Genomic DNA, 288,358 nt, shown 5'->3' on the forward strand with positions numbered 1-288,358 from the left:
GTGTTCCCCTGTACAGAAACTGGTAAAAATGGCACAGTGAAATTTACAAGGTTTCACTGCCCCATTTTTAGCATAATGTTTAAAGCCTGCTCAGAGCAGGCGTTAAAATAATGTGCCTATTACCTTCAATGGGCATCTCTTCACTTTGCAGGATTTGCACCAAAATGATGGTGCTAATCCTGCAAAATACCACAATAGCATAATCAACTTTGACACTATTGTCCTAATGTGCACCATGGTGCACTGTATTGTAAATAGGACAAACACATGGGGGGTCATTCCAACCCTGGCGGTCGGTGTTAGAGCGGCGGCAAAACCGCCAACAGGCTGGCGGGAAAAAAAATGGAATTCCGACCCTGGCGGAAACCGCCAACAGAGACCGCCACATCAACACACCGCCAGCCACGGCGGTACAAATTAACAGCGCGGCAGTCACCGCCAACAGACAGGCGGGAGACAATGTACCGCCCACTGTATCACAACCTACCAATCCGCCACCTTTTCCGGGGCGGTAGCCCCGCCGATAAAAACACGGCGGAAACAGCCATTTCGAAAGGAAAACGCTCACCTCCATACACCCCACGAGGAATCAGGACAGCATGGAACCCGAACTCCACATACTCCCAGCGATAGTCTTCCTGCTCCTCTACCAGGAGCACGAATGCCGGCGCAGAAGACAACGGTGAGTACTGCACCTACGACACAGGGGAGGGGAAAATATTACGGGTACACACATACGCGACACACCCACCCTCACCCTCACCCACTACAACACACACATCAATGCATAGCAACACATCAGAGTGACACCCCCCAAACCCCCGGAAGAATGCAAATACAAAAGTAAATGATTCTAAACATTGGAATATATTGTATTACTGCCAAAAAAATATATATACACATCAAAAACTCTTCTATACATAAATGTACAAGTCTGAGCATTGTAGCAGGCATTGTTCGTGGACCACTGGGCCCAAATCACATGGGCAAAGCCCACACAGGATACCTGACTCCAACGGAGAGAACACTGCAGGGGCATCAGATAGCAAAACTACAGGCACCTCAGGGGGAAGGGAAGGGGGGGCACCTCAGCCAGATGAGTGCACGACGCCAGATCCACGAGGGGCCTCCATGGCCACTGTTACATCCTGGGGAGTGCAAAGCCACAGTCTCTCAAGTGGATAACAGTCTCCACTGGTTCTGGAGGGGGCCTGGTGCCCGGAGTGCCTCATGCAGCCCTGCCCGACACAGATGCGGGCCAGCCCCTGCCGCTCATGGGCCAGCGGTGCTTGAGATGAAGGGCCCAGTGCAGCGGTACTTGAGACTGAGGTGCCCAGTGCAGCGGTACTTGAGATGAAGTGCCCAGTTCAGCGGTACTTGAGATGAAGGGCCCAGTGCAGGGGTGCTTGAGATGAAGGGCCCAGTTCAGCGGTACTTGAGACGGCGGTGCCCAGTGCAGCGGTGCTTGAGATGAAGGGCCCAATTCAGCGGTGCTTGAGATGAAGGGCCCAGTTCAGCGGTACTTGAGATGAAGGGCCCAGTTCAGCGGTACTTGAGATGAAGTGCCCAGTTCAGCGGTACTTGAGACGGCGGTGACCAGTGCAGCGGTGCTTGTGACGGTGGTGCCCAGTTCAGCGGTACTTGAGATGAAGGGCCCAGTGCAGCGGTGCTTGAGATGAAGGGCCCAGTTCAGCGGTGCTTGAGATGAAGGGCCCAGTTCAGCGGTACTTGAGACGGCGGTGCCCAGTGCAGCGGTGCTTGAGATGAAGGGCCCAGTTCAGCGGTGCTTGAGATGAAGGGCCCAGTCCAGCGGTACTTGAGATGAAGGGCCCAGTTCAGCGGTACTTGAGATGAAGTGCCCAGTTCAGCGGTATTTGAGACGGCGGTGCCCAGTGCAGCGGTGCTTGTGACGGCGATCCCCAGTTCAGCGGTACTTGAGATGAAGGGCCCAGTGCAGCGGTGCTTGAGATGAAGGGCCCAGTTCAGCGGTGCTTGAGATGAAGGGCCCAGTTCAGCGGTACTTGAGATGAAGGGCCCAGTTCAGCGGTGCTTGAGATGAAGGGCCCAGTCCAGCGGTACTTGAGATGAAGTGCCCAGTTCAGCGGTACTTGAGACGGCGGTGCCCAGTGCAGCGGTGCTTGAGATGGAGGGCCCAGTTCAGCTGTGCTTGAGATGAAGGGCCCAGTTCAGCGGTACTTGAGATGAAGGGCCCAGTGCAGCGGTGCTTGAGATGAAGGGCCCAGTGCAGCGGTGCTTGAGATGAAGGGCCCAGTGCAGCGGTACTTGAGATGAAGTGCCCAGTTCAGCGGTACTTGAGACAGCGGTGCCCAGTGCAGCGGTGATTGTAACGGCGGTGCCCAGTTCAGCGGTACTTGAGATGAAGGGCCCAGTGCAGCGGTGCTTGAGATGAAGGGCCCAGTTCAGCGGTACTTGAGATGAAGGGCCCAGTTCAGCGATACTTGAGATGAAGGGCCCAGTTCAGCGGTGCTTGAGATGAAGGGCCCAGTTCAGCAGTACTTGAGATGAAGGGCCCAGTGCAGCGGTGCTTGAGATGAAGGGCCCAGTGCAGCGGTACTTGAGATGAAGGGCCCAGTTCAGCGGTACTTGAGATGAAGGGCCCAGTTCAGCGGTACTTGAGATGAAGTGCCCAGTTCAGCGGTTCCGGCCATGGCGGGGAGGCCATTTGCCACCTGTCCTGTGGCTGGTGGGGCCCTCCTGGGCATCTGTCCTGTGGCTGGCGGGGCTCTCCTGGGCGGCTGTGCAGGGCCTGTTGGTGGCCTCCTGCCCACCTGGGATGGGGCTGGCGGGGCCCTCCTGGCCAGCTGGGCTGATGGCGGTGTTGTCGGGCGTGCTGCCCTTCCTAGCCTTCCCTGATCGTCTGTGGCCCTTCCCCACCTTGGGCGGTGTGCCAGCTGTCTCTACACTTCCTGCCGGAGCCATGGTAGGGGTTTTAGTCTCTGGTGTTTTCACCCTCTCGCGCCGGCCACTGCCTATCTTGGGTTTTTTCTCCGGGGGTGGGCTGCCCGTTCCTTGGCTTCGCACCAAACTGGCTGCCCTGGAGGGTGGGGCACTCCACAGTCCATGGCAGACTGTGATGACAGGGGCCGGTTTTGTCGTGGCTGAGGTGCTGACTGTAGTTCTATGACATGGACGGGGTGGGGGAGTTGGTGGAAAGAGGTTGAGTTTAGACAGGAAAAGCTTTTTAGGAGCAGTGGGACGGGTAGGTGTAGTGGGTATGGGAGTGGAGGAAGAGGTTGTGGTTGTAGGAGTTGTAAGTCTGGTGTCTTTGGGTGCAGGTGCTTGGGCTGGAGGCTGTCGTGAGGTGGATGGCTGTTGGGTGGGTGGCTGCCTGCGTTTGTGTATCTTGGAAGAGGGGGTCACAGACACACTGGGGGAGGACACAGGGGACGTGTAAATGGCAGTGGGGGTGGTGACTGCACGTGTGAGGGGGGTTCTGGTGTGTGTGCTGCTGAGGGACGTAGTGGCTGAAGATGTTGTGCATGCAGGTGTGAGTGGAGACGTGACAGGGAGGGAGGAGGGAGATGAGGAGGAGGGGGACACAGTGAAGGCAGTGGGTGTTGATATGTCTGTATGTGGATGTTGCTTGTGTGAATGCCTGTGTGATGTGTGGTGCTTATGTCTGGCTGAGCTTCCCTTGGGTGTTGAGGTGTGTGCAGGCTGGTCTGATGGTGTGTCTGGGATAGGCAGAGGTACAGGTGATAGGGTATGGGTGGAGGAAGTTGGAGGGGGGAGGCTAGAGACATGGACAATGGCTGCCATCAGTGCTGAGGCCAGAGTCTGGAACGATCGCTGAAGGGCAGCCTGACCAGAATGAATGCCCTCCAGGTATGCATTACTCTGGTGCACCTCCCTTTCTACACCCTGGATGGCATTCAAAATGGTAGACTGACCAACAGTGTGCGTCCTCAGGAGGTCAATGACCTCCTCACTGAGGGCAGCAGGGGTGACTGGGGCAGGGCCTGAGGTGCCTGGGGCGAAGGAGATGCCCACCTTCCTGGGTGAGCGGGCACAGGCCAAACGCTGAGGGGCTGCTGGGAGAACGGTGCTGGTGCGGTGGGTGGCGGCTGTACCTGTTGTTGCGGGGGGCACAGATGTTGCCGCCACCACAAGGGAGCTCCCTCCAGAGGACGAGTCGGTGTCACTGATGTCTGCCCGAGTCCCCGCTGTGGAGCTCACCTCGCCCTCCGTCCCACTGGTGAATTCGGAGTCCGTTGCGTGGCCCTCCGTGGCCATGTGGAATGCAGCTCCCTCGTGCTCCGATGCCACTTCTGCTCCGCCTGATGATGCTAATGCACACATGAACAGGAAGACCACAAAAAAAGGGGGGGGGAGAATAAAGACATGTTGAGTGCATGCATTGGCGACACCGTTGGCGGACAGGACAGACACAGAAGCCCCCTGCACTATGCCACGCACTTGGGGTCGACTACTCAATCCGTGGGACATGGCCTACAAGCCTATGGACGACATCTGCACACATAGATGACACAGGGCCATGAATAGCTATACTTGGCACCCTACAGAGGTGGGGGGCGGGGGCACAGGGCCATGCCTTACGGAGGGGCCTAGCCTACAGAAATCGCCCTGGCCTAGGGATACCCACAGCCCTCATCCCCCACCCAGACACCTCCACTGCGCGCAAAGTCAACAGAATGAGAGTGTACTCACCCCCTTGTGTCTGCTGTGATGTCCTCACGCGCCCATCCAAATCGGAGTAGGCCACCGCCAGGATCCGGGACATCAGGGGGGTCAAAGTCCGACTGGCACCCCTCCCACGTTGGGAGGCCATCCCCAGCTGAGCCTCCGCCGTCTTCCTGCTCCAGCGGCGGATGTCCTTCCATCTCTTCCGGCAATGGGTGCCCCGTCTGTGGTGGACCCCCAGGGTCCGGACGTCCTTGTCGATGGCACGCCAAATATCTATCTTCTGGTGGGCGCTGACCTATGTGAAATGTACAGGGGGAGAAGAATAGTCATCACCTTCTGCACCCTCAATGTGACTGGCCCCCCATCCCTACCATTGCCATGTGGCACATGCTCTCACCGTCGTTTGATGCATGCCTCAATCGCTCCCCTCCCAACCATCTTTCATCCACCCCACTCAACACAGGCATAGCCCATAAAGCATGCTCCCAGTGTATTTACCTGTTTGTCTGGAGGACCGTAGAAGAGCGCGTACTGGGGGAGGACCCCATCCACAAGTTTATCCAACTCCTGAGCAGTGAAGGCAGGGGCCCTTTCCCCAGTCGCATGAGCCATTGTTTCTTCCAGACCGAGGTCACAGCAGCACTTGCAGTGTAGGTCCTCTCCTGTCGAAGATCAGGTATCGAGTGATTAAGCAGATAGAAAATGGTGCTCACGCCCGCGGCGGTGCGTACCGCGACCAACGGCGCACATCATCATTGGCTCCTGAGACCCATAGGGTTCAATGTTAACCAATGCTGCTTTGCGCCGCGGTCTTCGGCCGCCTACCGGCACGGTGTGCCACGCCAGCGCATTTACCTCACATCCCATTGTCGCACTTCACAGGTCAGGCAGCCGCCATTTCAGGGGCCCACATGGCTTAATTTTTACTGCGTCACACATACCTAGGCCTTGCATCAACACCCATACAAACCATTCAATGGATTGAGAATCGTGTTATGTGCAAGCTGTGGTTACGTACCTGTGGGTTGATTGACTCTGTGCTCGCTGTTGTCCTTCATAGGCACCGTCCGCTGGCACATGCGAGGAGATGGAGGAATCCTCTGGTGTACAGACCGCTGGTGGATCTGTCGACAATGGAGGAAAGACATGTCATACTGACATACAGGCTTGACCGAGCCACTATTCATGAACTGTGTGCCCAGCTGGAGCCAGACCTGATGTTACCAATCCGCCAACCCACAGGGATCCCCCCTCTAGTGCAGGTGCTGTCAGTGCTCCATTTCCTAGCAAGTGGGTCATTTCAAACAACAGTGGCCATATCATCAGGGATGTCCCAGCCTATATTTTCCAAGGTGTTGTCCAGAGTGTTGTCTGCCCTGCTGAAACACATGCGCAGCTACATCGTTTTCCCTGAGGTGGGGGATTTGCCTACAGTGAAGGGTGATTTCTATGCCCTTGGACATATCCCAACATCACAGGTGCCATTGATGGGCCCATGTGGCTTTGGTTCCCCCCCACAGGAGTGAAAAGGTGTACAGAAACAGGAAGAGTTATCATTCGATGAATGTGCAGATGGTGTGTTTGGCAGACCAGTACATCTCCCATGTTAATGCCAAGTTCCCTGGCTCAGTGCATGACGCGTACATCATGCGGAATAGCAGCACCCCTTACGTGATGGCTCAACTCCAGAGGCACCGTGTGTGCCTAATTGGTGACTCTGGTTACCCCAACCTGTCATGGCTACTGACCCCAGTGAGGAATCCCAGGACAATGGCAGAGGAACGGTACAATGAGGCCCATGGGCGAACTAGGAGGGTGATCAAGCGGACCTTCGGCCTCCTGAAGGCCAGGTTCCGCTGCCTCCATATGACAGGTGGATCCCTATTCTACTCACCAAAGAAGGTGTGCCAGATCATCGTGGCCTGCTGTATGCTTCACAACCTGGCTTTGCGACGACAGGTGCCTTTTCTGCAGGAGGATGGTCCAGATGGTGGTGTTGTAGCAGCTGTGGAGCCTGTGGAGAGTGAAGACGAGGAAGCCGAAGAAGACGACATAGACAACAGGAACACAGTAATACAGCAGTATTTCCAATGACACACAGGTATGAATACACACCGGCATATTACATATACTTAAACACTACTACCTATCTACTGTCTGTCCTTTTCACCCAGTGTATGGTAACTGAGTTGTGACTTTCCCTTCCGATTTCAGAGATGTGGGCCCCACTGTGTGACATCTGCTTTGTTTCCCCATGGACTACAGCTGTGTGACATTGGTATGTTGGCATCACAATGTAAATAAGCATTTTGGCACGGTAATGTCTAATACATTTGTTCAAAATCACAGCCAGACTCCTGATTGTTTTGTGCAATAACTTTGTTTATTACAGTGCTCTATATTGGTGGGTGGTTGCAAACCAGTGAGGGGTGATGGTGGAGGAATGTCCATGGCAGAGTCCAGACTATTTGTATCACAGGTGCATTGTCCAAATGCCTGTGGAAAGTGGAGCAGGGGCAGTTTAAGGATGGACAGGGTGACAATGTGGGACAGTGGGATGACAATCAGGGAGGTATCCTTTCCTGGCGGGGGTCTTGGCATCTTACTCTGTCTTCTTCCTGGATCTCAGGGACCGCTTGCGGGGTGGTTCTCCTTCTGCAGGGGGTGGGGTGCTGGTGGCCTGTTGGTCCTGTGGCGGGGGCTCCTGTCCACTAGCGCCGGCAGAGGTGGTAGGCAGTTCTTGGTCCATGCTAGTGTCACGGGCCCTTTGTGGTGCCACAGTGTCCCACAATGTGGTGACTACCAGATTCAGAGCCTCTACAATGGTGCCCAGGGCGGAACTGATGGTTCGTAGTTCCTCCCTGAACCCCAAATACTGTTCCTCCTGCAGGAGCTGGATCTCCTGAAACCTGGCCAGTACCGTCGCCATTGTCTCCTGGGAATGATGGTAGGCTCCCATGATGGAGGAGAGGGCCTCGTGGAGAGTGGGTTCCCTGGGCCTGTCCCCCCCCCTGTCGCACAGCAGCCCTCCCAGTTCCCCTGTTTCCCTGGGCCTCTGTCCCCTGGACCGTGTGCCCACTACCACTGCCCCCAGGGCCCTGTTGTTGTTGGGGTGGTGGGTTAACCTGGGTGCCCTGTAGTGGTGGACACACCGCAGATTGACGTGTCCTGGGGACAGAGGGATGGGCCCGCTGGGTGGGTGCTGTGCTGGTGTTCCCAGAGGGGGGAAGGTCTGCTGTGGCCTGTGGCTGTCTGAGGGGAACCGACTGTCCCGAGGTCCCCGATGGGCCGGGCTGGTCATCTAGATCCAGGTCGACAGAGGTGCTGTCATCACTGTGGGCCTCTTCTGGGGGTGGAGTGGACATTTGTGGACCCTCCTGCGCGGTGACGTGGCGTTCGGGTCCTGCAGGGGTATAAAACCATGATTATTGCATCTGTGTGTGCCATAGTGTGCAATGGGTGGGTGCCCGTGTACCCCAGTGCTTGCATTCCTGTGTGGGGGCTTTTGTGACGGTGGTTTGGGGGGGGGGATGGGGATGTGCAGTGGGCATGCTTTGGTGATGGGTGTCCATGCTTTGTGGTCCCATGCAGGGCTTGGGGTTGGGATGGGTGGGTTGTGATGGTGAGACATTTGCAAGGAGTAGGTGTGATGGGGGTGAGGGTGAGGGTGGGGGTATGAGTTGGCATGCTGGTGGGGTGGTGGGGATGAAGTAGTGAAGATGAGACTTACCAGAGTCCAGTCCTCCAGATACTCCTGCGAGACCCTCAGGATGCAGGATCGCCAAGACCTGCTCCTCCCATGTTGTAAATTCTGGGGGAGGAGGTGGTGGTCCGCCGCCAGTCCGCTGAACCGCGATGTTGTACCTGGATACCGTTGAACGCACCTTCCCCCGTAGGTCGTTCCACCGCTTCCTGATGTCATCCCTATTTCTTGGGTGCTGTCCCACCGCGTTGACCCTGTCGACTATTCTGCTCCATAGCTCCATCTTCCTGGCAATGGAGGTGTGTTCCGAAGAGCTGTGGCTCTACCCGTACGATTTCCTCCACCATGACCCTGAGTTCATCCTCAGAAAACCTGGGTGCCATGGGGTGGTGTGGGTGATGTGTAGGGTGGATTGTGTGGTGCTAAGTGTGGTGATGTGTATTGGTGTGTTGTGTGAAGTGCGTGGTAATATTGCTGGGTGATGGTAATATGCGCGTCTGGGTGCTTGGATCTCTATTTCTCTGTGCGTGGTCCCGATTCTCTAGGAGTGGAGGTTTGTGGGTGATGTGGGTGTGTGTTTTATATTTAATTGGGTGTGTGGGAGTGGTGTTTGTATGTGTATTAGGTGTGTGTATTTTGAATTGTCCAATGTGGCTGTGTTTGTAAATGTGTGTGTATTTTGAGCGCGGCGGTGTGTACCGCCAATAGAATACCGTGGTTGAAAGACCGCCGCGTGGATTCGTGTGTCGTGATAGTGTGAGCGTATTTCTGTTGGCGTGACGGTGTCGGTTTGGTTATCGCCAGTTTCTCGCTGGCCTTTGGTGTGGCGGACTTTTGTGGATGTCTGTATTTTGGCGGTTTGCGTGTTGTGGGTCAGAATGACCGTGGCGGTTTACCGCGGCCGCGGCGGTATGTTGGCGGTCTTCTGACAGCGGTATCCGCCTTTTAACGCCAAGGTTGTAATGACCCCCATGGTGTCATTAGGGGTGCAAGAAAAGTGGCACATCACAGCTGATGCACCTCTTTCTTGTAAGTCTGGCCCAATGTGTTAAGTATTTGAGAAACACTTCAAACAGTAAAAACATCATGCAAAAAGATGGCACATCTGGAGTGAAAAACAAAACTTCATTTGATGAACAAACCAAGATCAAAACAACAAAAATGTAATAAGTAGAACCTGAGATATACATTTTTAAAGAATAAACTGAAATGTAGTGCGTAAAAGCATAAAGCCAACAGGGGCGATCTGGTCATGTTGCAGTGGGACAAATCTGAAAAGTCAGGCTGACTGTGATGGATCTCGGGTTGGATACAGGGAATAGCCTTCGCCCCCTGAAGCAGGACCTTGGTTCGTGGTTGTGTCAACATTGAGAACAAGATGCGAGGTGCAGAGGAGGTGCTGCATCATCGTCAATCCTTGGGATGGAGGTAATGCGTTTGTTCCGAGTTGTGCAAAATGGAGGTGATGCAGCGCACAGTCAGCAATGCACTGTTCCTGATCCTCCAAGCAGCAGCCATGTGTCAGTGTCGATGGAGATGCACCAGTTCTGAGTAATACAACAGCGTCAATGCATTGGTTTTCAACTGGAGCAGGACTTCATAACAACTTCCAATGGCCTAGGACTGGATGGGCACCACCTGGCAGGGCAACACTCACAGATGGCAGAGTCCAGGTGCTGTAGGTGATGAGTTGGAAGTGTTTGTGTACCTGAGATTTCAGAAGAAAAGGAGGCAAGCCAGCAATCCCTTGGAGTCACTCTGGCTCTAGGTTCAAGTGATGTGGGTCCAGTCCTTCTCTCCCAGGCATGGAGGGCTGTAGGCAGGAGGTCAGCACACCACAAACGTAGTTCTTCCATAGCAGCAGTCAAGCAGAGGAGCAGTTCTTGTTGCACCGGAGAAGTCCTTCTTCCTAGGAGTTTATCCATAGGCCCGGAAGTGGTCAGAGTTGGTAGGGTCTGAAGTCCAGTTCTTGTACCCAGTTGTGCCTTCAAAGCGGGGGAGACTTCAGAAAATGACTTTGAAGTGCACACAGGTCCTCCCTTCCTGCTCTTGCGCCAGACTTACTACAAGGGGTTAAGTAGTCCTTGGTGTGGGGTCAGGACACACCCTATTCAGGTGTAAGTGTGAGGCTGTGGCCAACTCCTCCATCCCATCCTACCTGGGATGGCTAAACAAGATGCTGAAGGCCTATTAGTCAAACCTAAGCTCCCTTTGTGTGTGGCTGTCTAGAGGGAATTTACAAATCCAGTTGTCACTCCACACCAGCGGTGTATTGGAGACAGGCTGCAGGCACACAGTACTAAGAGTAGGAAAATGCCAGCTTTCTAACAGTGCATTTTGAAAATTGCACTGATAAATCTGATGTTGCCAATAAGGAGGGCTTATCATTACAATGACATAGGTAGTAAACCTGAGAGGTCTACCCCTCCCCAATCAGGAATTATAGTTTAATAAATTTAATAAGTAATCACCAATGTTATCCTTTGGGAGGGGTAGTCCTTACAGTGGTGAAGAAAAACATATTTGAGAGTGTTTCACTACCAGGACATGTAAAACTTGAAAGTACATTTCATGTCTTTTAATTACATAGCACCCTACCGTATGAGCTACATAGGGACTTGTATGTAATAAAAAGGAAGTTTAAGGCTTGACAAGGGGTTGTAGATGCCATGTTGATATGGCAGTATAACACTGCATTCAGGCTGCAATGACAGGCCTGGGACATGTTTTAAAGTGCTACTTAAGTGGGTGGCACAAGTAGTGCTGCAGGCCCACTTGTAGCATTTACTTTACAGGTCCTGGGCACATGTGATGCACTTTACTAGGGACTTATAAGTAAATTAAATATACCAATTGGGAATATACCTATCATACCATCCTTGGGAGAGGGGACATACACGCTAGCACTGGTCGGCAGTGGTAACATGTTCAGAGTCCTAAGGCCACCAAAAAACTGCAAAATATGAGGCAAGCAGGCAAAAGATTGGGGGATGGCCACCCTAAGGCTGTCAGGTCTAACAGGAAACAACACAGCAGAAACAAAGTAATGCTAAAGAAGCCTTGCAGATGGATGGTCCATTAATATCACACTCACCAGTGCAAAAGTGCCTTTTGAGTAATGGCAACCTCTCTGACAGATACAATTACCTGTGGGGCTCACAGTTGAAAATGTATCTGGGGGGCTACTGAGGAGCTTCCCATTTCCCTAGGTGTTCCTCCTCCTGGAAGCAGTAGCATAGCAAATGTGCTACTGGACCTAATGCAAGCAATAGAAATTGGATGACTTGATGTGATAATGCTACAAGAATTGGGCTGTGGATAACTCCTCATAACCCTGGGCCAGGGGGCACTACATCTACTGCACCATTAATAGCTATGCCCCTCTCTTGGAGAACAGAGATACCAGGATGAGAGCAGAACTATTCCACAAGATTATCAAGGGTTGGCCTTAGTGCACGCCTACCCTAGTGTGGCCTGTCAGTGGTCATGCCATCACCATAGGGTGCTGAGCTGGCTGCTCCAGTAAGGCCCAAGTACTGACCGCCAGGCCAGGCTGGAACTAAAACATGAGGCATGCTTGAGGCATGTAGACAGCATGGAGTCTTCCAGGTTTGGCAATTTTGATAGACTTGTTGGAACTTAGGCCCTTATTTATACTTTTTTTCCGCATCCTTACAGTCAGTTTTTGATGCAAAGTGGCGCAAACCTACAAAATACAATTATATTTTGTAAGTTTACGCCGCTTTTGCGTCAATAAATGACGGTAAGGCGGCACAAATAAAGTATAAATCAGGGCCTTAATCTTCTAAGAAGCAGCCTCTGTCATAATGGTTTTGGATGTTAAAAATACAGCATCCATAAATGTGACTGGAGGTTTAAATTCCCCAACTGAATTGCACATACACCAGAGCGAGTTTCAGTATCATAATGAAATAGGATTCATTTCCCTGACCAATTTGCCCATTCATTGGAGCTTGTTCCATTACGATAAAGGTGAGCAATGGTAATAGCGTCCACATGCTTTGTAATAACAAAGAGTGGTGAGGAATATCGATGATGAAGATGTCATATATATATTTATTTATATATATATATAAATATATATATATATATATATATATATATATATATATATACAAAAGACAAAAGTTACTTCCCTAAATTCAAAGAAGACGCCTGGACAGCGTTTGTACTTGCATACGTTATTTCATAGTAAAAAGTCTCCTTACAACGCGTTTCAGCCGTAGCCTTGATCACATATGGGAAGGCTAGTTCGATTTACATATTAAATATCCTTTCCAACACCAACATAAACAACAGACTAATCACCAACATTCCTACAATAACACAAAAAAGCGGCGGCCATCTTAGAATGTCAAGTACCTGCTTGTGTTTACATATTCCCTTGCAAATATCAACGACTATATGGACAATATGTAGTTGATAAAATCTAATATATATTAATCAACATTCCTACAATCAGCATCTTATATTACTATAATTCTATTTGTTTAGTACTAATCCGATTGTGCAAAAATGGTCAAATACATTTATATTGTCCTAGTCACATCTTCATCTTGCTATTTACATTCCATATATACGCTCCAGTTGTATCGAATCTCCAAGTAGGCCACATTATACCCCAATTAAACACCAATACAATAACACTTCTAATAAATCAAAACCAGCTCAACCCTAAAAAAATATTAAAAACGAAATCATAAACACCTAATATGTGTTATATATTTATCTATCTTTATATATATATATATATATATATATATATATATATATATATATATATATATAAATACATATTACCTACGGGTGGTCGCCAGTAGGTAGTTATAGTTAGGACGATGTTTCAATAGAAAAAAGCATTTTTTGACTTGCCTATATCTTTGGTGCTATTTGACGTCTATTCAAGAAATGTTCCAAAAAAAGTGTTCCCAAGAATCTTGCTGCACATAGGAAGTTTTGGGGTGATCCATCAAGTGGGAGCGAGAAAAAGAAGGGGGGGGGGGGTGTCACAAAAAGTGCATTTCCCATGTTAATTGCCATAGAAGCTTTGAACACAACTACAGCCCGAACCACTAGATAGAACGATGTCAAATTTGGCAGAAAGGTAGCTTACAGTACACAGTAGTTTTTTAGATATTAAAAGAAAAACAAAAATAGATATTTAGAGGCGCAAAGGATTCGTGAATCCTCCGGGTCTTGTGCTGAGATCTTGGGACTTGGCTTCAGCTGAGTCCCAGAAAAACAATAAAACAAAGAAACGGGGTCAGGGTAGTGACACCCTGACCCCTTAGCTCTGGTATTGGGGTCCTATAAGGACCCCACCAGGACTAAAAGGTACATTTTTAAAACATTTTTGCTGCAAATTCACAACGGAGTCCCAAATCTGCTGCAAGGGTTTAAAACAAAAACAAGCGGTATCTCGTGCCTGTTTTAATAAAGCTGGGTGAGCCAGGTCTGGGGGCATATGAAAAGTAAAGGAGGGCCGTGCCTAGGGCCACACTCCTAGGATATTGTTATGCCCTGTGGACCACCACCGCCCCAGGGCTTATAAACATAATGGTGTGGGCAGCCTCACTTGGTCCTTCCATGCCCCAGGGACCACCACCTCCTTGAGGCAAATGCTAAAATTAAGGCAGGAAGCACACATGGCACCCCTTCAGCCCCGGGGACTGCCACCTCCCGAGGGCAAATGATGAAATTGATGCAGGGGTGCCTGTATGGGCCCCTGCTGCACCAGCAGCAGCCACCTCTCCAGGGCAAAAGATGAAATTGATTTGGGGGCCTGTGCAGCCCCCGCAGCCCTGGAGACTGTCACCTCCCTAGGCAAATGACTAAATTGAGGCGAGGGGCCCACGTGTCCTCTCACAGGCCCAGGGACAAGATTCCAAAAAAGCAAGTTGTCATTATCACCAACATGAATGCATATAACATGGAAACATTTCCTCAGGGCATATGTCATCAACAAGCATTACCCACCCTCCCCTCCACGTCACACCAGTCCTGACATCTGTACGTCACCCCAAAAAGGCCAAGACAGCACATTACATATTCAGATTGGTGAAGCAAAATGCAGAAACAATGAGGGCAAAAAATAAGGTAGGAAAATACATCACCTGCCAGGATCCCCAAAAGTACCATATACGCGAAGGTTCTCCACTTCCTATTAGAGAGGGTAAGATAATTGGGAAGTCACCTCCCAACATTACAGAGCCTCCTGCACCCAGTTTATAATTGGATCGGTGAACTGAACAAAAGGTGCTTGGCAGGTACAGGACCTCCGTTGAGGTTCCCCCATCCTGCAAGCAAGATTACTAATCCCTGAAGGTATGCCTACCACACAGTTCTCATGAAGGTGGCACAACCTCTTTGGGTCCCCTGTGGAAGCCAACCATTGAAAATAGCCGCCTGCAGCCTCTAGGGCTGGCTGTTACTTCAGAGCTCTGGATGGGGGGGTCTCACAGTACCTGATAGACGAGCCTGCCCTTTCCCGGTTACTGTTGGCTCCTCAGGGAAGCCTCTCTTGCTGAGAGGCTGCCATAGTCCGGCACAGGCACAGCCAGTTTCCCAAAACTGTGGCCATGGCCTCGCCGGGGAACACCACCATGAGGACAAATCCGACAGTTCTCCCCCTTTCATGTCTGTCCTCGGTGGGAAAATTACTGCAAGCAGCACAGCCCCCACCTGCGCGGCCTGTGATGATCCTTGACCGGGCGGTGATTGCTGTCAAGAAGCGAAACAGAGCACAAACAACCTCACAGTTCTGGCTGCAGGGAAGGGGGCCCGCTCGTGCCCTGGGTGCACTAGGGCGTGCACGATCCTCACACACCACGAAACACTACCGGCAGTCACTGCAACTTACCTCCTTCCTTCTGGCCCTCCTGCGCAGAAGATCTGTACAGCATACAGGAGTGCAGCACCAGCTGAGGGGAGGGCACACGCGGGGTAACACGGGTGCTTCCTTGCACCCAAACTGGCAAGAAGTGAAGTAAAAAAGCACTCTTCATGTGCTACAGAGAAAAAGAATGGCGTACTCTTCATGCGCTATAAAGAAAAAGAATGGAACGCTCCTCACGATCCCGGCGCCAACAGGAACAAAGAACACCAATAAAGTCTATAGCACTTCTCCAAGCACTATAACAGCTGAGCTAGGGGAATCCCTTGCTGGCCCCTGGGAGGACACTGGTAGGACGGGCACAAGGCAAACAGCAGTAGGCAAGGAGGCCAGCACCCTTAAGGCAGGTCGCAGTTTCTCCTGGCAGTCCAGCAGTGCCCAGGGGAACCCAAGTCAGGGAGCAGCTGGTAGCAGGGCAACAAGCAGAAATGCAATCCAGATAAGTCCTTTGTGCCACCCAGCAGACACAAGACAGCAGGGCAACAAACAGGAGAGCAGTCCAGATGAGTTCTTTGGTGTAGTCCAGCAGTCCTTCTGACAGAGGTTCAGTCCCAGTTCCAAAAGTGCTCTAAAAATGTGGGGGACAAGCCCTGTACTTATGCTCATTTTGCGCAGCTTCCACAAAGGTGAGGAGAGGAGTTCCAACCAGCACAAACCGGTTGAAATGTTTTTTCTTCACTAATCAATATTAATCAAAATTCTTTGCTAATAAGCAAAAGAAAGTCCACAAACTCATTCATACACTGATTTATTCACTCATATATGCACTCAGAGACTTTGCGCTCACTCACACCCACTCAGACGCTAATGCAGCCACTCAGACCCACTCAGACACTGACGCACCCACTCAGAGACCCACTCAAACACTCACACACCCACTCACAGACACACTCAGGGGGTTATTCTAACTTTGGAGGAGTGTTAATCCGTCCCAAAAGTGACGGTAAAGTGACGGATATACCACCAGCCGTATTACGAGTTCCATAGGATATAATGGACTCGTAATACGGCTGGTGGTAAATCCGTCACTTTTCCGTCACTTTTGGGACGGATTAACCCCTCCTCCAAAGTTAGAATAACCCCCTCAGTCTCTTATGCACCCACTCATAAACCCACTCAGACACTGACACACCCACTCACAGACCCACTCAGACACTGACTCATGCACCCACTTTCACACCTAAACAGACGCTCTCACACCTATTCTCACACAAAGAGAGACTGACTGTTTGGCTGTGCATGGTGCGGGTTTGGGTGGTTATGGGGGTTGGCTGCAGGCCAGGCCCTGGAGCCAATCCCCATGGCCGTGCACAGGTTTGGGTGGAAATCATGGGGGGACTGCAGGCCGAAGGCTGTGAGCAGCCCAGGGTTGGGTGGTTATGGGGGTCAACTGCAGGGCCTGGCTGCAGGCCCGCATGGGCAAAGGCTGTGAGCAGCAGGGGTTAGATTAACATACAGTAATGAAAATACTTTATATTAAAAAAACATAGACATTCACCAAAAAAACAAAGTTTACAGGGACGTTATAGTTAGGCTCACATTTTAAACGTAAAAAACCATAGAAATTCACCCATTATTGTTATCTCATGTCACTATAATTCGTGCCCTAAGGTAACTATAACTCATGCCCTCGCCATGCACTGCTAATTCCTAGGGTGACCACATGGCATTGAGGTAAATTTTGTGCAGGACTGTAAAAAAAGGGTCAAAATTCAGGAAAAAAATTCAGGATGAAGGGTCAAAATTCAGGACACAAATTCAAGAATAAACATCAGTTTTACAGACACACCCAAGAGACCTCATGCCTCACTATGTTATCAGTGCATTTATTTACTCTTTTTTAACATAGCACTATTTTTTCACTGTGGTCATTTGTGATTGCCTCCAGGTAAGCTACATTCAGGTGTCACATTACGTCCTTGTTCAGTAGTAAATTAATGCCCTTCAGCACTGTGTCAAGGCCATCACCCCTACCCAAATCTACCCAATTTTTCTTAAAGAGAAAATAACAACAACATTTTAATTATGTTTCTGAACATTTTAAAATCCCTGGCAAACAGTTTGGGAAACATTAGGGTAATTAGCCTTATACTAGTTTAAACAAATTGAATAAAAACATCTGGCTTCCCCCAACCGCCCATGAACTTTTAACCTAAACATTTTTTATGAGGCAGGGCAGATGGTGTGGGCGTCAGTCTCACACTTAATGTCAGGATGTGAGGTACCCACAACTTGTCTGTAGTCTCACAGCACTGGAGTGTATGTCTGTGTAGGAAAGTGTCCTCTTTCTACATGGATATCCCCATTTGTGGCCTGTTTTTGAGTGTGTTTGACTGTGTCTACTGGGATCCTTCTAATCAGGTCCCCAGTAGTTATGCTCTCTCCCTTAAATGATGGTTATTGCATACTGATAACTCAGTATTTCACCCACAATTGGCATCCTGGTGCTCCCTTATAAGTATATATACATGTATATGGTACCTGGGTACCCAGGGCATTGGGGTTCCAGGGGATCCCTATGGGCTGCAGCATATTTTTTGCCACCCATAGGGAGCCCATGCAAAGGGTTCTGCAGGACTGCCATTGTAGTCTGCATGAAAAGGTGCATTTACCCTTTCACTGCCATTTACACTGCACCAGGTCACTTATAAGTCACCCCTATAGAAGGCCCTCCAGCCCTGAGGGCAGGGTGTTCAGTACCTGTGTGTGAGGGCACCCCTGCACTAGCAGATTTGTCCCCATGACCTCTAGGGCCATTTTTCTGGACTTAGTGAGTCCTGAGAAACCATTTTACACATATACTATCACTACCTATATCCAGCTTCATAATGGTATCTCTGAACATAGGCATATTTGGTATCAAACATGTTGGAATCATATCCCCAGTACTGTCATTACAGCCTTCTGAGGTTTTCCATGCAGCCCCAGCTGCAGCCACCCCTCAGACAGGTTTCTGCCCTCCTGTTGCTCAAGCAGCTCGAGCCCAGGAAGGCAGAACAAAGCATTTTCTTTGGGAGAGGGGTGTTACCCCTCTCTGTTTGGAAATAGGTGTTACAGGCGTGGGAGGGGTAGCCTCCCCAGCCCCCTGGAAATGCTTTGAAGGGCACATTTGGTGCTCTCCTTGCATAATCCAGTCTACACCGGTTCAGGGACCCTAAGTCCCTGCTCTGGCGCAAAACTGGACAAAGGAAAGGGGAGTGACCACTCCCCTGTACATCACCACCCCAGGGGCGGTGCTCAGAGCTCCTCCAGAGGATCCCTGGATTTTGCCATCTTGGATTCCAAGTTAACAGGGGACTCTGGGAGCATCTGAGTGGCCAGTGCCAGAAGGTGACGTCGGAGCCCTACCCTGATAGGTGCTCACCTGTTTAGCTGACCAATCCCCCTTCCAGGGCTATTTAGGGTCTCTCTCTTGGGTGGTTCTTCAGATTCAGATTGCAAGACTCCAGCAGGAATCCTCTGCATCCTTTACTTCACCTTCTTACCAAAGAATCTGCATCTGGACCCTCCAGGAACTCTACAAACTGCAACAAAGAAGTAAAGACTACTTCTGCAACATTGTATCTTCAGCTCCTGCCAGCAACTGCAACTGTTTCCAGGTTGTGCATCCTCAGATGACAGCCTGTCTTTAACCTGCACCAGAAGAATGATGGAATCTCCTTTGGAGTGAAGGACTCACTCTCCTGCTTCAGCAGGCACCCCTCTGCAGCAGCGACCGGTGGCTTGGGTCCCCTCTCCTGACAACGTGCGTGGATCCTGCATCACGGGTGGTGGACTGAAGTGGTCCTGATGGTCCTGACGTCCTACTGTCCAACATTGGTGGAGGTAAAAGCTTGCCTCCCCACGCAAGACAGTACCCCCATGCACTGCATGTTTTGCAGTTGGCAAGGTTGTTGGCATCCTTCTACGAACTTCTTCATACACCGTGCAGCTCTGGCCCCAAGCACTCTATCCTGTGATGCACAGCTTCCTGAGTGGCTCTCTGGCAGCGTGAGATCCCTTGTTGTAGTACTGCGTGGGACTCCTTTTGCACCTCCTTTGACCCCCATGCTGTGGGACTCCTGTGCTCACTTCCTGGTCTTCTGAGGGCTCTCCGAGTTGCTGGGTAGAGTCCCCCAGGTCCCTCCTGGGCCCGGGCAGAGCCATTTTCCGCTAACCGCAAGCTTTGCGTGTGCAAAGGTCTTGTTGATGGAATCCAGCAACGCAAACCAGACTGCCATCATCCAACCGGGGTGGCACATCATCTGCACCAACAAGGAAACCACATCCGTCTTCTTGGGTGCAGTAGTGACTGTTGTTCTTCACCAGTGGTTCCTCTTTTGCACCTTCATCTGAGTTAGCAGGGGCTTCTGTTCTCCCTGGACTCTTCTGTGCTTCTTGGACTTGGTCCCCTTCTTCCACAGGTATTCAGGTCCAGGAATCCACAGTTGGTGTCTTTCCATCTCTTCTGGTTCTTGCATAATCTTTCTCGTGTTCTTGTGTGTTCTGGGGAAGTTACTGTGATTTAGTCCTGCTTTACTGGGCTCTGGGGGGCTCTATTACTTACCTTTAGTGTTTTCTAATACTACCAGCGCCCCTATAACCACTACATTTGCCTAGGTGGGAAACTGACTTTTGCATTCCACTTTCTTAGTATATGGTTTGTGTTCCCCCTAGGCCCATTTCTAACCATTGTGATTTTCACTATTTGCACTGTTGTCTAACTGTTTGTACAGCTATTTCTGCATACTAGTGTATAGAATTGGTGTAGTACTTACCTCCTAAGGAAGAATAGTCTCTATCATATTTTTGGCATTTGTGTCACCAAAATAAAGTACCTTTATTTTTGTAACATTGAGTATTTTCTTTCATATGTGTGAGTACTGTGTGGCTACAGTGGTGCTGCATGAACTTTGCATTTCTCCTAGTTAGGCCTTGGATGCTCATTCACACTACCCCTAGAGAGACTGGCTTCTAGACACTGACTACATTTCACTAATAAGGGATAACTGGACCTGATATAAGGTGTAAGTACCTTAGGTACCCACTACAAACCAGGCCAGCCTCCTACAGTCTGGGACTCTAGATTTATCTCAGAACTGGGAGGCCGACTAACAATAAAAGATAAAAGAGGAGGATGAAATCGAGATCAAATGGGAGGTAGTTGCTAAGAACCAGATAAATAAGGAAGAAGAAGAACAAGGTGGGACAATTCCTAAAATCAGACAAGATGGGTCTACCAAGACTATTGGAAGGTATTGGGTACCTGGGGAGGTGTCTCTGCAGACAGGAGAGAAACAGAATAAGCACTGTCAAGTGGTTGAACAAGCAGCACCCACCCAACTTGGCAAACTCTTCTGGTTCAATGGTCCGCTGTTCGTGCTTGTGAAGTGTGAGCAGGGGTCAAACCCCATGCGGGGTTGGGCAACGCAAATGCCTGCTTTGTCCATGTCTTAAAATGGTTTTGAAATTGAGCAAAAGCCAAACTAGTGATCTGGGTTATCTCTAAGTGTCAAGTGCACATAGAATCTTCAAAATATTTGGGATGTAAATTGCACAAACAAAATGTAAACATTTAAAAATGTAATTAGTGTTTCTTTAACATATGGCACTGTTTTCCCCCTTATATAAAATTAGACCTCAAATTAAACTGGGAACCAGTTACTTTTCGATACCTAGTGATTAATATCTACCATTCTCCCACTGATTTGCAGGATGGAAATCTCGGCAGAGCCTCATGGATCCCTCGGAGCCCAGTTTGCTTTTTGATCTTCTCTTCTTCTTTCTGTATTGGGCCACGTGGCACTAGTGAAGAAAGTGTGCTACCCCGATCATAGTATTATTTTGCAAAACTTCCCCTGCTCATCCTTCATTCCTTCTTCAGACATGCAACACTTCTGATTTGGTCACTTGGGCACCATCGGCTCACTCTTTCCACTGTAAAGCTACGCATGACTGCGGGTGGATTAGGCCTTCTGGACTTAAAACGCTAATTTTCAGCTGCACAGGTCCAGTGGGTAGCTCCCTGGCTTTCTGTCCGCCCCCCTATATGCAATGGGGTTTATCCGTAAAGACTTTTAAGGAGGGCCTACTGCACTGCTCATTGTTACCTACTGATCATTCTATGGATCACCATCCGGGGTTATCATGCATTTCTTTCTCTTGCCTTGCAAGGACCTTTAAACTCACTGACACAAAGAAACCAAGTGCTCCTGCACTACCTTTGCTCAGAGCAACTTCATCAGTGGCATGCTGCAGTTGTCTTAAAATTGGGGGATTTGTTTCTGGATGGCGAGCCACTAAATATCCAAACCCTTGTGGCAGACTACCATCTTCACCCCGGTCAACTCCTTACTTACAACCACCTTAAACAATCATTAAATTAAATGCCCTATTTCATGTCTGCAACCTAGCACTAACCCTACATGAGGTGTGCCACAAGCTCTACACCATAGGGACTGGCGGCAAACTGACAGAATGGATGTGCAGACATTTTCTGCAACATTGAGACCACTTCAGGTCTTCTCGTCATAATATCTGGGTGATTGATGTAGCCAAACCTCTGCAAGATACGGACTGGACTAAAATACTGGACTTTCCCACAAAGTATCCCACGGCTGTCACTTTAGATACATCCATAAAACTTTTTTGGGAATGCATTCCGACCATTGATTACCATTGGATTTGTGGTTTGTCACTCACATTTCGTTGCTTTCAATTTGCTGGCTTTATTTGTTTTATGCTATGCTGCCTGAGTTTGTCCCTTCCGTTGCCCAAACCTTATTTATAATATTTTTCTGAGCGCTCCCTTTCTGTAAACAGGCCTGTAAATCTTTTTCTTATCTCATCACATTTGCTTTGTGTTCAAAGAACAAGGTCAAATGTCAGGCTCTTTCTTCAGTGAGAATATAGGCCTCATTACAACCCTTGCAGTTGGTGATAAAGCGGTGGTAATACTGCCAACAGGCCGGCGGTAAAAAAAATAGAATTGTGACCCCAGCGGAAACCGCCAACACATATAGCCACTTTAACACACACTGACCGCCACAGCGGTAGCAACAAGCACAGCGGCGGTAACTGCCAACAGCCAGGCGGAAGACAATGTACCACCCACTGCATCATGACCAGCCTATCCACCAACTTTTCTGGGGCGGTACCAACGGCATCAAAATTACGGCGGAAACAGTACACAGACGGGAAACGATTCACCTCTGGAGACTCAAGGAAGAACCACGATGCCATGGAGCCCGAACTGCAGGTGTTCCCAACACCGGTCTACCTCCTCCTACACCAGGAATACCGAAGCCGGTGACGAGGACCACGGTGAGTACTGCTGCCTAGCACACAGGTATGGGGGTGGAAAGAGAGTGACACACACACGCAACACCCCCACCCCAACACCATACACACAAACAGATGCAATAACATCACATATTCACCCCTATCCCTCAGGAATAATGCAAGGACAAAATGATTTGAAGAACGTGAGTGCAATAAGATAAATAACTAGAAATACGTCTTCAAAAATAAAAACAGTATTTACAGATGAAATGAAGGGACACTGCCCATTCCATAATGTCGGTGGGCCATATCACATAGGCCAAGGCCCCACTTGACTCCTGCCTCAATACGGTGAGAACACTGCTGGGGCATCAGGTCAAAAATACACAGGCACCTCAGGGGGAAGGGGAGGGGGGGGCACCTCAGCCAGAAGATGGTACAACGCCACTGCTCCTGGAGGGGGCTACATGCCCTCTGCTTTGTACTGGAGAGTGCAAGGCCACAGTATCTCAAGTGGGTGGTTTGCCCACTGCTTGGTCCTGGGGAGTGCAAGGCCACAAACTCTCAAGTGGGTCTTTAGCTCACTGCTTGGTCCTGGCGAGTGCAAAGCCACAGTCTCTCAAGTGGGTGGTTTGCCCACTCCTTGGTCCTGGGGAGAGCAAAGCCACAGTCTCTCAAGTGGGTGGTTTGCCCACTGCTTGGTCCTGGGGAGTGCAAAGCCAAAGTCTCTCAAGTGGGTGGTTTGCCCACTGCTTGGTCCTGGGGAGTGCAAGGCCACAGTCTCTCAAGTGGGTGGTTTGCACACTGCTTGGTCATGGTGAGTGCAAAGCCATAGTATCTCTAGTGGATGGCTTCTCCACTGGTTCTGGAGAGGGCTTTGTGCCCTGTGTGCTTCATCCTGGCAGGGAGGGGTGAGTGGATGCCTTCTTCCACTGGTTCTGGAGGGGCCTCTGTGCCCAGTGTACTTCATCCTGACAGGGAGGGGGTGAGTGGATGCCTTCTTCCACTGGTTCTGGAGGGGGCTTTGTGCCCTGTGATGCAGCACATGGGGAGTGCAAGGTCATAGTCTCTTACCTGGGTCTCAGAACCACGAGATTTGCTGTGGGCAGGATGCATGACACTCCATGGAGGCAGGACTACAATCCATCCGCCGGTGGCAACAGCTGTACAGTGGTGGCAGTGTCAGTGCTGGTGCCTGTGCTGCCAGTGGTGGGGGGAGGCTCCAGCCCTTCTCCTGCAGCCTCGGACAGCTGCCCCCTGGGGCTTCTGCCAGTGGTGCTGGTGGCGGTGCCGGTGGCAGTGCTGGTGGCAGTGCTGGCAGTGGTGGGAGAGGCTCCAGCCCTTCCCCTGCAGCCTCGGATGGCTGACCACTGGGGCTACTGCTGCCAGTGGTGCTGGTGGCGGTGCCAGTGGCAGTGCTTGCGGCGGTGCTGGCAGTGGTGGGGGTTGGCTCCGGCCCTTCCCCTGCAGCTTTGGACGGCTGAACCGGCATGGTTGGTTGTGGGGGCTCAGATCCTGTCACAGCACCAGGCCTCCTGTCCCTCCTGCCTGCAGGGGCAGACCCTTTGCCCTTGCCCTTGCCCTTGGCAGCTGTTGGTGCCTCCTTGGCAGCTGGTAGTCCCTTCTTGCCCTTGGCAGCTGGTGGTGCATTCTTGGCCTTGGCAGCTGGTGGTCCCTTCTTGCCCTTGGCAGCTGGTGGTGCATTCTTGGCCTTGGCAGCTGGTGGTCCCTTCTTGCCCTTGGCAGCTGGTGGTTGTTCCTTGGCCTTGCCCTTGGCAGCTGGTGCAGGCACACTGCCAGTGCTGATGGGTGTCTCCTTGGAGCCTCTCTCACCTGCAGTACCTCCCAAAACTACAGTGGCCACGGACTGGGTGGCTGAGGTGCTGGCCTGGGTTATGCCCACCCTGGCCCGAATTGAAGGGAAGGGGGAGTGGTAGAGAAGAGGTCAAGGGTGGAGAGGAAAAGTTTCTTAGGGACACTGGGGTGGGAAGAGGGTGAAGGTTTGGGAGTGGAGGAAGAGGGAGTGGTTTTAGGAGGTGTCTGTCTGCTGTGCTTGGGTGCAGGTGCATGGGCTGGATGCTGTTGTGAGGTGGATGGTGTCAACATCAGGACAGTGCATGCTCTACGGGCGACATAATGCAAAAAGCCAATCCTTATGTAATGTAATAATTCATGCATTGTGTGTTGATGCAGTATGTTAACCTTTTGCATTGCAGAGATTTATCTTGAAACGTCATTAATACTGTTTGCAGTGTATTGTTCATTTCCAAGGCTTTGTTGCAGAATTCCAGGGTGTGGTCCGTATTCTGAATCCTTCTAGAATCCTTTCCTGCAGTCTGGCTGGGTGTGGCACGTGGGTGGGGCTTTGGTCTTTTTAAGGGACCCAGCCCAGCTCCACATGCTCACTATTCAGAGGTCCCGGTGTAGAGCAGCAGCATTTACCTGAGCTCCTGTTCCGAAGGCCTACCTAGGCTTTTCCAGGCCCTGTCCTCGTTATCTTGGTGATCCTCCAGCAGGGCAGTAAGGCGGAGGTCGGCTTAGGCCCCCGACTCCGTTTTTAGAAATATTCGAGTTTTGGGCCTTTTGGTTGATTGCGTGTGCGATCTTTATCTTGGCATTTAACGTTTGCAATTCAGGTCGGCAATGTGCATGATCATTTCATGGCATTAAAACCTTGATGTTCGAATCGGCAACAGTGTGCGCGATTCATTCCTGGCATTTAACGTTTTCAGTTCAGGCCGGCAATGTGCGCGATCATTTTCTGGCATTAAAACCTTGATGTTCAAATCGGCAACAGTGTGCGCGATTCATTCCTGGCATTTAACTTTCGCAGTTCAGGTCGGCAAGGTGCGCAATCATTTCCTGGCATTAAAACCTTGATGTTCGAATCAGCAACAGTTTGCGCAATTCATTCCGGGCATTTAACATTTGCAGTTCAGGTCGGCAATGTGCGCAATCATTTCATGGCATTAAAACCTTGATGTTCAAATCGGCAACAGTGTGCGCGATTCATTCCTGGCATTTAACTTTTGTAGTTCAGGTCGGCAAGGTGCGTGATCATTTCCTGGCATTAAAACCTTGATGTTCGAATCGGCAACAGTTTGGCGATTCATTCTTGACCATTAACCCTTTTAGATCAGATCAGCAGAGTGCGCAATCATTTCTAGGCATTGAAATCTTGATGCACAGTTTTTGTATTAAAGTGTATAGTAATTTCTAGTCAATTGAATCCTAAAATTCAAGACAGAGTGTAACCTTGCAATATCATTCATGAGTCTATCACAGTTCATTCATGAAAACTAATGTGTCCATTGATTCTGGTTATAATGTATTTGCTATTCCAAGAACTAACTAGAAACAGTTTAATGTTCAAAGTATAAGATGTTATTCTAAGAATGCTCATATGAAAGTTTGCATAATCCTTCTTTATTTTCCAGGTACCCAGAGCTATTAAAGTCATGTTATAGAAAAGCTCTTGGTCATTCATGTTATTAATATATAAATATTTAGAACAAAGTTTATGAAAGTCAATGTGCATAATCTTGCTATTGTGTTCTTAACTCTTGCTTCCACAGGTCTCCTTCCCCGCTGTTCCCAACCTAAAACCCCATCCCCCGCTTGGCCATTGTTTAACTCTGTGCTATAATAGCTAGTAGAGTTTGGAGCTGCCAAGAGGTGGACATATTGGGAACAGGCGCAAACCCCGAGGATCCGGTCTCCCTGACAGATGGGTGTTGGGTGTCTGAGTGCTTGCGCTTGTGTACTTTGAGAGGGGGGCACAGACACAGTGGGAAAGGACACAGGGGACGTGTGCATTAATGTGGGGGTGGTGACTACCAGTGTGGGGCGTGTAGTGACAGGCATGATGGTGATGGAGGTAGTGGATGAGGATGTAGTGCATGCAGGTGTGAGTAGAGACGCTACTGGGAGGGAGGTTGACGAGGAGGAGGAGGGGAACACAGTGGAGGCAGTGGATGTTGGTGTGTCTGCTTCTGGATGGTGTTTGTGTGAGTGCCTGTTGGATGATGTGTGGTGCTTGTGTTTGCTTGAGCCATTCCTGTGTGTTGTCTTGGGTCCATCCTGGCCTGATTGTATGCTTGGGGTAGGTTTGGGTTCAAGGGAATGGGACTGGGTAGAGGAAGTTGGAGGGGGGAGGCTAGAGACAGGGACAATTGCTGCCATCAGGGAGGAGACCAGAGCCTGGAAAGATCTATGTTGGACCTCCTGTGATCCATCTCTGTTGGGCAGTCAACCATAGTGAATGCCCTCCAGGAATGCATTTGTATGTTGCAAATGCCCTGCCAGCCCCTGGATGGCATTCACTATGGTTGACTGCCCAACAGAGATGGATCACAGGAGGTCAATAGCCTCCTCACTCAGGGCAGCAGGGCTAAACGGGGAAGGCCCTGAGGTGCCTGGGGCGAAGGAGATGCCCACCCTCCTGGGTGAGCGGGCACTGGAAACTCGCTGAGGGGCTGCTGGGAGACCAGTGCTGGTACGGGGGTGGCAGCTGTACCTGTAGTTGGGGTGGCCACAGAGGTGTCCGCCACCAGCAGGGAGCTTCCTTGGAGGAGGTATCACTGTCAGAATTGTCCCCTCCTGTCTCCGCCGTGGTGCTCCCCTCGCCCTCCATCCCACTGGTGCCCTCACGGTCGGTGGATTCGACCTCCAGGGCCATGTGGGATGCAGCTCCCACCGTCACTAGTGCCTCTGCTCCTCCGACAGATGATGCTAATGCACATAAGGACAGGGTGACAAAACAAAAAGGGGGGGAAGAGACAGAGGATACACTTGGTCAATGCCAGCAATAACACCACCGTTGGCGTACACAACACACAGGGGACAGCCCTACGCACTGGGCGATGCAGTACCACTCACAATGCTAGTCACCAGGCCATAGACAGTAATACCTAACACCAGTTGCAGCATACCTGAGACCCACAGATATCTGCCCAGTAGTAGATGTCCACTAGCATGTTTGGGGGTGGAGTGCATCAGCCCCTGCCCAACATGGAACCTACTCTGCAATGCCTAGGGGCACCAACAAGCCCACATCCCCCACCCAGAGACCACCCCACCACGCGCAATTTGCAGATTTGGAAACTGTACTCACCCCCTTGTGGCTGCTGTTATGCCATCGAGTGCTCATCCAGCTCCGGATAGGCCACCGCCAAGATGCGGAACATTAGGGGGGTCAGGGTTTGATGGGTACCCCTTCCTCGTTGGGAGGGCATCCCCAGCTGGGCCTCCGCCATATTCCTTACCCAGCGTCTCAGGTCCTCCCACCGTTTGCGACAGTGGGTGCTCAGCCTGCCATAGACCCCAGGGTCCGCACGTCTTTGGCGATGGTGCGCCATATACCCTTTTTCTGATGGGCGCTGACCTGCAGAAAAATGAAAATGGAAAAAGGGATCAGTCATACCGTCCGGCCTGTAACACCCATGGCCCACCATATCCCTCCCATCCTCTTATGCACATACATTGCCCATCATACATGTTGCACGCTGCCCAGGACCCCTCCACCACCCCCCTTACACGAGCCCTTCACACACATCACACCATGCATTCATGTCCCATGCATCATGTCTACAGTGTACTCACCTGTTGGTCTGGAGGCCCATAAAGCAATCGGTACTGGGGTAGGACCCCATCCACCAGTTTCTCCAACTCTGCAGCGGTGAAGGCAGGGACCCTTTCCCCAGTGACTCGAGCCATGGTTGCTTCCAGACATAGGTCACAGCAGCACTTGCAGTGTAGGTCCTCTCCTGTTGAAGGTCAGTTAGCAAGTGAGTGAACAGATAGAAAATGGCAGTCACATCCGCGGCGGTGCGTACCGTCATCGCCGGTGTACATCACCATTGGCTACTGTAACCCATAGGGCCCAATGATAAACAATGAGGACTTGCACGGCGGTACTTGACCGCCTCCCGCAACGGCGCACAACATCAGCGGCATTACCTCATTTCCACCTGTCCCTTCACACAGGACAGGCATCTGCTGTTTCAGGGGGGGGGGGGCAGGCCATGGCACCTAACTGCATCACAGCCGATATAAGCACATTTTGGGAATAAACATAAACATACTGTTTCTGTCACAACATGCAATGCATTGTACATTGAGGAAATGTTCAAAACTGACCAGATGCTCATCGTTTTGCCCCCTAGAGTACAGCCGCTGCAGATGAATAGGAGATGGAGACATCCCCCCGAGTACAGGCCCCTGGCAGACTTGGCAACAATGGAGGACAGGCACATTATCCTCACCTACAGACTTGATAGGGCCACAATCCAAGAACTGTGTGCCCAATTGGAGCCAGACCTGATCTCAGATATCCGTCAGCCCACTGGGATCCCCCCTCTTGTGCAAGTCCTATCTGTGCTCCATTTCCTGGCAAGTTGCTCCTTCCAAGTGACAGTTGCCATGGCAGCAGGAATGTCCCAGCCAATGTTATCAACCGTGCTGACCAGAGTGTTGTCTGCCCTAATGAAACACATGCGCACCTACATTGTTTTCCCCCAGGTGGAGAATTTGGCCACAGTGAAAGCTGACTTCTATGCAATGGGACATATCCCCAACATTGTTGGGGCAATTGATGATACACATATTGCCTTTGTTCCCCCCCAGGAGAAATGAACAGGTGTTCAGAAATCGAAAGAGCTTTAACTCCATGAATGTGCAGATAGTGTGCCTGGCGGACCAGTACATCACCCATATCAATGCAAAGTATCCTGGGCCTGTGCATGATGCCTATATCCTGAGGAATAGCAGCATCCCATATGTGATGGCTTAACTCCAGAGGCACAGGGTGTGGCTAATAGGTGAGCCCATGGTCCTCACTCAGTGTATGTTGGTATATGGGTGTGGGGTTGGCTCTAAGGGTTAGTGTCTGGCTAACAGGTATCCCTCCATATTTACAGGTGACTCTGGTTACCCCAACCTCTCATGGCTACTTATCCTTGTGAGGAATCCCAGGACAAGGGCAGAGGAACGTTACAATGAGGCACATGGTTGAACAAGACAAATTATAGAGCAAACCTTTGGCCTCCTGAAGGCCAGGTTTCTGTGCCTCCATCTAACAGGTGGATCCCTGTGCTACTCACCCAAGAAGGTGTGCCAGATCACCGTGGCATGTTGCATATTGAACAACCTTGCCTAGAGATGCTAGGTGCCTTTTCTGCAGGAGGATGAGGCTGGAGATGGGCGTGTGGCAGCGGTGGAGCCTGTGGACAGTGACAAAGAGGAGGCAGAGGATGAGGATGTGGACAACAGAACATCTATCATTTGACTGTACTTCCAGTGACACACAGGTAAGACACTGTAACTTCACCTTCCATTGCAGTTTTGTGTTAACAATTTTCACTGGCAGGCTGCTGTTCCCACTACTAAGCTACTTACTGTACCCTTTGACATGTCTATTCACAGATATTTGTGCCTTATTCTGGCTCCTGGTGTATTGATTGTGGCACAAAACAGGTCATACCTATGTATACATTACTGTACAGTCTACTTGCAATGTCTACAGATTATTAAAGGAATACATACTTAAATCATTTGACATACTACATACTTGTATTTTTGGAAGGGTGTTTATTTAATTGCTGAAAATGTAATTGGGATGTGCAGTGGGCTTGGGTGATGGAGGAGGAGAGTCCACGATAAAGTCCACTCTCTTTGTATCACAGGCGCATTATCCAAGGGGGCATAGGAAGTGGAGCAATGACAGTTCAAGGTGGACAGGTAGACAGAGTGGGACACAAGGGTGACAATCGGTAAAGTCTTATTTCCTGGCGGGGGTCTTGGCAATGTTCTCTGGCTTCTGCCTGGATCGCAGGGACCGTTTGCGGGTGGTTCTCCTTCTGCAGGGGGAGGGGGGCTGGTGGCCTGTTGGTCCTGTGGCGGGGCCTCCTGTCCACTAGCGTCAGCGGAGGTGGAGAGCTGTTCATCGGTGTGGCTGGTGTCAGTGGCCCAGTGGTGTGCCACTTCCTCCCTCATGGTGTTGGCCATGTCTGCCAGCACCCCTGCAATGGTGATCAGGGTGGTGTAGATGTCTCTCAGGTCCTCCCTGATCCCTAGGTACTGTCCCTCCTGCAGCCACTGGATCTCCTGCAACTTGGCCAGTATCTGGTCCATAGTCTCCTGGAAATGGTGGTATGCTCCCAGGATGTTGGTGAGTGCCTCGTGGAGAGTCCGTTCCCTGGGCCTCTCCTCCCCCTGTCGCACAGCAGTCCTCCCAGCTACCCTCCTTTGTCCCCTGAACCGTGTGCCCGCTGACCCCAGGTCTCTGATCGTCCTGTGTTTGTGGGGTTGCCAGGGGTCCCTGTAGTGGTGGACACACTGTTGATTGACGTGTCCTGGGGCCAGAGGGATGGGTCCGCTGGGTGGGTGCTGTACTGGTGTTTCCTGAGGGGGAGGCTCTGTGGTGGTATGGGACTGTGCCTGGGTAACCAACTGTCTGGAGGTCCCTGATGGGCCAGGTTGGTCATCCTGATCCAGGCGAGGAGAGCTGCTGTCATCACTGTGGGCCTCTTCTGTGGGGGGACTGGATGTTGCTGGCACCTCCTCTCTGGTGACGTTATGTGGAGGACCTGTGGGGATGTAAATGCAGTGTTATTGTTTCTGCGTGTGACATCTTGTGCATGGGTGTGTTGGCCTCTATGGTTGTGAGTGCCCTGTCAGCTTTGCCTGGTGTGAGTAGTTATTTTGTGGGCTAGGTGATTCTCTCTAGTGTGCATACTTTAGTGATGGGTGTCCATGCAGGGCTGTGAGTGGTGTCCATGCATTGGTGGTGCATGCAGTGCTGGGTATTGGGATTGGTGGGTTGTGATGGTGGGGTGTGTGGAAGGTGGTGGAGTGATGGGAGTGAGGGTGAGGGTATGTGAGGGCATGCAGATAGGGGTGTGAAAGTAGTAAAGATTTGACTTACCAGAGTCCATTCCTCCTGCTACTTCTGCTAGGCCCTCAGGATGCAGTGTTGCCAAGACTTTCTTCTCCCATGTTGCTAGCTGTAGGGGAGTAGGTTGGGGTCCACCACCAGTCCTCTGTACAGCTATCTGGTGTCTTGCTACCACGGAACATATCTTCCCCCGTAGGTCGTTCCACCTCTTCCTGATGTCATCCCTTGTTCTGGGGTGCTGTCCCACGGTTTTGATCCTGTCCACGATTCTCCGCCATAGCTCCATCTTCCTTGCAATGGATGTCTGCTACACCTGTGATCGGAATAGCTGTGGCTCTACCCGGATGATTTCCTCCACCATGACCCTTAGCTCCTCCTCTGAGAACCTGGGGTGTCTTTGTGGTTCCATGGGTGTAGTGTATGTGGTGTGTGTGAGGGTGTGTGGGGTGATGTGTTGAGGTGTGTGCTGTGAAGTGCGTGGATGTTGTATGGGTGATGGTGTTCTGAGGCTCTGGTTCTGTGGGTACTCTTGGTGTCTCTCTCTCTCAGTTGTCAATTTCTTTGAGTCGTAAAGGAATGCGGGTAGTGTGGGTGTGTGTTTTATAGTGGTGTGAGTGTGTGTGTGTGGTGTGTGTTTGAGTGTCAGGTGTGTGTAGTTTGAATTGTCCAATGTGGTGTTGTTTTGTATGTGTATGTGCATTTTGAGCGCGGTGGTATGTACCGCCAATGGTTTGCCACAGTTGAATGTCCGCTGCGGTGATTCATGGGTGTCAGGATACTTCAATTCGATTTCCTCAGAAGCAGAAGATAACTCCTCAGTCCCGACCCGAGCTACTCACAACAAATTTTAATCCTTTGTGCTGAGTACCCCAGAGGGGGAAAGGGTAATGGGATTGTAGAGAGACTGCCACAGAGATGATGAACGTCAGTACTCAGTCTGCCTCTTCATGTCTAAGATTGGATGCAGCACCTGCAAGAGTCACAGTCGCAATTACTAGGGACATACAACATCAGTTTTACACTTTCTACTGTTAACACTTAATTCTCTTTAATTCCATTATTTCTTCACTCACCCTGAGTTCTCTGTAGCCTTGCTTCTCTCTATGAATGATAAGCTCTTCTTAAAAATGCTTATTACTGATTCTGGAAGAACTTCTCAAACTTTGTTAGAGATTGGTTTTATGTTGCTATATATATATATATATACATATATATATATAGTTGGTGATAATGCGTTCTCCTAATCAGCTGATGTTAGTTGGTTTCTACTTTACATTAGAGAGTTCAATTACGTTTATTGCATTGGTAATTCTTGCTTGTGAAAGTTTGTTTCTTCTGTCTTATTTTGACTTCTGTCAATACTTGTATTTGTAAATGCTTGTTTATTAAAGTTCGCTTCTTCTTTCTTACTTCGACATGTGTTGATAACTTGTATTTGTAAATGCTTGTTTATTAAAGTTAGTTTCTCCTTTCTTACTTCGACATCTGTCGATAACTTGTATTTGTAAATGCTTGTTTATTAAAGTTCGTTTCTCTTTTAAACTCTACTTTGGTTTATTACTGTTGCATTTGTAAATGCTTACTTGTTAACATTCATTTCTCTGTTAAACTCAGCCTTCGTTTATAACCTTGGTATTTGTAAATACTTGCTTGTTAAAGTTCGTTTTTCTTTTGACTTTGGTATCTTAAACAGGAACCTTGTAAACATAAGGTTTATTCATACATTAAACTCTGTAGCCTTGCCAAACTTTCACTGGAACGGTCTACTATCAAACTCCTCAAATAAACCTTGATAATATTTATCACGTTTTCTGTAAAATAGTATTCAAGTGTAATTTTACCTCACAGGAGTTTCTGCTCTGAAGCGCGCTCTCTCTCCACACAGCTGATTCCTGTCAGACCTCAGTTGAAGTGCCAAGCTTCCAGCTGGTGAGCTCGTAACCTAGCAACAAACCGATTGCAAGACTAGAACTGTAACTAACCTTCAGGACTCACGACGGCCATCTTGAATCTTCTCTTCTTGATTCTTCCTTTGAAATAAGCGCAAGATTACTCTGCAAACCTTCTTCCAGTTTGGGCTTTGCTGTCTCCACTGAGGATATCTCTTTGTTTTTCTCAAGCATTTCTTTGATTTGATTTGGCAAGTTTGTGTGGTCATGACAGTACTCCCCCTCAAGGAACAGTTCTCCAATTTAGGTTTGCTTGGGTAGGTTCTATGAAAGTTTCTCACTAATCTTGAAGCATGTACATACTCGTGTGGCTCCCAGGATCGTTCCTCTGGGCCATAACCTTTCCAATCAATTAGATAATAAAGCTTGCCATTACGGATTTTGGAATCTAAGATTTGATTGACCTCATACTCTTCTGCAGAGCTAATCTGAATAGGACTTGGAGGGGAGTTTTGACGTAAATTTGGAGGACTGTTCTTTAACAAGGAGACATGGAAAACAGGATGTATCTTTAGATGAGCTGGCAACTGCAATTTAACTGTCACTGGATTGATCATCTTGTCAACTTTAAATGGGCCTATAAATCATGGCTGAAATTTGCGATTTCCTTTGAGACGTAAATGACGAGTGGATAACCAAACTTTGTCTCCTTTCGAATAAATGGGTCTCTCTCTTCTTTTTCCATCAGCCTGAGTCTTATATGAATCTTTTGCTTAAATGATGTTGTTTCTAGCCCTAACTAACGTGGTCTGCAAATCCCTCACCATCTCTTCTACTGCAGGCACTGAATCATCTTCTTTACCCAACATTACATTAGGATGTCTACCATGGTTCAGATAAATGGGGGTGAACCCAGTGGTGGAATGAACAGCATTATTGTAAGCAAATTCAGCTGCCCACATCAACTCGGGCCATTCCTTCTCTTGATCAAATACATTGAGTCTTAAATGGTGTTCTAACTCTTGATTCACTCTCTCTGTTTGCCCATCGGTTTCAGGATGGTAACTGGTAGAGTAACGAGAATCAATTCCTAATCTTTTACTAAAAGCCTTCCAAAAGCGAGAAACAAATTGGGACTCCCTGTCTGAAACTAGAATTTTTGGGATACCATGGGCGCGTACTATGTGTTGTGTAAACAACTGTGCAACCTGTGGGGCTCGAGGGATTTCTTTCAAAGGAATGAAATGCGCCATTTTAGTGAAAGTGTCCACAAAAACTAGGATAGTGTTAACACCTTGGCTACTAGGGAGGTCCACTTGATCCATAGTAATAGTATGCCATGCATGGGGTGCAGTGGGCAAAGGTCTTAACAGACCTTGTGAAGCTGTTCTATTTGATTTCCCTCTTTGACATTTGTCACAAGTTGACACATATTGTCTTATCTGAGTTTTCATTTTTGGCCACCAAAATTCTCGTTGTATCAGATTTTTAGTTTTTTGAATTCCTTTGTGTCCAGCCAATTGATCATCATGATAAGCCTGAAGAATTTTTCCTTGCAGCTCCACAGTCGGAACATACAGTGCACCTTTGAAGTATGGTAAACCATTTTTGATTTCTCTTCCTTGGCCTTCTTTGGACCACTTCAGCATTCCTTCGAATGTTAAGTTTTCTTGAATTTCTTTGGTTAAATCTTCATACAATATGGCAGATATGAACTTCTCTTGTGGAATAATCAATTCTTTTTCTGGAGGCTCTTTAACTGCACTGATATCAGTTCGAGATAGAGCATCTGCCTTCCCATTTACTTTTCCTGGTCTGAAAGTGATAACAAAATCAAAGTCTGCAAAATATAGGGACCAACGCAGTTGCCTAGATGTTAGAGTTCGAGCTGATTTTAAAAACTGTAAATTTCGGTGGTCTGTGTAAACGGTCACTTTATTCTTAGCTCCCAAAATGTAATGCCTCCAATCACGAAAAGTTTCCTTGACTGCCAATAGCTCCTTATCCGCAATTGAATAAGTTATCTCTGGTGGTGTTCATTTTCGAGAGAAATAGGCCACTGGGTGTAATTGACCTGAATCTTTAAGACACTGGGAAAGGATACCTCCTATGGCAACATCGGAAGCATCTGCTTCCACATAATATTGCTCATCCCGATTGGGGTGGAGCAAGATTGGAGCTGAGACGAAGGAATTCTTCAAAAAATTAAAAGCATTTTCAGCTCATTTTGTCCACTCAAACTTCACTCCTTTCTTCAACAATCGAGTAATGGGTGTAACTGTTTGAGAACAATTGGATATGAATCTTCGATAAAAATTAGCGAACCCCAAGAAACTCTGGATCTCTTTAACATTGCAAGGAGAAGGACAATGTTGCACTGTCTTTATCTTGGTAGGATCCATACTAACTCCTTCTAGTGACAAAATGAATCCTAAGAACTCAACTCGTTCCACATGAAATGCACACTTCTCCAATTTTACATAGAGATGGTTTTCTTTCAACCTTGTGAGGATGGATCGACCATGGGAAATGTGCTCCTGTAGATTGTCAGAAAAGATTAAAATGTCATCTATATAAACCACGGCAATCAGGTCGAGGAATTCTCGCAATATATCATTAACGAAATGCTGGAAAGCAACGGGAGCATTGCATAACCCATAAGGCATCACTTGATATTCAAATAATCCGTATTGAGTCCGAAAAGCGGTTTTCCATTCATCCCCTGAAGCCACTCGCATCAAATGATATGCTCCTCGCAGGTCCAATTTGGTGTAGATTCTAGAATTCTTTACTTGATCTAATAAAACTGACACTAAAGGCAGTGGGTATCGATTCTTGATGGTAACCTGATTGAGGGCTCGATAATCAATGCAAGTTTGAAGACCCCCATCCTTCTTTGGTATGAAAAATAGTGGGGATGACACTGGCGATTCAGAAGGACGAATAAAACCATTAGCAAGATATTGATCCAAATACTCTTTTAAATGTTGGTTCTCTGCTTTGGTCAATGCGTATATTCTGCTACATGGCAATATCGCACCTGGCTCCAGTTCAATTTTGCAGTCGTAGGGTCGATGTGACGGCAATTTCTCTGCCTCCTTTTCATAAAAAACGGCGACTAAATCCTCATATTCTTTTGGGATTCCTGTTGTTTTTAGTGCACAGATCATTGAAGAGTGTGATGATAAACAGGCCACTTGGGACTTGATGGACACTTCCACTCCATCATGAAAGCAATTCTCTTTGCAGTAAGAGGAATTCATCTTGATCGTTCTCTTGCTCCAATCAATTTGTGGATTATGTTCTGTAAACCAGGGCAGACCCAAAATGAGTTGAAATTGTGGAGCATCTATCAAATTAAAGATTATCTGCTCCTGATGCCCACCAAAACCTTGCATCTGAATTGGTTCGGTCTCATGGGAAATGGGTCCTGAAGAAAGATTGGTTCCATCCACAGCTCTTACTACTTCCAAAGTAGATTTCTTGATAAATCGAAAACCCATTTTATGAGTGTATTTGATATCACAGAAGCTGCCCGTAGCTCCAGAGTCTATCATAACTGAGATCCCTTGAATTTCCTTCTCAAGGGTCTTAACTGATACTGTTTGTACCAAATGTGGCGCTGCGGTTTGTAAGGTATTTGCCACTCGTTGATCTAAAAGAGTTGTCTGGGTTATGCTTTCATCAGGGCAACTCCCTCTACTGATGAAGCTGGCCTTTTCCCGACTGAAGAGCTTTGGGTTTCTTGGGACAGTTTTTAACAAAATGCCCAGATGCACCACAATAGAAACATAGTTGATTCACTCTTGTTTTCTCTTTTTCTTCCTTAGATAGGGACCTCGGATGGAACCAATTTGCATTGGTTCTTCTATCGTTATCCCTTCTCCGGCTCTCGTGTGATCATTTCTTACATGATCAATTCTCAGGGGAAATGGTTGATATTCTCTTCTCTTTTCTGCTCTTCATTCGGTTAACCGGTGGTCAATCTGTAACACAAGATCAATTAACTCTGAAATTTCGGTGGGTCTATTAGGAACTTGTGCTAAGGCATCTTTCAATTCATCTCTCAGTCCACGATAAAATATGGCGGCTCTTTTTGACTCCGGCCAGGCAGTCTCTACAATGAGTTTATTGAAATGAGCCAGATAGGCTACTAGATCTTTATTACCTTGCCTGATTTCCAATAGTTCATTGTCAGTGGCTTGAGCTGCAGTTCTCCGATCAAACATTCTTAAGAACTCTTCCTTGAAATTTTGGAAATGATATAAAACAGGATAATTTCTGGAAATTATTGGCATGGACCATGCGGCCGCATCACCTGTCAGATAAGACAATATAAATGCCACTTTGGACTGGTCTTCGGAAAAAATGACTGGTCTACATAAAAAATGCAATGAGCATTGGGTCAGAAAAATCTGCGCCTTATTTGGATCCCCACCAAAGCGTTCGGGTCGAGCCAAAGGAATAAAAGGGGAAACCGCATGAATTACTTGAGTGGGTATACCTGCAGACTGTGAAGGGCTAGGGATTTGTGAAAACACAGATTAGTTTGATTTAGCGGTGTTCCCTAACTCATTTAATCGCTGTTTTATTTGGACTGTTTCTTCTATGGTGTTATTTAATTGTTTCTGTACCCCTTCCAAAACGGTGGCTAATGCTTTAATATCAATTCCTTCTGCCATTCTGCTCAGGAGGAAATCAGTTTTTTCCCTAAAATTAGGGTGATGGCACTTCAATCTGTCAGGATACTTCAATTCGATTTCCTCAGAAGCAGAAGATAACTCCTCAGTCCCGACCCAAGCTACTCACAACGAATTTTATTCCTTCGTGCTGAGTACCCCGGAGGGGGAAAGGGGAATGGGATTGTAGAGAGACTGCCACAGAGATGATGAACGTCAGTACTCAGTCTGCCTCTTTACGTCTAAGATTGGATGCAGCACCTGCAAGAGTCACAGTCGCAATTACTAGGGACATACAACATCAGTTTTACACTTTCTACTGTTAACACTTAAATCTCTTTAATTCTATTATGTCTTCACTCACCCTGAGGTCTCTGTAGCCTTGCTTCTCTATGAAGGATAAGCTCTTCTTAAAAATGCTTATTACTGGTTCTGGAAGAACTTCTCAACCTTTGTTAGAGATTGGTTTTATGTTGTTATATATATATATAGTTGGTGATAATGCGTTCTCCAAATCAGCTGATGTTAGTTGGTTTCTACTTTACATTAGAGAATTCAATTACGTTTATTGCATTGGTAATTCTTGCTTGTGAAAGTTTGTTTCTCCTGTCTTATTTTGACTTCTGTCAATACTTGTATTTGTAAATGCTTGTTTATTAAAGTTCACTTCTTCATTCTTACTTCGACAAGTGTTGATAACTTGTATTTGTAAATGCTTGTTTATTAAAGTTAGTTTCTCCTTTCTTACTTCGACATCTGCCGATAACTTGTATTTGTAAATGCTTGTTTATTAAAGTTTGTTTCTCTTTTAAACTCTACTTTGATTTATTACCGTTGCATTTGTAAATGCTTACTTGCTAACATTAATTTCTCAGTTAAACTCGGCCTTCGTTTATAACCTTGGTATTTGTAAATACTTGCTTGTTAAAGTTCGTTTTTTGTTTTGACTTTGGTATCTTAAACAGGAACCTTGTAAACATAAGGTTTATTCATACATTAAACTCTGTAGCCTTGCCAAACCTCCACTGGAACGGTCTACTATCAAACTCCTCAAATAAACCTTGACAATATTTATCACGTTTTCTGTAAAATAGTCTTCAAGTGTAATTTTACCTCACAGGAGTTTCTGCTCTGAAGCGTGCTCTCTCTCCACACAGCTGATTCCTGTCAGACATCAGTTGAAGTGCCAAGCTTCCAGCTGGTGAGCTCGCAACCTAGCAACCAACCGATTGCAAGACTAGACCTGTAACTAACCTTCAGGACTCACGACGGCCATCTTGAATCTTCTCTTCTTGATTCTTCCTTTGAAATAAGCGCAAGATTACTCTGCTAACCTTCTTCCAGTTTGGGCTTTGCTGTCTCCAATGAGGATATCTCTTTGCTTTTCTCAAGCATTTCTTTGATTTGATTTGGCAAGTTTGTGTGGTCATGACAGTGGGTCATAATGCTGTGGGCGTAGTTCTGTTGGCCTAACTGTGTGGGTTTTGCTACCGCCATTTGATCACTGACCTTTGGGCTGGCGGACTTGTGTTTGTGTCCGTATAGTGACGGATTGCTATGTGTGGGCCATAATATGGGTAATAGTATACCGCCGCGGTCGTGGTATGTTGGCGGCAGGCAGCATGTCGGTCAGCGGGACTTACCGCCAATGTCATAATGAGGGCCATTGTGTTTACTTTTCTTTCTCTGACTTCAAAGTGAGAGTATTTATGCAACAATCTTGCTGGATACTGGGGTTAGGAAAGAGTTGTTTTCTATCACATGACAACATTTAAAGAATCTTCAGAATATATAAGAATTAGGAGTATAAATTAAGCACATTTTTGTTAACTGTGCTGGAAATAAATACCTTTATCTGATTAAAACAAATCACTACATTAGGTGATGCAATGACCACACATCATCATCTATGCTCTGTATAGCTTTCTTTAAAAAACTGCATGTCTGTGCAATGTAATGGTCATTTCAATCAAAAACGTGTTGTCTGTAATGGCAGTATGTTACTACACCATGCATACTCCAATACATTCTGCTCTGCACCACTCCATACCACTGCACCATTCTCTGCATCACTCCACTTTACATCACTCCATGCCACTGCACTGAGACACTGCACTATTCTCCACTCTGAACCACTCCACCCTATGCCACTGCATTCTATGCTACTTCACACTACACCTCTTTACTCTACACTGTACCACTCTACTCTATGCCAATGCACTTTATGCCTCTCTACACCACTGCACTCTGCACGCTCTACCACTCCAGTCTAGGCAATACCAATTTAGTACGTACAACTCAACTCTATGCCACTCTGCAACACTGCACTGAACGCCACTGCACTCTATATTAATACACCCTATGCTAGTGCACTTTACTCTGTAACACTCAACTCTGTGCCACTGCACTCTACCGTAATACACTGTACATCACTCTAACCTACTCTGCACCACTGCACTCTATTCCATGGCACTCTACACAACTTTACTCTATGCCATCACACTTTATGCCACTCTATACAACTCCACTCTATCCTACACCTCTCCACTCTAGGTCACTTCACTCCACTGTGAAACAATCTACTTTATGCCACTGCACTCTTTGCCACTGCGTTCTATGCCACTGCACCCCACACTATACCTCTCCACTCTATGCCACTACACTCTACTCTGAAACAATCTATTCTACGCCACTACACTCTACGTCACTCTGTCCCACTGCACTCTAAACCACTGCACTCTGCTTCAATGCACTCTATGCCAATGCACTCTAAACAACTGCGCTATATGCCACTGCACTCTGGCACTCTACTTTGCAACACAGCACTGGCCGCCACTACACTCTACACCACTCCACTCTGTACTACTGCATTCTGCACCAACACCCTCTATTCTACTGCACTCTATAAGATTCTACTCTGCAAAACTCTACTCAATGTCACTGAACTTTACAGCACTATACTCTGCTCTGCACTGCAGCACGCTACTCTACTCTGCACCACTCTACGCCACTGCACTCTATGCCACTCTAGTCTACTCTGCACTCTATGCCACTGCACCACTCTACACTACTGCACTCTCTGCCACTCTGTTGTATGCCAATCTACTCCACTTCACTCTATGCCACTCTACTCTGCCCCATTCCACTTCATGCCACTGCACTCTGTGCCAATGCACTCTAAACAACTGCACTGTACGCCACTACCCTTTACTCTGCACCCCTGTACTCTATGCCACTGCTTTCTGTACCACTCTACTCCACTCTACACCACTGCACTGACATTCTATTATGCAAAATTGCACTCTCTGCCACTGTCGTCTACACCACTGAACTCTGTACTACTGCATTCTACTCCACTGCACTATATGCCACTGCACTCTATGCCACTACACTACACTCTACTCTGCACTGCACCTCTCTACACTACTCCACTCTGCACCACTCTATGCCACTGCATTCTATGCCATGTGAGCCTACTCTGCACTCTATGCCACTGCACCACTCTAAACTACTGCACTCTCTGCCACTCTATTGTATGCCACTTTACTCCACTGCACTCTATGTCAATCTACTCTGCCCCACGCCACTTCATGCCACTGAACTCTAAACCACTGCACTGTATGCCAGTGCACTCTAAACTAATGCACTGTACCGTACTGCACTCTACTCTGCACCACTGTGCTCTATGCCCCTGCTCCTATTCCACTCTACACCACTATGACACTAACGTTTAGCCATGCTGAACAGCAGACACTCTGGTGTATAACATGGCCAAAACACATTGGCAAAGCCGAAAATTCTTGCGTAAACGATACCTATTGGCTTTGCCATGTTTTTTATTACTATGAGGTACCGAGATCCCTGAAAGAACTGTGAATGTGTAAGTCCTTTTTTTAAACATGCATTACACACATCATAATATAGGATGCTACAAAATGCGCAAATACATTTCAGTTAAATAAAAAAATCCTTCCAAAATACAGATTTGAATAATGTGCAATTTATACCTAGTACTAACATTTTTATAACAGTCCAATAAAACCACACACTCCACAGCTCACCTTGGAACACCCTTATAGTACCTCCTTAAAAGAAAATATCTTTGTCATCAGAAAGCTTCAAGTGACTCCTTTGATTAAAGTCACTGCAGGTTTCTAAGCCCCTTTACACTTGCAGATTTACCAGTTGCACAGTTGCATTTATTTAGGGAAGGAGACACCCTGGCAAGAAGGCCTTTTCTTAGCTGTCTGCCCCTCCCTTTCTCAGAGCACAAGAGACTCCCTGCCTTCCAATCCAGCTGGGGAAACTGATCTGTCCTAAATATATTTTGTCCTTTAGGTGAAAGGCTAAAATTACAGACAAATGCTGTCCCGTTAAGCCTTTCATCACAGACAACGGATGGCAGGGTAAAATTACAGGCAGTCAGTGAAAATTACGGACGGGTGGTCACCCTAATAATTATCCGACAAATTACGGCACTTATGACAACTTGGATTACATCATTGATAATATCAATGTAGTATCTGCAGTAAAATGTTTGACCTAAAAACTGTGCATGGAGAGGGCGCTGTAACCTTTGTTTTTTTACGGTGAAAAAATATATATAGTTGGAAATGTTGTCTATTATTCTGATTATATAAGGAGAGATCAAATGTTGTTCAGAACTCTAATTTATGATATACAATATTAAAAAATGATGATGCTATAGTTAAGGTTTACCCATATTACAGAAAGATTGAAATTTACCTGCATCATAGGATCATAAGGACTTTGTTTAGTAATGAATACAGTATTAAACAGGATTTATTATTTTTGTAATGCATGAAAATGATTTAAATTGAATTACATAAATTAGGGACAAATTATGCATCACGCTTCCCTTTTAAAGATAATGCAAGTATATATATTTTGTAAAACACCATTCTAAAATGGCACCCACGTTACTGTTGTCACATTGGTCTTTTCACTGTTTCTAGTTTGTTTAAATGTGTTTGGTATCTATACTCCTGTTACCCGTGACAAAGGTCCATTGGGACCAAAATGCCTCACGAGAGGCTTGGAATAAATTAATCTCTGCACGCTCAGGAGATGCGAGATTTCTTTCCTTTGGAATGTGTGTTTTGATTGTGAAGGCAGACGGAGCCTTGCTCGAATCACCCCATCTACAGCCCCGGTGAATACCGGCACCTTTGGTGATTTATATATACAGATATATATATACATACACACACACACATTTCTTTCAGTGTAGCATACTGTTTTGGAAGATGGAGGGGTAGGAAGTGATCACAGAAAATTTAAAAAAAGAAACCCTGAGGAGACGTTAACCTGAAAGGGATAGGTTCATGTTAAGAAATGTAGAACTGGTCACATTGGTGAGTGTTTGGAAGAATAGTATGTCATAAGGGCTGTGAGAACTATGGAGCCTGTTATGCTGTGGATAAATATGCTTTGGTGGTCATTATGTTTTTGGCAGTATGCCCTGTCGCCAACCGTACCAGCGATCAATGAAAGACTGCCAGTGTTGGTGGCCAACATCCCGACAAATAACGACGCATGGAGCGTCACCACCATTGATGGCGGTGAGGGCTGCCTTTCGCCAGGCTGGCGGTTGGTGGCGGGGGTGGATGCTGCTCCACCCTCACTGCCAAGTCAGACAATACACCGCCACGCCTATAATGAAGCAGTTATAGGCGTGGCGGTGTATGGAGAGGTGGCGATGGCGGCCAAGCAGCATCCAGGGAGCCTGTTCCCCCCCGGAGCAGCGCAACGGAAGAGGTAAGTGCTCTCCGAGAGGGAAGGGGGGAGAGGGTGTGTGTGTGTGATTGCATGGGGGAGTGTATGTGTGGGGGGATGTGTGTCTGAGTGCATGTATGCATGTGTGCATGTAAGTGAATGGGTGCATGTGGATGCAAGGGTTTGGGGTTTGGGGGGACCTGTATGTAGGAGTGGGGGCAGGGGATGGTGAGGTTCGGGTTGGGGGGCCTGCATGGGGTTTTGGGGGTGGAGGGTTGGGGGGTCAGTTTTCAGGGTTCGGGGTGGAGGCTGTTCTAGGGGCCTGGGGGGGTGGGTAGGTGTAGTGGAAAGGGGGTGAGGGGCCTGGCATGTCACATACAGGTGACAGGAATGATTATTCCTGTCACCTGTATGCATTCCACCAGGGATTTCCTGGCGGGGTAACTCGCCAGGGAATCCCTGGTGGAACTGGGATCATAATCCCACTGCCTGTCCAGCCTCCACCGCCGGGTCGATTGTGCCCACAGTCGGCCCAGCGGTCGAATCTACCCTGGCGGTGGGTGGTGGTGAACTGCCTGCTTTGCAGCCAGTTCACTACTGTGTTCAGAAATGGCAGTCTGGACTGCCATGCTGTTGGCGGTAATGACCACCACCGTCGGCGTGGAGGTCCAGACTGCCATATTCAGAATGACCGCCTTTGGAACCAGTGTGTGCGTTATTTGGTAAATGAGGCATTTTTGCACAGATTGGTGTCTTAAGGAATGTATGTTTGGTGGTTGTCACTGGATAAGTGCAAACAGTACCATTACAGTGTATGAGACATTTGGCCATTGAGATTGTGTTTATTGGGATCCCTCGAGTGGGGAACGCAAGGGGTGGGGATATATTGCCTTTTAATGATATTATGTAAATGATGCAAACAAACCTTCCCTATAAAATTGTAAAAGTGTTTGAAAAAAATTTTTGGGGGCATTTTGCACTTTTCATTTTGTAATATGTTGTTGTTACAGGTTTTAATACCTGCATCTCTAACTGTGGGAGAATGTATGTGTTTCTATCCTGAGTAAGGTGGTAAAATATCAGGATAACCACTGAAACACGTCAATGCTGCAATTAAACTGAATCTATACAGCTCTCTGGATACCACTGAATGGTATTCTTATGTTACATCATGTATCTACCACAATAAGAAAACAGACCAGTACATGTGCTTTTGAATATTTGAATGGTTATTTAGTTGTTTCACACTATTTGTTTTTATTCTTGCTTTAATGTATATCTTATTTTGCATCGCATTGGGGTGGGTTTTTAAATAATGTTTATGCATTTTGTAACAATCGGCACTTTTACTGGACTATTTGGTATAGGTTTTATTTATTAGAAGTGTGGAATTAATTTTCTGTAATCTTACATGGGATTTATGTGTATTTTCTTCTAAGCCATTGTGGTGCTGGATTTATTGAAACAGCTGTGTGGTTGATATTTGCCTGAAAAGTGAATGAATATGATACAGTGATAAAAGAAGTGGTTTGTTGACTTTCCAAGGAGAGATTTAGATTTTATTTTCATATCAGACTGAAAGCCTAGATTTGGAGAACTGCAACAAACTACAAAGTGATGGAAGGAATGCCAGACTTTATCTAGGCTACTGGCAATCACTTGATCATGATCAAGTCTATTGCTTGCATCGTCTATGCCACTCAAGTGAGTCACCGGCCCTGTATAAAAATGTCTTGGTCTTTCTTTATTAAGAACAGTCCAGCTTGAACTGCCAGGTCTAGTACTCACCAGATGGAAACAGAGGCAACCTTAGACCGTTTGAAGCGTACTTAGGCCTTGTCAATGAGATATACCATGATTCCTGTGGCACAGTGAGCATGGGACTCACCTCTGTGCATTCCGCCACACATCTACAGCAACAAACATAAAAGTAAGAGAAGGAACAGTTAAATTAATCTTAGCTACTGGTGATCATTTGGGCCACTGTCCAGTCCATCGTTTTTCACAGAAAGAGCCTTTCTAGAGAGGAGCTAGCCCTGTTAATCAAAGTCAACACCCTTAGGTGTGATGGGAGTTAGTCACTCAGAGCCCGTGGAGCTGCACCCCTCTCTTGTTTTTGTGACTTATTGGCTGGAGGCAGGGGAGGCGCCACGGAGACAGGAAGTGTTTCCTGTCCTTTGTCTCATGAGTCGTGTGATGGGGGACAGGAAGCTGAAGACATGAATAGCATTTCACTTCCTGGTCTTGGTGTTGTGATGGTGAGGAGGTATTTAGCGGGGTTGACTCACACCCTCCCCCCCTTTTGATGCAATGAAACCAGAAAACACTCCAACAGTGTGGGAGGATTATGGGATCATGCAGCAGAGGACATTGGGGCTCCAGGCTCTGATGCCTAGACATCCTGCAGCCAGAGCCTGCGGGCCACACACATGGGCCTGGTGGATTAATTCTTATCTATTGGAGGCCCTTGGTTGCTTAGGTACATTCCTTGCCCTGATTCTGCAATGTGCCTCCACGTACAACAGAGTATTTTCCTCATTCTGACCTGTCTGGTTGGGGCTGGCAATCTGCATCAGTGCCAATCCCGATTGAGACCCCTATCTGGGTGTTGCTTTACTGACTTTGGTGACCTGTTATTCTCCTGCCTGATGGGGCCTTTCCCCCTTGATTTTACTTTCCTGTATGGGTCAGTGGGTCAGCATTCAGTGCAACTGCTGAGAATTAGCCCACATATTAATTTTCTCCTTTGTGCCCTGGTGCCTCTGACAGAGTACTTTTCCCACTTTAACTCTCTTGTTCAGGGTGGTAGGTTCACATCAGCACAGTGCCCAAATTAATCCCCCACCCTCTATTTAGACATAACATTTTGCTGGTGTTGTCCCCCTGCCACCCATTGGCCTGATGTAGCATTTCCCAAATTATATCCCACTTGATATAATTGACTGGAGCTTATGTCCAACTCTTTTCTACCACTCTCTGTCCACCGTCCACCTTTCTGCCCCAGGGTGGCTGCAGTTCCTAGGCTGTGTGGTGCTACATGGAGCTGAGTAGTCAATTTCTTGGCTAGGCAGTTGCTCTGGAATAGGAACAAGGATCATCAGTGAGCAGGTGAGGCAAGGGGCCATTCTCTATTTTAGAGGGTTGCTGCTGCAATCCTTGATTGAAGACTTTGCTACAACGTTTTGTCTTTGTTATCTTTCTCAGCAATGCCATATCCTAGGACAGGGACCCGGAGCTCACTCAGCTTAGGCTGGTGCTGCTAAGTTAGGGGATGAGAGTGGGCCGTAATCATCACCAGATTAAGGGGGTTATTACAACTTTGGAGGAGGTGTTAATCCGTCCCAAAAGGGACGGTAAAGTGACGGATATACCACCAGCCGTATTACGAGTTCCATAGGATATAATGGACTCGTAATATGGCTGGTGGTATATCCGTCACTTTACCGTCACTTTTGGGACGGATTAACACCTCCTCCAAAGTTGTAATAACCCCCTAAGACTCAGAGCCTGAGGTTTGGATAGGAGAGCCCCTTCGGGTCTCATGTCCCACCACATGCAGCTCTTTTTCTCCATCAAGAAGAGGGCCAGGACACAATCACAAGGAGATTGTCGGTCCAAGGGGTTTCTCTTGAGGTTTTGGGGAACAGTGAATGATCTAATCCTGAACCCAGCCTCTAACAATTTCCACATTATTAGGCAGCATTCAACCTCCTCCACAGGTCCCCCCTTTTCCCTCACATCCCGTAACGCCTATCCCTTCTGCACGCAACAGTGAGTCCAGTGAGGTCTTGCACATTTTGGAAGAAATTAAGCAATCCCTGAACGTTCACTTACCTACCCTACAGACGCCTGACCTAATCAATTTCTGGCTGTCCCACCCCCAACTGCTAACTCAACTGAGCAGCTGTCTCCTGCGGATAGTGGGCAGGGTTCAGTGGGTTATGTGCCGTCCTCAAGTGTTCCAACATCACTGACCCTACTGCGGGGGCATTGTTATTCATTGCCCAGTTACTGTCTCAGTTGGCAGGGGATCCTGGGAAGTTCTCCACTAATTCCTTCTTAACTTTTCCTTGAGCCCCATCAAACTCTGCTTGTGGCCATTGCAGAGCAGAAGGCCCAGGTGGAGGCCATAGGAGCGAAACAGGAAAAGGGGGTGGCCAGAAAGAGAGAACAGGCTGACACTGGGTCAGCCACAGTGAGCATGGATGCACTCAAGATGGTGGATACGGCAAAAAAAAGGTAAGGGAGAGTGTCAGAGAGTTGATATTTTGAGGGGATTGGGAGGAAACAAACAATCCTCTCCAAACCAGGGAAACTACCCTCACATTGAAGTGAAGGAGATGATTTGGAAGGGGAATTTTGTTGAGACCTTTTCTCTAATTTGAGCAAAAAGAAGGGAGCCTGAAGTTAGTGAACGGGAAGAGTGAGCGAAGGTTCAGAGACCCAAGCTGGAGGAGAATACAACTAACTGGCTGTTTGGTTTGAATGTTTAAATAATAATAATGTTCGGAACGTTGCCAAAGTTGACTACATCAATGACATTCTGTGCTGATAAGATCCTTAAGGTTCATCATTTGTATGCTGGGATAGCATGTTTCGACTATGACAGGATTATAGGTGGGCCAAGTTTGTACATCCTGATAGTGGGTGGGATCAGGCAGAGGTAAACGTGTGCCTACAGTCAGGCACAATTAAACCCCATGGAAACAGACTTTTCACCAGAACAAGTCTGGCAGAGACAAAAAAGGGATCTTGTTGGGGCTCTATCAGGAAAGCAAGTACATGGCCAGCAGGGCCAGGTAATTCAAACATGTTTGCTCCTTGTGGGGTAGCGACCCTTGACCCAAGGGTAGGTCGCTCCCCCTGCCGCTGCAGCTCCTCCAGCTCCTCCAGGTTCCTGTGTTCCTGAGACCCACCTCACAGTAAGTACCCCCCACCTCCCAGCCCCTCGCCCTGCCCCGCGCTACTCGCCCTCTCTCCTGCTCCTGCTTCTTTTCTTCTTTTCTTCTTCTCTGTTCTTCCTCCTCGCTCCTCGTCTGTAATCTTCTTCTGTACTCTTCCTCTCCCCGTCTTCTCTCTTCTTCTGTGTGCTTCTCTGCCTCTCCTGTCGCCTCTCTTCTTCTTCATCTTCTTCTGAGGTCTTCTGCCTGTCTTCTGCCTTCTGTTCTTCGTATCTTCATCTGTGATCTTCTGCTCTTCTGTGAACTTCTGCTCTTCTGTGTTCTTCTGTTCTTCTGTTCTTCTGTTCTTCCGGCCTTCTGTTCTTCTGTTCTCCCGGTCTTCTATTCTTCTGTCTTCCGTCTTCTATCTTCTGTCTTCGGCTCCTCTGCCTCCTCCGTCTTCTTCTTCTCCCTGCGCCTGCCCTCCTGCTCCTGCCTCTTCCCCCTCCCTCACTCGCCTCCCCCTCTCTATCACCCCTATCTAACCCACTCGCTATCTACCTCCCTCACTCCTCCTATCCACCTATCTCTCTATCTCTCTATCTCACTATCTAACTCCCTCACTCTCCACCTCCTCCTATCTACCTATCTCTCTATCTATCTATTTCTTTATCTATCGATTTCTCTATCTATCCATTTTCTCTATTTCTCTATCTCTCCCCCCATCCCGCCACCCCCTCTATTACCTATCTTCCTATCCTCTCACTCTACCTCTCACCCTCACCCACCTCTACAACCCCCCTCCCCTATCTTCACAACCCTACTCCTATCTCTCTCCCTAATCTCCTAAACCTCCTAACACTCACACCCCCCTCCCCCAGCTCTTCTCACTCTACCTGTCCCCCCTCCCTCCCGCTTTCCCGCCGCGACCTCCTGCACGCCCCCGCACCCCAGCTCCCATTCGACCTCAGCTGACCCCTCCCCCCTCCTACCTCATATGGCGGCCGCTGGCGTGCCAGAGGCAAGCCCGTCTGCGCCCGTCCGCGCCTGGCCCGCGCCCAGCGCCACGACCCCTGGTCCCCAGCTCTCCCAAGCCCCGCTGATCCGCTACAACCCCACCACCCTCCACGCCCTCAACCCAGGACGCTCCAACACCTGCTTCCTAGCTCACCCCAAACGCACCCATGGGCCCTTCGCCTGCAACTCCTGCAAACGCATCTTCCACCACGCAACTACCACGACCACAAGCCCACGCGCCATCAACCACCTCAAGTGCATCCTGGTCAACGCTCGCTCCGTCCACAAGCACGCCGTTGAACTCTGGGACCTCCTGGACTCCACAGTACCGGACATCGCCTTCATCACGGAGACCTGGATGAACGCCTCCTCTGCTCCAGACATCGCCACCGCCATCCCCGAAGGCTACAAGATCTCCAGAAAAGACCGCACCAACCAAGTAGGAGGAGGTATCGCCATCGTCTTCAAAGACTCCATCAGCGTCACCACCTCCACCGAAGACACCCCTCTCGCCGCTGAACACCTGCATTTTCAGATTCACACCGACCCAAGGACCACCCTCAGAGGATCCCTCGTCTACCGTCCTCCCGGACCGCGTGCCCCCTTCAGCGACGCCATCGCCGACTTCATCTCCCCGCACGCCCTCGCCTCACCGGACTACATCCTCCTAGGCGATCTCAACTTCCATCTGGAACAAAACAACGACCCCAACACCACCACCCTGCTCGACAACCTCACCAACCTCGGCCTCAAACAACTGGTGAACACCGCCACCCACATCGCCGGACACACGCTTGACCCTATCTTCTCCGCCAGCAAACACGTCTTCTTCATCCACACCTCTGCTCTACACTGGACCGACCACAGCTGTGTCCACTTCACATTCCGACGCGAGACCCGCCACCTCCGCACTCAACCCATCCCTCGTCGACAGTGGAACAAGATCCCCGAAGAGCAACTCTTCTCTGCACTCGCCGCCAACCAACCCACCCTCACCACCGACCCCAACGACGCAGCCCTCAGCCTCACAAACTGGATCTCCAACTGCGCAGACAACCTTGCTCCCCTCAAACGCACGCATCAACAGACCAACACCAAAAAACCTCTCTGGTTCTCTGACACCCTCAAAGAATCAAAGAAAACTTTTCGCGCCCTCGAGAAGGCCTGGCGCAAGGACCACACCGTTGACAACATGACGCTACCCGCGAACACCACCGCCTGATCCGCGCTGCTAAAAGGAACTTTTTCACCGACAGGCTGGACAAAAACAGCCACAACAGCAGAGAACTCTTCAGCATCGTCAAGGAGTTCTCCAACCCCAACACCAACTCCAACGCCGTCACGCCATCACAGGATTTGTGCGAATCCCTCGCCACTTTCTTCCATCGCAAGATCAGCGACCTCCACGACAGCTTTGGACACCAGACCCAACCCAACACCACCGAACCCGCAACCCTGGCCATTACCCTCAACAACTGGGCCCACATCAACACTGAAGAAACCAAATCCATCATGAACTCTATCCACTCCGGTGCCCCTTCGGATCCCTGCCCTCACTTCATCTTTAACAAAGCCGACGACATCATCGCCCCGCACCTCCAGACCGTCATCAACTCTTCTTTTTCTTCTGCTACCTTCCCCGAATGCTGGAAACACGCCGAAGTCAACGCCCTACTAAAAAAACCTACGGCTGACCCGAGCGACCTGAAAAACTTCCGCCCCATCTCTCTTCTGCCTTTCCCAGCCAAGGTAATAGAGAAGACCGTCAACAAACAGCTGGCCACCTTCCTGGAAAACAACAACCTGCTCGACCCTTCACAAACCGGATTCCGAACCAACCACAGCACGGAAACCGCCCTCATCTCAGTCACTGACGACATCAGAACCCTGATGGACAACGGTGAAACAGTTGCCCTCATTCTCCACGACCTCTCGGCTGCCTTCGACACCGTCTGTCACCGCACCCTAATCAACCGCCTCCGCTCCACCGGGATCCAAGGCAAGGCCCTGGACTGGATCGCCTCCTTCTTCTCAAACCGTTCCCAAAGAGTTTACCTCCCTCCGTTTCGCTCAGAACCCACCGAGATCATCTGCGGCGTACCTCAAGGCTCATCACTCAGCCCGACACTCTTCAATGTCTACATGAGCCCCCTCGCCAACATCGTTCGCAAGCACGACATCATCATCACCTCCTACGCCGACGACACCCAACTTATACTCTCCCTCACCAAGGACCCCGCCAGCGCCAAGACCAACCTTCAAGAGGGTATGAAGGACGTCGCAGATTGGATGAGGCTCAGCCGCCTAAAGCTGAACTCTGAAAAAACGGAAGTCCTCATCCTCGGCAACACCCCGTCCGCCTGGGACGACTCCTGGTGGCCCACGGCCCTCGGCACCGCACCGACCCCCACAGACCACGCCCGCAACCTCGGCTTCATCTTGGACCCTCTTCTCACCATGACCAAGCAAGTCAACGCCGTGTCCTCTGCCTGCTTCCTCACCCTCCGCATGCTCCGCAAGATCTTCCGCTGGATCCCCACCGACACTAGAAAAACCGTGACCCACGCCCTCGTCACGAGCCGCCTAGACTACGGCAACACCCTCTACGCCGGGACCACAGCCAAACTCCAAAATCGCCTGCAACGCATTCAAAATGCATTGGCACGCCTCATCCTCGACGTACCCCACAACAGCCACATCTCCGCACACCTGAGACACCTGCATTGGCTCCCAGTCAGCAAAAGGATCACCTTTCGACTTCTCACCCACGCACACAAAGCCCTCCACAACAAGGGACCGGAATACCTCAACCGACGCCTCAGCTTCTACGTCCCCACCCGCCTCCTCCGTTCCTCTGGCCTGGCACTCGCTGCCGTCCCTCGCATCCGACCGCTCCACGGCGGGTGGGAGATCTTTCTCCTTCCTGGCGGCCAAGACCTGGAACTCCCTCCCCAACAGCCTCAGAACCACCCAGGACCACTCCGCTTTCCGGAGACTCCTAAAAACCTGGCTATTCGAGCAGCAGTAACCCCCCTTTCCCCTAGCGCCTTGAGACCCGCACGGGTGAGTAGCGCGCTTTATAAATGTTAATGATTTGATTTGTGTGCAATTGCTTCACACCCAGAGTTTAAAATTATTAAGATGTCCAAAGAGAAGGGAAACGACCCCTGGACCTCCAGTTAAATGCCCCCTACCTACACCAGTTAGTATTTACAAACTGTAGCCTTATTGTAACCTTTACCAAAACAAAAAGGCTTCACAAATGTTATATTTTAGCTTTTCTTATTGCTTCTGGATCCCAGCTCTTGAGTCAACCCCATTCCTCTCTGCAGGAATCAGATCTCTATCCAGGCTCAAACTACAGTGATGACCAACAAACATTTGAATTCGTTTTTCCTAGATAGTGTAGTGGGTCCATTTCCTGCCCCCCCTTAAAGTGTTTCTATGTTCGCCATAGGGTGTGGTACCGAAGAAAGAGCCTTGCCAGTTCAAGGTCATCTGTAAATGGAGCTATTGAGCCTCTGGCATTTTCAGTCAAATACACTTCTGTTGATCAGGCACTTGTGGGGTCACGGCAGTTAGGGCAGAGCACCCTCCAAGTCAAGATGGATATTGAGTCTACCTTCTGAGTCCTGCCTGTACACCTGGATGATTTTCACCTTCTGGGTTTTCAATTTGAGGCTGAGTTTAACTATGACATGTTCATGCCAATGGGTTGTTCTGTATCCTTTTATGAGCAGTTTAGCAACACACTTGAGTGGATATTCACTGAGCAAACTGGGTGTCAGGATGACATACATTACTTGGACGACATCTTGTTCAGGGTCCCACTGTGTTCACCTGAACGTGAGAAGACACTTGGGGCATCCATTGCACTTCTCCAGGACTTAGGAGTTCCACTCACTGCTGACAAAATGGTGGAGCCTTCAACTTGCATTATCTTCCTAGGTGCATTACCTTCTTATGCATTGAGATTGATTCTGTGGAAGGTGAGTGTTGCCATCCACAAGAGAAGGTCAGGGTATTCAGTGAGTCAATCTACATGGTACTGTCCCACAAGGTACGCACGCTTCAGGTACCCGTGGGCTAGCTCAATTTTGCCCTCAGGATTATTCCTATTGCATGTCCCTTTTCTAGATCCAAACCTAAATCAATGGCAGGAAAGATAAAGCGGGTGTAAGTTGAGGAAAATTGGCGCTCAGGGTGCCTAATCCACCCAAATAAACAATGGGGAACCCCACAAGGGAAACACCCAACCCTAAAGGTCAGAAAACCGTATAACTCAGACAAAACACAACGAGGTGCCCCTAACACATACAGTAAACAAAAAAATAATTTTTGAAGCATCTACATATTCTTGTGACAATCAGTCCATAATGCCATCAATAAGTCTTGACGTAGATCAGTACAAGTAATCGATCAGTCCAAAATTTATTAAGAATATGATTTCATATTGAACAGTCCACAATCCAAAGCAATATGTATTTCCAACTTCCAGCCAACACATGTTTCGTCTTTGGGAAAAATTAACATCCCTTATGACTTCTTCAGGGCTAGAAATTATAAACAACACATATAAGTTAGGACTAATATGCTCAATCCTCAAAATTCACAATAGATATGTAACTAAGCCCAAAGGGAGGTGAAATGAAAGTTAAAGAAACACCAATCATGGTGAAGAGAAAATATATCACACATTCACGACAAACCCAGGGACCATACACAAATAACAACAATCTATAAAGAAAGCACGCTTTATGCCACACCCATGTGAACAAATGCTAAAAAAGTTTCCAAAATAACCACATCCATAACACCCATAGTGCTAAAGGAACCTTAAAAAATTAAATTGAATTTACTAATGCACCTAAATACCTTGCACATCCAATGACACCATTGGTAAAGCTTAGTAATGTCAGGTAATCCGTAATTGATATCACGCAATGTCAAAATCCACCATATATAAGTTTCAATACACTGCCAACAGAAAAACATATACTACTCAATGCAATAAAGTTAACAAACATGTGTTCATCATTTAGCAATCCTAAATAGCAATATCTTCAACAAACTAATCAAACAAACAGAATCGATGTTTAGAACTGTGATTGTAATAATATTTGCACTTATAAAGTCGCTAGAACATTAATTATGATAGTGCCCCAAAAACATCGGTTGCAAACGTAAATTAAATTAGAGGACAATGTTTGAATCTGCCCAACCTAATTACGTCTACTTCACTACTCACCCCAATATTCTCAAACTTGAAGATTAGTTCAATGGCTCAGTAGTCTGGCCTGCATCACCCTTTTCCAGTCAGACACTGTGCTCTTACACATAAGCAACAGGCAACGTGGAGTTCAGGCAACCTGAAGTACCAGAGAATGTTGAGGTGACTGGCTTCCTGCTTGGCATGAAAATCGCATAACAAAACATGTTTTTTTTTGTTAATTTCCCTTGGTAGTGCAGTTACCATTTGGCCAGATGAGTTCAGGGATATGAATGTTATATTTTGGTCAGATTAATATGTCAGTGGTGGAGGTCTTTAACAGGGATGCCTCTTACAGGCAACTCTTGAGCCTTCTGAAACACTTGTTTTTCCTCTGCCTGAAACTCATTGTGTTATTTAAAATTAGACATGTGTCACAAGACAACCTTGTGCTCCATGTGCGAGGGGTATTGCTCACCAGCCTCTTGACATTACTTCCTCTGTGGCACCTTTCTGTCTCAAGTACTCTATGCCCCCCCAGAAGGCCTGGACTATTGGCCCTTCAACCTTTAACAAGTGAATACAAAATTCTACATTTCTCAAATTCTGAGCGATCCTCCAGGGTTACAGGTGGCTGAGGAGGAATGGGCTGAGGTTGCACATGATACGGTTTGAGGATAGAAACATGGAACATGGGGTGAACAGGCAATTCATCTGGTAGTTGGAGCTAAACTGTCACAGAAGGAATAACCTTTTAAATCTAAAAGGTTCCCAAAACACAAGTTTGCATTTTACGAGGACCATCTAGATTTAGGTTTCTTGTGACAAGCCTACATCTGGGAGTTGTCAAAGGTTTTAATTAGTATTTTTCTCAAAGCTCACCCGAACTTGTGACACATCTTGTGAGGAATCATAGAATTGCTTAACAAAGTCTTGTATTGCAGGCACATTTTCAAAGTTAATTACAAAGTTGTTGGGTATCTTACAAGGCTGTATGCATGTTACACAACAGAAGTGAGAGACCCCTGTGACCGAACATGGTGTGTATTATAAACAAACTCAGCAAATGCCAACAAGGGCTCCGAACAATCGGGAGCAATGGTCATAAGACATGATAGTGTATTCTCTAAAACCCGATTTACCCACTGTCTGTCCATCACCATTTAGAGACAGGCAGACGAGAGTCGAACTTCAATTATCAACTATGTGCAAAGACTGCACCAGAATCTTGAAACAAACTGTGAGCCCTTTTAGCTACAATGACCAAAGGTGGCCCGTGCAATCGCATAATGTGTTCAACAAACAGCATGATAAGAGTTTTGGCAGTATGTATTTCTTTAAGAGCAATAAAATGTGTCATATTGGAGGAAAGTTTGGGCTGGACTGTTCCCATGAGGAACAGGGTCAAGACTGATTTGTATATGGTTGGGTCCAAACTGGGGTGGCATGGTGAGCAAAAGAACGATGGATTAAACCCAGATCTGTGACTGGGGGTGAGTGTTTGCATTGTTCAGCACTCCGTCCATCATCCTTTTGTGTTGCTAATATTGGAGGAAAGATCAGTTACCAATAAACAATAGTAAATAAGCTCCATGCTCGTGGCATGCCAAGGATAAGGAATTATGGACAAGACACTTAAAACACTTAGAGGGGTGAAGTGGGAAATCATATTCTGAGAACATGTTGGGTTAGTCTGAACACAATTGTTGGAAATGGCCTCTCTGCAGGATCACCCCAAACTTTTTGCCTTCATCCTTTTCTTTTCCTGACTCCATTTATGCTGACTTTAGGATTCTGGACACTTTACCACTGCTAACCAGTGCTAAAGTGCATATGCTTTCTCCCCTAAACATGGTAATATTGGTTCAGTCCAAATTGGCATATTTGATTTACTTATAAGTCCCTAGTACTGTACCCAGGGCCTGTAAATTGAACGCTACTAGTGGGCCTGCAGCACTAGTTGTGCCACCCACATAAGTAGCCCCTTTACCATGTCTCAGGCCTGCCACTGCAAGGCCTGTGTGTGCCGATTCACTGCCACTTTGTCTTGGAGCGGTAACCAGGTCATATTTAGTATGGTCAGAATAGTCTTAGAAAATTGTGCCTATTGGTGAAGTTGGATTTTATATTACTATCTTAGAAATGCCACTTTTAGAAATTGAGCATTTCTCTTCACTTAAAATCCATATCTCTTTACAGCCTGCCTCCAATCAACGTCTAGGCTAGGCTGGTTGACAGCTTCCTTGTGCATTTCAACCAGACAACTACAAACACAGGACACTCAGTCACACCTGTACTCATCTGCATTCTGAATGGATCTTCCTGGGCTGCAAGGGTGGAGGGCCGGACACTTATATTTCAAAGGCGAGTGGCCTGCCCTCACACAGTGGACTGCCAAACCCCCTACTGGGACCCTGGAAAACAGACTTGTACTGAAAGGGGAACTTGTGCAGTTCAAAACCACACTTTGAAGTCTCCTGCACTTCAAAGTCACTTTTGGATACATAAATAGTGTCCCTGATCCCACCAGATCAGAAACGTATGGACCTGAACCTGCAACCTGTCAAGAGGAACTGTCTGGCTGCCCAACTGCTTTGCTGAGAAGGACTGCTGCCCTGCTGTTTCCCTGGTGCCTTGCTGCCCTCTGACTTTGCTGAGGAGTGCTCTCCAAGGGCTTGGATTTCGCTTGTCTCCTGTTTTATGAAGTCTCAGGACCAAAAAGACTTAGGGCCTCATTCCGACCCTGGTGGTCATAGATCGTCAGGGTGGAGGCCGGAGGTAGCACTGCCAACAGGCTGGCGGTGCTACATGGGCAATTCTGACCGCGGCGGTAAAGCCGCGGTCAGAAAAGGGCAACCGGCGGTTTCCCGCTGGTTTACCCCTGCTAAGGGAATCCTCCATGGTGGCGCTGCTTGCAGCACCGCCATGGGGAGTCCGACCCCCTTCCCGCCATCCTGTTCCTGGTGGTTGTTACCGCCAGGAACAGGATGGCGGGAACGTGTGTCGTGGTGCCCCTGGTGCACAGCCGTGGTGTGATGAGAAATCGCTGCACAGCTGAACCTGAACGACACAGCCCAACTTCCTGAGTGAAGAATTGATGCAGGCACTGCCTTGCGGTTAAAAATTCAACGCATAGCCCTACCAGATCGATGCACAGCCAACCCGGACCAACGCATCCTGACTTCCTGAGTGAGGAATCGATGCAGCGCCTGCCGTGCAACAGAAAGTTCGACGCATTGCCATACCAGATCGACACAATGCTTGTGACTTTGTCCCGCACGCCCAGGATTTCCACACGTCATCCGAGGAACCAAGACTGCGAGCCGGAAATCGACGCAAAGCCCCTTGCTGTGTGGAAAGAAACTACACATTGTCTCTGCCGCATCAGAAAATCCGACGCACCCTATTTTTCCACACCACTCCTTCTCTGTGGTCTCCGTCTAAGTTATTTTTGATGCAAACCAGTTACTTTGTGCAAACAAGAGACGACTGTTGATTTCTCAGATTTAAGACTCTTTTTAATCTTGCAAAAGTGATATCTAAACTTGTGCTTATTGAATCATTATCGTTTTGACCTTAAATTAACCATATAAATATCTTATATTTTTCTAAACCTGTGTGGTGTATTTTTGTGGTGTTTTCACTGTGGGTCCCTATGTATTCAAGGGTGTATACCTCTGCCAACTAGAGACCTTATTTCTAACTACAATCATGCACATCTCTAGACAATGTGGACCACTCAAACCAATCCATTAAGATCTCTTGGATTTTTTTAAGCTTGGCTATAGGAATGTCAAGACGCCTAATCAAGGCTTCTTGTTTTAATTATTTTGTAGGCGTAGATAGGGTGGTGACATGATAAGGGAACTGCAGCTGTACAGGGTCATCTTTTTCACTTACCAAATGATCAATTTCATCCTTTATCTCTTTCAGCCTCATGCCAACCAAACAGGATCTTTGGCCCTTGCAAATTTCTCTGTGGTCAGAATCAGCCGTGTTTGAGGAAATCGGTTCCTAAGTGTCCTGACTAAAGGAACTTGTTCTGCTGGCAAAATCCTCTTTAAAAGCGGTTGAAACTGGAGGCATGTATCCTGTCATAATAATGTGTGGCATCAAAACCCTTCTAACAGATATCTGTGAGGCACTAGCTTCTACAAGATAAGATTGAACTAGCTCAAAGGGCATCATTCACAAGAATCTTACGCATCGACTCCGATGCGTCAGATTTCTTGCACTGCCCTACAACCCTCTAACGATGCCTGGATGCACTGTATTTACAATACAGAGATCCATGGTGCACGTTTCCATACATGCATCAGAAATTCTGACGCATCTGTGGCACCAAACTCATCCACTGCTGGACTAGCATTAAAAAAAATTACACTATTACAGAAATGCTGGAGGCAGTTTTATGCCTGCTCTGAGCAGACAGTAAAATTCTGACACAGTGAAGTCACAGAATGACATTGTGTCAGCTCAGCGTGGTTTTTCCCCTGGGAACACCTACCTTGCACACTTTATACCCGGTGCAGGTACAATGTGACGCAAGGCTTTACAAACTGACGCATTGGGCCCAATGAGTCAGTTTGTAAATGAGGAGCCGTGTAGAACACTGCTTGCACCACTGTTGCGTCAAAAAAAACTGACTCAACTGTGGTGTAAAGGCCTAGCAGATGAGGTCCTAAGACCCAGATTTATACTCTGTTTGTGCTGAATTAGCGTCATTTTCCTTGATGCTAATTCAGCACAGACTTAATTACATATTTATATTTTGATACTAGACTAGTCTAATAAATAAGTCCTTTTTTGGATGCGTGAACCCACCTTGCATCAATGAGATGCAAGGTGGGCGTTCCCATCCAAAAAATGCCTCAAAGGCCCTAGCTCCTTATTTATCCTCCTGTGAAAAAAATGGTGCACGGGAGTGATGCGGGCCTGAATAATGGCACTAAGCCTGCTTAGCACCATTATTTAATGCCTGAGTCAGGGCAGGCGTTAGGAGACTTGTGGGCCCATTTCCATGGTGGTACACCATGGAATAAGTCCACACCTGCCCTCCCCATGCCCCAGTGACCCCCCCCCCATCACTCCAGAGGGCACAGGAGGATGGGGGACCCCATCCCAGGTAAGTAAAGGTAGATAGAGATAAGTATTTTTTTATTTTTTTTAAAGTGCCATTGGAGGCCCTGAAATGAGCCACCCTACATGGCACTGGGTGCATTGGCCATGCCCAGGGGACCGTTGTCCCCTGCTCTGGCCATTGGGGTGGTGGGCATGACTCCTGTCTTTTATAAGACAGGAGTCATGTGGTATGGTAGGTTTTGCATCAAGAAACAATTCTAGGCTGGTTACTCTAACCAACCTAATGTAATTTTTCAGTGCAAAACCCCCTTCTCCCATACCGCCACCCCCACCCGGCTAACGTTCTTTTCCCTGACGTTAGCCTACCCTTTGCGCCAGATGGCACCATTCCATAAATAAGATGCCCTGCCGGCATCTTGGAATGGCGCTAGCCGGCGGTAAACCTTTTCACACAAAACTGCGTTAGCACAGTTTTGAGTGAAAAATTATAAATCAGGGCCTAAGTGTCTAAAAAATTGAGGGGGTGATTCTAACCCTGGCGGTCGGTGTTAAAGCGGCAGCCAACCCGCCAACAGGCTGGCGGTAAAAAATATGGGATTCTGACCCTGGCGGGAACCGCCAACACAGACAGCCACTTTAACACTCCGCCCGCCACGGCGGTACAAAAAACAGCACGGCGGTCACCGCCAACAGCCAGGCGGCAGCCAATGTACCGCCCACACTATCACAACTCACCAATCCGCCACCTTTTCCGGGGCGGGAGCACCGCCGATAAAAACACGGCGGAAACAGACTACGGACGGGAAAACGCTCACCACTACGCACTCCAGGAGGAAGGCGGACAGCATGGAACCCGAATTAAACATCCTACCTGCTCTCGTCTACCTTCTCATCTACCACGAGTACGAAGTCCGGCGCAGACGACAACGGTAAGTACTGCACCTACGACACATGGGAGGGGGAGGACAAAAGGTTACGGGCACACACATATGCGCCCCCCCCCCCAACTATGTACACACCAATGCAGAGCAACAAGTCACAGTGACACCACCCAAACACCCCTGAAAAATGCTAGGACATAATCAAATTTGGAATAAATATTTATGTACCAAAAAGCTCCTGAAAATTATCGTACAACCATGAAAGATATTCACAACAAAACTAATGACATACACATCAGTGTATAACTGAAGTAACAAGTCCTGCACATCCTACGAATTCATCATGTCCGTGGGCCAAAGTTTTGAGAAACAAGGGCAAAGCCCACACAGGAGACCTGAGTCCTTTGGAGAGAACACTGCAGGGGCATCAGATGTAAAAACTACAGGCACCTCAGGGGGAAGGGAAGGGGGGGGCACCACAGCCACATGAGTCCACGACGCCAGATCCACGAGGAGCCACCATGCCCACTGTACCATCCTGGGGAGTGCAAAGCCACAGTCTCTCAATGTCTCTACAGTGGGTGGGCTGCCCACCGTACCATCCTGGGGAGTGCAAAGCCACAGTCTCTCAATGTCTCTACAGTGGGTGGGCTGCCCACCGTACCATCCTGGGGAGTGCAAAGCCACAGTCTCTCAATGTCTCTACAGTGGGTGGGCTGCCCACCGTACCATCCTGGGGAGTGCAAAGCCACATTCTCTCAATGTCTCTACAGTGGGTGGGCTGCCCACTGTACCATCCTGGGGAGTGCAAAGCCACAGTCTCTCAATGTCTCTACAGTGGGTGGGCTGCCCACTGTACCATCCTGGGGAGTGCAAAGCCACAGTCCATCAGGTGGATGACAGTCTCCACTGGTCAAGGAGGAGGCATGGTGGGCACAGTGAACCATAAACAGTGATTGAGACGGCGGTGCCCAGCGGAGCGGTGCGTGAGATGAAGGGCCCAGCGGAGCGGTGCTTGAGAAGAAGGGCCCAGCGGAGAGGTGGAGAGACAGCGGTGCCCAGCGGAGCGGTGCTTGAGAAGAAGGGCCCAGCGGAGCGGTGCTTGAGAAGAAGGGCTCAGCGGAGAGGTGGAGAGACAGCGGTGCCCAGCGGAGCGGTGCTTGAGAAGAAGGGCCCAGCGGAGCGGTGCTTGAGAAGAAGGGCCCAGCGGAGAGGTGGAGAGACAGCGGTGCCCAGCGGGGCGGTGCTTGAGATGAAGGGCCCAGCGGAGCGGTGCTTGAGAAGAAGGGCCCAGCGGAGAGGTGGAGAGACAGCGGTGCCCAGCGGGGCGGTGCTTGAGATGAAGGGCCCAGCGGAGCGGTGCTTGAGATGAAGGGCCCAGCGGAGCGGTGCTTGAGACGGCGGTGCCCAGCGGAGCGGTGCTTGAGATGAAGGGCCCAGCGGAGCGGTGCTTGACAGGAAGGGCCCAGCGGAGCGGTGCTTGAGAAGAAGGGCCCAGCGGAGCGGTGCTTGACAGGAAGGGCCCAGCGGAGCGGTGCTTGAGACGGCGGTGCCCAGCGGAGCGGTGCATGACAGGAAGGGCCCAGCGGAGCGGTGCTTGAGATGAAGGGCCCAGCGGAGCGGTGCTTGAGATGAAGGGCCCAGCGGAGCGGTGCTTGAGATGAAGGGCCCAGCGGAGCGGTGCTTGAGATGAAGGGCCCAGCGGAGCGGTGCTTGACAGGAAGGGCCCAGCGGAGCGGTGCTTGAGATGAAGGGCCCAGCGGAGCGGTGCTTGACAGGAAGGGCCCAGCGGAGAGGTGCTTGACAGGAAGGGCCCAGCGGAGAGGTGGAGAGACAGCGGTGCCCAGCGGAGCGGTGCTTGAGATGGCGGGGCCCTGTTCAGCGGTGCTCTTCTGCACCGCGGGCCCTGTTCAGCGGTGCCTATCTTCACGGCGGGGCCCTGTTCAGCGGTGCTCTTCTGCACCGCGGGCCCTGTTCAGCGGCGCCTATCTTCACGGCGGGGCCCTGTTCAGCGGTGCTCTTCTCCACGGCGGGCCCTGTTCAGCGGTGCCCTTCTTCACGGCGGGGCCCTGTTCAGCGGTGCCTATCTTCACGGCGGGCCCTGTTCAGCGGTGCTCTTCTGCACCGCGGGCCCTGTTCAGCGGTGCCTATCTTCACGGCGGGGCCCTGTTCAGCGGTGCTCTTCTGCACCGCGGGCCCTGTTCAGTGGTGCTCTTCTCCACGGCGGGCCCTGTTCAGCGGTGCTCTTCTGCCCCGCGGGCCCTGTTCAGCGGTGCTCATCCAGCAGGTCAAGGGAGCCAGACCTGGCCTGGACTCCCTGCTCAGTCGCCCTCGGACCGTGACGTTTCTGGACCCTTCTGGGATGGACTCCTGGCCTCCTTAGTGTCCTCCTTCCCAGCTGGGATGTGGCATGTGGGGTCCACCTTCTCCGCGCTCCTGCTGCCCTTCCGCTCCTTTGATGGGGCTCTCGGGCCCTTGCCTCCCCTAGATGGTGTGGGTGGTGAAGTGGCCGCACATTGCTCCTTGGGGGCAGCCCTGTCGGTCCTCGCACGGCGGCCCTTGTTTTTGCGGGTCCTCTTGCCGGGGGGGGGGGCTGGACGTGTCCTTGCTGCTGATCGATGTGTGGCTCCAGAACCCATGCACAACAGTGACACCCGAAGCTGGGCTGGTGGTGGCTGCGGTGCTCTTGGGACTCTTTGAAGATGGATGGGGGAGCTCATCGGGGGGAAAGAGGTCAAGGTTAGCCAGGAAAAGTTTTTCAGGGCCAAGGTAAAGGGTAGGAGAAGTGGAGATGGAAGTGGAGGTAGAGGAGGTGGTTGTAGGAGAGTCAGGTGTGCTGTCATTGGGTGAAGGTGCTGGTGCTGTAGGCTGTCGTGAGGTGGATGGCTGTTGGGTGGGTGGCTGCCTGCGTTCGTGTGTCTTGGAAGAGGGGGTGACAGACACAGTGGGAGAGGACACAGGGGACGTGTAAATGGCAGTGGGGGTGGTGACTGCACGAGTGTGGACTGTACTGGAGGGTGAGGTGGTGATGGAAGCACTGGCTGATGTTGGGGTGCATGCAGGTGTGAGTGTAGACGTCACAGGGAGGGAGGAGGGAGACGAGAAGGAGGGGGACACAGGGGTGGCAGTGGCTGTTGGCATGTCTGCATCTGGGTGTTGCTTGGGTGAGTGTTTGTGGGATCTGTGGTGCTTGTGTTTGGATGAGCTGCTCTTGGGTGTTGAGGTGTGTGCAGGCTGGTCTGATGGTGTGGATGGGATAGGCTGAGGAACAGGAGACAGAGAAAGGCTGGAGGCAGTAAGAAGAGGGAGGCTGGAAACAGGGACAATGGCTGCCGTCAGTGCTGAGGCCAGAGCAGTGAACGCTCGTTGATGGGCAGCCTGACCCGAATGAATGCCCTCCAGGTACGCATTGCTCTGTTGCACCTCCCTTTGCACACCCTGGATGGCATTCAAAAGGGTCGTCTGCCCAACAATGAGCGTCCTTACCAGGTCAATGAGCTCCGCACTGAGGGCAGCAGGGGCAACAGGGGCAGGGGCTGAGGTGCCTGGGGCGAAGGAGACGCGCGACTTCCTGGGCGAACCGGTACGGAGCGAAGACTGAGGGGCTGGTGCGCTGGGTGGCGGCTGTACCTGTAGAGGCGGGGGGCACGGATGTTGCCGCCACCGCTAGGGAGCTCCCATCCGAGGACGTGTCGCTTTCGCTGCTCTCACCAGCGGTCCCCGTCGTGGTGCTCCCCTCGCCCTCCGGATCACTGGTGCCCTCGGTGTCTGTTCCTGGGCCCACCGGGGCCTTGTGTCCTGCAGCTCCCTCGTGCTCCGATGCCAAATCTCCTCTGCCTGATGATGCTAATGCACACATGCACAAGAAGATGAAGAGAAAGGGTGGGGGGAGAAAAAAGAAGACCAGGTTGAGTGCATGCAATGTCAACACCGTTGGCGGAGAGGACAGACACAGGAGCCTAATGCACTAAGCCGCGCATTCGGGGTACACTACTCAGTACTACTGACTAGGACAACAGGCCAAGAGACGTCAAACGCGCACATGGGAGATGCTGGACCTTCAATGGCTGTACTTGTCACCCTACCGAGGTGGGGGCCGGGGGCACAGGGCCATGCCTAAGGGAGAGGACTACACTACAGAAAGCGCCCTGGCCTAATGTCACCCACAGCCCTCCTCCCCCACCCAGACGCCTCCACTGCGCAGAAAGATAGGAGAATGTGCTGATACTCACCCCCTTGTGTCTGCTGTGATGTCTTAAAGCGCCCATCCAATTCTGGGTAGGCCACCGCCAGGATCCGGGACATCAGGGGGGTCATGGTGCGACTGGCACCCCTCCTAGGTTGGGAGGCCATCCCCAGCAGTGTTTCTGCGGTCTTCCTTGTTCCGCGGCGGATGTCCTCCCACCTCAGTGGGTGCCCCGTCTGTTGTGGACCCCCAAGTTCCGGACTTCCTTGGCGATGGCACGCCAAATCTCGATCTTCTGATGGGCGCTGACCTATTTGACATGTACAGGGTGGAAAGGAGGAAATCATCAATGACCTGCATGTTAGATGTGATTGGCCCCCCCCAGCAACTTTGCCATATGGCACATGCTCTCATCTGTCGTGCGTTGCACTCCTCATTCGCCCCCCACCCCACCAACTTACATCCACCCCAATCCACACAGGCATAGCCCATTGCATGTGCACCCGGTGTACTCACTTGTTGGTCTGGAGGACCGTAGAGTAGCGCATACTGGGGGAGGACCCCATCCACGAGCTTCTCCAACTCTTCAGACGTGAAGGCAGGGGCCCTTTCCCCAGTCGCAGCAGCCATTGTATCTTCCAGACCGAGGTCACAGCAGCACTTGCAGTATAGGTCCTCTCCTGTGGATGATCAGGTCTCGAGTGATTAAGCAGATAGAAAATGGCAGTCACGCCCGCGGCGGTGCGTACCGCGGCGGTGCGTACCGCGACCGCCGGCGCACTTCGTCATTGGCTCCTGAAACCCATAGGCTTCAATGTTAACCAATGCGGCTTTGCGCCGCGGTCTTCGACCGCCTACCGCCACGGTGTGCCCCGCCAGCGCATTGACCTCACATCCCATTGTCCCACTTCACACGTCAGGCAGCCGCCATTTCAAGGGCCTACATGGCTTAATTTTGACTGCGACACACAGGCCTAGGCCTTGCATTGCCACACATACACGCCTTTCAACCCATTGCCATTCTTTAACTGTGCAAGCTGTCTGTACGTACCTGTGGTTTGGCTGACTCTGTGCTCCATGTTGTCCTTCCTAGGCACCGTCCGCTGGGACTTGGGATGAGAAGGAGGAATCCTCGCGTGTAACGACCGCTGGTGGACCTGTCGACAATGGAAGAACGCCATATAATAATTCAATACAGACTTGACCGTGCCACTATCCATGAACTGTGTGCCCAGCTGGAGCCAGCCCTGATGTCCCCCATCCGCCAACCCACAGGGATTCCCCCTCTGGTGCAGGTTTTGTCAGTCCTCCATTTTTTGGCAAGTGGGTCATTCCAGACCACAGTGGCCATGTCATCTGGAATGTCTCAGCCTATGTTTTCCAAGATTTTGAGTAGAGTGTTGTCTGCCCTGATGAAACTCATGCAGAGCTACATCATTTTCCCAGAGGAGGGTGACTTGCCTACAGTGAAGGGTGATTTCTATGCCCTTGGACATATTCCCAACATCATTGGTGCCATTGATGGGACCCATGTGGCTTTGGTACCCCCAAAAGACGATGAGCAGGTGTACCGAAACAGGAAAAGTTATCATTCGATGAATGTCCAGGTGGTCTGTTTGGCTGACCAGTACATCTCCCATGTAAATGCCAAGTTCCCAGGGTCAGTGCATGACGCGTATGTGATGCGAAATAGCAGCATCCCCTATGTGATGGAGCAGCTACAGAGACAACATGTGTGGCTAATAGGTGACTCTGGTTACCCCAACCTGCCTTGGCTACTGACCCCAGTAAGGAATCCCCGGACCAGGGCAGAGGAACGGTACAATGAGGCCCATGGGCGAACTAGGAGGATCATCGAAAGGACCTTTGGCCTCCTGAAGGCCAGGTTTAGGTGCCTGCATATGACTGGGGGATCCCTGATGTACTCACCAAAGAAGGTGTGCCACATCATCGTGGCCTGCTGTATGCTTCACAATCTGGCATTGCGACGTCAGGTTCCTTTCCTGCAGGAGGATGGTGCAGATGGTGGTGTTGAAGTAGCTGTGGAGCCTGCGGAGAGTGAAGAGGAGGAAGACTCAGAGGACGACACAGACAACAGGGACAGAGTAATAGCACAGTATTTCCAGTAGCACACAGGTAATAATCACCCATGCCATTTTACATTTCCTGAAAGCCTCCTGCATCTCAACTTTGTCGGTTTCCCCCCAGACCTATGAACATGATGTTTGATTTTCCCTTCCCTTTTCTGTGCTGTATGAGCCACTGCGTGACCTCGGCTTGGTTGGCCCATGGACTAATGCTAAGTTACCTCGGTATGTGTAATTCACAATGTTCACAATACGTAATTGATATGTAATGTGTCATACATTTGTAAATAAGACAGGCTGAGTCCTGATTGATTTCAGTGCAATGTGTGATTTATTATTAGTGCATAGATATTGGTACATAATAGTGAAACAGTGATGGGTGGGGGTGGAGTAATGTCCATGGCGGAGTCCAGTTCTCAGTCTCACAGGTGCATTGTCCATATGCCTGTGGCAGGATGGAGCAGGGGCAGTTCAAGGTTTGACAGGGTGGCAATGTGGGACAGTGGGAGGACTTCAGGGGGTATGTGATGCTGGCGGGGGACTTGACATCCTACTCTGTCGGTTTTTTTGATCTCAGGTTCCTTTTGCGGGCGGTTGTTCTTTAGCAGGAGGTGGGGTTCTGGTGGGCTGTCGTTGTGGTGGGGCCTCCTGTCCACTAGCGCCGGCGGAGGTGGTAGGCTGTTCCTGTTCCTGGCTAGTGACAGAGGCCCTGTGTGATGCCACATGGTCCCGAAACGTGTCCTCTATGCGGTTCAGGGCCTGGACTATGCTCCCCATAGCGGTTGAGATGTTGCTGAGTTGGTCGCTGAACCCCATGTAGCGTTGCTCCTGCTGTGCCTGGATCTCCTGGAACCTGGCCAGTACCGTCGCCATCGTCTCTTGTGAGTGGTGGTAGGCAGCCATGATGGTGGTGAGGGCCTCTTGGAGAGTGGGTTCCCTGGGCCTCTCCTCCCCCCCCTCTGTCGCACAGCAGCCCTCCGAGTTGCCCTGTTTCCCTGGGCCTCTGTCCCCTGGACGGTGTGCCCACTCCCACTGCCCCCAGGTCCCTGTTGTTGTTGGGTTGGTGGGTTACCCTGGGGGCCCTGTAGTGGTAGACACACCGCTGCTTGACCTGTCCTAGAGACAGAGGCATGGGCCCGCTGGGTGGGAGCTGCGCGGTTGTTCCCAGAGGGGGTTGGGTCTGCAGTGGCCTGTGTCTGGGTGAGGGGAACCGACTGCCCAGAGGTCCCCGATGGTCCGGGCTGGTCGTCAGGTTCCAGGTCGACAGAGCTGCTGTCATCACTAGTGGCCTGTTCCGGGGGTGGGATGGACATTTCTGGTCCCTCCTGACCGGTGTGTTGTCGTTCGGGTCCTGCATGGGGTAAGAGGGTATGGTTATTGTTTCTGTGTGTGCATTAGCTAGCGTTTTATAGGTGCCCTTGTCCCCCAGTGCTGGCATTCCCTTGGGGGAGGTGTTGTGAGGGTGTTTTGTGGGGGGGGGGGGGGTGATGGGTATGTGCAGTGGTCATGCTTAGGTGATGGGTGTCCATAGTTTGGGGGTGGCATGCAGGGGTTGGTGTTGGGTGGGTTGTGCTGGGGAGACATTCTCAGGGAGGATGTGTGCTGGGGGGTTGGGGGTGAGGGTGGGGGTTAGCATGCTGGGGGGGGGGGTGAAGTGGTTGGCCTTGTACTTACCAGAGTCCATTCCTCCGTGTACTCCAGCGAGGCCATCAGGATGCAGGATGTTGAGTACCTCTTGCTCCCATGTTGTGAATTCGGGTGGAGTGGGTGGGGGTCCCCCGCCAGTCTTCTGCACTGCGATGTTGTGTCGCGAGACCATCGAGCGCACCTTCCCCCGTAGGTCGTTCCATCGTTTGCGGATGTCCTCTCTATTTCTGGGATGCTGTCCCACCGCGTTGACCCTGTCCACGATCCGCTGCCAGAGCTCCGCCTTCCTTGCTATGGTGGTGTGCTGGACCTGTGAGCCGAAGAGCTGGGGTTCCACTCTTATGATCTCCTCCACCATGACCCGGAGTTCTTGGTCTGAAAAGCGTGGGTGCCTTTGTGGTGTCATGGTGTGGTGTGTATGAGGTGTGGGGTGGTGTATGTGATGATGTGTGTGTTGGTGTGTGGTGCTTTGTGCTTCTATGTGGTGTATGTGATGTTGCGGTGTGCCTCTGTGTGTCTGGCTATCTATTCTCTGATGTGTCTCTCTCTCTCTCTCTCTCCTTCGTCTCTGGTTTTTGTTGGTAGGGGTTTGTGGGTGATGTGGGTGTGTGTTTTATATGGTATTGGATGTGTGGGAGTGGTGTGTGTATGTGTTTCAGGTGTGTGCCTTTCAAATTGTCCAATGTGGTAGGGGTTTGTAAAGGTGTGTGTATTTTGACCGCGGCGGGGTCTACCGCCAATGGAATACCGCGGTTGAATGACCGCCGCGTCGATTTGCGGGTCATAATGGGATGGGCGTATTTCTGTTGGCGTGGCGGTGGAGGTTTGGTCTTCTCCAGTTTACCGCTGGCCGCTGATGTGGCAGACTGCAGTGGAGGGCGGATTTTCGGAGGTTTTGCAGTTGTGGGTCAGAATGTCCGTGGCGGCTGACCGCGGGCGCGGCGGTATTGTGGCGGCCTTCTGACCGGCGGTAAGCGGCTTTTACCGCCGAGGTCAGAATGACCCCCTGAGTCTCTTTTTTATTCATGGTCACACCCTCAGCTAACAAAATAAGTTCTGGGAGTTTGTGAAATCTGCTTTTCGTCAAAAAAGAAAGGTTCTGTCTCCAGCCCTGAATGGGAAGACGTTTGATTATAGGTAGGCATGGTGTCTGATGGAAGGTGTTGTGCCTGATACAAAATCTATACGGCAGCCAATTTTTTAATAGGGAGGTAGTTGAATACTTGGTTGTTTGTCATCGTGGTCTTGAATGTTCAGGTTACTTCCTGAGATTAGATTCAAGGAGTCAAGTGGAAGAGCAGCTTGTGCCAATAAAGGCATACCTCTCAGCATTATCATAGAAATTAGTTTGACAGTAATCTGATTCAAAAGTCACAAGGTGTAGAGACCAGTCAATGATAGGATTGTGCAACTGGAGTGTAGGAATTCCTAATATAGCGTCAGAGGTAGGTATATCAATGAGATCGGAGGTCAAGGTCTCTGTGTGCCCTTTCTAGCACATCAAGGACAATTGAGTAGTTTGGTATATAATCAACCGAGAGGAGAGTTCAGAGCCATCTACAGTTTTACCCTTTTCTAACAAGCCTTTAATAACCATTTGAACATGCACAGAACTGAATAATTTTAAATCTAGTAACTTCCCTGTGGCCCCAGAATCAATGAGCATAGATAATCCCAGTCCTTTTTGAGGTGAAACAATCATAGTTACTGGTATCATTAAGTGTTGTGGAATCTTATCTGAGGTACCAGTCATATGAGGGGGGTCCGAGTCAAGAGTCATGTCTGACTGACGAGTTTCGATGTCAGCTAGGTACTCACATCTTTCAGGTACCATGTCTGAAGTCAAGGCAATAACGCTTCAAATTTTCTTTCTACATTCCCATATCTTATGATCAAACCTGACAAATGAATCAATGAACTGGGAACAGCCTGAATGTAGGGTTGTAAGGTGCGGCAAGGAAGTCCTTAATTCACTCTCAATTTTCTAAAAAAGAAAGATTTTTGTTTCAGCAGGCCACTAAAATCCCATAACTAGTTCACCGCTTCCAGTGTTTCCTTCCATGAGCTATGATTCCACCTCTTCTTGAACTTCTTACACCAACCCACCTGCAGTCTTCAAACTACAGTTAAAGTTCTAGTCCAGGCTAAGTAATAGCCCCCAGGTTAGTGCACCAAAATCCTTAGTAGTAGTTGCAGGCCTGTCTGTCATCCCCTTCAAGACTCTGGCCATCAGTGCTTCTTGCTTGTTCTGGGGCCAGACCCTCTCTCCAAGTCCTGACTTCTGAACTGTGTTGCTCGTGGACTAGAGACAGTTTCCTGAATGAATTTTGTTTTCTAGCATATCTCCAACCTATGTACCAAGTGTAACCTTGTTTTCTAGCATATCTTGGGAGTGTTGCCCCCTCCAAAATATGTACAGAGTTTAACCTTGTTTTCTAGCCTATCTTGGGAGTGCCCCTGACTCCAAGCTATGCACTCATATAACCTTGTTTTCTAGCATATCTTGGGAGTACCCTGACTCCAACCTATGTACAGAGTGTAAACTTGTTTCCAGTGCACCTTGGGATTGTCCCTAATTCCAATCCATGTTTTGAGCACAAACATAGGAGAGTGTTAGTAACTCCAACCTTGTGCCAAGGGTAAACTTGTTTCGAGTATAGCCTTGTTCCCCTGTCTAGTCAATGTACTGACTACAACCTTGAGAGAATCAGTAACTCCAACATTGTGCCAAGTACAGCTTTGTCCTGAGTATTCCCCAGTTCTGAGTATAGCCTATGTACTGAGTGTAACCTATTTCTGAGAGTAACCTGGTCTCCAGCATACCTTGAGAATTTGTGTAAATTCCAACCTATGTATCTAGAGAAACCTTGTTTCTACTTTCCTTTGTGAGTGTTCCAGATTCCAATCCATGTACTGAGTGCAACCTTGGGTGTGCCAGTAACTCCAACTATGCTCTGAGTTTACCGTTGGAGTACTATAGACTCCAACCAGTATTTCAAGTTCTTCTTCGAGAGTTCTCTAACATTTGTATCTGAGTACTTGGTTGTTCTCCTCATATGTTATGATTATGAAGAAACCTGTAATTGTAGATAATTGAAGCATTGTATTGTAACTTCTGTAGAGGAGTTGATGTTAAGTGCCTCTTCTTGTTGTTCCCAGTGTATTGCGTCTTCACAAAAAACAGAAGTGCTGGTCCCTTAAACATCCATCTTCACATACCCAGAGGGTCTGATCCTGTTAAGCAGAGTAGTCCCATCACTCAGCAGGACCAATACCATAAGCGTTCTTTGTGCAGCACACCACATACCAGTTACAACAGCTCCATAGACCAAAGCTGCCAGCTTTGAGGAATGTGTTCTTTAGATGTTGCAGAGTGGAGTGTCTCTGGATCCCTCAGCAGCAGCAGATAGTTGAGCACACAAGAGTCTGCAAGGGACTTCAATTCCAAGACCTAGTAAAGTTAGATCACAAGGAAATCAGGAAATGTATTCTGAAGGAGTTTGTGTGGTTGGGTTAGTAATTCCCTGATGTTTTCATTGCATGGTCCCACATGATTCCTTGTCACGATCGGGGTGAGGGCATTAGGCCAAGAGCCATCAATGTGCTGCTGGACTGATTCAATGCAGAAATGGACAAACTGTGTCCAGGGCCTTGCCATCTGAGAAATATTCTATGTAAACTCAACAGGGTTGATCAGATGTTCCATCATGACGGAATGCATCTTTCTGACATGGGGACGGACTTCTTCATCGAGGACATGTGGGCATACACTCAGTCTCTGTTATTTGGGGGGAAGGGTGAAGGACCTCATTGCCCTTATCACCCTCATGGCAGATTAGTGCCAACCAGCACTGAGTCATCAGGGATAGAGGGCTTCTCTACCAAAAACACCTCCTAGAACAGCACTGAGGAAATGGATAGCAATCATTAATTCTGTAAGGGGCATCCACACCAGCTTGCAGCCATAGTATCACTGTCGCCAGTGCAGAGCAAGGGGCTTTAGCCTCTGTTCTAACAGTCTGCCCCTTTGGCAGCTTGGTATAGGAGGAGGAAGTGGGACCATGACAGGTAGTCAATAGCCCAAGGGGCTGGGACCACCCACCAGGGATATAGGTGGTTTCACCTGTGTGGTCTGGTGAAGCATGCACAAGTATATGACGTTCACCCCTTAGTGCTGTGACATCTCAAGGAATGGCTCATTTGTAAATAGATGCATGCCACAATCACTGCTACTGGTTGCAGATATTTCTTAGAAGTGTTATTTTTACATTTACTTCGTATAGTCTTTAACTATTCTTATGAATGTCTGAAACTATTTACATCTGCAACTTGAATTTCATGATTGTCATGTTTGTGTGAGACTGTTAATAAACATGACCTTTTTACCCATGGAGGAGTAGTGGGGTCTTGTCACTGATTCCTTTGAATTGCAGGGGGCACGGTCCAAACTAGGGGTCTCCACTCACTAATAAATCAGTCTTAGCTCTACTTCAATAAGAACAGTCCAGTTTGAGCCATCATGCCAGTTTCCCTCCAGACAGGAACACATTCCTGACCATGCAGTTAATTTGGGAAACAGCACACATAATGCAAAAACAATTCTTTGAATGGCAAGTCAGACACGTAATGCCAAGAGGAACTCTGAAGACAATGTTGAATTTTCATGTTGTCTCCTTTGTTCTGATGACTTACTGAACACACGACTATGCTTCTTTCTGGTAACAGAAGTATGTTGCCCATCCTTTGAACAGCAAGCCGGTCGGCTACCGCACCAGCTACACATATGAACACAAGGTATTAATCAGCTAGAGCCACAAGCCCACCTCCTCTGCAGCCAGGTGATTCATGCACCTGCTGCTGGGCATCCTCTCATCACACTTGCACTGTCACTGTTGAAATTGTTCAGGGCTTGTGCATTGAAACATTGATATCTGGAAAAGGTAACATGCCTAGGATTACAACATATGGGAATGCAAGAAGGTGTGATTTGGAGCTACGTATTCTGGCTCTGAGATCTGCAAAATAGTCACTAGCTCACAACTCATGCTCAAGCCACAAGAACAAGCAGAGGGTTGTTACATTCAAATCTTCTTGATGGAAAAATATTTTTTTATATTCAGAGGTTACACAAATGCTCAATGTGGTCCAGGTTGAAAATGCCACAAGAGATGGAGGCATTCTTCTGGGTGCATCTCACGAAGTTCTCATAATCATGTTATTGAAATCTGACTGGGCCCCTCTTGACCACACTAGATATCGTCTATTCTTCATCTTAAACCTGGACTGCAAAATCCTAGGTAAAATTATAAAAAATAAAAAATAGGAAACAGGGGATATTAGCACTTTTCATTCACCCACATCAAAAATGCTTTCTAGGCAGGAGCACCTCTCCTAATATTGGCAGACATTTATGTGCTAGATGGGTTACCCAGTGACTATACACATGCCGCGGTGCTAGTCACTGATGTAGAGAAAGCAGTATTTAGAATTTTGCTGTACCTGGAATTTGAGGAGGAAATCCTGTCATGGATTCACATTGTAAATTCCAATACCACAGTTCACGGTCAGGATGGATAAAGTGCTCTCTGAACAATGGGCAGTACATAGATGTACTTAAAGGGCTTCCTTCTCACTCTGCTCCTCTTTACACTTGACATGCCAAGCAGGAGGGAGGCACAACTTGGAAATTATGAGGCAGAGAGACACTTTCTTGCTATATGTGGATGACGTTCTGTTATATCTGTGTGACGTGACAATGGAATCAGAAAATTGCCCTGGCAGCCGTGGCAGTCTTTGGGAGTGTATCTTGATTGATAACAGAAAAAATTCATGCAAGTTCCCATTAACAGATGGGATTGAGGTTTTAGATCTGCCCATAGAATTGCACACATTCAGATATCTGAGAGCCAGAGTGTACACTCACCTGACTTTAAGTATGGAAACTTAGATAAAGCATTGGTTTCAGCCAGGGCCTCAGTAGAATTTTGGAAGAAGGTCCCTTTGTCAACACTGGTGTGAGTGGCTTTTTTACAAACTGCCTGGACCACTCCAACATAGTTCCCGGAAGCTGGATGTCTAGGCCTCTCAACTGTTCGCCTGGATCATCCTGAGATAGTCTATAGAAGCTGGATACCTAGGCCTCTCTCAGAGTGACAAAACCATACCAGAGTACTTTCTGTGGATTGAACTCACATTGGGCATTTCTTGACTCTTCAGGCAGCCAACTCTTATTGGGTCACATACCTGGTAAAAATGCACAATGTGAGGCATACTCATCAGAGCTAAGACTGTGGTGCTTGCCCAGATGTAAAAAGGCTGGGCTTCTCGCACCTCGCAGCCAAAACATGGAACACCCGTCCCACCCACCTGCGTCAGACCAAGGACCTCCTTACCTTAAGGAGACTTCTCAAGAGTTGGCTGTTCGAGCAGTAGCAGCGCCCCACCACTTCACCCTCCTCCCTCAGCACCTTGAGACCCTCATGGGTGAGTAGTGCGCTTTACAAATTCCTTGATGAATTGATTGATCAGGATGCTGAGGGCAAAAGCTACCATTGTCCAAGTAAGGCACCTAAATCTCTCTGAGACCCACATGACATTTTCAGAAATTAATAGAGAATATGAGCTGCCCATTGAGCAGTTCCTAGTACATGCAACCCTTTGCAAACTGGCAGTTGCTACTGGGAATAACTACAATAGCTAATACAAACTAGGTAAATCTTACACACATTATTGACATGGAGCTCCCACCACCATAGAGTAACATGCATATATAAAGAACTTAAGATGAAACAAAAGGTGGGCCTAATAAACTTTAGGAAGAAATAGGGAAAAGGACCTTGCAGTAGATCTAACTGATGGTGACTAGTTAGTGTTTCTCTTTTACATTTCCAGGGTATTCAGAAATGCACACCTTAAATTGCTATAATTTAACTTTCCCCATCACACTTATCTATACCCCTGGTAGACTACACTCTGTTTCCTAGTGTTTAACATGGATGGCCAAGATGTGGTGTCAATGACACTGACTTCTATCATGTGACCTGGACTTGCCCAGTGATTCAGACATTCTGGGGAGTGAGGTATGTGATCAGGTAAAGAAAATGACCCACAGACAAAATATCCAAACCCCAATGACCTGTCTTCTGATCTTGAATACTGGGCCTAAGGATGACAAATCCATCAGTAAAAGTAGTCATGTAATGATGGCCTTTGCTAAAAGAGACATCACCATCAAATGGAAATCCCTGACCACTCTGACGTTTGAGGCATGGAAGTTAGAAAGATACAAATGGTTGCAAGTGGAAGAAGGCACCTTAGATAGGTAAGGTGCATTAGATAGAAGGCTGTGATATGGTGGACTCTATTTTACTGACACTCACAATCAAATCCATTGACGTGCCCCCATAAAATTAGTCAGGATTTAATCATACTTACTTATTAAATATATGATCTGATAAATTAACCGTTTTCCCCATGGTTGGCCGAAAGTCATGCATATTGAATCTCTGCTGAGTAGATTAGACCATTATGATATTATCACAACTGTAAATTGGTCTCCCTAGGAAACTGTACTTATATCTGTGTAGTCCTGTATGTTATTTTGGGTCTTTTTGTCCTGTTGGTGTGTGATTGGATTCCTGAGTTGAGAGTTGTTGGACCATGGTTGCAATATCTTTTTGTTAGTCTTCTGTAATTTATTGTACTGGTGAACAATGTGTATCCTGTGTATACTCTATCAAGTACAGAGTGCAGCCTGTCTATGTGGCCTATGTACTGATTAATAATAACAAAGGGAGAGGTGCAGCCCCCTGTTCCTTGTGTGTCCTATTGCTGACTTGTGTTGTAAAGGAAGAAATTGTGATGTCTTTCTCTTCATGTGTAGAGTGTTCTATTTCCTTCATCTTATCACTTATTTTGTGATTAGTTTGTAAAGGAGGGAGATTTGTCTGCTAAGTGTTCACTGTGATCATCTTGGCTTTCTAATGGCACTGTTTGCAAAATGTTTACCTTTCAGTGCTGAAGAAAGATTGACAGAGCAACTCAAAGAAGAATCTGTGCAGTGACCAGTCTTGCTATTGGTGGAATGTTGCTGGTGATGCCTTTGACCTAGGTGGTACCTGCTTAATTGCTGTTGAAGGCATGCCTCCTGTCTAGCTTGGTTCCTGTCTGTCTGCCATGCTTCTTGCCTAGCTTTGGTTCTATGCACTATGACACTTTGCTTTATTGATCATCAACCATGCTTGTCTATGTTGTTTTGTGACTGTCGTCATTAGTGGTTAGGTCATCCCAAAGGCACATGTTAACAAATCATGAATGCTTATGTGTAAACCACTCCCTCCCCACACAAAGGGGGTCATTACAACATTGGTGGTAAAAGCCACTTACCGCCGTGCAGAAGACCGCCAACACACCACCGCGGCCGCGGAATTCTGCCACAGTCATTATGACCCAAAGGCCGGAATCCGCCAAAATCTAGACACCCACACAAGTCCGCCACACCAAAGGTCAGTGATAAACTGCCAATAAGATATCCTCCACAGTCACGCCAACAGGAATACGCCCACACTATCACGACCCACGAATCCACGCGGCAGTCTTTCAACTGCGGTATTCCATTAGTGTTACACACCGCTGCGCTCAAAATACACACAAAAGTTTTTCAAAAAGGCAAGATACTCCTCAATAGCTAATCAGAGTTTTTTTAGGAGACTACTAAATCTGCTTTGTGGTTTTAAACTGTGCTTGGAAAGTGTATGGACCTGAAAAGTAGAATTTGGAAGCTAGGAAGTGTGGATTGTGCCTCTCAGTATCCAACCAGATTCTGAATAGAGGAGCACCCCCGCCACAGCAGCCTGTGCTGAAGATCACTTGCCCCTCATATAAGTACCCGTTAGTTGTTGCATCTGTTGCTGTGTTTGGTTGCTAGGGCTAGGTTTCCACTGGACTAAGGGTTTAGGGTTTGAGTTCTGATTGGGTGTTAGCACTAGGGTACTGATTGGGTACTAGGGCTAGGGTTTCCACTGGCCTGAGGGTTTAGGTTTACAGTTCTGATTAGATGTCAAGACTAGGGTTCTGATTGGTTACTAGGGCTAAGGTTCCTATTATCTACTTAGGGCTAAGGGCTTTGGTTTTGCTTTGCTGTTAGAGCTAGGAATGTGATTGGTTAATAGGGCTAGGTGTCTCATTGGCTCTAGGCTTTAGGGGTTGCATATTGATTGGTTAGGGCTAGGGTTCCATTGGCCAATATGGCTATTTAAGCCTAGGGAACAGGGAGTCTCAGCGTGGGGCATCACGCTAAGGGTGGAGAGGAGAAGCGCAGTTGCTGGTTTGGGCCAAGTCTAGGGCCAGAGAAGCTGCCCAGTTTTTCACTCATTAACTACCATCTTAAGCCCTCCACATTTGCCAACATCCAAACACAACATATGCAAAGACAGTCTACTCATGTACCACAAACAAACCTCATACAGATTTCTATTTCTCAACAAACATTACAAAACCACACCTATACAACATTCTTCCCCAACTACAACACTATGGCATCTTCATTCTCAGACAAAACACAGCCCTGGCCTATACCACTAACACATCCATACATCACCAACACAACACAAAGCCACAATTATAGATAGCTTTAATGCATCCAGACACACGCTCCCTGTTCATACAAAACACCAGCTCTATCCTCTACTTGCTCCTAAAAGACCCTTTTTTAAGATGATGAAACCTTTACTCAGCCTTCCATCACACCATTCACCAACACCTTCCTCCCTTTTATACCAAATACACACAACCATACAGTCTTTAGACTCCATTGCACCACACATATTATCTCTTCCAGTGATCATATCAAACACAAACACTCACAACTCTTGTTCATTGCAGTCTTACACACCACATAGACTCTTCTCCAAAACACATCACCACCCCCTCTACTGTTCAAATACCACTCACCAGCAGAAATGTACATACAAATCCTTCAAGAAAACCACTACATCAGTATCTCCTCTCACTACTCCACAAAAACAAAACAAACAAACCCACCAGCACATCGAAATCACACACACTTTCATAATACCTTTTGTAACACCCACTCCCACCCCATGACTACACAAATAATGCAAATACTGAACCAACTTTACTACAAAATTCTCTATCCTCACCAACATCTAACACAAACACCCCAACACAGCAACATTCATTCACCCGCCTCATATCCATTGCACAATTTAGAGTCGTACAATATGACCCACATGCTCCACCAACACCCCTGAGCCATACCCCTTCCACCCTAAACAGACACAAACAAACTAACCTACATGCCACTCTTCACAGTTTTGCATCCTATTACACTACAACTCACCATTTCACTCTCAACCACTATCTCCACCACTGACACACACAAACCAAACAAAATGCCTGTTTAACCTGCTGGATGAGGAAAACAATATAGAAAAACAACACTGTTGTGACCCTCATACAGTTAATATCAGCACTAGTGACACACCTGCTACAAGTTCAAAATATACTGCCCACTCTTCTACAAAACAAAATCGCACCACCACTAAAACACAGTCTCTAAACTGCTTACTAGTAAATGCTCAATCACTCTCTAAAAACAAGCACCACATCTACGACCGACACACTGACACACAACCTGACTTACTCTTCATAAATGAATCATGGTTGGTAGGTGACATGGCCCCGTGTTACATGAAGCCATTCATCAAGGCTATCAAACCATCAAACAAAACCGTAAAGGCAAAAGAGGAGGTGGACTAGCTGTTATATTCAAACAAGCAAGAAATCTCAGCAAAACGGCCAACATTTCCATACGAGATTGTGAGTCCCTCATCACCAGATGCAACCCTCCACCAACTTCCTCCTGTAACTTCCTCCTTCTTTAAAGACCACCACCTAGCAATTAAGCATTCCCAGACATATTTCTATACACAGTTTGAAACCATATAATACTGTACTCCAAACTATGTATTATTGGGGACCTAAACATTTGGTTTGACAAACCCAATGTGTCCCACCCTAAAGCTATCATCACTGGTCGAGTCACATTGAATCGACATCAGATCGCACACAATTCCACACACATCACTGGACAAATTCTAGATGTCATTTTTGCAAACCCAGTAATAGTTACTGTTCAAAGCATCACACCAATCACACTTTCCAACATAAAACACCACAAATCAACACACCCAAGATCACCTTACATACATCCACCTTTGACCATGGAAAAAACTCAATTTGAATACCTAGAAACACAACTAACAGCCAACACAGATCTAGACACAAAACATTCTGTTCAATAACTTTAAGTGGCTACAGGAAGCTTTCAATATCCTAATACCACTCAGAAAAACAAAAGAAAACAAGTGCCTTGGGGAAATACAGAACTAAAAAAGACAAAATAACAAATCAGAAGACTGCAACAAATCTGGCTCAAAACAAACAGCATTCAAGACAAACCTTATCTACGCAAACTTAACAAAATATAGAAAACATCAATTGAAAAAGCTAAAAAAATGTACTACCCAGACAGAACTCAAAATGCAAATAAAGAATTTTATAAAATTCTCAACAAATTTGGAAAAATCGAAATGCATGTAAAGGATTCATCCCATTCCTCAAGAATTCACAGACACACTGTTAAATCACTACACAACCAAGGCAGACACTTTGGACTCCTATTTAAAACATCGGAAAACCAGCAGCACCAACCAGTTTCCAAATATCCCCTCCAAGAGTAAGCCATTCAAGCCTCTACACCCCTCAAAACAAACATCACAGAGTGAATTTATGGATCTGGTCAAAGCAAACAGGTATTCCAGCTGCCCTTCTGACCCTTGTCCACCACACATCTTCAAGAATATTATGTTATCTACCTCTGCTGTCACACAAGTAGGAAGAATCTTCACTAATTCTTTAACTTCGGGAATCTTTCCTGAAGGCCTTAAAAAGTCATACATATGCCCATTGTTAAAGAAAACAAATCTGGACCCGCATGACCCCAACAGCTACAGACCAATTACAAATAGACCCTTCCTGTCCAAATTGATTTAAAAAAAACTAGCATTCACCCAAATGTCACAATTCATTGAATATAAGTCCATACTTCTAAACTACCAAAGTGGATTCTGCCCAGGAAGAGGCACTGAATCAGCCTTCATCACCATCTGGGATGATCTAGAAAAAACAGTAGACTTCACTACCTTTCTTGGACCTTTTAGATGCCTTTGACACAGTTAACCATGACACCCTAATATACAAAGACTCTATGAAGCCAGCATAGAGAGGACAGCTCTCAATAGATTACATTCTACCTTCAAAACAGAACAAATGTCATCCATACTTCCCCTTTTGTTATCCAAGCCCTACTTTAAAAAGTAGGGTTCCCTCAAGGCTCAATCATTTCACCCATGTCTTTCAACATCTATATGAAGTCATTACCGGCAATGATCAAATAATTTCAATTCACATGCTACACTATGCAGATGACACACAAATACTCCTTAAACTAGAACGCCCTAAAGACAATTCAAACTCACAAATCTTCAGTTGCCTTAGAGCCGTTGATCAGTGGTTGACATGAAGCCATCTCAGACTGAATGCTTCCAAACGGAAATACTCACATGTGGTGATTGGAAAAATTATGACCCACTCTGCACCTGGTCTGACGATCTAGGACCACCTCCTAAAGTATCTAAGGAAGTTAGAAACCTGGAAATTACCATGGACTCCAAGTTAACAATGAATGCCAGAGTGGACAAATTAGCAAGCTCAAGCTTCATCACCATGAAAACTCTGCAACACATCTTCTCCCACCTCGGATTTCCACACAAGATCTTGGCTAATATCTGTCTTGTACTGTCTAAACTGGACTACACCAATGGCCTCAACCATGGATCATCTCTATTTACTAAGAGAAAACTACAACGCATTCAGAACTGGGCTGCCAGACTACTACTACATGTAAAGCCACAAGCTCACATCTCCCCTGCCTTGAGCGCCCTATATTGGTTACAGGTTGTCAGTAGATCCACCTTCAAGCTGCTTTGTATCACCCACAAATCAATACATGAAACAAGATGGCTCTTCATCAGGAATAAAATCACAAAATACATTCAATAAAGATACCTCAGCTCAAGGTTGACACCCCGCCTCAAAACCCTACAATACTAAAAAGGCAATAGGTGGTACATCTTTCTCTGTTAAAGTGTCCAAACGATGGAATTCATTACTTTCAAATGGAAGATCCATGGATAATTATCTTATCTTCAGAAGACTACTCAAGAGTTGTCTCTTATCTACATAACCACCATACTCAAACAGCAATGGACAGCATATCCCTGTGTATGCAAACATTTATAATTTGACTATATTTATATATCTAGATATCTGTATTTCTATGTACAAATATGTATAATAACTATTTTATCTTAAAATATATACATACTCTTTAGGCCGTTCAACAAATGCATATATTACTTACAGTTAACTGTATCTATGTGTGTGTATGTATGTGTATATGGATATATATATATGTGTGTGTGTGTGTGTGTATATATATATACATATATGACTTATAATTAACTGTATATGTGTGTGTATGTATGTGTATATGTATGTATGTATGTGTATATGCATATACAAATATATATGTATATATATATAAATATGTCTATATTATTCTATGCTTAACATGTTCCTAGGTCATTGCATAGTTTCTATATAGGTTCTTCGATTAGATGCTTATGAGTCTCTGTTTTTATTTAATCTATCACAATAGGTAAATATTATCCTAAATATTTATCTACATGCTTTTAACCATTCAAATATTGAGGAAAGATAAAATAATGTTATAAAAGTACACAAATTAACCTCAAATTCTGTTACACTTGAAAGTCTGTGTTTATATGACACAACTTTAAATCTCAACAAATTATATTCCTCACACATATATTCCCTTACTACGTAATCATGTACCTATAAATGTATTACTTTAGTTGTACTGTACAAGAGAAAAAAAGAAAAGAAATGACTCTCTAAAGCTTTACTCTGTGTCATCATCACTCTATACCTCTAACAATCTGTCCTCTATCTCCACTCTCTGACTCATCCAAAACCCATTTTACTACTATGATCTCCAAAGAAACCATTCCTGGACTCTTCTCTCCTCTACCCATCCTGGCTCAACCCAAACCTCAGTTTACTTCTATGATCTCCCAAACAACCCTACTAAATTCTCCCTCATGTATCTCTCCTTTGACTCATCACAAACCTCATTTTACTACTATGATCTCCCTAATCCCTTTCTACACACTCGTCCATCCTCCATCTCTCCTTTACTCATCCTAAACCTCATCGGACTACTATGATCTCCCATATAACACTTCTGTATTCTTCCCGCGATTATTCCATTCAGTCCAACAAACTCACATGTCCTCCGCTCAAATTAACTCATACTTCCTTATACTAATACTAATACTCGTATTTCCCTGTACTAATCCACCACTAATCCTTTTGGGTTCGGTAATAGTGTGCTACTTGCCAAAAAGCACTTCAACACCTCATCAGGGGTAGTAAGCACTATATAAATACAATTACAAGTCATGCAGCTTTAGCTTGTTCCTTGAAGCATGTGATAGTTCACTCGATAAAGCTCTGCAGTGGCCAGTGTGATGTGCTGTTTAATACTGATTCAGTCTCTTTCCTGTTGGTTATGCAGGACAAATGGTATTTCTTCCTGTAAATGAGGTCCCAAAATGTATTGTAAATTCTTCAGGAAATTGCTAAAACATACCTATAAAATGTAGTTATATTTCTTTGGCCGAACAGGCTGGTAGCCATATGAAACGCTTTTGAAAGAAAATATAAATGAAAATGCAAATAAAATCTTGTACTTTTGTTGGAAAGAAGATCAAAAGAGTGAATGGAATCGGGCGGGTTGACTTCTGAAATTGATTGGTAAACTTAAAAGTAACGAAATTCTGCTTGGAAATATTACACTCTGGAAACCTCTCCCTGTACATATAGCCTTGAAAAACTAAGCTGTAAGCACTATGTATATCGCTCAGACATGATAATGAATGTTTAGGAAGGAAGCATTACATTTCTTTTACTTTAAAATCCTTAGGAAATGAAATTCTTTTTTCCCACTTACATTGCTAAATGGATTCAAAATTAAGATCTGCAGTGCTAACGGTCCTGTTGGAGTGCAACCCAGTGTTTACCAAACTCAATCTTTCTCTAAAAGTACAGATGTGAGAAGGACTTGTAGATGTACACTCAGTTTTCCATTTCTCGTATATTACTTGACTGTCCTTTATTTATGGTTATTGGCAGGAAGTTTTTAAAGTAGTCTTTTTAAAGCACTCAGCCTTTTACAAGACAATCTGCAACTGTTCTGTTAGCATATTTGTTTTTAGGTCTCGCCTAGACAGCTCATGCTTTTGTATCAGTGGTCTTAGAAATTGCCCATTGCATACCATTGGTTGGCTTTATTGTTACTCTCATTTGATTGCTTGTTATTGTGGAGGGTTCCTTCCTCTTTGTATGTTTGTTCCTGTCCTGGAGCATGGATGCGTTACTGGTGTCTTTCTACTGGTAATTTCTTTGGTGCTATCTTTTTCCAACCAGTGTGCTTCTCTTTTCTGCTGGCTCCCTTGTGTACTCTTCGATCTCTGTGATCCTCTCCTATCTGTGTTGCTTACCCCCCAAGCCCACCCTCCTACCATTGTCCGTGTTCGCTTGCCCTTATTCTCCCTCCAGTTGTCCTTGTTGGCCCTCCCCCAATTATCCCTATAGACCTGCAGTCACCACCCCTCCTGCAGTCCATGTTACTCTGATCCCAACCTCCCTCCCGTTGTTTGTGTTGCCCAACGCTGACCACGTCATGACACCTTTTTTTTAACTTTCAGTCATGCTGTGCACCAGCTGTGCTGCTGTACAACATGGTTGAGACAACATTGACAAAACCAATACCTAACCTAGGCAAAACCTATTGGGTTTGCCAATGGTTGATTCAATGTGTTCATTGGGTTAGCTCGGTTCTAAGTAGCTGGTATTTATTTCAGTATTTATATAGTGCAACCACTCATCCCTAGAGAGATATCATGGCGCTGAGATGCCACATGTCCTGCCAACTGAAGTACCAGGAGGACATGGGGAATGTTCTGTTGGTGCATATGGATTACTCTGGGAAAAGCCATGTTTTTAGATTTTTTCTAAATATGATGTGGTTGGTGATAAGGTGGAGGTCCAGGAGTTGTAGGTTCCAGTGGGCTGCTGCCAGAACGTGAAAGGAGCAGCCCCTAGATTTGGTTTTTTTGACACAAAAAGTTTCCTTAAGTGCTTGAGTAAGCTGAAGTATTTGTCACAAGTGCATTAACTTGCTCTTCATACATAGTGACTCGTCAATGAGAACTCCTAGATTCCCGCCGCTTTTTTGGTTTTTGGGTAGGGCCCAAAAAGCTGGATGCCAGGATAAATCCCAGATCTGAAAGGCACTGGAAAATAGCAAAATCTCTATTTTATCGGCCTTTAGTTTTAGACAGTGAGCCATTATTCAACTAGCTCCCTCAGAGAGACAGCTGAAAAGGTTTTTCCTGGTCTCTTCATGTTTCTCCCCAATTGAAATGCCTGATTGGGTGTTGTTTGTATATGAGTGTGATCGGTTCCGTGTGGAAGGAATACCCGAACGCGTTGGTCAGGTGTACCAGTGTTTTATTAGAACAAGAGGATAGTCGGTGAGGTATGGTGCAGGTGAGTTTTAAAAGGTTTTTCTCCTTTGGGTGGTTGGTGATTTCTTGTTGTGGTCGCTCTCACTCTTCTCTCTCTTTTATTTCCTTGGTGTACAGGTGTCCCGGGAGGTACATGTGAAGAGAACAGAGGACATAAGGTAAGTGGAGGGATCACTTTTGGGGTTTTTCCCTTTCCTTTCTCTTTCTAGTCTCTGCCTGTTTTACTTCATATTTTACAACGGCTATGATATCACTGTCTCTCTTTTGCTTGCTGTCTCTCTTTGTACGTCTGTTCTGAAACCGGTTTTCTGGCCTTTTCAGTGCGTTAATGTCTTTTCCCTTCTTCCGTTGTGCCTTCTATAGTTTCTTAGGTGCAGTGCCTTTCAAGTGCCTTATTCTACATACAAAGGTGCTTCAGTGTGCTGGATGTAAGAGGATGTCTGTGCTCTGTTTACCCCTCTCCCCTTTTATTCCCTCGTTTCTCCCCACCTTTTCTTCTCCCCCCCTACCCCTTTCATACGTCTCTCTCACTCTCGCTCTGTTTCTCTCTCTTTTCCCCACTCAGGTATGTAATCCCACGCACCTGGCTTCGCCACGCTTCTCCAGAAGTGTGGCGGGCGTTAGCGTTTCGTCCTCCCGGCTGCCTGCTCCCGCGGGACCTGTCAGACGTCTCCGGCTGGCTTCTCCAAGTTGCATTCGGCAGTTGTTGGATCCGGGTCTCGAAACGCCGCCCTTCTTCTTCTTTGGTGACCTCCGGTAGCCCGATTCTTTCCTCCTCTTGTGATCGTCCGTCCGCTTCCTCCACACCATCGATCTCCGCCAGTGCTGTCGGAGGCAATTTTAACCCGGCGGCGGCCCACCGATCCTAAGAGTCCCACCAATCACGGGACGGGAGGCGGGTCAGGCAACGGTCCCCAGGGGCAGAGTCAGTACAGGGCCTGGAAGTGTGCGGGTGATCGCCAATCAACCCGTCACAAACACTCTCCCTAGAGAGTGGACTGTCGAGACACAGAGATGCAGGATACCGGGACAGAAAATCAGCCGTCACCATTTGGCTACCTGGGAGATGCCGGATCTGAAACGAAAAAGGCTGTAAGGAAAGGAACCAGCGCACACCCAGGAATTAGTGTCCTTATGATGGGTGAGCCTGGTGAGAGGGGCATGGTCAGTGACTAGGGTAAAAGTTCGGCCAGACAGATAATATCGAAGAGATTCAATAGCCCATTTAATGGCCAAGCACTCCTTTTCAATAGCCGGATAGTGCTGTTCACGCGGGAGAAGTTTCCGGCTGATGTACAGAAGGGGGTGGAGAGACTCATCATCCTGAGGCTGCGTTAGCACAGCCCCAAGGCCCACCTCTGAGGCATCAGTTAAGAGCACAAAAGGTTTATCAAAATCCGGACAACAGAGGACTGGTGCAGAGATAAGAGCGGTCTTGAGTCTGTCAAAACTACCCAACTCGGTATCCGAAGGAGGTCTAAGTGTATTGGGACATGTCTTTTGCAACAAGTTAGAAAGGGGTTCGGCAATTGTTGAAAAGTGGGGAATAAAACGTCTGTAATAGCCAACAAGCCCCAAAAACGCCCTAATATCTTTTTTCTTTTTCGGATAGGACATCTGGAAAATAGTGTCTAGTTTCTCTACTTGGGGTCTTATTTTACCCCCTCCTACAACGTAACCCAGATATTTAATACTAATTTGCCCCAGTCTACACTTCTCCGGATTGGCGGTTAACTGAGCTTTTCTAAGGACACTTAGAACGGACTCAAGGTGGGACATGTGTTCAGCCCATGTGTTGCTATAGATAACGATGTCATCCAGATAGGCAGCTGCATACTGCCTGTATGGTCGTAAAATGTCATCCATGAGTCTTTGGAAGGTGGCAGGGGCCCCGTGTAACCCAAACGGCAAGACAGTGAATTGGTATAAGCCTGAAGGGGTAGCAAAGGCTGTTTTTTCTTTATCCTCCTCTCTCAGGGGTATTTGCCAATACCCCTTCGTGAGATCCAGTGTGGTTAGATATTTAGCTTGACCCAACCTTTCAACCAGCTCGTCAATTCTAGGCATAGGATATGCATGAAAGTATGTTAAGTTATTGACACCCCTATAATCGACACAAAATCGGGTGCTGCCGTCGGGTTTAGGAACTAACACGACTGGCGAGCACCAAGGGCTGGCTGATGGCTCTATAATACCGGCTGCTAACATAGCCTGGACTTCCTTCTCTATAATTTTCTGTTTGGCTTCAGGGATGCGGTATGGTCTCTGTCGAGATACCGTATTTTCTTTAAGGCGAATGGGATGTTGTATTAGGGAGGTTCTTCCCGGATATTTTGAAAATACGTCTTGATTTTGGGTCACCACGTGCTGTAGCTGGTTAAGGTATTGCCGCGGCAGATTAGGATTGATCCAGGGCTTTCCTGGACTAGATACATTGTGGGGTGTAAGGATGGGATACGGAATGTCCTCATTTACCTCAGCGGTGACATAATGGATGGTCTGTCCATCAGTGGGTTCTATCCATTTCTTAAGAAGGTTGATATGATATATCTGTTCTCTTCTGCCGTTTTGGGACATGGATAACTTATATGTGGTGGGGTTTATTTGGGCAGGTACTTCAAAGGGACCTTGCCATCGGGCCAATAATTTATTATCAGTTCTGGGGAGTAAGACCAGTGCTTTATCACCGACTGCCAATGTTCTAACAGCACTGTGAGTGTCATACGACTGTTTTTGCTTCTGCTGGGCAGCACGCAAGGCCGTGTGGGCTTCTTCCCATACTGTATTGAGGTTTTCTCGCAAATCTCGGGTATAAGTTAACAAATATTTGACCTCTTCTTCAGTGTCTTCCCATTGTTCCGCTAACATATCTAGCAAAGTACGAGGTTGTCGGCCGAACAACATTTCAAAAGGGCTATGACCTAAAGAGGATTGCATATGGGTCTGGATAGCATATAGGACCAGAGGAAGTTTATTTTCCCAATCCTTACCCGCCTCAGATATACTTTTCCGAAGGAGAGACTTAATGGTTTTGTTGTATCTTTCCACTAGTCTGTCTGTTTGGGGGTGGTATCCAGAAGTACGGATTTGTTTCACCCCTAGTGATAGACAAACCTCAGTCATTAGTCTGGACATAAAAGGAGTCCCCTGATCCGTTAATATTTCATTCGGGAATCCTACCCTCGAAAAGAACTCTATCATTGCCTGGGCAACTGCTTTCGTATGCATAGTGGGGAGGGCAATGGCTTCTGGATATCTCGTGGCATAATCCACTAATACTAATACATATTGTCTACCTCGGGTAGAAGGGGTGAGAGGACCAATAATATCCATTCCAACTCTGGTAAAGGGAATATCTATGACTGGAAGTGGTTGTGAGGGAACAGGTCTTGTATTAGAGGGATTGTATAGCTGGCATTTCGTACACTCGGAGCAATGCCTACGAACCTCTCCATAAACACCCGGCCAATAGAATTGTTTCAGTACAGCTTCCTCTGTTTTCTCTCTTCCTAAATGGCCTTCCCCATGATCCCCATGTGCTAGCTGTAATACCTGTTGGCGGTGGCTATGGGGAACCACTAATTGCAGGACATTCTCTCTTGAGTTGTTGGGTTTCCTATACACCTATACAATAGATTATTTTGGATCAGGAATCTGGGACCTACCCCTTGTACTGCCCCGACGGTTGCCTGTTGCCATGCATGCTTCAATGTGGGGTCTTCATTCTGACTCCGTCGGAAATCCCCAGTGATCGTACAAACTGTTCCCGTATTTCTAAGCTTCTCCGGGGAGGCGTTATTCTGCCCATAAGAACGCCGTTGCTCCCTTTTTTGTCTCCTACTGAGATTAGCTTGCACGGGTTTTAGGTCCTCTAAAGCCACCCCACTGGGTGCCTCCTTCCACCAGTCTCTAAACACATGCTCCTCTCTAGCCTTCTCTAATAAAGAAGGAAATCCCTCATAGTCAGTCCCTAGTATAATGTCTTCCTCTAACTTAGAGAGTAACCCGACCTGTAATTCCTCAGGTTGTTCACTCCATTTCAACCAGATCGTGGCAAGGGGGTAGTATCGTCGATCACCATGTACACAGGTGATGAGTACTTGAGTTTCCGGATCTTCCTGACCTGGTAATACCAGATTCCTTCTGATAACACTCTGGCTGCAGCCTGAATCAATTAACGCTATTCTTTCTATGCCATTGACAAGGATAGGGAGGGTATATTTGGGTTTTCCCCCTCCCGTCCAAAATACTCTCCCTTTAGTCAGGCCGATCTCCATGGGTTCTTCTGCGTCTTTTCTTTGAGGGCAATACCTGGCTATGTGGCCCCATTTAGAGCAGTTGTAACATTTTGGGCCTGTGCCGGGTATCCGGAACCGACTGGGCCCATAGGTTGAGGGCGGTCAGATCCATGGCTCGCCACAGGTCGATGGGGAACAGTTCTAGATACACCTGGTCGGATTGGAGGGGGAGGAGCTTTTCTTCCAGTAGCGCTGAAGTCCGGACTCCTATGATAAGCACAGGCTAGATCCATAGCCGTTTCATTAATGAGACCAGGATGTTGCCGTACCCAATTGCGGGTAGTAGAAGGTAATGCGTCCAGGTATTGCTCTAGGACTATAATATCAAACATTTCTTCCCTGGATTTTTCAGAGGGATGTAACCACCTGCCAGCTGCGTGTTGCACGCGGTAGTATAAAGTGCGAGGGTTCTCCTGATGCTGCCATTTCATCTGTCTGAATCTGGTTCGGTAGCTTTCACTGTCGAGGCCCACTCTTTCTAAAATGGCTTTCTTGATGTCTCTATAGGGAAGAGTCCCACTCAGATTAATTGCTTGATAGGCAGACTGCAGGTGACCAGTGAGAAGTGGGGCGATGTACTGGCCCCATTTATCCTCGGGCCAATTAGGTGTGCTAGCTACCCTCTCAAAGTTTGTGAAGAATGAGTCGGGATCTTCCTGTTCCTGATACCGCTGCAACACACTGCTCGGTACATTAGGGTGTACTTTAGTATGGGTGATAGTGTCTGTCAGCTTCCCCAATGCGGTCTCATGCACCAGCTGATTATTGGCCATAATTGTGGCCTGACTCCTAAGAGCAGTTTGTAATGCCTCCCGCTCTTCTTTTGCCACTTTCATTTGTTGCTCCCATATGAACTGTAGGTGGCGTTGTCCTTCAGCTAATTGTGCGATTACATCGGCCATGGTTGCCTTTTCTTCCATGGTGGGGATATTATCCGATCCCACTTCTGACACCACTTGTGATCGGTTCCCGTGTGGAAGGAATACTCGAACGCGTTGGTCAGGTGTACCAGTGTTTTATTAGAACAAGAGGATAGTCGGTGAGGTATGGTGCAGGTAAGTTTTAATGGGTTTTTCTCCTTTGGGTGGTTGGTGATTTCTTGTTGTGGTCGCTCTCACTCTTCTCTCTCTTTTATTTCCTTGGTGTACAGGTGTCCCGGGAGGTACATGTGAAGAGAACAGAGGACATAAGGTAAGTGGAGGGATCACTTTTGGGGTTTTTCCCTTTCCTTTCTCTTTCTAGTCTCTGCCTGTTTTACTTCATGTTTTACAACGGCTATGATATCACTGTCTCTCTTTTGCTTGCTGTCTCTCTTTGTACGTCTGTTCTGAAACCGGTTTTCTGGCCTTTTCAGTGCGTTAATGTCTTTTCCCTTCTTCTTAGGTGCAGTGCCTTTCAAGTGCCTTATTCTACATACAAAAGTGCTTCAGTGTGCGAGAGGGTGTCTGTGCTCTGTTTCCCCCCCTCCCCTTTTATTCCTTCGTTCCTCCCCACCTTTTCTTCTCCCCCCCCACCCCTTTCATACGTCTCTCTCACTCTTGCTCTGTTGCTCTCTCTTTTCCCCACTCAGGTATGTAATCCCACGCACCTGGGTTCGCCACGCTTCTCCAGAAGCGTGGCGGGCGTTTGCGTTTCGTCCTCCCGGCTGCCTGCTCCCGCGGACCTGTCAGATGTCTCCGGCTGGTTTCTCCGAGTTGCATTCGGCAGTTGTTGGATCCGGGTCTCGAAACGCCGCCCTTCTTCTTCTTTGGTGACCTCCGGTAGCCCGATTCTTTCCTCCTCTTGTGATCGTCTGTCCGCTTCCTCCACACCATCGATCTCCGCCAGTGCTGTCGGAGGCAATTTTAACCCGGCGGTGACCTGCCGATCCTGATAGTCCCACCAATCATGGGACGGGAGGCGGGTCAGGCAACGGTCCCCAGGGGCAGAGTCAGAACAGGACCTGGAAGTGTGCGGGTGATCGCCAATCAACCCGCCACAATGAGCAAATCTTAAATTCCCATGACCATTTGGCGAGGGATGAGATGTATACATTAAAAAGTGTCAGGCTCAGGGAGGACCCCTAAGGGACCCCACATTTAGAACTGTGGGGGAAAGATCTAAAAGTGTTCAGCTGAACAGACTGAGTTATTTTGCTTAGAAAAGATCCAAACCATTGTAGGGCTGTGGAGTGGAGTCTAATCTCATGACGCTGTTTTATTATTAAGCTGTGCAAGGCGGTATTGAATGATGCAGAAAGGTCAAGTAGAATCAGGGCAACAGCTTTGTCCTGATCTACCTCTAATCTAATATTGTCCAAAACAGCAAGAAGGGTAGATTCAGTATTGTTCTTGGCTCTAAATACCGTCTGAGATGGACATAGCAGATTGTTCTCCAGAAAGGCTGTCAGCTGTGTGTTAACCAGTCTTTCCAGAACTTTGGACATGTACTGGAGGAGGGATATGGGGCGGTAGTTAGATAGATTTGAGACATCTAGTCCTGCTTTTTTGACCAGTGGAAGAGTTAGTGTTTGCTTCCTCCTGTCCGGGTACTCAGCATTTTTCAAGGAGAAATTACAAATTTGACTCAATTAGTGACTTAGAGTGGGCGCTAAGTGGGAGAATATGAAGTGGTGACAGGGGTCAAGTGGAGAGTCTTATTTTACCTCTGACATCAGCTTCTCAGCCTGTTCCACTGAAACGTTTGCGAGACTCCCCAAAGCTCGCCTATGGGTGCAGGCCTAGCAGTTCAGAGGAGAGCTCATCTTGAGAGGGGTGTGTGTCAAATCTTGAATATATTTTATCAAATTTTATCCATGAAATAGACAGCTATTTCTTCACGATAGGGGGCTGAAGGAGTGATGGCTTGTGATAAACTGGTAGGCTGGGGACCTCTTTTACAATTTTGAAAAGTTCTCTAGAGGAACTGCTGTTTTCTTCCAGTCTTTAAATAAAGTAATCAATCTTTGCTCTCAAGTGCTCTATGGTAATTATTCAATTCACATTTAAAAGCTTGTCAGCCTGATGGGCTTTTTGAGTGCCCTCTGTACAGTACCATTTTTAGGATGAGTGTAAGCATATGACCTCTTGTATACTTTTAAGTATACTTCTTTTGTGGGATTCCAGCTATTTCATTTGTTAGTTTTAGTGTAATTTAAAAATCCTTGCATGTTAGTGGTCAGTCATGTTTCTTTGTCCCTCCTCCTTCTATGTATGATCAGGGACCAACTACTGTATAATTACACGTTGTCCTGTTTATCTGGTCTGTAGGAGACTTTTTTTTTTACTTTGTTTCCTGCTCCTGTCCAGCGAAGCTCCCATTTTTATTTGCTGAGCATTTTTCCTCTGAGATTAGCTGGGAACAAGGCTATAAATCATGTTTGGTCTTTGTGGGCTTCCTGCACCCTCTCTCAGCTGCCTGGCTCCCGTCCTTCCTTGGCTTGGATTTTCTTACCAGGTGTGCCTGCCTTTGTGCTGAGAACAAGGATGGAGGATGCTCTGTAAACCTTAGAGACAGTGTCCACTTCTGCTTCATACTGGGCTCCCACTCGCAGATCCATCAGTGCACCTAAGTTCACATACTCCAAGCCCTCAGCTGTGCCAGTGCCAGAAATCCCACACACGCTGTCTGCCAGAGCACCTCAATTCTGCAGTCAGTACACTCTGCTACTCCCGTACTTGGACCTCAGGCACAGCTCCATCAGTGCACTGCAGTTCACATACTCCAAGCCTTCACCCGTGTCAGGAGCCCCACACGTTGTCTGCCAGAGCACCTCAGTACTTGCAGTCAGTACGCTCTTCTGCTTCAGTTCTGGGACATCGAGCACATCTCCATCAGTGCATCGCAGTTCACACACCCCAAGCCCTCAGCCGTGCCAGTAGACCCACACACGCTGTCTCCTACAGCACCTCAGTTCTTGCAGTCAGTGTGCTCTGCTGCTTCACTTCTGGGACCTTGAGCACAGCTCCATCAGTGCACCACAGTTCACACACTCCAAGTCCTCAGCCGAGCTAGTGCCAGAAGCCCCACACACGCTGTCTGCCAGAGCACCTCAATTCTTGCAGTCAGTACACTCTGCTGCTCCAGTACTGGGACCCCGGGTGCATCTCCATCAGTGCACTGCAGTTCCCACAGTCCAAGCCTCAGCCGTGCCAGTGCCAAGCGCCCCACACGCTGTCTGCCAGAGCACCTCAGTTCTTGCAGTCAATACACTCTGCTGCTCCAGTACTGGGACCTCGGGTAAATCTCCCTCAGCGCACTGCAGTTCACAAACTCCAAGCCTTCAGCCGTGCCAGGAGCCCCACACACGCTGTCTGTCAGAGCACCTCAGTTCTTGCAGTCAGTACGCTTTTCTGCTTCAGTTTTGGGACATCGAGCACAGCTCCATCAGTGCACCACAGTTCACACACTCCAAGCCCTCAGCTGTACCAGTGCCAGGAGCCCCACACCCGCTGTCTGCCAGAGCACCTCTGTTCTTAAAGTCAAAATACTCTGCTACTCCAGTACTGGGATCTCTGGTGTAGCTCCATCAGTACACTACAGTTCCCATAGTCCAAGCCCTCAGCCGTGACAGGTGCCCAAAAAGCTGTCAGCCAGATCACCTCAGTTCTTGCTGTCAGTACACTCTGCAGTTCCAGTACCAGGGCCTCAGGCGCAACTCCATCAGTGCACCGCAGTTTCACAATCCAATCCCTCATCCGTGCCAATGCCAGGAACCACACACACGCTGTCTGTCAGAGCACCTAAGTTCTTTCAGTCATTACACTGTGCTGTTCCAGTACTAGGACCTCAGTTGCAGCTCCAGCAGTGCACCTCAGTTCTACCCCAGAAAGGTCACCTCTGTTCCTATACTGGGACCCCACTCTCATTCAGTTGCATTACAGCAGCTCAATTATAATATCCAGTCCCACTGCCAAGCCAATACTGGACCCAAAAGGCCAAAACACAGCTCAGCCAGTGCACCTCAAATCTAACATCCAATGCAACTGTTGATGGGAACCACCACAGCTCCCCCAGAATCCATCACTTCGAAACATTCAGTGCACATTTCTTCTCACTACTAGGGCGCACACACACATTCCCTTCAGGACTCCTCGCTTCTGTGGTTCAGAGGCAATGCCACTCCCATACTGGGCCCCATTCGCCAGGGCACCTCCAGGCTAACACATTGCAACACTGGCACGCCAATACTAGGTTCAACACACAGTTCCATTAACATACCTCACTTCTGACCTTGGGAAGCCCGTTACTATTCCAGTACTGCGGCCCACATACAACTGTCAATGCACCTCAATCCTAACCTGCAGTGCCCCATTATTCTAATACCAGTAATTACATGGCGTGCCGTTTCTCATTCCTCATCCCCTGCCTGTCTGTTATTCCAACACTGGGCAGAGACAAAGCTCTGTCTATACCACCAATCCTAATCTGAAGCGCCCCAGTATTGCTGTATTGAGGTTCACATACAACTCTGCCTATGCACCTCCTGATGTTCTTCAGTGCCCCCTTCTTTTCCACACTCTGACTTCTGTTTGAGGGCGTGTGGGAGCCAATTAAATCTATTCTTAGCTGCCATCTTTATTTGGGAGAGTCTGTATCACCCACCCTACTCCGTTCTTTCCTTTACTTTGTTTACTGTCAATGTTTTCTTTCTCCCCCTCTTTTCTCTTTTCAGCTCTTAAAATCTACATGTTAACAGTTTCATTCTTTCTTCTTGTCGCTCTTTTTTATTTCCCTCATCCTCTTGCTACCTCCTCTTTCACACTCACAAAAACTTGGTTATTTCTTTCCTTGTTTTGTTCCTCTCTTTTTCCTTCATCAGGCATTCATTCATTCACTATTTTTCTCTTCCCTTCATTCTTTCTTTGTCTTTTTTTGTTTGCTCTTTCCTTTGACTCGGTATACATTCTTTCACTTTTTTTTTATCTTTGTTCCTTCCTTTCTCTGGTGTTTTTCTCATCTTTATTTGTCAATTCACATTTTACTATAAACACCTCTTTTTTCCCATCTGGAAGCCACAAGTTACTTGTCGGGACCTGAAGTGTCAAAGTGGTTTTCCCATTCTGTGTCTGTGGGAAATGTGTCAGTACATACCCCTGGTTCTTTCACTGCTTGTTTCTCTCACCATCTTTCTTTTTTATCCAATGTTCATTTTTCTCTTTTTCATAATTCTTTCATTATTTTTTCCTCTTTATCTTTCATTCACTAGCTTCCCTCCCTTTTTTCTTTTGTCTCACACATTTGCTCTATTTCTTCTCTTAGTTGTGTTTTCATTTTCTTGTTCTTTCTTTACCTTCTTTCTATTATTTCTTTGCAACCCCTTCTCTTTTTTCCTTTTGTCTGTTGTATTCCTTTTGCTTCCCTTTTTCTGCCCCATGCACTTTCTCTCCTGAGGCCGAGTTATAAATGGAGCAACAGGTGCAGTGGCACTAGGACCCAAAGACCTATGGACCTCACTCAACTCTAATTACTGCTGTATTTCCTACTGAAATTGCAGTCAACCATTTTCCTTTCTTACTCCAGGGTCCATGACACTGTTACTACGCCACTTGTCCTCTCCATCTTTACTCCTGCCGCCCTCTTTCCTTCAGCCTTCAGCTCTCCAATCCGTCCCAAATTATATTTTTGTTATGGTGTTTTGAGCATTACACTCTAATGCCAAAGGTTTATTTCTGATAAAGGATTATATGATAATTGTATATGTTTTAAGATAGAGGAAGAAGATAAATGGAAGTGCTTTAGTTAAATGCTGGGCCACTGGAATTATATGGCAGGAAAGGACGAAATTATAAGGCAGGATTGACCAATTTATGTGGCAAAGAAAGTGCAGTTATGAATTTACAATGCCAATAGTTCTAACTCAAGAAAATGCGAGACCTATTGCATTGCAAATGCTTGTTCTGATTGTTGAACGTCTGAGAGATGTATTCATTTTCAAGAAATAATAACAGAATTAGCAGCAGTACTAAAAATGCCTCATGCCTAGCAACATGTTTGCAGCAGAAAATTAGTAAAGTGCCAATGTTTCAAGGTTAAACGAGTGGCACATTATTCATTGTATGAGTGACACCTTTTAATGTGTATTTCAATGTTTTATGGACTATCAGACTTAATAAACTTTGTTTTACTACTAAAAAACTTTAAAAAAACTTTAACCTAAGACCTATTTATACAAGGGAGCACGACTGAAGAATGTTGGAAGGGAATTAATATTATGGGCTATTGTTTTTTTTTCATCGTACGTCACTGTATATTATTTTGTTCGGTGCTTTAAAAACTCAAAAATAGATCAACAGCTTTATCGAGCTCATAAATGTACATTTACACTTGTCAGAGTTTCTCTCAGCCTTGCAATTGATAGTAAATTTCTGATCATGTATCACATTCTGGGTAGGCTCAGCTTTGTTTGTGAGTTAATCTATGTTGAGAACTAGCCTGAGTTTAAGAGACCTCGTGGGTATCACTCCTTATGAGCGAGAATTGACAGCTGCGCCTCCCAAAGTGCTTCCATCTGTCGGGATTCAAGAAACATTTTAAATATTACCATCTAGCAAACACCTCTTCTGCATGTCAATGACAACAGACAATTAACACATAAAGCATCTGGCAATTAAATGTAAACAATTAACATGGGCACAGAGTAATTAAAACCATGGTGTGCTGTCCAAATGGAATAAGCATCAACGCTGATTATTTATACACAGGGCTCTGTCTCATATGCTGTGTCTAAGTGCTAATTAGTGGAAATAAATAGAGATGATGCTCCTTTGTGATGTGCACAGAACACTGTTCGGTTGGTAAGGCTTAACTTTTCTGAAGCACCTGTAAGAGTGAGTTAAATTTTCTATTATCTGGGTCAGGCAGGCACGTGGATTTGGAATGTTAGGGGAAGAATGGGAGGAAACAGGTGAGGTTTTATTACTTTCCTGGAGAGATGCAATATAAAGGAGAATCTGGGGTACAGGGTGTTGCTTGCGCCTGGAGACGTGAGGACAGCATAGCGGGATTAACACTCACTGCTGTGATCAGGGATGTTACCTTTTTTTATGTAAGAGATGCACACTTAAACGTTTCTAGCGCTACAGCCTGAAAATGAATAATTTTTCTTAAAGACATACGACAGAAAGTCTATTTAAAAATTACTGATTACGGAGCCATGTTTTCCTAAAACTAGTCAAGCTGGGAGCTGAACCCAAAATAATTTAGAGGCCAGCGTGTCAATGATGATCTACAGCTTGCAAGGTCGAATCTCTGCAATACCAGCACAGACTTCCATCATAGCCTGGCATTTAAATTTAGCATTATTACATTCAGTAATACTAAAAACTGTTATTTATAGTGCTTAGAAATGTGAGAAGTAGTGCATTAAGTACCTTTTAGAAAAAAACAAAAATACTAAACACAAGTTCCCTAGATTTCAGGTCACGATAAACAAACCTTGGCAAAGTCAATAGGTTTCATTTATGCAAGATCTATTGGCTTTGCCAACGGTTTTTCAGGCACGTTGCACGGGCAACATGCCTTAAAGGAAACAAAAAAGCGCTTTGATGTGGGAAGCGTGGGCTGCGTCATGGCACTCATTTTTCTTTAAGTGATGTCTAAAAAAGAACTGGTGGAGTGTGACAGCGGAAGGAGCAGAAAAAACGGGCAGAAGGTGCGGGTGCAACGGAAAGCGGGAGGGGGACAACATGAGAGAGCTGCAGGGGAAAGAGGAAGCAACAACAGACAGTGGGAGGAAGGCGGCAGGGTGGGAGTACAGACACTACAGTGCTGTGTACACTTCTAGAGCACAAAGGAAAAAGTACAAAAAAACATAAACAATTAAAAATAGGTACCTGGAGCAGTGGACGGACAGTGGAAGGACGCTGGCTTAAAATAGGAAGCTGTCATAGGTCCATGCTCAATGCCAGGGAGAGAAGCCCTGGAAGAGAGCAGAGGAGGTGAGCCATTAGAAGGAAGCAGGAGGCATGACCATTAATAAGCAAGGAAATAAGACCGATGTGAAAGGCAAATGTTGCTAAGTATTGGTAAGTAGCAGGCGGGCTCTAAGCCACTTTTTAAGAGTTTATTTTTTAATAAAATTAGATTTCGCTCACAGAGCATGCATTCTGTTCAAGAGAAATCGAAGAAAAGTTGCTTGGGTCAGCAAAAAATCACAAAGTCCCTGACTGACTGACCCACGTTACCTGATTTCAATAAGTGTATGTTCATGAGCTGTGTGGATGAATGCACATACACGATTATGGAGTGGGACGTGTTTATAGAGGCCTTTCGGAGACACATTTTGGGCTCATGAATCCTTACACTTTACTGACCATTGAAGACCACTGTTCAGTCAGAGAATCTTCCAAGTCTTGCAAAGCGATTCACCTGGCCTTCCTATACTTACATTGTTTCAGTAATGCACACATGTGCACCCGATCGATTATACTGCACATATCCATCACTGAAATGACTCACATATGTCAAAATACTATTTTTGCAAGTGTACAGAACAGGTTTAGTTCATCGTTGTACGTTCCAAAGTACTTCCTAGAACATCACATTATGATTACTGAAATAAAATATAGTCCTAAAGCCGTGAATGATAATAGATTGAAAAGCCTGTACTAACATTCTATTTCTAGGTTTTATTGCTCATCTGTGTCAATTGTCTTCCATCTACTGTTTTATGAAGACTAAGGCGTCAGTTGTGTTAAGAAAATTAACTCTCACAAACAATCCAACTTGGTGGTTGTGACCATTAAAATGCATTTTGTTCTAAAGCTATTTTAGAAGTCTGCAGATATTTGGCAACTCTGATACCGATTTGCGAATTGAAAGGGGCATGTTGTGGGCATCCCTTCACAAATTGTGAATCTATATTAGTTATATCATTGTTTTGCAACTGTAATCCAGTTGCAAAACTTTGAAATAAATATTGACTCTGAAGTTGACCTGTTAAACTATTCATAAGAGAGAAGGGGAACTTCTGGACATCTCTCACCCTTTATGAATGCTAACAAAACATTTGTTGGAGAGTAGGCAATGGCTCAGGAGACCACTGCCAGCTCTCAAGCCAACTTAAATAAAAAGTTATTTTTCAATGCAGTACACTTTCCTTAAAGTAAACTGGGCCACTTTTTTTAAGTTTACTTTATTAAAAGGAGATCACAACATATTGGTCTGCTGACCCTACCAGGCCATCATCCCTGTGATGGGCATCAATTGGAGTGAGGTGCAATTTCTGGCCTATCTGTTTTATATTCATGAGGTAGGTCTGATTGCTACCCACTCCTAAATAGAATTTTACAAACTGTCTTACTAGAACATAGATTGTTTTGCAAAATTCTTTACTGGTCGCAAATTGCCAGATTTGTGCAACAAGTGTTTAGTACATTTGGACCTATGAAACATATTTTGTTTCTGGCAAAGAGCAATGTTATGGCCCTAATTATGACATCGGCAGTAAATCTCACTTACCGCCGAGGGACGGCTGCCAAAATACTGCCGCAGAGGCGAACATCCATTTGCCAAATTATGACACACACACACCAATCCGACAGAATACTGTCACATACACAAATCCGCCAGCCCAAAGGTCAGTGCTAAAGTGACAGTACCAACAGCCATACCTTTACAACAACAAAACAACACCCACCACATTATGACCCACAAATCACCATGGCAGACATTCAATGGCGGTAAACCATTGGTGGTACACACCAGCGTGTTCAGAATGGACACCCATGTATTAAACTTTGCAACATTGGCAATACCAAAAACACACACCTGACACTCATACACACACCGCACCCACCCACCAACAGCACTATCAAAAACACACCCACATTACCCACAACCCTTTACGAATACAAATCATTGCCATCAGACTGACACCAAGACCACTGCGACAACTAGACAGACACATCACACACATCCCTCACGCACCCCACTTCACACACCCAACCACAGTACCCAACACACACACTTACACACACCACACAACAACCATGTCCTCACAAAGGCACCCCTGTTTCACAGATGAGGAGTTGCGGGTCATGGTGGAGGAAATGGTCAGGGTAGAGCTCAGCTGTTTGGAGCACAGGTAGAGCAAATATCCATTGTCAGGAATATGGAGCTATGGCCGAGAATTGTGGACAAGGTGAATGTCGTGGCACAACATCTAAGAACAAGGGAAGACATCAGGAAGAGGTGGAATGACCCACGGGGAAGGTACATTCCGTGGCAGCAGGGCACCAGCTCCCCATACAGAAGACTGGCAGTGGACCCCCACCTCCTCCCCCACAGCTCACAGCATGGGAGGAGCAAGTCTTTCAGTTACTGCACCCTGAGGGATTCACTGGAGGTGCTGGAGGACTGGACACTGGTAAGCCAAAATTTACTACTTATCAACCTCCATACCCGAATGCCATCTCACCCCCTCACTCCCATCACTCCACTCCATCCCACACACTGAACCTACACATATGACTAATCCCAATGCCAAGCCCTGCATGCTGTACCTATGCATGGACAGACCTCCCAGCCCTGCATGGACACCCATCACAAAAGCATGCACAGCATAGAGAACTAACAATCACACTATACATCACCATACACAAACAAAGGTGGCAGGGCAACAGCAACGATAGAGGGGAAGATAGGGATGTACAATATGTCACAGACATGAAGCATAATTCATCAGTTATATCCCCACCGGTGCCCCAGCCAATGTCAGCGGAGGGGAGGTGCCACGACAAACCAGTCCCCCAACAGAAGATGCCCACAGTGATGACAGTATCTCTGACTTCTGGATCTGGATGAACCACCTAGCCCATCAGGGACCACTGGTCAGTCGGTCACCCAAGCCCACTCCCAGTCAACCACAGAGCCTCCTCCATCAGTATTCAATACCACAGCACCCACCCAACGTCCCCACACCTCTGTCCCCAGAACACGTCAATCAGCAGTGTGCCCACCTGTACAGGGACCCCAGTCCAAACCTCACCCACAAGACCATCAGGGACCTGGGGTCAGTTGCAGTGGGCACACAGTTCAGGGTGCAGAGGCACAGGGGAACAGGGACACTGGGAAGACCGCTGTGTGCCAGGGGGATGACAGGCCCAGGGAACTGACTCTCCAGGAGGCACTCACCAAGATCCTGGGGGCCTACGAACAATCACAGGACACGATGGGCCAGATCCTTAACAACATGCAGGAGAACAAGGGGCTGCAGGAGGAACACCATCAGGAGTTCAGGGAGGACTTGCTGGCCCTCAACACCACTATGATCTCCATAGCAGGGGTGCTGGCAGACATGGCCAACATCATGAGGGAACTGACAGCACACCAGTGGGACAGTACCACTAGTCAGTCCATTGGTCAGCCCTCCACTTCCACTGCAGTTAGTGGGCAGGAGGCCCCGCCATAGGACCCAGAAGCCACCAGCATCCTCCCCCTACAGAAGATGAACCACCCTGCAAACGTTCCCTGCAACCCAGACAGAAGCCAGATACACTGGCCAAGACCATGACCACCGCCAGGAAATGAGACTCTCTCAATTGTCCCCCTTGTGTCCCACCATGTCACCTTGTCCACTTTGAACTGCCTTTGCTACCCCTCCTAGGGCCCTCTGGACACTGGACCTGTGCTACAAAAAGACTGGAACAATACCCTGGACTTTCCTCTACCATCACCCAATTCCATAGCACTTTTCCCTCAATTGTATAGCACTACAATAAACACCCTTGAACACAACTTGAGTGACATCGTTTTTTTCTGTTGAAAATGTGCTTTAATGGAAACAGTCACATCTATTGTAAATGATCTGAACACTGTGATAGCATACAATTAATGACCTGTAGCTGTCTGCAGTAAACACATCAGGACACTGTTGTCATTTCACCAGCATCTGTTAAATGACAGGCCATGGGGTGAAAGTAAGTCGAGATGCAAAGGAAGTGAATGCCTTCATGATACAGCTACACAGAAAAAATCAATAGTCAGAGTAATGGTCTGTTCCACTGTCTGATCTGTGTGTATTGTCATATAACTGATGTTCTGTTGTCCTCATCCTCATCCTCTGCCTCCTCCTCCTCACTGTCCTCAGGGTCCATTGCTGCCATAGGGTCATCTCCAGTCCCCTCCTCCTGCAGAAAAGGCACATGTTGTATGAGTACCAGGTTGTGCAACATGCAGCATGCCACTACCATCGGGCAGACCTTCTCGGTGAGAAGCACAGGGATCTACCTGTCAGATGCAGGCATCTGGACCTGGCCTTCAGGAGGATGAAGGTCCTCTCAATTATTCTCCTGGTTCACCCATGTGCATCATTATAACGGTTCTCAGCCCCTTGTCCTGGCATTCCTCACAGGGGTCAGGAGCCACTATAGGTTTGGGTAGCCAGAGTCACCTGTAAGTATTGAGTGACAAAATTTAGCATTACACAATGCTATGGGGATAACACTTGAAGGCATACACTGACATACAGTGGATGGGGACTCTGGCTCACCTATTAGCCACACCCTGTGCCTCTGTAGTTGGGCCATCACATTTGGGATGCTGCTATCCCTCAGAACGAACGCGTCATGCACCGACCCAGGATACTTGGCATTAACGTGGGAGATGTACTGGTCCGCCAGGCACACCATTAGCACATTGAGTGAGTGGAAACTCTTCTGATTCCTGAACACCTGTTCATTCTGGGGGACAGATGTGTACCGTCAATCACCCCAATAATATTGGGAAGGTGTCCCATTGCATAGAATCCCGCTTTCACAGTGGCCAAATCTTCCACGTGGGGGAAAGAAATGTAGCTGCACTCGTTTCACCAAGTCAGACAATGCCCTTGCCAGCACGATTGAGAACATTGGCTGTGACATTCCTGATTCCAGGCCCACTGTCACTTGGAAAGAACCAGTTGCCAGGAAATGGAGCACTGATAGAACCTGCACAAGAAAGGGGATCCAAGTGGGATGATGGATAGCTGATGTCAGGTCAGACTCCAATTGGGCACACAGCTCTGTGATTGTGGCCCTGTCTTGGCTATAGGTGAGTAGAATGTGCCTGTCCTCCAGTGTAGCCAAGTCCACAAAGGGTCTGTGAATGGGGGTTTGTCGCCTCCTCCTATTCATCCGCAGCGGTAGGTATCTAAGGGGCCCAAGAGTGAGTAGGCAGTCACAATTTGAACAAGGGAACCACCACCTCAGTGTGCATACAGCATTAATGTGATGGGACAGTGGGAATGGCAATGTATGTGCAATTTTCATAAATGACGCAGTTATGGAAGATCTGTATGTAGTCCACCACCCTGAAATGGCAACCGCCTGTCCTGTATCTAGAGATAGGTGGAAGTGAGGTAACTCCGCCGACGTTGGGCATTGTGGCGGCAGGCAGTCTTCCACCGCCATGTAATTCCTCATTGGCTAATATGGGGCTTTATGAAGTACAGTGACCAATGGGATCAATGTTGACGGTGACTATGTACATCACCACGGATGTGACCGCCATTTTCTGTCTATAACCTCACTTGATTCCTGACTTTCCACAGGACAACACCTATACTGCGTGTGCTGCTGTGACCTGTGTTTGGCACTACCATGGACCGTGTGACCGGGGAAAGGGCCCTTGCCTTCACTTAGATGGAGTTGGAGCGCTTGGTGGATGGGGTCCTGCCTCAGTATGGATAGCTGTATAGGCCTCCAGACCAACATGTGAGTACACCATGGGCACGATGCATGTGGGAGGGTTGAATGGAGATGTGTGTGCAAGCATCGTGTCATATGTGGGGTGGTATGTCTGTTGGTGGTGTACAGGATGTGCACCGGGCGATGTGTGTGCCATTGGATTTGGAAATGGGATTTGGAGGCCATATGTGTGACAGGCTGGATTGTATGTGTAATGCTGTCCTCCTGTCTGTGTTACCTCTGCAGGTCAGTGCCCATCAAAAGAAGAGATTGTGGCGTACCATCAGCAAGGACGTGCAGACCCTGGGGGTCTACAGCAGGTGGAGCTCCCACTACAGGAAACGGTGGGAGGACCTGAGACACTGGGCAAGAAAGACCGCGGAGACCCAGCTGGGGATGGCCTCCCAATGAGGGGGAGTGCCCATCGGAACCTGACCCCCCGATGGCACTCATACTGGCAGTGGTCTAACTAGAGCTGGATGGGTGCTTGAGGGCATCACAGCAGCCACAAGGGGATGAGTACAGTGGGTATTACTACACTCATTGGTAGGTGGCATGGATCCGGGTGGTGGCTGTGAGTTAGTGGGTTCCCCTTAATGCCAGGACAGACATTGCAACATGATCCAGCTCAAGGGTGATGGGTGTATGGCAAATGCAGGTAACCTAGCTTGTTTGCATTCCATGTCAGTCAGGGCTTTGTGGGTCCCAGGAGGTGTGCAGTTGGCGGTGTTTGGCCCTTATCTTGCTGTGGCATCTAGCCAATTCAATGCCAGTGCAATGCATAGTGCTCAATCCTGATCCCTGTGTGCATTAGCATCATCTGGTGGAGAAGCAGGGGCACCGGCGATAGAGGGAGCTGCATCCCACAGGACCCAGGAGGCAGAGTACACCAATGCCAAGGGCATCAGTGGGACGGACGGCGAGGGGAGCACCACGGTGGAGACAGGAGGTGACAACACTGACTCAGATACCTCCTCTGATGGAAGCTCCCTGGTGGTGGCGGACACCACTGTGACTACCCCAGCTGCAGCTACAGCCGCCACCCCGTACCAGCACCGTCCTCCCAGTAGCCCCTCAATGAGTTTCCTGTGCCCGCTCACCCAGGAAAGTGGGCATCTCCTTCACCCCAGGCACCACAGGCCCTGCCCCAATGAGCCCTGCTGCCCTGAGTAAGGAGGCTATTGACCTCCTGAGATCCATTTCTGTAGGGCAGCCAACCTTTGTGAATATCATCCAGGGGCTGGCATCCCAGATGCAGCAATGCAATGCATTCCTGGAGGGCTTCCACAGTAGATTGGTGGCCCAGGAGAGATTGATTCAGGCTCTGGCCTCCTCTCTGATGGAAGCCATTGTCCCTATTCCTACCGTCCCTCCTCCAACTACCACTTCCCAGTCCCAGGCTCCTCAAACCCAACCCATCCCATGCACACATACGACGAACATGCACACAAGACATCACACAAGAGTGGCACAGTCAAACACAGGCACCACACTTAAGTGCACAAGCACTCACACAAACAGCAGGCAGCTGCACACACATCCACTGACTCCACTGTCTCCCCCTCCTCCTTCTCCACCTCCCTCACAATCACATCCACACTCACACCTGCATGCCCTGCTTCAACAGCCACCACCAGAATCACCACACCAAGCAGCACACACACCTCACTAGCAGACACCTCCACAACATTCATCCATGCGTGCCCTGTGTCCTCTCCCACCCTGTCTGTCCCCCCCTTCCTAAAGGACACAAACACAGGCACTTAGACACCCGACAGCCATCCACCTCACATCAGCACACTGCCCATGCACCTGCAGGCAAGTCCAGCATATGTACTCCTCCAACAACCACTCCCTCAACCTCCACTCCCATCCCTCCTCCCTCATCCCGCCCCACCATCCCTAAGAAGCTTTTCCTTGCCCAACTTGACCTCTTCCCCCCCCATCCTGCCCGTAACAGCAGGGTCCCAACAACCAAGCCCAGCACCTCAGCCAAACAGTCCAAGGGGACAGTGGAGGAACCTCCTAGTTGTGGAGGCAAGACAGTGAAGGCTCCCACTTCACCAGCCGGGTAAGGGAAGGATCCTACTCTACCAGCCAGGAAAGGGATTGATCCCACTCCACCAGCCAGGAAAGGGAAAGATCCCACTCCACGAGCCAGGAAAGGGAAGGATCCCCCTCCACCAGCCAGGAATGGGAATGATCCCCCTCCACCAGCCAGGAAAGGGAAGAATCCTACTCCACCACCAATGTCAGAAAAGGTTTCCACGCAACCACCAATGACAGAAAAGTTTCCCACTCAACCACCAATGACAGAAGAGGTTCCCTCTCAACAACCAATGACAGAAGCGGTTCCCACGCAACCACCAATGTCAGAAAAGGGTTCCCACTCAACCACCAATGACAGAAGAGCTTCCCACTCAACCACCAATGTCAGAAAAGGTTCCCACTCAACCACCAATGACAGGCAAGAAGCCCTCGGCTTCAGCTGGGACACAGCAGCCTTCACTTCCAGCAGAGGCTGCCCAGGAGACACCTCCCCCAGCAGAGACAATGCAGCCCTCACCTCCAGCAGATGCTGCACAGGAGACACCTACCCCAGCAGAGACAATGGAGCCCTCACTTCCAGCAGAGGGAATGTAGGCCACCCTCAAGGGACTGTTGTACAAGGAGCCCCCTCCAGAAGCATTTGGCAAGTTTCCCACCTCAGAGACTGTGACCTTGCACTCCTCAGCATTGGGAAATGGGCATGGAGCCCCCTCCAGAAACAGTGGGCAAGTTTCCCACCTCAGAGACTGTGACCTTGCACTCCCCAGCATTGGGAAATGGGCATGGAGCCTCCTCCAGAAGCAGTGGGCAAGTTCCCCACCTCAGAGACCGTGACCTTGCACTTCCCAGCATTGGGAAATGGGCATGGAGCCCCCTCTGGGAGCAGTGGGCAAGTTCCTGACTCCAGCTGAGGTGCCCCCCTTCCCCCTGAGGTGCCTGTCCACTTCCGAGATGTTGCACCTGCACAGTGTTGTGTGGAGTTGGTCAGGATCAAGTTGGGGCTTGGGCTGTGCCCTGTGGCCATGTGGGCCTTATGTACTTTAGACTGGGCATTGGCCCTTTCTGGACAATTGTTCATGTATCTTTGTTCTAAAATTGGTTCATATGGTGGGTGTTGCCTCGCTATTACAATTTCAGATACTTCCGACCTGTAGTCCTTGTATTGTTATGCTGTGTGTTGTGTGCATTGGTATATGTCTGCAGCTGGTTGTGTGTCTGGTGTGTGTTGTGCGTGTGTGTGTGTCACTCTCCTTTTCCTCCCTCCCTCACTTGTATGCTAGGTGGCTGTACTCATCATCATCGTCTTCGTTGGTGTTCTAGGTGGAGCATGGGGTAGAAGAGCACCGGGAAGACTTGCAGTTCCGGTTCCATGGCGGCGTTGGTCTTCTCTATGTCTCTGTTGGTGAGTCTTTGGTCTTCTGTGATGTGTTTCCACCGGGCTTTTGATGGCGTTGGTACCGCCCCTGAAATTGTGGCGGTTTGCAGTATCATTATATAGTGGGTGGTACCTTGTCGTCTGCCTGGCTGTTGATGGCTATAGCCATGGTGACTGGTGTTAACGCCTGGTGGAGGGTGTGGTACATTGGCTGTTTAAGGGAGTTATCACCGCCATTGTCATAATTTGGTGGTAATTACTGCCAGCCTGTTGGCAGTATTACCGATATTTTAACAGTCACCACCAATGTCATAATGAGGGCCTATGTCTATTTGTCCGAAAGCAAAGTAATCAAATACACACCACTCCGTTCATACATGACTACTTTTGAGAAGTGCACATATGGATTTATTGCTTCTTAAAACATTACACATCACCTACCTGTAAGCAAAGTTAATCATTACATTTGGGAAATTACAATATGTGCTCTCTGTCTGTACTGATGGTATTTTCTGGTCCAAGTCATTCGGACCCTCACATTGTCTGCTGTGTGAGCTATTCAATTTCAGATGAAACCCCAAGTTGAGACTCTTGTTGTCATCTGTGAATCTTCTCTATCAGTATCAAATATAAAACTGACAACTTTCTCCTTGCTATCTAGTCTTCTCCTGTAAGCCTGACTAGAATTTATTTTTTGTATACCGCTTTGAAAGGAGCTGCCTCAAACACCATATTGAGGTGAACCTTTTGAGTCTTCTACATTCCTCTTGGCTGATGTCACTGTGTTTGTGCTCATGTAGTTATTCTTTCTCTAATCAACAGTTTGTACCTGATATTGGTCAGCCAGACCCTAGCCACATGATCTAGTAGCAAGAATCTTGAAAGTGTGTAAAAATGGGAAAACTGAACCTGGGGAGCATTTTGGTATGGAGTATAGCCTTGTTCAGTAACTATTCAGGAACTGAGACATAAACATTTGCTATTTGGTCCTTTTAAATGCTTCAGACCTTATTAAGGATCTGTTTGACTCTTTGCAGCTTGCCCTTCACTCTGTCACTACAACATTATTATCTTTGGTTGCTTGAGGTTGACTTAGAAAATGTAGTTACTAAGGGGCATATTTATACTTGTTTTGCGCCGAATTTGGGTCATTTGTTTTACGGAAATGCGGTGCAAAACTAACTCCATATTTATACTTTGGTGCTAGACCAGTCTAGCGCCACATTTATGGAGTTAAAGACATTTTTTGCATGTGCAAACCTACTTTGGATCAATGATATCCAAAGTAGGAGTTCCCATGCAAAAAATGACTCTATGGCTTTAGTGCCATATTTATCCCCCTGTGCTAAAATCACTGCAGGAGGGAGGAGGGGTCAAAAAATGCCCGGGTCAGGCCAGGCATTAGGGGACCTGTGGGCCTATTTCCATGGTAGATCACCATGGAATAAGCCCCAAGGTGCCCTCCCCCGGCCCCAGGGACACCCACACCCAACACAGAGGGACAGCGGAGGATGGGGGACCCCATCCTAGGTAAGTATAGGTAAGTCCAGGTAAGTTTTTTTTTAAGGTGCCATTGGGGGCCCCGAAATGGGCCCCCCTACGTGGCACGGGGTGCAATGGCCATGCCCAGGGGACCCTGGTCACCAGTCCTGGCCATTGGGGTGGTGGGCATGACTCCCATCTTTTCTAAGACAGGAATCATGTGGTATGGATGATTTTGCATCAGAAAATGACTCTAGGGAGGTTAGAGTCATTTTTCTTTACTCTAACCTGCCTAACGTCAATTTGTGGTGCAAAACCCCCTTCTTCCATACTGCCAACCCCACCCGACTAGTGTCATTTTTTTTAATGCTAGCCTACCATTTGCACCAGCTTGTACCACTCTATAATATGGTGCCCGGCTGGTGCACAGAAATGGTGCAAGCAAGTGCTAAACTTTTTGGTGCAAAACTGCGTTAGTGCAGTTTTGAACCAAAAAGTATAAATCAGGGCCTGAGTGTTTTTCTTTAAAATAGTTGACCTTTGTCAATCTGCAACTCAGCTGGTGTTCCAGGGTAGCAACAAATTTCTCCAATTTGTGGATGGTGGTTACTGTGGTTATGGGTAATAGAAATTCAGGCTCTGGACAAGAATCCATTCATTATATATTGGTAATTTTGAAGACAACATGGTTTGTACTGTCATTTTGCTATTGCTGGATAATGAAGCTTGACTGTAGATGGGATCTTTTAGTGTGCCAGCCCTGTAGTATGGAATGCAAGACATGAACATTGGCATGGTCAGTGTGTATCTTCCATCAAACTATGGCCCATATTTTCAAGCAGCTTGCACAGCTGCTGCATCACTTTTTTGACACAACTGAGGTGCTTTCTCTGCTCCATATTTACAAAGTGACGTATTTGGTGAAATGTGTCCCTTTTCTCTCCCATGTGTTATTTTGTACCTACAGTACAACCGGCTGCATCAGGTTAAGTGAATCATATCAAATAAATACTTAATTTCGGCATCCAGTGCTATAAAAGTCACACAACACAACAATAAATAGTAAACTTTATAAAAATAGTCCAACAAAATAGAATAAAAGCATGACAAGGGCAACAGTACAGTACAGCATAAGGTTCATAAGTTACAAGTAAAAACTAGAAAGTGCAGGTGCAATTGCAGAGAAAAAAAAATGGGGGTTATGGAATCTTGACCAGCTTCCTTCTAATTCGCTGCATGCCTCCCCCGAAGTTAATCATATGCAAGGTAGGCATTCCCTCTTAAAATCCCATGCAGAACTGACACATCCATTTTTACAAGTTTTTAGGAAAGTGCCGCATCATTGGCAAATGTTCAAAATGTGTCAAAATTCCTATGCCTGCTTAACCAAGGTGTAAAAATGACACATTGGCTTTCCAATAGTGGTCTAACCAGCTGAAATCACCTTACACACTGGAATATGTCTGTATTTCACATCCTGTATACTAGTAGAGTGTGCCATTCATGGCGTAGGTCCCTTCAACCAAGATGGGGCCATGTCACCTATGATTCCGTCAACCTCTGCAGCAATGCTATGTGATGTTGTGTATTATTTTCAAGGGACAGGCTAGGATTATCACTTATCCATGGAGGAAGGGGTCCCCAAGTCCAGGTCTGGGTACTACGAAAGCGCGACAGGTAAGTACACACATAAGGTATTTAATGGATTTATATCCACTTCAAATTCCAACATATACTTGTATTCACTTACATTACACTGTCAATCACTATGTCACAAACACTCAGGTCTCTATATATGCAAATGTACACTATGCCCACTGAAATGTGACACATAGACATACTGCATGCATACCCTCCTACAACCAGGACCGATATAGAAGTGTAGATGGTGATTTTCCACCATTTTACAGTCTTTTACATTGGTCCTAATACATTAGGCTACTTGCGTAATTTAAAACCGATGCAGCACCTTTAAACTTTGATGCATTGCTGAAGTTGCTTCAGTTCTGAGGCCAACTTCAGCAATGCGCCACTTTTTGGATGGAATAGTTACGTCAAAGTTCCCACAGATTTGTCAGGATATTTGACGCACCTTGTGCCATGGTGTCCCATATTGTAAATATGGCGCTTCTATGGCATCATAATGGATTTCTGCGCATTGCACTGTTTTTGACTTATCACATCTGCAATGCAGTAATGTGTAATTTCTTGTAAATGTGGTCCCATGTCTTTTCCTTTAGTATTTCTTTTTATTCAAGTGCTTCCTGGAAGCTGGTAAGAATATGATTTACTATACTATCCTGAGAGTCATACTGCATGAAATACAGTCATTCAGCAGCAACCTGTCCTCAAATGGTGACCATTTGTAGGCAATTCTGACAAGAAGTCTCAGAGTATCGGCTGTTTTGGTTGTGTGCTATTTTCCTAAATAACAGCTAACCAGCAGTTCCGAATTGGAGCATATACGGCAATTTCTTGGTAGGCATTGACACAGCACTCGAAAATCAGTTCTGACAAATTCATTGCTTTAGGCATAGCCGACTTCAAGCAAAACCAAATATACCATTCATTGAAATTGACCTCCATAGTTTCCATTGGTACAATAAGCCTGAAGTGCCTCTATTGGCACCCCATATTTGAAGGCATGTTGGGAGTGCTGTCCAGAGTAGAACCTGTACATTTTGGATTGAGCGGTTTGTCGTCTGTCCCTGTAGTCAAAGGTTGTCTTTCCTTTGTAGTTCACAATTGCATCAACTTCATAATATCACAAAGGCTTACAGCTCAATTTGAGAGTAGCCTTTTCAGTCAGCTTGAGAGTTCTGTTAGCCTCGTGGCCCTGGAATCACCACTTCCGATACTTGTGATGTATCCACCCCAAGTCTGAATGGATGTGCATCTTTAATAGTGCTGGTACGTATGACTGGGTCACAATAGACTACCATGATATGAGCCACTACTGCACTTATTACATCTTGATATGTCTTCCATAGAACTTCATTTTACAACCATACTGTCCATCATTGTAGAAGAGTTCTTAATGTTTGTTTCTCTTTTGCCTGATTGGGGTTGAAATGAATATAGAAGGTGATTATTCCAAGCTTCATAGCCCCATAACTGAGGAAGCCACATTTGCACTTGTGAGGTGCTTGAATTTTTGAGCATTGTTTTTTATGCATAAAACAAAAAGCATGACCGATCTCAGTAAGAGGAAACACAGAATAGTTTTTAATTGTTAAGAATGGGTAACGTTATAACAAAATTCATTTTTCCATAAAGGACATGAGAAGCTCACCTACTGAAGCTGCATGCTTAATCACTTGGTCAGCTGTTCACCTCAGTGTAGCAATGTTGAGATTGAATGGGCTCATTTATCAGGGACCACATCCACACCCAAATAAAAGGGAAAAGATCCCCTGGAAAGAGACTCTATCCAATTTTAAGAATTCAATCAGTCATACTTTTTGTTTTATACAGTACAGATAGGGAGGCCTAATGACTGACATTACAAAAATATCCTCTCTCCCTCTTGGCTAATGTAATATCATTTTATTATGCCCAGAGTCCTGAAGACAAACCACAATGAAGCAGTGCGCCATTTGGAAGTTCACATTTTAACTGGAAGTATCATGCTTTTATCCTGTAGTCTTTGGATCACAGGCACTGAGTGAACATCTACTTGAGGGTGGTCAGTGTGCACACAAGAATTTACATCACTAGGATTTAGTAAACCTTGAACTCCTGTCAATAATTCTCTTATGATGTTCTGCAAAATCTCAGCTTCCAAGGATACCTTGAAACTGAGACAGTTGTGCCGCAAGAGGCTAACATGACTGGAAAATGTTGTAAAGTACTAGGATTTAGGTGCTTGTTGCAAGTGGTGGTAACCACATTCATATGTAGCCTGAAGAAAAACAAACATGCACACATCAGTTTAACTATGATGTTGTCCAGAACCCCTTTCAAATAGCACTCTTTAAAACAGAGTTGTTCATTACACACATATTAACACAAATACGGACTTTGTCAGTTTGCTCTGGCTTGCATAAAATAACAATTGGTGATACCCAATGGATCAAGCTCTCTATCACCTTGATACCATCTTCATCCACAAGCATCTCTAGATCTTTTAACACCTGTGGAATGATATTAAAATACCACATAATACTGGCTGTATGTTATTGTTTATTTGTGTGCCTAATCATATGTCTCTGATTTAGGTAGCCTATTCCAATAGAATGGTCCTTGAAGTAACAGGGCAGGTTTTACACACTTTTTCTCTGCATGTAGAAAGTGAAATGTGGAAGTCCAAGCACGTCTGCAGTGATACAGTGATGAAGGATGTGGTACTGCTTGTGCCATCTTAACAAGAGTTTATCTTGTCAAAGCGGTCTAGAAATTTGAGAGGAATAGACTCTCCAAATGCATATGCGAACCAGTGTTGAGCAGAGGTTGGGTCTTAGTTTCTGGCTGGATAATTGTGCTTTTCCCTTAAGCTTTAATCATACTTTGATGGCTTCTGTCTTGTCCCGGGGCTCTGGCATAGACATGTTCAGGATTAGTACCATAGTTCTAACCTCTCATTTGGCAAATTGTGGTGCAGAAAAAACATTAGAGATGAAAAATATTTAATCTTCAGCTACCTCTTTGTACTGAGTGGGATGGGATCACTCCATGATGATGGGCAGGACATGAGCCCGAACACCTTTTACACATGGCTTTAATGGGTTGAGTGGCTCAAATGGTGTTTGGGCGCTTGCCACATTCTGACAAATAGTTCCAGACTTAAATGCGTTGTTGTGAGGCTGTTGGCATCCTGTGAATGTCCCTAACCCAAACAACAATTGTTGCACCAGCCATCTCATTGGGTTTCCGCCCAGCATACCTCATGTATCTGGGTGTGCTTCAACGCTTAAATTATAGCAATTCTAGATGTTATTGAGGGATTTAATGTTTTAAAATTATTCGTAGGTATCACTTCTTTATTCGAAATTTATTAGGGGAAAGCTTTGGTAAGGTTGAAAACAGAGCAAAATTGATGTGATTGGAGAGGTTATTAGCTACCACATCAAAATCATTGTCTACATGTTTCAGCCATATCAAAATGCCACTTTGGATCAGATGGCTTTCTTCAGAACCAGTGATTTATGAAAATCTTTATCACATAGTCGTGTATACAAAGAACACAAATTGTGCATCCATGACAAATGTCAATCCGCATTACATTATGTCACTTTTATAAGCCTTACCGTTTTATATTTAATCAGAAGACAATTTCTGAGAATATTAGCCCGACTATTAAGTGCCATGTTAAGGAATTGTATTTTGCCCATATGGATACATTGAGAATGCTAAAAATGGCTGATATGTCTTCAGTGCAATCTTAAATACTATTTCTATGGATGTTGGCATTAAGCATTATTTGGCAAGGGTAAAGGTGTTAAAACATAGGTTCTATTTACCCCTGGCTTAGAACCAATACAGTTCACTTTCTGGGTGTTTTTCCAGTTGCAGGTCCGTAGTTCCCATCATTGCCTTGTTGTCCGTGTGACGGAAAATTCTAAGCAGTCCACCATGCACTTTATGTTGCTTTGCACACTATATTCTGTTTTCAGGAAATGGTTTTATGCCCTATTTTTTAGAGAGAATTGCCCTATAACATATTTGGAGTGTTTTATGATTGTACAGTGGTTAGAGTCCTCAAAAATATGCTTTGCAGTTTTGGACTTTATTACCCAGGCTTTGAGAACAAGGAGGAAATATGCTGCATGATTTAGAATCGGGCGACTGATGTTTTTACTGTTGTATTTATTATTAAATGTTTTATGATGTTTTTTTAAATATCGTACTTTTATGGTCATCTATTAGACAGAATAAAGTTTGATGATGATGACAGTACCTGCTAAATGTGTATAGCTATTATTAAAGAATACTTTGCATTATGGTGTAATTCCTTTTGTTTCAATGTTTATTAAAATTATAAAATATCTAGATAACACTACAACAGAAAGTGCCACATAATGTCACATAATTTGCCTTTTCCAGGCACCTAATTTTGTTGCCCCTTATGCATAATTTTATCTTCCACTGCTGCGTACCTCCGGTGGGCCGGTGTGTCATTCAGTCCGGTGTCTCAAGTACTTCAAAATGTGCACAGTGACCGGTTTCTTATTGATGGCAGCTAAGGGTAGCTGAAATTCCTCCTATCAGGGAGCACCAACTGTCTGGTTGCCAAAGGCCTATTGTGGGCCAACCTATTACTTATAGTTGGCTGGCTTCCACATCCATTTGCTTGCTTCTTGTTCACTGGAGCTCTTTCTACCATCTTGTCCATATTGTGTTTGAACCTCTCATAGTGCACACTCTTTTTACTATCCCTTTGCTTGGCTGATTTATATTCTGCCACTGCTCACTTTTAGGGAACTATTTTTTCTTTTTTGTTCGGCACTCCATGCTGCTCTCTCACTAGAATGCTGCTCTCTTCTCTCTTGTGTGCTTTTCCCCCACGTCAGCGCTGCTGTCCCCCTTAATTACTTCTCTCTTTTGTTACTCTCTCTCCATTCATGTTCTGCTCTTTCTCATGCACTTCTTCCCACTGCCTTCATGCTGCTTACTCCTTCATGTGCTTCTCACCTGTGTTACACTCTCCCTCAAATGCTGTTTCTCCCCTACTCTCCCAACCCAGCCTTTTTGCTTATTCCCCCATTCTCCATTGCTAACCCCTACCTTCTTCCCCATAACCCATTGTTCCTTATTTTTGAAGCCTTGCTACAGACAACAGACAACATTGTATACAATACTAAAATGAGCTAATCCTTGCTCCAGGTTCAATGGTTTTCATGTCAATCTTATTTTTCTTGCTGTTAATTATGACTTTTCTCCCTTTATGTGCTGGATTCGCCCGCAAAAGCTTTTTGGTTTTGACTTTGGTAGATTCATCATTTGCCGGCTCCAAACACAGCAATGCATCTAAGAAACAAAGCCCCATTTAAACAACAACAGTTTGCTGCATTTCAGTGCTACCTAGAAAAACTGCAGCAGAAATGTGGAAAATATATCAACAGTCTTGAAAGATATTGAAGACCATTATAAACAAGCATTGATAATGACAAACATTTGTGATTGTATGTAATTGTAATTGTAAGTGTAATTGTAATTGTATTTATATAGCGCTAATTACATCTGAGGAGGTGTCAAAGTGCTTTTTGGCAAGTAGCACGTTACTCCGGAACACAAAATGATTAGTGGTGGACTAGTATAGCAAAATATTGTTAGGGAAACTACTTTTCCAACCCTCCTCAGGGTGCTGAAAACAAAACACAAACACCAGGCAAGGCTCCAGAACAGATTGAATGTTTGTTGAGGTACCAAGGATTATTGGCAGGCCAAGGCAAAAGGCAGATGCACATCCCAGTGTTACATCTTACAAGTAAGTATCTTCTGCCCTGAGACATTTAAGTCAGGCAGTTAAATATTCTTGAAAGTGCAGTCACAGCAAAACCCCAAAAGGGAACACAGTCCAATCATGGGCAAGCATATACAAAAAGAAATGCTGCAAATACAAAACTTCAAGACCACACAGTAAAATTATACATAATATGGTATGGGAAGAAACAAGTGAATAGACAAGAGGTGGACTGTAAGAAAGAGGTGGCTGGGTTGCTGACTGGCTCAACTTAAAGTGTGAGACCGATCTAAATTTAACAACGTGGCATGGAGAGGTTTAATTGCACAGCTAACATAGGTGTCAGAGAGGTCAGCAGGGAAGTCTTGGGGCAGTGCTTAAATAGTAATGTGGATGAGTGGAACCATTCTGTGATGGAGAGGAGCAAGCATCTTGGAAAGAGAAAAGAAAAAATAGATCACTTGGATTCAGATAATGGTGGAGAGAATTGGAACTCAAGTATGATATCTATGGGTACATACATATTTTCCTGAACAAATATGAGTAAAGTATTAGTATTAGTATGAGTTCATTTGAGCGGATAATATGTGAGTTTGTTAGTTGGATTGAATAGAGTAGTGGAGGGATAGAGGAGGAAAAAATCCAGAAGGGTTAATTGGGAGTTTATAGCAATAGAATGTGGCTTTGGATGAGTAAAGGAGAGATGGAGGAGGGAAGAGTCTGTAGAAGGAGATTAGGGAGATCATAGTTATAGACAGTGTTTTGAATGAGTCAAAAGTTAGATAAATGAAGGAGAATTAAATAGGGTTGTTTTGAAAATCATAGTAGTAAACTAAGGTTTGGGGTGAGCCAGCAGTGGTAAAGAAGGGAAGGGCTTAGAGAGGGTTATTTTGGAGATTATAGTAGTGGAGTGGGTTTGGGATGAGTCAGAGAATGGGGATGGAGGATAGATTGATAGAGGTATAGAGTGATGAGGAGACAGAGTAAAGCTTGCAAGAGAATATTTTTTTTCTTTTCCCTCTTGTACACTAGGACTAACATAATAAATAAATAGATACATAAATACATAGTAAGGGAAGGGAATATACATGCAAGAAATATGATAATTGATATAATATTTTGGGATTTAATGTTGAATTGTATAAACACAGATTGACGAGATTTGCAATATTTAAAATAAATTTTGTTGTGTACTTTTCTAACATTATTTCATCTTTCTTCAATATTTGTAAAAATGTATCTAGGAACTATAAAAATATCCTATGAACTTGTTAAGCATAGAATAATATACAGATATATATATACATATATATATATATATATATATATATATATATATATATATATATATATGTATACACAGACATACATACACGCATACATTATATACATACTTATATATACTTATATCAATATGCACACATATATGCATACACACGCACACACACATATATATACAATTTCACCCTGAGTAAAAATATACATTTGTTAAACAGGCTTAAAGAGTATGTATATATTTTGCTAATATAAAATACATATATCTAGACATATACACATAATCAGATTATAAATGTTTGCCCACACAGGCATATGTAGTCCATTGCTGTTTGGACATGGTGATTATGAAGGAAAGAGTCAACTCTTGAGTATTCATCTGAAGGTAAGATAGTTTACTGTGGATCTTATATTTGGGGGTAATGAATTCCATAGTTTGGCCCTTGAACAGAGAAAAATGTACCACTTATTGTCTTTTTCTTGCATGGTGGTGTTTTAAGGTGGGGTGCCAATCTTGAGTGGAGGTTTCTTTGTTGAATGTATTTAGTGATTTTTTTGCCTGATGTAAAGCGGTCTTGTTCCATGTATGGCTTTGTGGGTGATACAAAGCAGCTTGAAGGTGGTAACCAGGCAGGGGAGATGTGGGTATGTGGCTCTAGATGTAGTAGTAGTCTGACAGCCTAGTTCTGAATGCATTGTAGTTTTTTCCTAGTAGATAGAGATGATCTATGATAGAGGCCTTTGGTGTAATACAGTTTATATAGTACAAGAAAGATAGTAGCCTGGACCTTGTGTGGAAATTTGAGGTGGGGGGAGATGCGTTGCAGAGTTTTCAAGGTGATGAAACTTGATCTTGCAAAATTTTCCACTTGGGGATCCATTGTTAACTTGAAGTCCATGGTAATTCCAAGGTTTTTAAGTTCCTTAGATAGTTGAGTAGGTGGTCCCAGATCCTCAGGCCAGGCGCAGAGCAGGTCACAATTTTTCCAGACACCACATGTCCTACCAGCTAACTGCAAGCACCCTCGAACCCGATGCTCCAAGCAGCACCCACCTCCTCCACACCTGGACCCCGGTCAACACAGGAGAAACCGCGAACACCATGGCCACCATCCACTCTGGATCTCCATCGGACCCCTGTCCACCCCACATCTTCAACAAAGCCAACACCATCATTGCCCCCGTCTCTGCCACACCATCAGCAGCTCCTTTGAATCAGCCACCTTCCCAGAGAGATGGATGCACGCAGAAATCAACGACTTGCTAAAGAAACCTAAGGCAGACCCTGACGACCCCAAGAACTACCAACCGATCTCCCTCCTCCCCTACCCAGCCAAGGTCATCGAAAAAATCAAGGCACTTGACACCTCCCAATCCGGATTCCGCAAAAAACCACAGCACCGAGACCGCACTCATTGCTGCAACAGACGATATCAGGACCATGCTAGACAAAGGTGAAACAGCAGCACTCATTCTCCTGGACCTCACCGCAGCTTTCAACACAGTATGCCATCACACTTTCCGCACACGCCTCCACAACACTGGAATCTGCTACAAAGCCCTGGACTGGATCTCGTCATTTCTCAAGGACAGGACCCAAAGAGTTTGCCTCCCGCCGTTCCTATCAGAAGCCTCCAATGTCACCTGTGGCGTTCCTCAAGGATCTTCACTCAACCCCACACTTTTCAACGTATATGGCCCCCTTCGGCAACATCACATGAACACACCACATCAACATAGTTTCCTACGCCGACGACACTCAGCTCATCATCTCCTTCATGAATGATCCAACCACTGCAAAGGACAACCTCCACAACGGACTCCACACCATAGCCAGCTGGATGGAAGCAAGCCACCTAAGGCTAAATACAGACAAAACAGAACTACTCATCTTCGGCACCAACCCCTCAGCCTGGAACGACTCCAGGTGGCCCACCTCCCTAGGATCCGCACCCTCACCCACCACCCACGCACGCAACCTGGGCGTCATCTTGGATTCCACACTCAGCATGACTCAGCAGGTCAATACCATCTCCTCTTCCGGCTACTACACCCTCCGCCTGCTCCGCAGAATCTTCAAGTGGATTCCCATCGAAGCCAGGAAGACCGTCACCCACGCCTTGGTCACTAGTTGATTGGATTACGGAAACGCCCTATATGCAGGAATAACAAACAAACTCCAAACAAAACTACAAAGAATCCAGAACGCATCCGGACATTCCATGCTGTGACCACATCTCCCCCCATCTCAGAGACCTACATTGGCTACCAGTATCGAAGAGGATCACTTTCAAGATCCTCATCCACGCACACAAGGCCCTCCAGAACACGAGTCCAACATACCTCAACGACAGACTCACCTTTCACACCCCGACCCGCAACCTTCGCTCCGCCAACCACGCCCTCGCCTACATTCCTCGCATCCGCTGCACGACCACCAGAGGAAGATCATTCTCCTACCTCGCTGCAAAGACCTGGAACTCCCTACCTCTCCACCTCCGCCCGACCAATGACCTATCTTTCAGGAAACACCTTAAGACCTGGCTGTTCGACCAGTAGCTCTCCCCCCCCCCAGGCCTTGAGACCTTCTGGGTGAGTAGTGCGCTTTACAAATCCCTGATTGATTGGAGTATTTCTGTTTTAGAAGCATTCAGTTTTAGATGGCTTCAAGTCATCCAATGATCAATTGCTTTGAGGCAACTGAAGATTGTGTGTCATCTGCATAGTTGTAGCATGTGAGTTGACATTCATTGATCAATTCTGGTAATGACATCATGAAGATGTTGAAAGGCATAGGTTAAATGATTGAGTCTGGAGGGATCCCTGCTTTTGTAAGGTAGGGTTTGGATGAGAAAGGGGGGGAATAGATGACATTTGTTTGTTTTGAAGGTAGGATGTGATGCAGTCGAGAGCAGTCTCTTATATCCTGGATTCATGGACTTTTAGAATTAGGGTGTCATGGTCAACAGTGTCAAAGGCAGCTGAGAGGTCCAAGGGAAGTAGTACAGCAACTCTATTGTGGTGGACTGTGTTTTTCAGATCATCTCAGATGGTGATGAGTTCAGATTCCGCGCCTCTTCCTGGGTGGAATCCAGTTTGGTAGTCTGAAAGTAAGGAGTTATCTTCAATGAACTGTGACATCTGGGCAAATGCCGCTCTTTCTATCAGTTTACCCAAGAAAGGTCCATTTGTAATTGGTCTATAGTTGTCGGGGTCATGTGGATCTAGGTTCGTTTTCTTTAATAATGGGATTATGTATCCCTTTTTAAGGTCTTCAGGAACGGTTTGTGTAGTTAAAGAATTATTGATGATTGTTCTTACTGGTGTGGCAGCAGAGATAGATAAAATAATATTCTTGAAGATGCGTGTTGGACAAGGGTCAGAAGGGCAGCCAGAAGGCCTGCTTGCTTTGACTAAATCCATACATTTACTTTGTGATATTTGTTTGAAGGAGTGCAGAGGCAGGGTTGGCTTTCTCTTGGAGGAGATTTTAGGAGGAGGGTTGGTGCGGAAGGTTTTTCTTTGTTTTAAATAGGAGTTCAATATATCTGCCTTCGTTGTGTAATGATTTGGCAGTTTGTCTGTGAATTTGTGAGTAATGGGATGAGCTCCTTCCATGCATTTAGATTTTTGAAATTCGCTGAGAATTAAAAAAAAAATGTATCTGCAGGTTTAGCATTTTGAGTTCTGTCTGAGTAGTACCTTTTTCTTTTAGCTTTTTTGATTGTGATTTGTTTATTCTGTTAAGTTTGCACAGGTGAAATTTGTCTTCAATGTTGTTTATTTCGAGCCAGCCAGGTTTGTTGCATTCTTCTGATTTGTTGTTTTATTTTTTTTAGTTCTGTATTTCTCCATGGTGTTGGTTTTCTTTTGTTTTGTTTAGTCTTTTTGAGTGGTATTACGATATCAAAAGCTTCCTGTAGCCACTCATAACGTTTTTTAACAGAATTTATTGTGTTGAGATCTGTGTTGGCTGTTAGTTGTGTTTCTAAGGGGCATATTTATACTCTGAGCTGAATTTGTATCATTTTTTTTACGCAAATTCGGTGCAAACTTAACTCCATATTTATATTTTAACGCTAGACCCGTCTATCATCAAAATATAGAAGTTAACATCATTTTTTTACAATGGAAACCTACCTTGCATCAATGAGATGCAAGGTAGGCGTTCCCGGGCAAAAAATGACTCTAAAGCATTTGCGCCTCATTTATCCTCCCGTGCAAAAATGACGCACGGGAGGAGGAGGACCTTAAATAATGGGTCTAAGACTGTTTAGCACCATTATTTAACACTTGGGTCAGGGCAGGCGTTAGGGAACCTGTGGGCTCATCATCATCACACAAGCTTTATTCGGTTACATGACCATCAAAGCGTCAAATAATAGATAAAAATATGAATTAAGAAAACAGGATAAAATGAGAATATAAAATTACAACATTGAAAGTATAATCATATAAGTAACATTTCTATGATACTGTACACATGAAAATAGTTAATGAGGAGCTGCTATTTAGTAAACTGCTATGTATAAGCCACGCAGCCACAATGAACTTGCTAACTGCGACAATCAAAGGTTTCGATTTGTCACTTCTTTAAATCCTCATTGCTATCCAGTAATGAGTCACACCCAAGGCACGACAAATAGTGCAAATCCATTTTATTCATGGAGTAGAATAAGCAGGACAAAAAATTAAGCAGTGCTCCTCGGTTTCTGGGTTACCGAGACATGTAGGGGGCACAGATCAGACATGGAAGCAGGTCCCCATTTACTAGTCAGAGATAACAATGGAAGGTTCCCAAAACGGAAACTTGCACACAACCCCTTCCCCAGCAGATCAGATATAAAATCCAGGTATGACTCAAAATGGGGAATCAGCTTAAAATCCATGAAAGAAGAAGTCAAACGACCATCGAAATTACTACGTGTTAGCTCAGTTCTTACATAGGACCAATAAGTTGTTTCCAAAATGGAGCTGTGTGATTTTTCCAGACCCTGAGGATTTTCCCAAAAGCATGTCAGTCCTAAAATGTGAAACCATTTAGACACATGTTTAACCCATGGAATAGTAGTCGCATTAGGTCTCTTCAGCAGGTCACAATAAGAATCTCTGTATATGGCAAGTTCTGGAACCGTCCAAATCCTCACCCAATATAGTAACAGTCTTAGGATAATCAAATCATTACACGTTTAAACCCCAGGTCCAGAAACAATGGTTTTAACGGAGTACTCATCGGACAAACAATTAAAGCCCTAGCAAAATTGTTTTCTCCTACGCTAATTTTCCGCAATCAGAAAATCCCCATATTTCAGCACCATATGCAGCAGCTCCCTCGGCTTTGGCCAGATAAATTTTAATAGCAGGAGAGACAGCTTTAAATACAGAACTTTTATAAAAGCGCAGAATAGCGGAGGCTCTGTTGTGGAGAAGCCCCACACTCTTCCCAATCTGTTCCTCCCAGAGCATATTACTTGAAATCCTCACACCTAAGTAACCAATAGAGTTAACCCGGGTCAATGTAGACCCATCTAGGCTAATGGTACATCTGCCACGAGATCCTAGATCAAACACCATTAACCTTTTTTTGTCGACATTCACCTCCAGACCATAATCCTGACAGAAAAATTTAAATTGATCTACGAGGATTTGGAGTCCCATCGGGGTCTTAGAAATGAGGAGAGAATCGTCAGCAAAAAGTAAAATGGGTATCTTTTGGGAGTTCAGTGACCATGGAAGCAGTCCACAGGTGCCCCTCCCTGCACCCAGGGACACCCCCTGCAACCGCCACCCACCCCTGGAGGACACCCAAGGATATGGGGACCCATCCAAGGTAGGTCCAGGCAAGTTTTTCTATCTTGTTTTTCTAAGTGCCATGGGGGGGCCTAACTTGGGACTGTGCCAATGGCCATGCCCAGGGGACAGAAGTCCCCTGGGCATGGCCATCGGGCAGGGGGGCATGACTCCTGTTTTTGCTAAGACAAGAGTCATGTCCATTGGGGTTGTGTGTCAGAAAATGATGCTAGTAAGGTTAGAGTCAATATTTTCGACGCTAATCTGACTAGCGCCATTCTTTGGCGCACAACCCCCAGTCTTCCCTACGCCTCCCCTGCCCGGTTAGCATAATTTATTTTGACACTGACCAGGCCTTAGCGCCAGCTAGCGTCATTCCTTAAATATGACACCGGCTGGCGTCTAGGAATGGCGGTAGCCGGTGGTAAACTTTTTGATGAAAACCTGCGCTAATGCAGGTTTGCGTCAAAAATTATAAATCTGGGCCTAAGTGTTAAAAATTGTCAATAGATGTATGGATTTAAGGTGGTCTTGGGTGTGTCGATTTGTGGTGTTTTAAGTTGGAAAGTTACCAAATGGTGGTCTGACCATGTGGCTGGTGTGATGCTTTGAATAGTAACTAGTTCTGTGTTTGCAAAAATAACATTTAGGATGTGTCCAGCTATGTGTGTGGGATTATGTACAATCTGATGTAGGTTCAATGTGACTAGGCCAGTGGTGATAGTGTTTGGATGGGCATATTGGGTCTGTCATACCAAATGTTTAGGTCCCCAAGAATGCACAGGTTGGAGTATAACATTATAAAGTTTGAAACTGTGTCTTGAAATGAGCCTGGAAATGTTGCATTTTTAGGCGATAGTCTGTAAAGGAAGAGGACGATACAGGAGAAAGTTACTGTAGGGGTGCATCTGGTGACGAGGGCCTCACAAACTTGTATAGAAGTGTTTGTTTTGCTGAGATTTATTGCTTGTTTTTTATATATTAGCTAGTCTCCTCCACTTTTGACCATTCGTTTTGTGTGACTATTTAATATCCTGGAGGAACCATGATTATGTTATGAATAGTAAGTCAGGTTGTGTGTGAGGGAGCAGGTTGTGGATGTGGTATTTGTTTTTTTAGAGTGACTGAGCACTTATGAGTAGGCAGTTTAGAACTTGTGTTTTTTTGGTGGTGTCATTTTGCTTTGGAGACAGGTGAGCAGTATATTTTGAGCTTCTAGCAGGTGGGTTATTAGTTGTGATAACAACTGTACGAGGCTCACAATGGAGTTGTTTTTCTATATTGTGTTCCTCATCCAGCAGGCCTAAGAGCCATTTTTTGGGCTCTGTGTTTGTTGGTGGTGGACTTGGTGGCTGAGAGTGACATGGTGATTTACGTTATTTTTGTAGAGTAGTCTTGTTGTGAAGGTAAGCAAAACTGATTGGCATTGCCAATCCTAATTTTAATCTGTGTAAGCAGAGGTGAAATAGCAGGCAACTCTGCCATTTCTACATCAGCCTGCCCTGAATTTAAAAAACAGTAGGAACACAACCAAAATGCCCTGCGAAATAAGAATGCCTTGCTCCATGAATTGAGGAATGCACATAATGAGGACTGTACTTATCTTAATGGTAATAATACAGAGTTAAATACAATGGTCGACTCTGGCCAGCTGTCTTCAAAGCAAAGTTCCTAGCGGGAGAGATTTTAGCTTGCCTCCTTGGTTGCCCTTGCAGACAAGCATGGCACGCAAATTAGAAAAGTTGCTATGAAGTACACTTTCATGGGTCAGGGCAATGTATTTACAAATGTATTTAAACAAATTTTCTGATCATCCACAGTGCTTTTAAAACAAAAAACAGACAATATTCGTGTGTTTTACTTACCATGCAGGAATTTCACCCTCCTCCAACAGTAGGCATCCCATAATGTCCACAAGGTTTCTGTACGGAGATAGACACTCTGGTCAGTTACTATTGGTGAGTGCCTCTTGAGAGAACTAGATAAAGTACGAATGGCTAGGCAAGCTGGCCATCTACAAGGGTTAGGTGTTTTGCAGTTGCCCTACCATTGGCCACAGTCTTTGATCCATGCGTTCTTTTTCTGAGGGTGCAGGCTGACTTGATGGAACTAACTTGATAAAGGAAAGGTAATCACAAACACTTCCTTCTGCTCCATTGAGCCAGATGATGTAAAAACGATACTCAGCTTTTGGCCTACAGTGACTGCTGTGGTGTGGGAGGGTGGAGAACTAAAATGGCATACAGAAAAGGAAACTGTAACTTTTGCCTACTAGTACTTCTATGAAGTACACTACAGATGTGAGCTAATTAGAAACAGAAGGAATCCCATATTGGAGTGTCTGATGCCTTATGTATCCATGAACCCCTCAAATACTCATCTTACACTCACATGGAATTAAGGTATGCATGCACAATACCCTAACCAGATTTTACCTAAACCTTTGCCACTCCTCCACTACCAATATGTTGCCAATATTTTTTCATGACTGTCATGAGAGCAGTACTCACCAATGTCTAAAGAAATTCCACTTTGGGTTGATTCCCGCAATGATCAAGGTTACCACCCCCGACTTGTGGTCAATAGGCCTGCTGCTGGTCTGCCCGATGTACTTCCATAAAATAATAATAATAATAATAATGTGTATTAAAATTAATAGGAATGTGTGTTTTATAAAACACATAATAGTTGTGCCTGTTTTGAACATTCCCTGTTACACAATTGAATGGTAGTTCATTTATCTAAATCAGAATAGCAAATTTCTGAATTTGCTCTGCTGGAGTTCAAACTTCTGATCTTCAGGTCACAAGAGATTCTACCAATCAGCCACTTAGTGGCATTGAAATACTGAAGCACATTGTAATGATTTGGAAGTATTAATGTCTGTTGAACAACAATCATTTTTCTCATAAAGATGATATATTTTACATGTGAGATTCTCAAATACAGAATGTCTGTCATCAGTAGTATCCTAAGGCTACTGGCTGATCTGACAAGTGAAGACTAAACATTTTAGTAATGTAGTTGATTATTTTACTTTCAAACTAGAGGCAGACAGGGTCTATCCATTGTCTAGCTTTATTTGGTTTATTTGTAAGATTTATATGTGCTCCTCCTAACCATGCCAAGCATTGAGTGCCACTATGTGCTCTTTAGCTTTCAAACTGTACTCATTGCAGAGTCAGTAATAAGAACTAAGTAGGCATTGTGCAATACACTACCTTAAAATGAAATATGACATGTGACCAACTTGCTAAAAACATTTAAGAAGTAGAATTTTCTTGGTCTGTATTTGAGTGTCAAAAGATTGCTACATGGATGACTGCTACAAAGGATGATATCTGTCATAGATATGTTCCAAAAGGTGTGTTTGCATCCAAGCTTCCACATGAATGTTCTGGAAACAAGTAAGCAATAAGCACTGGATGATTCAACACTGAACACAGCATCTAGATAACACTCACATTAAAGTTGAGGCCTCTCCGGTTTGATATAATTCTACATTAAAAATGCTCTGAAAGAATGGTACCAAAAAACATAAAAATACTCTGGCATTTGGTCCTTTGAGATCTGCGGGCCACAAAGATTGAATATAAACTAGCCCTCTGATTCATCATCATCAAAGAACTTTATTTTGGCCACAAGGCCCTAAAAGCACATAGCAGCGACAAAATAAATACACAGTAAATATATAAAATATATGCAGTGCATATTAAAAGAATACTCCCTACAATCTACATGCAGGGGCCAACCATTTCCTACGAGACACAACGTAGGCAGGGCAAACAAATAAAACATGAGGGAGATTTTCACTAGGTACCTTACAAGCTGGGCAAGTGATTGTCCCCTCAGGTGACCAGAGGCTGGTAAGCGATCTTAGTGGCAAAGTACCTATGTGAAACTGGAAGTACAATTTCCTTTCTCTAGGCACCGGTATTACATCCCAGAAAACCTCATATTTGCAGATCTCTTTTATGTCAGGAAATTACATGACAGTGTAGAGTGAAGTGCTACCCCCAGTTCCTCAGAGTCCACCATCTTCCAATACTGTTTTTTTAGGTTGATTTTCAATGGAAAGGAGGCAATAGTTGGAGAGTCCCAGAGTTTGTTAGTTCCAAGCAAATCAAGTAAATCTTTCATATGTCTGAGCCAGGGGATAATAAGAGAGCGGTCATTTTCTAAAATGACCTGCAGGGCTGCAGTTAAGGAGGGCAGTCCAAAGACGCCGCCAATACAAGAGAGGATGTAGACGAGCCTTGTAGCCTATGCGCTTCATGCCCACGTCCTTAAAGAGGGGAAACAGCGGAGTGCTTGACAGGAGAGAAACAAGATTTCTTAAAAAAATAAATCAGAAGTTGATAGTTTTTGAGCTTTGGCATAGCCCCATAGTTCGGTCCCAGAGAGGGCCGAGCTCACAGCCTTAGCTTTGTAAATCTGGAGTGCAGGGCATATTGGCTTAGTGTATGAAAGATTAAAATCCTTTATTACAACCCCTGTAGTTTGCTTTAATTTTAACACCTGCTTTGCAATGTGTGACTTCCAAGACATTTTCTCACTTAACATTAAGCCCAGGTAACTGAATGTGTTCACCTTTTCAAGTGGAGTACCTTTAAGCATAAACTTTCCTTTGAAGGATCTGTGAGGACTGAGCATCATTAATTTAGTTTTGGAAGCGTTGATTTTGAGACCCCACACGGAACAAAATTCCTCAAAGCATGTAAGGAGTTTTTGTAATACCCCTGGGGTTTTAGATATCAAAAGTGTATCATCTACAAATAGCAGGACCAGAATTTTGTGTGTGCCTAATGATGATGCGTCAGCCTCCACTCTGAGTAAAGGGGAAACAATATCATTAATATACAAAGAAAACAAAGTGGGGGCAAGGACACACCCTTGACTTGCTCCCCTTGACATCTGGATTCTGTTAGTGAGCTGCCCCTTGTCATCCCACCTAACATGGACATAATTATCCTTGTGAAACCATATTAATAATGAAAGAATATCAGAGAAAGAACTTCCCAGAGCTTAATACGAGGCACTAGACCAAACGTGGATTTAAAGTTCACAAAGGCGCCATACAAATTCCCTTTGCCAATGAATACTGTCTTCCAATATAATAGCAAGAACCTGAGGGCTTGTTCAATAGTGGATATTTTCTTACGAAAACCAGTCTGTAGTGGACTAAGGGCCATATTTATTCTCTGTTTGCGCCGGAATTGCGTCGTTTTTTTTGACGCAATTCCGACGCAAAACTAACTCCATATTTATACTTTGGCATTAGACCCGTCTAGCGGCAAAGATCTTGGAGTTTGCGTCATTTTTTAGCGTGGACACCTACCTTGCGTTAATGATATGCAAGGTAGGCGTTCCCGTCTAAGAAATGACTCAGAGGCATGTGCGCCGTATTTACACTCCCGGGCAAAAATGACGCCCGGGAGTGGGCGGGTCAAAAAAAATGACGTCCAGCCGTTTTAGCGTCATTTTTTAACGCCTGGTCAGGGCAGGCGTTAAGGGACCTGTGGGCTCGGAAGGAGCCCAGAGGTGCCCTCCCATGCCCCCAGGGACACCGCCTGCCACCCTTGCCCACCCCAGGAGGACACCCAAGGATGGAGGTACCCATCCCAGGGAACTTAAGGTAAGTATTTTAAAAAAAAAAAAATTGTGGCATAGGGGGGCCTGATTTGTTCCCCCCTACATGCCACTATGCCCAATGACCATGCCCAGGGGACATAAGTCCCCTGGGCATGGCCATTGGGCAAGGGGGCATGACTCCTGTCTTTGCTAAGACAGGAGTCATTTCAATGGGGGTTGGGAGTAAAAAATAATGGCACTAATCGGGTTGAGGCGAAAATTTTGCCTCAGCCTGACTTGCCCCATTTTTTGGCGCCCAAGCTCCATTTTCCCCTACGCCGGCGCTGCTTGGTGTAAGTCTTTTTTTTTTACGCTCACCAGGCAGCTCCGCCGGCTAACGTCATTCCATAAATAAGGCACCCGCATGGCGCTTTGGAATGGCGTTAGCCGGCGTTAAATTTTTTGACGCACAACTGCGTTGGCGCAGTTGTGCGCCAAAAAGTATAAATACGGCCCTAAGTATATCATGTTTGATCATCCAATCTTCAATCTTGCCCAGAATTCAGTGACAAAGAAAAAAAAAAAAATCGTAACTACAATAGCACCCTTCCTAAACTCAGGGATTAGTGCCCCAGTCGCTATTGAATTTGATATGATAGTAATGTATCTTGACCAAACTTCAATGTCAGTTAAGAATAGGTCTGCTGGAACACCATCAGGACCAGGTGCCCTACCGTGCTTTAGAGTACCCAATGAATATACTATATCTGCCTGGGAAAACAATTGCATCAATGGAGGGGAAGGGAATGGGTTAATAATTGAACAAGAGACCTTGTGTTCAGGAGCCATACTGCAATGATCAGGAGAGTACAATCTGCTAAAATGGTCTACCCAGTCCATTGGAGCAATGTTCGTTGTAATATTCAATGTGCTATTTTCAGAGCAGCACACCACCAGTGATCAAAATTCGCTACAATTCCTCTCACGTGAAGTGTCGTTAAGTGCAGCCCACCACTTGTCATCTTGCTCACACTTGGCTTAGCAACAGCTAATTTATACAACTTCCTAGCTAAACGAATCCTTAGATTTATTGGCTTGGATAAACGCTTGTTTGATGATTGACATTCTTTATTAAACTAGCGGTGTCTACCCTTAGTCCTCTTGCCGCCAGAGACTATAACTACTGTAAAATGGGCTGCAATGCCCTCAAAGCATGAGGAGTGAGTTAAACATATTTGCTCATTGGGGACTGCGGAAACCCACCTCTAAACACATCAATGAGGTCTTCAAAACATCATTAGCAGCACTAATAATATCTGGTTGGTCCAGACCAGAACCTTATTTCACTGCAGGTGATGTTTGTCATTAGCCAAACCAGTTCCCAAGGGTGCTGTACCTGTGGTATTAATCATAAACATATGAGTGCACAGAGCAGACATATGGACTAAGAGTGGGTTATGATTGCTCTCAGATCTCTCAATAACCGTCATATTGATAACTAGGGGCCACAATCTTATGTCGACTAGGCAATAATCAATTCTGCTAATGTGGTTGACTTTGTTATAAATATCCCAACCCTTTGTATCAGATTTAGGCCCTCATTATGACACTGGTGGTAAATCCCACTTACCGCCACGCTGACGGCTGCCAACTTACCGCCGCGGTGATGGATATCCGTTCACCATATTATGACAGACCAATCTGACAGAATACAGCCACATACACAAATCCACCAGACCAAAGGTCAGTGATAAAGTGGCGGTCCCAAAACCCATACCGATACAACAAAACAACGCCCATCACATTATGACCCACGAATCACCACGCTGGACATTCAACAGCTGTAAACCATCGGCGGTACATACCGCCACGCTCAGAATGGACACCCACATACAAAACAACACTACATTCGCCAATACGAAAAATACACACCTGACAACCAAACACACACCACATCAACCCACCCACACCCAGGGCACTATAAAACACACACCCATAACACCCACAACCCTTTACAAACAACAATTACTGCCTGGAGACTGAGAAGAAGAGCACAGAGACAACTACAAACACACACCACTTACACCCCTCACGCACTCCACATCACACACCCCACCACATTACCCAACAAACCCTCACCAAAACACATCACACAACACCCATGGCACCACGAAGGCACCCCGTTACACTGAGGAGGATTTAGGGGTCATGGTGGAGGAAATTGTCAGGGTAGAGCCACAGCTCTTTGGAGCACAGGTACAGCAGATATCTATAGCAAGGAAGATTGAGCTATGGCAGAGAATCGTGGACAGGGTCAACGCTGTAGAACAGCACCCAAGAACAAAGGACGACATCAGGAAGAGGTGGTACGACCTATGGGGTAAGGTACGTTCCACAGCAGCAAGACAGCAGCTCTCCATACAGAGGACCGGCAGTGGACCCCACCTCCTCCCCCACAGCTTCCAGCATGGGAGGAGCAGGTACTGGCAATACTGCATCCTGAGGGACTTGCTGGAGTAGCTGGAGGACTGGACACTGGTAAGTCAACATTTACTACCGCCATACCTGCATGCCATCACACCCCCTCACCCTCACTCCCATCACTCCACACCATCCCACACACTGCACCTATACATCTGACTAACCCCAATGCCAAGCCCTGCATGCCACACCAATGCATGGACAGCCCTCCCGGCCCTACATGGCCACCCATCACTAAAGCATGCACAACATGTGGAAAACTAACATAACCACAATATTTCACCATACACAAGCAAAAGCTGGCAGGGCAACACCAACCACAGAGGGGAAGCTAGGGAAGTACAAATGTCATACACTTGAAGCATAATACACCATTTACATCCCCACAGGTACCCCAGCCAATGTCATTGGCGAGGAGGTGCCACCACTATCCAGTACCCCCCATAGAAGAGGCCCCAAGTGATGACAGTAACGTCTGGATCTGGAGGACCTCCCTGGCCCATCATGGACCACTGGACAGCCGGTCACCCAAGCCCACTCACAGACCACCACAGAGCCTCCCCCATCAGAAACCAACACCACAGCACCCACCCAGCATACCCACACCTCTGTCCCCAGGACACGTCAAACAGCAGTGTTCCCACCTGTACAGGGACCCCAATCCACACCTTGCCCACAAGACAATCAGGGACCTTGGGTCAGTGCAGTGGGCACACCATTCAGGGGACAGGGGCACAGGCCAACAGAAACACTGGGTGGACTGCTGTGCTCCAGGGGGAGGACAGAAGCAGGGAACCAACTCTCAAGGAGGCACTCTCCAAGATCCTGGTAGCCTACCAACATCCGCAGGACACAATGGGCCAGATCCTTGACAAAGTGCAGGAGAACAGGCGGCTGCAGGAGGGACAGTATCAGGGGATCAGGGAGGACTTGCAGGCCATTAACACCACCTTGATCTCCATTGCAGGGGTGCTGGCAGACATGGCCAACATTATGAGGGAGGCAGTGTCACACCAGCGAGCCCCTACCACTAGCCAGTCAACTGAACAGCCCTCCACTTCCGCAGCCGCTAGTGGCCAGGAGGCTCCGCCACAGGACCCACAGGCTACCAGCATCCCTCGCCCTGCAGAAGGTAAACCACCCCACAAACGTTCCCTGCGACCCAGACAGAAGTCAGAGACACTTGCCAAGACCACCACCAGGAAATGAGGGTCTCCTGATTGTCCCCCTTGTGTCCCACTCTGTCACCTTGTCCACCTTGAACTGCCACTGCTCCCCTTCATATGTCGCCATGGACACTGCACCTGTGATAAAAACAGACAGGAACAATACCCTGGACTTTCCTCACACATCACCCCATTCCATTGCACTTTCCCCTCAATTTATTAGCACTACAATAAACACCCTTGGATAAAACTCGACTACTAGTATTTCATGTATTGCAAATTTGTGTTGATTGAAACAGCTACATCCATTGCAAATGAACTGTACATAGTGAGAGCACAGAATGAATGACCTGTTGCTGGCTGTAGTGATCACATAACGACATTGTGGTCATATCGCCAACATCTGTAAAATGATAATCCATAGCTGACAGTAAGTAAAGGAAACAAGTGGGTAATGCAGCATGCCACTGCCACACAGAATACACCAATAGTCATAGAAATGTGACGTTGCTCTGTCTCACCTGTGTGTCATTGGAAGTACTGACAGATCACTAATGTTCTGTAGTCCACATCCTTGTCCTTTGCCTCCTCATCCTCACTGTACTCAGGGTCCACTGCTGCCACAGGGCCATCTCCAGTCTCCTCCTCCTGCAGAAAAGGTACATGGCGTCTGAGGGCCAGGTTGTGAACATCCAGCATGCCACTACTATCTGGCGGACCTTCTCGGGTGAGTAGCACAGGGATCCACCTGTCAGATGGAGGCAACTGAACCAGGCCTTCAGGAGGCCGAAGGTCCTCCCAATTATCCTTCTGGTTCGCCCGTGTGCCTCGTTATAACATTGTTCAGCCCTTGTCCTGGCATTCCTCACGGGGTCAGCAACCACAATAGGTTTGGGTAGCCAGAGTCACCTGCAAGTATTGAGGGACAACATTTAGCCACACACTATCCTATTTGGCTAACAGCAGAGGCATACACCAACATACACTGGGTGGGGACCAAGGCTCACCTATAGGCCACACCCTGTGCCTCTGTGGTTGGGCCATCACATTTGGGATGCTACTATTCCTCAGGGCAAAGGCATCATGCACCGACCGTGGATATTTAGCATTGACGTGGGAGATGTACTGGTCCACCAGGCACACCATCTGCACATTCATGGAGTGGAAACTTTCACGATTCCTGTATACCTGTTCGTTCTGCCGGGGGGATGACAAACACGATATGTGTACGGTCAATCACCCCAATAATATTGGGGATATTTCCCATTGCATAAAATCCATCCTTCACAGTGGCCAAATCTTCCACCAGGGGAAAGCAATGTAGCTGCATATGTGTTTTACCAGGGCAGGTAAGACTCTTGCCAGCACGATTGAGAACAATGGCTGTGACATTCCTGCTGACAAGCCCACTGTCACTTGGAAAGAATCTGTTGTCAGGAAATGGAGCACTGATAGATCCTGCACAAGAGGGGGGATCCCATTCAGATGAGGGATAGCTGATATCAGGTCAGGCTCCAACTGGACACACAGCTCTGTGATTGTGGCCCTGTCCAGTCTATAGGAGAGTATAATGTGCCTCTCCTCCAGTGTATCCAAGTCCACCAGGGATCTGTACATGGGCTTATGTCTCCATCTCCTATTCATCTGCAGTGGTAGGTATATAAGAGACAAAAGAGTGAATAGGCTGTCACAATTTGAACAACTATACCACAACAGCAGTCAACATCATGCAATCATGTTTTCATGTTTTGGGCCAGTGTAGCTTAAAAGTATGTGACTATCCCGTGACACAGCAATTATTGATAGGCATGTTCACCCCCCCTTTGAAATGACACCGCCTGTCCTGTGTGGAGGGACAGGTAGAAGTGAGGTCATTCCGCTGACGTTGTGTGTCGTGGCGGTAGGCGGTCGTGAACTGCCATGCAATTCCTCATTGGATAATATTGAGCCCTATGGGGTACAGTGGCCAATGGAGATCTACGCCGGCGGTGACGGTGTACACCACCGTGGACGTGACCGCCATTTTCTCTATCATTCCTCACTTGTTTCCTGACCTTCCACAGGAGAAGACCTACACTGCAAGTGCTGCTGTGACCAGTGTCTGGAACCTACCCTGGCTCGTGTGACCGATGAAAGGGCCCCAGCCTTCACTTCAGAGGAGTTGGAGAGACTGGTGGATGGGGTCCTGCCCCAGTACGGAGTGCTGAATGGGCCTCCATACCAACAGGTGAGTACACTGTGGGCACGATGCATGTGGCATGAATGCAAGGAGGTGTGTGTGAAGGCATTGTGTAAGGGTGGGTTTGGGGGATTGTCTGTTGGTGGTGTACATGTTGTGAGCTGGCCTATGTGTGTGCCAATGGTGATGGGATCCGGTATGGTGGGCCATGTGTGTGACAGGCTGGACTGTTTGTTTAAAGGAGTTCTCCTGTATGTATTACCTCTGCAGGTCAGCGCCCATCAAATGAAGGGATTAGGGCATGGGGGGTCTATGGAAGGCAGAGCACGCACTGTCAGAAACGGTGGGAGGACCTGAGACGCTGGGCATTGAAGACCGCGGAGGCCCAGCTGGGGATGGCCTCATAACGAGGAAGGGGTGCCCGTCGGCCCTTGACTCCCCTGATGGCCTGCATACTGGTGGTGGCGTTCCCTGAGCTGGATGGGCGCTTGAGGGAATCACAGCAGTCACAAGGGGGTGAGTACAGTGGGTTTCATTACAACTTCTGGCTGTTGGATTGGTATCAGGGTGGTAGTTGTGTGTTAGTGGGTGCCCCTAAGGCCAGGCCAGACATTGCAGCTGAGGTCCTCTGAAGGGTAATGGTTGGATAGCAAATATAGGTAACCTGGCTTGTTATTATTCACTTCTAGGCAGGGCTGTGTGGGTCACAGGTGTGCTGCAGTTGGCGGTGTATGCTCCTCCTCATGCCTTGGTGACTAGCCATTTCACTGGTAGTGCATGCATAGTGCGTAGGCCTGTTCCCTGTGTGTGAGGCTGCTGTGTACGCCTACGGTGGTGTTGGTGCAGTCATTAACCCAGTGTATCATTTGACTCTCTCCCCCCTTTCTTCTTTTGTCATCCTGTCCTTGTGTGCATTAGCATTATCTGGAGGAGGAGCAGTGGCACCGGCGACAGAGGGAGCTGCATCCCACAGGGCCCTGGAGGCAGAGTCCACAGACACTGAGGCAACTAGTGGGATGGCGGGCCAGGGGAGCACCACAGCAGAGACTTGAGGGGACAACACAGACCCTGATTCCTCCTCCGATGGGAGCTCCCTGGTGGTGGCGGACACCACTGTGATCACCCCAGCTGCAGGTACAGCCACCACCCCCCCTACCAGCACCGCCCTCCCAGTAGCCCCTTAGTGAGTTGCCTGTGCCCGCTCACCCAGGAGGGTGGGCATCTCCTTCGCCCTAGGCACCACAGGCCATGCCCCAGTGAGCCCTGCTGCCCTGAGTGAGGAGGCTATTGACCTCCTGTGATCCATCTCTGTAGGGCAATCAACGATTGTGAATGCCATCCAGGGTCTGACACCCCAGATCCAGCAATGCAATGCATTCCTGGAGGGCATTCATGGTGGTTTGGCAGCCCAACAGAGATTGATTCAGGCTCTGGCCTTCTCTCTGATGGCAGCCACTGTCCCTGTTTCTTCCGCCCCCCCTCCAACTTCCACTTCCCAGTCCCATTCTCCTCAAACCCAACCCATCCCAAGCACACAGACTGCCGAGTATGCACACAAGGCAACACACAAGAGTGGCACAGGCAAGCAAAAGCACCACACTTCATCCCACAGGCCCTCACACAAACACCATACTGTTGCAGACACAACAACATCCACAGCCTCCACTGTCTCCCCCTCCTCTCCCTCCCCCATCTCCCTCCTAGTTACGTCCAACCTTACAGCTGCATGCACTACATCTACATCCACTATCACCATCACCACACCAAGCAGAACACACACCACACTGGCAGACACCTCCACAACAGCCATGAATGCGTCCCATGTGTCCTGTCCCAGAATGTCTGTCCTTCCCTCCTAAAGGACACAAACACAAGCACTCAGGCACCCAACGGCCATCCACCTCACATCAGCATGCAGCCGATGCACCTGCACCCAAATCCAGCAGACATACACCTCCAACAACCACTCCCTCATCCTCCACCCCCATTGCTCCTCCCTCGTCCCACCCCAACGTCCCTAAAAAGCTTTTCCTTTCCCAAATTGACCTCTTCCCTAACCCAACCCTCATCCTGCACATATGGGCAGGGTACCAAGGACACAGCCCAGCACCTCAGCTAAACAGTCCATGGGGACAGTGCTAGCACCACCTACTCATGGTAGTAAGGATACCAGACCTACGACACTGAATGAGAAGGAGCCAGCACCACGAGGGATGAAAGGGAAGAGTCCTGCACCAGCTGTGAGTAAGGGGAAGGGGGCTGCACCAGCTGTGAAGAATGGGAAAGAGCCTGCACCAGCAGGCAGAGAGGGGAAGACCCACCACTCCTGCTGGGGGTAAGGGATCCCGAATTACGCACAGGAGAAGATGAGGCACTCTACACCTGCAGAAGCTGTCAGGTTAACACTTCCACTACCACCATCTGTCACAGGTCCTCCACGGCCAGCTGTGGTTGTGCAGCCATCTGTGAGTGCAGGGGCTGCCCAGGACCCTCCTCCAACAGCCACCACAATGCACCCATCAGTGAGTGTAGGGGCTGCCCAGGAGTCTCCTCCAACAAACACCCCAATGCAGCCATCCGTGAGTGCAGGGGCTGCCCAGGAGCCTCCTCCAAAAACTACCACAATGCAGCCATCAGTGAATGCAGGGGCTGCCCAGGAGCCTCCTGCAACAACCACTACCATGCAGCCATCAGTGAGTGCAGGGGCTGCCCATGAGCCTCCTCCAACCACTACCACAGTGCAGCCATCACCGCCGGTGGATGCCATGTAGTCCTCCCTCCAGGGGCTACTGTGCGGTCTGCCTGCTCCAGAACCAGTGGGAAAGACACCCACTTGTGAGACTGTGGCTTTGCACTTCCCAGGACAAAGCAATGGACATGTTGCCCCCTCCAGAACCAGTGGGAATGACACCCTCTCCAGAGACTGACCCCCTCTCCAGAGTCTGTGGCCTTACGCTCCCCAGGACAAAGCAATGAGGATGTTGCCCCCTCCAGAACTATTGGGCATGTTCCCACATCCAGCTGAGGTGCCCACCCGAGGTGCCTGCCTATTTGCAAACTGATGCCCCTGCAGTGTACTATCCGGATGTGGTCAGGATTCGAGTTGGGCCTTAGACTGTGCCCTGTGGCCATGTGGCCCCTTTGAACATTGGACTGGGCAGCGTCCCTTTGTGTACATGTGTACACATCTGTTTCATTGACAAATCAAATTATTAATTTTGTTAATTCCTGTTGTCTTTGCATTATTCTGCATTTTTTGGGGACAAATTGTTTTTCTTGTGCAGCTGGTTGTGTGTGTGGTGTGTGTGTGTGGTGCGTGTGTGTGTCACTCTCATTTTCCTTCTACTCTCCCTTGTGAGCTAGGCGGCTGTACTCACCGTCATCGTCTGCATTGGCATTGGTGTTCCAGGTGGAGCATAACGTAGAAGATCATCGGGAAAACATGCAGTTCGGATTCCATGGAAGCGTGGTTCTTCCCTGTGTCTCCAATGGCGGGTCCTTTTACTTCTGAGCTCTGTTTCTTCCAGGCTTTTGTTGGCGTTGGTCCCACCGGGGAAAAGATGGCGGATTGCAGGGACAAATATGGTGGGCGGTACTCTGGTCTTCCGCCTGGCTGTTGGCGGCTACCACTGTGGTGGCGGTTATTTCCGCCCTGGCGGTTGGTGTGGTACATTGGCTGTCCATGGGAGTTATCACCACCATGGTCATAATTTGGCGGAATTTACCACCAGCCTGTTGGTGGTATTACCACTTTATCACCCACCTTTACGGTCGTAATGAGGGCCTTAGTCCTGCCATTGAGTGCCCTGAGCCCAAGTTCAATAGTCAAAGACTGTGCCTGAATAGCAACTTGCGACAACCTTTTGATGAGTGGAATGTCCACGGTGGAAACAGACTATACCCGATCCTCCTCATGAGTAAACCCAAGATCACCCCAAATGCGAGGTTCAAACATGACATTGAAATCAGCCACAATGACTTTATAATGTTGAGGACAATTCCGCGGAGATGTCTCCAGGACACAGAGGGTTTCGGAAGCCCGGCCCTCCGACCCCTCTAGTGTAGATGTTAAAAATGATGACAGCTGCATTTGGTCCAAATGATAGCCGAAGACCTAGTAAGTCAGGAGAATTGACGGATAGCTGAGATATGCAACAATTTAATGATGTTCTGGCCCAAATAGTGAAGCCACCAGAAGGCCTACCCCTGGTGCTGGGAAGAGCAGGAATATGAAAATTTAAGTAACCAGTCCGAAAAGGTGGATCAATCGACCATGTCTCCTGGAGGAGACATAGGTCATGTTCCTCGACAAAAGAAGTGAAGGTTGGAAGGGGGGGGGACAGGTCTCAAACCTGCCACGTTCCAAGAAACATAACATACCCCGGGGGTATCGGGTAGTTTTGTTTTTAGGGGTGGGGTTCAGGGTAGTTTGGTTTTTAGGGGCAGGTTGGAGGGGCTGAGGTAGTTTGTTTTTTATGGGCGAGGGTGGGAAATCGGTGTAGTTTGGTTTTTAGGGGCAGGGGTCGGGGATCAGGGTTTTTTGGTCAGGTAAATGGGGTTCGGGCAGGATTGGGGGTAGTTTTTAGTGGAGGGGTAGATTAAGGGCTTGGAGTGGGGGAGCAGGGGTCAGGGTAGTTTTCTTTTAGGTATGGGTGGGGGATTGGGGTAGTTTGGTTTTTAGTGGTGGGGTGGCGGATCAGGGTAGTTTGGTCAGGTAAGTGGGGTTGAGGCATGGTTGGGGGGCAGTTTTTTTGGTGTGGGGTCGATTAAGGACTTGGGGCAGGGGTGTGGGGTCGGGGTAGTTTTGTTTTTGGGGGTGGGGTGGAGGATCGGGTAGTTTGGTTTTTATGGGTGGGGCCACAGAGATTGCGTAGTTTTGTTTTTATGGTCGTGTTGGTTGTTTTTAGGGTGGGTGAGGGGGTCAGGGAAGGTTTCAGGGCTGAGAGTGGGTGGAGATATCTGCGTCAGTTCGTTTTTAGGGGTGGGAGTCAGGGTAATTTTGTTTTTAGGGGTATGGGTGGGGGTTTGGGTAGTTTGGTTTTCAGAGGTGGAGGATTTGGGTAGTTTGATTTTGAGGGGTGAGGGGATTAGGGTAGTTTGGTGTTTAGGGGCCAGGGTCGGTGGGTCGGTTGTTTTTAGGGTGGGTGGGGGGCGGGGAAGGATTTAGGGCTCAGGGTGGGTGGCTGCGTTGGTGTAGTTTTGTTTTTAGGGGCAGGGGAGGGGGGATCAGAGTATTTTGGTCAGGTAAGTGGGGTTGGGGCAGGATTGGTGGGTAGTTTTTAGGGGTGGGGTAGATTAAGGGGTGGGTGGGGGTCAGGGTAGTTTTGTTTTAGAGGTGAGTAGGGGATTGGGGTAGTTTAGTTTAAAGTGGCAGGGTGGGGGATCTGGGTAGTTTGCTTTTTACGGGCAGGGGTGGGGGATCGGGGTAGTTTGATCAGGTAAGTGGGGTTGGGGCACGGTTGGGGGTAGTTTTTATGAGTGGGGTGGATTAAGGGCTTGGGGCAGGGGTGTGGGGTCGGGTCGTTTTGTTTATAGGGGGTGGCGGGTTGGGGTAGTTTAGTTTTTAGGGGTGGGGTGGGGGAATCAAGGTAGTTTGGTTTTTAGGGGTTGGGGTGGGTCAGGTAAGTGGATTGGTACAGGGCTGGGGTAGTTTTCAGGGGTGGAGGTGGATTAAAGGTTTGGGTTGGGGGTAGTTTGGTTTTTAGGGGCAGTAGTGGGGGAAATTGGGGTAGTTTGGTTTTTAGGGGGTGGGGTGGGGGATCAGGGTAGCTTGGTCAGGTAAGTGGGGTTGGGGCAGGGTTGGATTCGTTTTTAGGGGTGGTGTGGATTGGGGTTGTAGTTTGGTGTTTAGGGGCAGGGTGGGCAATCAGGGTAGTTTGGTTTTTAGGGGCAGGGGTTCGGGATCAGAGTAGATTTGTTTTCAGGGGCAGGGGTTCGGGATAAGAGTAGTTTCATTTTTAGGGGTGGGGTGTGGGGATCGGGGTAGTTTGGTCTGGTAATTGGGGTTGGTGCAGGGTTGGGAATAGTTTTTAGGGATGCAGTGGTTTAAGGGCTTGGGGTGGGGTGGTGGGGTCGGGTTATTTGGTCTTTAGGGGCTGGGTGGGGAATCGGGGTAGTTTGGTTTTTAGTGGCAGGGGTGGGGGATTGGGGTAGTTTGGTTTTTAGGGGTGGGGTGGGGGATCGGGGTAGTTTGGTTTTTAGGGGTGGAGTGGGGGATCGAGGTAGTTTCATCAGGTAAGTGGTGATGGGGTAGGGTTGTGGGTAGTTTTCAGGGATGGGGTGGATTAAGGGCTTAGGGTGGGGGTGGTGGGGTCAGAGTAGTTTGGGTTTTAGGGGCGGTGATATGGTTAGTTTGTTTTTTTAAGGGGTGGGGTGGGGGATCAGGGTAGTTTGGTCAGGTAAGTGGGGTTGGGACAGGGTTGGGTGAGTTTTTAGGGGTGGGGTGGATTAAAGGCTTGGGGTTGTAGTTTGGTGTTTAGGGGCAGGGTGGGGGATAAGGGTAGTTTAGGTTTTAGGGGTGGGGTGTGGGGATCAGGGTAGTTTGGTCAGGTAATTGGGGTTGGGGCAGGGTTTGGGTAGGTTTTAGGTGTGGGGTGGATTAAGGGCTTGGAGAGGGGTAGGAGGGTTGGGATAGTTTAGTTTTTTCATGGGTTGAGGTAGGAAATCGTGGTAGGTTGTTTTTTAGGGGCGGGGTGGGGGATCGGGGTAATTTGGACAGGTAAGTGGTATTGGGGCAGGGTTGGGTGAGTTTTAGGGGTGGGGTGGATTAAAGGCTTGGGGTTGTAGTTTGGTGTTTAGGGGCAGGGTGGGGGATAAGGGTAGTTTAGGTTTTAGGGGTGGGGTGTGGGGATCAGGGTAGTTTGGTCAGGTAATTGGGGTTGGGGCAGGGTTTGGGTAGGTTTTAGGTGTGGGGTGGATTAAGGGCTTGCGGTGGGGCTGGGGGTGGTGGGGTCGGGGTAGTGTGGTTTTTAGGGGTGGGGGAGGGAGGATATGGGTAGTTTGTTTTTGTAAGGGGCGGGATGGGGGGATCAGGGTAGTTTGGTCAGGTAAGTGGGGTTGGGACAGGGTTGAGGTAGTTTTTAGGGGTGGAGGTGGATTAAGGGCTTGGGGCAAGAATGAGGGGTCAGGGTAACTTGTTTTTTAGGGTTGGGGATGGGGTAGTTTCATTTTTAGGGGTGGGTTGGAGGGGTCGGTTATTTTTAGGGTGGGTGTGGGGTTGGTGACAGTTCTAGGCCTCAGGGAGGGTGGAAGGTATCAGGGTAGTTTCGTTTCTAGTGGTGGGCGGTCAGGATATTTCTGTTTCTAGGGGTGGGTGGGGGATCATGGTAGTTTGGAACAGGATACCAAGCTACCCCGATCCCCCCACCCCATCCCTAAAAAACAAACTACCTGATCCCCATCCCCGCCCCTAAAAACCAAACTACCCTGATCCCCCCACCCACACCCCTAAAAACAAAACTACCTCAATATCCCAACCCACCCTGAAACCTTCCCCGACCCCCACCCACACTAAAAACAACCAACCCCACCCCTAAAAACAAAACTACCCCGATCCCCAACCCGCCTCTAAAAACCGAACTACCCCGGTGGGGTGGTCAGTTGATTTTTTTTGTTTAGGGGAGGGTTATAGGGGTCAGGGTGGGGGGGGGGGTTCAGGGTAGTTTTGTTTTTTGGGGTGAGGGTCAGGGTAGTTTGTTTTTTAGGGGCAGGTTGGGGGGGCTGAGGTAGTTTGGTTTTTATGGGCGAGGGTGGGAAATTGATGTAGTTTGGTTTTTAGGGTCAAGGGATCAGGGATTTTTGGCCAGGTAAGTGGTGTTGGTGCAGGATTGGAGGTAGTTTTTAGTGGAGGGGTAGATTTATGTCTTGGAGTGGGGGTGTGGGGTCAGGGTAGTTTTCTTTCAGTGGTGGGGTGGGGGATCAGGGTAGTTTGGTCAGGTAAGTGGGGTTGGGCATGGTTGGGGGGCAGTTTTTAAGGTGTGGGTGGATTAAGGACCTGGGGCAGGGGTGTGGGGTAGTTTTAGGGGTGGGGTGGGGGGGTCAGGGTAGTTTGGTTTTTAGGGGTGGGGCTGGAGGGGTTAGGTAGTTTTGTTTTTAGGGGCGGGTTGGTTGTTTTTAGGGTGGGTGAGGGGGTCAGGGAAGGAATCAGGACTGAGGGTGGGTGGGATATCTGCATTGTTTAATTTTTAGGGGTGGGGGTCAGGGTCATTTTATTTTTAGGGGCGTGGGTGGGGGGTCTGGGTTGTTTTTTTTTTTTACAGGCAGGGACTGGGGTACGTTGATTTTTAGGGGTGGGGTGGGGGATTAGGGTAGTTTGGTGCTTAGGGGCCAAGGTGGAGGGGTCGATTGTTTTTAGGGTGCGTGGGGGGTTGGGGAAGGTTTTAGGGCTAAGGGTGGGTGTGTCAGTGTAGTTTTGTTTTTAGGGGCAGGGGAGGGGGGATCAGGATATTTTGGTCAGGTAAGTGGGGTTGGGGCAGGATTGGTGGGTAGGTTTTAGGGGTGGGGTGGATTAAGGGATGGGGGTCAGGGTAGTTTTGTTTTAGGGGTGGAGTGAGGGAATGGGGTAGTTCGTTTTTTAGGGGCAGGAGTGGGGGAACGGGGTACTTTGGTCAGGTAAGTGGGTTTGGGGCAGGGTTGGGGTAGTTTTTAGGAATGGGGTGGATTAAGGGCCTGGGGCAGGGGTGGGTAGCTGGGGTAGTTTGGTTTTTAGGGGTGGGGTGGAGGGATCAGGGTAGTTTTGTTTTTAGGGGCAGGGTCAGTTGTTTTTAGGGTGGGAGGGTCGGGGAAGTTTCAGGGCTCAGGGTTGGTGGGGATATCCGGGTAGTTTTGTTTTTAGGGGTCGGGGGTCAGGGTAATTTTGTTTTTAGGAGCATGGGTGGGGGTCATTGTTTTTAGGGTGTGTGGGGGTCAGGGAAGATTTTAGGGCTCAGGGTGGTTACGTTTTGGTGTAGTTTTGTTTTTAGGGGCAGGGGTGGTGGGGTCGAGGTAGTTTTTTTTTAGGGGCAGTGGTAGGGGATGGGGTAGGTTTTCTTTATGTGCGGGGGTAGAGGGATTGGGGTAGTTTGGTCAGATAAGTGTGGTTGGGGCAAGGTTAGGGGTAGTTTTAAAGGGTAGGGTGGATTAAGGGTTTGGGGCGGGGCTGGGGGGGTTGGAGTACTTTTGTTTTTGGGGAGGTGGGGGGTCGGTAGATTGGTTTTATAGGCAGGGGTGGGGAGATTGGTGTGGTTTTGTTTTTAGGGGTGGAAGTGGGGGGTCGGTTGTTCTTAGGGTGGTTGGGGAAGGTTTTAGGGCACAGGGTAGGTGAGGGTATCAGGGTAGGTTTTTTTTAGGGGCGTTGTGGGGTGTCGGTGTAGTTTGGTTTTTATGGGCAGGGACTGGTTGTTTTTAGGTTGAGTGGGGGGTCAGGGAAGGTTTTAGGGCTCAGGGTGGGTGGGGGGCCGGGGTAGTTTTGTTTTTAGGGGCTTGTTTGGTGGGTTTGAGGTAGTTTTCTTTTTTAGGGTTGGGAGGGGGGATCGGGGTAGATTTTCTTAGAGGCAGGGGATTGGTAGGGGTAGGAAGGTTGTGTTAGTTTTGTTTTTAGGGGAGGGGATCAGAGTATTTTGGGCAGGTAAGTGGGGCTGGGGCAGGGTTGGGGGTAGTTTTTCGGGGTGGGGTGGATTAAGGGCTTGGGAAGGGGTGGGGTTGGGGTAGTTTTGTGTTTAGGGGCAGGGGCGGGGGGGTTGGGTTAGCTTTGTTTTTAGGGGCGGGGTCATTTGTTATACGGTAGGTGGGGCGGTCGGGGAAGGTTTTAGGGCTCAGGGTTGGTATGGGGTGTTGGGGTACTTTTGTTTTTAGTGGCAGGGATGGGGTAGTTTTAGTATTAGGGGTGGGGTACTTTTGGGCCTTAGTGAGAGTGGGGGGTTGCATGCTAGAACCACGCATGCCGTTCCCACACATACCTTTACTAGGCATGCTTTTACAATGAAAAATTGTTGTAAAGACATTTGTGGTAACAACGCAGTTGTTGTTCTGAGTGCGTTGTTCAGGCATGCGTGGTTCTCGCATTAGTTTGTTCCTTCATGCATCCCTGTAGGACTCTGCTAAACATGTGACACAACCTAATGAGAAAAATTCAGGTTAAAGAAAAATAAATGATTCAGCTTTTCATTACTGCTGCACCTGCAAAAGTTCAGGCCTAATTATGCTAACAGAAGAAATTCAATGAATAATTATAACCATTAATAAGGCACACAAATATAAAAAAAACTTGTGAATCTAACTAATTAATAATATATGAGAAAATATGCAAAGCATTTCAGTATAAATTGCAATCTTTGTCAGCGACTTACACTAAATATGACTGAGATGAGCATTTTTTTTCTGCACACACGTAGATTGAAACTAAAAACTCACATAAATCAACATACATCAGAATTATTTTCTAATGATACTAATTCATTCTAATGATTAATTATTCTCAAATATTGTTAAAACTCAGGTTAGCATTTTAATTAATGCGGTTGGGCACAACGTCTGCCATGGTAAACACAATGTCTACCTATGGTAGGTGCAATGGCCACCATCAGACAAAATGTGTACACTTTAAAATACATATTAAATCATCTCCCATCTAACAATTCCTCCTCTGATGGCTATTTACGCCATCACAAAAGGTCACTCTCATTTACAATAAGACAACTCAAAGCCTGGTTGTTTGATAACATAAGGGCCTTGGTCTACGGAAATTCTCAAATCTCTTTAGGTTCTAATAATACCTGCTCCTCATTTCCTCCATTTCAATTTCTTTTTTCCTCTGTTTATTCTTTGCCCTTTGTTTCTTCCAAAAATATATGCTTTGTGAAGTCTAAGTGCAACAATAATGTACACAGTCACAATCAACAAAAGTTTTAGGATCATTCTCACAATTCCCTTTCCTAGATTTCCAATCCATGATCCAATATTCAAAAATCCTTTACCCATAGATTCCCAGACATTTGTCTCTTTCAGATCTTTCAAGTCATGTTTCAGGTTTGTCATGTTTGATATGGATCTCCTTATCTCCTTACTGCTATCTGGGATAAAGGTACAACAATGTTGGGCTTGTAAATCATTGCAAACTCTGCTATTTCTTTGTCCCCTAAAACATAGCACCTACATAATCAGTTGATATCTTATCTACCATAGTTGACAACATCCTTATCTTGATGTAATTTAGAATCACAACTACAGATAGAATCACTGCACCAAAAATGTCACCTATAATCTCTGCTGCATTATCTCTTCTCTTTGTCCTGGAATTAGATTTCCCTTTCCAGAGTAGAGTGTCAATTTTTTCCACATGGTAGATTTTCAGAAAAATTACTCATAAGTAATATGTACCATTCTAACCTTTCCGCAGTTTGTAATAGGGATTTCTTCCACATATGGAATAAACACCTGGTATGGCTGGGTCTTGTCCATTTAACATGAAAGTCTGAGTACTCTTAAACAAAAATACATGTCTACATTCACAAGTCCCTACAAACCTATTATCCATTTTTGACAGTGGTCTGTACATACATAGCTTCCCTGCATGTTGCCAATCGAAAGCTAAGCACTCTTGTGTATCACCACCTGGAAGATGTGTAGCATCTTTCTGCCAGTCCTGTAAAACTATTCCTTTTTAATGTGGTTTTCATTGCCTTTCTTCTGTCATCTACTTGATTTATGAAATCCTTTTCTATTTGTGTGAGAATGCATGTCAGGTTATTTTTGTGAGTGTAAGGAGTGCCAGAGGTTAGTGTTGGTTCAAACAAACCTGTACTATGTCAATGTTCTTGCCTTCACATAGTTACTCAAATGCTGATTAATAGCCAGAAAAAAAGAAAAGGTCATAATTAGAATAGAAATACTGAATATATAATTGATAATACAAACATGTTAATAACAAACTACAGCTAATATCATAAGTCAAAAGCAGACTGTGGTATGTAATTCCTTCTTCAGCAATCTGTGTACACATATAACAGTCACGCACATCCATTGTTTCAATGTATTCATACAGTAACCTGTAGTATACATGAGAAGACAAGTCTCCCTTTGAGTTGTCAAGATGAATCAATCTTTCATTCTCATAGAGTTGATCTTGCCTTGCATGTGTATCTCCATGCATTGGTGTAACTGTGCTCTCTAAATGGTCTTCCACTGACATACTCAATCCAGAAATTATGGATATACTCACAACCACACACACTATTGCTAAACCAATACACACATATTTACTTCTACTTCGTTTACCTTGTTTTGGATTCAAAACTTATCTAAAGTCAGACCAAAAATACCAAATTCAAAAATCAAAAACAAAATCAAAAATCAAAAACGTAAAGCAGTTATTAAATAAATTATTTTTCTAAACATGAACAAAGCAAAGAAAAAAAACAAAAATACTCCAAAGTCTTTTTACACTTACTTTCAACAGTTCTTGATCTTCTAGAAAGTTCATCAAGTTTTCACTAACAAGAGTTCTCAAAGAGATAAAAAAATGTCTCTACTAAATTACCATTTGGTAATCACTGATTACCACTTCCAGCATCTAGAGCCTCATTTAAGAAAAGTGGCACTGCATCCTATGCAGCACCACATTTCTTGTGCCCCTTAGCGTCCCCCTACCACCACCGTGTGTGCGCCGTATTTAATGTCACATCATGGGGCAGGGTAGGGGCAATACCATAAAAATGTTTTACGCTATTGATGTACTGTGCAAGATTAGTGCCAACACTGTGGCGCTAATCCTGCAGAGTACATAGAGGCCCATTTAAAACAATGGCATGCCCCCTTTTAACACCTGCTTTGTGCAGGCGTTAAAAATAGTTGCATAAAATGGCTCAGTGGAATCTCTCAGATTTCACTGCACCATTTTGGTGGTCCCCCTAATGGGGGAACACCCCCTGGCATAAATTATGCATGGTGCATGCATAGTGTGGCACAAAGGGGTACAAAATGCTGCAATGCATGCATTGCACAACTTTGTAAATATGGTGCTGCGAATTTGGCCTCGTTGGACCACATTTGCATCATAAAAAATGACATTAATGTGATGCAAGAAGGCGCTAGGCCCTCTTAAATCTGGGCTATAATGTCTCTGTGCATCGATTGGCAAGGTTGTTTACAAATTCAACTCTAATGCAATTTCAAGTTCTAGAATATTCAGCTGAATGCACATGGTCAAAACAAAAGGCAATAAATTGGTTCTCCTATTAATTTACAGGGGAGTAAGTCCATTTGTGTGCAAAGTACCTGTGGCTTGGCATCCTTTGTCTCTTTGACCTCCTTTTTCCAATGTTTTCACTGTCACTTTGTTCTGATTCTTCAGCTAGATCAACAATTGTTGGAAGCACATCTGCGAATCGTTCTGGACTTTTTGAGGGCCACTGATAGTTTTCTTTTCATGCACTATTGGTACTGTAATGTTTACTGAGCTAGCAGGAGACAACTGACTGACTTGGCTCTCCTGCCCCTCCAACAGTCTTTGGTGTGCTCAGACTCTCACCAGTTTGTGCAGACTCTGTAGTAGCCACTTGTCCAGTCCTCACAATTTAGCTAACCTGGACCCCTTCACTCACTGATTCAGACCAGAGAGGAACAGGCACTGTATCTTCAAGAGGACATGGCACTTTGCGCGTGTGGCTAGCATGAACCCAGTCAGAAGACCAGCACACTTTACAGCTATCTTGGTTACAAGGATAATTTGATACGGCCCTTTCCAAGGCAACTCTAAACATGACTTTCTCACATGCTTTTTTATGAGAATCCAATCGCCTGGACTCAAGTGGGGACACTGTTCTGGTGGTAGTGGAACTGTTGCTTCCTCGACCTGATGAGACAAAGTCTAGTCCTTTGCAATAATCCAGCACTACCTCATCTATAATGCTCACAAGTGTGTTTGCAGGCATGGCTGCCAGTCTCATGGCACATCTCATAAGAATCTCATGTGGTGACAATCCTGTCTCCCTGTCAGGAGTGCTACGCATGCTCATCAGAACAAGTGGCAATGCATCAGGACATTCCAATGTAGAAGCATACACTTTTGCTGACTTTAAAGTTCCATTTATTTGCTTGACCAATCCAAATGCCTCTGGTCCATAACTGCAGTGTAATCTTTGCTCAGTTTGTAGTGCTGCACACAGCAAATTGATAATCTCATAGTTAAAACGGGATCCTCGGTCTAATTCCAATAAAGTCGGGAATCTGAACTGTGGAATCAGCTCTCACAGCAACAGCTTTGGAAGAGTAAGGCTATCATTTCTGCATGTTGGATGAGTTTCTATCCAATGTGAGAAGACACACACAATCACCAACACATACTTCAGTCCATTTTATGCAGGCAGATCAATGAAATCTAATTGTATTCTGTTGAATGCTCTACCTGATCTAAGTATGTGATTCAAATTAACCACAATGTGTTTTCCTACATTTATCTGTTGACATATTACACACCTGTGACACACTCAATCAATCAATCAATCTTTTGTAATGAGTGACACTATCACTCCTAAGGGCATCTGGGCACTGAGGCTGATGCATCTGCTTCAAAAAGCCAGGTTTTGAGTTGCTTTCCGAAGTCTGCAAGGGACGGTGCCATTTGGGGGACATGTGAGGGCAAGTGAAGTGGAGCGTAGGTGTCTGGAGGGAAGATGGAAGTTCAGCCGGTGGATGATATAAGACGTCCGAGTTTGGTGAGGTCTTTGTAGGTGTGTGTGAACGTCTTGAACTGGCATCTTTTCTGGACAGGGAGCCAGTGGAGTGTCCTGAGGTGAGGAGTGATGGGGGACCCTTGAGAAGGTCCAGCATGAGTCTGGCTGCCATGATTTGTATTGTCTGGAGTCTTCTGAGGAGGTGGGAGGAGATACCGGAGTAGAGCATGTTGCCATAGTAGAGGCTGCTGGCGACGAGGAGTTGTGTGAGAATCTTTGTGGTGTTTACTGGAATCCATCTGGAGAATGCAGACGGTATGGAAACGGGAAGAGGCAAGTGCATTGACTTGTTGTTTCATGGTCAATTGGCAGTCCAAGATTATGCCAAGGTTGTGAGTGTAGTCAGTTTTGTGGAAGTGGGTCTGAGTTCTTCTAGCCACCAGCTGTAGTCCCAAGTGGAAGTGTTTTTCAAAAGATCAGTACCTTGTTTTTGTAAGAGTTCAGTTTGAGGCAGCTGTCTCTCATCCAGTCATCTACGTCGTTCATGGCGTTGTGGAAGTTGGTTTTGGTGTTAGAGAGGTCTTTGGTGAGTGAGAGGACCGCTGAGTGATGTTGGTGTAGGAGATGGTGTTTGCAAGGGGGGTCATGGAAATGTTGAACAGCGTGGGGCTGATTGATGATCCTTGGGATGTTCTTGGTAGCGGAGGTGAAATGAAGTAGGTGGATGCTCTGAATGCATCCTGAAAGGATTGAGGTGATCCACTTGAGGATGTGTTGTTGAATGCAGATGTTGTGGAGTCTGTCGATGAGGATGTGGTGGGTGACAGTGTTGGATGCTGCAGATAGCTCGAGGAGGATCAGAGCCACTGTTTCTCCTTGGTCGAGGAGAGCTCTGATGTTGCGACGATGAATGTGATCTCAGTGCTATGGTTGGCCCGGTAACCTGATTGTGATGAGTTGAGTAGGTGGTTCCTTTCTAGGTAGTCAGTGAGTTGTCGGTTGATGGTCTTTTTGAGTACTTTGGCTCAGTATGCAAGCAGGGAGATTGTCTGGTAGTTCTAAAGGTTGCTGGGGTTGGCTCTGGGCTTTTTTACGAGGGGTCTGGTGTCTGCGTGCTTCCATCATCCATCTGGGAAGGATGCTGTGAAGATGGAAGCATTGAGGATGTTGGTGAGTTCAGTGCTGATTATGTTAGATCCAAGGTTGAAAAAATGGTGTGGGCATGGGTTGGTGGGTGCCCTAGAGTGGATGGAGGACATGATGGTAGCGGTGGTCTGGACCTTGGGTGGGACCAGGTAGTTACGGCTGGGTTGGGGTTCCCTGGTTGGGTCTGGTTGTCGAGGCTGAACGAAGTGGGTTGCAGGTTAAAGTTGTTATAGATGTTGGCAATCTTGCTATGGAAGTAGTTGGATAATGAGTCCCAGAGTTATTGGGAGTGGTGTACTGTGTTTTCACTGGCAGTCAGAATGGGGAATTCCTTGACGATCTTGAAGAGTTTCTTGGTGTGCTTGGCTGTGGCATTGATGTTGTCCGTGATGGCTGTTGCTTGGGCCTCCCTGATGCGGCGGTGGTAGATGTTGAGTGCTGTTTTGTGTTCGGCTTTGTCGGAGAGGTCCTTGGAGATGCGCTATCACTTCTTGAGCAGAAGAGGTTTACACTCGGTGGTTCTGAGCTCTGGGGTGTACCAGCTGGCTTGCCTTGATGTTCTGTTGGCTTTTGCTAGTTGGAGAGGGATGACTTTATCAGCGCATTTCTTGAGCCAGAGGAGAAGTTGTGGACGACTTGGTAGAGGTTGGTTGATGTGTTGGGTGGTGTGGTGCTGAGAGCCTGCGTTCATTGACTCTAAGTTACTTTTCCCCGGCTCAGGTGGGTGGCACTATGGTGCTTGGTGATGGTGTGCTTGGTCTTGGAGATGGTGAAATGGACTATTGTGTGGACATTCCAGGAGATTTCTGTGGTGTGGGTGAATTAGATTCTGTCGCTGGAGGAGATGGTGCTGAGGATGTATCCGGATCTGTGGGTGGGTTTGGAGAGTAGTTGGGTGAGTCCGATATTGTTAAAGTTCTCCAGTGGAGATGTGGAGTTGGTGTCCTTAGGGTACTCGATGTGGAAGTTGAGGTTGTTGAGCAGCATGTAATGGAGGGAGTCGATGGCGAGGGGGGTCATTGATGTTGCTGATGGCATCTCAGAAAGCTTGACAGGGTGCTGGTGGTCTGCATGCGTGGGTACCTCTTATGGTTGTCTTGGCATTGATGTGTTGTAAGAAGTTAAGGTGCTCCATGAAAGGCATTGGGTCGTCATTTGTGGTGGTACATTGGATGGTTTCCTTGAAAACTATGGCAATTGCTCTGCCGTTCTTTTTGGGACAGTCCCCGTGTATCATCTTAGATCTATTGGGGGTGGTGGTGGCGATGTCGGAGTTGGAGTGGGGTTGACCCATGTTTGGGTGATGAAAGCGACGTCTGGGGTGAGGGAGGTGATGGTGTCCCAGATTTGGTTATATGTTTGCTGAGGGAGCAGGCATTGAGCATTGAGCAGGATGCATTGTAGCAGCTCTGAGTTGATGGTGGTCTTCTGGGAGGTAGTGGTGTTGGGTCCTGTAGGCGTGGATGGTTCCGTCAGGCAGGAGAAGCGACAGTGGCAGAAGGCAAAAGATCTTTCAGTGAAGAGCGGGAAGTACATGTAGCAATGGGAATCTTGGCATCCAATGTTGAGGACCAGGAGCTCCTCTGCAGAGTAATGGCGGATGATGGGAGGACCACGGGTCCTGGTGCTGGGTGTGGTCCAGGGTCAGACAGGCGCAGATGGGCTTGCTTTTGGAGTACCTTCAGAAGAGTTGTGCAGGAAATGCCATTAAGTAGGTCCTGGAGTGGGAAGGGTGCGTAAGCGGGAGGGGTTGCATATTTGCATTCGCCATCTGATTCATATTTTGCTGAGGAACCATCACCTGTTGCTATTGCATCAGGGCTTTTGGAACCTGCATTTGCTGAGGGACTTGCATTTGTTGGTTGACCTGCACTGGTGGCAATCCGGTAGGAACAGCCACATTCTGAATTTGGGGTTTTTGGATTCTCTGAATGTGGACTTGAACACTGTCTACCGTCTGTGCAAAACCATCCTGCACCAAATTATTCACATTACTGTAGGGACACTCCCGTCTCCAATGTCCGAGGATTCCACAAGCATGACATGGAAGCATTTTCTTCATCGACTGCTTGCCAACCACTTAACCACTCTGATCTATCCGATCAAAGCGTCCTCTACCTCTGATCTGAGATGCATTGGTATCCTGCTATTGTATGCCATGCATCCTAATAGTGTTCACCATTCCCTGCACACCCTATGTTCCTGCCTGGGCAGATTAAATTTGCAAAACCATTGCTTTCTCCTTTAACTTTTTCTGCTTCAATTCAATTTCACCACTACAGTATCTATCATACTGCATCACTTCATCAATCGGTTTATTGTGCCAGCAAATCAAATCACTTTGTATCATATTGCTAATTTCAGGTTTCAATCCCTGCACAAATCTGACATAAATGACTCATGTCTATCGGCTCAATAACTTCTGAACCACTGTACCGCTTGAATGCTTGCAACATTATCTCATAGTAAGCATGAATCGACTCCTTTGTTTCCTGTGCTGTCCTGTCAATCTTTTGCCAATCAAGATCTTTAGGGAAAACTCTATTCTTGAGGAATCAGTCACTTTGTAATGTCCTTTCATCAACTCTTCACACGGCACACCTGTTACTGGATCTCTCAGCAGTGAAGGAGTTGGCCATTCAACACTCTGCTTGCACTCAACCCACAAATCAACTGGAACCACAATGTCAAACAAGGTGTCTGACTGGTTAAGATTTTGTACCGACGCTGCCACATTAGGTGTTGATTCTATTTGAATTATCCTAGCATTTTGCACTATCTGGTTCACAACTGGAGCTGTATTATGCTGGGCTGACAACTGGAACTGCTGGATAAATCGCAGGCACTTGTGTCACAGAACTAGAAGATAAATTTAGAACTACCCGAACTGGACTTTGTGAAACTGGAGCTCTAGGCCTACTCGGGACCACATTCACTGCTGTCCTTTCAACCACATGATATGGGGGGACAATTCATCAAAAGCTGATTTGTAAAGTTGTCTTCGGAGTCACTCGCTTGTGGAACTGTCTTTCTATTCTCATCTGCTTTCTGCTCTGTTTTGCCTGCCTGCTTCTTTTTCAATTTAGGTCTTGTGCTCCCTTCATCTCCTTCTGTTATTGCTGGAAACATTTTTACTCCTGTAGCCAATCTGATCTCTAAATTTTCAGTTCCTCATCCCGTCTAGCTTCTACAAATATCTTTTCTGTTCTCCACATTCTGCTCTCAAATCTCTGCATTCATTTTTGTCTCGCCACTAGCTCCCAAATAGCAAGAGCTTCAAATTGTGTAGTTGTCGGAGGAGGCTTTAATTCACACAATATTCTCCCCAAATTCTCGAGAATCCTCAAATTAAAGGATCAGTAACATGGAAAAGCCAATAAACCCGCTTTCTCTTTAATTTTACACCATTGCTTGATCCAAACACATGCCAAAACTCCTCTTGATTCTATCACCTCATATGCTGGAGTTCCCTTGCATGGTGCTGGCTCAGCCCCTTTAACTGAAATAAACACATTTCCTCTCAGTGCACTTCTTAAAACTTTGAAAAATGTCATTTTTACACTAATTTAAATTCTGAATTCTTAAAACCAGGAAGTAATTTCCAATCCCACAATCCTTTCCATAAGCTGTCCTCAACCAATAACAATGCAGTGATGTCCACCAATACATATGCAGCTTTCTCACTAACTGACCAAGCCCAGCGTGGACCAAATGACATCACACTCACTTCACTCAGCAGCTGCAAGTCACTTCTCAACTGTCTGTTACACTACTATACAAACACTCTAAATGAAAACATTATGAGCACAAAAATCAAAACCTGTCTGCTCACTACCAGTAGGACTCAAACACTTTGAAAGCTGTATGAGCTACACTTCGGACTGTGGCTTTTACATGTATACAGGTGAAACTCGAATCAGCAAATCTCACCCTGATTGATACGGATCCTCCAAATGCCCTCAGGATTCACCTAATACCAACCAACAACTCACACTCACTCAAGGAAAACTACTGGTATTGTCAACGGCACCCCATAACAAATACCTCACTGCAGACAATAAATTAACCAAGTGTCTCCACACACTTGTGCGTTACTACAAAGTCTTAAGCCACAACTGACCCGTAAGCAACAACAACCATGTGTACAATTCTGAGCACAAAGAGCCACGATCACTGCGAGAATGATGACTCCACACACACCTCACAACATCACACTTCACAGCAATTTTAGCAAAAGCACCAAAAGCACAAAACCGAACTCATACAAATACCGTACACTTGCAACACAATGCTGGAATTTTATCAACTTCTCAAACTACCCTTAGAACAACTCACAGTGTGGAATACAATCACAAGTACCCCTCCCAAAGGACATAACTGTATCAAATGTTGTCACTACTCTTAAAATGACTCCAAATGTATGATTCTTCCCTCCTCATGGGACAAAATCAAACCTCTGCTACAAAGAACTGAGAGGGCCTTTTCTCCTCCAGGTCAGGATATGCAAATGCTTGCACTGAGGTCTATGGGATCCTTAGACCAGGTGAAGATTGGGGTAAAACCAAACACATTCTCTTAAATCTCAATCAATACAACAACAAATTTAAACACCATAATCAGTTTGGCAAGGGAAACAAAACTCCAATCAATTAAAAGGTTCAAACTTTATTACAACCACAAAGCCAAAGCCACATATTTAGTTGGTAAAACTAAGTTATAAAGATAAATGAAAACCATAGGCTGACCAATTTTTTTTAAAAAGTTTAATCTACTCAACATTAATACCATCAAACATTCCAGAAGAATTACACACACAAGCAATATTATAATTTGCGTAAAGGAAACAGATTTTGATTAATTAGATGATGACATGAGTCAATTTCCAATTTCAAAGATCAATTGATCAAATTTCATGAGGATGGTTATCCCTATTTCTATTACAAATTTAGGAAAAGTATGTGTGGGAACAGACTAACACATGCAGACAAAAGTAAAAAGAAAAGAGGAGACAAAAATAATTTGGAAAAATCATCTAGCTCGGGCTAGATTATACTAACTAATAAAAACAAAAGAAAACAGGTGTCAGCATGCTAAAATAATTAAAATAAGGCAAAGGGACAAATAACATTACATTTTTTACTTCTCCCATAAAAAGTACATGGGTCAGGTTTAACAACAGAATTCGTAAGATCGAGCAGAGTGCATCAGGAACATCATCGGGGGAAATGTGGAACATGAGCTACACATCAGGAACATTCATGTGACAAGTCAACAATTAAATTCAAAGGGGTGATTTAGCAATACAAAAAGGACTTGACAATCGAAGCATCAAGTGGGAACAGATCAGTCGATACATCAAGAGGGGACTGAATACAAGTTTCAAAAGTCTCTGCCTAACTAGAAATGTCCAAAGTAATTTGATTGGTCCACTGTGTAGGACCATATTTTGTAAAAGTACAATTAACCAATACAGTTTAGAATGGCCATTAGGATTGCAATGTCCCCAGATTCCCTTATAGTAGGTGTGAAGTAATCTCTCCTTCCGTGTGACACCAGCAAAAACTAGCAGAGCTAGAGATTGTTGCTACAATCCAAAATCTTCCCATGGCTCACAACAGTTTTCTCCTTTCAAATGGTAACAAGCATTTAAACAATGGTGCTGCTTTACTTTACGGTCCTCATGTTCTAGGTTTGCAACACACAAAATTATTGTATAATAACTTACAAACAATACAATAGAACTCTTTGCTAAACATGTGACGCAAACTAATGAGAAAACTTAATGGTAAAGAAAAATAAATGATTAAGCTTTTCATTAATGCTGCAACTGCAATTCTTCAGGCCTAGTTATGTTAACAAAATAAATTTAATGAATTAATATTACCATTAATATAACACACAAATTATGAAAACTTATGAATCTAACTCATTTATAAAATATGATAACATATACAAAGCATTTCAGCTTTAATTGCAATCTTTGTCAACAAATTACACTAAATATGAGTGAGATGTGCATTTATTTTTTCTGCACACATGTAGCCTCAAGCTAATAACTCACATAAATCACATAAATAACAATGATTTCTAATCGTATTAATTCATTGTAATGCTTAATTTTTCTCAATCATTCAGGTTAAAAATCAGGTTAGCATTTTAACAAATGCTGTTGGGCACAACGTCTTCCATGGTAAACACTATGTCCACCTATGGTAGGCATAATGTCCACCATCAAACAATACATGTACACTTTAAAATACATATTAATGCATTTCAGTTAGGCTTTTAAATGTGAATATAAAACCACCTAATGCTGAGTTCTGTGCCACTAAAGCTTCATTAAAATGTCCACTCTAAAAGCCACGTGCACGTCATAAGGGGTACCTGTTGTTCGACCCAGGATACACTTCCCTACTCTCATGGCTCTTTGGCTGTGGCAGGGGAGAAAGCTCTGGGTCCCCCAGAGCAGGAGGATTTCTGGAGCATCCGCTTCTCAAGACTTCTTGCTTTACAAATGGCAGGAAGTGGGGGTCTGTGAGTGTTGAATCATGTTGGCTCCTGCTGTCGCCAGGGCTGGGCTTAGGGGGTTATTGGTGCAGAAGCATCATATAAAAAAGCAATTTAGAGCCATCCCTGTTAATCGACCGAGATTCAGTCAAACATCCAGGAATCACTAATGGGATGTTTACCTTAGGGCTTATGGGAGTATTTCACTGATTGCTTCACCAACCTCTTCCCAAAACTTACTAAGCTGTGGGCATTCCACAAACATATGTAGATCATCTGCAGCAGCCGACCCATACTTTTTGCATCTGACCGTGTTGCCTTGGTCCAGCCTGGAGGGCCTTGCATGTGTCCAAAAGACTCTATGGACTGAAGACAAATAGTTTCTTCTTAATGCAGCAGGTTTAATAGTATTGTATAAACGTGTCGTAGATACTTGCCATAGGTCTTTTCGCTGAAGCTCCGACAAGCAATCTTTCCATAATTCTTCTGGGAGGGTAAATTCACCATCCGCAATATCCATAATTAGCCAGTACCACCTAGCCACTTCCTTCTTCAGTGGGATTTCCAAATGCATCTTGTCCTCCAAGTTATTTGTGCCCCCCACTTCCTCATTCAAGTTCCTCACCCAGCTTATTTTCTGTAGATATTTAAAGATTACCCCCTGCCTCTCCATTAAGCTTTTCATACAACCTGACTTCTCCATTATATCAAAGTTGTCCCCACTGCGAGAAACCTGCTTCTGTCAATGGGATTGCCTAAGTGTCCTTAGTCCACTGTGGTGAACCTGGGGAGTCCCAAACAGGGGCCTGTTTGCTATAATATGGCAGTTTCGTGGCCCTCCTGACTGCATACCAAAGTCTTGCTAAATCCTGTAACACCTTGAATCAGACTTTCTTGAAGAATTTAGGATCTCCAAACTTATGCAAAAATCTTTTCTGAAACTCATTAGCCTCCATCATTGCTATCAGTGCTTGACCCAGCTCCGGGCGACCTGGTTGATTAAAAGTCTCCCTCACATTTTAGAAGAGAGAAAGATTGTGCATAATATTGAAAATCCGGCACACCCAACCCTCCTTTCTCTTTCTTTCTCCTCATCTTTTTCAAGGAGATGCAAACTCCTTTGGATGCCCAAATAAAACTACTCATTTTCCCCTGAAGTTTCCTTAGGGAGTCTTTATTAAACATTAATGATATCGAGTTGAAAATGAATGTAAATTTAGGTACTATCACCATCTTAATTAAATTAACCCGAGCTATAATAGTTAAGGGGAGATTTAACCATCTCTTCATTAAGTAATATACATCCCTCATCACCTTCATAAGATTTATTTCTGATAATTTACTTATGTTATGTGTCATAGTATTCCCTAAGTATTTAACCTCCTCCTTCTTAATTACGGAACTGCTTATTTTCATATTCCAAGCCAAAACTTCCGTCCTTTGATTATTAATTGCATAACCAGAAATTCCTCTGAATTCTTCCATCAACTCTTCCAAAACCGGCTTAGCCTGGTTTATATTAGATGTATAAATCATCAAGTCTTCGACATATAAATAGACATTCCTAGATATATTCCCACACACAAATGGGGGTGGATTCTCTGATCACTTCTGATTCCACTGGCCAGTGGCTCAATATAAAAATCAAACAATAACGGGGATAGCAGGCACCCCTGCCTCGTTCCCCTTTCTATCTTAAAAGAGGGGTAAGAGAACCATTAAACAAAATTATTGCGCAAGGGTTATGGTAAATTTTCTGTAATGTCCTAATAAAATGTCCACCAAGGTTGTAGCCCTTCCATACCACGTTTAAACAGCTCCAATTGTCTCCGTCAAAAGCTTTTGTTGCATCAACTATCACAACTGCTAAAGGGACTTGACATGTGGTAGCTAAGTCAATTGACCCTACCAGGCTGTGTATTAATTCATGCATGTCTTCCTTTTAGAAACCCTTTCTGATCTGTGTGTATGAGCTTCCCCATAACACCCCTAATCTAGCTGCCAAAAGTTTTGCAAAAATCTTATAATCACAGTTTAAAAGAGATACTGGGCGATATGACTCACAGTTTCTGGGGTCTTTACCGGGTTTTAGAATTTTTGCAATAATAGCTTCCCTCCAGGAGGGGGGGAGCATCCCATCAGCCTCTATAATGTTGTTAGTCAGTTCTCTCAAAAAGATCATAATACTACTTCCCAGTGCTCTATAGACTTCAATGGGTAACTCATCTGGCCCTGATGCCTTACCTAGTTTACCAGATTTTATGGCCTGCTCTACTTCTATCATCTTAATTGGCTCATTAACCGCCTTATTTTCATCCTCACTCAGGGAGGCCAGTTCTAATCCCCCTAGCCATCTCTACACTGACTCTGATGAGACTTCTAATCCCTCTCTGTATAGTTCCTTAATGAAATTTAAGAAGCTTTCTCCAAACCCCTTCTTACTCTTCCTAACCTCCTCTGAGAATCCATCCCGAACGTCTGCCACCCTATTTCTAACTGTATCAGTTTTTGCTTTCCAGGCCAACATTTTGCCACTGTTTTTACCATACTCAAAATGGGCCACCCTATTACCCTCACTTCTCAATCTAATCCTTTAATCTACAACTGCTGCCAGTTCCAAGTGGGAGAAGCCTTGATCTCTGTCTTCCTCACCCACTGCCTTTCTTTTGGGGGTCCCAAGGGGCCACCTTTTTTAGTTAGATATAAGTTATGGTGTGGTCGCAGCACAGCGCAGCCACATGGGGAAATCAAGGCTCAATTTTAATTTAAAATTTTCTTTGCAGTATGGTGTGTCCCTTTTGTATTACCCAATAAGGCACAAATTGTATTTTAATTAAAGCTGTGCATCTGCCTGGGGTGTCACAGGATGTCCCGTTAGGGCTCTCAATTTAAGGAACGATCGCTGCACAATGCAGTTGTGCATGCTAGTTGCTTTCTCCCCTAAGGTCGTAATTTAATTTGTGGCCACTGTCTAATTTAAGTCCTTCTTGCACATTGTGCTTCTCCCTCAGGGAGAGGTGCATTGACTTCCTGGGCCAGCGTGGCTTTTTTCTTGACCTTGAACTTTGGGCATATGATTTTCTGGGTTGAATAATCATCTGCCCAGGACCAAAAACTGAAGGACCTCCTTTGTTTGAGATGAGAAGGTATTGTTAAGGGATCTCATGGTAATAGCTTTCTGGGATGCTGGGGGCATGATTTCAAAGTGTCTCTCATACCGCCATTGGTTTCTGGTAGTGCAGATAGTGATGTTTTAGTACAAAACTATGGCCCAAATTTATGAAAAATGGCACACAACTGAGCAAATGCAGTTGTGCGTCATTTATCTTAACGCTGGCTAACGCCATTCCTTAAAACTATCCGTGTGCCATATTTATGTAATGGCAGAATGGCTAGCATAAAAAAAAGACACTAGCCGGGGGATAGTGTTAAAGGAAAGGGTGCTAGTGGGTCAGAAATTACCTTAGGCTGGTTAGCAGGAAAAGGTTTGCCATTAGTCAGCCTAGCGTCATTTACTGACGCACAAGCAGCCAAAAAATGACTTTTGTCTACGTTTAGACAGGAGTCATGCCCGCCACCCCAATGCCCACCACACGGGACCAGTGTCCCCTGGGTAAGCCCTACATACCCAGTGCCAGGCAGGAGGTCCCATGTAAGGGACCCCAATGGCACTTAAAAAAATAAATAATATACTCACCTAAACTTACCTAAGATGGGGTCCCCCTTCCGTAGTGTCCCTGTAGTGTGGGTGGTGGTGTTGCTGGGGCTTGGGGTGGGCATCTTTGTGCCCATTCCATGGTGTTTCACCATGGAAATGGGCCTACCTACACTCTAACACCTGGTCTGACCAAGGCGTTAAATATTGGCTCTAAGCAGGCTCAGCACCATTATTTGGGTCCACCTCCTTCCTGTCTGTTGTTTCTCCGCCGGCAGGTAAATATAGCACTGCGGGGCTAGCGTCATGTTTAAGATGGGAACACCTAGATGCAAGGTGGGCTCACGCATCCTAAAATGGTGCTGATTCCAATATTTTGGCGCTAGATGGGACATGGCACAGGGTGCAATGGCCATGCCCAGCGGACACTATAAAAACAGGAGTTATGTGATATGAATGGTTGAGCATCAGGAATTTTGGCCTCAAACAGCCTAGCATATTTGGTTGATGCTCAACCTCCATCTTCTCTACCACCACCCACTCTGCAAACGTATTTTCTTTTTTTACGGTAGCCCATGCTTAGCGCAGGATTGCACCATTTCTTAATTATGGCGCTCGGCTGGCACTGTGGAATGGCGCAAGCCAGCGCTTGTCTTTTTGCTGCAAAATTGCATTAGTGCAGTTTTGCGGCAAAAACTATAAATATGGGCCTTAGTGTATGGCCAACCTGCCCGCCCTTTCTTTGGTAAGGCAGGGCAGGACAAGATGGTCCCACCCAGCCCTTAGTTTTGGGGAGTAATGAGGATGTAGATGACGAACGTGGCAGGATTGAGGCACACATCCAAAAATAATTCTGAAGGACAGATATACTCTCTGTCAACTTATTAGAAGGACTACAATGAGGTGATAGTTCACAGTCTGCATCCTTCAGGGACATTTAAACTGGGTTGGGAGCATGGGCTCACAGTTCAACAGTGTAGGGCATGGGTCTATTGCCTCTGGTCACATGGCATCTTGTAGCCCCCTTTTCATGGCATGGTGCTGGAAGAGCAGGCCAAGGTTGTTACCCATTGATTTAGAGACAGCGGACCACTCCTCAGGGATGCAGGCAGGTTCCCCTCTATGGTCTGTGTAGAGTGAATGGAATTTTGACCTGAGTGCTATAATTTATTTCAGAGAACAAAACGCCATATACCTGTATATACTGTGTGTTTTCATCTGCAAACTTTTGCCAAGTGTTAGACAGGTGTGGAGGGGAGGAAAGCAACATTGTAGTGTGACATTAAAAAATGATTTTTGTGCTGACAAAAATGTTTTGTTTCATTATATTTATGAAGTATAATAAACATTGTCCAAATATACCAACAATAAACCTGAAAACTGAGATTTGTCATTTATTCTGTTAAACTGGAGTGGAGCGAGACTCAGACTGGGGGTCTCCTTGGTCTGTAATGGCTGGCTTATGTACTTGGACAAAACTGCATAGACTGTGGTGAAAAGAAAAATTGGGCATCAGACATTTCTGGGAAAGCATGCACACATTCCATGTTGTCGAAGTACTACGACAAACATCAATGAAATGGAAAATGGCTCAGTTACAAAAAGAAAAATGTACAAAGCATTGGCAGGACCAATAGGTCTGGGTTTACTGTGCTAATACATACAGTACACATGCACAGACAGAGATGGCTACAGCTGTAAATAAGTCCTTCATACAGTTCAACTCAAGTACTTGACTGAGGCAGAAGGATATTCCCAAAATGCAGACAGAATTAGATGAGAAATGAATATTCCAGTGGACTGAGCTAAAACATCATTGACAAAATCTCAAGCCAATGGGACATAGATGTTGGTCAAAGAAAGCCAGTGGTTCAAAGAGGCAAAGGAACAGACCCAAAGTCAACTGCACCTATATTGTTTGTACCAGGTCTGTTTGACTGATGTGCTTTCATACCCTAGACCTAAAAAGCTGAATGAGGGGCTTTGCAAGTGGTACAGTGCAGAGGGTATGAGCATTGGCCCAAATTCTACATGGCATAATCTGACCTTGCCATTTAGGAACTATGATCCTGGGTGCTTCCTGCAACATATAGCTTCATGCCAAAGCGTGCGTGTAGTACATGCAGGGCATGTCCTGAAGCTATACTATGCGGATACTGGAAAAAAGGCAATACACTCTATACATGGTCTTCAGCCATGCCCTTTGTGCATTACCCACAATGTATGTGACTTTTAGAAATAGGGTCTCTAGTTGGCAGTGGTTTTCACCCTGTCCAGGTACGGACTTTCACTCTAGTCAGGGGAAGGGAGTCACACACCTAAGATAGCACCTGCTCATCCTCTTGGTAGCTTGGCTCAAACAGTCAGGCTTATCTCAGCAGCAATATGTAAAGCATTTGTAAACACAGTACCACAGGGAAAACACCACAAAAGTACTCCATACCAGTTCAGAGACATAGCCAATATTTATCTGAGTACAACAAGACCAAAACAACACAAATGCAACATACACAAGAAAAGTTATCACTTTTTTAAGGTTTAAATGAATCTTAATCCATAGGAATCAATGGTTGTATCTTTTTAGCACAAAGTACCTGCAATGCGTGAGAAATAAAGACCATGCGGGCTGCCAGGGAGGTGAGGTGCCGAAAAAGCAAAGTGATGTATTGGTTCCATACTGCGCAGGGAAGGTGATGCATCAATTCTTTCCATGCAAGTGAGGTGATGCGTCAGTTCTTTACTGGCAGGGGAAGTGGTGCATCGATTCTTTCCTCACAGGTAAGGTGATGCTTTAATTTGCGGATGTGCAGCCTCGGTTCCTTACTGTGGTGTGGGGTCGATGAGAAATTGGCACCCAGGGACAATGCGTGGGTAATCCACGCGCTTAGTTGGTGGAGCCACGATGAAACAGTCACTGCATCGATTCTGTAGACGCAAGACAGGTGTTGCATCGATTCTCCAGCTGCAAGACAAGCACTGCGTCTATTTTTCAGCCACGGCACGTCAGTGTGTGGATTTTATCCTTCAGGTCATCAGCTTATTCTTTCACGGTCCCAGAAACTGGAGTTGGCACCACTTGGCAAATCAGGACTCTCAACTGTAGAGCCCAGGCACTGGCAGATGAAATCTTTGATGTCCTGTGGGACTTCTTAATAGGAGGCAAGCTCAGTTCAAGCCCTTGGAGAACCTTGGTAAGCAGGATGTGGAAAGCAAGTTCCAGTCCTCTGACTCCCAGGAAAGATGCAGCAAGCAGCAAGCTAGCACAATAAAGCAACAGGCAGAGTGGCAGTCACACCAACCGCATCCAGCTCTATGTCCAGGCAGAATGTTCTCTGTGCAGAAGCATCTTAACTTTGTGGTGTGACACGTCCAGTACTTATGCCCATTTCTGTCTTTCAGGAAGGCAAACTTCAAAGAGACGTCTTTGTGGTACACAAGACCTGCCTTTCCCTGCCCTGACCCCAGAAACATTCCATGGGATTGGACACTGCTTTGTGTGAGGTCAGGCACAGACCTATTCAGGTACAAGTATCAGTTCCTCCCACCACTCTAGCTCAGGAAGACACATCAGGAAATTCAGGGCACAGCTCAGCTCCCTTTCTGTGACTGTTTAGAGTGAATTTACAAACAGTCCAACTGTAATTCTGACCCAGATGTGTATTCCGTTGACAGACAGAGGCTCAAAATGGTTAAGCAAGAAAATGCCCACTTTCAAAAAGAGGCATTTTCAAAATTATAATTTAAAAACCAACATCACCAAACGTTGTATTTTTAAATTGTGAGTTCAGAGACTCCAAACTCAATATCTCTATCTGCTACCAATGGTAAATTACACTTAAAAGATATTTCAAGCCAATCCATATGTGGGGAGAGATAGCCCTTACAATAGTGAAAACTGAATTTATCAGTATTTCGCTATCAAGACATGTAAACCACACAAGTACATGTCCTACCTTTTAAATACATTGCACCCTCCCAATGGGGCTGCTCTGGGCCTACCATAAAGGTAACGTACATGTCGTAAAGTGAAGGTTTGAGCCTGGCAGGTGGGTACACTTGCCAACTTGAAATGGCAGTGTAAAATTGCCCACAGAGACACTGCAGTTGCAAGTCTGAGACATGTTTACTGGGCTACTCATGTGGGTGCCACAATCTGTGCTGCAGGCCCACCAGTAGTTGATTTACAGGCCATGGAGACACATGGTGCACTATACTAGGGACTTAATAGTAAATCATCTATGCCAGTCATGGATAAACCAATCACCAATACAATATAGACAGAGAGCACTTGCACTTTAGCACTGGTCAGCAGTGGTAACGTGTCCAGAGTCCAAAAGCCAACAAAAACAGGTCAGAAAAAATAAGAGAAAGAATGTAAACATTTTTGGGATATTCCTGCAAAAAGGACCATGTCCAACAGTAACAGTATGCTGAAGGTAGGTTATCAGTGCACTGAACAAGCCTTCAGGTCATAGAGCTTAGTTGATGGAACTAGTTGTCCTCTGTTGGTAATATCCACTGGGTATGATTGCAAGAAATGCCATGAGCATACTATCAGCACATACCTTGTCACGTGTCAAATCATAGACTGTCCCCTATATATGCTTCCATCAGTGGTACTACACAAAGAGCATCACTATAACCTCTGCACAGGCCAGGCAAGTCATAACATTTCTCTTTGGGCAATCTTAGATACAGACATGTGCTAATATCATAGTGGGTCTGCCATAATCTTTTTCAACATATGTGCCATTGTATATGATATGGATCTTGGCTTGAGGCCCTGAAGAAAGAAGTTCCATTATCCCAGAATGTCTAATGCAGTGTGTCAGTGTGTTTCTTTAGGAAGACTGCACCACTCTTACTAAGGTGCACGATTTTGTTTTCTCATTGGCACAGAGAATTTGTGATAGGGTTTCTGACAGAAGTTTCTAACAAAGTTTGAAGTGATGTGCAAACCAGTGCAATTGGAGTCCACTCCATTTTGTGAAGACATAACAAGTTGTTTGGAACAATATGTCAAATAAAGGATCATGTTTCATATTATTGAAGGTTAGAGCTGGACATGTTCCAGGGTAGCTGTAGCATTTTTCTGTATATTCTAAATGATTTTTACAGTCGAACCTGCGAGTGCATGTGCTAGCGAATGAGTCTCGTTTGCATAACTCTGTTGCGTTCAGTATAGGGCTTGAAGCCCGCCTGTCGCTCACCATTGGTTGGTTTGTGTGCCAATCTTCTTTACAGCCTTGTAATTCATCAAGGCATGCCTGGAGTAATTTCCGTTACTCTGTGTGGAGCAGGGATCAAGCACTAATTAATGCAACTTAATTAGTGCCCGTCTGCTGCTCCTGACATGATTGAGGTACTATTTGTTGTTTTTAACTTCGTGTGCCACCCAAACAGAAGACTTGTGACTGGCAAAAATGTGCCCTGCAGGCCCAAAATTGAAATTTTTTATTTTTTAAAGCTTTCTATATTTTCTTATGCCAAGTCGTCTTTTCTCAGTTTCTTCTCATATTTTCTTTTGTTTTGCTCTTGTTTGAAATATGTGAGACCTACTGTATTGCAAATGTTTGTTTGGGTTGTAACCTCAATAAGAATTTGCAATGCAATAGATCTCGTATTTGTGAGAGTTACAGCTATTGGCTATGTAAATGCACAACTGGATTTTTCTTGCCACATAAATTGGCCAACCCTGCCACATAGTTTGTTCCTCTTTGCCACATAGTTCCAGTTGCCTTTGCGCTCACCATCGCTATGCTTGATGTCCACATAAATCCTGATCTGCATCTTCCTGAGGGCACATTCGGACAGCATTAACCACAAGTGTAACGGAGCTGCTTTCACAGCATAGGAGAGGGGAGCTCACTCTTAAGCCATATGTGCAGCAGAGAGGACCAGAGGCGGAGAAGGGTGGCATGACGCCACACACAACATAATAAAGGGGATCACAGAGAGGGAGTATGCCAGGGAGGGAGATTCTAAAGTTAGTGCACACCTCCAAAAGCTGGACATGTCACAAACATATTTAAGGCACCTCCAAAAACACAACTGCATGGTCAACTGGGTGGTATGGAAGAAGGGTGCAGCACACAGGGGGCCTGCAGGGGTCATCAACATAGTAGAAGGGGCAGCAGCGGGAGGTGCAGATGTCACACACTTCTAAAGACACAAGCAGATGTGCAGCTATTACACAGTAGAACAGTATTCAATTTATGGACCCTTGAAGAATGAAAGGGCAAAATGATGACACTGCGCTCAAGGCTGTTATTTAAAAGATGTACCTTTATCTGAGGAATTTGCAATAACCTGAACAGTTATCTAACCTGCTCAAGGGTGATTATTTTCAGTGAACTAATCCCTGCTCTTTCATTGAGAAAAGGATGCAGTAGTAGGGTAGATTTGGCGATGAACAATGAGTGCACTCTCCCCCTGGCTCAAACACCATAGAAAGCAAAGAAATCTCTGAAGAGGAGAGGGTTGTACACAAACGGATGTGGTAGGAACACAAACAAATGCTCATACTTTACTCCTAAAATTGATAAATGTAAGTAGTTTTTCAAGAGTTGAGCAGCCCATGAATGATTTGTGCATAACAGATGCTGCCTGCCTCCCCCACCCACATATGCAACCACCACACTGACACCACACTGACACCACACTCATGCATTATAACACTGTATATACTGGCAGAAACCTTAAGACTTCATAAGAGAAGTGCAAATTGAGGTTACATCAAGGTGTTTACTCCCTCAGTTTTGTCTCCAGCTCATGAAGGGATGTGCAATGTGTCACACACTTCCAGCTGAACTGCCAGGTGGCTAGACAGAATATAGTACAAAACTGATGGAAAATATGTCTTAAAAGGGACAGTTGCAGGTCAGATTAGCAGATACTGATTTTGCCTTTTATGTACTCATGTTTATTACCAAAGCCTGTGATGTGTTTCTGGGTTTAAATTCCTTCCACAAGCATCAAACAAGACTAAGCCAGAGAAAGTGCAAAGACCTATCACTAGACGAAGAAGCGTGGAAAAGCGCCAGGCTTTTCAAGTCCTTGAAAAGTTTCCAGCTCCAACATCAGGAAGAAAGGAAGAAAATGCAGCACTTTATAAAAACTAACCCGGACCGTGATGCACAGTGGGAAGGCCAACAGCACCAGCAAGCACAAGAATGTTTGGTGGTCCCATGTGCCCTGGTAACACTTAACACTCCCTTCCATCCTGCAGGTGGCCACAAACAGCATCACCAAAGAGGCTGCTGGTTGAAATTAGTACTGACGCTCTGGTCCAGCAACTGGAGGCTGGTTGCTGATGGTTGTGTGACGTGTCTGTGTGAAGTTGGTAAATGAATAAAAGAGCAATTAAGTAATTTAGCGAGGGTTTATTGTGAACACCTCATCCATAGACAGTCTCTTCGACTTCCGTCCAAAAACAACTGCCACCGACCAACCTGCCGTTCTACATTCTACATTCTATTTGGCTGCATGTGACTCTAAGAGTAGAATCACATGCAGAGAACATCTCACATCTCCCTTCTTCATTTTAATGCATAACAGAGAATACCTTGCAAGAGAATAAACCTAAAATCTATGAGTAAAAAAACATATACATTTTTTATTATTTACTTTTAACAACCCATTATTTCAAAATAGCCGTCCTTATGACACTGGCGGTAAATCCTGCTTACCGCCATGCTGACGGCCACCAACTTACCGCCACAGAGGCGGATATCCATTTACCATATTATGACATACACACAAATCCAACAGAATACAGCCAAATACACAAATCCGCCAGACCAAAGGTCAACGATAAAGTGGCGGTCCTAGAACCCATACAGTTATACCAACAAAACAACGCCCATCATATTATGACCCACGAATCACCACAGCAGACATTCAACGGCTGTAAACTATTGGCGGTACATACTGCCACGCTCAGAATGGACACCCACATACAAAACAATGCTACATTGGCCAATATGAAAAATACACACTGACACACATACACACACCACACACATCCACCCACAGAATTATAAAACACACACCCATAATACCCACAACCCTTTACAAACAACAATTACTGCTAGGAGACTGAGAAGAAGAGCACAGAGACAACTAGACACACACACCACATACACCCATACACCCCTCACGAACTCCACATCACACACCCCACCACATTACCCAACACACCCTCACCAAAACACATCACACAACACCCACGGCACCACAAAGGCACCCCTGTTTCACTGAGGAGGAGTTAAGGGCCATGGTGGAGCAAATTGTCAGGGTAGAGCCACAGCTCTTTGGAGCACAGGTACAACAGATATCTATAGCAAGGAAGATGGAGCTATGGCGGAGATTCGTGGACAGCATCAACGCTGTGAGACAGCACCCAAGAACGAGGGATGACATCAGAAAGAGGTAATACGACCTACGAGGGAAGGTTGGCAGCAAGACACCAGCTCACCATACAGAGTACTGGCGGTGGACCCCCACCTCCTCCCCCACAGCATGGAAGGAGCAGGTACTGGCAATACTGCATCCTGAGGGACTCGCTGGAGTAGCCAGAGGACTGGACACTGGTATATCAACATTTACTACTTATCACCTCCCATACCTACATGCCATCACATCCCCTCACTCCCATCACTCCACACCATCCCACGCACTGCACCTACACATCTGACTAATCCAAATGCCAAGCCCTGCATGCCATACCAATGCATGGACAGGCCGCCCAGCCCTGCATGGACACCTATCACTAAAGCATGCACAGCATAGGGAAACTAACAATCCCACAATACATCACCATGCACAAGCAAAAGCTGGCATGGCAACACCAACCATAGAGGGGAAGCTTCGGAAATACAAATGTCATACACTTGAAGCATAATACATAATTTATATCCCTACAGGTACCCCAGGCAATGTCAGTGAGAGGAGGTACCACCACTATCCAGTCCCCCAACAGAAGATGCCCCCAGTGATGACAGTACCTCTGGACTTCTGGATCTGGACCTGTCCATCAGGGACCACTGGACAACCCAAGCCCACTCACAGACCACCACAGACCCTCCCCCATCAGGAATCAACACCACAGCAACCACAGAGTTTACCCACACCTCTGTCCCCAGGACACGTCAAACAGCAGTGTGCCCACCTGTACAGGGACCCCAGTCCACACCTCGCCCCCAAGACAATCAGGGACCTGGGGTCAGTGGTAGTGGGCACACCATTCAGGGGACAGGGGCACAGGCCAAAAGGGACACTAGGAGAACAGCTTGGCACCAGGGGGAGGACAGGAGCAGGGAACCGACACTCCAGGAGTTATTCTCCGAGATCCTGGGAGCCTACCAACACTTCCAGGACACGATGGGCCAGATCCTTGACAACATGCAGGAGAACAGGTGGCTGCAGGAGGGACAGTATCAGGGGATCAGGGAGGACTTGCAGGTCATTAACACCAGGGGTGCAGGCAGACATGGCTAACATTATGAGGGAGGCAGTGTCACACTAGCGGGCCCCTACCACTAGCCGGTCAACTGAACAGCCCTCCACTTCCGCTGCCGCAAGTGGGCAGGAGTCCCTGCCACAGGACCGATAGGCAACCAGCATCCATCCCCCTGCAGAAGGTGAACCACCCCGCAAACATTCCCTGTGACCCAGACAGAAGCCAGAGACACTTGCCAAGACCACCACCAGGAAATGAGACTCTCCGGATTGTCCCTCTTGTGTCCCACACTGTCACCTTGCCCACCTTGAACTGCCATTGCTCCCCTTCATATGGCCCCTTGGACACCGGTGCTACAAACAGACTGAAACAATACCCTGGACTTTCCTCCGTCATCACCCTATTCCATCGCTCTTTCCTCTCAGTTTATTAGCACTACAATAAACACCCTTGAATAAAACTCGACTACTAGTATTTCATGTATTGCAAATGTATATAGTTATATTGATTGAAACAGCTATATCCATTGCAAATGAACTGTACATAGTGAGAGCATAGACTAAATGACCTGTTGCTGGCTGTAGTGATCACTTTGGGACATTGTTGTCATAACACTAAAATCTGTAAAATTATAATCCATAGTTGACAGTAAGTAGAGGAAACAAGTGGGTAACGCCAGCATGCCATTGCCACACAGAATACACCAATAGTCATAGAAATGTGAAGTTGTACTGTCTCACCTGTGTGTCATTGGAAGTGCTGATGGATCACTAATGTTCTGTTGTCCATATCCTTATCCTCTGCCTCCTCATCCTCACTGTTCTCAGAGTCCACTGCTGCCACAGGGGCAGCTCCAGTCTCCTCCTCCTGCAGAAAATGTACATGGCGCCTGAGGGCCAGGTTGTGCAACATGCAGCATGCCACTAATATCTGGCAGACCTTCTCGGGTGAGTAGCACAGGAATCCACCTGTCAGATGGAGGCACCTGAACCAGGCCTTCAGGAGGCCAAAGGTCCTCTCAATTATCCTTTTGGTTCGCCCATGTTTCTTATTATAACGTTCTTCAACCCTTGCCCTGGCATTCCTCACAGGGGTCAGCAACCACAATAGGTTTAGGTAGCCAGAGTCACCTGCAAGTATTTAGGGACAACAATAAGACACACACTATCCTATTTGGCTAACAGCAGAGGCATACACCAACATACACTGGGTGGGGACCAAGGCTCACCTAAAAGGCACATCCTGTGCCTCTGTGGTTGGGCCATCACATTTGGGATGCTTCTGTTCCTCAGGACAAAGGCATCATGCACCGACCCTGGATATTTAGCACTGACGTGGTAGATGTACTGGTCCGCCAGGCACACCATCTGCACATTCATAGAGTGGAAACTCTTACGATTCCTGTACACCTGTTCATTCTGCCGAGAGGGTACAAACCCAATATGTGTACCGTCAATCACCCCAATAATACTGGGGATATTTCCCATTATATAAAATCCAGCCTTCACAGTGGCCAAATCTTCCACCTGGGGAAAGCAATGTAGCTGCACATGTGTTTTACCAGGGCAGATAAGACTCTTGCCAGCAGGATTGAGAACATTGGCTGTGACATTCCTGCTGCCACGCCCACTGTCACTTGGAAAGAACCTGTTGCCAGGAAATGGAGCACTGATAGACCCTGCACAAGAGGGGAATACCAGTGGGATGATGGATAGCTGATATCAGGTCAGGCTCCAACTGTGCACACAGATCTGTGATTGTGGCCCTGTCCAGTCTACAGGTGAGTATAATGCACCTGTCCTCCAGTGTAGCTAAGTCCACCAGGGGTCTGTACACGGGGGTATGTCTCCATCTCCTATTCATCCACAGCAGTAGGCATCTAAGGGGCACAAGAGTGAGTAGGCTGTCACAATTTGAACAACTGTACCACAACAGCAGTCCGTATCATGCAATCATGTTTTAAGATAGTGTAATTTAAAAGTATGTGCCTATTTATCCTGTGATGCAGCAATTATTGATAGGCCTGTTCACCCCCCCGAAATGGCTACCGCCTGTCCTGTGTGGAGGGACATGTGAAAGTGAGGTAATTCCGCTGACGCTATGCGCTGTGGCGGTAGGCGGTCGTGAACCGCCGTGCAATTCCTCATTGGATAATATTGGGCCCTATGGGGTACAGTGGCCAATGGGGATCTACGCCAGTGGACACTGTCTATACCACCGCAGATGTGACTGACATTTTCTCTATCATTCCTCACTTGTTTCCTGACCTTCCACAGGAGAAGACCTACACTGCATGTGCTGCTGTGACCTACCATGGCCTGTGTGACCGGAGAAAGGGCACCAGCCTTCACTTCAGAGGAGTTGGAGCGACTGGTGGATGGGTTCCTACCCAGTACAGGCTGCTGTATGGGCCTCCAAACCAACAGGTGAGTATACTGTGGGCACGATGCATGTGGCATGAATGCATGGAGATGTGTGTGAGGCATTGTGCAAGGGTGGGTGTGGGCTGGGGGGATTGTCTGTTGGCAGGGAACATGTTGTGAGCTGGCCTATGTGTGTGCCAATGGTGTTGGGATTGTAGATAGTGGGGCATGTGTGTGACTGGCTGGACTGTTTGTTTAATGGAGTTCTCCTGTATGTATTACCTCTGCAGGTCAGCGCCCATCAAAAGAAGGGATTATGGAGTGCCATCACCAAGGACGCACGGACCCTGGGGGTCTATGGAAGGCGGAGCACCCACTGTCAGAAACGGTGGGAGGACCTGAGATGCTGGGCACAGAAGACCATGGCTGGGATGGCCTCCAAATGAGGAAGGAGTGCCCATCGGAACTTGACCCACCTGATGGCCCGCATACTGGCGGGAGCGTACCCTCAGCTGGATGGGCGCTTGAGGGAATCACAGCAGCTATAAGGGGGTGAGTACAGTGGGTATCATTAGTACTTATGGCTGGTGGGGTGGTATCTGGGTGGTGGTTGTGTGTTAGTGGGTGCCCCTATGGCCATGCCAGACATTGCAACGTAGGTCCTCTGAAGGGGAAGGGTTGCATGGCAAATAGAGCTAACCTAGTTTGTTAGTATTCACGTTTAGGCAGGACTGCGTGGGCCCCAGGTGTGCTGCAGTTGCTGGTGTGTGCTCCTTCTCATTCCTTGGTGACCAGCCATTTCACTGGTAGTGCAATGCATAGGCCTGTTCCCTGTGTGTGAGTGTGCTGTGTATGCCAGCAGTGGTGTTGGTGCAGTCACTGACCCAGTGTATCCTTTGTCTCTCGCCCCCCTTTCTTGTTTTGTCATCCTGTCCTTGTGTGCATTAGCATCATCTGCGGAGAAGCAGAGACACCGGTGACAGAGGGAGCTGCATCCCACAGGACCCTGGAGGCAGAGTCCACTGACACCGACTGAACAAGTGGGATGGAGGGCGAGGGAAGAACCACAGCGGATACTGGAGGGGACAACACAGACTCTGATACCTCCTCAGATGGGAGCTCCCTGGTGATGGCGGACACCTCTGTCACCACCCCAGCTGAATGTACAGCCGCAACCCCCATACCAGCACCGCCCTCCCAGTAGCCCCTCATCGAGTTGCCTGTGCCCGCTCACCCAGGAGGGTGGGCATCTCCTTCGCCCCAGGCACCTCAGGCCCTGCCCCAGTGAGCCCTGCTGCCCTGATTGAGGAGGCTATTGACCTCCTGAAATCCATCTCTGTAGGGAAGTCAACCAATGTAAATGCCATCCAGGAGCTAGCATCCCAGATGCAGCAATGCAATGCATTCCTGGAAGGCATTCATGGTGGTTTGACGGCCCAACAGAGATTTATTCAGGTCTCTCCTCCTCTCTGATGGCATCCATTGTCCCTGTTTCTACCATCCCCCCTCCAACTTCCACTTCCCAGTCCCATTCTACTCAACCCCAACCCATCCCAAGCACACAGACAGACGAACATGCACACGAGGCACCACACAAGAGTGGCATATGCAGACACAAACACCACACTTCATCACACAGGCACGCATACAAACACCATACTTTTGCAGACACAACAACATCCACAGCCTCCTCCTTTGGCTTCACCTCCCTCCCAGTTACGTCCACACTCACACCTGCATGCACTACATCAACATCCACTATCAGCATCACCAAACCAAGCAGAAGATACACCACACTGGCAGACACCTCCACAACATCCATGCAAGCGTCCCCTGTGTCCTCTCCCACCATGTCTGTCCCCCACTAAAGGACACAAATGCAAGCACTCAAACACCCAACAGCCATCCACCTCACATCAGCATACAGCCCATGCATCTGCACCCAAATACAGCAGACTTACACCTCCAACAACCACTCCTTCATCCTCCACTCTCATTACTCCTCCCTCCTCTCATCCCAATGCCATTAAAAAGCTTTTCCTTTCCCAAATTGACCTCTTCCCACCCCCTCCCCCACCCCATCCTGCACATATAGGCTGGGTATCAAGGACACAGCCCAGCACCTCAGCCAAACAGTCACAGGGGCAGAGGTCGCACCACCTACTGGTGGTGATAAGGACACAAGACCTATGACACTGAAGGGGAAGGAGCCAGTACCACCAGTGATGAAAGGGAAGAGTCCTGCACCAGCTGTGAGGAAGGGGAAGGGGCCTGCACCAATTGTGAGGAAGGGGAAGGAGCCTGCACCAGCTGTGAAGAAGGGGAAGGAGCCTGCACCAGCTGTGAAGAAGGGGAAGGAGCCTGCACCAGCTGTAAAGAAGGGGAAGGAGCCTGCACCTGCTGTGAAGAAGGGGAAGGAGCCTGCATCACCAGGCAGAGAGGGGAAGAGCCCATCCACCCCTGCCAGGAAGGGTAAGGGATCACCGACCCTTGAACAGGAGGAGACAAGGCACTATACGCCAGCGGAAGCTGTGTGTGTAACACTGCCACCACCACCAGCTGTCACGGGCCCCCATCACCAGCTGTGGATGTGCAGCCACTAGTGAGTTTCCCAGGAGCCTCCTCCAACAACCACCACAATGCAGCCATCAGTGAGTGCAGGGGCTGCCAAGGAGCCTCCTCCAACCACCATCAGAGTACAGCCATCACTGCCGGCGGACGCAATGTAGTCCACCCTCCAGGGGCTACTGTGTGGGGTGCCCCCTCCAGAACCAGTGGGAAAGACACCCACTCCAGAGGCTGTGGCCTTAAACACCCCAGGACAAAGCAATGGGCATGTTGCCCCCTCCAGAACCAGTGGGAAAGACACCCACTTGAGAGACTGTGGCCTTGCTCCCCCAGGACAAAGCAATGGGCATGTTGCCGCCTCCAGAACCAGTGGGAAAGACACCCACTCCAGAGACTGTGGCCTTGCACTCCTCAGGACAAAACAATGGGAATGTTGCCCCCTCCAGAACCAGTGGGAAAAACACCATCTTAAGAGACTGTGGCCTTGCACTCCCCAGGACAAAGTAATGGGAATGTTGCCCCCTCCAGAACCAGTGGAAAAGACACTCACTCTAGAGACTGTGGCCTTGCACTCCCCAGGACAAAGCACTGGGCATGTTGCCCCCTCCAGAACCAGTGGGAAAGACACCCACTTGAGAGACTGTGGCCTTGCACTCCCCAGGGTGAAGCAATGGGCATGTTGCCCCCTGCAGAACCAGTGGGCTTCTTCCCGCATCCAGCTGAGGTGCCCCCCTCCCGAGGTGCCTGCCTGTGTGCAAACTGATGCCCCTGCTGTGTACTATCCGGATATGGTCAGGATTCGAGTTGGGCCTTAAACTGTGCCCTGTGGCCATGTGGGCCCTTTTAACATTGGACTGGGCAGTGTCCCTTTGTGTACATGTGTACATATCTGTTTCATTGACAAATCGAATTATTAATTGTTTTATGTTGATCTGATTACAATCACTTTAGTCAATTCCTGTTGTCCTTACATTATTCTGCCATTTTTTGGGACAATTTGTTTTTCTTGTGCAGCTGGTTGTGTGTATGGTGTGGGTGTGTGTGTGTCGAGTGTGTGTGGTGCGTGGGTGGGTGTCATTCTCTTTTTCCACCCACCTTCCCTTGTGTGCTAGGCGGCTGTACTCACCGTTGTAGTCTTCGTCAGCGTTGGTGTCCCAGGTGGAGGATAACATAGAAGATCATTGGGAAAACATGCAGTTCGGGTTCCATGGTGGTGTGGTTCTTCCCTGCGTCCCCAATGGTGAGTCCTTTCACTTCTGAGAGCTTTTTCTGCCAGGCTTTTGTTGCCATTGGTACTGCCCTGGGAAAAGATGGCGGATTTCAGGGTCAAAATATGGTGGGCGGTACTTTGGCTGTTGGCGGCTACTGCCGTGGAGGCTGTTGTTTCTGCCCTGGTGGTTGGTGTGGTATATTGGCTGTCTATAGGAATTATCGCCGCCATGGTCATGATTTGGCGGAACTTACCGCCAGCCTGTTGGCAGTATTAACGCCACTTTGTCACCCACCACCAGGGTCGTAATGAGGGCAATAATCTTAAAAATATTTTGGGGTTATTCTTTTACTACTACTCCTTCTTTTCCCACTCATATCAACACTTTTGTTAATCTTCATCCTACATTTTGGTCTCACTAAACGTTGAACATCAACGTCTTCACCACCTCTTAACTCACTCGAATTCTCACTAACCATTACTTCAAATTGTACCACTCTATCCTTATTCCATATCCTGCCATCAGCCGTTTTTACAGCATTACAAAATAATTTGATAACTTTCTGAGCTCTTGTGTACTTTGACCAAGTCGCACAATTAACCTGAGCTTTAATTTTTACATCACCTACTTTTACTTTTCCTTCGCAAGCATTCTTCCTATTGTCAAAATCTTGTTTTCATTTGAGCATTAGTCTTTCTTCCCTCTTCCTCCAGTCGGTCTCGACTATATTAAAAGTATTTTTCCTCCAATCCATCCATTCTGGACACAAATTTGTGTTGGGTACTTTTCCTCTAAACAATTCAAACAGTGACTTCCCAGTCGTCATGTGTGGAGAAAAACGGTAGGCTGTTATCCTTTTTTGAAGCTATTTCTTCCAATCCAAAAAGTTCACTCCTGCCAACTGTATACTCTCCTTTACATATTTATTGAATCTCTCCACAGCTCCATTGGTTTCAGGGTGATAAATCGCAGATTTTTTGTGTATGATATCACAAGTCTCCATATAGTTCTTAAATTCTCTTGAACAGAACTGTGGACCATTATCAGACAAAATACTCTTAGGAAAATGTTCTCTCCTGAAATGTTCTCATAATAAAAGAAGAAATATCTCTTACACCTTTAACTTCCACCCATCTGGAATATAAATCCATGAACACAATCAGATATGGAGTGGACTGTTCACCTTGCAAGGGACCCACAATATCTATGGCCAAGTCATCTCACGGTTTGCTCGATAATTTCCTACAAATCACGGGTACTTGTCGAGTTTTCAATATCTTGTTACTTCACGAACACTGCACACATTCCTGGACCACCCGTTCTATTTCCAGATCCATTCCTGGCCACCAAAAACTGGCTCTTAAGTTTTCTTTAATTTTGACAATCCCCAGATGTCCGTCATGAGCTTGCTTTATTATCGTATTTCTAAGGTTCAAAGGTAGAATTAACCTGGTTCATCTTAACAACAGAGATCTGTCTATAGCCAGATCCCCTTTTATTAAATTCCAGACCTTTTCTAAATCGTGAACATTTCCATGTTTCAGTGCTTTCGTAACCTTCCCCAACTCCTCATCTTCACCTAGTGCATCTCTCCACTCTTCCTCCGTTATAGCACCAAAAGTAATTTCATTCACACAACAATTAACTTCTCATACATCTTGTTCCTCTTCTTGTTCTTCACTAGTTTTACTGACATCAACTAACCTTGAAAGACAGTCTGTACTCACATTTAATGTACCAGGTAAATATGCAACTTTAAACTTAAACTCTTGAAGTCCAATTATCAATCTTCTTATCCTGGCAGAGATACAATTCAACCCCTTATTTCCAAAAACTTCTACCAGAGGCTTATGATCTGATAAAACCACAAAATCAATTGCCCAAATGAAATTACTAAACTTCCTGAGAGTCAAGAAAATGGCCAAAGACTACCTTTCAATTACTGAATAATATCTCTCTGCTCCACACATTGTTTTTGAAGCACACACTATCAAACTTTTCTTTCCCTTATATTCTTTTTTTTATTTTGTATTATTGATCCTCATTTACCTTCCAAATTTCCCTCACATGACCGGGGGGGGGGGAGGGGGGGCAGTGAATGTTCTCACACAACTGCTCACCACCCATCTCCGACCTCGTTGCCCCTGTCTGGGACAAACTTTCCACCCAAGCTCCAGTGTGGAAAGCAGAGGAAAGAGTATAACCATAGGATCACATCCTACCTATTCATACCTCACCCTTTCCCAACCATTGCTTCAGCGGATTCCAAAATCTGATCCTCTTACAAACTTTATGACAGTCTAACCTAAGAAGGAAAATTAGAGAGTGTTTCCATTCGACAAAAGTAGGGGGAACAGGGCTGATCCATTTCCTACAGATCTCCCTTCTTGTCACAAGCATCATATAAAACAACAGTTTAGCTCCATCTCTACCCATCTTCTGCGCCTCATATGAACAGCCTAACATCACTATCAGAGGTCTTACCTTCGGGCTTGTGGGAAGAATCTCCTTAATTGCATCACCCACCTCTTGTCAAAACTTACTGAGTAGAGGGCAATCAATAAACACATGTAGATCGTCAGCTGATGTAGAACCACACTTCTTACACCTCACCACGTTATCCTGTCTCAGCCTGGACACTTTTTTGGGAGTCCAAAAGGCTCTGTGAATAGAAAATAGATGATTTCTCCTTAACGCAGCAGGTTTAACAGTATTATACAGAAGTGTAGTGGATACTTGCCAAAGGTCTTTAAGCTGCGGCTCCGGCAAGCACTCCCTCCAGATTTCTTCCAGGAGGTTAAATTCACCATCCACAATGTCCATCATCAGCCAATACCATCTAGCCACTTTTTTCTTCATCGGAGTATCCAACTGCATCTAGTCCACAAGTCTGTTAGTACTTCCCACTTCCTCTGTCACATTCCCAACCCAAGTCTTCATCTGAAGGTATTTAAACTTAGACAGCCTTCCTCCTACCTCCATATTAAGATTATCAAACTCCCTAAATTCACCATTATAACAGAGATGTCTCCATTGCACAAAACCTGCCTCTTTCACAGGAATAGCCAGGGCGTCTTTAGTCCACTCCGGGCAGCCAGGAGAATCCCAAATCAGCGCATACTCATTATAATATGACAACCTCGTGATCTTCCTCACCTCATACCACAACACTGCCCAATCATTTAATATCTTAAACTGATTTTTTTTAAAGAACTTCAGATCCCCAAACTTATACAGAAAACTTCTCTGACCCTCCTGTCCTTCCATCATAGCAATTAACACCTGCCCCAGCTCTGAATGATCTAATGCATTAAAACTCTGTCTTACATTTTTTAACAGATAAGCCCATGCGTAGTACTGCATATCAGGAGCCGCCAGACAACCTTTTTCTTTCTTCCTCCTGAGCTTTTTACATGATATTCGAACACCTTTAGATGCCCAAATAAAACTGCTAATTTTCCCCTGCAATTTCTTTAAAGCAGCCTTGTTAAACATTAATGGCAATGCATTGAAAATAAAAGTTGATTTGGGAACAATCACCATTTTTACAACGTTAATCCGACCTATTATAGTTAGTGGAAGATTAAGCCATTTTCTCAGTAAAATGTAATTCCCTTATCTTCTTGTACTAAAACAGCTCCCAAACCTTTTGCGCTTGCATCAGTGATAGTAAATGTCTGCCTGCCAGGAATAAATACCTGCAAACATGGTGCTTCTTTTAATTCTTCCTTTATCCTCTGAAATTCGTCCTCGCACAACTCATCCTACAAGAACTCTTTCCCTTTTTTCAACAAACTCCTTCATGTTCACAGATTTCTCTGCCAAATTTCCTATGTACCTTCCACAATATTCAACCATACCAAGAAACAAACTCACTTCCTCTTTAGACTGAGGTGTCACAAGATTTTTTATTGTGTTGACTATTTCTTGTTTGGGTCTTAACCCTTCTCCTGAGATCAACTGTCCCAAATACTTTTGCTCATGATGCGTTGAAACACTGATGCAGTCGAAACAAGACCAAACAACATTCTTTAAAACTTAAATGCACCGAAAGGTGTTATAAAGCAGTAAGTTCCTGTGAACTCTCATCCAACTCCACCTGATGATAGGCAGATGCCAATTCTAGTGTGGTGAACAATTTTGCTCTTCCTACCATCAACACTATCTCTTCAATATTGGGTAGGGGAAACCTGTCAACCACCACCTCCGTATTAAAGGTTCTGAGATGCACACATAATGTAATGTCTCCATTACTCTTCTTCACAACCACTATGAGAGCTAACCATTCAGTTGCTTCTACTTCTTCAATCACAACTGAACTTTCCAGCCTCCTGAGTTCTTCAACCACTGACTCCTGTAATGCCAAAGGAACTCTTCTCACCTTTGCAACGACTGGTACAGCATCTTTCTTTAATTTAATCTTATGGTTGTGTCCTTTAAGACAGCCTAAGGATTCAGAGAATACCTCTGGATACTTATGTACAAACTCCCACCCATGACTTTAGACATCCTGAACCTGCACTTTAGGCTGTGCATTAGGGTTAAGTACTACACCCAATAATCTCTGATGTGCCCAATTTAACAGATTGTGCCCTTTATTTAAAACATAAACTTTTCCCAAAATGTGTCTTGCCCCCAACTCCAAACATCCTTCAAAGAAATCTAACATCTTAATAGGTTGACCACCATACCCTCCAGGACACACTTCCATTGCCTGTAATTTTCTCCCTTTTGTACATACTCTATTAAAACATTGTTTTGAAATTATGGCTAATTGTGAACACAAGTCAAATCGCATTAACTGTTTAACTCCATCAACAATGACATGTTCGCTGGAATGTTCTCTCTAATCTGATTCCATGTCAATCTGAAAAACAATTTCTTGAGAAATGTTCTTAACTTCTTTCATCACATTACCATTCTTTTTTCTCTTCCCATGACAACACTAATAAAAAATGTCCTTTTTCCCCTCACCCATTGCATACCACATCCAAAAATTGACAAAAACTTGCATCCGCCTTATGTCCACTATTTCCACACCAAAAACACTCACCTTTAAATCTCCCATGTGCATCCTTTTCTTTTTCTTTTTCTTTTTCATTCGTCACACCCTTGTTCCTTACTTCACATACTACTTCTTCTATCCTTCCAATTTTACTACCCGTCTTATTTTTAACAGAACTCAATTCTTTACCACACTCCAGCATGTGCTCCACTGTCTTTGCCACCATCATGACCTCTCCTAAAGGTGGCTCATCCTTCAACCACAACTCTTCTCAAATCTTATCACTACTACACTTCAACACAAACTGATCACAAATCCTTTTGTCCAATAAAGCGCCAAATTTGCATGAAGCTGCTAACTTCCGTAAACTTGTTATGTACTCCTCTGCAGACTCATCCTTTCCTTGCTCTCTTTTCCCAAAGTAATATCTTTCCATAATCATGCTCACTCTTGGTAAATAGTGTTTATCCAGTTTCAGTATACATATTTCAAATTCATTCAAACTCTTTTCTTCCTCACCATTCAAATCAGGTAAATTATCCAACACTGCTTGCCCTTCCCCACCTAGGCAATGCATTAATAGTGCATGTCATCTCTCCACATTCAGGGTGGGACCGCATACCCTTGCATAATGATTAAATATTTTCTTCCATTTGCTCCATGAATATTCAGGTTCCCCAGGACTACTTAAAAAAATAGGGGTGGTGTAACATTTTGCATTTTTTTTTTAGCAATTTGCAAAGACACACTACAATTACCGCACTCAACTACTAGAACTCCTACATGCGTGACACCAAAATCTTGTTTTTTCACTTGAAAACAGGACCGATGACAGGCTGTGGTGTGCCTGTCACCGTTTACTTTAAACTGTAATTCAGTCCCTCATATAACAAGTTCGATAGGCTGTGGTGTGCCTATCACCGGGTATTAACAATAGTTCTCTACACCTGCAAAAGAGAATTGTACCTTCATTTCTTTCCTGAATTATTTGGTTATGACCACAATCTATGATAAACTGGATAAAAAAGTCTGACCTTAACTTCCTTGACACGTATTTTCCTCAGCCGTATACAATTCACCACAAAAGAAGGCTTATTCTAAATGACCGCTACATTGTTGACATACAGTCGTCATGGGAACTTAGGTTCAAAGTTCAACCTCAACGAAAACACACCCAAAATGGCTGCTATGTTGTTTAGAAATGGTTTCCATTCCACAGAAATTTGGGCTCATTGCACACGCTCTCCTTGCTTGGACGCAATGCATTCCAGTGACGCAATACAAGCATTCCAATGACCTTTGACCTGAGTGAGCCTGATCCCGTGATTCCTCAAACAGTAAAAATTTAAATCGTTTAACCGCAGAACGACTCCGGCACCACGCAATGTCGGATCTTCAGGACTACCTTCAACAATGACGTCGCCTCTCTTAGATCGTAAGTGCCATTCGCTTGGCTACATGCATTGTAGCATACCACTTTCTGCCATGTTGAGGTGCTTCTTACGCATCGCTCATCGCCAATGTCAAATTGGTAAATGGATAAAAGAGCAATTAAGTAAGTTTTGTGAGGGTTTATTGTGAACACCTCATCGATAAACAGTCTCTTCGACCTCCGTCCAAAACTAACTGTCACGCACCAACCTGCCGTTCTACATTCTACATTCTATAAGGCTGCATGTAATTCTAAGAGTAGAATCACATGCAGAGAACATCATAGTCTGCTCACGCATCTCGGAACACTCCTGAAGTGTGAGCATGCGCACCTTACTGGCTGTGGCATGTGAAGGCGGTTCCACACTGTTTGTCATCAGAGATACAAGGAGCTACTGCAGGGGCTGCTTCTTTGTTCAATTTAAAGCCCGGTTTTCAATCACACTGGATTTGTAAAGGCAGGGGGATCAGCTGTGCGAAGGAGAGTCTTCCCATACCACCCAGCAGAAAACAAAGAATCAGCCAGCTATGGCACTGAAGCTGAACATAGACAAACATTCATACAAACAAAAAAATAATCCCCTAGGGAACAGATGAAACAACCAATGTGTATTGATTCAGTAGTTAGTCTCTGCTCCCTGTGATGAAGGAATGAAAAAAGGATTAACAAAAAAGCAGGTACTGACCACTAGCAGTGAAGGATTTTTAAAAGACACCAAAACAAACAAATTGGAAGCAGGGATATGGTTTTAAGATACAGGTGTATACTAAAGTGTACTTGAGGTTGTACGCTTACGCTCAACCTAAGAAGGCGAGAAGCATAGCAGTCTAACTTTGTGTATCACTTTGTTGAGTCCTCATGTCATGCATTGGATTCAGTGTCCCATAACTTTTGATATTTACCCGTGTCTTACAGTTTTCACCCAGTTGTTTTCAAGGTTGTCAAGTCTGGTAATGCTGGTGACAGCTGACAAGTGTTACCTTTCAGATGTTAAAGTTAGGAAAAAAATGGAAAAAGTTATATCAGAAGATATTAGATGAATGGATGATTCTGGGATTTTTGTATTGTTGGCCATGTAATGGTCAAAATATGTATTGAGTGGAACTTTCACTTTAGATATTATAGACAAATAAACCTACAAAACTTAAAGCCCCGAAAGATAATGTTGGCATCTGTCATAAACTATAATGCAGAAAGAGATTAACATCCCTGAGCCACAAAGGACATGTGATTCTTTTTTTATTTTAAGACTGTCTGAAACTTCCTAGAAGAGTGAGTCATCTTTTGTAAAATCGACATGACTCCAAAGAAGAAAGAGTGTTTAAAACTCTAAATCACCCAGTAGAACTTGAACCTCTGCAGATCACACGCAGAGCCTACCCATAAAATCCTTTAAAGGTGATTTATGGAGCTCTGCATGGCCTTCCCATACCCAACAAATCTCCAGGGAGGCGCTTCCTGCTGACCACGCGGCCATATGTTACAGAAACCACCCCGCAGTTGTTTCGGTTATTTAAAGCAGAACATGGCAGTTCTAAGTGTAAAACCCACTGCTAATTCTTAATTAGCCCTGACAGATGCTTGCCCTGGTATCCCGTTTCCCAGTGTGCCTGGCTGCCTTTTGTTTGGTGGTGGAAGATGTATGGCGACACTGTAGTGACCTTTCACTGGTTCTCCTGGAACGCTTATTGGCATTCCAGTGATTTATTGCGCCTGCACTTGATCACTAGCCCATCCATCAACATTTTATTCCCTTCTCCATAAACCTGTCTCGCGCTCTGGTGGACAGTCAAAGATCTGAAATGTAAACAAATACAGTTTCTGAGCTGACTTCTGTTTGGCCAAAGGGCTGCAAAGCAAAGCCTTTTCTAGTTCCATTCTGCCTTTAACACACAAAGTAAACTTTCTGCACCCTTAGCCGAAGACAAACAAAGCAGACAAATGTCTTTTTTCTAAAGCAAGATCTGACATAACGTGGGAAAATAATTTTTCTATGCCAATTTTGACTAATGAATGAGAATAGTGAAAGAGGTGTTCTTTTTTGTGGGAAAGTTGTCCTTTGGCTCGTAGTTCGGACTGAGGGCATAGTCTGTGTTTCTACAAGAAAAGTAACTAGCTGTTCGCCCCTGTCTAAAAACATCACATTGTTTCGTATTCAATCATTCAAAACTTTTCTTGCTTATATCAGTGGTAAATTATTGTTCAGCATTTATACAAAAAAAAAACCTCAGGATCTGATTTAGATATTTGCGGATGGGTTGCTCTGTTACAACAGTGACGGATATCCGGTCCTCCGAAATCTAAATCCCATAGGACATAAAGCGGTTTAGATTTCGGGGGACGGGATATCCGTCACATTGTGACAGAGTAACCTATCCGTCAATATCTAAATCAGGCCCTTTATTTCTATTTTCCGATCCATGCTCTGTCTGTCACCTAGCATTGGTAAATTAGAAAACGAAAATTGCCACCTTGTCTTTCTTCTGACACGGGCATGCATGGTGATGCATGCACATGTCTAAAGAGTGAAGCAACAGCAATAGTAGTTTTTGGCTGGGCATAATTACCAAAAAGCATATTACTTTTTGAAGGTGATGCACAGCATTGAAAAACAGCATTGGCAAAGCCAATATGTTCAAAAGATGAGGCCTACCTGCCAGTGGTTCTCACTTTAAGAGATGGGCCAAGCTTTTCAGGCAGAACAGGCTGGTGCACAGGAGATTTGGCTGTCATATTTGAAGTCCCAATGCTGATCTACACATGGCCATATTGACATTATATTGTGTGGATTGATAACAAGCTAATTGAAAGTGGTGCACTTAAAAGTCTATATTGAGGTGCATGCACTGTACAGTAGGATTTAAATATGTGTGTGGTATAACCATATTAATTTAAATAAAATCATTTATGTTGATTTTATATGTTTTCTTATGATATTAGAAAATAGTTAATATTGAAATGGTGATGAATGTCATAATGGATGTGCACTATGGCCCTCATTACAACCCTGGAGGTAAATCCCCCTTTCCGTCTTTCTGAAGAACACCAACATACCGTTGCGGCGGCGGAATTCTGCTACAGGTATTACGACCCACACCAACTATCACAAAAGGGCAAACACAATAATGCAAGCACAGGAGTAGAGGGTAACTCACCCATTGCACAAGATGACACACACAGATACTAAAACTATGCATTTACACCCCAACAGGACCCATACCCAACGTCACCGGACAGGAGGTGCCAGACATATCCAGTCCTCCCACCGAAGAGGCCCACAGTGATGACAGCAGCTCTGCACGCCTGGATCAAGATGACCAGCCCGGCCCATCAGGGACCTTGGGACAGTCGGTTCCCCTGACACAGTCCCAAACCACCACTGAACCTGCGCCTGCAGGAGGAACACTATCTGGGGATCATGGAGGACTTGAAGTCCATTGCAGGGGGGCTGGCAGACCTAGTCAACACCAGGAGGGACACAGTGGCACACCAACGTGCATCAACAAAAAGAGGGATAGGGAGGAATAATGGTCTAGTGTATCACCTCCCTGATTGAATGCACAATACACCAAAATACACTGTTCCAAAGAGGAAGATGGAAAAGGAAATCCTAATTCTAGGAGAAAGAATCCTCACACACCCAACTGGGTGTCATGCTTCATCATCGGAAATGCTCCTCGTCTGACTGGCGCTGCAATGCCTGACGGGCACCCCCTGCAGGGGGGCTCTTAGCCGGAGATCTTTTACTTGATTATGCCAAGACCCCAAAAAGTGGGTTTGGAAGGATAGAAGGGAGAAGATGATAGGAAAAAGAGTGAAAATTGGCTCAGGACCCAAACCTAAGGGTAATCATTTATTCAAACAAAGAGGGTGAAGGCCAAGATTAAAACAAATGAGGAGAGTGAAATGAATGTAATGGTCAAAACACTCTCAACCACACATAATGGAGTAAGGATGGTGTGGAATTACCAGACCGTCCCTGAAACTAGGGTCAACATGTTTCGCGTCTTTAATGGTCCAGATGGATCCAGCGACGCTTCTTCAGGACCAGGTGGAATTAAACTTCTCCTTCTTTATAAATGTAAAAATACATATGGACTGAGACTGTCAATTGTCAGTGCTACTGTCACTTACACTAATGTGCGATTTGGATGTCCTATTCCTAATTGTCACCCTGCAAACAAAAGAACAGGTGACGAAACAATAATGTAGTTAAAACAAATTGACTACAGAGAACATTGTAATGGGTGAGAAACACGCTGTGATGGTGCACGTGGTAGCACACTAGTGCATGCAAAAATGATTGAATAGCTTACCCCCTCATTAAAGGAACGAGCTTCATGGGACAGCGGGGGCTCAATGACTGAGCATGAACTATCTAGTCATTAATTGAACAAAAATATGGCTTCAATATATGGCCCTATATACGAACATACCACAAGAAGCGACACTTAACCCCTTCGCTGCCAGGCCTTTTCCCCCTCCTGTGCCAGGCCTTTTTTTGCCTATTTGGGGCAGTTCGCGCTTAGGCCCTCATAACTTTTTGTCCACATAAGCTAACCAAGCCAAATTTGCATCCTTTTTTTCCAACATCCTAGGGATTCTAGAGGTACCCAGACTTTGTGGGTTCCCCTGAAGGAGGCCAAGAAATTAGCCAAAATACAGTGAAAATTTCGTTTTTTTCAAAAAAATTGGAAAAAGTGGCTGCAGAAGAAGGCTTGTGGTTTTTCCCCTAAAAATGGCATAAACAAAGGGTTTGTGATGCTAAACTCAGCAGCTTCCCAGCTTTCAGGAACAGGCAGACGTGAATCAGAAAACCCCATTTTTCAACACAATTTTGGCATTTTACTGGGACATACCCCATTTTTGCAATTTTTCAGCCTCCTTCCAGTCAGTGACAGAAATGGGCATGAAACCAATGCTGGATCCCAGAAACCTAAACATTTCTGAAAAGTAGACACAATTCTGAATTCAGCAAGGGGTCATTTGTGTAGATCCTACAAGAGTTTCCTACAGAAAATAACAACTGAAAAAGAAAAATATTGAAATTGAGGTGAAAAAAACATAAATTTTTCTCTACGTTTTACTCTGTAACTTTTCCCTGCAATGTCAGATTATCGAAAGCAATATACCGTTACGTCTGCTGGACTCCTCTGGTTGCGGGGATATATAGGGCTTGTAGGTTCATCAAGAACCCGAGGAACCCAGAGTCAATAAATGAGCTGCACCCTTCAGTGCGTTTTCATTCTATACCGGGTATACAGCAATTCATTTGCTGAAATATAAAGAGTAAAAAATTGCTATCAAGAAAACCTTTGTATTTCCAAAAAGGGCACAAGATAAGGTGTTGAGGAGCAGTGGTTATTTGCACATCTCTGAATTCCGGGGTGACCATACTAGCATGTGAATTACAGGCCATTTCTCAAATAGATGTCTTTTTTACACACTCTCCTATATTTGGAAGGAAAAAATGTAGAGAAAGACAAGGGGCAACAACACTTGTTTTGCTAATCTATGTTCCCCCAAGTCTCCCGATAAAAATGATACCTCACTTATGTGGGTAGGCCTAGCGCCCGCGACAGGAAATACCCCAAAACGCAACGTGGACACATCCCATTTTTTTGAAAGAAAACAGAGGTGTTTTTTGCAAAGTGCCTACCTGTAGATTTTGGCCTCTAGCTCAGCCGGCACCTAGGGAAACCTACCAAACCTGTGCATTTCTGAAAACTAGAGACCTAGGGGAATCCAAGATGGGGAGACTTGTGGGGCTCGGACCAGGTTCTGTTACCCAGAATCCTTTGCAAACCTCAAAATTTGGCTAAAAAAACACATGTTCCTCACATTTCTGTGGCAGAAAGTTCTGGAATCTGAGAGGAGCCACAAATTTCCTTCCACCCAGCGTTCCCCCAAGTCTACCGATAAAAATTATACCTCACTTGTGTGGGTAGGCCTAGCGCCCGCGACAGGAAACGCCCCAAAGCGCAACGTGGACACATCCAAATTTTGGAAAGAAAACAGAGGTGTTTTTTGCGAAGTGCCTACCTGTAGATTTTGGCCTCTAGCTCAGCCGGCACCTAGGGAAACCTACCAAACCTGTGCATTTCTGAAAACTAGAGACCTAGGGGAATCCAAGATGGGGTGACTTGTGGGGCTCGGACCAGGTTCTGTTACCCAGAATCCTTTGCAAACCTCAAAATTTGGCTAAAAAAACACATGTTCCTCACATTTCTGTGGCAGAAAGTTCTGGAATCTGAGAGGAGCCACAAATTTCCTTCCACCCAGCGTTCCCCCAAGTCGCCCGATAAAAATGATACCTCACTTGTGTGGGTAGGCCTAGCGCCCGCGACAGGAAACGCCCCAAAGCGCAACGTGGACACATCCACATTTTTGAAAGAAAACAGAGGTGTTTTTTGCAAAGTGCCTACCTGTAGATTTTGGCCTCTAGCTCAGCCGGCACCTAGGGAAACCTACCAAACCTGTGCATTTCTGAAAACTAGAGACCTAGGGGAATCCAAGATGGGGTGACTTGTGGGGCTCGGACCAGGTTCTGTTACCCAGAATCCTTTGCAAACCTCAAAATTTGGCTAAAAAAACACATGTTCCTCACATTTCTGTGGCAGAAAGTTCTGGAATCTGAGAGGAGCCACAAATTTCCTTCCACCCAGCGTTCCCCCAAGCCTCCCGATAAAAATGATACCTCACTTGTGTGGGTAGGCCTAGCGCCCGCGACAGGAAACGCCCCAAAGCGCAACGTGGACACATCCAAATTTTTTAAACAAAACAGAGGTGATTTTTGTGAAGTGCCTACCTGTAGATTTTGGCCTCTAGCTCAGCCGGCACCTAGGGAAACCTACCAAACCTGTGCATTTCTGAAAACTAGAGACCTAGGGGAATCCAAGATTGGGTGACTTGTGGGGCTCGAACCAGGTTCTGTTACCCAGAATCCTTTGCAAACCTCAAAATTTGGCTACAAAAACACATGTTCCTCACATTTCTGTGGCAGAAAGTTCTGGAATCTAAGAGGAGCCACAAATTTCCTTCCACCTAGCGTTCCCCCAAGTCTCCCGATAAAAATGATACCTCACTTGTGTGGGTAGGACTAGCGCCCACGAAAGGAAATGGCCCAAAACACAACGTGGACAAATCACATTGTTTCATAGAAAACAGTGCCTACCTGTGGATTTTGGCCTGCAGCTCAGCCGGCACCTGGGGAAACCTAGCAAACCAGCGCATTTTTGAAAACTAGAAACCCAGGGGAATCCAAGATGGGGTGACTTGCGGGGCTCTGACCAGGTTATGTTACCCAGAATCCTTTGCAAACATCAAAATTTGGCCAAAAAAAACACTTTTTCCTCTCATTTCGGTGACAGAAAGTTCTGGAATCTGAGAGGAGGCACAAATTTCCTTCCACCCAGCGTTCCCCTAAGTCTCTCGATAAAAATGGTACCTCACTTCTGTGGGTAGGCCTAGCGCCCACGAAAGGAAATGGCCCAAAACACAACGTGGACACAACATATTTTTTCACAGAAAACAGAGGTGTTTTTTGCAAGATGCCTACCTGTGGAGTTTGGCCTGTAGCTCAGCCGGCCCCAGGGGGGGGGGGCAGAAATGCCCTAAAAAAAATTTGACCTCCCCAATCCCCCCCTGCCCGGGAGCGACCCTTGCCTACGGGGTCGCTCCACCTGCGTGACATTGGCGCCAAAAAACAAATCCCCTGTGCCTAGTGGTTTCTGCCCCTTGGGGGCAGATTGACCTAAAAGCAGAAATGGTCTAAATCAAATTGCCCCCCAGGGGAGCGACCCTTGCCTGATGGGTCGCTCTCCATCTCTAAAAAAACAAAAACAAAAAAATTTGCCCTGGCGCCTAGAAGTTTCTGCCCCCCCGGGGGCAGATCGGCCTAATAATAGGCTGATCTGCCCCCGGGGGGGCAGAAATGGCCTAAAATAAATTTGCCCCCCCCCCCCGGGAGCGACCCTTGCCTACAGGGTCGCTCTCCCTGCGTGACATTGGGGCCAAAAAACAAATCCCTGGTGCCTAGTGGTTTCTGCCCCCTTGGGGCAGATTGACCTAAAATCGCCCAATCTGCCCCCAAGGGGGGCAGAAATGGCCTAAATACAATTTGCCCCCCAGGGCAGCGACCCTTGCCTGATGGGTCGCTCCCCATCTCTAAAAAAAATAAAAAAAACACAAAAACAAATTTGCCCTGGCACCTAGAGGTTTCTGCCCCCAGAGGGGGCAGAAATGGCCTAAAATAAATTTTCCCCCCCAAACCCCCCCCTCCCCGGGAGCCACCCTTGCCTACGGGGTCGCTCCCCCTGCGTGACATTGGCGCCAAAAAACAAATCCCTGGTGCCTAGTGGTTTCTGCCCCCTTGGGGGCAGATTGACCTAAAATCGCCCAATCTGCCCCCAAGGGGGGCAGAAATGGCCTAAATACAATTTGCCCCCCAGGGGAGCGACCCTTGCCTGATGGGTTGCTCCCCATCTCTAAAAAAACAAACAAAAAAACAAAAAAACACACAAAAAAAATTTCCCCTGGCGCCTAGAGGGGGGGGGGGGGGCAGATCGGCCTAATAATAGGGGGGGGCAGAAATGGGCTAAAATAAATTTGCCCCTCCAACACCGCCCCCCCCCGGAGCGACCCTTGCCTACGGGGTCGCTCCCCCTGCGTGACATTGGCGCCAAAAAACAAATACCAGGTGCCTAGTGGTTTCTGCCCCCTTGAGGGCAGATTGACCTAAAATCGGCCAATCTTCCCCCAAGGGGGGCAGAAATGGCCTAAATACAATTTGCCGCCCAGGGGAGCGACCCTTGCCTGATGGGTCGCTCCCCATCTCTAAAAAAACAAACAAACAAACAAAAAAGGTCTTCCCCTTCCATCCCCGCCTTGGGGGGGGAGGGGGGTGCACGGGGGCGCGCTAGCGCTCCCCCAAGCTCCCCTGTGCCTTGGACGAGGTGATCTCGTCCAAGGCACAGGGGAGCTGTAGCCTTGTACGAGATCATCTCGTCCAAGCACAGAACAGGTTAAGGTAGTTGAATCCGCCCTTTTATCCACCAACTGGGCATCAGCAACTCCCGTCCACTTTATAATGCATTGCGCCACTCTTGCTATGACAGAGAACTTTTTTTTTCAATTCGAAGACCTTCTTTTTCATCAAATACGTGGCACATCGATGGGGAGTACCTTTGCCCCGAGTTTGGCCTGCTTATACATTTATGACTTTGAAAAGCGGTTCATTCTGCCCCACTCTAACCCTTTTCATGACAATATTAAATTATGGCATTGCTATATAGACGACATTTTGGTCATTTGGCAGGGACACCTCTCGGAGGTCGATGCATTTACGACATGGGTCAATAGTTTAGACCCCTTTTTGAGGTTTACCTCCTCAGTATCCTCCACTGAGATTCCATTTTTGGATTTGTTGATCAGTATTGACAATGGCAAACTTGTGACAAGAACTTACCATAAAACCACTGATCGCAACAGTCTATTACTTTATGAAAGCCACCACCCTAAAGCACTTCGGGATAATCTTCCCTCCGTTCAGTTCCTTCGATTACGTCGGAATTGTACCAGTTTACCCACTTTTAACACTCAAGCCCAGGATCTTTCTAATAAATTGAGTGAACGTCATTACCCAGATCAAGTGGTTAAAACTGCTTATAAACGAGCCAAGCATTGTAATCGGGACACATTATTGCAGACTAGTCCTCGTCTAACAGATAGTAAGCTGACCTGTGTATCCACATTCACTCCATTGTCCAACACCAAAAAGAGGGTAATTAATAAAAGATGGAACATATTATGTAGTGGAGGTGCAGATATTCCGAAACCTCTTTTTGCTTTCAAATGAACGACCAACATTAGGGATATGTTGGTCCATACCCGACCACACCCTGGGGTCACACCTTGTAGACAAAGGGCTCTGTGGGATATTCCACCGGTTGCAGGCCATTTCCCTTGTGGCAACTGCAATGTGTGTATACTCACGAAACGCATAGATACCCTTGAACTTGACCCAATAGGCACATGGTGGCTACTGAGACACACCAACTGTAATACCCGTAACTGTGTGTACTTGATTGTCTGCCCGTGTAATTTGTATTATGTAGGCATGACTACGAGAGCGGTTAAATTGAGAATCAATGAACATCGGAGTAACATCAGATGTGGCTGCTCCACAACCAAACTCAGGGGGTCATTGTGACCTCGGCGGTAAAATGCGCTTACCGCCGGTCAGAAGCCCGCCATAACACCGCCGCGGTAAACCGCCACGGTCATTCTGACCCGCAACTGGCAAACCGCCAAAAACCCGACACCAACAAAAGTCCGCCACACCAAAGGTCAGCGAAAAAATGGCGATGACCAAACCTCCACCGTCACGCCAACAGAAATACGCCCATGCCATTACGACCCACGAATCCATGCAGCGGTCTTTCATCCGCGGTATTCTATTGGCGGTACACACCGCCGCGTTCGAAATACACACACCTTTACAAAACATCCCCACATTGGTCAATTTGAAACACACACACCTGAGATACATATACACACCACTCCCACACACCCAATACAGAATAAAACACACACCCACATCACCCACAAACCCCTACGACAACAATTGCGAATCAAGGACAGAGAGAGACAGCACTGCTTAGAGTAGACCATCACACCGAGGCAAATCACAACATCACCCACACAATTACCACGCACAAAACACCATACACCACCACACACATTACACTCCACAACACATACACCACCCCTCACCTCATGGCACCCCAAAGACACCCCAGGTTCTCTGACGCAGAACTCCGGGTCATGGTGGAGGAAATAGTACATGTAGAGCCCCAGCTATTCGGGGCACAGGTGCAGCACACCACAATAGCTAGGAAGATGGAGCTCTGGCAAAGGATAGTGGACAGGGTCAACGCGGTGGGACAGCATCCACGCAATCGGGATGACATCAGGAAGCGATGGAACGACCTACGGGGGAAGGTGCGTTCCATGGTATCAAGGCACAACATTGCGGTGCAGAAGACTGGCGGCGGACCCCCACCTACTCCCCCCAAATTTACAGCATGGGAGGAGGAAGTCTTGCACATCCTGCATCCTGAGGGCCTCGCAGGTGTATCTGGAGGAATGGACTCTGGTAAGTCAAATCTTAACTACTACTTCCCACCCCCACCCCACCTGCATGCCAGCACATACCCCCACCCTCACCCCCACCCCCATCACACCAACTCCTTGCAAAAGGCTCACCATCACAACCCACCCATCCAAACACCAAGCCCTGCATGCGAGCACAAAGCATGGACACCCATCACCAAAGCATGCCCACTGCACACACACATCACCCCCACAAGCCACCCTCACAAAAGCCCCCACAAGGGAATGCCTGCACATGGGTACACGGACACCCACCCATCACACGAAATGCCACACACAGAAGCTATAACCATACCTTAATACCCCTGCAGGACCCGAACGCCACCACACCGCCATGGAGGGTCCAGAGATGTCCATCCCACCCCCAGATGAGGCCCCCAGCGATGACAGCAGCTCTGTCTCCCTGGAGCCAGACGACCAGCCCGGCCCATCGGGGACATCTGGACAGTCGGTTCCCCACAGACAGCCACAGGCTACACCAGACCCAACCCCCTCTGGGAACACCAGCACAGCTCCCACCCAGCGGGCCCATGCCTCTGTCTCCAGGACACGTCAATCAGCGGTGTGTCTGCCACTACAGGGCACCCAGGTTGACCCACCACCCCAACAACCACAGGGACCTGGGGCAGTGGTAGTGGGCACACCGTCCAGGGGACAGAGGCCCAGGAACACAGGGGAACTGGGAGGGCTGCTGTGCGACAGGGGGGGGACAGGCCCAGGGAACCCACTCTCCAAGAGGCCCTCTCCACCATCATGGGAGCATACCACCACTCCCAGGAGACGATGGCGACGGTACTGGCCAGGTTCCAGGAGACCCAGGCACAGCAGGAGGAACGGTACATGGGGTTCAGAGAGGAACTGAGGAACATCGGTTCCGCAATGGGGACCATCATCCTGGCCCTTAACCAGATAGTCACCACATTGCGGGACCATGTGGCACCACAAAGGGCCCCTGTCACTAGCCAGGACCAGGAACAGGCTACAACATCCGCCGGAGCTAGTGGACAGGAGGCCCCCACACAACGACAGTCCACCAGAACCCCACCTCCTGCTGAAGAAGAACCACCCCGCAAGCAGAACCTGAGATCTCACAAGAAGATAGAGTAGGATTGCAAGACCCCCGCCAGCATATGATACCCCCTGATGTCATCCCACTGTCCCACATAGTCACCCTGTCCAACCTTGAATTGCCCCTGCTCCATCCTTCCACAGGCATATGGACAATGCACCTGTGCGACTGAGAACTGGACTCTGCCATGGACATTACTCCACCCCCACCCATCCCCGCTTCCCAATCATTTACCTATATGTAGCACTTGAAATAAATCACTCATTGCACTTAAAATAACAGGAGTCTACTTCTATTTTTCACAAATGTATAACACATAACGGTGCAATTATGTTCAGTAACATTGTGATGACAACATACCAATGTCAATAAGCTTTAGTCCACGGGCAAACAAAGCAGTAGTCACGCAGTCGGTCATACAGCTCTGAAAAGGGAAGGGAAAGTCACAATTAACTTTAAAGGAACTGGGGGGAAACACAAACAGTAGAGACGCAGGAGGCCTTAAGTAAATGTAAATTGGGGTGGCTGTTTCTTACCTGTGTGCTACTGAAAGTATTGTTGTATGACTGTATCCCTGTTGTCCGTGTCGTCCCCGTCGTCTTCCTCCACTTCACTCTCCACAGGCTCCACAGCTGCAACAACACCCCCATCTGGACCATCCTCCTGCACAAAAGGCACCTGGCGTCGCAAAGCAAGATTGTGAAGCATACAGCAGGCCACGATGATCTGGCACACCTTCTTTGGTGAGTACATTAGGGATCCACCAGTCATATGTAGGCACCTAAACCTGGCTTTCAGGAGGCCGAAGGTCCTTTCTATGATCCTCCTAGTTCGTCCATGGGCCTCATTGTACCGTTCCTCTGCCCTGGTCCTGGGATTCCTCACTGGGGTCAATAGCCAGGAGAGGTTGGGGTAACCAGAGTCACCCAATAACCACACACGGTGTCTCTGTAGCTGTTCCATCACATAAGGGATGCTGCTATTTCGCATGACATACGCGTCATGCACTGACCCAGGGAACTTGGCATTTACATGGGAGATGTACTGGTCAGCCAAACAGACCACCTGGACATTCATCGAATGATAACTTTTTCTGTTCCTGTACACCTGCTCACTGTCTTTGGGGGGAACCAAAGCCACATGGGTCCCATCAATGGCACCAATGATGTTGGGGATATGTCCAAGGGCATAGAAATCACCCTTCACTGTAGCCAATTCGCCCACCTCAGGGAAAATAATGTAGCTCCGCATGTATTTCATCAGGGCAGACAACACTCTGGACAAAACCTTAGAAAACATAGGCTGAGACATCCCAGATGATATGGCCACTGTTGTCTGAAAAGACCCACTTGCCAAAAAATGGAGTACTGACAGAACCTGCACCAGAGGGGGAATCCCCGTGGGTTGGCGGATGGGGGACATCAGGTCTGGCTCCAGCTGGGCACATAGTTCATGTATAGTTGCTCTGTCAAGCCGGTATGTAAGTATGATATGTCGTTCTTCCATTGTCGACAGGTCCACCAGCGGTCGGTACACGGGAGGATTCATCCTTCTCCTCGCAAGTCCCAGCGGACGGTGCCTAGGAAGGACAACATGGAGCACAGAGTCAAGCAACCCACAGGTTCGTTCACACAGCTTGCACAGTACACGCTATGCATGGAACGGCTTGTATGAGTGGCTATGCAAGGCCTAGGCCTGTGTGACGCAGTAGAAATCATGCCATGTGGGCCCTTCAAATGGCGGCTGCCTGACCTGTGAAGTGTGACAGTGGGATGTGAGGTCACTGCGCTGGCGTGGCACACCGTGGCGGTAGGCGGTCGAAGACCGCGGCGCAAAGCAGCATTGGTTAACATTGAACCCTATGGGTCTCAGGAGCCAATGATGATGTGCGCCGGCGGGCGCGGTACGCACCGCCGCGGTACGCACCACCGCGGGCGTGACCGCCATTTTCTATCTGATTAATCACTCGAGACCTGATCATCCACAGGAGAGGACCTATACTGCAAGTGCTGCTGTGACCTCGGTCTGGGAGATACAATGGCTGCTGCGACTGGGGAAAGGGCCCCTGCCTTCACTGCCGAAGAATTGGAGAAACTTGTTGATGGGGTCCTCCCCCAGTATGCGCTACTCTACGGTCCTCCAGACCAACAGGTTAGTACACAGGGTGCACGTTGAATGGGCTATGCCTGTGTTGAGTGGGGTGTATGTAAGATGGTGGGGAGGGGAGCGAATGAGGAGTGCAACGCACGAAAGATGAGAGCATGTGCCACATGGCAAGGTTGGGGAGGGGGGGGCCACTCACATTGACCAGGCAGAAAACTGATGCGATTTCCTTTACCACCCTGTACATGTCACATAGGTCAGCGCCCATCAGAAGATCGACATTTGGCGTGCCATCGCCAAGGACGTCCGGGCCCTGGGGGTCCACAACAGACGGGGCACCCACTGCCGAAAGAGGTGGGAGGACATCCGCCGCGGGACCAGAAAGACCGCTGAGTCTCTGCTGGGGATGGCCTCCCAACGTAGGAGGGGTGCCAGCTGCCAATTGACCCCCCTGATGTCCCGGATCCTGGCGGTGGTCTACCCCGATTTGGATGGGCGCGTGAGGACATCACAGCAGACACAAGGGGGTGAGTATCAGCACATTCTGCTATCTTTGCGCGCAGTTGAGGTGTCTGGGTTGGGGAGGAGGGCTGTGGGTAACTCAAGGCCAGGGCGCTTTCTGTAGGCTAGTCCCCTCCATTAGGCATGGCCCTGTGCCCCGCCCCCCACCTCTGTAGGGTGCCAAGTACAGCTATCCATGGTCCTGCATCACCCATGTGTGCATTTGTCGTCCATAGACCTGTAGGCCTAGTCACAAGAACTGAGTAGTGTACCCCGATTGCACAGCGTAGTGCAGGGGGCTTCTGTGTCTGTCCTCTCTGCCAACGGTGTTGCCAATGCATGCACTCAACCTGTCTTCATTTCTCCCCCCCACCCATTTTCTTTTTCTTCCTGTGCATGTGTGCATTAGCATCATCAGGCGGAGGAGAAGTGGCATCGGCGCACGAGGGAGCTGCATCTCACATGGCCCCGGAGGGCCATGCAACCGACTCAGAGTTCACCAGTGAGACGGAGGGCGAGGGGAGCTCCACAATGGGGACCCGTGTAGACGTCAGCGACACCGACACGTCCTCAGAAGGGAGCTTCCTTGCGGTGGCAGCAGCATCCGTGCCCGCCGCCACAACAGGTACAGCCGCCACTCAGCGCACCAGCCCCGCCCTCCCAGCAGCCTCTCGGCCTTCGCTCCGTGCCCGCTCACCCAGGAAGGTGGGCATCTCCTTCGCCCCAGGCACCTCAGGCCCTGCCCCAGTTACCCCTGCTGCCCTCAGTGAGGAGGTCATTGACCTCCTCCAGACCATCATTGTTGGGCAGTCTACCCTTTTGAATGCCATCCAGGGTGTAGAAAGGGAGGTGCATCGGAGCAATGCATACCTGGAGGGCATTCATTCGGGTCAGGCTGCCCATCAGCGATCGTTCAACGCTCTGGCCTCAGCACTGACGGCAGCCATTGTCCCTGTCTCCAGCCTCCCTCTTCTAACTCCCTCCACCCAGTCCCAGTCTCCTGTTCCCATGCCTATCCCATCCACACCATCAGACCAGCCTGCACACACCTCAACACCCAAGGGCAGCTCATCCAGATATAAGCACCACAGATCCCACAAGCATTCACACAAACAACATCCAGATGCAGACATGCCAACAGTCACTACCACCTCTGTGTCCCCCTCCTCCTCGTCTCCCTCCTCCCTCCCTGTGACGTCTCCACTCACACCTGCATGCACACCACCATCAGCAAGTACTTCCATCACCAGCACACCCTCCATTACAGTCAGCACACGTGCAGTCACCACCCCCACTGCCATTTACACGTCCCCTGTGTCCTCTCCCACTGTGTCTGTCATTCCCTCTTCCAAACCACACAAACGCAGCCACCCACCCACCCAACAGCCATCCACCTCACGACAGCCTCCAGCCCAAGCACCTGCACCCAAAGACAGCACACTTGACTCTCCTACAACCACATCCTCTTCCTCCACTCCCATACCCACTGCACCTACCCTTCCCATTGCTCCTAAAAAACTTTTCCTCTCCAAAACTAACCTCTTTGCATCACCTGACCCACCCCCTCCATCTGGTAAGAGTCCAAAGAGCACCTCAGCCACCACCAGCCCTGCATCTAGTATCACCATAGTGCAGGGCTCTTGGAGTCCACCAGCTCCTAGGGAAGGAACATCGGCCAGCAGCAAGGGGACAGCCAGCCCACCCCCTGGGAAGAGGACAAGAAAAATTAAGGGCCGGCGCGAAAAGCCTGAGACGGCTGCCACCAAGGAGAGTGGCCTTGCCCCGTCACCTGCCACATCATCTAAGGGAGGCAAGGGCCAGAGAGCTGCAGCGAAGGAGGGCAAGGGCAGCAGGGCGGAGAAGACATGCAGCAGGCGAGCGCACCAGGAGGGCCCCACCAGCCCCATACCGGGGGTGACGGACGACACCCACGGGCCCAAGACTCCATCACAGGAGGGCCCCGCTACCGCAAGGTCGGAGGGCGACTAAGCAGGGAGTCTTGGCCAGGTCTGGGTCCCTTGAAAGACAGGACAAACACCGCTGAACAGGGCCCCGCCAAGACAGGCACCGCTGAACAGGGCCCCGCCGTGAAGAGCACCGCTGAACAGGGCCCCGCCGTGAAGAGCACCGCTGAACAGGGCCCCGCCGTGAAGAGCACAGCTGAACAGGGCCCGCCGTGAAGAGCACCGCTGAACAGGGCCCCGCCAAGACAGGCACCGCTGAACAGGGCCCCGCCGTGAAGAGCACCGCTGAACAGGGCCCTGCCGTGAAGAGCCCTGCTGAACAGGGCCCCGCCAAGACAGGCACCGCTGAACAGGGCCCTGCCGCGAAGAGCACAGCTGAACAGGGCCCCGCCGTGAAGAGCACCGCTGAACAGGGCCCCGCCGTGAAGAGCACCGCTGAACAGGGCCCGCCGTGAAGAGCACCGCTGAACAGGGCCCCGCCAAGACAGGCACCGCTGAACAGGGCCCCGCCGTGAAGAGCACCGCTGAACAGGGCCCCGCCGTGAAGAGCACCGCTGAACAGGGCCTCGCCAAGACAGGCACCGCTGAACAGGGCCCGCCGTCTCAAGCACCGCTCCGCTGGCCCCTTCCTGTCAAGCACCGCTCCGCTGGCCCCTTTCTGTCAAGCACCGCTCCGCTGGGCCCTTCCTCTCAAGCACCGCTCTGCTGGGCCCTTCATCTCAAGCACCGCTCCGCTGGGCCCTTCATCTCAAGCACCGCTCCGCTGGGCCCTTCATCTCAAGCACCGCTCTGCTGGGCCCTTCATCTCAAGCACCGCTCCGCTGGGCCCTTCATCTCAAGCACCGCTCTGCTAGGCCCTTCATCTTAAGCACCGCTCCGCTGGGCCCTTCATCTCAAGCACCGCTCCGCTGGGCCCTTCATCTCAAGCACCGCTCCGCTGGGCCCTTCATCTCAAGCACCGCTCCGCTGGGCCCTTCATCTCAAGCACCGCTCCGCTGGGCACCGCCGTCTCAAGCACCGCTCCGCTGGGCCCTTCATCTCAAGCACCGCTCCGCTGGGCCCTTCATCTCAAGCACCGCTCCGCTGGGCCCTTCATCTCAAGCACCGCTCCGCTGGGCCCTTCCTCTCAAGCACCGCTCCGCTGGGCCCTTCATCTCAAACACCGCTCCGCTGGGCCCTTCATCTCAAGCACCGCTCCACTGGGCCCTTCATCTCAAGCACCGCTCCGCTGGGCCCTTCATCTCAAGCACCGCTCCGCTGGGCCCTTCATCTCAAGCACCGCTCCGCTGGGCACCGCCGTCTCAAGCACCGCTCCGCTGGGCCCTTCATCTCAAGCACCGCTCCGCTGGGCCCTTCATCTCAAGCACCGCTCCGCTGGGCACCGCCGTCTCAAGCACCGCTCCGCTGGGCCCTTCATCTCAAGCACCGCTCCGCTGGGCCCTTCATCTCAAGCACCGCTCCGCTGGGCCCTTCATCTCAAGCACCGCTCCGCTGGGCACCGCCGTCTCAAGCACCGCTCCGCTGGGCCCTTCATCTCTAGCACCGCTCCGCTGGGCCCTTCATCTCAAGCACCGCTCCGCTGGGCCCTTCATCTCAAGCACCGCTCCGCTGGGCACCGCCGTCTCAAGCAACGCTCCGCCGGGCCCTTCATCTCAAGCACCGCTCCGCTGGGCCCTTCATCTCAAGCACCGCTCCGTTCATCTCAAGCACCGCTCCGCTGGGCCCTTCATCTCAAGCACCACTCCGCTGGGCCCTTCATCTCAAGCACCTCTCCGCTGGGCCCTTCATCTCAAGCACTGCTCCGCTGGGCCCTTCCTCTCAAGCACCGCTCCGCTGGGCCCTTCATCTCAAGCACCGCTCCGCTGGGCCCTTCATCTCAAGCACCGCTCCGCTGGGCCCTTCATCTCAAGCACCGCTCCGCTGGGCCCGTCATCTCAAGCACTGCTCCGCTGGGCACCGCCGTCTCAAGCACCGCTCCGCTGGGCCCTTCCTCTCAAGCACCGCTCCGCTGGGCCCTTCATCTCAAGCACCGCTCCGCTGGGCCCTTCCTGTCAGGCACCGCTCCGCTGGGCCCTTCCTGTCAAGCACCGCTCCGCTGGGCCCTTCATCTCAAGCACCGCTCCGCTGGGCCCTTCATCTCAAGCACCGCACCGCTGGGCACCGCCGTCTCAAGCACCGCTGGTCCATTGACAGTGCCAGTTCTGTGGCGAGCAGGTGTTCACGAAGCACTCTGGGCACCATGCCTCCTCCAATACCAGTGGAGTCGGTTATCCATCTGATGGACTGTGGCTTTGCACTCCCCAGGATGGTACAGTGGGCATGGAGGCCCCTCGTTGATCTGGCGTCGTGGACTCATGTGGCTGAGGTGCCCCCCTTTCCCTTCCCCCTGAGGTGTCTGTTGTTTTATCATCTGATGCCCCTGCAGTGTTCTCTCCAATGGTATCCGGTCTCCTGTGTGGGCTTTGCCCATGTGTTTGTACACATTGGCCCACGGACTATGGATATTTAATGGACTGTGCAGGACTGATTGACTATGTTTATACTTTGCACTATGTTCATTATTTCTTTTGTATATTTCATATGGCATATTTACCATGACTTCAATGAACCTATTTTATACATAAATATGTAACTTCATTTTAATTATGTCTTTGCATTCTTCCGGGGGGTGTGAGGGGTGTCACTCTGACTTGTTGCTCTGCATTGGTGTGTAGGTATTGGGGGGGTGGGTTGGGGGGGTGGGTGTATCGCGTATGTGTGTGCACGTAACCTTTCCTCCTCCCCCCTCCCCTGTGTCCTAGGTGCAGTACTCACCATTGTCGTCTGCGCCGGCGTTCGTACTCGTGGTAGATGAGCAGGTAGACAAGAGCTGGTAGTATGTTTAATTCGGGTTCCATGCTGTCCAGATTCCTCGTGGAGTGTGTGGAGGTGAGCGTTTTCCCGTTCGTAGTCTGTTTCCGCAGTGTTTTTATCGGCGGGGATCCCGCCCCGGAAAAGGTGGCGGATTGGTGAGTTGTGATAGGGTGGGCGGTACATTGTCTGCCGCCTGCCTGTTGGCGGGGACCGCCGCGCTGTTTGTCGGTCCCGCCGTGGCGGTCGGAGTGTTAAAGTGGCGGGCTGTGTTGGCGGTTCCCACCAGGGTCAGAATTGCATTTTTTGGACCGCATGCCTGTTGGCGGGTTGGCCGCCGCTTTATCACCGACCGCCAGGGTTGGAATGATCCCCTCAGTCTTCATTACATTGAGGTGAACCATAGCCCAGATGACATGTGGTGGGTTATTTTGCAGACCTGCCCTCTGAAGGACCCAAAAGCCCTTTTTGATCTTGAACAACATTGGGTGTACAAACTAAACACCCATATTAGGGGACTCAATGATGACATACCTTGGATTAGTCTTTCACTAAGATAATTTCATCAATGTGTTTGGTTCTTTGCCAATCTCTTTGTTTAGGACTGGCCTCTTACCAAGGTCAGTTTCTACTATATATCGGAACCCTGTTCTACATTTGAACATTATTGTTTTAAAGATCACTGCCACATGATGCCACCTTACCCTTACTACCATTGACCATTATTTATCAACTCCCATTAATGTTACCCTTTATTTGTTGGGTGCTTGAACCCTGGGTGACCATTCTCAAAAAGCACCCCCACTTTGTGAAGAAGACCTTTTTTCTTCCTTTTTTCTGAGTGCATATTTTTGACACATATAGCCCCTTCCGATCGCTTTCCGATCGCAATTGACATTTGGGGATTAGTCCTCTTTTTGTTTTGACTTTTTTTAAACGACCGCAACACACTGCAGAAGCTGGGTTGGTGTTGCTTAGCAACACACGTGTCACGTTGACGCACCCGCTTCCGGCAAGCGGGTTTTTCTGCACCGCTTGCCGCGCTCTCACCATTCCTTCAGGAGCGCAGCTCAGGGTAGATGTACGCCAATGACCGGGAGCTGATCAAGTGAGTTTCTCCCCCAACAACGCAGACTTAGACTACTTTGCCATTTGGCCGGGATCAGCATTTACGGGCACTGGATTTTAGCTCCGTCTATCTTCCGGTAACTGATTCAACGGTATTAAAGGCGGTTACCAGTGACTTTCTGCCCTCATTTCGTTAGTGTTTAGTACTTTGGTCAGTATGACTCTGCTGTCGGTATTGTTGTCACTCTCCCTTTATACTTCATAATTGGATGATTATGTTATTAACATTCGAAATGACTACATACCAGAGAGGCCTATTATTATTTCCTATTTTTAATTCTTATCCCGCATTATGATTGACGACTCTGCATTGACTGATTGGAATAGTGGGTTTTGGATCCAAACTCTACTTTGTTGTAAGAGGCCATTTTTCCAAAATGTGGGTACTTTTACTGTGAGACTACTTCGGGACATCTGACCTTGTTTACCTTTACTAACAACCATTTTTTTGTTCAATTAATGACTGGATAGTTCATGCTCGTCATTGGACCCCCGCTGTCTCATGAAGCTCGTTCCTTTAATGAGGGGGTAAGCTATTCAATAATTTTTGAATGCACTAGTGTGCTACCACCTGCACCATCACAGCGTGTTTCTCACCCATTACAATGTTCTCTGTAGTCAATTTGTTTTAACTACATTATTGTTTCGGCACCTGTTCTTTTGTTTGCAGGGCGACAATTAGGAATAGGACGTCCAAATCGCACATTAGTGTAACTGACAGTAGCACTGACAATTGACAGTCTCAGTCCATATGTATTTTTACATTTATAAAGAAGAAGTTTAATTCCACCTGGTCCTGAAGAAGCGTCGCTGGATCCATCTGGACCATTAAAGACGCGAAACATGTTGACCCTAGTTTCAGGGACGGTCTGGTAATTCCACACCATCCTTACTCCATTATGTGTGGTTGAGAGTGTTTTGACCATTACATTCATTTCACTCTCCTCATTTGTTTTAATCTTGGCCTTCACCCTTTTTGTTTGAATAAATGATTACCCTTAGGTTTGGGTCCTGAGTCAATTTTAACTCTTTTTCCTATCATCTTCTCCCTTCTTTCCTTCCAAACCCACTTTTTGGGGTCTTGGCATCATCGAGTAAAAGATCTCCGGCTAAGAGCCCCCCTGCAGGGGGTGCCCGCCAGACATTGCATCGCCAGTCTGACGAGGAGCATTTCCGATGATGAAGCATGACACCCAGTTGGGTGTGTGAGGATTCTTGCTCCTAGAATTAGGATTTCCTTTTCCATCTTCCTCTTTGGAACAGTGTATTTTGGTGTATTGTGCACACCAACATGCCCCTGACACTAGCCTGGACGATGAACAGCCCTTCACCTTCGCCGGCGCTAGTGGACAGAATGCACCGCCACAGGACCAACAGGACACCAGCACCCCACCCCCTGCAGAAGGAGAACCACCCCGCAAACAGTCCCTGAGATCCAGGAACAAGACAGAGAACAGTACCCAGACCCCCGCCAGGAAATAAGACCCTCCTGAATGTCACCATTCTGTCCCACTTTGTCACCCTGTCCACCTTAAACTGCCATAGCTCTACTTCTTATGCCCCATTGGACAATGCACCTGTGAGACCAAGAGACTGGACTCTGCCATGGGCATTCCTCCACCATCACCCCAGCCCATTTCACACACCCCTCCACTTATTTGCACAGAAATAAACACCCTTGAATCACCAAAAAATCTGGAGTCAGTCTGTGCTTTCACAAATGTGTAATTGCAAAATCTCTGGAATATAGCAATGTCAATGTACTTGTTCACATACCAATGTTAAACAGCTGTAGGCCAGGAGTAAACATAGCAGAGGGCACAAATTGGGACCCAGATCTGTGAAATGGAAAGGCAAAGTGACAAGTCAGGGTCTATCCACAGAGGTAAAAAGGCAGACTTATGCTAGGTCCTACAATAGTATGAGATGTGGGAAGCAGTTCCATCTTCTTACCTGTGTCTCACTGGAAGTATTGCATGATGATGTTGTTTCGGTTGTCTACATCTTCTTCTTCTGCCTCCTCTTCTTCACTGTCCACGGGCTCCACAGCTGCCACAAGACCACCATCAGGCCCATCCTCCTACAGAAAAAGCACCTGCTGTCACAAAGCCAAGTTGTGCAACATACAGCAGGCCATGATGATCTGGCACACGTTCTTCGGTGAGTAGTATAGGGAGCCACCTGTCAGATTGAGGCATCGGAATCTGGTCCTCAGGAGGCCGAAGGTGCGCTCTATTATACTCCAAGTTTGTCCATGTGCCTCATTGTAGCGTTCCTCTGCCCTTGTCCTGGGATTCCTCATTGGGGTCAGTAGCCAGGACAGGTTGGGGTAACCAGAGTCACCTGCAAATATCGAGGGACAACTGTTAGACATACTCCAAACATTAGGGAATCTCGCATACCCAGACAGAAAATGAAACTGTGTGAGGACTTTAGGCTCACCTATTAGCCACACACGGTGCCTCTGGAGTTGCCCCATCACATAAGGGATGCTGCTATTCCTCAAAATGTAAGCATCATGCACTGAGCCAGGATACTTGGCATTCACATGGGAGATGTACTGGTCTGCCAAACACACCATCTGCACATTCATAGAATGGTAGGTTTCTGTACACCTGTTCATTCCTGCGGGGGGATAAATGACATATGTGTACCATCAATGGCACCAATGATGTTGGGGATATGTCCCAGGGCATAGAAGTCAGCTTTCACTGTGGGCAAATCCTCCACCTGAGGGAAAACGATGTAGCTGCGCATGTGTTTCAGCAGGGCAGACAACACTCTGGACAACACGATAGAGAACATTGGCTGGGACATCCCTGATGCCATGGCTACTGTTGTTTGAAAAGACCCACTCGCCAGAAAATGGAGTACAGACAGGACCTGCACTAGAGGGGGTATTCCTGTGGGATGGCAGATAGCTGACATCAGGTCAGGCTCCAACTGGGCACACAGTTCCTTGATTGTTGCACGATCAAGTCTGTAAGTGATAATTATGTGCCTGTCTTCCATTGTCGACAAGTCCACCAGGGGTCTGTACACAGGAGGATGCCGCCATCTCATCACCTGTCCCAGCGGATGTGCCCTATGGAGGAGAACGGTGAGCAGAGGGTCATACACCACTTAGGTATCACAAGGCTGTTTAGCAAAAACGTTAAATTTTCTCTATGTGCCTTTGTCTGTCCGTATTCTTGGCCTAAATAGACGTGACACATTTATTTGGCCTGCCATGTGGCCCCCTGAAATGGTGGCTGCCTGACCTGTGAGGTGGGACAAGGGGAAATTAGGTAACTGCACTGGCGTTGTACTCCGTCGCGGTAGGCAGTTGAAGACCCCAGAGCAATTCAGCATTGGTTAACATTGGGCCCTATGGGTTCCAGAAGCCAATGACAATGTACGCCGGTGTTGGTGGTACGCACCGCCACGGACGTGACCACCATTTTCTATCAGTTCCCTCACTTGATACCTGACCTTCAACAAGAGAGGACCTACACTGCAATTGCTGCTGTGACCTGTATCTGGAAGCGACAATGGCTACAGTGTCTGGGGAAAGGGCCCCTGCCCTCACTTCGGAGGATTTGGAGAAACTAGTGGATGTGGTCCTCCCCCAGTACACGCAACTGTACGGTCCTCCAGACAAACAGGTGAGTACACTGTGATCATGGTGGATGGCACATGATTGTATGGAGTGTCGTGGATGGAGGGGGGGACAGGCCAGCATGTGAGGATAGTGTGTATGTATGTCTGGGCCAGGGTGGGAGGTTTGTGGGCAATGTGTGAGAAGAACTGTACGGGAGAGTAACATCCATTCTAACTTCACTTTTCCTCTAGGTCAGCGCCCACCAGAAGAAGGGTATTTGGCGTGCCATCGACAAGGGAGTGCGGATCCTGGGGGTCTACCATAGGCGGAGCACCCACTGCCGGAAAAGATGGGAGGACCTGCGCCGCTGGAGCAAGAAGACAGCGGAGGCCCAGCTAGGGATGGCCTCCCAATGTGGAAGGGGTGCCCATCGCACAATGACCCCCCCTGATGTAACAGATCCTGGGGGTGGCATATTCGGAGTTGGATTGGCACTTGAGGGCATCACAGTGGCCACAAGGGGGTGAGTACACTCTCATTCATCTGACTCTGCATGCTTGACGAGGTGTCTGGGTGGGGGTGGTGGGCTGTGGGTTCCCCTAGGCCAGGGCAGATGTACAAAGGTAGATCCATTGTTTTGCAGCCTCCTTCCCAATCCAACCCCAAAGGTGGTATTTGCCCTCTACACCTAGTCATGCTCCCATGGGTTCCAGCTGTGCATGAAATGGGTCTAGACAGAGTCCCCCTTGGGCATGTGCACTGTTAGTGCATGGCTTAGTGCATAGGGCTGCTCCCTGTGTGTTGTGTCCGCCAACGGTAGTGGTGTTGCATGCATCGACCTGTGTCTCTTCTGTCTTCCCCCCCCCTTTTTGTTTTGTCACCCTGTTCTTGCGTGTATTAGCATCATCTGGCAGAGGAGCAGTGGCACCGGAGCAGGAGGGAGCTGCATCCCACATGGCCCTGGAGGGTGAAGTAATGGAGTCTGAAGGCACCAGTGGGACAGAGGGCGAGGGGAGCTCCACGACGGGGACAGGAGCATACATCAGCGACAGCGACTCCTCCTCTGAAGGGAGCTCCCTTGCGGTGGCGGGCACCTCTGTGCCCACCGCATCAACAGGTACAGCCTTCACCCCCCCTACCAGCACTGCCTCCCAGCAGCCCCTCAGCATGGCTCCTGTGCCCGCTCACCCATGAGGGTGGACATCTCCTTCGCCCCAGGCACTTCAGCCCCTGCCCCTGTCAGTCCTGCTGCCCTCAGTGAGGAGGCTATTGACCTCCTGAGATTCCTCACTGTTGGGCAATCTACCATTTTGAATGCCATCCAGGGTGTTGAGAGGCATTTGCAGCAAACAAATGCATACCTGGAGGGCATTCATTCTGGCCAGGCGGCCCAATAGAGAGCATTTCAGCCTCAGGCCTCAGCACTGATGGCAGCCATTGTCCCTGTGTCCAGCCTCCCCCCTCCAACTTCCTCCACCCAGACCCAAGCCCCTGTACCTCAGTCTATCCCAAGCACACCTACAGACCAGCATGCACACTCATCAACACACAAGAGTGGACATGGCAAACATAAGCACCACACATCCCACCGGCACACACACAAGCACCATCTCCATGCAGACACGCCAGTATCCACTGCCTCCACTGTGTCCCCTCCTCCACGTCCTCTCCCCTCCCTGTCTCGTCTCCACTCACACCTGCATGCACTACATCCTCAGCCACTACCTCCATCACCAGCACGCCCATCACCGCTCACGTGCAATCACCACCCCCACTACCATTCACACATCCCCTGTGTCCTCTCCCAGTGTGTCTGCAAGCCCTCCTCCCAAACTACACAAACGCAGGCACACACCCACCCAACAGCCATCCACCTCACAATAGCCTCCGGCCCATGCACCTTCACCCAAATTCAGCAAACGTACACCTCCTACAACCACTACCTCTTCCTCCACTCCCAAACACCCTCCATCTTCCCGTCCCAGTGTGTCTAAGAAACTCTTTCTCACAAACTTTGACCTCTTCCCTACACCTCCTCCCGTCCTTCCCATAGGGCAAGGCTGTCCTGGTCCCAGCCCAGCACCTCAGCCACCAAATCCTCAAGCACAGTGGTCCCAGCAACTCAGCGCGGGAGCCACCCTTCAGTGCTGCCAGTGTGCCACCTAGCGAGGCCAAGGAGCAGGCCATTCGGCCACCTGCCAAGGTGAAGAAGGTGCCCACATGCCGGAGGGAGAAGCCAGCCAGCAGGACCAGCAAGCAAGGGCTCCTCCAAGCCAAAAGGGGACAGTGGCAAGGCACCAGCAGCAACATCAAAGGTGGGGAAGGGACACAAGCCGAAGAGCAGGTCAGGACAGGGCACGGTGGGTCCAGATGAGGGACCAGAGTCACCCTTTCTGTCAACCACAACATCAACTTGTACGGTGGTGGACATCGCCACCTGCACCGCCACCACCACCAGCACCGCCACCTGCACGTCTGCTGCCTCAGCAACAGTCCCCAGCATCATCCCCAGTGGGCAGCCATCCGAGGCTGCAGGAGACGTCCTGCTGTGTCCCTCAACAGGTGCAGACACATGCACCACCGCCAGCACCTCCGCCACAAACACCGGCGCAACCACCGCCACCAGCCCTGCGACGTGCTCAGACAGTGCCACCACAGCTGACACAGCAATCATCCCCAGTGGGCTGCTGTCCGAGGCTGCAGGAAATGTCCTGGACCCTGCCCAGCGTACCTGAGGCATGACTCCCAGCACTGTTTGTACCTTCAGGTGGCAGGCGAAGTCGCAGCAGGGTGGAGTGTGTCTCTGCCTCCATGGCGTATCATGCTACCTATTCCCAGGCAATCTCGTGGCACACACACCCAGGTGAGGGAATGGGATCTGCCACACTGCATGTGTAGCACTCTGGGCACCAAGCCCCCTCCAGAACCAGTGGAGAATCACATCCACTACCTCAGTCCTGGGCAGGATGAAGCACTCTGGGCACCAAGCCCCCTCCAGAACCAGTGGAGAATCACATCCACTAACTCAGTCCTTGGCAGGATGAAGCACTCTGGGCACCAAGCCCCCTCCAGAACCAGTGGAGACTGTTATCCACTTGAGAAACTGTGGCTTTGCACTCCCCAGGATACAGCAGTGGGCAAACCACCCAATGGAAACACTTGTGAGACTGTGGCTTTGCACTCTGAAGGATACAGCAGTGGGCAAAACCACCCACTGGAAAGACTTGAGAGACTGGCTTTGCACTCCCCAGGATAAAGCAGTGGGCATGCAGCCCCCTCGTGGAGCAGTGGCGTCGTCCGTTCATCCAGCTGAGGTGCTCCCCCTCCCCCTTCCTCCTGAGGTGCCTGTTTATTTTCCATCTGATGCCCCTGCAGTGTTCTCTCCGTTTCGAGTCAGGTATCTTGTGTGGGCTTCACACAAGCATTTTGGGACACTGATCCACGGACAATGATTTAATTTATATCCGGACTTGTGCAGTTGGTGTACATATTTGTATATACTAATTTTTGAATTTGCGCTATCTTATTTCTATTGATTACACATGCTACAATAATTTCCTTTTGTCCTTCCGTTCTTCCAGGGGGTGACGGGGTCTATATGTAATGTTGCTGCATGTATTTGTGTGTATGGTGTTGTGGGTGAGGGTGGGGGTGTTGCGTGTGTATGTCACTCTCTTTTCCCTCCTCCCTCCCCTGTGTGCTAGGTGCAGTACTCACTGTGGTCATCGCCGGCGTCTTTCCTGCTCCTGATACAAGAGGAGATAGACCAGCATGGGCAGGACCTGTAGTTCGGGCTCTATGACGTCCTGGTTCCTCGTTGGGTGTCGAGAGGTGAGTGGTTTCAGTTTCAAGTCCTGTTTCCGCCGTTCTTTTGATAGCGTTGGTACTGCCCCGGAAAAGGTGGCAGATGGGCTTGTTGTAATACAGTGGGCGGAACCTTGTGTTCCGGCTGTCTGTTGGAGGTTACCGCCGCGGTGTTTGTTTCTACTGTCGTGGTGGTCGGAGTGTTAAAGTGTTTGTCTATGTTGGCGGTTTCCCCAGTGGTCGTGATTCCATTTTTTTCCCGCCGGCCTGTTGGCGGTATTACCGCTGCTTTAACACCGACCGCCAGGGTTGTAATGAGGGCCTAAATGTAATAGGCTAATGTTGAAATTTGTCCTCATCCTATTTACTGAGATGTATTAAGAGGTTATTTCACTTCTGTATTTTACTGTAACATGAAGTTTGAGAAGCTTACATGTCTGAATGATGTGAATAAAGTGTGCCATTTTTATTCTGCTTTAGTTTATTCTATTAGGCTTGCAAGGCTCAGTCTCATAGAAATGTGGGAAAACAGTATTTCTTTTTGCATACATGCCATTTCTTTCCAGGTGTAGTTCACATGGATTGTTACTTTGGAAATAGATGTGCTATTTTTTTAATCATGGAGAGCCGAAGAAATTAACCTTGAGGACAGTACATGGAGCAGTAAATAATTTGAAGTCTAGTTCTATTCAGTATGTTGCAAATTCCTACAGGGCACCAAGGATTGATACTTTCCCAGGACGGTCTTGGGAACTTCTAGCCATGTTTCAGATGCCTGTCGTATGATATGAAATGATTAGACAATGAAACTTCAGACCTACATGGTGTTACCAATGGACAAATCATCATTCACTTTGGACTTTAATTAATCATTTTCAGTTAGCGGCAGTAAGAGAGATCCCTTGGACTTTGAGAGGTACAGACTTCTTTTCCCTTTCCCCTCACCTTCCCCAAATGCTTTCCAGGAGGACTTAGATTTTCTTTGACACATGAAAATACTCTTAACTGAGCTTTTAGAATGCAGGCTCCTTATCTTTTGACTTACTTTTTGCCAACCTTAGCTTCATTTTGCCACAGGCATCATTTTTTCCAGCTTCCTTTTGTCCTTTATTTCCTTTTTAGGTTGAGCTTAACAGCGCGCAAGCATTGCTTTCCGACCTGTTGTTATGTATCTGGGCTTTTAACCACGCCCACCTCATGCCCATCACTAACAGTTGTTCGTGGGCATGCCCTTCAAAAAATCCTTTGATGACATTGGTAAATAGTTTAACTTTGCCTCTCCTTGGGGAGGTTTTCTTACCGCTTTGGCCATCGCCACTGTTACATGGCTAATTACACTTTCGCCGATCGTTTGATTGCGAATGAACTTCCTTTTCCTTTTGTGTGTTTCTCCACGCTGATGCTCATGATGGCCGTGGCACTGTGAATCGCCTCGCTTATAAGGTTGTTTTACTTTTACTTTTCAATTTATGTGGAAAGGAAAGTCGGATTAGAGTTTACAACGCTAATAGCTCTAACTCGAGCAAATGTGAGCATTGCATATGCTTGTTCCTTTTGTCCCTATATTTTATGGCCAGCACGTCAATTAGTGACTCACTGACTTTGAGGAATCCCCGCTGTTTAATCAGCTAATTAGATGATTTTAATTTGTACTAATGCTTAGATGGGTTGGATGACGCCTATTTACTGAACCTCAAGTGTTGTTATTGTTGCTTTGTATAGCAGTTATTGAGCAATTAGTTTGTTTAATGCTAATCAGATCTCATTTTTCCAGAGGTTTGGACAACCAGTTCATTGCTGTACCATTACAGCCTGTTTTCAGAATTGATTACAATAACCTGGGTATTAATTTGTAATAAAGTCCTTTAACTTTGTTACTAATTTGGATTTTCATCGTTTGACCAAATTGGTCATACCGTAAATTGAATGTTGATTGATTGAAATATTAATCGCTGTTACTCACTGCTGGGTGAAAAGTTTTGTGAACCTCGTTTATAGCATACCTGAAGTGCTCCATCAAGGCCCTGTACCTACCAGTCAGGAGGTGTTTCTTACCTTGTTTCTACCAGAAGCATACTAACCCCCAAACTAAGAGTTTGCATTCACTTCTCCAGAGATGTTTAGCAGAAAGTATTCACAATGAAATGGTAAACCCTTTTCAAACAAATGTCATTGATAGCAGGGATGCCATTTCATAGTGAATCGGTATTTTGTTCTTTTTTTTTGTTCTTCAGAAACAAAACCCCAAAGTGGAGTTTGCTTCTGAGAAATGAAAAACAAAAACTCTAGATGCCTAGGATTTTCTTTCACTGTATGCCAGAGACAAACTGGATTTTTTCACATTTACTAAATAACAGTCGGAACCTGTAAAATGTGAGTCAGAAGCCCCACCTTTTGACTCTTGCCAATATAAAGTGCCCCATAGACTGGCAATAGATGGAGTATTGGCGAAAGGTTTCCAACAGCAGAGCCTCTGTAAAAAACTAAGTGGTTTCTAATACTAAATGAGGCAGTGTCTGCAGGTTTGGGGAGGTGAAACATTAGCAGGTTTACAGCAGGTGTCCGCTTCTGTCAAGCCATAAATAGCTTTCCGGTCAGAATTATTTCTATAATGAAAGCCCTGGTTTTCCATTCTTGCATGCTGGGGAATATTACTTTATCTATCTCTTCATTGCTCGCTTACTTTAGGCACACGTGACAACCAACAACTGTGTTTCATATTAAAAACTATGGGAGAAAAGGTCAAAACCCAGAATATAGCCATAAAATGTGGTATATGTAGCATGCACCCTAGCAAGCTTGTGGTCAGCCAATCTCACCACACCGCGGAGATTCCTTAAACATGCCAAACTTGTAGTATGCAGTGTTTTGAAATGAGATAGGTGGATTCGGAATGAGCAAAAATCTATACTAGTTATACAAAAGGAGATGAGCAACAGTCCTTCTACTTGATGCTATAAAGCTCTATGTTTGATCTTTTTTTATAGAACATTGTCCTTGATTTTATATGTAGCAATCAATACCTGATGGCCAAACAGAAAGGAGTAAGGCACATTTCTAGCCAGCCTTAGCATTGTTACTCACCTCGCTTCACATTCTGGCGCCACTCAGAAGTTGTTTATTTATACTGAAAAAAGGCTAACTTACAGTTACCAAAACGCTGATTGTGTGACTTACAATAGCAGAGCTACCACAATATCAGAAAACCAAACAATAAAGTAATGGAAGGAATTATTGAATTAATTTCAACTGGTTGTCATTGTTTGGTGCCTCAGTGGCTTTGATTCATTCATGAGCCCTACTCATCACTTTTTTGTTTTTCTCAGTGCAATGCACTAAGTGTGACAGATATGCCTAGATATGGGTCCTAACGTCACTGTGCCACAAGACTTAAGCTGCACCCCACAGACAAAGCACCAATAAGCTGAAACCTGGCCTGGCCTATTGGGCTGGATTATTCCTCTTGGACCTGGACCGAGATTGATTTGCATATAGTTGGTTCCTGAGGTGGCATGGTGGGCTAAAAACCGTCTCACAGGATTGCACCTCAGAGTAATCACCAGTGGCTGTGGTTAATTCAAGCAATCCACCCATTACATTTTTAGTTTTTACTATAGCTGTGTAAGGTCTCTGCATCGGACAATCTAAAGAGATTTTATTTAGGTAGATTGGCTTTTTGTCAAACTATAAATACAATGGCTCATAAGGTGTTACTTCACCATAGCATGGTTTTTATATCGACCTGACAGAATATTGTGCGTATTACAAGGAAACTCAAACCTTTCCTGTAACACGTGCTACTTATGTTCAATAAAAATCTTGCTGACCTACTAATATTATTAGGGCCAGATGTGTGACCATTTCATTTTGCATGTCTCTAACTGCAAATCATTGCGAATGGCAATTAGAGACTCGCAAAATGAAATAATCAAATGTGTATCTTACACATTTAGCGATTCCCAATGGCGTCGCAAATTACCTACCTCATTAATAGTCATGAGGTAGTTCGCAATTTGCAAACCCCTTGGGAATGGCTGCACTCACATGGATGGTGGCCTGCTGGACACAGCAGACCACCATGTCTGCGAATGTTTTTCAATGGGGTAGATTCTTTTAAATGAAGTCCATTTTCCTTAAAGGAAAATGGGATGTATTCCCAAAAGAAAAATGAAATGTTTTCTTTCATTTTTTCAGAGTAGGTGGTGTTCTGTGGGACAACTGCCTGCTCTGGAAATGCAAGATATAGACTAACAACATATTGTCAAATTAATTAGATGTGGAGGTAAGAAAAGCAACTCTAAACCTCTTTAAACCAATACATAACAGCGGAAGATGCAGACTTTGCGCGCATCACCAGGAAGACTTTCTACACATCCTTTGTATATGCCCTGCTCTGCTACCTTGGCAGAAGCTGTATCTTAAAAATATCCTCAATGTCAATAGTATCAGATCATGCCAGCAGGCTATCCTGTTTATTCTGAAAGGGTTGACTCCGCAATACATGGCCTGTTTGGCCAAATGTATTTTTAAAACTGAATACCTCTTAAAATAGGCAACAAAAAAACAAGACGGTCGACCAAACCACCAGCTCGTATCATAAATGAACACTGTCAGATCTGGACACATGAGCAATGGCCACAGAATTTCCTCCAACTGCACTTTATCCCCTACCCTTGGACTGGACAAATTGCATTCTAAGAGTTCTAAAAATTCTGTATGAATAAGTAACCCAGCAATGTTTTCTGATGTTTACCATCCAGAGCCATTTGAGCAGGTATAATACACCGGTCAGTGGTTCAATGTTGGTCTGATACCTAGGACTGTACGCCATAAGGTGATCAACAAGTGAGTAAGTTTTTTTTGTCTATTAACAGTAAGGGAAAATAAGAATGTATAGAATGTTTCATGGTATTCTAGCATTTTCTTTTTATATGGTAATTGCAATGATATTAATTAATTATACAAAAAAGTATGAACACACAAATTTACCATGACAATATGTGTCTGTCCATATATGCATATGATTTTTTTGTCAGATCGACATTACAACCAGGATACTGTGACATATAGGCCTTCATTACAACATTGGCGGTAAAAGACACTTACAGCCGTGCAGAAGACCACCAACACACCGCCGTGGGAGCGGAATTCCACCACTGTCATTATGACCCACAGCTCGGAATCTGCCAAAATTGAGACACCCACACAAGTCCGCCACACCAAAGGTCAGTGATAAACTGGCAATAACAAAACCTCCACCATCATGCCAACAGAAATACGCCCACACGACCCACGAATCCACGCGGCAGTCTTTCAACCGCAGTATTCCATTGGCGGTACACACCGCAGCGCTCAAAATACACACACATTTACAAAACACTACCACATTGAACAATTCAAAATACACACACCTGATACACATACACACACCACTCCCACACACCCAATACAATATAAAAAACACACCCACATCACCCACAAACCCCTACTACCACAATTGTGACAGAAGGCCAGAGACAGACACTACATTCTACAACCAAGCATCCACAGGCATACAATACCATCACCCACATAACATCCATGCACCTCACACAACACACCACTAAATATCACCCCACATATCACAACACACACCACCCCACACATCACCCACACCACCCCATGGCACGGCAAAGACACCCCAGGTTCTCTGAGGAGGAGCTCAGGGTCATGGTGGAGGAAATCATCTGGGTAGAGCCACAGCTATTTGGATCACAGGTGCAGCAAACCTCCATAGCTAGGAAGATGGAGCTATGGCGAAGAATAGTGGACAGGGTCAACGCAGTGGGACAGCACCCAAGAAATAGGGATGACATCAGGAAGAGGTGGAACGACCTACGGGGGAAGGTGCGTTCCGTGGTCTCAAGACACCACCTTGAGGTTCAGAGGACTGGCGGCGGACCCCCACCTCCTCCCCCACAACTAACAACATGGGAGGAGCAAGTCTTGGCTATTCTGCATCCTGAGGGCCTCGAAGGAATAGCTGGAGGAATGGACTCTGGTAAGTCAAACCTTAACTACTATATCCCCCACCCTACCTGCATGCCATCACATACCCCCACACTCGCCCTCACCCCCATCACTCCTACTCCTCACAAATGTCCCAATATCACAAACCACACATCCCAACACCAAGCCCTGCATGCAACAACAAAGCATGGACACCCATCACCAATGCATGGCCACTGCACATACCCATACACCCCCTAAACCATCATCACAGAAGGTCCCACACAGGAATGCAAGCACTGGGGTACACTGTCACCCACCCATTGCACACCATGGTACACCCAGATGCAATAATCATGCTTTTACACCCCTGCAAGACCCCTACCCAACGTCACCACACAGGAGGGTCCTCACATGTCCACACCACCAACAGAAGAGGCCCACAGTGATGACAGCAGCTCTGTCCAACTGGATCTAGATGACCAGCCCGGCCCATCTGGGACCTCAGGACAGTCGGTCCCCTCACACTGGCACAGGCCACTACAGAGCTTGCCCCCTCTGGAAACACCAGCACAACACCCACCCAGCGGGCCCATACCTCTGTCTCCAGGACACGTCAATCAGCAGTGTGTCCACCACTACAGGGAACCCAGGCTAACCCACCACTCCAACAACAACAGGGACCTGGGGGCAGGGGCAGTGGGCACACCATTCAGGGGAAAGAGGCCCAGGGAAACTGGGGAACTGGGAGGGCTGCTGTGCGACAGGGGGAGGACAGGCCCAGGGAACCCACTCTCCACGAGGCCCTCTCCAACATCATGGGAGCATACCATCATTCCCAGGAGACGATGGCAACGGTACTGGCCAAGTTTCAGGAGACCCAGCGGCTGCAGGAGGAACAGTATTTGGGCTTCAGGGAGGAACTCAGATCCATCAATTCCACCCTGGGCACCATCTTAGGGGTGCTAAAGGAAGTCCTCAACACCAGGAGGGACACTGTGGCACAACAAGGGGCCCCTGACACTAGCCTGGATGATGAACTTCCCACCACCTCTGCTGGAGCTAGTGGACAGGAGGCACCACCACAGGACCACCACACCAGCACCACACCCCCTGCAGAGAGAGAACCACCCCGCAAACAGTCCCTGAGATCCAGGATAAAGACAGAGAACGATGCCAAGACCCCCACCAAGAAATGAGACCGCCCTGAATGTCATCCTTTTGTCCCATCTTCTCACCCTGTCCATCCTCAAACCTACCCAGCTCCACTTCCTATGCCCCTTTGGACAATGCACCTGTGAGACTATAGACTGGACTCTGCCATGGTCATTCCTCCACCATCACCCCTCACCATTTTACAACCCCCTCCAAGATTGAGCACTTAAATAAACACCCTTAAAGCACAAAACAATCTGGAGTCTGTCTGTGATTTCTAAATAGTGTATTAGCAATTACAGTGACAAAATGCTCTTTCAATAGTAATGTCAACATACCTATGTCACACAGCTCTAGTCCATGAGTGGGACCCACATCTGTGAAATCGTAAGGGAAAGTGACAACTCAGTGACCATACACTGGGTGAAAAAGACAGACAGTAGAGAGGTAGTAGTGTTAAAGTGCATGTAGTAGGCAGGTTTGTCTTCTCACCTGTGTCTCACTGAAAGTATTGCAGTACCACAGAGTTCCTGTTGTCGATGTCCTCTTCTTCTGCTTCCTCGTCTTCGTTGTCCACAGGCTCCACAGCTTCCACACCTCCATCTAGACCATTCTCCTGCAGAAAAGGCACCTGTCATCGCAAAGCTAAGTTGTGAAGCATACAGCAGGCCATGATGATCTGGCACACCTTCTTTGGTGAGTAGAATAGGGAACCACCTGTCATATGGAGGCACCGAAACCTGGCCCTCAGGAGGCCGAAGGTCTGCTCTATAATCCTCCTAGTTCGCCCATGTGCCTCATTGTAGCGTTCATCTGCCCTTGTCCTGGGATTCCTCACTGGGGTCAGTAGCCATGAGAGGTTGGGGTAGCCAGAGTCACCTGCAAATGGCGAGGGACAAGTGTTAGACAAACACTAACCTGTAGGGATATCCCCACACCCAGACAACTATTCCCACTGATTTGGTTCCAGGTGCTCACCTAATAGCCACACACGGTGCCTCTGGAGTTGCCCCATCACAGAAGAGATGCTGCTATTCCGCAGAATGTAAGCATCATGCACTGAGCCAGGGAATTTGGCATTAACATGGGAGATGTACTGGTCTGCCAAACACACTATCTGCACATTCATCGAATGGTAACTCTTCCGGTTTCTGTACACCTGTTCCCTCCCGCGGGGGGACCAAGGCCACATGTGTCCCATCAATGGCAACTATGATGTTGGGGATATGTCCCAGGGGATAGAAGTCACCTTTCACTGTAGGCAAATCCTCCACCTGAGGGAACACGATGTAGCTCTGCATGTGTTTCAGTAGGGCAGACAACACCCTGGACAACCGTTGGAAAACATAGGCTGGGACATCCCTGATGCTATGGCCACTGTAGTTTGAAAAGACCCACCTGCAAGGAAATGGAGTACTGACAGCACCTGCACTTGAGGAGGGATTCCTGTGGGATGGCGGATATCTGACATCAGGTCTGGCTCAAACTGGGCACACAGTTCCAGGATTGTGGCACGATCAAGCCTGTAGGTGATGATTACATGTCTTTCCTCCATGGTCGACAAGTCCACCAGCGGTCAGTACACCAGAAGATGCGCCATCTCCTCACATGTCCCAGCAGGACGGTGCCTATGAAGGATAACAGCGAATACAGAGTCAACCAACTCAGAGGTACGTAAACACAGCTTACTCAGAAAACCATTCATAACCAGAATTTTGCCTGTATGAGTGTTGAGGCAAGGCCTAGGTATGTGTGACGCAGTTAAAAATAAAGCCATGTGGGCCCCTGAAATGGCGGCTGCCTGACCTGTAAAGTGGGACAATGGGATGTGAGGTAACTGAGCTGGCGTTGTACAGCGTTGCGGTAGGCGGTCGAAGACCGCAGCGCAATTCTGCATTGGTTAACATTGGACCCTATGGGTCCCAGGAGCCAATGACGATGTACGCCGGCGGTGACGGTACACACCGCCGCTGATGTGACCGCCATTTTCTATCTGTTCAATCACTCGATACCTGATCTTCGACAGGAGAGGACCTACACTGCAAGTGCTGCTGTGACCTCAGTCAGGAAGAGACAATGGGTCGTGCGTCTGGGGAAAGGGCCCCTGCCTTCAGCACGGAGGAGTTGGAGAAACTCGTGGATGGGGTCCTCCCCCAGTACACACTACTCTACGGTTCTCCAGACAAACAGGTAAGTACACTGTGAGCATGCTGTATGGGCAATGCCTGTGTGGAGTGGTGTGGATGAAAGATACGGTAGGAGAATGATGCATGCATGAGACGACAGTGAGTGCATGTGCCACATGGCAAGGATAGGGATGCAGGCCAATGACTGTGACGGTGCAGTTGGTAATAACTTCTCTTTTTCCCCTGTACAATTCATGTAGGTCAGCGCCCACCAGAAGAAGGGTATTTGGCGTGCCATTGCCAAGGATGTCCGGACCCTGGGTGTCTATCACAGACGGAGCACCCACTGCCGGAAAAGATGGGAGGACATTCGCCGCTGGAGCAAGAAGACGGCGGAGGCGAAGCTGGGGATGGCCTCCCAACGTCAGAGGGGTGCCCGTCGCACCATGACCCCCCTGATGTTTAGGATCCTGGCGGTGGCGTACCCGGAGTTGGATGGGTGCTTGAGGGCATCACAGCAGCAACAAGGGGGTGAGTACACTCTCATTCTGCTGATTCAGCGCGCAGTGGAGGTGTCTGGGTGGGGGAGGTGGGCTGTGGGTTTCCCTAGGCCAGGGTGAGTGTGCTAGTTAAGCCCCCTTTTTCAGGCAGATCCTGTGGCACACCACCCCACCTGGGTACAGTGCCAACTACACCTAGTCAGGCTCCTGGGACATCCATGTGTGCAGATATCAGCCATAGCCTTGTAGGCCATGTCCCAGGGATTGAATAGTGGACCCCAAGTGCGCAGCGTAGTGCAGGGGGTTTCTGTGTCTGTTGTGTCCGCCAACGGTAGCGGTAATGCATGCACTCAACATGTCTTTCTTCTGTCTTCCCCCCCCTTTTTGTGGTCTCACTGCACATGTGTGCATTAGCATCATCAGGCGGGGGAGCAATGGCACCGGAGCAGGAGGGAGCTGCATCCCACATGGCCCTGGAGGGCGACACTACGGAGTCTGATTTCACCAGTGGGATGGAGGGCGAGGGGAGCTCCACAGCGGGGACAGAAGCTGACACAAATGATACGGACTCGTCCTCTGATGGGAGCTCCCTTCCGGTGGCGGCCCCATCTGTGCCCCCACATCTACAGGTACAGCCGCCACCCCCCCTCCAGCACTGCCCTCCCAGCAGCCCCTCAGCCTTTGCCCCGTGCCCGCTCACCCAGGAGGGTGGGCATCTCCTTTGCCCCAGGACCCTAAGTCCCTGCCCCAGTCACCCCTGCTGCCCTCAGTGAGGAGGCCATTGACCTCCTCAGGTCCCTCACTGCTGGGCAGTCTACCATTTTGAATGCCATCCTGGGTGTAGAGAGGCAGTTGCAACAAACCAATGCATTCCTGGAGGGCATTCATTCTGGTCAGGCAGCCCTTCAGCGAGCTTTTCAGACTCTGGCCTCAGCACTGATGGCAGCCATTGTCCCTGTCTCTAGCCTCCCCCCTCCAACTTCCTCCACCCAGACCCAATCCCCTGTACCACAGCCTACCCCATGCACACCATCAGACCAGCATGCACACACCTCAACACACAAAGGAAGCTCAGGCAAACATAAGCACCACACATCCCACAGGCACTCACGCAAGCATCACACACATGCAGACATAGCAACATCCACTGCCTCCACTGTGTCCCCCTCCTCCTCGTCTCCCTCCTCCCTCCCAGTCTCGTCTCCACTCACAGCTGCATGCACTACATCTACAGCCACTACTTCCATCACCAGCACACCCACCACCACACCCGCTCACGTGCAGTCACCACCCCCACTACCATTCACACATCCCCTGTGTCCTTTCCCAGTGTGTCTGTGACGCCACCTCCCAAGGTGCACAAACGCAGGCACACACCCACCCAACAGCCATCAACCTCACAACAGCCTCCAGCGCATGCACCTTCACCCAAAGTCACCAAACGTACACCTCCTACAACCACAACCTCTACCTCCACTCCCAAACCCCCTCCATCTACCCGTCCCAGTGTTCCTAAGAAACTTTTCCTGTCCACCCTTGACCTCTTTCCCTCACCTCCCCTCCTAGGAGGTCTCCTAGGGCCCGACTCTCCAAGCCCAACCTAGCACCTCAGTCACAACATCGGCGGGACCAGTGGTGCCAGTAGTCACCGGATTCTGGAGTGCACCAGGCAGCAGGGCAGCCAGTGTGGCAAGGAGCCACAGCACAGACAGTACCCCACCTGTCAAGCATCAAAAGTTGGCCAGTGCCCGGCGGGAGAGGGGGAAGATAACAGCCACCAAAGCCCCTCCCAGGGGTACAGGTGGGAGTGTGGAGTCAGCTGCGACATCTTCCAAGGTGGGGAAGGGGCACAAGAAACCCGGTAAGTCTGGGAAGATCAGCACGGTGGAGAAGACCACCATCAGCCCCGCTGCCCAGGAGCCAGCCAGCAGCAGCCCGCTGCCCCAGACAGGACCGCCAGCAGCAGCCCCGCTGCCCAGGAGGCGACCGCCAGCAGCCCCGCTGGCCCAGACAGGACCGCCAGCAGCAGCCCCTCTGCCCCAGTCAGGACCGCCAGCAGCAGCCCCGCTGCCCAGGAGGCGACTGCCATCAGCATCCCCGCTGGCCAAGACAGGACCGCCAGCAGCAGCCCCGCTGCCCCAGACAGGACCGCCAGCAGCAGCCCCGCTGCCCAAGAGGCAACCAACAGCAGCCCCGCTGCCCCAGACAGGACCGCTAGCAGCAGCCCCGCTGCCCAGGAGGCGACCGCCAGCAGCCCCGCTGCCCAAGACAGGACCGCCAGCAGCTGAAGCGCTGCCAAGGACACTGCCGCCACAATCACCGCTGCCAATGACACCGCCGCCACAAGCACCGCTGCCAAGGAACCCGCCGCCACAAGCACTGACGCTACTGAGGCTGCCACAAGCAGGATGAAGCACTCTGGGCACCAAGCCCCATCCAGAACCAGTGGAGATTTACATCCACTACTTCTGTCTTGGGCAGGATGAAGCACTCTGGGCACCAAGCCCCCTCCAGAACCAGTGAGGATTTACATTCACTACCTCTGTCCTTGGCAGGATGAAGCACTCTGGGCACCAAGCCCCCTTCAGAACCAGTGGAGACTGTTATCCACTTGAGAGACTGTGGCTTTGCACTCCCCAGGATATAGCAGTGGGCAACCCACCCACTGTAGAGACTTGTGAGACTGTGGCTTTGCACTCCCCAGGATTGAACAGTGGGCAACCCACCCACTGTAGAGACTTGTGAGACTGTGGCTTTACACTCCCCAGGATTGAACAGTGGGCAAACCACCCACTGTAGAGGCTTGTGAGACTGTAGCTTTGCACTCCCCAGGATTGAACAGTGGGCAAACCACCCACTGTAGAGACTTGAGAGACTGTGGCTTTGCACTCCCCAGGATATAGCAGTGGGCAACTCACCCACTGTAGAGACTTGTGAGACTGTGGCTTTGCACTCCCCAGGATAAAGCAGTGGGCAACCCACCCACTGAAAAGACTTGAGAGACTGTGGCTTTGCACTACCCAGGATTAAGCAGTGGGCAAACCACCCACTGGAGAGACTTGGTAGTGGATGTGATACTCCACTGGTTCTGGAGGGGGCTTTGTGCCCAGAGTGCTTCATCCTGCCAAGGACTGAGGTAGTGGATGCCTTTTTCCATTGGTTCTGGAGGGGGCGTTGTGCCCAGAGTGCTTCAAACTGCAAAGGACTGAGGTAATGGATGTGATACTCCACTGATGGTGGTGCAACATGCAAGCTGGCCAGGCTCCTGGAACTGACCACCAGCCTCATACGACTGACCACTGGGGATGGCAGCTAGGTCTGCGGTGGTGCCACTGGCTCAGGATGTCGCAGGGCCGCTGGCGGTGCTGGCGGCAGTGTCAGTAGCAGCGGTGCTGGCGGCAGTGTTAGTAGCGGCGGTGCTTGCGGCGGACTCTGTGGCATCGGTGTTGGCAGCGGGCTCTGTGGCATCAGTTCAGGCGGCGGGCTCTGTGGCATCTGTGCTGGCGGCGGGCTCTGTGGAAACGGTGCTGGTGGCGGGCTCACTGACTGCGGTGCTGGTGAAGGGCTTAGTGTCTGCAGTGCTCGTGGCGGGCTCACTGACTGCTGGTCTGGTGGCGGGCTCACAGACAGCGGTGCTGGTGAAAGGCTCAGTGCCTGCGGTGCTGGCGGCGGTGCTGGCGGCGGTGCTGGCCGCGGTGCTGGTGGCGGGCTCACTGACTGCGGTGCTGGCGGCAGTGCAGGTGGAAGTGCCGGTAGCGGTCTTGTCCGCCGTGCAGGTTGGCATCGACGTGGACCTGCCTTTGATTTTTTGACCCTTCCCCACCTTGGATGGTGGCGCAGCTGTCTTCCCACTTTCCACTTTTGTTTTGCCTGAGCCCTTGGTGGCAGGTGTTTTCGCCTTCTCCCTCATGGATGTGGGCAACTTTTTCTGTTTTGGAGGTGGGGGAATGCCCTTGCCCTCGCTCCTTGGGACACTGGCAGCCCTGTTGCTTGGCACACTCCAGAATCCTGCTATTGCTGGCACCACTGTGCCCGGTGATGTGGTGGCTGAGGTGCTGGGTTGGGACCTGGAAAGGCGGGCCTCAGGGGACGGACGGGGGGGAGGTGTAGGGAAGAGGTCAACATTTGATAGGAAAAGCTTTTTAGACACACTAGGACTGGTAGATGGAGGGGGTTTGGGAGTGGAGGAAGAGGTAGTGGATGTAGGAGGTGTACGTTTGCTGACTTTGGGTGAAGGTGCATGGGCTGGAGGCTGTTGTGAGGTGGATGGCTGTTGGGTGGGTGTGTGACTGCGTTTGTGCACCTTGGGAGGTGGCATTACAGACACACTGGGAAAGGACACAGGGGATGTTTTGAATGGTAGTGGGGGTGGTGACTGCACGTGAGCGGGTGTGGTGGTGGGTGTGCTGGTGATGGAGGTAGTGGCTGAAGCTGTAGTGCATGCAGGTGTGAGTGGAGATGAGACAGGGAGGGAGGAGGGAGACATGGAGGAGGTGGACACAGTGGAGGCAGTGGATGTTGGTATGTCTGCATGGGTATGGTGCTTGTGTGAGTGCCTGTGGGATGTGTGGTGCTTATTTTTGCCTTAGCCACCCTTGTGTGTTGAGGTGTGTGCATGCTGGTCTGATGGTGTGCTTGTGATAGGTTGAGGTACAGGGGATTGGGTCTGGGTGGAGAAGATTGGAGGGGGGAGGCTGGACACAGGGACAATGGCTGCCATCAGTGCTGAGGCCAGAGCCTGAAATGCTCGCTGTTGGGCTGCCTGGTCAGAATGAATGCCCTCCAGGTATGCATTTGTTTGTTGCAAATGCCTCTCTACACCCTGGATGGCATTTTGAATGGTAGACTGCCCAACAGTGGCGGATCTCAGGAGGTCAATAGCCTCCTCACTGAGGGCAGCAGGGCTGACTGGGGCAGGGGCTGAGGTGCCTGGGGCGAAGGTGATGCCCACCCTCCTGGGTGAGCGGGCACAGGGCAAAGGCTGAGGGGCTGCTGGGAGGGCGGTGCTGGTAGGGGGTGTGGCGGCTGTACCTGTAGATGCGGTGGGCACAGAGGGGCCCGCCACTGCATAAGAGCTCCCATCAGAGGAGGAGTCAGTGTCGCTGGTCTCTGCTCCTGTCCCCGCCATGGAGCTCCCCTCGCCCTCCGTCCCACTAGTGACTTCAGACTCTGTTGTCTCGAACTCCGGATACGCCACTGCCAGGATCAGGAACATCAGGGAGGTCATGGTGCGACGGACACCCCTCCCACATTGGGAGGCCATCCCCAGCTGGGCCTCTGCCGTCTTCTTGCTCCAGCGGCGAATGTCCTCCCATCATTTCCGGCAGTGGGTGCTCTGTCTGTGGTGGACCCCCAGGGTCAGGGACGTCCTTGGCAATGGCACGCCAAATATCCTTCTTCTGGTGGGCACTGACCTAGAGGAATAGTACAGGGGAAAAGGAAAAACTTTAACCGTCCGGACCGCCACAGTCATCGGCTCACGTTCCCACCCTTGCCCTGACGCACATACACTCACCGTCCGCTCATGCAGGCCTCAGCCCCCCCGTATCTTCCATCCACACCACTCCAAACAGGCATTGCCCATACAGCATGCCCACAGTGTACTCACCTGTTTGTCTGGAGGACCGTAGAGTAGTGTGTACTGGGGGAGGACCCCATCCACTAACTTCTCCAACTCCTCCGAAGTGAAGGGAGGAGCCCTTTCTCCAGACACATGAGCCATCGTCCCTTCCAGACAAAGGTCACAGCAGCACTTGCAGTGTAGGCCCTCTCCTGTCGAAGGTCAGGTATCAAGTGAGTGAACAGACAGAAAATGGCGGTCACGTCCGCGGCGGTGCGTACCGTCACCGGCTCCACGGACCCATAGGGCCCAATGTTAACCAATGCAGGATTGCGCTGCGGTCTTCGACCGCCTACTGCGACGGTGTACAACGCCAGCGCAGTTACCTCATATCCCCCTGTCCCACATTGCAGGTCAGGCAGCCGCCATTTCAGGTGGGCACATGGCATTATTTTTAAATACGTCACACATATCTAGGCCTTGCAAACACACAGTGACAGGCACATAGCGGATTGACAAATGTGTGCAATAAATTCTTTTTTTACTAGCTCAGTGTTGGCTGACTCTGTGCTCACTGTTCTCGTCCATAGGGCACGTCTGCTGGGGCAGGTGAGGAGATGGCGGCATCCTCCGGTGTACAGACTGCTGGTGGACCTGTCGACAATGGAAGACAGACACATCATTATCACTTACAGACTTGATCGTGCCACAATCCAGGAACTGGGTGCCCAGTTGGAGCCAGACCTGATGTCAACTATCCGCCATCCCACAGGAATCCCCCCTCTTGTGCAGGTCCTGTCAGTACTCCATTTCCTGGCAAGTGGGTCTTTCCAAACAACAGTGGCCATAGCATCAGGGATGTCCCAGCCTATGTTCTCAAACGTGTTGTCCAGAGTGTTGTCTGCCCTGCTGAAACACATGCGCAGCTACATCGTTTTCCCTCAGGTGGAGGATTTGCCCACAGTGCAAGATGACTTCTAAGCCCTGGGACATATCCCCAACATCATAGGTGCCATTGATGGGACACATGTGGCCTTGGTACCCCCGCAGGAGTGAACAGGTGTACAGAAACAGGAAGAGCTACCATTCAATGAATGTGCAGATGGTGTGTTTGGCCGACCAGTACATCTCCCATGTGAACGCCAAGTTTCCAGGCTCAGTGCATGGCGCTTACATTTTGAGGAATAGCAGCATCCCTTATGTGATGGGGCAACTCCAGAGGCACCATGTGTGGCTAAGAGGTGAGGACAAGGTCCCCCTCACTGTGTGAATAGTTGTCTGGGTCTGGGGTTGTCCCTAAGGGTTAGTGTGTGTCTAACAGTTGTCCCTCGACATTTGCTGGTAACTCTGGGTACCCCAACCTGTCATGACTACTGACCCCAGTGAGAAATCCCAGGACAAGGGCAGAGGAACGCTACAATGAGGCACATGGGCGAACTAGGAGAGTGATACAAAGGACCTTCGGCCTCCTGAAGGCCAGGTTCCGGTGCCTCCATATGACAGGTGGTTCCCTCTACTACTCACCAAAGAAGGTGTGCCAGATCATCGTGGCCTGCTGTATGCTGCACAACCTGGCTTTGCGATGACAGGTGCCTTTTCTGCAGGAGGATGGTCCAGAAGGAGGTCTTGTGGCAGCTGTGGAGCCTGTGGACAGTGAAGAAGAGGAGGCAGAAGAAGAGGATATTGACAACAGAAACAACGTGATCCAGCAATACTTCCAGTGAGACACAGGTAAGAAGACATCACTGCCTCCTACAGCTCATACAATTGTTAGACCTATCTTATGTCTGTCACTTTCACCCAGTGTATGGACCCTGACCTGTCACTTTGCCTTTCCATTTCACAGATGTGGGTCCCACTGTGTGACCTCTGCTATGTTACCTCATGGACTAGAGCTGTGTGACATAGGTATGTTGACAATACAATGGACATTGCTATTTTCGTTAGTTATAGCAAATACACATTTGTGAAAGCACAGACTGACTCCAGATTGTTTTGTGATTCACAGGTGTTTATTTAAGTGCAAATTAGTGGAGGGGGTTGGAAAATGGTCAGGGGTGATGGTGGAGGAATGTCCATGGCAGAGTCCAGTTATTAGTCTCACAGGTGCATTGTCCAAAGGGGCATAGGAAGTGGAGCTAGGGCAGTTTAAGGATGGACACGGTGACGAAGTGGGACAGAAGGATGACGTTCAGGTTGGTCTCATTTCTTGACAGGGGTCTTGGCATTGTTCTCTGTCTTTGTCCTGGATCTCAGGGACCAATTGCGGGGTGGTTCTCCATCTGCATGGGGTGGGGTGCTGGTGTCGTGGTACTGTGGCGGTGCCTTCTGTCCACTAGCGCCAGTCCCTCCTGGTGTTCACAAGGTCCTTCAGCACCCCTACAATGGTGACCAGGGTGGTGTTAATGGACTTCAAGTCCTCCCTGATCCCCAAATACTGTTCCTCCTGCAGCCGCTGGGTCTCCAGAAACTTGTCCAGTACCGTTGCCATTGTCTCCTGGGAATGATTGTACGCTCCCATGATGTTGGAGAGGGCCTTGTGGAGAGTGGGGTCCCTGGGCCTGTCCTCCCCCCTGTTGCACAGCAGTCCTCCCAGTTCCCCTGTTTTCCTGTTCCTCTGTCCCCTGAACCGTGTGCCCACTGCCACTGCCCCAGGTTCCTGATGTTCTTGGGTTTGTGGGTTTGCCTGGGTTCCCTGACGTGGTGGACACACTGCTGCTTGACGTGTCCTGGGGACAGAGGTATGGGCCCGCTGGGTGGGTGCTGTGCTGGTGTTTCCTGAGGGGGGAGGCTCTGCGGTGGCATGTGCCAGTGTGTGGGGAACTGACTGTCCTGAGTTCCCAGATGGGCCGGGCTGGTCATCTAGATCCAGTTGGACAGAGCTGTTGTCATAGCTGTGGGCATCTTCTGTGGGGGGGTGGACATGTCTGGAACCTCCTGTCCGTTGACGTTGGGTAGGGGTCCTGCAGGGGTGTAAAGGCATGATTATTGCATCTGTGTGTGCCATCGTGTGCAATGGGTGGGTGATCCTGTACCCCAGTGCTTACATTCTTGTCTAGGACCTTGTGTGATATTTGGTTTGGGGATCTGTGTGGGTATCTGCAGTGGACATGCTTTGGTGATGGGTGTCCATGCTTTGGTGTTGCATGCAGGGCTTGGTGTTGGGATGGGTGGTTTGTGATAGTGGGACATATGTGAGTTGTTGGAGTGATGGGGGTGAGGCTGGGGGTATGTTATAGCATCAGGTAGGGTGGGGGATGAAGTAGTTAAGATCTGACTTACCAGAGTCCATTCCTCCTGCTACTCCTGCGAGGCCCTCAGGATGCAGTATAGCCAAGACCTGCTCCTCCCATGTTGTTAGTTGTGGGGGAGGAGGTGGGGATCAGCAGCCAGTCCTCTGAACTGCAATCTGGTGTCTTGAGACCACAGAACGCACCTTCCCCCGTGGGTCATTCCACCTCTTCCTGATGTCATCCCGTGTTCTTGGATGTTGTCCCACTGCGTTGACCCTGTCTACAATTCTGCGCCATAGCTCCATCTTCCTAGCAATGGAGGTGTGCTGCACCTGTGATCCCAATAGCTGTGGCTCTACCCGGACGATTTCCTCCACCATGACCCTGAGCTCCTCCTCAGAGAACCTGGGGTGTCTTTGCAGTGACATGGTGAGGTGTGGGTGATGTGTGAGGTGGTGTGTATTGTGATGTGTGAGGGGATGTGTTTGTGTGTGTTGTGTGAGGTGCATGGATGTTGTGTGAGTGATGGGATTGTGTGCCTGTGGATGCTAGTTTGTTGATGGTGGGAGATGTGGGTGTGTGTTTTATATTGTATTGAGTGTGTGGGAGTGGTGTGTGTATGTGTATCAGGTGTGTGTATTTCGATTTGCCCAATGTGATTGTGTTTTGTAAATGTGTGTGTATTTTGAGCGCGACGGTGTGTATCGCCAATGGAATACCACGGTTGAAAGACCGCCGCGTGGATTCGTGGGTCGTTATAGTGTGGGCGTATTCCTGTTCGTGTGACGGTGGAGGTTTTGTTATCGCCAGTTTATCACTGACCTTTGGTGTGGCGGACTTGTGTGGGTGTCTAGAGTTTGGCGGATTCTGGCCTGTGGGTTGTAATACCTGTAGCGGATTTCCGCAGCCGCAGTGGTGTGTTGGCGGTCTTCTGCACGGCGGTAAGCGGCATTTACCGTCAATGTTGTATTGAGGGCCTAAGTGTTTAGCATGAAGCTTCACACATGTAAGAATAAAGGAAGAAAAGAGATCTGCACCCCTTAAAGCCAAAAGGAATTTTGCTCTAACTTCTAGCATTGTGAATATTAATTAAAACAAACTGAACCTTCAACACCAATCGTATCTCCCCCCACCTCACCAGGAACCAATCATGTCTCCTACTGTGGTGTGCATTTGCAACATCACCTACATTTCTCATCCCACAGAACTTGGGCATTTACTGCAACCTTGAGCATCCCCATTTCTGATACACAATGAGTAGGACGCTTCAGCTGCTCATTAGATCTTCAAAGTTCTTGCCAAGATTTTTCTTCTCAGGCCTTGCTATCAATACATTAACAATATTCATTTTCTCTAGCTAATGAGATCAGGAAAACACACCTGAAAAGAAAAGAACACACTAACCAGGCAAAATACATTTCAAAATAAAAGCTTTTAGTCAGGCTAATATTAACTAAACATTAGGGGCATAATTATGAGAGGCTTGCACCACCGTTGACTCATTTTTTGTGACAAAGCAGCAGCGCAAACCTTTCACCCATATCTATGAGGCCACGCAAAGTGTCTTTCCCATGTAACACCAGTGGATTTTGATGTTGCCCTAGATTTACAAAATCATTTAAACCTGGGGAAGCACCAAAACCTTACGTCTCCCGGGGTGAGGTGTAACAAGGAGAAATATTTGTATTTCTCTTTGTTTATTCTCTTTCCATGTGTGCTGCGTTCTGCCCTGTCACTTTCGCGTAGGGCAGCACAGCAAGGTGACTTGCTGTACTGCCCTAAGCCAAATCCCTATAAATATGCCCTTGTATGAGCATTATAATTAAAAAAAAGTGAATAAACGAATGTATGTTTACTTATGAGGTGTAAATATAAAACATGAATAATGAATATATGTAAGCATTTTCAAAGAAACTTTGGAGCGCACATCTGTAAAGCTTTGATATCTCAGGGGCTACATTTCATTATTTATTTTAAATATTCACACACATTAATATTATTAAGACATACTGGTGGTCATTCTGACCCTGGCGGTCTTTGACCGCCAGGGCGGAGGACCGCGGGAGCACCGCCGACAGGCCGGCGGTGCTCCAATGGGGATTCCGACCGCGGCGGTAAAGCCGCGGTCGGACCGGCACCACTGGCGGGGTCCCGCCAGTGTACCGCGGCCCCATTGAATCCTCCGCGGCGGCGCAGCTAGCTGCACCGCCGCGGGGATTCCGACCCCCCCTACCGCCATCCAGATCCCGGCGGTCGGACCGCCGAGATCCGGATGGCGGTAGGGGGGGTCGCGGGGCCCCTGGGGGCCCCTGCAGTGCCCATGCCACTGGCATGGGCCTTGCAGGGGCCCCCGTAAGAGGGCCCCTACAAGTATTTCACTGTCTGCTGCGCAGACAGTGAAATACGCGACGGGTGCAACTGCACCCGTCGCACAGCTTCCACTCCGCCGGCTCGATTCCGAGCCGGCTTCCTCGTGGAAGCCTCTTTCCCGCTGGGCTGGCTGGCGGTCTGAAGGCGACCGCCCGCCAGCCCAGCGGGAAAGTCAGAATTACCGCCGCGGTCTTTCGACCGCGGAACGGTAACCTGACGGCGGGACTTTGGCGGGCGGCCTCCGCCGCCCGCCAAGGTCAGAATGAGGGCCACTGTGTATAGAACATCAACTATAAATGCACATTTGTGCAATGATAACAAGAAAAGAAGGAGTCTAAAATGTGTTGCTTCTTTACGATTGGATCAGGGTCAAGACTTGCACATGGCTGTGTCCAAGCTGAGGTGGCATGGTGTGTGTGGTGTTCAAAACAAAGATGGACTGGGATTTAGTCCAAAATAATTACAAGTGGCTGACATTAATTCAAGCATTTCATCCATCCCTTTTTTGTACCCTTTAGTCTGTGCACCTAAAGGGGATACTAAAAGAAGGCCCAGTAATCCATATCGCCACATGCTCCATGTACAGATGCTGTTGAAGGATACCAAAAGGGCAAGAATGGGAATTGATCACATAAGCAATAACCATGGCCCATTTTGTGGTATTTATTTATTCATTTTAAAGGCAAGGACTCTGCTCACTGCTAAAGAAATACACTGCATGAAAGTGGTAGGAACTGTAAGAGCAGTTAAGGCTGGCAACGTTGTGTGACTCTGCTGTCCTCAAACCTCCATGCGAGCCTAACAGTTTTCTTAGATCCCAGAGACTTTTGTTTTTTTCTAGTTTACTTTAAGAAGCATCCTCAGCACCTTCTACCATTTCCTCCCCGAACAACTTCTACCATCACTATCACTATTACTAGTAAATGACATTTCAGGAAAAAAGAGACAATGGGGGTCATTCCGACCCTGGCGGTAAAAACCGCCAGGGCCGGGGTCCGCGGGAGCACCGCCAACAGGCTGGCGGTGCTCCTTTGGGCATTCTGACCGCGGCGGTACAGCCGCGGCCAGAAACGGAAAGTCGGCGGTGTACCGCCGACTTTCCGCTGCCCATGGGAATCCTCCATGGCGGCGCAGCTTGCTGCGCCGCCATGGGGATTCCGACCCCCTCACCGCCATCCTGTTCCTGGTGGTTTCGACCAAAATGGCATGGGCACTGCAGGGGCCCCCGTAAGAGGGCCCCACTTTGAATTTCAGTGTCTGCTCAGCAGACACTGAAATTCGCGACGGGTGCTACTGCACCCGTCGCACACCTTCCACTCCGCTTCATCGTGGAAGGCTGTTTCCCACTGGGCTGGCGGGCGGCCTTTTGGCGGTCGCCCGCCAGCCCAGTGGGAAACCCAGAATGACAGCTGCGGTCTTTTGACCGCGGTACGGTCTTCTGGCGGTCGCAGCCAGGACGGCGGCTACCGCCGCCGGCCGGGGTCAGAATGACCCCCAATGTGTTCAAAGGAGCCAAAATGACTGATATAGTTTGGCAGTTGTGTCATAAACATGACCAACAGCTCATTTCCCTTATTACAAGTGCATTATATCCTATGGCACTTGTAATAAGGTTGGTCGATTATCTGTCACATTTGTAACAAAGTAACCTGTGTCCCAGACGCTAAATCAGGCCCTTACTCTACTTCATATTTTTGACTTCATTACAGTAAAATGTTCAAACTAACGAATAAATGCAAATACAGAATTCAAATCCTCTGAAGTACTAGGGTGCACTGTAGTAAAATATAGGCTTTCTAATAGAAGAACATTGTTTTTGCCTATAAAAGACGACCATTTAAGCTAGGCACATATTAATATAATATGTCATCAAGTGGCATAGAATCTCATGACCCCTCCAAAAGTGTGAACTGTCAGTAAAAATTTTAAATACATATAATTAAGTGAAAGAGAAACTGTTCATGGAGATAGTTGGGAAATTCTCATTAGTTCAGACGCCCTAGACAAGCATAGCTCCAATGTTGCCTATGATTCATAGAGTAAACAGGATTTTCTCATCATGGCAATGGCAGAAAGTATTGCTCAGGCACCTGAAATGCAAATATTTGAAGAGTATGTATGGTATTACTCGCATACTTCATTGCAAAATGTCAAATAGTGTAACTGTTGTTGCTTCTTAATGCACCTCAATATCTAGGTGAGGTGTGTGATCTAGTGTCTCATTTACTTGTTCTGAAGTGTAGGCATCAAATGACTCCTACAATGTGAACAGAATACAGATCAACATATCATGCGACTTCTGGATTTCCTGCTATTATTTGTATGCTAATATACAAATTGGAACACTATGCGTGGTCTTATAAGAAAGCAAAGCTGATAATTTTAGCTGTTAATGATTTAAAGTGTACAAAATCAGTGAATTGAAATGCTTAAATTAGACTAAGCGCATTCTGATCCATTTTTTTGTAGCTCATTCTTATCCATACAGACGATATGCCAACGTGTGTCATGAAATAGGACAGTCCAGCCCAGTCTGCTAGGTCGTGTTCGCTACTAACCGGAGCACAAGTAATCCTAGACGCATTGTCATTTATTGCTTGAGTCTCTTCGAAGCAGTGAGGTCAGCACCCATGTCTGCTTTCGTTTCATTCCGATGAGACTTCCATATCTGCTGATGGCAAAACATACGGTTATTTTCCAAACAAACGCATCTACAGCCAGATCGCAAATAAATTGTGACACATGGGTAGATAAAAGAGGAGGCACAACAGTGGCGGTTCACAGGGTGCAGAAGGGGCGGGGAGTCACGCAGAGGGTGGGGGAAATAAAAATTAAATAAATTAAGAAAAAAAAACACTTACCTCCTCGCCGTCGCTCCGCTCTGCTCCTCTGTCTTCTTGCTGCAGGCACAGGCTCCCAGCCTGCCCTGCGGCCAATCCTGACGCTGCTCAGAGTAGCGTCAGGATTGTCTGGGAGTGCCCAGCCAGGGTGCTACCAGGCAGACTGGGAGCTTGTGCGTATGTGTGTTTGGCCAGCCCGAAATGGCCATCCAAACATACATGCACAGCTCAGTGCACGTCACTCGCATGGCCCTGCCACTTTCAAAGAAAACAATAATAAACATAGTTTATTATCAATTTCTTTGAAAGGTTTTGCAGCTGCCGCTGCTGGCGGAGGCCCGATGCTCCTCCATCCTAATGGAGGAGCTGTCCCTGAGGCACACACAGGAAAGGGGGAGGGCAAGAGCAGGGTCTGACTGCCCAATAGGGCAATTAGGCAGTGCCAGAAGGGCTGGTTTGGAAGGGCAGTGTGTGGACTAGTTTTTTGATTGTTGTGGGCCTGTTTTGTGATTTACTGGGGCGTTTTTTCCTATTGATTTTCTTGATGTTAAACAAAACTGTACATGTAGCAAGATAAGTTGCATGCAGTCTTCAATACATTGCAAAACACTCATATGGCATTTCAAGTTCTTTACTTCCCCAATTTGCAAACAAGGGCCACTTTTTTAGCTTTCAAATTCACAAATGGGTGTCACTGCAAGAAAGATGAGAAAAGAGGGGAATTAAAGTATACATGATGAGAAAGGGGCAGGTGGATGACAGAGACACAGGACAACAGAGAATGTTAAAATTATCAAAGGGAGGGAAATGAAGGTGAAAAAGCCCCTAGAGTAGATAAAATAGGTATCAAGCAAAGAGGAAAAAACATACAACCATTTTCAACAATTTTCAACTCCAATCCCTGGTTCAGGGGTTTGGGAAATGTAGGTCTACACTTTGTAGTAACTTTACACTCACCACAAGGTAGTTATAGTTAGGGCCTAGTTTTTATCCAAAAAGTGTTTTTTTACTTGTCTATATCTTTGGCGTTACTTGAAAAATCTTCACAAAACTTTCCCAAACTTTTAGCAGTCACATCAGCTGCTGTCCGGAAAGTTTTGGGGTGATCCATCCAGGGGGGGCAGAGAAAAAGGGGGTGTCCCAAAACACACTTTCCCTTTTCCCTTTTTTATAGGGATTCTGAACAGCGATAGAGCTGAAATTACTGGACGGAATTACACCAAATTTGGCAGGAAGGTAGGTCCTGGTCCAGAAAGTGACCTTTTTTTGTTTTGGTGTTATTCTGTGCAGTAGATTTTTGAGAAATTAAGGGGAAAACAAATGTGTATTTATAGGGTTACTTGTGTTGAGATCTGATTGGCTGAAGTCGTTGAATTCTTTCAGCCATCTTGGGACTCAGCTTAAGCAGCCTGACCCCTTAGCTATGGTGGATGGGGTCCCAAAGGGACCCACCAGGGATAAAAAGCATGTTTTTTACATTTTTGGGACGGAGTCATGGTGGATCCACCGATCCACTGTCAAATTTGAAACAAAATGAAGCCTGCTGTTCGTTATTATAAAGCCCCCTGCTGGGCCAAGTCACTGGGCCATTTGTTTAAAAATGCATCGGGCCTTCTGGTTCCCTCCCGCTGCCCAGGAAACTGCCACCTCCCCAGGGCTTATGAGTCATATGCTGGGGGCCACATTTCCCCCGCTGCCCTGGGGACCACCACCTTCCCAGAGCTGATAGTAAATATGCGGAGGGCAAAACGTAATTGATATATGGTGGCATGTGACCACCCGCTGCCTCATGGATCACACCCTCTCTGGGGAAAATATTTAAAAAAAGAAAGGGGGTACCTTTGGGAACCCCAAGCCTGGGGACCACCACCTCCCCAGGGCTGTGTGCATGTTGGAGGGGGGCCACAGTGCCCCACTTGTGGAAACACTGATGGCCCTGGGGACAGCAACCCCCCAGGCCCGGCTCCTGCTATGTCCTGGGGTGCCCACTCGGGGACATAGCTGTTTATTGTGGCATGGCTGCTGCTATGCAGCTGCAGCCAAGCTACTGCAAACGCTTCCGTTTTTGACAGCGGGACCTGTCAAACAGGTCCCACTGTCAAAATCTGAAGCTTTCACCTCTGTCCCCTACACACGTGCAGGAGACAGAGATGAAATGCTTCAGCAAGCACAGAGATGCTGTCAAAGCAATGATGAAAGGCTTCAACAAGCATGGAGTTGCTGTTAAAGCAATGAAGCACTGGCACTGCAAGGGAAGCCCTAAGGTTTCCCCCCGCAGTGCCAGATAGGCCGTAAAGCGCAAGAGGGCTTCCCCGGGGTCCCAGATAGCACATAAGTGGCTAAAAATATTGTAAAAGCAAAAAAAAATGAATAGCTCAGTATGAAGACCATCACACTGAATACTCAGGGTTCGAGTCCAGCCAGACTTGCTTCCCTTTTTTTAAAATTACAAATTATTTTAATTTGAAAAAATGACAGATGCAGAGGAGTAACTGGGCTGCAGGTCGGACACCTCCATTTTTCCTGTCGTACACAGACCGTTCGCAAACACTGACTCACACAACGGCAAATTTCACCTTTGATCAAGGCGCGATGGGTCGGGCAGATTTTATGACGCCATTGTGTCACTGCGCTCTGGCTTCCTTCATGGGGCTGAGGGAGCAGACATTTCATCCACACTGGGCTTCTATCCAATCACGTTGTGAGAAGAATGTGAAAAACATTTTTCTAATTAAGAGGTTAAAAGCATGATGCATATGCGGCTATGCGAATCAGAGGTGAAATGGAAAAACAACAGAACTCTGCTTCCACTCGTGGTTTAATGTAGTACCTCATGCAAAGAGACATAGCTGCCAAGTTTCCCAGGTTCATGCCTTATGTGCTGCTCCAGTCCAGTTTTTTTTTTGCTTTCAATTCTGGGATTTGTAGCCCTGGGGACGCACTGTTTGTTACTAGGCACTTTTTCGGTTGCACTGCCTGGGGTGGGACCTCATCCCCCAGGCTACTCCGCTCCTTCAGACGCTCATAAGTGCTCCAGACTCACGCAGCGCGGGACGCACTGTTTGTTACTGGGCACTTTTTCGGTTGCACTTCCTGGGGTGGGACCACATCCCCCAGGCTCCTCTACTCCTTCAGGCGCTCATAAGCACTATAGACTCACGCAGCGTGGGACACGCTGTTTGCTACTGGGCACTTATTCGGCTGCACTGCCTGGGGTGGGACCTCATCCCCCAGGCTCCTCCGCTCCTTCAGGCGCTCATAAGTGCTCCAGACTCACGCAGCGTGGGACGCACTGTTTGTTACTGGGCACTTTTTCGGTTGCACTGCCTGGGGTGGGACCTCATCCCCCAGGCTCCTCCGCTCCTTCAGGCGCTCATAAGCACTATAGACTCACGCAGCGTGGGACACGCTGTTTGCTACTGGGCACTTACTCGGCTGCACTGCCTGGGGTGGGACCTCATCCCCCAGGCTCCTCTGCTCCTTCAGGCGCTCATAAGTGCTCCAGACTCACGCAGCGCGGGACGCGCTGTTTGTTACTGGGCACATTTTTGGCTGCACTGCCTGGGGTGGAACCACTGCAAAAAGAGCAGATGATGGACGGAATGCACCCCAGTCACAAAGATCTGGGTTTAATCCATTGTTTTTTTGCTCACCACGCCACCCCAGGTTGGACACAGCCATATGCAAATCAGTCTTGACACTCTTCCTCATGGAAACAGTCCAGCCCGAACTGCCAAGACAGGTCCTCCCTGGACCGGAAACAAGCATCCTAGGACCGGTTTCAGGGTATCACCCTTCATCAGCTAGGCTAGCCTCAATCCGGTGGTGCAGTGAGCACGGGACCCACGTCTGAGCATACCTTTCCCACTTGGGGTTACCATTGCAAAAACAGCAAATGATGGACGGAATGCAGAGCAAATCAAACATTCACCCCCAGTCACAAAGATCACACTTTTTTGGCTGCACTGTTTGGGGTGGGACCACATCCCCCAGGCTCCTCCATTCCTTCAGGTGCTCATAAGCACTACAGACTCGTGCAGCGAGACGCACTGTTTGCTACTGGGCACTTTTTCGGCTGAACTGCCTAGGTGGGACCACATTCCCCAGGTTTCACCACTCCTTCAGGCCCGTCAACGCCCGTCATAGCCCGACAGAGGCTAGGCTGGGTGTACCCATCTAACCCCTGGGAAGTACGTTTTTGTTCCTGGGAGTTGTCTTTTGGTTACGCTCATTGTTTCTGATTATATCATCGACTGAACAGATATGGGGAAACGTAAGGCTGTGGATGTACCCGCACTCCCTAGTGGAACAAAAAAAACTAAAAATTGGCTTAATTGTAAATTGAGCTGCCTGTCTAACAAAGAAAGTAATCCCTTAAAAGACATTGATATATTATTTGAAGAGGTGGAAGCCATATTGAGAAGTAACTCCAACACACCATCCACAAAATGTGGTACTTCTGCTACTTCTGCTAAAAAGATTCCTGATATATTTGAGAAAACGTTACAACTGTCCAATCCCCACAAAGAGGATGAATCAAACATGGCACCTCAAGCTTCAAGATCTAATTCTCCACCCGTGCCAAGCATTTTCCTGCGCAGTGACCTGGCCACCACAGGTGGTTCTCCTATGGGGAAAAGGCTCCCCGTCTTCCTTTAAGTGCTGAGGTCTTGGTGACTTCTAATATCCCATGTTTTAATCAGTATGGGCCTCTGACAGAGATTGGGGGGTCTTATGACTGCGGCTTACATTTACATTCAGAAGCTTGTGCTGATGATAACGCTGTGACGAGTTTGCCCTTGAACTTGGGCAGTCTGTCACGGCCATGTGGGGAACCTGATCTGGCCTCCATTCTTCTGAAATTAGATGAAGTAAAGACTTTGGTGTTGTTGATGATGGACACATTTACGGGAGAACTGGCACAGAAGTGTGCGTGTAAATGTTTGAGGGTAAACGGGGTGGGACTTTGCCTGCTCCGGGGGGCTTTCCCACTGCTGTTCTTGTGCCTGAATCTAGGACTCGAGTGGACAAGCTTCCCCCGGGGCCGGCTATTATCCCCCCTCCTGAAAGTCTACTTGTACCCCGTGCAGAGGGTCTCCCGGTTGTGCCAGCAGCTGTAAGCCGGAAGTACTATTCTGGTATTAAGGATAGGAATACATGTGGACCAGAGAGGCCATATAAAGCCCAGTCTGCTGATTATGTTAAGGGCCCTCGGGGGGGCGCCTGGCACCCAGGTGTTTGCTGGAACAACTACCTCCTCTGCTTGTCTTGCCAAGCTCTCTGATGATGCTTTACATCTGGTTGGAACGAGTAGACCTGTTGTTAAGAACCAGGGTCGAGGTTTGTGGAGCAAAGGAGGCATTATTTATATGGTTGGGGTACCGAAGTTGCCCACTGGTTCTCTGGAAACCCAGGATTCCCTGATAAATAAGGTTATCTATTGGTTGCGAGTCCTGCAAAATTGTCTCTCTGTTATCCGTGCAGATATTCTTGAGGTGGGCAGACACAGTCAGCTTTGTTCAAACTTTGATTTCATCTCCATTTGCCTTGTAGACAGGTTGCTGGTGGATAATCTTATTGATTTTGAACTGTGCACCTGCTATCTTAGGAACCCCATAGGGGCTGGTATTAGACTCAAACTGTCCCCTCCCTCTGGTAGGTCACCTATTCTGTGTGATGGTCCAGCGGGCGGGAATTGTGATCCTGGTCAAAAGTGTGCTCTGGTCCTGTGAGCAAATCATCTCCATACACTATCAGAAATCGACTTACTATTTATTGATCCCCACCTAATATCCCCAACTGTGAGTCCTGAGACTAGATTCAGAGAGGGGACTGGAAATTATGGGGAAGCCCAGTGTTCCAGGCCTAGTGTTTTAATAACTAGTCGGGAACTCTCCATTATGTCTTGGAATCTGGCTGGGTTAGGTAGGAAGTTGGGAGATCCTGAGTGGGTCAATTACATAAATAAGCAGAACCTATGCCTATTCCAGGAAACTTGGGTCGAGGACCTGGTTTTCCTGGATGGGTTTCTGTCTTATTTTTCCCCGGCCCAGCCAGCAGTTGGGGGCTTCGGCCGTGCTAAGGGGGGTCTCATGATGCTGTTAAATAAGAAATTACAGTGTGACCATTTTGTATTAAATATAGACTCCCCCAATATTTTGGGTGTCCAGCTTGTATTTAACTACGATTTTAAGATGACTATAATTAACGTATATGCCAGGTCTGTCTCTCAGGGATTAGAGTCTCAGACACTGGCTCAGTTGTCTGAATATATGGATACCCTGCATTCTTCAACCAAACTAGTGGTCGCAGGGGATATGAATTGTACTGTTGAACCTCTCTGCTTAAGTAGCAGTCTGATGGCCGAAGAGGATGAATTTTGGGGTATTCCCCAACTGACGAACAATCCACAGTGTACTCGCTCACGTGCTGCCTTACAGTTGACATCCCTGTGTTTTAAATATGGACTTAGGGCCTGTAATGGACGCACTTCTTCCGATTTGAATATTGCACCTACTTTTAAGTGAGGTCTATTCTCCAGCGTTATAGACTATTTTTTAGTGGATGTAAGGCTTTGGCCATTATTAATAGACATGAAGGTGGATTTTCGTGACCATAATTCCCTGCTTCTCACCCTATACAGTAACGTATTTAGGAGATCGCAGAACACTCATCTCACTGTGGTTCCAGGGCCTCTTTTCGACAATAGTCTTACTTGTGTCAGCTGGCCAAAAGTAACGTCTAATCCTTATTTGATCAAGAAAATTTATCAACTGTTTATTGATGTCTTGGCTAATTATGAGGAGCGTGAGGTCAGTGACATTCCAATCCGCAGCATTCATGAAGAAATTATGAGGAAACTACAGGATATTTTCCATAGGAAGACTACTACTAAGCAATCTGCTGATAATTACCAAATTATGGGTGGTTTAATAAGGATTGTTCTAATGCCAAATCAGCTTTAAAATCAGCCATTATGACTCGCTCACAGTGGGCGATTAGATAGCTAGACTCACCTATAATAAAACCTTAACACAGGCAAAGAAAAGTTGGGAAGACATAACCTGGCAGAAACTGCTCGATGCAATTAATTACAATGAAAACGGGACATTCTGGAAGCTATTGTCCAATAGACATAGAGGGGGTAAGAGTATAATCTGCACTTATATTCAACCAGAAAGTTGTGTGGAACATTTTTCCAAACTTTATGCCACTACCTTGTATTTTTGCGACACAGGGACCCCCCCCTAGCAGCCGGTTAAAATGTGCTATCTGCCCGACGAGCAAGGAATGTACATTTTTAGTCATGATGATTTTATTGTTTTTACACTGGGGGAAACCACAGCTGCTATTCACTCTGAAAAGATACCAGGGGATCTTTTTAACTCTGAACCAGTAATTCGGGCCTGGTACATAAACATAATCTCAAATGTCATAGCTGCAGGAGGCCCAATTCCTAACACCTGGAAAGGGGCTGAAATAATCCCCATTTACAAAAAGGGTGACATGAGCTTCCCTGCCAACTACAGACCAATTAGCCTTATTGACAACCTCCAGAAAATTTTCACCAAACAACTTTTGGATAGGCTTCTGGACTGGGTACAAGATCATCAGGTTCTATCCCCACTTCAGGTGGGTTTTCGCCCGAAAACCAGTACGGTGGACCAGGTCTTTAGGCTGACCCTCCTTTATTGGAAATATGTAGTCCTGGCGAAGCAAAACATATATGTTGTTTTTGTGGATCTTCGGTCTGCCTTCGACATGGTCCCCAGAGAAAAGTTATGGGATGTTCTGCACAGAGTAGGTACTCCTGCCAACATAATGTATTTACTACAACGGTTACATGAGAACACATATGCCCAGGTGAGATGGGGTAGTCAGGGAGAATTAACTGATTGCATAGCCATTCAGCGGGGGTTCGCTAAGGATGTGCTCTTGCACCAACTCTATTTACTTTATTTATAAATGAGGTGGTGCATGCTGTGTCCTCTTGCCAAAATGAAGTCCCCTCCCTTAATGTGCAGAAAATTCCTATATTACTCTTTGCAGATGACTCCCTCCTCATCTCTAAAACCCTAATGGGTCTTCAGAATTTTGTTGACAGGTTCAATGATTTCTGTGTAGACTAGGGCCTGGAACTCAACGTTAGTAAAACTAAACTGATTGTGCTTAGTCTACGACTGTTAGGAGATGTACCATTATCTTAGACGCGGCCCCCTTAAGCAAGGTTAGCTCAATAGATTATTTGGGAGTGAGAATTATAAACAACTTACATTGGGAGGATCAGATCAGTAAAAGTGTATCACTTCTTCAACATAGGTCAGGTGCAATTCTGCGCTTTTATAAAAGCACTGCCACAAAAGCTGTTTCTCCGGCTATTAAGATCTACTTGGCAAAAGCGCAGAGTGCTGCTGCTTTTGGTACTGAGGTGTGGGTTTTTTGTAATGCTAACAAATTGTCTGTGGCTGAAAATAACTTCGCCAGAGCCTTACTTGTGTGTTCATGTAGTACACCCTTGATTCCGGTCTTTCTGGATCTTGGGCTTAATCGCATCTCTGATGTGATAGCTTTGAGACCCTTACTCTTTTGGGTAAGGATCTGGACCACTCCAGAGCTCACCATTTACAGGGACTCCCTCCTTGACATTCTAAAAAGACCTAATGCAGCTTCCATTCCATGGCTCAGGTATGTGTCAAAATGGTTTTGCACCCTGGGACTTGGGAACTCTTGGGAGAACCCTGGGAATTTAGGAAAGTCCCAGAAACAACTTTTAAAATCTGCCTATTGGTCCTTTGTTAGAAATAACTATCTTGTTTGCACATCATATGGACGACTGACCACTCAATTTCTTGGTTTTAAGTGGTGTCCACAGTTTGAATTTTATTTAGATTTTATTCCTGATTTATTGGGCAAGAGCTTGTACGCTCGCTTTCGATTTGGGTGTTTACCGTTAATGCACTTAACCGGTAGCTGGAGACCACTATCGATATCTGATTTATGTCCTGGCTGTAATGATGTTTCTGAATCTGTTGAGGATTTTATGTTTTTCTGTCCAACGTGTGCCCTCTTCCGGCGTAAATGGACCAGTTTGCCGGAATATGGGCATAAGACAATGTAGTATCGCCCTAAGGATCTTGAAGACCAATACTTCACCTGCCTTAATTTGTGCGGTTAGCAAGTTCCTTGTGGCCACATGGCATACATGTATTCGTTTGTTAAAATACCGTAATTTGTAAATATGTATGCTGCAAGGTTATGGAATGAGAGTTTTACTCAATTATAATTGTTGATTGACATCTTTTTAACTTTTCATATTTATTCTTTTTTAGTATTCAAGTATGTAATCTTTGGATTATCGTGACTTTATGCTTTGATGGTTATTTATGACCTAATAAAGCTTGTGTTGATTGATTGATTGACAGACACATTTTTATTTCAAATTGTACAGAAATATCTCATTCTAAGTAGATCATACATTAAAACTTAAAAGAAATTCTCTCTCTCCTTCTCTCTCTCTCTCTCTCTCTCTCTCTCTCTCTCTCTCTCTCGCTTTCAGTCTTTTTCTCCCACTCACACATGCACTCAGAACCTTATGCACCCACTCATTGACACACTCAGACACTCATGCACCCACTCACTGACCCACTCAGCCCCTTGTGCACACACACACACACCGCCTCAGTCAGACCCTCACTCACTCACAGACCCACTCAAACAGTTACGCATCAACCCACAGGCCCACTCAGACTCTCTCACACCCACTCACAGACCCACTGACAACCTCATGCGCCCACTTACAGACCCACGCACACACTGACACACCCACTAAAACACTGATGTACACCCAGACACTCTCACACTCACCCCCAGATAACCATCTCACACCTATAGAACCCAGAAGCCACCAGAAAGCCCTCACCCCAACACCTGACACACGCAGACCGACAAGACTTATTTGTTGGAAGGAATTTATTTTAAATTGAAGATTTAAAAACACACGCAGTTAATATTTCACTTAAAAAACAATACATCAAATAACTTCACATCATTTCAATAAGAATTTCTCTGTTACTAAAGTCATAAATCAATGTGACAGGATCCCTTCCTGTCCTGAACCTCCTTTGGACCACACAGGTGAACCATACCTCTCCTCTATCCCTGGGGGCGGCGGTTCCCCAGACTTCACTGTCCCTTGTCCTCATGCTTTGGGGTCCGCCCCCTCTCCAAACACCAATCCGCCATGGGGGTGAAATGGGGCAGCCAGGAGCAGGAGCCCCATGCTTACCCCAGTGATCTGGGCTCCCTACCCCCCAAGCTGGTGTGTACCTCCACTGGTTGGTTCAGGACTTCAGGATCCTACCTCTGGTGTTATCCAGGTGACCCTGCCTTGGGGACCCCTCTGTTGGTTATGGTGACTTTAGTATCTCTCTCTCACCACGAAGGGCGACCAGGGGCCCAAAGGTCCTTCGCCCTCCCTACCCCCAAACAAGCTGAGAGAGAAGGACCAAATGTCCACAATGAAATGGTCCGTACCTGCGTCAGCTAAAAGCACCCTAGCTTATGAAACATTTCTGGCCCTTTTAGCAGTTTGTGTGGGATGTTCCATAAGCGGCCTGGACCAGGACACAGTCTCGATATTTCCAGATTACGTTGACGAACTGACACATTCATGGTCCTTGATTTAGTGTTCGGACCCCAGTTGCCATGTGTGACCATGCAAAGGCAGCGTTCGGGAACTCCTTGGATAATCGGGTGACTTACGTTAAAATCGCTTCCCTAACAGTCTTGCGGCCCAGTCGCACCAGGCCATTTCCACCTATATGTATGACAATGAGGTCCGGGAACTGGAGTCCCTCGCACCCTTTCACCATTTTCACCAGTTGCTGCAGCTGAGTGACTCCCAGCCCACCAATCCCACACCAATGAAAGGCCACATCATGAATTGCCGCCGGCTTGGGCTTACGAAGCAGTTGCAATCTGTAGGCCGCCCGCAGGACAAAAGAGTGCCCCAGCACCCAAACTACGTGAGACAGCTTAGTACGGAAACAAAAGAAAGTGGCATGAGTAACCATCATGAGGAATCCAAAAAACAGGAGTGTGTAACACTTATCATTGCAACTCAGGCCGTATGTAACGTTCATAACAATTGGATGACCATCTCCCGATGGTCTTCACTTCTGCAGGGGACATCCCGGCTGCTAGAGTAGCTGCCCCAATCCTGAATGAGTGCAATGAGTAACCTTGAGGGTCTACCCCCGCAGCCCCCAGTGCCGCCTTCATTACTGCTAAGAATTGGTAACGGGATAAGAACTCCCCATTCTTAGGAGGCTGGGTGAACTTCTAAGTATGAGCCCAGGTGATCCACTGGGCACAAAGGGGATCCCTGGGCAGCCTTAAGTTCAATGATCAACCCTTTTCCTAGTTGATCTCTCTTGGACCTCAGTAATCGAATTGTTACCAACTATGGGATAATCCGAACTTCGGCCAACTGGAGGCCTCCTGTGTAGTCACCCTTGAATGACCCCAATAATTCACCCATGTGAAAAGCTCCATAAAAGGCTGTAGAGAATGCAGCCGAGAATGTTGCTTCAAAGGGGGAGGAACAAACCTTCACAAGACTGTCCAGGAGCCCCCCAATATGTGAGCCGTTAGGGCGCGCCTAGTATCCTTCGTTGTGCAGTCTAGACGAGCCCACCCGGCCACAGCGCTCTTAATGATAAATGCGGTAAGTTGAGTCTCCTGATTATGTAGTTTTGCGAAAAAACGAATGGCGGCAAGAGTTCAAAAACATTCTGTATTGCTTGAATGATTTTTCATATGACCCGCATGTGCGGGTTTCTAGGGACGCTGCTACTAAATTGGAGAGGGCGGGACACCAATCTTCCACAGATATGCTGGGAACTCCGTCATCTTCTCTGCCGCCTGTGGGTGGAACCTCGAAAATCCTGCATCAATGAGCGAGATAAAGCATCAGCTGCATTGTTATAAACACCAGGGACATGTCTTACACAGAAGGTAATATTCAGTTTCAAACACATTAAGATTAGATGTTTCTGTAACCGCAGTACAAGCCTGCATGAGGCACCCTGCCTATTAATGGCGTCCACACTGCCATGTTTTCAGACCATAATATCACAGATCTATCCTTAAACATAAGGGCCCAAATTGTGACAGCAACCACAATGGGGAATAACTCCAGGAATGCCACGTTCCTCATAATCCCAGGATCATGCCACTCAACTGGCCAATCTCCTCTACACCAATTGTTACCCACGGTGGCCCCAAAACCTACATTACCAGCTGCATCGATGAAGAGGCTCAGGGTAGAACAAGGGATTAGGCGAGGAGGTCAAATGACCGCCCCATTGACATCTTGTAAAAAGGAAGCCCAGATTTTTAAATCCTCTCTGACTTTTAGCGACAGTCTGGTATGATGATGCTTCTCAGTCAACCCTGCCATAGCCATTGTAATGGACCGGGAAAAGGGGCGCGCCATGGGAATATTTTGTAAAGCAAAATTCAGTTGTCCTCTCAACACTTGCAGCGGGTGTAGCGTGACCTTCTTTTGTGTCAGAACTGAGTCAATCGAATTTCTAAAAGCCAACAACTTATCCAAGGGGAGGCAACACTCACCAGCCACTGAGTCTATCTCGATCCCGAGGAATGTAATGCAGGTTGCGGGCCCTCTGTTTTGTTTGTTAGTGGAACCCCAAATTCCTCAAACATTGTAGTCAAAGCCCATAAAACCCACAGACACCTCGCTGATCCTGGTGGGCCCAGTGCCAGAAAATCATCTAAGTAGTGAATCACATCCCTGTGCCCAGTGCGTTTGGTGAAAATCCTTTGCAACAAGGAGCTGAACTGTTCAAAATAACTGCAAGACACACTGCAACCTATTGGCATGCATTTATCGAAATAATAAGACCCTGCAAATTGGAAACCTAATAAATGGTAATCTTCTGGGTGTACTGGGAGAATTGGAAATGCTAACTCAATGTCCGTCTTGGCCAGAAGGGCCCCCCGGCCTAGGTCTCGCAACTTCTCAAGAGCCTGATCTACTGTGGCATAGCGACCTGAGCATAGTTGGGGGTCCATTGCTTCATTCACTGAAGACCCACTTAGGGCTGAGAGGTTATGGACTAATCTGAATTGCCTGGGCTCTTTCTTAGGGACTACTCCAAAGGTGGAACAGACAAAATTCTTGGACGGAGGAGAGGAGAAATGGCCCGCCAACCTTCCCAACAACCTTTCCTTCTCAACCTTCTTCATAACAACCCCTGGATTTCTCCAGGCTGATAATAGATTAATGCAATATGGATTAGGGGGCACTTTTAAGGTGGGAATCCTGAAACCAAAAGAGAAACCTCCAAACAATAAGTCTGCAGAGTCTTTGTTAGGATAGGACTGCAGCCATGGGAGGAAAGCATTAATCTGTATGGGTGAGGTCAAGATTAAGTCAGCTTGTGGGCGTACTCCCCTCCCTAACCTTCTCCTTGGATTTCTTGATGCATTTGAACTCTCAGTGAGAAGGATGTCCACAGAAGGAGCAGTTATGTTTAAACTTGCAGGGCCCCACTGGGCGTGAACACACCTTTCTATTAAATGCCCAGCAAGAGCCTTTTTTTCATTGGAATATTGTGTGCGAAAAGGCTGCTTCTCAGGCAGCTTACTGTTCATGCATTCCAGCCATACATTCACTTCGGTCTGGTCCCATCCTATGTCTGGGTCCTCAACCTTAGCCCACCTGAAGTCCCTATCATATTCCATCCAAGCATTACCTCTGTACACATGGTGTGCTTTCAATATCTTATTTGCATTAAAAAATCATAGAGGTTGCCAAGTCTGGTTTCTTCTCAAGCATGACAGACTTATAAACATTAAACCCAAACAACCAATTCGTCATATTCTCTTCGGCCCTAGGTTTTTTGTCTTTGGAAGATAAGGCCTTCCCCTCCTTATCTTTCAATTCTACCTCCCTTCTCTTAGCTCTGATGAGTGAAAAAATGTCTACAAACTCCCCTTTCCAAATCTTTTCTTTCACATCTGCTGCAACGTTGGCCGCAAGCTTACCTGGCCGGGATAATAGAGTGTCTTGTCCGGCGCTCATTAACAAACTAACAACCCCAGACTTATTTGTGTTGCTCTCAGTGATCTTACCTCTGTCCATGCTGTTGGGGATAGGAGACTACATGCCCGGTGACAGGATGTCACTCGAGCCTGTAGTTCCAGTAGCTGCTGTCCCAATAATGTGCGCTGCAGTAATTGCCATGATCTGGCACTTGAGTTCTGCTACTGTATTCTTTAGGGTATCTGTGGGGGCCCACGGGCAGTTGGTGGAACAGAAGCAGAGGGAGTATCAAGGCTAGACAAAAGCTGTACCGCTGACAGCAGCGCTTGTGTGGTCGCATCTTGCGTAGTTGCTTGGGCAGTGGTGCTGGCCTGCACTTGTCAGGTGGGAGTAAGGACCGCTTGCGCTATGGTCTGGACTCCTTGGGTTGCAGGGGGTGTTGTTAAAGTTGACAATGCCTGCCGCATATCGGTTAAAATGGACATGACCCCTAGATGCGGCATAGGAACTACCCTCAGTTCTACCGGGGGGACCTCTGGATTAGTGCATAAAGGTTGGGCCAAACTATCCACCCTAGGTGACTGTGCAGGGGAGGTAGGTAATGCAGTAGCAGCACCAACCTGCTGTGCTGCCATTTCTGGCCCGCCCACAGGAATGTTTAAAACCTGTTTCCTAACTCTGTGCTTCACAGGGGGGAATGCTGCACTGGGGACATGAGAGTGCCTAGGGCGGTCGCCTTCTGCCCCATTGTTTTCCCCATCTGATGCGGAGTTCCCACTGTCTGATTCCCCATCCCCTAATTTTGCCAAAACCAATTTCAATAATTGCGACAATTCAGGGTCTTTGCCTTTTCTCTTTCCAACTTTACTGCGGTTGCAAGCCATGACCCTTGATGCACACTCAAACTGTTATAAGATTGAATTACTTAAGCACAAATCACCCTTATATCTTGAAATGGGCAACAAATGTAAACAACACACATCATTTTAGGTGCCCTGACTGCCAACGTCACATCAGGAAAGGCCGAGGCCCTACAGGGGGGGCACTTAAATAGCCACCCCCCATCTGATGCACGCAGGCGGCCGGACCCAGGAGTGACTCGGCCCATGAGACCGTCTCAGAAGCACTTCCAACCTCACACCTCGTAAGGTGAAAGGGCGAAAGTGGCAAGGCCAGCCCAACGCACCACTAGTGCGCAGGGTTCAGGCCACGGCGGCCCCGTGATCTAAGGGGCCACGTACCATTCTGACACCCAGAGAGGCCATGGCCAACTTCTGCTAGACACAGCCAAAGGGCTTAGTGGTTAGGGGGGGTTGGCTGCAGGGTCTGGCTGCAGGCCAGGTCTTGCAGGCAACCTCCACTGCACTCAGGTGAAGGCCGTGCATGGTGCAAGATTAGGTGCTTATACGGGGTTGGCTTCAGGGTGTGGCTACAGGCTGAACACTGCTGGGCACAGCCTATATTCCTGTACAGGCCTGTTTAATTCCATCAATACAAGGTAGCTAGCAAATTTAGTACTTAATTTTCATGCATCTTGCAAGTCGCAAACCCTAGACTAATGTACTGAATCATTCGAAATATAATTTCACTCTTCAGGTTTACTTACAGGTGCATGCCTCAATCTTTGAAACAAGTATATCGAGGCGTAGGATGTGGATACTGGACTTGCTTTCTGTCTACAAATTAAAAAACACTGCCCCAAATTTGGACTGGGATGATGGGCCAGTATAAAGCAGCACTGACCCGAGACCAAAAAGCCTTGGGCCCAAGTCATTCTGTTCTGCAGCTTCCCATTAAGCCTAATTTGTAAGGAGGACCATGTGCCGAAGATGGACCATCATCACCAAATTCTTTAATTCCATGTTGTCCTGTGGTACCGAACTCTGCTGTGATTTTGTTTCAGATTTGCATTTGCCTTCTTATTCACATTTTGCTGAGGAACCAATCCTGGTGCTGTTGCATCGAGGCTTGTGGAACCTGCATTTGCTGAAGGACTTGCATCTCTGGCTATCGAGTAGGAACAGTCACATTTTGAATTCAGGGTCTTTGTCTTCTCTGAATTTGAACTTGACCACTGTCCACTGTCTGTGCAATGCCACCATCCTGCACCAAGTTATTCACATTACTGTACGGACACACCTGTCTCCAATGTCTGATATTTCCACAATCATGACATGGAAGCATGTTCTTCATCAACTGCATGTCAACTGCAGTACCACTTTGATCTATTTGAACACTGCATCCTCTCCCTCTGATCTGAGACACATTGCTAACCTGCAGTTGCATACCATGCATCCTACTAGTGTTCACCATTCCTTGCGGATCCTGTATTGCTGCTTGGGCAAAAGTTTATTTGCAACATCATCGCTTTCTCCTTTAACGTTTTCTGCTCCAATTCAATTTTATCACTACAGTACCTAGCATACTGCCGCACTTCATCAATCAGTTTATTCTGCCAGCAAATGTCTCGAAAGATGCCAAACTCCCGTCCTTGACCAATTGTCCCCAAGCCAACAGGTTTGTCTCATTCAATGGGACAGCCAACTTGTCTCTAGTCCACTCTGGGGAACCTGGTGAGTCCCGTACCTGCTATAATGATAACTATAATAATAACATCTCTTTTCAGACCCCACCAAAGTTTTACCCAGTCCTTAATTACTTTCAAATTATTTTTTATAAAGAACTTGGGGTCACCAAACTTGTACAGCAAGCCCTTATAGTGTATACCACTAAGTTCCAACATAGCTTTAAAAATGTGCCCCTTCTCCCTAGGTTCCTCCCTTAGTTCCCTGGAGTTCTTCAAGAAAATAGCCCACCCGTAGTACTGCACATCTGGTAAAGCCAACCCTCCTTTCTCTCGGTTCCTCCTCAACTTCCTCCAAGCAATACGTACTCCTTTAGAGGCCCAAATGAAACTACCAATTTCTCCCTGAAGCTTACTCAGCCACTGTCTCTCAAACATCAGCGGGATCGCATTGAAAATAAATAAAAATTTAGGAAGGATCATCATCTTTACTAAGTTTACCCGTCCTTTGAATGTAAGGGGAAGACTAACCCATTTCTTCATCAGCTGCGCAGATTCCCTCAGGATGTTTTTAAAGTTAACTTCCGCAATTTTATCTATTTCTTGCGTTATACTAACTCCTAAGTATTTCACCGCTTTTTTCCATCGGGACTCTGGTTACCTTCATAGTCCACACCATTACTTCCGATTTTTCACCATTAATAGTGACACCAATAATCTTCCCAAAAACCCCTGCCTGATCTTTCAAGGCATCTAACGTTTGGGCCAAGTCAAATGCACATATATTAATATATTGTGTGTGGAATCGTCTTACTCCAATCCCCACAGCAAAACGGGAATACTCTCTGACCTCTCCTAAGTTTCCACACAAAAGGCTCTAAATATATATATATTAAAAAGCAATGGTGATAACGGACACTTCTGTCTATTACCTCTCTTAATTTTGAAGGATGAGGATAAAATACCATTTACCGAGATCTTTTCCACAGAGTCTTGATATATTCCCTGCAACATACCCCATTTTCTTTCCCAAATTAAAAAATTCATAAACCTTCCTCAGATAGACCCAGTTCAACCCTATCAAAAGCCTTAGTGGCATCCATCAAGACTATCGCCAAAGGATCCCGGCAAGTAATGGCCAAATCAATTGAGCCTATCAAAGTATGTGTCAAATCCTGCATCCTTCTCCCCTTCATAAAACCTTTTTGATCCTGATGAATAATTTTGTCCAGGACCCCACTTAGCCTATCTGCCATGATTTTCACAAAATATTTATAATCATTATTTTGCAGAGAGATTGGTCTATATGCATCACAAGATCTCAAATCTTTCCCAGGCTTTGGAATCAACATAATATTTGCTTCCTTCCACGACAGGGGCATTTTACTTCTCTCTTCTAAGATATCATTACACAGGTCCCAAAAAAAGGAATTGGGGCCAGATGTATCATCACGGCCCTTTGCGATTCGGAAATAGCGATTTTTAAGAAATCGCTATTTCCGACTCGCAAAGTGCCATGTATCACATTAGCGAATCAGTAATAGCAATTTCTTAAAAATCACAAATGCTATTACCGAATCGCAAATTGCGATAACGGCCCCATTTGCAGCTATGGGCCTGTTGGCCCATAACTGCGAATTTGTTGCATTTCCAAAATTGCGATTTCTGACCCAGAAATCACAATTTTGGAAATGCAAAACCCCAGGGTGCTGGGGGGCTAAGGCCCCCTCTGCTGCACCCCAAACATTTTTTGGAGGACATGTAAGGTGCACACATGCCAAAAGGTCATGTGTGCTTTACATGTACAATTTAAAAATACATTTTAAATGCATTTTTAAATTTTGCACATGGTTACCACCAAGTTAAACTTGGTGGTAATTAGCGATTCCTAAATGCCAAAATCACATTTAGGAATTGCTTCATACATGTGCTAAGAAATCGCAAATAAGGAATCCTTATTTGCGATTTCTAATTTGCGACTCTCTAAACAGGGTCGCAATTTTAAGGAATCGGTATTTTAGCGCCCTCATCAAATCGGCCCTCCTGAAAGGAGATGTTAGGATGATTTTAACAAGGATGGCAACCCCTTTACTACCCCCACTCGGTCCTGAACAAGTTGTCCCTTGTATCCAACCACAAGGCTTAAACAATTCCATACATTCTTGTCTTGACAAATGAGTCTCTTGAAGCACTAATGCATCCTCCTGAGCATCCTTCATGTATTACAACAACTTTTTTCACCTACTCACCACCCATAAGCCATTTTTATTCCAAGAAAGGAGCATCACTTACTTCTCATTCATCATCTCCCTGGTAAATTATGTTGACACACATGCACCCCCTAAAAACACCCTAATGTCTTTAATTCTGATGACCATTCTTTTTTACTTTTTTCCCCTCGTATGCTCCCCACCCAGTGCACCTACCATCCTGCCCCCCTCCCATACCTGCCCCCAATGCACTCTATGAATATCTTTTGCAATTTCTGCATCTGCCAATGTCACCTGCAAACCCTTTTTAATCAGCCAAACTACTAGGCCTTTCAAATCATCCACTTCTAATCCTTCAGGAACTTTTAGGATTCTCAAATTGTTATGTCTCTGGTGATTTTCTAGGGTTTCAAGCTTGCTTCTGACACTTTCCTCACCGTTTTCAAAGTTTGAATAACTTCCTTATTCTTCTTTACTTCCACCTTTAAGCTCCCCACTTCTTCTTCCAGAACTGCTGTCCGACATGCCAGGTCATCATTTTTTTTCCCCCAATGATTCACATAATTACTGCATCTCAAGTTGATTGGAGCTTGACCTCTCAAAACCATCCTTAATTTCAACTGCCAAACTTTTCAGGATTTCTGATATTGAATGACTCATGGTGCTCATGGTATTTCCCATTCCTCCTTGGCCTGGCCTGATTCTTCCCTGGTTCCTGATGAGGTCGTGGCCACCAGACCCTCTGAGAGAGAGGGGTTATGTTCATGATATGCGGTCCCTCCTAGTTCTGCCAGGTCTTCTTCTGTGAGTTCCAAGGAGTCCTGAGCTGGGGGAGACCATTTCCTGAGGCACAACGTTCTCCTCCTCCCCCTGCTCTTGCAGAGATTCAGCCAAAGTAGAAAACCTGTTTGACAGAGAAAGCGCATGTGTCACCTGTGTTGCCTGAGGGTCTCTACCCGGTGCCCTCTCTGCCATCTCAACTACCTCAGCTGTGTCAACTAAGCCAGAATGCAGGTCCTCACCCACCCTCGGATCTCAGGACCCCCTGTACGTTAGAAACAAATTTGTTGGGTTGTGATTTATAGAGCACCCTAAACTATGTCCTCAATGAGGGGTTGACCTTTGGCCTATTGGAACACCTACACTTAGGAGTATCGCAGTTTTCATCTTGACCATGGACACCTTGCGCCTCTGGTAATAACTTTGTCACTTCCTTAACTGGGAAGTCTTTTGAATTGTCTTTACTCCCAAAAATCCTTCTCCCAATTCTTAGGGCATACACTGGACTATTCCCTGACTTCCTCTGCACCCCGTGCTATTTTGTGAGAATTCAGGAGCCTCTTTAAATGGGCCTCTTACCTCCAAACACCCCAAACTCAACAGTGTCAGCTTTCTACTGCTCTAATAATATAGGTAAAAACACAGTACTTTGAGCGTCTGAGTCTGTATCCATGTCAAGTCCATTCAGGCTACTCACACGACTTGTGCTGACTCTGCCAATTCTCCCCCGGAGGGGAGTCTGTGCCGCTGCCTCCCTACCACGTTTGAGGTCTGTTGCTGCTCTCCCCCAGGGTGTGGCTTAGCAAAGTGCCCCAGAACTTCAAGGCCCCTCCACCTTGAAGAACCCCTACATTCCCAGGTTAGTCTCGAATTGCTCCTGCTGCCACCACTGCCGTCGCTGCTTCCGCCGTCATTCCTCCTGCCTCACCAGCTTCAAATACTGCCGCCTGCGGAATTCCTTCACAGCCTGCTTCTAGCCAGCCACCATGTTTGCCTTTCACCCGGTAATTCGCTCTTTGTCTCATCGGTGGAGGAAGCAACAGTTCAGCTGCCACAGGAACAATGTTATAACCTGAGTTCAGGCGATTGGGTGCTTATCAAGAAGCATGTGAGAAAGTCATGCTAAGAGCTGCATTGGAAAGGTCCATATCAGATTATCCTGGTAACTACAGCAGCTATGAAGTGTGCTGGTCTTCCGAATTGGATTCATGCTAGCCACAAACCCAAAGTTCCATGTCCTCTTGAAGACACAGTGCCTGTACCTCTAGGGTCGGAATCGGTGAGTGAAGGGGGTCTGGTTATCCAAACTGTGAGGACTGGACACGTGGCTGCTTCAGAGCCTGAAAAAACTGGTGAGAGTCTGAGAGCATCAAAGACTGTTGGGGTTTCAGGAGAGCCAAGTCAAAGTCAGTCAGCTTGTGCTAGCTCTTTTAACATTGCAGTACCAGCAGTGCATGAAACACAAACTGTAAGAGGAAATCAGTGGCCCTCAAAGATCCGGAACGAGTTGAAGATGTGCTTCCAACAATTGCTGAAGTAGCTAAAGAATCAGATCAAAGTCATGGTGAAAACAGTGCAACAAGGAGATCAAAGATATAAAAGAGTGCTGAGCCGCAGATACTCTGCAACCAAGTGGACTTACTTTGCTGCAAATGAATGGGAGAACAAATTTGTTTCCTTTTCTTTTGACCGTGCACATTCAGCTGAACATTTTGGAACTTGAAATTGCATTACAGCTGAATTTTGAAATAACTTTGCCAATTAATGAACAGAGACACTATTTGCTGGAAGTGCTAATCAGTGATTACCAAATGGTAATTTATTAAAGACAATTCCTTTTGAAGTCTTTGAGAACTGTTGTTCGTGAAAAACTTGATGAACTTTCAAGAAGATCAAGAACTGTTGTAAATAAGTGCAAAAAGCCTTTTGAGTTTTTTTTATTTTGTTTTTGCTCACATGAAAAAAACTGATTCTAAAAGCCGCTTTACATTTTTTATTTTGATTTTTGATTTTGTTTTTGATTTTTGAAATTGGTATTTTTGGTTTGACTATAAATAAGCCATGAATCCAGATCAAGGTAAATGGAGTGAATGAAAATATGTGTGTATTGGTAATTGGGTGCATGATTGTGAATATATTATTAATTGTTGGAATGAGTATGTCAGTGAAAGACAATATAGCGAGCACAGTTACTCCAGTGTATGGAGAGACACATACAAAGCAAGATCAATTAAATGAGGATGATAGATTGCTTCATCTTGACAACTCTAAGGGAGATTTGTCTTCTAATGTATATTGCAGATTACTGTATGAATACATTGAGACCATGGATGTGCACGATTGTTACGTGTATATACCGATTCCTTCATCTGTACAAGAAGGAATTACATACCACAGTCTGCCTTTGACTTTTGGTATTAGCTGTAGTTTGTTATTAACATGTTTGCATAATTAAGGGTATATTCAGTATTTCTATTGTAACTATGACCTCATCTTTTCTTTTTTGCTATTAGCAAGCATTTGAGTAGTATTGGGAAGGCAAAGAATATTGACATAGTGGGAGGTTTCTTTGAACCAACACTAACCTCCGGCACTGTTTACGCTCACGAAAATAGTTTGACAGGCATTCGCACACAAGTGGAGAAGGATTTCATATATCAAGTAGATGACAGAAGAAAAGCAATGAAAACTAAAATAGGAAAGGGAATAGTTTTACAGGATTGGCAGAAAGATACTACCCATGTTCCAGGTGGTGGCACACAAGGACGCTTAGCTTTAGATTGGCAACATGTAGGGAAGCTAAGTATATATGAGCCGCAGTCAAAGACTGATTATAAATTTATAGGGACTAGAGACTGTAGACGTGTGTTTTTTGTTTAAGAGTACTTGGACTTTTATGCTAAATGGGCAAGACCAGGCCACACCAGATGTTTATTTCATATGTGGAAGAAATGGTTATCACAAACTGTCCAAAGGCTATTATGGTACATGCTATTTAGGGGTAGTTTTTCTGAAACTCTGTGTGGAGAAATTTGACAATCCACTCTGGAAAGGGAAACCTAATTCCAGGACAAAGAGATGAGCTAATGCAGCAGAGATTACAGGTGACATTTGTGGTGTAGATATCCATCTGTTGGTGTGATTTTGAATGGCATCAAGAAAAGAAAGTTGACAATTATTGTAGCTAAGGTGTCAACTGATTATGCAGGTGCTATGCTTTTAGTGAACACGGAAATGGTTGTTATGAGGTCAATGATTTTGCAAAATTGTCTTGCGTTAGACATCTTATTAGCAAAGGAATGCAGAATTTGCAAAGTTTTACAGGCCCAACAGTGGTATACCATTATCCCTGATATCAGTGAGGAGATAAGGAGATTCATATCAAACATGGCAAACCTGAAACATGACTTGAAAGATCTGAAAGAGACAAATGTCTGGGAATCTTTAGGTAAAGGATTCTCAAATGTTGGATCATGGTTTGGAGATTTAGAAAAAGGAATTGGAGAATGATCCTGATCCCTTTATTGATTGTGACTGTGTGCATTATTGTTGATTTGGACTTTACAAATCATATAATTCTTGGAAGAAACAAAGAGCTAAGAATAAACCGAGGAGGGAAGAATTTGAAATGGAGAAAATGAGGAGCAGTTATTATAAGAACCTGAGGAGATTGGAGAATTTCAGCAGACCAAGGCCCTTACGTTATCAAAAAACCAGGCTTTGAGTTGTCTCATTGTAAATAAGAGTGTCCTTTTGTGATGGTATAAATTGCATTCAGAGGAGGGATTGTTAGAGGGAGATTCTGGTACTGCTTTAGTGGCACAGAAGTCACCATTAAGTGACTTTATTTTCACATTTAAAAACCTAACTGAGATGCACTGACATGTATTTTAAAGTGTACACATTTTGTCTGATGTTGGACATTGTGCCTACCATAGGTGGGTATCATGCTTACACTGGCAGACGTACTGTCCAACCATGTTCAATAAAATGCTAACCTGATTTATAGCAATGTTTGAGAATACTTAATCATTACAATGCATTATTATGAATAGAAAATAATTCTGATTTATGATGATTTATATGAATTATTATTTTAAAGCTACATGTGTGCAGAAAAATAAATGCACGTCTCAGGCATAACTAATGCAATTCGTTAACAAATATTTCAATTAATAATTGAAAATGTTTTACATATTTTCTGCTATATTATTAATGAATTATATTAGAATATTTTTCAACCTTTGTGTGTTTTTATTAATGGTTATATTAATTTAGAGAATTTCCTGTGTTAGCCTAACTAGGCCTGAAGTTTTACAGTTTCAGCAGTATTAAAAAAGCTGAATAATTTCTTTCCCTTTAATCTGAATTTTTCCATTAGGTCATCTCACATGCTGAGCAAAAAGTTCTATTATATTGTGTGTAAGCTCATTCTGTTTTACCATTAAATTGTTGCAACACTTGAACATGAGAACTGGAAAATAAAGGAGTACCATTGTTTAAATGCTTACTCCCATGTGAAAGGAGTAAACTGTTGTGAGCCATGGGAAGATTTTGGACTGTATCAACTAATGTACAGAGTTGCCAGTCACTGCCAGTGTCATGCGGAAGCTGAGATGACTTCACACCTACCCTGAGAGAATCTGGAGATGTTGCAAACCTAATGGGCATTCTAAATTTCTTTGGACATTGTTCTTTTACGAAATATGGTTCTACACAGGGGATTAATCACATTACATTGGACATTTCTAGTTAGGCATAGACCTTTGAAACATTTAGTCAGTCCCTCTTTGTCTCTCATGCTCTTCAGTCTTCACCTTGTTAAGTCCCGCTTGTACTCATAAACTGTCCCTTTGAATTTAATTGTTACTTTGTCCAATGCATGTTCCTGATGTGCAGCTTGTGTTCTGCATTTTCCCCTGATGTACTCTGTTGGATCTGAAGTGTTGTGCAGCTTAACCTGACCTGTGTGCTGTTTCTGGGAGAGGTATAAAATAGCAATTTTATTTGTCCCTTTGCCTTATTTTAAATTGTTTACCATGTTGACACCTGTTTTGTTTTGATTTTTATTAGTTAGCCTAATGTAACCCGAGATAGATGAGTTTTCCAAATTATTTTTGTCTTCTCTTTTTTTCCTCTTGCTTTTGCCTTCATGTGTTAGTCCATTCCCACACAAGCGTGCCCTAATTTGTGATAGTAGAAGGGATAACCGTCCTCATAAAATTTGATCCATTGAACTTTGAATTCAGATACTGAGTGATGTCACCATCTAATAAATTGAAATCTGTTTCTGTTGCACAAATATTATCATTGCTTGTTTGCATAATTCTGCTTGAATGTTTAATGGCATTGACGTTGGGTAGAATACATTTGTTTTGCAGATTTGGCCAGCCTATGGTTTTCATTTATCTTTATAACTCATTTTTAGGCACTATTTATATGACTTTGGCTTCGTTGATGTAATAAAGCTTCAAGACGTTTCATTGATTGAAGTTTTGTTTCCATGGCCACATTGAATATGGTGTCTACTTTGTTTGTTGTACTGATTTTGATTTGATTGAATGTGATTTGTTTTACCACACTCTTCATTGGGTCTAAAGATCCCATCGACCTCAGTGTAAGCTTTTTCAAATCCTGACCTGAAGGAGGAAACACACTCACACATGGACTTAAACTACAAAAGTAAGGAGGGAGATGGGAAGGGGCACCAACCTGTCCTTACACGGTAAGTGTCAGTGGATGCATCAGCACAAAACATCACACAGGGCAAGCAGAACCACAGTGGAGTACAACAGACCATGGAAATCCACAGGGAGGGGGCAGGGCCATGCACATGGACAACAAAGAGCAGAGGTGAAAGAGGCAAGGTCAGCAAGCTGACCATACAGGTCAGACAGGAGGGACAGTTGCAGCAGAGCGGACCATCAGGGGGAGGGAGGAAAGGGCAGGGCATGACAATAGACCATACAAGGAGGGAGGGAGGGGATAGGTGCTTGCAGGGCAGGGGCAAGGGTGCAGGGCTGGAGCAACAAGCTGACCATGGATGGCAGGCAGGATTGGCACTGGAAGCACAATACACCATGGAAGGCAATAGTTAAATTATAATGGCACACACACAGACAATGGAAGGAAGGTTGGAGGGTGTCAGGGCTGCAAGCTGGCTACACAGGGCAGGTGGGAGGGGCTGTGGCTGCACAGAAGATCATAAATTGCAAGAGGGACAGTTAGTGGCATCACAACGACCATGGTAGGCAAGAGGGAGGGGAGGAGGGCATGCGCAAAGGCCCCTGGATGACAGAAGGAAGATGTAGGGGCTGGACACAGACATGAGAGGGCAGGGGAAGGGGCTTCAAAATGGACCATGCAGGCAGGAGGAACAGCTGCAGCAAAGCATGGAGGGCAGAAGGGAATGTCAGCAAAATGGACCATGGAGGACAGGAGGGAGGGGTTAGGGGCATGGAACTCGAGCAGGCAGGGTGAAGGTGGCAGGGACAGGTGGGAGCTCAACAGAACACTCAGAGTAGATGGGAGTTGCAGTGACAGGTCTATGGAACATGATGGACACAAAGGAGGGAGCATGGACATGCACACCGACATTTTTAGGCAGGCAGGAGGAGGGTAAAGTCAGCAAGCTTAACACAGAGGCTAAGCAGGAGGGAAATGATGGGCATAGAATTGGGCAACAGAGAGCAGGGGGAGTGGGTAGGAACATCAAGCTAAATGGAGAGCACTGGCACACATCGGACCATGCAGGCAGGAGGGAGGGGTTGGTGCATGGACCTGGACAACAGAGGGTAGGGAGGAGGTGGGTGGGGCAGCAAGTTAACTGTTCAGTGTTGGAAGGAAGGGAAGTGGCAGAACAATGGCCACGCAGGGTTGTAATGATGGAGCAGGGGCATGGACTTGGACAACAGATGGCAAGGAGGAGGTGGGGCAGGAGCAGTAAGCTTGGGTTGGGGCAGGACAATGCCAGGCCCTGTGTCCAATCCCTCCCCCGCACACCATTCATTGTGATGGGCATCTTACTTAACATTAAAAAAAAACCTTTAGAGATTCACTGAAAAAACAAACGTTTCAGGAACGTTATAGTTAGAAAATAGAATAAACAAATATTGGAAATTCATTAAAAAACCAAGAGTTACAGGGACGTTATAGTTAGATTCAGATTTTACATGCAAAAAACCACAGAAATTCAGCTGAGTTGTAGTTATCTTAGGACCCGAGTCATAGTTACTTGCAATAACTCTAACTATAACAGCTGAATTTCTATGGTTTTGTGTGTGTAAAGTCTGAGCCTAACTATAAGGTCCCTGTAAACTTTGTTTTTTGTGCAAAAAAGTGTGTGTGTGTGTGTGTGTGTATATATATATATGTATATATATATATATATATATATATATATATACATACATACATATATATATATATATACATATATCTATATATATATATATATCTTGCTATCTGGTAGTAGTCATTTCACCAGAGAGGACATGTTCAGTGCAGAGGGACACTTCATTTCCAAGATCCTATCCAAAATTATGGGGTTACCTCTGAACCTCCCTCATTAAGGGATGTTTACGTTTGAGCTAACAGATCCTCAATGTCGCCATTAATGGTACTCATTTTATCAAAATATTCACCTCAGAAAAGAGCAGGAACTTTTGCATGTCAGACACTACAAAATGGATAAAGCAGAATAACTCATGTCAGTGCATGTACACATTTACCAATTAAATGCTTTTATAACAAATAGCACAATTTACTCACCAGTTTGACTGACCGGGAGGATGGATCAAAAATAAAATGAAGACAGGATGCCAGACATTAATTGATCACCAACTCCCATCTGCCCATCTGACGCGAACTATACCATGACGGGTTTCTTTAAACAGCCCTCATGTGGTTCCCAGTCTTCCTAGTCAATGTTCATTGATATGTTTAATCGGACTCTTCCAACTCCCAGTCAAGTATGACGTCTCTCATGGGCTCATTCATACCACAACAATATTAAACTCTGCATGGACCCTCTAGAATTCATACAGGCTAAGCAACATGTAACCATACACCAGCATGCCGACACCACACCACTGTATCTCAGGGTGCTATCTTCTTCTGACATACTGTGCTTTAGACACTGCTTAGATACACACCAAACACTGCTGTTGTTTCAAGCAAAGCTTACAAAAACGTATTTTGTTCTCATAAATGACAGCATGCACCACTTACAGATCTTTTTCCACAGATTTGCTACCAGTGGCAAGTCCCGAGTCACCTGTCAGCCTGATTGCCTCATAATTTACAAGACCATTCACTGTAATATGATTGGATAACAGACTAAAAACCTGTTAATTTCTTGCCATATCAGCACCAACTGTAATCCAAACTTCATGGTATTAAAGATCGCCATGGCATAAAAAAAAAAAGACAGAAAAGTAGCCTGTTCTTCCCAGCGATGACTGCCGCAAATCTCAAGGGGAGGAGCAGGCAGGGGATGGAGAAAGTGAGGACATAAAACAATAATTTAAAAAAGGTTACCTTTGGTCCTGCCACGGCCACCTTGCTCCTCTTCTCTCGATTGTGCTGGGGTCCCAGCAATCCCTGGGACTCCAGCACAGGCTTCCCATGCAATCCTGGTGCTTCTCTCATGCTACACATAGCATGAGAGCAACATCAGTATTGATCTGAACGGCTTGGTCTGCTGCTCAGACAGTGACTGGAAGTCTTTGCAGTTTCTCCAACCCGGCTGTGCAACACAGCCGGGTTGGAGAAACTAAGTGCGCATGTCAGTTTGGCCGGCCTAAGACAGCCGCCCAAACTAACATGCACACTTAGGTGCACTCCATTCCCTCTCTCCTCCCCTCCCCCTTCCATGGCCCAGACCCACCCCTCCCTTCACATGTTGGCTGAGCCAGCAGCTGAAAAATAAAACAATAGTAAAATATCATTTTGTTTTTCAACTGCTGGCTCAGCCAGTGGGGTGGCACTCCTTCGTCATTGCGAAGGAGCCGCCCCTCATTCTTCCTTTGTCCCTAACTTGTGGAATGGTCTCCACCTCACTTTTTATTCCTACTTTTCAGGGAAGAACTGAAGACACCAAAATCTTTCCTCCTCCTAATACAGTGGTCAAAGTGGGCAGGATCAGAGGGGCATGACGTGTCCATACTTTCATGATTTATGAAAAAACGTCCATCTGCTTTTTGTAAAAAGACAACCATCCAGGAACAGCTGTTTCTGACAGTTTAAATGCTTCAGCTGAAGGGTCATGCAGTGAGTCTCCTGTGTGTTGACACCGAAGCCGGGAGACAGTAAAGAAGCCTTCCTGCCTGGGTCCCTACTGCCTTAAAGAAATGCAAATGTTCTCTACGAGTTAATCTGTTCATATAAAGGATGCTTGGGGGCCGGTACTGGCTTTAATTGGCCTTATAGCTTGAAGCTTTGTGATGACTAAGATTTGTTTATTTTTGAGTGGTAGTGCAAAGAGTTAACAACACTGAGCTGTGTAGTCTGTGCTTTTAACTGTAAATGCATTTATATTGCACTTACTACAACTGGAGGTATTGAAGCGATAGTAATGTAAAAAAATACATTATTACACTCTGGGTATTACTAAAATCTATATTCTGGAAGCACTATTTTATCCTAAACAGGTTGCACATTTTGCAACAGTCTTAAACTGTGTGCAATGCAAGTTTTAAATAATGACTTACATATTCACAGTGCTTTCTGTCATAGGCTGTGACCTCCTAAGAATACACAAGCCACTTTTCTCCACTGCACCAACCAAGATTTAATTGTGTGGCCCTTGGGTTACACACAGACCTCTGCAGTGCATTAACTTAGAGAGTTTCATAATGAACTATAGCGCATTTCCCAATTAAATTTATTTTTCATTTAAAATGCATTTTATGTTATACATAGCTACCTGATGGTGAAAGACCCCAAAAAGTAGAGATTTTTTTATTTTTATAGCAACAACTTTGACCCCGCCCCCACTGACCCCGTCCCCACTGCATGCAGTATCACAGTTCCCATTCTTCTCTTAATGCACTTAGACCACTGTCCTAATATACTTTTCACCCTCTCTTCGCCTGACAGTCATATGGACTGATGCTTTGCCTTAATTATGGATGCTTCACTTTGCCTTTGATGCTGTGTGGTTCTTCGATTATATAATATGCACCCTGTTGCTGGCACAAACATCGAAATCTCACATTTAACAGCTGTATGTTTAGGCATATAATTCCCATTCCCTGATTTATGCAAAGTACTCAGCTGTCTTCCAGGAAAAAGGCAAAACCGTGAAAGTTATGCAATAGAATAGATGGAAAACCGCAGCAAATTCCAACATAAAAAGCAGCAAGCAAACATAGCACGTGATGGTTTGAGAAACTTAGGGACGTGTTCAGATTATGATGAAGATGGAGCACAGAATAGAAAGATAAAGAGGAGCCTTTTCAAAGCAATTTACAATGAATGTGGAAAGAGAATGTGAGACAAAGTAAGAGAAGGAGAGATATGAGAATACAGGAGAAGAAAACAGAAGTTTAAAGAGCAGTTGGATGGAAGGATCACACATGAATTCAAGAAGGAAAGAGTACTCTAAAGATAAGAGCAATAATCATCTGAGGATAAAAAATAAACTAAGAATAAGAATCTGCCTAAGGAAGGGGGCAAGGAGAGAACGAATTGTTTGTGTATTGAGTGCCCTCAGGTTATGGGAGGGAGAAGAAAGATGGACATTTTCAGTGAACAAAAAGACAGAGGGAGGAGGAGTTGCTTCGGGACATGTTGAAGTGGAAAAAATATATTTGTTCAAAATAGGCAAGAATGGAAGAAAAACATATATGTTTGATTAAAACAGGCAGCAGTTCCATAGAAAAAGTCATACGTCTTTGGGAGAACGTTATAGGAACAGATTGAGAACAGTTAGGGAATAGATTATTTTTGGGAAACTGCTTGCTGAGAATTGAGTATAGTGAGCGTGTGAAGCTCTTCTGCACTTTGATAACTGATGAGAGTCCAGAGTACTAACTTCTCTAGAATGTCAGGCAGAGTTTGGATAAATGGAAATTACGTGATGAGTAAATGTGCTTCCAAGGGAACTTTTATAATAGGGATGACTACCCTATGGTGTTCTAGGGTTGTCCACCCAGTAGTTACAGACTTCACAGAGAGGAGATCAGTCAGCTCGAACTCTGGGAGTATGATCGACAAGACTTCAGATCTCTATCTAACAGCTTATAATGTAACTAACCAAAGTGTTTCTACAGTGTAGAGCAATTTAAACAATGTATGCAATTAAACACTCCTAGCAGTAAAACAACTACAACTAGTTATTTTACCTACCATTTGGAAAAAACATGTTAGTATAAACATATAGACATGGACAATGCCATTGTACAGTAGACAGTATGAATACTGTTTCAAGATCTCACTCACTGTAAATAGTCTCTGAAGGCCACCCAGAAAGTAGCCTAAGAAATATAACAAGCACTGCCAAAGCCAATAGGTCTCACCTATACAAGAGCTATTGGCTTTTCCAATATGTTTTAGTCATGTTGTACATCAGTGTGGCTGCTCTTCAGCATGGCTGAAAGTTAGTGGGGTTAAGGAAAGTGGAGTGTTGTAAAGTGAAGTAGACTGGGGTAGAGTAGACTTGAGTGGCGTGGCGTGGAGTGAAGTGAAGTGGAGTGTCATGGAGTGGTTACACTTGCATAACATTGTCCTAACAGTGAAAAACATACTGTGTATTCAGTAAATATCTTTGTGTGTAATTTATGTAATTCTCAAACATTATTTCGAAGGGACCCACTGCATCTTGATTCGCTCGAAGCAATGAGTCAGCAGGTGTGCCCATACACACCCCATAAACCCAACTCAGCATCAGTAAGAGCAGATAGCCGTTTCCTCCCTGAGATTCAAGCTCTAGAAAGCCCATGTGCTATGTTTTGGTGACCAAACACACTCTAGGCAGACAAAAGACAAGGTGTGCTCTCCTATGGTCTACTTGGGGAAGGAAGCAGTTGTGTGGGCAACGCTATGATGGAGCAAGTGTCAGCCTTACCTTTTACAGAAGTGTCACCTGTCAGATGCTCTGGCATATCCTGGCTGGGCAACTAGCGATCCCACTACCCTGAGGAGTGTGCCTCGACTGATAAAGGAGCAGAACGCACATGAGAGTAGAGTACAAAATAGGTGATAAAAATGTAAAGAGGAATTGAGCTGAGGACTCAGCCCTGTAAAAAGCCATCAAATAGAAGAATTGAGCATAGCTCACCAGACCACACCAGGAAACTGAGTAAGAAGAACAAGAAAGATACAAAGAAACAATGACAGAGCAGAATCAGATACAGCCAGAGAGAAGAGAGCATAACAGATACAGTATTAGTATCCATGGTGCTGAAAGAAGTGGACTGAGCAAGAAGAATACGTCAGCTTAGAGAGTTATGTGCAAAAGTGCTGTGGTTATTAAGGCAACCGTCTGGTCCATTTTTTGGAACCGTGCCGAAAAATATAGGGTTCTGGGTGATAAAATCAAGATTATTTGACTAACTGACCGATTGAGTGATTGATTGAGTGATTGATTAGACAATTTCCAAAGCTCATGTCTGTTCTTTAGATGTTCTGGCTCTGATTACACAGAAGCACTCTTCAAGAAAACAAAAATAAGACAATGACCGTATTGCGCTATTTGTCACCTATCACATTCAACTGGTGCAGGATTGCTTGGAATTGTTATTCTCATCTCCCAATAAATAGAAACACTATTAGAAGTCTGCGTGAAATTCCCTGGCGTCCTCCTTATAATCACCCTAAACAAGAAGGTTTTATGAAGCATATTAACAAATTGCACAACGGAACGTGGCGTTTATTATGCCCTCTATACAACAACTGATATTTTTTAACACAAATAGCGAAATAGCTTAACAGAAATAAGGAATCGAAAATCCAGGGTTTGTTTTCCTGCACTCAAGTTTCTCATGATCTATATTTGAAACAGTGATTGAAATTAAAATAAGTGCAGGTACTGTCTGCCCCAGACTAACCTTTTGCTAATAAGAACTGCTGATTATTTTCCCTTAAGGCAGTCCATCCTGGGTTAATGGTACACTCCCTTTACAATTAAGGCGAGTAGACAGGTCCTTACCTGCTCATTTAAAGCACTGATTCGCTGGAATGTCTTTATGTTATAAAAAAGAAGACAGACTTTCTGGACAACGACGATTGTAGCACCTCTTTAATTTTGGTTTGTTGAGCGCATTTTACAACAGGCACCAATCTTCATGGAATCTAGAGCATATGCCATTTTCAGTTTACTAGCCCAATAAATGTATTTAGCCTGTTTGCTACAGGTGAAGGGATGTAAAAGGGAATAATGTTTTGCTTAATTTCTGGGAATGAGAACCAGTGCCTGGCTCCAGAGCTCAATTTTAAGGACTGGTCTTATTTTTAATCTTCAGATTTTGATCCAAGCAAAAGATAAAGGTGGAAAACGGTGAAAGAAGGAGGGAAAGAAGAGAATAGACTGACAAAGAGAGTAAACCTGGATGAAAAAGAACCCCCGAGAGTGAGATAAAAAAACAGGAAAGATGTAATGGTAACAGGGACGAGCTGGAGTCATGATTAGGCAACCTTGATATTGATCAGTCCTGGCAGTCACCAGCACCAGCGGCTAAGCAAAACTTTGGGCCCCTGCACTTATTTTTTTAAAGAATTAAGCACTGATTGTAGTGTGTTAGTAGACACTAACTGAAAACTCGCTACGACCATTCACAGATTTGTAATGTAGATGAGAGAAGGGCTCTATAAACATGCATCGCCCTCATTAATTACAAGAACATAGTCACAACAGTCACTAAGCATGTTTATGGTCCATTAAATAGTAGCTTAAAGAGGAAGGGGCATTTTACAAGCCCTTTGCGCCACCTTGCACCGCCCTACCGTTATTCTTTTTACGCTAAGGCAGCGTTAAGGAGGCCTTTCTCATGCGCCGTATTTACAAAGTGGCACAATGCTTGCAGTGCACCACTTTGTAAATCCTTACTCCACACTATGCCTGCACCAGCCATAATGTATGCAAGGGGGGGCGTTCTCACGCAGGGAGGCCTGAAAAAATGCTGCAGTGACATTTACAACATTTCACAGCACAATTGTTTTGTCATTTTTAAAACCTGCTCTGAGCAGGCGTTAAAATGACACACCTATTTTGATCATTGGCCTCCCTGTGCCTTGCTGCACTAGAGTCAACATTTTTGAAGCTTGTGCAGTAAAGCACCACAATAGAGTCAAAAATGTTGACGCTGTTGTCCTTAAGACCTTCATGGTGCTCTGTATTGTAATTCTGGCGCAACTGTGGTGTCGTTAGGTGGGGCAGGGGCAATACAAGAAAAGTGGTGCAGTGGTGCACTGGGACTGATGCACCACTTTCTTATAAATGTGCCCTGAATTTTCAAAACACATGGAGACAAAATAGCGTGTATCCCCAATGATACAGTCAATGCGTCCACTTAAGGCAGATGTAAAATGGGAACAATACTCATTGGCTTTTCACTTACACTTTTCACTTGCAGACGCCAGGATCAGACAAACTACAAAAAAGTGGAACACACATGATCAGACCTTCTTCCCTTTCTTTTTCCCAAAGGAAATACAAGCATGCTTTAAAAAAAATCCAATCTGATGAATACTACTTATCATTGTCATCTGAATTTCCATGTAGAGAGTAGCATGTCTTTTGGAGAAAATGGGACAATCTCAGCTTCACTAACCATTTTTTAAAGGTAATTGATCACAATGCAGTTGACAATAGCATTTAAATTCAGCACTTCCCTACATTTATGCTTCTTTTAAAGACAGCTCGCTTGTGGGTCACTTTCTCCTCTTCGCTTTAGACGTAGTATCTGCGGCAAATACATGCTAAGGTGAAGGATGAAGAATTTATGGTTTTGTGAAAATTAGCCACCAAAAATACGAATCAAGACATCAACCTGGCCTTAGGGCTTGTTATCATTCTGGGTTATTTAAACACAAAGGCTCAGATTTATCAAGGACTTTAGCTCCCTTGTGTCATGAAAGGCAATGTAATGTAAGCCTGTAAGTAAAATTTCCTATGTCATGCAGAGCCACGTTGTGTGGCTCTTTGTGGCATAGTAAATCTGGAGTAACACAAAGCAGCACGTGTCGCTGCCTTTCTTCAATCTGCAGGGGAAGGCATTCAATAGGTGAAGTGTGATTGTTCTCATTCACACACCCATTATATTGGGTGCATTCACAGATTTACTAAGACTAGTAAACTTGCGAGTGCGTCAAAATGCTATGCCTTCCCAGGTGAGGATTAACAAAGAAAAATATGTTTATCTCTCCTGGTTATTTTCTATTCCTATGTGTGCTGCATTCTGTAGTATTCAAAGGAGGAGGAAAATACCTCTGGGGATTATTTGTGTGCAGGAACGTGTTCCTTCCTGCACAAAAACCATCTTGGCTGTAACACAGACACCCTTGCACCATGGTGCAAGGGTGTCTGCATTGGAACTTGGCATCCATAAGTGCACTAAAGCAAAGAGAGAGCCAAGATGCAATAAATCTCAGTAGATATGGCACATTCCTCCTCTCTCCATTTGATTCAGTACAATGCAGCACGTTGTCATGCTCTGTTGTGCTCTGTCAAATATTAGGAAATCCAGGCCAAGATATTTCTAGTTCCCTCTTTTTTGGGCAAGATCATATCAATGGGGCACACAGACCCCGCAATGGTTGTTGGGAGTCTTCACAGGTGCAGTAGCTAATAAGCACCTTGTGATTAAATCCCTACAGAACAACAAGCATGGCGTATCTCCTTTGTGAAGGAAACTATACCAAAGTCAGTTTTAGAAGGCCATAGGTGTGTTGCACCTCTTACACCCCTTATTGTCTAGATAATTGTTTTGGCAAACATTATAGGGGTCATTATGACCCCGGCGGTGGGTGGAAATGTGGCTGTAGTACCACCATCAGGCTGGCGGTATATACCGCCACATTATGAGAATGGCGGGTTGGCTGCAGCTCTCCACTCATACCGCCATGGCAGTATCAGCCGCTGGGCCGGAGATGTCAATCTCCAGCCCGGCCGCCACCATAGTACCTCTGGTGGCATGATGATCCTGCCTACCACCATTGTTTTCGTGATGTTAGCAACACCACGAAAACCATGGTAGTAGACCCGACCAGTGACAGGGAATTTCTTCCCTATCACCGGTAGGCTGCTCCCCCACCTCCCCAACACTCACCAGACGCCTCCCACCCCCTCTCCATCTAACCCCCCCACTCCCCTGATCCTCACACACTCCCCCACCACCCTCTGATCCTCACACACACACACACCCACCCCCCATTCATGCACACACTCGCAGACACAAACCACGCATATACCCAATCATGCACGCCTGCATACACACATTCATACATGCATACTTCCAGACATGCTCACACACATTCATACAACGATCACAATGACATGCAGACACACAGTCACTTCACCATTCCTACACACATTCACTCACACGCATACAACCACGCAAACAACACAACACACACAGACGCATTCACACTCACACATTCATGCACACAACCAGATACACACACACACAGAACACCCCCCAACCCCTCCCCTGTCGGAAACCCGACTTACCTATGTTGAGGAGGTCTTCCGTCAGGAAACGAGAAGGGGCGCTGCTATCACCAGCAGTGCCCCACCAGCACAACACCACCAGGATACAGCTGGCGGCGCTAAACTGGTGTGGCGATGCTGGTGGTAGCTTTGCCAGCTTACCACCGTCCGCCAGTATGATCACTGCCGGATTTCTGCCCTTATTGTGGCGGAAGTCTGGCAGTGATCATAATATGGCGGACGGATGGACGCCGCAGGGACGGTATTTTGTTAGCCGTCATCACAGCAGTAGGCGTTTTTTTCTGCCATTGTTTTAATGATCACCTATTTTTTAGGCAGAAAGAGTAAGAAAAAGAGAAAGTATAGTGCTGGGGGTTGGTCTGGATATTTGTGTTCCCCAAGGTTCTTTTGTGTAATTACACCACATCTTGACAGCATTTTCTTGGCTAAATGGCTTCTGCATTAGATCAAGAAGTCCAAATTGTGTCCAGGATACCGGATTTCAGGAAGATTTTCACAATAACCTCTGAACATGTAAACTATGTTCATTTAGATGTATTATATGTAAAGACGTTTAATGTGGCTGTCCCAAAAATCTATCATAAATCAGGCCGTCAAGAGCCATAGTTAAACTCCCTGTGTTAGTCCTTCCCGTAAAAACGTCTAGTTAGCAAGTGACTAAACAGTTGATATAGCATGCAGCAAAAACATTTTACATGAAACTATGTTTCCCTACTAAAGATTGTGGTACAACCCTCCTCGAGCTGCTAAAATTGTTAGAAAGCGGTGGCAAAAAAGGCTTTCTTGCAGTTCTGAAAATAACTGTGATGCCTGAATAGGAGTTCACACTGTAGTGGGAACACAGGGAAGGAATCAATCAAAAAGGTTGTGGGTCTTGAAAGACCACCATTTAATAGGATATTAAACAAAATACTTTCTAATGCGGATGTGGTCCTCGAAACCTACAACCACTGCGTGCAGTCTACCTTTAAAAAGGATACAAGAGATATGTCTTCAATTTCAATTTTAAGAATAAACATACATCATTTTCAGTGAATAAAGTCGGCACAGTGTGGTGAATGCACAAACGGGTGACAAACTATTAAGAGTAACCTCATATTCCGAAGAAAAATGTATTGCAAATAAACACTTGAACAAATGCGCGTGAATTCATAGTTCAGGAAGGGGACAACATATTTATCGTTCTTGATGTTACAAAAAATCTGGTTAATATTGCAAGGGAGACGCCATACATCACACACACCAAATGCAATGCTCATGATCTAACCCTTAATTAAACAGATGCCATTACAAATGCTGTGAAACCCCTAACAGGCGAAATGACATATCACCTTTCCCTTACCATGTTGACAGAGATGAGTATGAATGTAGTGTCATTAATTTGTTTGATTATGTATTTGTGTTTAATTACTTTAGCTTTTAGGTATTGTTACTTATTTGGAGACATATAGTGAGGTCATAAGCATTGCATTTATTGTGTGTGTTATGGTTGCATGGATGTTGTGACAGTTATGGATAAAAAAAAATCTGTTTTCATTTGTAGCCAAACCCGTCCTTTAACTGTGGTTTCTTATGTGAATTTCTGTTATTTTAACAAAGACAAACAAAACTTCATTTGTTTTGATGGTTTATTTATGGATTTTTCTATCATATTCCAAATGCAAAACATTTGTGCTCCCAGTTCTCTGCAGACCTTCACTGTGTAGGGGTTCAGCCTTGTGTAATAAGTAGAGTTGGGTGTAGTGCCTGGCCTCCTGCACCCATCCCACAAAAGGCGTGCCAGCCCTACTGCATATGGCCTTCAACCATGCGCAGTGTGGGTTGGATGCAGGACCTAGATGCTGGCCAGAGCCTGCACCTTACTTCCTTTGGGCAGCCAACACCCACTGCGCAGGGCCTACACTAAGGGGTGGCCAGAGGCCATGCCCTGAACTCAAACCTGTGTGGGTGGCCAACCCCCAGTGCACAAGGCTTTCAGCTATGCACAATGGGAGTTGGCTACAGGGTCTTGCAAGTGGGTAAGCCCTGTCCCAACCCTCTATGGGCAGTCAACCCCTTATGCGCAGGTCTTCACAAGCCTATCCCTCTGCTGTGCATGGCTTCCAACTGACTAAAGAATACAAAAATTGATTATTGAATTTCCCCATTGATATACACTGCAAAAGAGGAGGTTTTAGTCAGGAGGCAGATAAAATAAAGCCCTTTTAGGCTTAAAAACATCAGGAAGCTGGGTCTTTTGGCAAGTATGGTTGTACTGCCACTGCCTCTTCCTTCTGGCCTCAGTGGTCTGTTATATTGGCAAAACCTCTCTTGCCAGTCCTGCATGGTTGGTTTGTTGTCCCTGTCCCCCTTTCCCCTGCCCTCCATGGTCTGTTGTGCTACCACTGCCCCCCTAGATGGCCCAGCATGGTCAACGTGTTGCCTCTACACCCTCTTCCCTGCCCTCAATTATCCGAGACTGTGGCCCTGACATCTGTCTCCCATAGTATACAATGAACAACTAGACTGCTAGCATTCTCTATTTATTGCAAAAGTGGTGTGGGACACCTGACGTCATCTTGATGTAATAAAAACTGGGACTCCTAAAGCTTTGCCTTCAGGAATTATAAAAATGAGAGGGTCTTATTCCCATAGAAATTATGGTTAGTGCTCTAAAAAAACTAATACTATAATGAGGACATATTTTCTGGGTTCCGAAATAGTGGGAAAGTGCTTTTAAATTGTTTGCTATCTTTTTTTTTTTTTTTTTTTATCAAGTTCATCACATGATCATATGTTACACTTAGGAGAGAGAATGCGATGTTACGGCCAGAGCTGCAGCCTTAAACATTTGTAGTTAAAAAGAAATAATAATAAAGGAGGGAAATGACTAGGAACACACATTTGGTCTCGAACCCTCAATGCTGTGACCTTCACACTTGAGCTATACATTTTCTATGTATTGTTTTAGCTCTTTCTAGGCTATCTGGGACCGCCGCTAGGGGCCTCAAGGCCTCCCCCACGGTCCCGTACTATATTGTTTTTATAAAATACCTTTATACGCTATCTGGGACCACAGGGGAGCCTCAAGGCCTCCCCCCACAGTCACATTGGCTCAGCAAGCAAGCACCTATGTTTACCAGAGGCTGCATGGTTGCTGGAACAATGCTTTCATCTCTGTTCCCTGCAAGCATATCTGCGTGCTGGGAACAGGGATGAAAACTCTGCTTTTTGACCGCCGCACCTGTTTGACAGGTCCTCATGTCAACAAACAGAGTATTTGCTTTTACTTGGCTGCAGATGTCGAAACTGCAGCCAAGCCACAGCAAACAGCTATGTCCCAGAGGTAGGCACCCCAGGACGTAGTAGGAGCCGGCCCTGCGGAGTGGTAGTTCCCAGGGTTATCAGTGGCTCCTCAAGTTGGGCCGCGTGGCCCCCCTCTAAGTTAGTAAAAGCCCCAGAGAGTTGGTGATCCCTGGGCCATAGTGGGTCCCCTGTAATTATTTGTAATATAGTCTGCGGAGGTGGTGATCTCTGGGGCTGCAGAGGGGCCCACCCAATGCTAGTAATTAATTTAGCCCTGGAGAGGTGGTGATCTTTGGGGCTTGGGGTCCCGCACTCCAATGAAAGACTTGGCCCAACCGGAGGCTTGAAAAGGATGAAGCATGTTAGCAGCACTTAGTTTAAAAAAAAAAAATTGCCAGATCTGCGCATCCACCAGAAATCATGGTGAAAATTTTAAAAAATGCTTTTTAGCCATGGGTGGGTCACTCTGGGACCCTATCACTGGAGCTATGGGGTCCCATTTTCTTTTTTTTTTTTTTTCTGGGCCTCGGCTACTGAGTCCCAAGATGGGTACCAAAACTTCTAGTTGAAGTGTTGACAGCAAATCAAATTTCAGCATGAGATTGGGAGGGGTAGCGAATCCTTCACTTCCCTATAGATATACAAATTTGTTTTCCCCTTAATTTCTCAAACACTACTGAAAGGATTTACACCAAAAGAAAAAAAGGTTGCTTTCCAGACCAGGACCTACCTTTCTGCCAAATTTTGTGTAATTCAGTCCAGTAGTTTTGGCACTATCACTGTTCAAAATCCTTATGGAAAAATGAGTGGGGAAAAAGTGTTTTAGGGCCCCCCCCTTTTCTCCCCACTAGACAGATCACCCTGAAACATACAGACAGCAGTTCGATTGAACATAATATTTTCTTGGAAAATTTTGTGAAGATTTGTCAACTGGTGCCAAAGTTATTAGCAAAACAAAAAACACTCTTTCTATAGAAATGTGGCCCTAACTATAACTACCTAGGGGTGACCGCCACTAGGTAATATATAAAATATATATGAGGATGGTTGTTCTGCAGAAGAATCAATATTGACACAAAGTCTTTTGAAGTGCTGTGAATTACTTTTGGAAGGAAATATATATATATATATATATATATATATATATATATATATATATATATATATATATATATATAAAAATATAAATATATATAAATAAATATATATATATATACACATATATAAATGTACACACCCACACACACACATATATAAATATATATGCACTGCTGTAGATTTAAGGTGTCATCAGTGATGTAGTATGTGATGTCATAAACAGTGCATCATAGCGTTGCAAGTTGTCTTTAGACCAGTTACTATCTTACTAATGTATAGATCAACATTATCCTTTGTTTTTTTGTGAATTTCTATCTATTTTAACATAATGTAGGATCTTATCATAGTACATCTATGGCCAACCCGCCACTGCATATGGCCTTCAGATTATAAACATGTGGCTCATGCTTGTCAGCGCATTCATTTTGTCAGGGTTTCTTACATGACTCCCTATAGTTTGGTCTTGGTTTACATATTCTCAAATAGTTTACTCTAGAACTCAACAACTTTTATGCATTTTACTGTTTCTGGCCAATTGTCTTGAAAAACGTGCAGTGCTTTAACTCTAAAGACACATAGGCTCACATATCTGACTCTAGCACCATCATTTTTGCTTCCTTCCATGGTGTAGCACAGAACCCACTACTGTTAATGCAGAGTATGACAATCTTCATTTACTGGATGGTGCAGATGTCTGTTTCGTTACTCTGCCAGCTCCCTCAGAGATGTTTGCTATGGCTGGGCTTGAGACTCTGATAACTAGAATGTTGAGCTGTGTATGCATCATGGCAAATAACATTTAGCATCTTTCCTTGTGGAGAATTATCATTTTGAACATTCTACTTAATTCCTCTTCAACTTGAGCACCTTCTGAATTATCTTGGCTTTCATCCCAGTTCACTCTTAGAATCAATTTAACACTTTCCTCTTCAGTGTTTCCTCTGCCCTTTAATCTTACTTCTTCCCTTTCTTGACTCGCAAGTCTTCCCTGAAGTTTAAATCGCACATCAGTAAACTGATATCTTCATACTGCTGCTATCAGTTGTTACTCTTTTTGAAGATCAAGCCTTTACTATCTGCTATTGACTTCTGCTTCACAGTCAGGGTAATTGTGTTACCTTGTCCACAAATTGTGGAAGCAAAGCAAGATTGAGGGTTAAGACCACCTTATTTTTGCTTTAGAAATTTACCTTTTTGCCTACTCCTTAGTGTTGTTGGATTTTGCACTGTGAATCTTCTTAGTGGATTTTGCAGTTCCTGAATTCCAGGGCTGTTCCTGAACAATTTAGACTGTAATTACGTATAGAGTGGAATGATTCTTAAGTCTGAGAGTGTTCTAGTGTGCAACTGAAGTGCCAAGTCTTGTATCGGGTAATGGATTGTTATGGTGTGTGTGAGGCTTTTGGTTATGTAATGTTGAGTATAGGTTCAATTGGTGGTTTTATTACTCTGATATTGATATACTATTCTTATTTGTGATTTGTGTTGAAAGAGTTTTAGTTTTTATCAATGTTTGGTTTGGTTATTGGATTTGTCGAAATCCAAGATCTTGAGACATTTTTGTTCAAAATGGTGGTGTTTTGTGAGGCACCGCATACATACGGACAAACTAGCCTTTCTAAGGGTTTGCATGTTTAATCTGTGTCAGTGTTCTTAGCTCATTAGTGCACTGAAAAAGATTCATTAGACAAGATTTATTTCAGTTAATTTAGTGTGTGTATTGAGAAAGGAAAGGCTGGGCAATTGTTTTTCCATTCGTGTAGATGTCTCCCTGTCATTGGTTAGCCACCCGAGTAGTCACGCTAAAATTGGGGATCTCTCACCACAGAGCCACGCTATTATTGGTTGGTTGCTGACAAGGCTACACCGTGATTGGTTAACCTTTGGAATAGTCATGCTAAAATTGGATGCTGTTCGCTAGTTTGTTTTGTGTGGTTCTCAGATTATTTTAAGGCAAAATAATGGAAGCTGTGTGTAAAAAGCCTGAAGCTCCTAACATATCTACCACAGAGGGAGATATACATTTTGGCAGAGGGTACACCTGCATATGAAATGATGGCAGGCATCGGGTTTTATATATGTGTACCTCAATTTCCAAATGGCATGAATATACCTCTTCTGGAAAGGTCTTGTCATTTTTTTAGAGAGTACCTTTAACATTAGAGAGCTAGGGGCCAGATGTATCAAAGGGTTTTACCCATTCTGTGTTTATGGGAAAATGCGTTGGTACATATGGCCCTAGATTTCCTAAGACAAACCAAGAATGACAGAAAACCATTACCTAAACCTACAACATCTGAGGCATTGAGCAAATGAGATCTGATGGCTACAAAGAAGGAGAGAAAGAAAATGAAGAAGGTAAAAAGTTAATTTAAACAATGGTTGGAAAGCAAGTGAGATCAATAGAAATAGTAGAGGAAGAATACAATAGATGAAGTAAACTTTTTCCCTGTAATAGTCAAAGAGGTCACAGACAAACAGAAAGAAAAAAGAAATCTGGTGATCGAGACAGAGAGAAACAAAACCAATAACAAGATTCAAATGAGGAGGATAACTTCTTAAATGATCTTTTCAAATCAGTACCTCCTCCATATACAAATAGAATCGAGAGATAGGGGAAAGGTTCCATAGCACATGATGATTAAATTATATACTTGGTTAAAAAAGCAGCAAAATATACAAATGAGGCACATGATAAGCTTGAGGACTTAGCTGATGAATGCAAGGTTGACATCAGTAAAATGAAAATTGTGAGGAGAAATTTCAAAACGGACTTGACCAATTAGGAAGTAAAAGAAATAAGTTAAAAAAAACAGTAAGTGCTCATGTTAAGGTTCTGGTTGGAAAGGCAAGGAACTTGGGGGATCTGAAGAAACACAGAGAGAGATAAAAGAAATGGATTAGTAATACAAAGAAAGCTTCAGAGGCAGGGAAGAAAGTGAGGAGACAATTTAGTGATTCTGAGTTAGAGGCAGTTTCAGAATTTCCCTTAAGAGAGGTACATGGAAGGAATTATGTGCGTGTGCCTTTGACGAGAAGTGATCTATATGCTTTTATGCCAAATTTTCTAAAATTGAGAGAGGAACACTAGAAGTGGTACTAAGAGGTTTATAGAATGACAATGATTTTGAAAATGATTTGTAGTGATTTGAATGCACTGCTTGAGATTGTTATTCCGAGTGATCTGCGGTTCAAGCGTAAGTTTACTGTTGCTTGGCCAAATGATGATTCAGTTAGGGTTCCACCTAATAATGTTCCTTCTGGAGTGGCTGCTGACTAATACTGAGAACTGAAAGAGAATTTTAAAAAGAAGGTGCCAGAGAAAGAGATTAACAGTTAAAAGATTCTGAGATGTATACTTGAGCACAAAAAGTCTGTACATGCCTATTATGAGAGTCTAATGCAGATTTTAAAGAAAGACAGCAGAGTTGAAGATCAAGTGAAAGATGGTCTAAGTGATTTCATATCTCCTTTTGTTAAGGGTATTTTGTGACATGCCCTCAGTTCACATATTCAGCAGAGTGTGATGTGCTGGCTCAATAAGGGGTAAATTTATTAAGTAATCATGCAGCGCAGCAAGTGACCTTGCTGTACTGCATGATATCGAAAGGGCAAGAATGCAGCATAATTTAACTTTGTACAATACATTCCTGTCTTGCCCCTGCACTAGCACACACTGTGCTTCCTAGTATCAACAAAGACACTCTTGTACCATGATACGAGCATGCCAGAGTAGTAAGCAGGATTGCTTTTGTGCAGGAAGGGGCATCATCATGCCCAAAAACAATCCTGAGAGGCATTTTTCCTTTTCTATATGTAAAACATAGAGGTGCATGACTTTGATGCATTTTCAGGTGTACCAGTAATAGTAAATCTGGGAATTGGCCAAAATCCATGGGTGGATGCATCGGAATAACCAAGCTCCACTGATGGAACGCTTTCCCAGGGCAGAGTAACACAATGCAGTTATTTGCACTGAGTTGTGTTACTCTAGATTTATCAAGCCAGGCAAGGTCAAGGAAGGTGACCTTGCGTGGCTTGATAAATCTAACTTAAGAGTTGCTCGCTCTTGGACTCCATAGCATGGCACAAGGGCTACACAAGTCTTTCATAAATATGCCCCTAACGGTATTGATGAAATCTTGAAGTATGCCAAATACATTAGCAACTGGTGTGACTCAAAGAAGAAAAGAGGAAGGAGAAGCAGCTAGTTGCCCAAACAATTGAGTTTTTGAGAAACAGCAGGAATCAGTTGATAGGTTCTGATTTGGGTTTTATATAATCTGAAAATGCTGGAGGGAACGTGATGTCTTCTATTCAAGGTGTGAAGATAATAAATGAGATGGAGCAGATACATGGGCATGGAAGAGGGGTCACAAATAATTCGGTAAGGAATGCAACTATCAATGTGCTAAAGAAGAGCAAATATCAATATGCTTCTCATTTCTACATTAAAATCTGCCATTAGAAGCAGGAATGTAAAAAAACATTCCAGATCATATCTAAAATGATTTTATTCAGCAGGTGCAGCGGAATGTGAATCAGGTGCAAACACAGTCATTAGCACCAGCTCAACTAGCCCCTATCCACAAAATGCAAAATCAAGGGCAGGTTAAAATTAATATGTCCATAGCCCCAGTGTTGCAGCAAAATATGATAAACAGAATGCCACATAATTTCAGGTGTCAATGGAATCCATTGATTCTGAATAATGATTTTCCTCAGATTTCCCCAGAAAATAATTCCCAATGACAGTGCCTGATGGAGGAGGAGGATTACTTACATGGAGTAGTCCTGGAGGTAGACCAAAGTGTCCCATACATTGATGGTGAGGTCAATGACCACCCCATTTCTTTCTTGATAGATATGGAACCTACCCATTCTACAGTTCGTTTTATGGAAGTTCCAGACTTAATCCTCTCTGTAAGAGAAGTCCACGTTGTAGGTATCAGTACTAAACAGATTATTAACCAGGTAATAGCAGATTGAGAATAATCATCAGTTTCACATTATGTGATTTGAGTACTGGCAATTAATTAGATAGGGACATGCTTTGCAAAATGATTTGTGTGATTTATTGGACACTGGACACCCAAGATGAAGATTCTGTGTTTAGAATTAAATCACATGATTTAACTAAAGATGATGTGCTTCTGGATTTAAAAGAGACTGTCAAGGAAAAGCTACAGAATTTCTCTGGCAAAGAGATAGGATTAATTAAAAGTGCAAAGCATGTCAAGATAAGTGTGAAAACAAATGCAGTTTTCCCTAGATTTAAACATTGCAGACTGTCAAAAGAGGCAGACAGAGGAATGAGCCTGTCACTGGAAATAATGATTGTACAGGGAATTCTTCAAGAAGTGCCTGGTAGCCCTTAAAATTCTACCACAATAAGCATTAAGAAACTAAGAGGTAAATGGAGAATAGTGCAGGAACTGTGAAAAATAAATAAAATATTGATTCAATTCTGTCCAGTGGTACAGAATCCTGCAGTAATTGAGTTCTAAATCCCAATAGACGCTGAATGATATACAGTCATTGACCTACGCCAAGCCTTCCTATTTATTCCCCTGCATGAAGACATCCAGTATCTTTTTTGCATTCTAATTCCAAAATAAAGTACTCCTTTGGTGTCAAATTCCACAGTGGTATATTGGAAGTCCTTCAATTTTTAGTCCAATCCTAGAGAAAGTTTTGGAACATTTACAGTGGCCCTGTAACTCACTCCTAGTACAAAAGGTAGATGACGTCTTAGTGGCAACTAAGACAAAAGAAGATTGTAAACTTGACAAGATTGCTCTGATGACTCATTTAGGTGACAATGGTTGCAAGGTTTACCCCACAAAGATGCAGTTTTGCAAACAAGAACTCCTGTATCTTGGCCATCAGATTGAAAAATTAATAAAGAAAGTCTCAAAAGAAAGTGTTTGTACCATACTAAAAATAAGTCCTCAGACCACCCAGAGAGAGATGATAATGCTCCTGGGAGTTGATGTTGGTAGTGGATTCCAAACTTGTCCTTGATTGCAAAGCCTATAGTAAAGCTGGCCCACAGTGATATAAAGTATTGGGGTATTGAGGGAAAGTTTGTGTAATGCTCCCACCCTTGAAATGACTGACAAAAACATGGAGTTTTTCCTTGATTGCTATAAGCAAGGCAGGTGTGCTCTTCTGTACTAACACAGAAACATAGAAGAGTCACCTGCCAGAAGTGTATTTATCAACTATGCTATGTCTTTCTGGTTGTCTAAACGTGTTTGCATTGCATTAAGCGAAGAGAAATATTTATACTAGAACATACATTGTTCATGTTTGTTCCACATTTTGTTGAGACTTTGCTGACCCATACTTGGACTCAGCACAAGACAGTTATCTGACCAGATATAAACAAGTCATTCCGGCAGCTGAGAATATATCAATCAAAAGATGTAACTTCCTAAATCCTGCAGCACTGCTTCCTGTATAAAACCACAATGAAGACAAAGGCAGGTATGATGATAATGAGCCAGAAAAGAACTGTATCAGTGTCAAAGAGTTATGTACTTAGCCAAGACCAGATATTAAAGAAATCTCCTTGAAATGGCTGATCAGATTCTGTTCGTTGATGGTTCTTGTTTAAGCGGCCATCTTGGAGCTCTGAAGGCTTTCTATGCTGCCTGGTCCATTTCTGAGATTCTTTAGGCATCCTATCTGCTGAATATAACATCAGCACAAGTGTTAGAGTTGGTTGCACTGATGTGCAGATGATTGGAACGTGACAATATACACAGACAGCTAAAATGGTCTTGGAGTGGTTTGTGACTGTGGACAATTGTGGTCACAAAGGCGTTTTATGACATCCTGTGGAACTATCATCAGGAACATTTCCAGGTTTTGTGCACTTGAAAATTAAACTGTGAGATCAAATGAAACAAGCATTGGCAAAGCCAATAGGTCTCACTTATGGACAAGCTGTTGCCTTTGACAATCGAGTAGGGGTGGTGAACTGGTGGTGAACGGGAGGGCAGGATGTTGGTGAATGGGAGGGCAGTTGGGGTGGATAAAAGGACTTGGCTATCCCCAAGCCTATAAAAAAACTGAAATATTTGTGTTGAGGATGGAACAGTCCCTCCTTCACTGCTTGGACAGTGAAATGTTGACACCAGACAGGCATCAGACACATCTGAGCTAAGGAGGAGGCAGTGCGAGAGCAATTGGCTTGGCCAATATTAATGTATTTTAGCCCTAGCACCGCACTATGCTTGAAGTGTCTGTTGCCGCTAAAAATAAATTAAAGGCCAAAGTACTGCAGCATCAGTGGGTCTGTCCATATGCACCCCACACTCAATACATCAGCAGGATATCACAAACATGAGCCTTGGGAGAGAGCAATAAATCTTTCTCAAGGCCACATGAAAGAAAAATAAAAGGAAGAAGTCTGGTCAGTGCACAAATTCACTCCAGCCTACTCCCGCAAAAAACACCACGTGAGATAATCACAAGCCTCAGGAGAACAAAAAAATAAACAGTGGCTGAGTCCAGCCCGCAACTAACAAAATCATCTTAACACCTGCTCTGACAGAAAGAGTGCATAACTGCACTCAAAGCGAATGTGGGTTGCCTCTTAGTGGGCTTAATTAATGCAGCTCTGGAACAAGTTTAAAAGTGTTTTTTATCTATATTTGTTCTTTCAAGTATATCCAGGCTAAGACATCACAATACCGGTGAAGCTGGTAAAAAAACACTCAGGTGGCATCCCTTGTCTGAATCTCAAAGTCATTTATTGCTATGATTTTCAGAAGTATGAAAAGACTATGAGTTAAAGAGCTCGTAGGAGAGGATGGACTAAGAGAGCACCCCTCTCTTTAAACCCGCCTTTGATACCACTGACTTTTACAGCATGTAAAAGAGGTACAGCTGTTTCAAAGCTGACCTTTCTCTGGGTAAAGTAGTACATCATCGTCCTCTCAGCCCAGATGGTGTGCTTTAGACTGTTGTGGAAAGAAGAAAGCTGAGTGGTATTTTTCACCAATTGCATGGAATAGTTTCTCCTTACTCTTTCAGGTCAGAGGAAAGAATGGATTTCACCAACTCGTTGGGCTACCTAAATGCTTCTTATCAGTAAGAAAGGTGTAGGCGGTATTTGTAAGCTAGAACTTAGCTTTGCACTGTTTCCAGGTATAGCACATTTAAACTAGGGTGGAGTGCAAATAACATCATTATGCTTGTGTCTTCTGCACATGTTAAATATGCATTGCAGATTTGGTACAACTTGCTGCAGGACATAATGTGAATTCTATCAGGTTTAGACAATAAATATTGGTTGAAATCTGCTGGTTACAAAGAGTTAACAAAAAATAATACATTACCTAAAACTAATGTTATCAAGGTTAGAAAGCTTGTTATTTTCATTAATGGTAGCACAAGCTGCAGATGCAAGCACTTGATGCTGTTAAACATTCTTTAAGATGTTATGTTAGCTTTTTTTAATGCATATTCTTTCATCCATAACCATCTGCTGCTGCTAAACACCTTCTGGGACTGCAGTCTAACAGTAGCCAAATACAGCTACGGAAAACATGTTTGTTTAAATACACTATTTAAGTTATTCCACTTTTTTCTGCAATTGGATGAATTTGAGCTTGAAAATTATCAATAAGATTATGCCTGCTATAAGGGAACAGGAGGATGAGCAGGAGGAACAGAAGGGAAGATGCTCTAAAATACGGGCTTCGAAGCTGACCGAGCACCCACAGTATAACACGAGCAGGAAAGATGCAATAAAAGAATCCCCCAAATGAACAGATATACAACCAAAGCATAAGGATACAGTACTTGACTTGTGCTCAATGGGACAAAACAAAAGACAAAAAGGAGTGAGAAACAGGAAGGATTGACCATTAACAAAAAGGATTTTTAAAGGACACTGACTTAGACAAATGAAAAGCAATGGGTGGACTTGAAGCCCACAAAGTGTATATAAAAGGTCCTGAATCACGACCTAAAAATTATGATTCAAGGTACCAAACAAAATGAATATTCTGTTCAAAATGTAAAGAATGTTATTTCTTGTTAAACCCAATTCAGGATTGTTTGAGTGAATTGAGGGACCATCAGGATAAAGCTCCAGAGAAAGGGAAAAGAAAATGGGAAATGTTGGCCTATATAAAAAAATAATCACAACATGTATATCACTCCTGATTTTAAATAAGTTGTACCTGACACTATATCAGATTGCATGGCTAGGTACTTACATATTCAGTCACTGCACAAGGGATGCCATGAGACACACATTAATTATGGGTTCAACTCTAAATTCAGATGCGTTACAGAACATATGTGTTAATAGTGCTTAATTTGTCAGAGGAATAATCAAGGCAAGAATAATACTGTCATCATGGATCAAACTGGCAAATCAGAAGGCCCATTTAAGAGACTTCAAGCAGAGTTCATTAAAATTCTAGTTTACAATCCCCTTACATGCATTCTTCTGATTATTCGTCAGCCTATTCTCTAAATGGGTTGATGCCTACCCACATGGACATCGGACAGTCTGACAGTTAGTAAACTCTTGTTAAGGGAATTAATAACCCAATTCTGCTTGCTGACCTCGATTGAGATATATTGTGGCTTCCACTTTAAAAATTAAAATTTTAAATTATATTGTACACCTCTCCACAAACTTATCAAGAATTCCATTTTAGCTATTGTCCTAAATCTGTTTTTTCAGCAATTAGCCAACTAAAAAGTAAGAAGGAATTTGTCAAGCAAAATCTCACTGAAAACCAACAAAAAGCTCTTAACAATCTTCAGAAGGACAAAACTGCTGTGGTAAAGCAAGTGGATAAGGGCAGTGCTATTATTGTTTGGTCGAGAGAGGACTATATCAAACAAGGGTACAAGCAAATTCTCAACCAAGACAACTGTCAGACGATCACTAAGGTTCCCACAAAGGAGGAAATGTCAGTAATTGTTTAAAGAGCTTTTGAAAAAGGTTATATCCAGCCAAAAGAGTCTGAATTCCTTAAAAAAGTGAACCCACTGACTCCTGTGATTTACTTCCTTCCTAAAATCCACAAGGATGAAAGATCCCCTCCGAGGTGTCCAAAAGTGTCAGGTTGCAACACAGTTTTAGAACCAATTTCACTATACGTAGACATATTTTTGAAACTTTTAGTTCAGAAAGTGCCATCATACCTGAAAAACACAACAGACGTAATTAATAAAATCGAAGGGGTAGAATTTAGCTCTGAAATCCAATGGTTGGTCACCCTAGACGTTGTTTCTCATTACACCCAAATTCCCCAGCAGGATGGCGTTGAAGCCTCATCGTGTCCCTAATGATTTTTTGATTGAGTTAAAAGAGCTACTCAATTCATTCGAAGACAGACTGGCATTTCAAGGTGTTGTTTCAATAATAAGGGGGTTATTCTAACTTTGGAGGAGGTGTTAATCCGTCCCAAAAGTGACGGAAAAGTGACGGATTTACCACCAGCCGTATTACGAGTCCATTATATCCTATGGAACTCGTAATACGGCTGGTGGTATATCCGTCACTTTACCGTCACTTTTGGGACGGATTAACACTCCTCCAAAGTTAGAATAACCCCCTAAGTCTGTTAGTTCCTCAAGTTAATCAAGCTGATAAGTGTCGTGCTTGACTTGATGAACATCCTGGATTTTTGCAAATTCTGAGTAACTGAATTGTCTAATAAGTAAGAATTGTTTTCAGACCTCAAGAAGCCGTAGCCTTGATCCAGTTCATGGTCCTGAGGAGAACTCTGACTCAAAGGGTTTGAAATGCATCAACAGTTCTTCACTAGGGATTTGGCTGCGAATTTGACTGAGTTGAAGGGAACTATTAGGAATAGAACAAGTCATTGATATCTCTTTTCTATTATAGGCCCTTTAAATGTGAAATGATATGTGCAGTCCATTCCCTTAGTACAAAAGTGGGAGAATGTTTTTCTGTTAAAATTATTTGTAATTTCTCTTTTCTCCCTTTTTTGAATGATTGAACTGGTTTCAATAGGGTGGTGGTAATATTGTTATTTGTGTATTGCCAACAGTCCATTCGTCATGTTAGTGTTGAATGTATTTCTAACATATTTGTGTTGTGTCGGTCAAGTCCTCTGACAATAAGGTGGTTAAGCCATCAGTTCTATTCGTGTGTGGAGTCTTGTTGTCTTTCTGAAGAGGATGACATGTCTTTTCTTCAAACTGTCTTATAGAATGGAATAAAACAAGAAGTTATCAAATAAATAAAAAACTTGATATTGCATCCTCTCATTTAAATTAGTTTTCAGTAGTGTCAATGTAGTTTAATTTCTTCTTATTATTGTTATGGTTGCCTAACCTCACTGACTTAAAATTAGCCCAACCCCTATTTGTATCTCACTTTCTAAAAACACCATTTTCAAATCTACAATTCAAAACCCACCTTCACCAAAACATGTAGTTTTAAATTGTGAGTTAAGAGACCCAAAATTCCATATCTCTATCTGTTCTCAATCTGAAATTACACTTAAAAGATATTTGAAGGCAATCCCCAAGTTACCCTATGGGAGTGGCAGGTCCTGCAATAGTGAAAAACGAATTTAGCAGTATTTCACTATCAGGACATGTAAAACACACCAGTACATGTCCTACCTTTTAAATACACTGCACCCTGCTCATGGGGCTACCTTAGGCCTACCTTAGGAGTGACTTACATGTAATAAAAGAGAAGGTTTAGACCTGGCAAGTGGGTGCACTTGCTAGGTCGAAGTGGAAGTTCAGAAACTGCCCACACAGACACTACAGTCACAGGTCTGAGACATGTTTACAGGGCTACTCGTTTGAGTGGCACAATCAGTGGTGCAGTCCCACTAGTAGTCCTTGACGTACAGGCCCTGGGCACACATAGTTCACTTTACTAGGGACTTACTATTAAATCAAATATGCTAGTAATGGATAAACCAATACCATTTAGACAGTGAGCACTTGCCCTTTAGCACTGGTCAGTAGTGGTAAAGTGCCCAGAGCCCTAAAGCCAACAAAAACAGACCAGAGAACTTGGAGAAAAAGTGCAAAATGTTTGGGGATGACCCTGCAAAAAGGGCCTGGTTCGACAACATTGCTGGTAATGAGAGTGAAGAACCTGCTGAAGGTACCACCTGCAGTGGCCAGGTTCAAGTTCAGTATCAGAGTGAAAGGCTGTTAGAAAGTCATGAGTAGCAGCAAGTAGTCTCTGATCTGACCATTGAAAATCTCCAGTTAAAAGTCTTAATCATTAGAAGCTCCAGAGGAAGGAAACAGTTCACAGTGAGTCAAATTGTGGATGTCGACCAAAGTTCAAGTCCAGTGAATGGAGACGATTCAGCAGTAATCACAGGTGAAGATGCAAGAATCAAGACAATAACAGCACTAAAGAGAACCTGCAAAAGGAAGCAGTGGCAGAATAAAAGACTTAAGCAAATTCATGAAAAACCTGAAGTAACTGAAATACATTTAGAGATCAGTGAAGTGATTTGTCAGCTATGAAAAGATCAGCACGAAAGAGAATCCCAAACAGAAGGTCTGCTTAATCTGAGTAGGTATACCTAGCATCAGCATCTGAAGAAGAAAAAATCTA

The sequence above is a fragment of the Pleurodeles waltl genome, chromosome 11 (assembly GCF_031143425.1).
Source record: "Pleurodeles waltl isolate 20211129_DDA chromosome 11, aPleWal1.hap1.20221129, whole genome shotgun sequence".
NCBI classification, from domain to species: Eukaryota; Metazoa; Chordata; class Amphibia; order Caudata; family Salamandridae; genus Pleurodeles; species Pleurodeles waltl.